At 42.5% G+C, this 288358-nt stretch overlaps 1 protein-coding gene and 1 long non-coding RNA gene across 3 annotated transcripts; one reads left to right on the forward strand and one right to left on the reverse strand.

The window, feature by feature from the left end:
• Positions 1-12895: 12895 nt before the first annotated feature.
• Positions 12896-236244, reverse strand: CCDC80 (coiled-coil domain containing 80). The gene is made up of 8 exons (XM_069204179.1): positions 235849-236244; positions 232902-234844; positions 179151-179307; positions 128216-128352; positions 111426-111577; positions 28077-28180; positions 24273-24353; positions 12896-15162 (listed from the first exon to the last, which is right to left on the reverse strand). Exons 2-8 carry the CDS (start codon positions 234831-234833, stop codon positions 14813-14815), a joined length of 2913 nt encoding a protein of 970 aa, XP_069060280.1. The 5' UTR covers positions 234834-234844; positions 235849-236244; the 3' UTR covers positions 12896-14812.
• Positions 55208-111493, forward strand: LOC138249931 (uncharacterized). Of its 2 annotated transcripts, none has more exons than XR_011194861.1 (4): positions 55208-56347; positions 71167-71257; positions 75226-75261; positions 111361-111493. It is a non-coding gene; the product is annotated as an uncharacterized lncRNA (long non-coding RNA). The 2 variants fall into 2 exon arrangements; XR_011194862.1 differs by lacking the exon at positions 111361-111493 and adding an exon at positions 76504-76610.
• Positions 236245-288358: the final 52114 nt, after the last annotated feature.

Consider the following 288358-nt stretch of genomic DNA (forward strand, 5'->3'; position numbering starts at 1 on the left):
CAAAATCCACAGGTAGGCACTGTTTTCTGTGAAAAAAAGTGATGTGTCCACGTTGTGTTTTGGGGCATCTCATGTTGCGGGCGCTAGGCTTACCCACACAAGTGAGTTTTCATTTTTATCGGGAGACTTGGGGGAACATAGAATAGCAAAACAAGTGTTATTGCCCCTTGTCTTTCTCTACATTTTTTCTTTCCAAATATAAGAGTGTGTGTAAAAAAGACATCTATTTGAGAAATGCCCTGTAATTCACATGCTAGTATGGCCACCCCAGAATTCAGAGATGTGCAAATAACCATTGCTCCTCAACACCTTATCTTGTGCCCATTTTGGAAATACAAAGGTTTTCTTGATAGCTATTTTTCACTCTTTATATTTCAGCAAATGAATTGCTGTATACCCGGTATAGAATGAACACCCACTGCAGGGTGCATATCATTTATTGGCTCTGGGTACCTAGGGTTCTTGATGAACCTACAAGCCCTATATATCCCTGCAACCAGAAGAGTCCAGCAGACATAACGGTATATTGCTTTAAAAAATCTGACATTGCAGGAAAAAGTTACAGAGTAAAACGTAGAGAAAATTGCTGTTTTTTTACCTCAATTTCACTTTTTTTTTTCCAGTTGTTATTTTCTGTAGGAAACCCTTGAAGGATCTACACAAATGACCCCTTGCTGAATTCAGAATTTTGTCTACTTGTCAGAAATGTTTAGGTTTCTGGGATCCAGCATTGGTTTCATGCCCATTTCTGTCACTGTCTGCCTGTTCCTGAAAGCTGGAAAGCTGGTGATTTTATTACCGCAAACCCTTTGTTGATGCCATTTTCAGGGGAAAAACCACAAGCCTTCTTCTGCAGCCCCTTTTTCCCTTTTTTTTGAAAAAAATGAAATTTTCACTGTATTTTGGCTAATTTCTTGGCCTCCTTCAGGGGAACCCACAAAGTCTAGGTACCTCTAGAAACCCTAGGATGTTGGAAAAAAAAGGACACAAATTTGGCTTGGCTTGCTTATGTGGACAAAAAGTTATGAGGACCTAAGCGCGAACTGCCCCAAATAGCCAAAAAAAGGCCTGGCACAGGAGGGGGGAAAGGCCTGGCAGCGAAGGGGTTAACTTCTTCACCTATCAACAAATTGCAGGTCTTTATTATTATTATTATTTAGGCATCATGTGAAAGCCCACATTTGAAGATCTTGTTAGTGAAGTGCTTGGTGTCTTCCTGCTGATTGTCAGTTCAAATATGCTGGTTATTTAGAAGATGTGTTGCCAAAATGGCAGGGTTGAGGGGAAACTATATTAAATGCCTTGCGTTTTTCAGGGCTGAGGTGCGTGGAACCCTTACTGGAGATAAGCAAGAGTTGATGTCACATATAGAGACAAATGGTGTATTTGAAGCACACAAGATCATTACCATTAGCCACCAATTTGGAAGCTTAATATTACTTTAAATTGAAAGAAAGATTGGGGTCCTCTCCCAAGAATGTTTTTGAAAAGTTTGGTGCATTAAGTGCAGAGCAAGGTTTCAGCTTTGGCATTACTGTTTTAGCCTCCACGACAGATGCACACATGTCTGGCAATCTTGCAAGAGGTTGTTGTTAGAACTATGCCAAAGGATTCTCAGTGATGAGCTTGTGCTTAGGTTTTCAGGGTGGAATGTAGAATGCTGGTGTTTGGAAGTTCTATAGACCAGAGAAAAATGAACCTGGGGCTCAGAGGACGTTGGTTGCCTCCTTATTACAACTGCATTCTTGCTAAATAAACTCTACTTTGGACTTCAACTTGTGTCCGTGTACTTGCCTTGTTATCACACTGACAGGAAGTGTCCGTGTACTTGCCTTGTTATCACACTGACAGCTAGTGAGGCATGGCACGGCACAGTTACTGGTATAGATCTGTTCAGCAGGGGTGAGCGCAATCTGCCAAAGTGGTGAGTTGCACACTATTGTGGTGTTTCAAGCACATTGTAATTGGCTCCTGCCTGGCATTGTTGTATTAATCCTTGCCGCTACTCCTGACTTACTCTGTGAAGCGCTGCTAATCAGTTCTCCTCCATGTTAACATTCCAGGACGCAATCGGATCCCAGTGCCAAACCTAGAGTGATGTAATCATGTTCGCACATCATGAGACAATCACCATCACACTCTCAAATAGTGTAAAAAGCCATTTATTAGGAGAGGATTGCAATTTGATAACAATAAACATTTGAATAACTTTGAACCTTCAAACTTCCAGCATTCTTCCAGTACTGTCCCTTTTGAAATGAACCACTTTTCAGTTTCCACTTCATTCCCCCACTTTTTGCCTCCGTTCACCCACCCTCCACCTTCATTCACCTACTGTCCACATTCTCCTTTCATCCCCTGCCTCATTCGGGCATCCCCCACACTGACATCCTTCATCTGCTTCTTCTTCCCCCCCTGGAAGGGTGGACAGGCCCGCATCTGACTCTCCACCCTCCCCCATCTACTAGCCAAACCACTGCAAAACTGCAAACCCTTAGTCAGACTCCCTGAACCATACTTTCTCCCCAAACAAGTCCCCCAGCAGAAAACGCAATTGCATGATAAAATAATATGCATTGCCCATATCTGAAGGGTGCACTCCGTCATCCCGGAAGAGTACTGCCTCTTCCTCCTTAATCTCCTCATGTGTCAAAATGTTTATATCGTGGGCCCAGCAAAAAAACCTTCATTGCTCGATTGAGCTTCTTTCAATAGCACCATGTTTTATCACCCCTCTCCATTTCCTCTGGGGTATAAATTCTATCCATACCAGACAAGTCCTGGCCATCCTCTGCCTGAGCAACTCCAGATCCTGTTGCATGTGTTGCAGTAGGGTGAGCCCGAGAGTCGCACTAGATCATTCTCTCCCAGGCACAGCACCAACACATCAGGACAGCTCCAATTTGGCAGCATGGATGTCAAGAAAGGAAGCAAATTGCCCCACCTCATTCTGCTCTTCCCCCGCCACAAGACTTCATGTTTGCTACTCAGCAGTCCAAGGGAACGTCCATAGATCTGCTTCTCTGCATATTTTGCTGCCCAGTGTATAAAGGAATGCCTGACCAGCCACGTGGCCACCTTTGACCTTGCTGGGCCCCTCACACAACCTGAAAAGTAAACAAACGTCAGTAAAAATAAACAAGCCTCCCCGTCGGCCTGTTTGCACCCCACCGCTATAACCCCAGAAACAGCTCATGGCCTCACATACCTCTCACAGCATTGCAAATGCCACTTCCTAATTCTCCTGATCTGCGTCCAGTCCCACCCCAGCCTGGTTGCCGCAGTTGCAGCTCCAATTCGGAATGAGTGAGTCCCAAAAATATCTGCTTGATGCCCAATCCGTTGCAATTCCCTCTGCAACGCAGTCAGCAACTGAAATGCTGTCAGCTTCTCATCATTCGCATGGCAAAAAACACCCTTGCTTACATGCGTCACATGTATCCTAAAACTACCCCATTCAACCACCGGGCATGCTGCAGCATCCCCTCCTTTCCAAAACCACACCCATTTTCCCCAACCAAGCTGGTACGTCTTAGATTTTCCAGTCAGATGCCCAGGCGTTCACCCTCAAGGCGCACCTCTCCTCGCTTCACGGCAACAGCTTTTCCCACCCCCAACAGCTCAGACACACAAAAAGCCCCCCAAAAATCAACATCTTGCACAACCGAAATAGTGCCACCTCATAGGCACCCATACAGCAAACTTTCAGCATTTGTAACAGTTCCAGTAGAAAGTCAAACGTAATAGCCTCCCTCATTGCATGGCCGGACTCCGTCCTTTCCTTCCCCCACCCTTTCAACATTCTCCTCAAAATGTAATCCTTCGCTGGGTCAAAGCCAAAAAACAGCTTTCCATAAAAACGCACTCCTGCCAACTTACCCCCAATTGTAGCTGGTGACAAACCTTTCTTAATCAAACACAAAACTCAACACTTGTGCCTCAAGCGCACCCTAATCCTGGAACCAAAATTGCCCTTTAAAACCCTCAAAAGACTGAAACTCCAGCCATGCCAGTCGAAAACACCTCCGAGTGGACTCTGGTAGTGACATATCCACCAGCCTAATGACCATCACACTCCCAGATGTATGTTGGAATCACAGTCTTGTGCTTGTCTGCGCCTGGTGTCAAACTTTCGTAATCGCTGCCACTGTGAACGAGACAGGGAATCTGCAATAGAGTTGTTAACCCCTGGAAAGTGTGCAGCCTTAAAGATGATATTCAGGGTTAAACAGTGAAGCATAAAATGCCTCAGCAGCCGCAATACCTTGAGGTCACTTGCTCTTTGCTTATTCACCAGTTCCCCCATTGTCAGATTGCCCACATGAAACATTACAGTCCTATTGGCAAGCTTGTTCCCCAACACTGCCAGCTCCACGAACAATTGAAAAAAGTCCAAAAAAGCTATGCTCCTGCATTGCGTCAACCAGAGTTGGGGCCATGCCTCCTCGAACCACCAGCCATCCCAGAACAGCCCAAAACCTGGGGCTCCCACAACATCCGAGAATATCTGGACCTGCCGCACTGTGTGCTCTTTCCAAAAACTCATAGAGACCCCGTTAAACTGTAAAGGAACTTTTACCAGACCCTGATGTCTTCTTTCAAACCCACCGACATCTGAATCTGTCGGTGACCGACATAGTAAGGCCCATCCGCCGGCAGAACGTCCTACGCCCATGAACTACTCTACAGGCAAAATTGAGAAACCACAATAGGTGATTGGCTTTCCGCAACTCAATCTTATGTAGCAGCGGGAGGTGCTAAAGAAAAACCACAACTTTCTCTGCTGGCAATCGTACCATGAGTGCCACTGTGTCAAGTTCAATACCCAAGAAGGTTAGTATGCAGCTTGGTCCCTCTGTTTTTTCTGGAGCCAAAGGACCCCCTACGTTCAATGCCAGTTGCTCAAAACACCTCAAAGCCCTATCACATGCCCCAGACTCTACCTTACCTACAAACAGGAAGTCATCTAAGTAGTGTGCCACCGCTCGGTGTCCACTCACCTTCTGAAAACCAACTGCAAGATTGTGCTAAAAGCTTTGAACAAGGCGCATGAGACAGCACAACCCATAGTTAAGACCCTGTCTACACATATGGCCCCATCCACCTGCATACCCCGCAATGAGAAATCCTCAGGATGAATGGGCAAGAGTTGGAAAGCTGCTTTGATGTCACACTTAGCCAGCTCCAATCATCTGCCACACCCAGGAATCAGGCGAATGACGTCATCGGCTGACACATTCACCACCCGCGTGTCCTGTGGCGTGATTAAGTCATTCACAGACACCCCCTCCGGCCATGATAAATGAAGGATGAGGCAAAACTCCCCTTTGTTCTTTTTTGGCACCATGCCCAGTGGCAAAGTCATCAAGTCCTCCATAGGCCACTCACAAAAGGGGCCCGCAATCCTTCCCTCTGAAACTTCCTTACTCAATTTGTTAGCAACCACCTCCGGCAGTTCCCTGGCAGATAGCAAATTGTCTGCCCATTATCGCACTCGCGGTCCTTGATATCCCTCCCGGAAACCTTCTCTGAATCCCCATTCCAATCTCCTTGCTATGTCCATATCAGTATACATGCGCAACAAAGGCAGCAACTTAAACAGCTTAATTGGTGTAGGAGCCCTTTTGGCCAAGAGCTCCTTGCGCTCCTCGGGCCCTGGTAGATCTCCTGTGCTCCCTCAGACTAGAGAGGGAGAAACACTGCATAACGGAGTGTCTCCCTCCACACTCAGCGCACTCGTGTCTAAATTTTCAGGGATGCCTGGAGCAGAAACCTTTATTAAAATTGCAACAGGTCCCTGTGCTGGGAACGGGAGAGTGCTGTGCAGAACCCGCGCCCCCTTGGGTAGGATGGGGTTGAAAAGGCTGATATAGTACCGGCAAGCTGCTTCCCATGTGTGTCGATGCAGCCGAATGGGAAGATGCCATCAATTCCGAATCTACGTCTCCTCATGTTTTTTCCGGGTTCATGTTCACCCTTGCCCTGAAATCCTCATCGTAGCTCAGCCACGAAAAACTCCCAAAATGCATCTGTGCCCTATGGATGATATCTATATATTTAAACATCACAATGGCCCTATCAGGGTATTTCTTGCAATAAATGCTTGTGTAAATAAGCAAAGCAGATTTCCAATTTTCCCTGGTTATGGGAACCCGTGGCCTACGTACCAGTTCCCACTCTTCTTCCTTGGACCCTTCCTTTGCCTGAATGTCCTGTGAAGGAGCTTGAATATGTCTATGCATTCGTGCTTCCATATTCTAGCTTTTGACTTGTCCACCCAGTAGAATCGCCAGTCCCATATAAGGGAGACGTTTCTTATGGCCCCCTTCATCTTTTGCTTCACCATCTGCCTCCCCCTCAGTTACTTTCTCGCCGTCCCCTTCCGGCCGGACAACCTCTTTTGCCGTTGTGTTACCTGTACTCTCTGAATGTGCTGCACCTGTACCAGACACGTGTATAGACTCATCCCCCACCCCTATGGACTTGCAAAGAGGTGTACTAGAACTGCGCCGGGGGTTACCCCAAGCTGACCACCAGTTGCCCTTACCTTTGAGCCCCCGCTCGTGGGTGTCCGCCTCCCGAACCATCTTGTGACCGCGGTCGTCTTTACGTGTATCCTCTTGTGCTCCTGCACCCGGTTTTGTCTCCTGTAAGACATCAAATGAAGAGGGGGTTGCGCCGCCCTTGCACCCCTTATCCTTCCGTTTGCCCATGTTCACCTCTGCTTCACAAATCTCTCCATCTTCCCCCTCATCACTGTTGTCCTCATAACCGAGCTCCACCACATCCTCCTCATCCATTGCATACCTTCCCTCCTCATACTCAGCATTCACCACACCACACCACGCCTCTGCACCATCTCCCTCATAGCGTTTGCCATGCTTTCTCCTTGACTGATCCTGCACTGTAAGGAAGGCCGCTGCAGGCCCCCCTAGTGTTTCCGACTGATGTCCAGGGGCCGTTTCCCACCCCCTTGGCATCGCCAATTTTCTGCCAACCTCACCAATTGGCCTCGACTCTCCACGCACCACCTGACTTCCTTTGCCACGTGTGCCTCTCCTGCTGTTGGACCCACCGGCCGAATAAGTACCTGTTCACCTCTCATCATTTCAGTAGGCACCCATACCCAGAAACCTTGGCCTTTTCCCTGACCCACAGAGTCCCCTAAAGCCCTGCTCCCCCAGTAACTGACTTCCTCTTGCATTGGCCATCACAAGCCAGTGCTTCGTCTCTGTCTCTACACAATTGCGCCCACCTGTCTTCAGTGTCTGCCAGTACTCTGCGCTGTTCCCTGATCCTTGCCTCAATTTCCAATGTGGACCAATCCATGGTAGGTGCTGGTCGCGCCTTGACCCCTTGTGGCCCCCCTGCTGGGCGCTGCTTGCTCCCCATGGCCCCCATCCCTGCCTTAAATGCTGTCCCTTGGTAACCCCTCTCACAAGCCTGCAACCCTGTCTCATGCCCAGGCCCCACCCCCTGCCTGGACTTCTTGACCCTCTTCACTGCCCCAGGGGCCTGGCCCACCCCAGAACTACCTGCCCTGTCCCTCCTAGCAGACACTTCCAGAGGCATCTCCTCCTCTGCCAGACCCTATTGCCCCTGTCCAATCCTCCCAACCCATTTGTGGACCCATGTCCCTGTGGCCCCATGGCCCTCATTGTCATCATCCTGCCCCCCCCGTGCCCACCATAACCCCCGGTGGTAGACACGCTGTGGCCTGCCCCCCCACTGCCTTTTTCTTAGTTTTGGAGGCTGATGGCGATTGGCAAGGGATGACCACCGCTGCCACGCCGTGGGCCGCAGCACTCGTATGGCGCACCATCCCTACACAGGCCTGGTAAAGGACAACAGGCCTGAGCAGGTCCGCTCAACAGCCTTTGCCCAAGACGCGCAGCGCAGCACAAACCGCATCCATGTTATGGCCTGAAGCCATGACGCATGCTGAAATCTAAGGTAAAACTCCCTACCCTATCTGCCTACGGCCAACTTCCTATAGCGTGATCGGCTTTGCACAGAAGAGGCTGTCCCCTCCCCTGCCTCACTATATATCCCACCTCTAAATCCCTCCCATTCTTCCCTCCCCACCAATCTCTCTCCTGTCCTGGTCTCCCTGTCAGGAAGGATCCCGTGGAGAGACTAGACTGCTCTCCGCTCTCCAGGGGGCCCTTCATGAGTGCGTGAGTATTGGTGGCCATGATTGTGCCTTACTTGGTCCTACCACAAGGGAGAGGCATCTTGCTGATAACAAGTTTGGCATTTACTTCTGCTCATTTGTTTACTGTTGAACGCCCTTTGTAGCACTGGTGTCCTGCTGTTAAAACATCCCTATCCTGCTTACTGTTGCCTGTCTGTTTATTTTAACGCACTGTGCAGCTGATTTTCTTCCCTATGATTATTTTGTTGTGACCATTATTTTTTTTTGTCTGTCTCGTCCTGCCGGGATGGTCTGGCATTTCTATTAGTTTCGTCTTTTCATTTGTGGTAGCATTTGCAAATTGAGATTACATATATATTTCTTTGTTTTGTAGGCTTTGGGTAACATTTAATTTGGAAGTGTATTCTGTGCCAGCATGCAGCAATCAGTCCACCTCCTTCGTTCTTGCAGTGACCTGGTGAACCACCTATTGATTGTAAAGAGTGATTCAGAGCCTTTAATGCTTTTCTGGGAGCTATTGGTGGTTTTAAGTTCAAACCTAAAAGGAAAACATGGTTGTTGGAGTATTCACTGGGTCTGGAATGTCAATGGATTTTTGCACATTTGCCTCCTTTCGTATCTGAAGACGAAGAAGAAGAACCTGGTGAGTATGTTGAAGCAGTCAAATGGTTAGAAAGACCTAACTTGGTCGTCAGGAGACACATATTTTGTTTCAAGAGAACAACATGCTACTGAATCAGTAGACATGTATGTTGCTCTTTAGGGAGTCTTAGCAGCCAATGTGAATTTGGAGTATTAACTAACCAGCTTACAAACAAATCAGCTGGTTTCCAGATGTTGTAATAAAACATTCAGGAAAGGTTACTGTCTTGCAAAAAATTCTTCTCTTGAAGAATCTTTGGATGCTTTTCAGGAGGTGAAGAAAGAATTGTCTAATACTCCACTTATTAGTCCATATCAACAGATTAAACTTTTGGTTATCATGGTGGATGCAAGTAGTGTTGGCTTGGGAGCTCCTTTGTCTCAAGGTAAAGATGAGTCTGAATGTGTTGCTGCATTTGCCTCCAATGCTTTGAAACCTCAGGAAAGGCTTCAATCAGTGACAGAACGTGAAATGCATGCTTGCACTTGGGAGGGTAAACGTCTAAAGGCTCATGTTTGGGGAATACATTTTTGTTGTGAAATGATCATAAGCCATTGGTGCCCATCATTAGTGATTCTTATGTTCATTAGAAAAATGCTACTGCAAGGTTGGTTAGACTGAATGTGAAGGTTTAGAGTATCATTTTGTGGTTGAATACATACCTAGAGATACGAATGTGAATGCAGATTGACTTTCTAAGCTTCCTTGTTTCATGGGTGAGGCAGATTAAATCTTGGAGGACCAACAAGATCTAGACTGTTTGGTAGCTAAAATGGTATGAAGTGAAGGTAAGTGTGTGAGTGAACAGGAATGAAAGAACGCACTTGAACCTGATTTGATTTTGGGGAAAGTTATGAACTATATGATGGATAGGAGGCCCAAAGAAAATAATCTTTCTGTGGAATTGTAGTCATATAGGAAGGGCCAGACAAGAGTTGTCTGTGGAATCTGGGTTGTTGTTTAGATCTGATAAGTTAGTTCCTCCCATTGCTGTCAGGGGTAAGTTATTGCATCTTACGCATGAGGGTAATTCGGGTATGACTCTTAATTAGAAGAGGCTTAGAGAGATCTATTGGTGGCCATGTAGAGATAGAGATGTGGAGGATGAGGTTGTAAGGTGTTCTCAGAATGGTAAGAACTTGAAGTTTCTCATACTGCGGATGAGTGAGGTAGGTTTTGGACAAAGTCAGTGTTGATTTCTTTGGACAATTTTCTGTTCTTCCAAATGTAAGATTTGCTTTTTTGCTAGTTGATCATTCATCGAAGTGGTTGGAGGTGAAATTTGTGAGTGAGACTAGTACAAAGGTGATTATTCCATTTCTCACAGATGTTTTTGAGAAGGACGGTTTTCCCTCTGAAATTGTTTCCAATAATAACATACAGTTTGTGTCTGCTTAGATTAAGGTATTTCTGCGAGGTGAAGGCATAAAGCACAAGAATTGTAGTTTATATTACCCGCAAAGCAGTGGTCAGGTGAAAAGAGCAAATAGAGTGGTATCTGAGTGCATCCGGGATGCAGTGATTGAGGGTGTGGGTGTTGGCAATGCTGTTTGTGCAATGTTGTAGTCGTATCATAATGCACCACACAGTGTCATTTGTATTTTTGAGGAGAAGAACAGCATATGATTTACTTAAACCATCTTGGATAAGTAAGTTGCCCAAAACAGTGAAAGAGTGAATTGTGATTTGGAGAAGTTTCAGTCCAACATCCAAGTGAATCAAAGGAGGAGTAAAAGAAGGTAGGATGTGGTCAAAGGATCTAGATTATAGATTTTGGTAAAAGGAGAATGGGCTTGTGTGAAATTACCTGTCTACAAAGTCATGAAAGGTAAGGCAAATTTGGTGTTCCTCTTCAAGTGGAAGAGGTAAGTGAGGAATGTTGTGCTGTAAAGTTGACTAATGGTCAATGGTGCAATGTTACATGGGTGGTCAAGGGGCAGGGAGTTACTAAGAGTGATCAAGACATTGGTTTTCCTGGGAATGATAAGGAGGTTGGGTGAGATGTGGTCATGGGCAAAAAGGTTCAAACTAATGGTCATGCCTGGTACACAAAGTCAACGTGAAGGCCATGTCATGGTTTGTGCACAAAGTCAAGGTTCCAAACGCTCATTTGGAACTGGGAAGAAACTGAGGATTTTATTTTGGAGTAGAGGGTACTAGTGTATGTTGTTTTTTCATAATACACTCTCTGATATGAAAATATTATTTCTGTTTTTCAGTGATATGTAAGATGTTATGCCTTATAAGTATTTGCTTTTTTTTTTTTTCTTCATTTTATTTATATTGCTGATCTTTGTTCTGTAGTATTTGCAATGGTTTATTGATTAATTTGTTGTTAGAAGAAGGGAGTTGTGCTGTACCTATGCCAAATGAGTCTCAGTGATGAGTTCATACTTTGGTTGCCTCCCTTCTTTATTACAACTGCTTTCTTGCAAAATAAACTCTACTTTGGACGTCTTCTCGGGTCTGTGTACTTGCCTTGTTATGATGTTTTTCTATCAAATAGGAGCCATTCCAAGATGGCCAGCAATGCACATAGAGCAAACAATAAGAAACAAACAATACAATAGTACTTTGCAGGTACAAGACACAGAAGCGATATGAGCAAAGCATGAAAGTCTTATTTCTACCTTTAACAGATTGTATAGCAACTACTAATGACTCAGTAGCAAAGGAACTGGCACCACAGGTTCCCTTGGCTTAACATCCTAGTTCTGAGTGTGCTTGAAACTGAAGGAATCTTTTCCTAGGGTCACTGTTCCTGGAAACTAACAGACTTAAGTTGGCAAGGCAAAACAGGCATTTGCAATGCAGTGGGTCTCGTGTTTGCTCGAGTTAGAGCTATTAATGTGGTAAAGTCCTAACTGGACTTTTCTTGCCACATAATTTGAAAATGAAAAGTAATACAGTTTTACATAAGTGAGTTGATTTAAAGCGCCACGCCATGAGCATGAGCATGAAGGAGCACACAAAAGGAAACATACGTTCGATCGCAGTCAAACTTATTGGTAGTTATGCAATTATCCATGTAACAGAGTCGATGTCATGCAAAGCGCTTAACTACTGCCCAGCGAGATCATGCTGCGTAGGAAATAAAAAGAAAACGTAGTCCAGAAACCATGCGGAAAACATGGAGCCTTGTATGTTTTCAGTAGTTGCCCGGTGCACTTGAGAAGGGCTAAACACCGAAAAGGCATGACGTAGCATGCCTTTCACAAATGAAATCAAGCTATTTTTAAAAGGCAAGGCCCCGAACCAACTAAACTGATGGGCCTACGGTGGGCGTGCTTGAAAGCACACAAAGAGATTACAGCAGGCTAGAGCGCTTGCATGTTCGACCCTAGAAAACACTTGAGGCCTTTTGAGTAGGGCCTCAAGCAATACAGGAGGGTTAAAAAGCCCTCCTGGTTGCCCTCCTGAGAACCTCAACAATGAATACACAAATTAAGAAAGCCCTTGCAAGGGCTTATGAGGTGAGTCTTTTTGGCTTGAAGTGCACCCTTTGGTGCAGCTGTGCCTTTTTCATTCCCTTTCCCTTTCTCTTTTCCTTTTCCTTATGTCCTGCCTAGCGGGACAAAGTTGCCAAGTGGGTGCACTTGCACACTGGCAGCAGTAAACCAGATGGGAGCCCCAAAGCCCCTGATTTGGCAGGCTTCCCACTCAACCAGCAAACTCTTCTGCAGAGCCAGGCTTCGTTCTCTCTCTTACAAACCCCTTTTCTTAGACTTCTGCATGGTAGGTGGGTTGAGCACGCAGCACCCTGTGGGCTGGTTTGGTGGGGTAAATGATGCTAGACCTATCTGCAAGCTTCAGAATCTCCATCACGTAACTCCAGGTATTGTCAATTATCCTTCACAGAAACAAGAATGGAGACGACAACCATTTAATCGAGAGAAGTCACTTGAAAAAGAAAACAAGCCACATGCTGATAGAAAGCCCACTCTAAGAATATGTTAAGTGTTGGACCCAATCGTCCTGCCTGCAGACATATAAAAGTGTCTGTAACCGTGACTGAAAAATTACTTGGTGTCTTGCTTTTTGCTCCACTCTTTCCCATTTCTGTCACAGGGTATTTAACAAACTGCAATCAAACCATATTGTTCATAAACAAGTCAGTCTTCTTTATTTAACAGAAAGGGTCTTAAAAAATTGTGGAAAAATTACACCTTTTATACCTCATGTTCTGCCGCTCCAGCTGATCAATGCCATCATACACACAACTGTGGCTGAAAAATTGTTATAAAACACGGAAATATTAGTGCAATATCAACTTTTTCAAGGTAGTGCTTCAAGCCATATTATATGAATTATGCACCCACTGATATATTGTGTCTGTGTCGCAGTCACTGCAGTCATCGGGATGTCACTGAATGAGTCTCTATTCTTTCCCTCTTCCATGAATCGTTTGCATGAGATAACTGTGACATCCTTGAGAGTAGACAAACTATGGTCTGGTGTTCAGATACAAGACTGATAATGTTATAGAACCTGGTAGAGCACCTGCCAAGAGCGAAGTGTGCTAATCCTAAAAATACCTCATCCTCATTCTAATTCAGACAGCTGGTCGCCAGAACACCCTCCTGCCTTATCTCAATTGGAATGCAACCATAGGGAAAACTCAATGTTTAACACATCACCACTCATACTATAATGGTCATTTTCTGTTCACAGACACATGGGTTGACCATCCTTCGAAGGCAAACTCTCAACCACACATGTCTGAAAGGAAAGGCACTGAGGGGTCAGGTAACCTGACATGCGTTATACAAAAAACTTTGTAACATAACATAACCGGAAAATTCAGTCAAAACCAGCTAAAAAGAGCCAATGAAAAGGAAGGTTTGTATAAACAGGGGTGCAAGCAGATTTCCAAAGCATACACCCAGCGCATGTACACTGTTGCAGAGCCTCCAGTGTATTTGACGTCTCCTCTGAACTCTGTAGTTAGGACAGGTACTCAGCAGCAAGAAAACCAACAGCTCTCTGGACACCGAAAGCTCAAAACTAAGGTTGTTTTGAGCCTGTCCTAGACTCTCAGCAGAGCTGTGGCTTGCCAAGCAACAAAGTGGTGCCCCCCCACCTTATTTCAGTTGAGTGTACAGTCGGAGAGAAAAAAACACTCCTTCATTACAAAACGAACACCAAAGTGTAGCCATATACATTCACTTCGACCATGCACAAAAAGCAGTGAGCTAAGTATTACTCCTGCAGTCCTTCATAAGCATTCTCCAGCCTGTTTAATCCCCGTGTGCTATGGAACGCCCGTATGCTGTGGAAGGTTGAGTAACTAGATCTTTCTTTGTCGAAATTTATTTTGGATGATTTGGACGGTTTCGTCTTGGCATGTTCATTAACTAGATTTTGCTCTTTATGTTTCAGTTCCCATGCTGCTTTTGTCCAAAAATGGACACTGAATGTATTCATTTTTTGTCTTGTCTTGTGGACACTGTCATTTTGAATATTCAAAGTCTCTTGAGTGACATATCCAGGAGAACAAATTATTCTGTACAATATTTCGAGTTTCTGACTAAAAGCAAATACCTATTTGTTGTTATGTAGCTGCTCAAGAAAGCAACACTTCCTTGGTCACCCTTCCATAATTTTGCAGAGTTTAAAAATTTCCAATAAATAATACTTACATGAATTATATCTCTGTACATATGCAGACATTTTTGGAGATATAGACTTCAAAAACATAATACTGTCTACACAGATCTTATTTCTACTTATAATGCAACACCCAGCAGAGATAAAAGGAAACATTTTTACTTAACACATGGCAACTCCAGAATCAAGGAAAAGCTGATCTTGTGTTCTTCAGTTATGTTTCAGTGCTATATTTAAACCTTTAGTTTTAAGGTTTGTGCATACTCAAGAGGCTGAAAGTCTGCTGATTGCGTTCCCTCAAACGCTGAACAAGAAGGCAAGTAATGGAGGCTGAATGTGGAATTTGCTAAGACTTTGGCAATGTGTTGATCCAACGACAGTTGGGGGTAAAGTTCCAGTTTTACTGCTTAGTCATGGTATCCATGGTAGTAACCCTCGTGGTGTCGATAGTCATCTTGATAGCCTTCCTGGTAACCCTGATGATGGTATCCATGGTAACCGTAACCTGCATACTCATCCTCTGGGCATCGCATCCCCAGAGACTGCTGAATGGCCATTTCCTGCCTCCGGAGTTGCATGGAGTCAATGAGTTCATACACAATAGACATGGACCACATGGGGGAGGGATACCAAGACTTTACATTGCCATCCTTCCCGACCAAAAGCATGGAGAAATATTCAGGGCTCACTTGGAAATAGTTCCGGATGTCCTTCACAAGGTGAATAGGGAGGTCCTCCCGGTCAACGCTGGAACTCCCTAGGTGAAAGCAAACAAAAGCTATTTGCAATTACCCATGAACACAGAAAGATCGACTGAAACTTTTCCAAAATAAATTAAAAGTACTTATATCGCAGGAAAAGTTGTTTAACATCTGACAGTCTCATTTAACCTAGGAAATAGCTTTGGGAACGTAAGACTGTCTAGGCTATTGAGTGATTATATAATACTGCAAGGAGTCATCATTCTTAAGATTGAAGCAATGGCAGACATAGACACGTCACTTAGCCAAGTGAATGAAATGTCAACATATGGTTTCTATGTTTAGAGTGATGAGTGAGGGCCTTAGGGTGTACTCTTTATGTGATATAAATGGAACAAATCATTCATGGAGATGTCTCCCAGGACCCTGAAAATTCCATGTGTGCAGCTGACTGTGAAAGCCAGAAAACCAGAGGCATGAATCGGCTTTGGTTAAAAAAGCTCCACAGAGCACAATGGAAGGCAAACTCTAGTTGATCTGCATACATTTCTCTTCCTGAGTTCTTTTATTCACTCTAAGCGTCCCCTATATATTTATTTAGCAAGAATAAGACTTCTAGCAAACATTTATAGCCTTTCGTACACTGAATAACACAGGGCTACTGCTACACTCAAAGGAATGTATCTCTTGGGTTTGATGTTTCTACATTCTTCATTGGAAAGTATAAGGGGATTTTGCACCTGGAGGCAAGAATCAAGACGTCTTACACCGTTCCTACCACGTTCATATTCCCAGAGTTAAAGTCTTCAAGATGGTGCAACAGGCATCAGTTTCCCTTTCAGACTCTCGCCCCAGCATACAATCCAGAGGTTTTTAAGTTTAACTAATTCCTGTTTGGTTGTCTGGTCATTATTTGCGGCGTCCCCTAATTTTTGTGCCTATCACATTCTCCTCAATGTTATCACACATTGAGTTTGGCAGCACTGAAATGACAGGTTCCACCAGAGCATGAGTCGCGTAAGGCAAATATATTTGCCTATTGTTTGTTTAAGAGAATTTTATTGAAAGCTACAATATAAAAGTTCGAAATTTGAGCTGAAATTAAGATCTCCGAATGATCCAGTAACGTTTACCACTACTCTCAGAGCTCTGTCATGACAGAAGTTATGTGGTTACTGGTTATGCTTTTAGATCTCTTGGATAAGCCTGTGGAGATTCAGCATCATGCAAAAATGGCGCCTATTTGATTCACAACATTCCTGCTGCGTATGAAGAGAAAGACAAATGCAAACCTATTTAGCTCTCATTAATCATCTAGAAGACCGTTGTGAATTGGAGGCACAGCCCATACTGAGTGAATGTCGTAGGCTGGGTCAAGTCTTTGTATTTGATTCATTTTATGATGACTCGTCAGCTAAGTAACTGAGTGAGCTAACACTTGCAATGATGTTTACAGTATTTTGAAGGGCGCAAGTTTGAAAACTAGTTAAGGCAGACTCATCTTTTCAAGGTCTTTAATTGAGTACCATTAAAGTGGGTAATACTATATCATCTAGGGACCTACTCACACTCTGCATTTTGTAGTATGTTTAGTAATACTACAACACAGTCAATTCTGCCTTCAAATAAAAAAAATCCCTCTTCTTGCACACAGCTGTAATTGTGCCAGTTTTAAAAAAAGGTAATAGACAAAAGCCATGTTGCTACAGACCGATTTCTTTGCTATATTCAGTGCAGGGCCGGCTTTTGGGCGATGCGAGCGGTGCGACTGCACCGGGCGCTGACCTCAGGGGGGTCGCTGTGTTTAGCAATTACTTACGAAACTTGTGATTTAAAAGCACCTGTTGTAAAATTCCTTGTGCGTTTAGCCTTCAAAAAACAATTAAAATGTCAAGATACCTCTTGTGATTAATGTTCCTGCTAAAGAGAGAGATCGGAGTTTTGCCTAGTGGCAGCTTTGACTCAACATAAAGTAGCATAGAGGGTTAATATGCCTGTTGCAAAAAACAGAACTATGGGGAACAGTGCAGCGCCACTTTTCTTGCACCCCTTACCGCCCCCTAACACCACCATGTGTGCATCATATTTAAAATACAGCACACCATGGTGGTTGTTAGGGGACTAGCGTCAGAATTTTTTACACTAGTCCGGCACTTTGCATGATTAGCGTCAGAAATTGTAACCATTGTAAGCCTCCTTTTAATGCCTGCTGTGAGCAGGCGTTAAAAGTGCTGGAAAAAAAGTGATGCAAAGAAATCTGACAGATTTCTTTGCGTCATTTTTTTTCCCCCCATTGCATACATTATGCCTGGCGGAGACATAATATAACGTAAAGGGTTACAAAGTGGTGCAATGCATGCATTGCGTCTCTTTGTAAATATGGCACAGCGTTTTTGGCCTTCTAATGCCACATTTGTATAAAAAGAATTGACAATAATGTGGCGTCAGAATGGCACTAGGGGCTCTTAAATATGCTCCTGTGGCAGTGCTTAATTTGTGCTTGTTGTTTCCGGTGCGGAGCACCAGCACTTATTTTTGAGGGCCTGCGCTTATTTTTCTGCCTCAAGCATTTACTGCGAGAAAAAGACACATATAGGAAAGACGGAGGAAGGGGAAAACTAAAAAGTGTCACAATGGGGAAAAAGCAGAAATCCGTAAGAGTGAGCTGAAGGGGCAAAGAGTGCCTGAAAATGGATGGAAGAAGCCCGAGAGGGCTTAAGGATTACACTGCCTCTGTATTACCTGTTCACACATTTAATTGCAGCAGCTGCGTGTTTAAGAGGAGGGCTTTGGGCACCGGCACCTTTTTATTTACAAATTAAGCACTGCCCTAAGGGGCATATTTGAAAACGAGGTGCTGCACACCGTGCTCTGCCACTTTTCTAGCGTCCCTTATCGCCCCCCTAACACCACCATGTGTGTCTCATATTTAAAATACGGCGCATCATGGCGGTAGTTAGAGGACTAACTTCAGAATTTTATATGCTAGTCCTGCGCTTTGCAAGATTAGCATAAAAAAGTGGATGCTAATCCTGCAAAGCACCCAGAGGCCCATTGTAACCAATGGAAGCTTCCTTTTAATGCCTGCTCTAAGCAGGCGTTAAAAGTGCCTTAAAAAAATGATGCAAAGAAATCTGTCGGGGGGATGGCCCTTTTGCACTCATTATGCCTGGTGCAGGCATAAAGTAGCGCAAAGGGTTACAAAGAGGCGCAATGCATGCATTGCGCCACTTTGTAAATATGACGCAGCGTTTTTGGCCTCCTAACGCCACATTAGCTTAAAAAAAAATTACATGAATCTGGCGTTAGAATTTGCACTAGAGGCTCTTACATATGCCACTATGGGGCATTTTTTTTTTAAAGTGGCGCTGCACACAGTATTGCACCACTTTTCATGCGCCCCTTAGCGCTCCACTAACACCACCATGTCTGCGCTGTGTTTAAAATACGATGCAACATGGCGATAGTTAGGGGACCAGTGTCAGAATTTTTGACGCTAGTCCGGCGCTTTGCAGGATTAGTGTAAAACATTTTGATGCTAATCCTTCAGAGCACCTAGAGGCCCATTGTAACCAACAGACGCCTCCTTTTAGTGCCTGCTCTGAGCAGGAGTGAAAAATGGCAGAAAAAAATTATGCAAAGAAATCTGTCAGATTTCTTTGCGCCATTTTTTTGGGCCCCCCCAAATGGGAGAATGCCACCTTTGCATACATTATGCCTGGCACAGGCATAATGTAGGGCAAAGGGATACAAAGTGGTTTTGTAAATATAGCACAGCTCTTTTACCCTTATAACGCCACATTAGCGTAAAAAATTATGCTAATGTAGCGTTAGAATGATGCTGGGGGCTCTTACAAAAGCCCCTATATGTTATGTGGCTAGCTGAGTGGATTAGTAAAACCAGTCTTTACAAGTGCTTTAAAACACATGAATGTATGTAAAAGGTGAGCGATAGAGAGATGAGCGGCACATTTGCCGGTGGTAGTGAGTGAAACCGAGGAGGAGGTCATGGGGTTTGGGGGGCGCCACAATAAACTGTCACACAGGGCGCCACCAGTCCTAAAGCCAGCCCTGTTCAGTGGTCAAAGTGGTTGGCTGGGTTATTTTAAATAGGATCCAGTGCTGGAATGAGGACAATAAAGTTCTGTTGGAGGCCCAATCTGGAATCAGAACCGGGCTGTGAACCTTAGAACAATGATTCAACCTACATTTTCTAGTTTGTTAATACTTCGTCACCAAGCAGGGCCAGTCATATTTTACAAAACAATTTCTCAGCCTCAGTGAGGTATGGCCCAAGGGGGAATGTTGAGATTCATTAGCACTTGGGAAGGGGGTCTATTAAGGTTTTGTCCCTGCTCCAATACTATTTTTATTATATATCAACGGGTTTAATGCCTTTTTAATTAGACCCTGTAAGGATATGCTTATTGTTAAATCTAGACCCATCCCTGCTTTAATGTATGTTGAGATCACTGTATTAATGTCCAGATTGTGGACTAAGTTTTCCTATATTTGGGTATTTCCATTGATTCCCGTAGCTCCTTAGTGCAGTGCCTTTCTACAAGTTGTGTGAAATTTTATCAGGCTGTTAGTGCCCTATTTAGCTTTGTGCAGAAGATTGGAAACAAACCGATTCTACAGCTCTTATAAATATGAAATTGCAAATGTGTTCCCATTATGACCTAAAGGGAGGCTATTTTGGGTTACCAACCAAGCAAGAACCTGCAGGTAGAAGAAAAACAATTCTGCAGTTGGCTCGTGGAGCTTTCACCCACCAGCCCAAATTTCTTTCTGCATGAAGAAGTTGGTTTGGGTTATGTAGAGGACAGTATCACATTAGTACCCTTTTTATTGAGCCTGTCAGCTTGGAGTAACCATTATGCCTCGTTGACCTGCTCCATTGTCAAATACAGTATAGCCTGTGATCAAGGGGTTTTGATACCTTGGCTGCAGCATATTAAAAAACACTAGCCACCTAGCTTGGAAGAGCAGAATTATTTACCAATTCTTAGGGAATAAAACATGCAGACAAATTATGGACCATAGAGAATTTTATTGCCAGCACTAATTTATCTCGAAAGGGGGAGGAGTTGATGAAGCCATCTATGTGGGAATATGCAATAATTTGGACTATTTTGGACACGGAGCCATATCTGAACTTTGTCTTTAATCCTTGGGAGAAATCTCTATTCTATTTGAAGCATTTTATGCTTCTCCCTGGGCCAATACAAGCAGACAGCAATTCTACTTTGCCCCGTGACAAATCCTCACCTCAAACACTTCTGCACTTTGTTTTTTTTCTGTACTTTTTATAATCATTTTAGTCGACTGTATTTGATAACAGTAAATAAAGGCAAGGTTTTTTTTTTTAATGCTAACCAGCTCTGTTTTATGTAAATACTCTAGGCTCGCTGAGTGTTTGCACAGCCATAGAGAGCTTCTTATCATCATTGATAAAACATCAGAAATCCCTGCTTTTTTAATCTGAGATGCTTTTAATTGAGCTGAGATTTCATGATGCATTTTTCTAGGCTACTCTTTTTGTAGTCTTATCTTTGTACTGCTTATCATATTTGTGAGCTGTAGTGTCTTGGTTGTACTTATTTTTTAATAGTCAAATAAAGATATGTCTGTCTGTCTAGTGCTACAATAGTATAAAGTACTACAAAATGCTATTCACAAACTTATGAAAGGAAATCTCCACCTTCATCTCTCCTATCGTTTCTAAGGGGAAAAGGTGCATACAAACTACGAAATGGGAGAGGTTTAGAGAGGAATAAGGAGGGACTTGGTTAGGATTAGGGAGGGGTTTAGCTAGGGACATTCACCTGCCACCAAAGAGTAAGCCCATTGCTATCCACAAACTGGACTTCTAAGCTGCACGTCTAAAACAAAAAAGGGACCCTAAACAGTAGTAAATTAATTCAGTTCAGAAGTGGAGTAAGTTCAGCACCAAACATTGGCAACCACTGGTACTGCCACAACCTCTCACACAAAATAATGGCAGTAGGGACTTAAAGCCCCATAGGAAATATGATGAAATTAAATTTCTTAAAATAGCTAAAAATATAAACAAATATAATTTAATGTTTAAATAAATCTAGAAATACAACATATTGTTTAATTATAAAATATTTTAACACCCTGTTTTGAATTTCTATATTATTGTAACATTTCTTCTTAAAATCTGGTTAAATTACTTTTAATCAATCCTGTACATCACTTTTAATAAATATTAATGCATGATAAAAATGTACTTTTTTACTTTATGCTTATTCAATTTATTATATCCAAATTAATTAAAGATTTAATTAAAAATTAAGTAAATAGTTCTGTAAATTTTTACTATTTTAATATACATTTAAAATAAATATTTAAAATTCATTTAAATTAATAATTACTTTTACTAATTTTGTGAGTTAAATAAACTCTATACTTTACCATGTGGAGACTCCACTGTCAGGATGGAGAAGGAGTCTTCTCCTTTCACATGGTCTTAGGTCTGGCTTGACAGCACAACACACTGTTAGCAGATGTTGTATGATCACCAGAAATATGACATTAATTGTGAATACTGAGAGTTGGGCTTAGGCTACAACCTCATGCAGCTTTCCATTTCTACAAGGTTTTAATTGGCTAGAATGAGTTTGCTTCCTCTGAATAAGAGGGCTTATTGTGACTTCTGTGAAAGCATATGCTCAATTCAGTTGGCCTGATTAATTATGGCGCAACCTAATGATCAAGGTTATAGGCCTGATAAGTCCACTTGGAAACTTTATGTCAGATGATGTTGTTTCGATTTGTTTATTATGAAAAGCAATACAAAAAGCATAGGTTAAAGCAAAAGTACCTTCAGCTGAGGATTGCATTTACACTGTATTATAGGCTGTAGACTGGTATTTTGGTACAAGAAATTTCACAGATTACCATAGAGGGCAAGGGTTTTGGTGTTGGGTTACCACCACTGATATATCCTGGGATAGAAGATTTGCACTGGGAGAGGGATTTCATTTTGTTTTGCCAAAGGTAATTATCTACACAGTTGCATTTTTATGCATAGTATTTAGCACAGTATTTAGTGGTGTGCGTTATTTTTTTTAGGTCTCACCTGAAAGCTTTAGATGTTTTTCAGATTCTTGTAATGAAAAACAATTAAAAAATACATAGATACAAATAGCAAGGATTTGAGTCAGTCATTAGTCTGAGTGTCTTTCACATTCTTCTTCTTCCTATGATAGTGTACAGCATGGGTCAATGATTTACTCCACTTCAGCGATTAGCTTGATTGTCTTGTGAATGAGCGCATTGTTCTTGATTACATAGGCACAACTAAATGAAAATGAGTGAGCTTCAGAGTCAGGGCTGTTGGGCCAGTACTTTAGTTTTCTATTTTCTTCTTTTATAAGTTCCATTTATTTCTTCTCATTTTTAATGTTTTAATTTATTTGTTTTTTAGAGTGCATAGCGGCTCCCTGACAGTGTGACTGCGCTGCACGCTCATAGCTCATTCCATCTTCAGTGTGCCATCTTACAATGGTATTGTCAATAAGGTATCACTCTTTTACCGTTTCAAGATGGCCACAACATTAACAAGTAAAGTCAGCTATGTTGAATCAGAACAACGATACACTAAGCACAATCAATTTTCAAGATGATCACCAAGTGGAATGTTTACTGAATGGCCATCAGACTGGCATTTTGCACAGTGTAACATTGCTTTTCCATTCCAAGATGCAGAACATGTTTCTTCTCAATGTTGTCACCATTTTGGAACTGTAAAACAATGATATCTATCCATATTGCAATTTGAAGATGGACACCTGTTGTTAGGTTATTGTTTTACTTTTTTATTGCAAGCACATGACTGCAATGTTTAAGTGGAAGCATTTTCCTTTTTTCTACGTTTATTCCTTCAATTTAGATGAAATATGCTTGTTCAATTTATGTGTGTGTTATTGTGGATATATGAATGCATGATTCAATAATGAGTCAGTAGGTGGATGAATAGTTGCATGAGTGTAAGGTTGAGTAGCAGAGTGCATGTTTGATAAGTTATTGAGTGCCTGAACTCACCTGTGACTGGCGATGCACTTTCAGATATAAGGCTGATCTATTGTGATTGCTAATGCCCGTTTCTTCATGTGACCAATATGAAGAACTTATATCCGCTAGTGAGAGCAGAAAGAGGACTTTGTGCTAAAAAAAAGCCATTATAATTGACATTTCTGCAGGTAAGCTAGCAGCCCATGTCCTTCTGTATTTTGTGGAGATGATGGTTATCACAGTCAATGTATATGGCAATGTATATGGCAAATGTACATTTTGCTGTGCAGATATTGAGTCGTTCTTTTAGTTAGGTTGTGTTCATACAATACTTGTTTGGTAGCTATGTGTTAATTATCTTATTTGCATTTGATTGTTTTAACCCTGTAATAATTCTCATAAACGTTCTAATACATGTATTTTACATTAGGGATTCAGATAATAAATGAAGATAACTTCTATCTGTATTTAATGTTAGTACACTGATTTCAGGATGTAGCATAGGGAGGGAGATTTATCTCCAATTTTATGCAAGATGTCTTTGGCATGCTTGTTTGCTTCTCTATAACTTCCTATGCAACGAGTATAGGCCATAACTAGGTGTGCTAAATACCTGTCCAAATATCTGACTCCTAAAGGCTATGGGAGATTTATAAGGTGTGCTCCCCAAATATTGAGGTATGTGATACACAATCATTTTCTTGGCAAAAGTTTGTTCCAAGGAGTACATAATAAGCATATCTTCTTTTTATAAAGCATTCCCTACCACTTCTAAGTGATGGAATTAACTGGTGTCACTATTACTCAATTGAATGGATCCTAATTTACAACTTCAGAAGAATGGAAGGCTCAGCTGGACTTACCAGGCACGGATTTGAACTTGTTACATGAAGAGCACATAAGATCTTTGTAGTGACTATTTCACTCACAGGGATATCCTTCTGTGAAGACATTTCCAAAAATAAGTCAACATTTGCTGCACCTTCTCTTTCCCCTCCTTGTGGTAGTGCTCTTGGTTTCCACAACCAATCTAGATGAAGGCTTAATACTGACGGCAGGCATGGAAAGGCTGGTGAAAGGGTATCACTTAAGTGAAACCCCAGAAGAAACATGCAATTCTTACCATTAATAGGATACAGCTCCAAAACACCACTGCTTTCGATTCCAACCCCGACCAGTTTCAGAATAGCCAAGTGACGCAGACCTACCAACACAAAGACAGAGAGTTTGAGGCATAAGATTTTGATTAGCATGGTCTGCAGGTTAAACTTCTATGATTGCGCATAGGCTATTCCTGAATGTTCATTTTATAACACAAGAGGTCCAAGAAACAATTATTTTGGGTGGATGCCCCTGCTTCTACATCAAGGTCACCTCTTTTCCCAGGCAATTAACATTCACCCCACTGCTCACCTCTCTAGAACCTCCATCCCAAACAACAGGCACTAACAAAACATGTGTGTGCATTGTGCTACTCTTTCTTCATATGGACAGGATGTGGACCATATTGTTCCTTAATTCAATGAAAAGAACCCTAAAGATAGAGCCTTTTGTTTTCTGCCTAGGGAATGTCGCAATGCAGAGACACTGACATTGGGAGACAGTGAGATGTACACTCTTATAAAAGAACTCTCTCACCTGGGACATGGAGAAATGTAAAATAGGACAGGGAATACTCTGACGCTGGGCCCATGAGACATATACACCTAGGTAGTAAATGTACTGACACTGGTATTTTAAACACTTACATTTAGAATTGAAAGAAACACATTCTACACAAAAAGATACCCTATGGCACTTAATACTGTCAAGCAGGACAGAGAACACATTCACAATGGGCCACAGAAATATGTACACTGAGAACAAACATATTACTATTCTGAAGCATTCGCCTTAGACTATTATATGTGGACTGCAGGACAAACAAATCTGTAGGGACAGGAAGAACACTGTAATGGAATTGGTGAGATAAAGTTTGGCAAGAAAACTCAAACTCTGGGACTGATAGATATGTCCAAAATGTCAGGAAATACACTGACACCCTGAGGAGGAATACTGCGACTCGGGAATAGAAAACACACTGACAATAGGACAAGGAATACACGGATGGCAAGGAGGGCAGAGATTCTGACAAGTGAGCATTGGCGTACACTAGAACTGGGACAAGAAAACAGCTACACTGATACAAGAACTCTACTGATACCTGTCAAGGGTCTCACTTTACTCTGGCTCAGGGAATAGATTAAAAGCAGAGAAAAGAATACAGGCACTTAGACAGGGAATGCATTAACACTCATTGAGGAAATACAGTGATAGTGGGACAAAGAGTACACTGACATCGGACAAAGGAAACAAACATTGTGTGGGAATAACACCCCCACAAGGACAGAGAAGGCAAAGGTACTGGGACAGGCAGACACTAGCCCCGGGCTAGGCAACTCACAGACACCATTACATGGAATATTCTGGCACTAAGAGAGAAAAATACCTTTGGCAATAACACCCTATTTTGAGTCAGTGAATACCCAGAAACCGGAAAAGGAGTGAACAGACTCCAGAGTAGGGTGACCGTTAACACTGGGACTTATAATGTTTTAGGATAGCCCGAGAATGACCCATTCTGGAACACGTAATACTCGAACGCTGGAACAGTGCACAGATATATCAGAATTCACTGGGAAGGAGAGACAATCATATAGATAGAAGGGAGACTCTGATACTGAATGCACACAGGACATCAAGATGTGTGCCCTGGGAATGGGCATACACTGACGAGGAGTCTGGAAACCAACTGACACTGGGATGACGATACACTGACAGTGCAACTTGGAAACACACTTTTTAGTTCAGGAAAACAATTAGATTTGAACATGGGCACATGCATTGGGATGGGAAGACACGTTTGCTGAGACATAGCAAGATACCCACAGGTGCAAAGAATACGCTAACTCCGGTAAACGTGTACATAGAACGCAGAAGAATCAATTCTTGTAAAGCAAACACACATCACAGCACCGAAAAAAGCACAGTCATTAAAGGAACAAAGACAGGGAGACAAAAACTCAGACTGACTGTCACACACACGGGGACAGTGAAGCAAACAATGTGACAGGATTGCAAGATCTCTAGGAGAGGGAAACATGATTGAGACGTAGAGACTGAGGCAAAGAATACATGGACACCTGAACAACTCCCATGCATGGTTAAGGCAGAGAAAAGGAAGATCCATCAGAGAGGATGGGGTCAGGTAAGTGGGGCTGGGGCAGGGTTGGGGGTATTTTTTAGGAGTGGGGGCAGGGGTGAAGGGGTTGGGGTGGTTAGTTTTTTGTTTTTTTTAAGGGGCGGTGGTGGGAGGATCGGTACTATGGTTTTTAGGGTGGGGTGGGGGTTCGGGGTTATTTTGTTTTTAGGGGTGGGGTAATTTTGTATTTAGGGGTGGGGGTCAGGTTTTCAGGGATGCGGTGGGGTGATTTTGTATTTGGGGGGTTGGGGTAATTATGCTTTTAGGGTCGGTGGGGGGGTGGGTTTTAGGGGTGGGGTAATTTTGTATTTAGGGTGGGGTGGGTTTTTAGGGGCAGGATGGGGGTGATGGGGTAATTTTGTATTCAGGGCAGGCAGGGGTCAGGTTTTTAGGGGCGGTGGTGGGGGGCTTGGTGTAATTTTGTTTTTAGGGATTGGGTAGTTTTGTTTTTGGGGCATGGGGGTTGGTTTTAGGGTTCAGGGTGGGTGGGGGTATGGGGTAGTTTTTAAAGGTGGGGGTCGGGGTACATCTGTTTTTAGGGGTGGGGTGAGGGGGTCGGGGTAATTTTCTTTTTAGGGGTTGGGTTGTTTATTTTTGGGGGTGGGGTCAGTTTTAGAGCTCAGGGTGGGAGTGCGGTATCGGGTAGTTTTTAAAAGTGGGGGGTCGGGGTACTTCTGTTTTTAGGGTGGGGAGGTGGCATGCAAAAACCATGCATGCCGTTTCCACACAAGCCTTTACTAGGCATGCCTTTACAACAAAAAATCATTGTAAACGCATGCATGGTAAAGACATGCGTGGAAACAACGCGCTTGTTGTTCCGACTGCGTTGGTCAGGCAAGCGTGGTTGCCGCATGCATGGTTCCATCATACAACCACAAGGAAGACTACAAATCTTAAAACATCTTTGGACTGTATGGATTTATCTGTTCATAAAACATGAGTTTACATTCATAAATATGTTGGCTCCCACGTAATATGGTATAATTTTGCTTTGTGCAGATTTGCTCAAGGGACAGGTTGAGGGATGCCTGCTTAAGCAGGTGAACTCCCACAATTGTGAGCTGGTTGATATTCACCAATGATTAGCTGGCACAGTCCCAACCTGGATATGTTTGACAGTTATCCATGTTAGTACATCTGGGAAGCAGTAACAGTTGGAGTTTAGGAGTATTGTTAATTTTGTTTGGAGAATTCTGCGAAAACTTTGTTCTCAGCCAGAGAAATTGTCCCATCTTTTGCAAATCGGGTGAAAAAAGTGAGTTCCGTCCACCCATCAGGGAGTGCAGTTGAGGAGAAGCGTTAATTCTATTAATGAATACACCACAAAACCAGCCTTCTTCAACCTTGTCCGCATAATGTTTAGTCATGGGTTGTGTGCTATCAAGTCAGCATAAGGCCTTGCTAGGCGACTTATTACCGAACCGAACACTCACGTCCATCGTTCAAATGCTCCAAGTAAAGGTGCAAAACAACTTTAAAATGTAAGGCAGTGTAATTTAAACGTGGCTGCGTCAGCAAAGGAAAAGCACCCCCATTGTCCCTACTCACAGTAATCCAGTCTCGTGCTCCTTGGCTGTTGACTGCCACTGTTAATTCTTATAAGAAAAGGTAACTACATTTAAAATGTGTTTCATCCGTTTAAGTACCTTTCCTTTGCTATGGGCAGGATGCGACCTGGACACTTACCCAGATGACAAGCCTGGCCGCTGAGGGAGTACGTCTGCTGCTGGTAGGCCCACTCCTCATCATTGGGAGCAGAGATGACGAACAGTCTCCGCCTCCAACGGAACCTGCAGGCACAAACACGCTTAAATGTTAAGAGGTACCAACAAAAATGGAAAAACCATGCCCAGTGCCAAAATCCAACAACTCAAACCCTGCCACCCTGGACATAGGTATTGGCAAACATGACTACATGCGCGCTTGCCCACATAAACACACAATATCACATAATTGCGGAAATTGTAGAAATAACAGCAATTCTTTCTCAGATATTTGACAACACCCAAATAAATGAACAAGGTGAAGATTGATGACGCAGAAATGAAGGTTTTACATTTATTAGCGCATAAACGTAGTGCTGCAATAATCGAGTGTGACTTTAATCGAACTAATAAAGATTGTACGGGGACAAAATGTGCCCTCAGAGTAGTTTGCCAACATTTCTAAGCGTGCTTTATATAACGTGATGTATTAGAACTGCACGAATCTGACATAATCGTAAACGTGTGCTATGATTTGCTTGTTTGAAATGCTTTAGCTTAGCCTAACTTTAGTGGAGGCTTCGGCCTAGTTGCCTTGTCTCACGATTTAGATGCTCGTGTTTTTCCAATGTGCTAATAAACGTGTATTTCTGCTTGAAGCTGTACTTTTCCACTGAGATCATTCACATGCTTATCTTAAGGTTTCGTGCCAGCCTGGCATTTTTCTCTTTGCTCCAAGGTCAATCTGCAGGTGCGGACAATGGAAGCTCTGAAAGTGAGTTAATTGGTATAAAATGTTGCAACTTACGTACCCGTCTCCAAGGATAATGTATGCTTAAGTAAAAGCTTGAGAACTGTTGTTTTTGATTGGACAACTTGAAGCCAACCTATGAACCCTCCAATGGAAGACCCTACTGGATTTGAACTGTTGTCTATTTAAACCAGGTGCACGAGAAGAAAGTAGCCATTTCAGCCATTACCAGCCATTACCAGCCATTGCAGCTATTACCCGACATCACACCCGTTGAGCCATTTTGCAGCTATTATGGCCCACCTTGCTGCGACGCCATTTTGAAAGAGACTTTGATGCTTTCTCTAATCGAGAGAAAGAGACTTAAATGATTCTTACCCTAGAGACTTTAACTTTGAACTGCCCATTGCATGAAGTAGTAGTTTATCTTGCCGCCGTGAGGCAACTGCCCCGTCCACCCCTGCCCCTTTGCCCCGTCCCATGCTGATTGAGAAACGGTACCTGTGAGACGAAGACTTCCTTGAATGCTGATTGTAATTGGTAAATATGAAAGGAAATTGTACAATTGCATTGTGTTTCTTTTAGGTAACCAACTGCTGATTTTTGATAAGAGCCCTAGTTAGGAGTTTTTCTAAATTAATGTTGCTAAATTGTTTTTGCATGAAGTCCCACATGCCGATGCTAATTTGAGGTTAGATGAGGATTCCTTTTGTTGCACGATGCAATTTGAGACCTTGTTATGCTGACTAAATGTATGCAATTAGCTCATTACAGATTATAGTTTTAGTGATTTGCATTGCTATCATCGAATGCCTTGTTATTCAAATGCTGCATAGATTGCACCTGTTTCGTCGTTATGGACAGCTATTAATGTTCATTTACGTTTATCATTTGGTGTTGAGACACATCTATATTGTGCTAGCTTTGTTAATATAGGGAAATAAATTCATTAACTTTGAATAAACTGGTGTGGTTATTCATGACCGAAAGGTCATGGTCCGCCGAAATGTATTCTGGATTAATTGTTAAGTGTTATGTTGATCAGGGCATTGCTTATGTTCGTTATTGATTATCGATTACATTAAGTTGGCTGGTCTCGGGTGAAGAGAGTCCCACTTAGCCAAAAGATTCATCGGCCTAAAGAGCGTCCAAATACAGGTAAATTATTAGTACGGAACGCTCTATCAGTAGATGGTAGCAGAGGATGGTTCCGACTTTTGGGACCCCACTCGAGACATACATGGTGTTGAATTAATGGTTCCGACTTTTGGGACCCCACTCGAGACATACATGGTGTTGAATTAACGGTTTCGACTTTTGAGATCCCACTCGAGAAGTTGAATTAGATTTTTTTTTTTCTTGGGTAAAACAGATTGAGAAAATGATGATGGGCTAGGTCCACCGCGACTTTCCCGGGATCTCGGAGCTTGCGAATGGAGGGAATGGAGGTGTGGAATCAGCGTTGGTGGTACTAGTGACGGTATGAGTGAAGTTAGGATTTTGCGCTTGCACAGCTTATTGCCGCAGATTGTGTGAAAAGGTTGCGAGGATTTTAGAGAATAGCAGAGGTGCGACTCCGAGTGTAGAAGTAGGGAAGTCGTCGAACTTCATAGAAATAGCGGAGGTGCGACTCCGAGTGTGAGAGTAGGGAAGTCGTCGAACTTCATGTGCATGTGGCGCTTCGTGCATAAAAAGGTCCACGTGGTTGTTGTTGTTGAGACGGGCCCTGCGAGGTCAAGAGACTCCGGAGTATGTTGAAAAGTGTATGAGACACTTGTTATATGTTGTGGTCTGGTCGGTTTAATAGGTTGATCGGGCGTGGTCAACGAGTCGGTACGTGTGTTAAGGGAGTGAAAGAAAACTTCGACTTCGGGCTTTGACAAAATTCTAAAGTGCACTAGAATAGATCACTGACAAGTTGAGAGCAGTCTGCGGGTCAGATTTGCTTGCGAACGTGGGGACCGAGAAAGATGGAATAACTGCCGAGGCTAGTGAAAAATCCCTAAGGTCCTGAAGCGATTGTGTTACCCTTCCTGTAGTAAACCGACAGATCTGTTTTATTATTATTTGGTTGCTCGCGATACATGCTAGAAGTTGTTACGAGAGGAGCTGAGTGAAGGAGGACTAGCCGCGAGGCTTTGTCAGCCGCAGTGTGTGAGTGTGACGTCACTAGGAGCCGCGCTGGGATAGGTTGGTTGTAGAGAAGGGTCGCGCACGGATTGGACGCAGTCCGTGGGGCTCGATTGGAAGGGGAAAGGCAAGCGAAGAGTATTCCGGGAATTAAAGTCACCTATTGATTACAAACTTTGTGAAATAAAAGACGAGAAAATGAAATTTTTTAAAGCATTAAGGAGTGCGATGAAGGGGGAGTCTTACATTAAAGCGAGCGTAGGAGAGGAGACGCCGCCCGAAGGTACACCAGCTTACATTGTAATGGAGGAAAAAGGGGTAGCTCCGTGCCTTTGGCTAAAGCAATGGCACAAGCTGACAGAGAAACATGGGAGCGTAGCGTTCCCGGTCCATGGGACATTCAATATAAGGATCCTAGAGAATTTGAGATTCGCGATGTACGACATGAAGGTACCTCCAAGGCCAGCACAGTTTGAGGCTCTAGCGATTTGGGAACTAATGGCTAGACAGCAGCAGCAAAATAAGTTCGAGACTAGGATAAGGAAGGTAGAAAAGACACTAGCGGACGCTAGGTGGGATAATGCACAGAAGGTGTGGTGGTCAGATGTATTGCAGGGGATAAAATTGTTTCCCGCAATTACTAAGGAAGAAGAGGAGACAGGTAAGAAAGCTACCTGTAAGACAAACAGGAGGTGTTCCAAGGATAGAGAGGACGAGGAAAAGTTGAGAAGAGAAGAGGAGTTAGAGGATGAGGAGTTAATCATGCAATTGCTGAACGACCGTCCACCACCTTATGCAGAGGGTGGACAAGGTCCAAGTACCAGTTCTGCCCCTCCGGCACCGGTACAGAACAGTGAAACTCAGAGTTCAGGAGCATCATCGGGATCTAAGAACCCGAGTTTACTGTTCACCCCGCAGATACCGCAGGTTAGGAGAATATATCCAGATGTGCCCATATTGAAACCGGCAGAAAATTATCAGCCGCAGGTCCCAAGGTACTACAGCAGTGACAACAGTACGGGAATGATTCTAGATCCAACCGTAATGGGAGGACAGAATGGTCACAACCCAACACTGGCACAAGCTGAATCAACCCAGTTTTTGATGCCTCAAAAGCAGATGCAGGGGGGAAACGCACATGCTCAGGTGACGGGGAGTCAGATGGGCATGCCGGCAATGATGACCCATAGTTTGGGAATGAACATGTCTCAGAACATGGGGAATGGACAGAACGCAGATGCGATATCCCTACCCATTACTGTAGGTCCACCGGTACCTTTATACATTCAGCCTAACTCAGGTATGAGCAGTCAAAGCTCAATGGTGCAGAGTGGGATGGAAAGGAGGTGCATACAAAACACTCCAGAGACAACTCCGATAGCGGCTCTGCCAACTGGATCTGGGTCCTTGATGGAGTTTAGTCCCATATGTGCTCAGTCAACACTGGTGAGGTCGAGTCCCCCACTGATGATACCGCTATCATCGAACACTGAAAAGTTGCCGCAACCATCAATGGCAGTCGATGTGAATGCTACACTGATGGGGTTGAATGCGCAACAGCTGACACAGTGGTTCAACAGTCTGAATTCCACACAAAGCTCAGCCAGTGGGAAGGGAGAAGACTATCTGAATAGGGTCAGGTTGAACATGGAAGCACAAGAATTGGTGGAAGGGACTATGGGTGTGAATAGGTTAGAGTCCTACTCGGAAGAAGAGCTGAGGTATCTATGTCCCAGGATTACGAGAGAAGTGAACAAGGTACATAGAAGCTTGCAAGAAATAGCTGACAAAAACGGGGTTGATATAGACAAGACGAAACACTTGAGCAGGAGCTACAGGTTGGATTTCGGGACCACAGATTTTGAACACATGAGGTCAGCAGGCATGAAGGCGCACCTTAGAGAATTGTTGCAGAGTGCACAAGTGTGGAGGTGCTTAGACAAATGGGAAAGCAGATGGGTAAAGAGAAAGGAAAAGAGGAAAGACAGTGTCCCAGAGCTCAACGAGAAAAGACCACAGAGTAGTGATGCAGTAACCATGTTACCAATGAGGGAGACAGCAGGGGGAAAATTAATACATGTACCATGACACAGAAGCGACATTCAGTCTTTTACGGATGATTTTCCCAAACTGAGAGAGAAACCGATTGAATGGTATCAACAGACTGATAGGTTTGTGAAGCTTGCAAAATGTCTTTGGGAAGACCTGAACACTCTCTTTGAGATTGTGGTTCCGGCAGATTTGTGGGAGGATTGCAAAAGAGCTGTAGGTTGGCCGACAAGTGAACCAGAGAGAGACAGGGATACGGGTGCACCATCACCTATGGTGATGAGCTTGTACTATAAGGTGATTGAGCATTTGAAGACGAAGGTTGCCGCGAAAAATGTGGATTGGCAGAAGATCGATCGAACTGCCCAAGAGGCTAAAGAGTTGATTCATAGTTACTATGAGAGGTTGTTGAAGGCGTTCAAAAACAGTGGCACGGAAACAATAGAGGCGAAGGACATGCTTCATTTTGTGTTTAGATTTGTGGAAGGGCTGAGACCAGAGATAAGTCAGATGATAAAGTCGCATTTGATTTGTTGGCAGTCGAAACCTATTGATGAGGTGTTGAATTATGCGAAATACTGTAGCGACGAAATTGAAGTGAAACAGAAAAGGTTGAAAGAGAAAGTGATGATGATGCAGCTTAAAGCAGCTCAGACAGGTCTGCAAGGTTTGCAAGGGTTGCAAGGGTTCCAACAACAGGTACCGCAACCGCAGCCGCAGTTGCAGGGAAATATGATGTTTCAGCCACAGGCGAGAGGCAGAGCAGAGGAGGTTTTGTGAATAATGGTCCGGATTTGAACACTGTTGTGACTCCGAATGGTGTGCAGGCATTGAAAAAGGTGATGCCGTGTCACGCGTGCGGAATTGTCGGACATTGGAAACGCGAGTGCCCAATGATGGTGCAGGAAGGTGCAGGTGCAGGTGTTGGACAGCAAAACAATGATGTCAATGCATTCCAGACAATGAGGGGACCAAAAATGAGAGGTCCAAACCCAAATTTTCAGACCATAAATCAGCTGCAGGGATTACAGCCCATGCAGCCGCAGCAAATGCAGATGCCCCGTATGCAGATGACGCAAATGCAGCCAATGCAACAGCAGTTTCCCATGGTACCTAATCAGCAAATGCAAATACCTTTGGCACCAATGAGTCAGCAGCAAGTGATGGTTCCTCCACAGGTCTCGGGTCAGGTAATGAATACAAATGGCACCGTACAACAGTTCCCATTACACAGTGAGAGTGGAATAAACAATGTATGGGAGAGTGAAAGTTCAGGAGAGGAAGGAGATTGTGTGCTTGCAGCATCCTTGGAAGTTGATCAAAAGGGTCCGTACGTGGAGGGAAGAGTAATGGGTCATCGTGTCTCATTCTTGGTTGACACAGGAGCCACACGTTCAACTGTTAAGAGCATTGAAGTACCAAATTTGCCACTCTCAGGGAGAACAGTTCAAGTGGTGGGAGTAGCAAACAGGCACCTGACAAACCCAATTACAGATCCGGTACCAGTCAGCATTGGTAACTATCAAAGGTTACATAAATTTGTGGTATGTGACTCAAGCCCGATAGCACTGTTAGGGAGAGACCTATTGTGCAAATTGGGTTGTTCGATTATGTGTTCGAACGATGGAATAAAAATTCAGACGAGCAGTGATGGGGAAGAAGAGGACAGTGTAGAGGGGGATGAGATGGAAACTGTCGATGAAGAGTATCCTCTGATTTGTCTTTTCCCGATGATAACTGAAGAAGATATTCCAGCTGAATTACGAGAAACAGTCGGAAAGGAAGTCTGGGATATGACAGGGAAAGAGGTGGGATTGATGAAAGGAGTGGAACCAGTGAAAGTAACTGTAAAGCCCAATGCAACCTTTCCCCAGACCCCACAATACCACATGGCACAAGACACCCTCATGAAAGTTGCCCAACTCATTGACGAATTTGTAAAGCAGGGAGTACTGAAAGAAGTGTTAAGCAGTCCATGTAATTCACCAATCATGGGACTAATAAAGCCGAGTGGAAAGGTCCGAATTGTGCAGGACTTGAGGAAAATAAATGACATCATAATTAAATGTTGCCCTGTCGTACCGAATCCAGCTGTGATAATGTTCCAAGTCCCTTGCGATGCTGAGTGGTTCTCAGTCATCGACTTGTCACAAGCATTCTTTTCGGTGCCTCTTCATGAGGACAGCCAATTTCTCTTTTGTTTCAAATTCTTAGACAGAGTGTACAGTTGGTGTCGAATTCCTCAAGGGTTTTCTGAGTCACCGTCAATATTCAATCAGATTCTAAAGAAAGACTTGGAAGCATTAGAATTGCCATTCGAGTCAACCCTAGTACAATACATCGATGACTTACTGATTGCATCAAAGACAGAAAGTGGCTGCTCAGCCGATACCATTGCTCTGTTGAACCATTTGGGAAGGAATGGACACAAGGTGTCTCCTTCCAAATTGCAGTTCTGTCAGAAGAAAGTGAAATACTTGGGTCACCAGATAGAGAAAGGGTCACGGAGAATAATGAAGGAAAGAATAACGAGTGTACTTCAAATGAGTCCACCAAAGACAAGGAGGGAGGTGAGGAAGTTTTTGGGAATGGTAAGCTACTGTCGTCAGTGGATTCCCAACTTCTCAACTCTAGCAAAGCCTTTACTGAAGCTGACCCAGAAGGATGCCTTGGATCAAATTGAGCTGAAAGGAGATGAGATGGATGCTTTTATTGAATTGAAAGAATGCATGTGCAGGGCTCCAGCTTTAGGTATGCCTGATTACACAAAGCCTTTCACATTGTTTTGTCATGAACGTGATGCATGTTCTTTGTCTGTCTTGACTCAAGCCCATGGTGGCATAAACAGACCAGTAGCGTATTTTTCAGCTACTTTGGATCCGGTCGCAGCAGCACTTCCAGGGTGTTTGCGCGCCGTAGCAGCAGTTGGTATCAGCCTCACTCAGAGTGAAGGAATAGTGATGGGACACCCAGTAACAGTCATGGTCCCTCACTCAGTTGAGATACTTTTGACCCGCTCCCGAACGCAACACATGACTGGAGCAAGACTCACAAGGTATGAAACGATAATTCTGGGCTCACCGAATGTGCAGCTGAAAAGGTGCACTACGTTGAATCCAGCAACCTTGCTTCCCGGTGAAAATGCTGAAATTGAGAACGCTGAAGACGTCGAGCATGACTGCCTTCAGGTGACTGAATTTTGCACAAAACCTCGACCTGACATTAAGGATACTAAGCTTGATGAAAATGACCAAATTGTTTTCGTTGATGGTTCATGTCTAAGAGATGGGATGGGAATTTTGAAAGCAGGATATGCTGTATGTACTGTAACAGGTGTCTTGGAAGCGTCCTGGCTTCAAGGAGTCTATTCTGCACAAGTAGCAGAACTTGTAGCCCTTACAAGAGCATGTCAACTGTCTGCATTGATGAAAGTCACCATTTACACTGATAGTCAGTACGGGTTTGGAATTGTGCACGACTTTGGACAACTATGGTCACAGAGAGGTTTCCTGACTTCTTCAGGATCCCCAGTGAAAAACGGGGAGAGAATAAGGGAATTGTTACACGCCATACAAATGCCAGCCGAAGTTGCAGTGGTAAAGTGTAGTGCTCATACAAAAGGACAGGACTATGTTTCTCTGGGAAATGCATATGCGGATCAAGTCGCAAGATTTTGTGCCTTGAACTGTATATTACTCAGAGATGAATGGAATTCGATAAGTGAACCAGAACTCGAACCAGCTGAAGCATTTGCCTTGAAGGTCGTAGATACAATAGATGAACTAAAAGCATTACAGAATAGCGTCAGGGAGGATGAAAGAGATTCCTGGATTAAGTCACAATGTATAAAGAGACCAGATGAGTTATGGGTTTCAAATGAGGGAAAATTTGTTTTGCCAAATAGTCTCTTATCGCAGCTAGCGCGGTTCTATCATGGGCAGGCTCACCTAGGGAGAGATGCCATGATGAGATTGTTCAAAACTGATTGGTTTAACCCCAGATTTCGTCAAGCTGCAGAAGCAGTTTGCCATCGATGTGTCATTTGTCAGCAGATGAACCCAGGGAAGGGAACGGTTGTGAACGCGAGCCACATTGGTAGGGCGAGCGGCCCGTTTAGTAGAATGCAGATGGACTTCATTGAGATGCCTGTGCATGGAGGTCTGAAGTATGTGTTGGTGATCGTGTGCATTTTTAGTCACTGGATTGAAGCATACCCCACACGTAGAAATGACAGCCTTACAGTTGCAAAACTATTGTTGAGGGAGTTAATACCACGTTTCGGATTCCCGATCTCTTTAGAATCAGATAGAGGAAGTCACTTCAATAACGAGGTGATAAAGTTACTTTGCGCAGCGCTGAACATTGAGCAAAAACTGCATTGTAGCTATCGCCCTGAAGCCTCAGGACTGGTGGAACAAATGAATGGTACATTGAAATCAAGAATGGCGAAAATATGTGCATCGACAAATTTGAAATGGCCTGACGCATTGCCATTGGTGTTAATGTCAATGAGAAACACCCCTGATAGAAAGACTGGATTGTCTCCGCACAAAATTCTCATGGGCAGGGCCATGAGACTTCCTGCAGTTCCCGCAAACGCGCTTTTGAATATTACAGATGATATGGTGTTAGACTACTGCAAAGGTCTGGCTGACGTGGTTCGCTCTTTCTCTCACCAGGTGGAAGCAACCACCTTGCCACCGATCCAAGGTCCAGGACACACACTGAAAGCAGGTGACTGGGTCGTGGTAAAGAAGCACGTGAGAAAGTCGTGTCTGGAACCCCGTTGGAAAGGCCCTTTCCAAGTGATCCTGACGACCACTACCGCTGTGAAGTGTGCGGGAGTTCCCAACTGGATTCATGCCAGTCACACAAAGAAAGTGTTGTGTCCCACAGATGAGGAAGTTGAAGCGCTGAAACTGCCAGTGCCTGATAAAACAGTGGTGAGCGCTGAGACAGAGCAAAACCGAACTGAAAGCGAACAGGCAGGAACAGAAGAGAGAGAAATATTCTCTGAGGACGAAACGACCGACTCACTTGGGGAAGACCAAGGAGAAACCTCAGACAGCGACGAAGCAGCTGAAGGTAGCAAAGAGCCTGAAGCAGCTGAAGGCGACAAAGAGCCTGAAGCAGCTGAAAGTGATAAAGAGTCTGAAGAAAGTAACGGTGACGAAGGGCTCGAAAGAGGTGAAAAGGCAGGAGAGCCTGATCAGAGGAGGGCTTTCCCAGAAGCAGACGATACAGAAAAAGAAAAAGAGAACGTGATTGATTCCCCAGAAGGAGGGGACAAGGCAGAACAGAACGAAACAGTTCAAGCTTCCACAGAAAAGATCGCAGGTCCATCAAATGGACACGGTGCGAAGAGGAGACTAAGTATATCACCAATAAAACAAAGGACTAAAGAAAATTTGAACGACGGAGAAAGGCCAAAAGTGAAAGAGAAAAGAAAGGAAGTGACTGTCGTGGTACCAACCTCAAGTGAAGGAAAAGACTTGGCCAAAGAGGAAAGTACCAGTGAGGCAGAATCGAAAAGAGAAGCAAAATTGAAAAGGAAAAGGATACCAAACAGGAGATATTCCGGTCCGGAATGGGCATATATAGTCAATGACGATTGGACTGACGAATTTGTATCTCTTAGCCTCGAGAACGAAGAAGAAGAGATACCAATAGAAAAGAAAAGTTTTATGGACTCTGTCGATTGAAAGGGTAATAAATGATATTGCTTGCTACAATCTAACGTGATACAACCAGCTGAGACATTGCTAAACCGGATAAGACACTTGCTGAACTGATAAAAGACCGAGTAATTGCCGAATTGAGACAAATGCTGCTAACCGATAAGTGACTGGCCACTTGAAGAAAACTGTGTAAACATTGCGCTCGTTCAGCTTTGTAACTGAATTGCTAAATAGTTTCTTTATAGGTGCTTCTAGCTCTCTGATTCTATACAGATCATGGCTACACAAAACAGTAGAGTGAAATATTGTAAATATGCGTGTATAGGCTTGATAATTGCATGTGTACTAATAATAATGGCAATAGTGCTTGCAATGCATGGAAAGGGTGAGAATGAGAAAATTGATGCTTCTACTTTTGCTCCTGTTACTGTCACTGAACTAACCGCATTGAAAAGACTAGAATTAGATGAGAGACACTTGCATGATAAGAAAGAACTTTCGTATAATGTTTTCTATCGCTTGCTAACAGAATATGTTGAGACTATGGATGCGAAAGATTGTTATGTGTGTACACAGATACCGACATCAGTAAAGGAAGGGGTGACTTATCACCACATGCCTCTTACATACGGGATTACATGTAGTATAGTAACTTCTAGATTTTATGGTCAGACCAACATACAGTATTTTTACTCAAATTATGATGTTACCTTTGAATATGTTCCTATAATAGCGCAGCTAAGCCAGATTGCTAAAGATTGGGATGCTAAAATAATGAGGGAATTTTTCGAGCCAATGCAACCTTTTGAAACGGCTCACGCTCATAGGGAAAACCTTACCTGCTCGCTCTCTGCAGTAGAAATAAGCTTTTTAGATCGCACAGATGATAGAAGGGCACAAATGAATGCGAAATTAGAAAAAGAGCTAAGTAAGAGGACTTCAGTAGATCATTATGATTTTGCCGCAATAAAAACACAAGGGAGAATAGCTTTAGATGCTTGGCATGTAGGGAAATTTTGTATATATCGAGGTGAATCTTATTATGATAACATTTTCGTAGGAGCGAGTGAGTGTAAACATACGTTTATCTTTAAGGCCAAATGGACATTCATGATGAACGGACTTGACCCTGTCATTCCAGGTGTATATTACATTTGTGGGTATAATGCCTATTATCGTCTTCCGAAGGGATGGTGGGGAAGATGTTATTTGGGTATATTATTCCCAAAGGTTTATCAACTGGATGACCTATCGGTGATTCAAAAGACATCTGGATCCCATCGTATCCAGAAAAGAGAGACCGCAGCTGCTGTGGTAGGAGATATATTTGGAGCCATGATTCCTTCATTGGGAGTTGTGTTGAATTCCATCAAGATAAGAAAGTTGTCTACTATAGTGGATAACATGTTGACAAAGTTTTCAGGTGCTATAATCCTGATAGATGCTGAACTTGCAGCGGAAAGAGCTATGACTCTTCAAAACAGGCTTGCCTTAGATATTCTTTTAGCAAAGGATGGCGGCGTTTGCAAAATGCTTGGTGCGCGCCACTGTTGCACGTATATTCCAGACAACAGTGTGAAAATTAAAACTATGCTTGTTAATCTAACAAAAGAGAGTGCAGACTTGAAGGAATTGAAAGAACCAGTGTGGGAGAAGGTTGGAAAAGGACTTGCTTCAGTGGGAAATTGGATTGGGGGAATTTGGAATGGAATATTAATAAAAATAATATAGGGAATATTAATAGTACTGATTTGTATTTTTGGAATTTGGGGAATAAAAAGGGGAATAATAATGATTATGGCAAGAATTAAAAGAAGGAAGGAAGAGAAAATGATGAAAAGAATGGCAGAAGAATACAAAGCAAAAACTAGGGGAACTAAAAGGAAAAGAGAACTGACAGAATTTTAATGGAATAAAATTTGTGGGAATAGTTTGTGTGATGACAAGTAGTCATCAGAGGAGGGATTGATGACGCAGAAATTAAGGTTTTACATTTATTAGCGCATAAACGTAGTGCTGCAATAATCGAGTGTGACTTTAATCGAACTAATAAAGATTGTACGGGGACAAAATGTGCCCTCAGAGTAGTTTGCCAACATTTATAAGCGTGCTTTATATAACGTGATGTATTAGAACTGCACGAATCTGACATAATCGTAAACGTGTGCTATGATTTGCTTGTTTGAAATGCTTTAGCTTAGACTAACTTTAGTGGAGGCTTCGGCCTAGTTGCCTTGTCTCACGATTTAGATGCTTGTGTTTTTCCAATGTGCTAATAAACGTGTATTTCTGCTTGAAGCTGTACTTTTCCACTGAGATCGTTCACATGCTTATCTTAAGGTTTCGTGCCAGCCTGGCATTTTTCTCTTTGCTCCAAGGTCAATCTGCAGGTGCGGACAATGGAAGCTCTGAAAGTGAGTTAATTGGTATAAAATGTTGCAACTTACGTACCCGTCTCCAAGGATAATGTATGCTTAAGTAAAAGCTTGAGAACTGTTGTTTTTGATTGGACAACTTGAAGCCAACCTATGAACCCTCCAATGGAAGACCCTACTGGATTTGAACTGTTGTCTATTTAAACCAGGTGCACGAGAAGAAAGTAGCCATTGCAGCCATTACCAGCCATTACCAGCCATTGCAGCTATTACCCGACATCACACCCGCTGAGCCATTTTGCAGCTATTATGGCCCACCTTGCTGCAACGCCATTTTGAAAGAGACTTTGATGCTTTCTCTAATCGAGAGAAAGAGACTTAAATGATTCTTACCCTAGAGACTTTAACTTTGAACTGCCCATTGCATGAAGTAGTAGTTTATCTTGCCGCCGTGAGGCAACTGCCCCGTCCACCCCTGCCCCTTTGCCCCGTCCCATGCTGATCGAGAAACGGTACCTGTGAGACGAAGACTTCCTTGAATGCTGATTGTAATTGGTAAATATGAAAGGAAATTGTACAATTGCATTGTGTTTCTTTTAGGTAACCAACTGCTGATTTTTTATAAGAGCCCTAGTTAGGAGTTTTTCTAAATTAATGTTGCTAAATTGTTTTTGCATGAAGTCCCACATGCCGATGCTAATTTGAGGTTAGATGAGGATTCCTTTTGTTGCACGATGCAATTTGAGACCTTGTTATGCTGACTAAATGTATGCAATTAGCTCATTACAGATTATAGTTTTAGTGATTTGCATTGCTATCATCGAATGCCTTGTTATTCAAATGCTGCATAGATTGCACCTGTTTCGTCGTTATGGACAGCTATTAATGTTCATTTACGTTTATCATTTGGTGTTGAGACACATCTATATTGTGCTAGCTTTGTTAATATAGAGAAATAAATTCATTAACTTTGAATAAACTGGTGTGGTTATTCATGACCGAAAGGTCATGGTCCGCCGAAATGTATTCTGGATTAATTGTTAAGTGTTATGTTGATCAGGGCATTGCTTATGTTCGTTATTGATTATCGATTACATTAAGTTGGCTGGTCTCGGGTGAAGAGAGTCCCACTTAGCCAAAAGATTCATCGGCCTAAAGAGCGTCCAAATACAGGTAAATTATTAGTACGGAACACTCTATCAAGATCGACTAAAGCACGGAACACGTATAATTTATTTGTTTGTGGCATCGAATTCAGTAAAGAAATAGGTGAACAATGGACCACTGTTAGAATGGAAATAAACAAAGACGCCAGGTCCTTCGTTACGAGTTGCTCTTGTGGTATCCATGGGGAGGACATTGCTGAACAGGTAGTTCTGGGTAGCCTGGTGTGTCTGGGCCCGAATTACTAGGTCCGCAAATACCTGACACAGAAACACAAGACCTGGATGCGGCACTGCACGCGATGCCCGCAGGGTCGGACTGGGACAAAAAATAGACCTGGGCGCCAAAATAAAAGTGCCTCCCAGTAGAGAAACACATAGTTAAAAAGTAGCAATATCAGGTAAATCAAAACTCCCGCCCACCTGGCCATAAAACCGACCGCAATTTAAAAAAAAATCGGCCCAGACATTGATCTGCCAGAACAACTTATCGGGCACTGAGTGATTGCCCTATCAGGGGCGTAACAAAAGCCCCAGCAGCCGCCGCGGTCCAGGGGGGTGGGGGCGCGAGGTGGGAGGGTGAGCTCCAGGGATCCCCTCAGACCACAGCACCTGGCCTGTGTGAGGCAGGAGGGGGATCCCTCTATGTTCTGTGCAGGGGCCCTTCCAGTTTTGTTACGCCACTGTGCCCCATAGGTGAGTGCGACCCTAGATGCCAACATCTGAGGAGCCTAGCTCCCCCTCCCCCCGTCCTGCACAATGGAGGGAGCTGCATACTGCGACCCCCCCACTAGCAACGACCAGACGTCGCCCCTGCCTCAAAGCCTACTTCCCCTTGCAATAGTTTAGCATCTTCTACAAGCGGGTGGTATATTATGGTGAAAAACAGCCTTGGAATAGGCCCATAGTAAGAATTATCTGCAGCAAGAGTCCCTGCAAAACAGGGTCCACAGGGTATTCCCCATTGCATGCTCATTATCTCATCATGACTGGGTTTTGGGGCGGTATTTCTCCATTACTTGGAATGAGTCCCTAGAGAGCAAAGGCCCCATTGAAAGGTGGGAGTTAAAATTGGGGTTGCAACACTTCCCGGGATTACCATTACTGAGTAGTGTTACTACCTCATTACAAGAAGGAGTCCAAGAACAGAGAATACCACGAGGATCCAGTATTACAAGCCGCTTGCTGCATGTGTTTCCTAAATTCCCAGTCCTTCAGCCCTTTCCTCTAACAAATTATACATGTTCTCAGTCTGCACAGATGGAATTTATAACCGGATGCAGTAATACCACCAGGAAATACTCGTAGTCTTCTGGAGTGATATTACTACTGAAATGATGCGGTAATACTACTATTTTCCAATATGTTATCACACTAATGAGGCCCTCTTTGAAAGGAAGAGCCCTCACAAAAATTATTTGAAAGGGTAGGTTTATATTACCCAAGGAGGACTTGGTAGCGCGCCAAATGTTTTCTCATATATACGTTTCCCCTACTTTCCACATGCGCAATTTGTACCACTCAAAATATATCCTTATTAAGTTCTCCACTGTGCTATTCAGCACAGATGCACCGGTTTCACAGCGCTACGAAATGAAACACCCACTTGCTAAGGCAGCCTTAAGCTGTGTGGACGGCAGGGTGTGCTTGCTCGAAGGTTAATCAGGGGTGCAAACAGAAAGTGAGCGGCACAAGGTCCTCTGGGGAATGCCTAGAAGTTAAGTGTGGTTGACGCTGCACACTTCATGGGAGCTGCAAGTCAGGGACTGGCAGGGGGTGTTTAGATAAGTACTTATCAGTTCAACTGAGGTTGGCAGGACTGAAGAGAACGGTGACAGGGTTCGTAGCAACGTATGTCTTGTGACACAGGAACACGATATGCCATGTACGGCCATAAACGTTGTGGCTATATAGAGGTCTGTGAAACATCGATGGGAATTCGAGGGTTTCAGAATCCTTTTGATTGACTGTAGTTAAGCCTTTCTATTCATGAGCCTGTCTATTAATTTCCTCCCTCTAATCTTAAACTCGTTTATCAGCGTGATTAGAATTGGGATTAGGAAACAGAAATGATTACCGGCAGAACCTAGTCAATTCTATAACTCACCATGTAAACGATTGTACAGAGAATTACTTTTTACTTCTCTTAGGGTTTAAAGAGGGCTAAACCGTCGCAGGGGCGTAGCTCCAGGGGGTGTTTAGGGCGTTACACCCCTGTAATGTATTTTCTGGTAAATAGTTGTGTATAGGTGCTTTCAGTCGGGTTTGGTGAGGTTTCTGTCGGATTTCACTTGGACTTTTTTACAAATACACAAACAAAAACACATAAAACACTCTCTCCATCTCTCGGTTTTGAAAGTCTTCAAAAATGCTTTTTATTTTACAAAATATTGTGATTTCTGTCACTTAGTCCTCCTACCAATCTGCATTCCTCTCCCCTTTTCACTGCCTCTCTCTTGCGTCCTGCTTGTGTACAAAGGATTTTAACATTATATTGTTGGAAAATCTGAAGCGCACGGCCCCTCAATCTAAATGACAGGGGCGGCTCTTCTCTCAGGGTGGAGGAGCGTCACACCCCCCCCACCCCCCCGCCAGCAGCAGCAAGAGCTGCAACCTTTAAAAACAAAATGTCAATAAACACTGTTTGTTGTTGTTTTGTTTATAAAGGGGCGGGGCCATTGGGGTCAGTGCGCATGTTTGTTTAGCCGGCCGTCTTGGGCTGGCCAAACACACATGTGCACAAGGGCTCTCTACAACTCGGCACCGTTTTGCCCAGTTGGAGAGAGCCTGTGCCTGGAGTGCGACAGCAGTGACACGGGAGCACGGCAACGAGGTAAGTCATTTTTTTAATTGTTTTTATATATAAAGATTTCTTTGGCCTCCCTCCCCGCCCTGCCACCATGCCGAGTCGCCTGCCGCGACTGCTTACTGACCAAGTTTCGCCTCTGAACAGTTGCTAAGTGACAGTTCTTGTAAGGAGGATAGCATAATTCCCGGGCCTAAATCAAATGGGGTGTCAGGGACCACTTCATCTTTCTTGAGGCAGAAGAGCAAGCTATTCTTTTGGGGCCAAATTGAAAACCGGAACGCAAAAAGTGGTTGTAAATTGCACAGCGACTTTTTTAGACCAGTAACTTGTGACCTATACATTAATGGGTTGGCTTGCAAAATAATTGTATTTGCAGACCTGCCAACTCACATGGTGCCACAGTGTGACACATGATATCGGCTCTTATTACATGGTCACCAAGTGAGGAGCTGACATCACCTGGTGGCAGGGAAAACAAGCTGAAAAATCACTGTAAACAGTGGTTTTCAGCTCGTTTTTGGAGGCGTTCAACTGCAGATGTCCATTAATTGGTGTGAAAACAACCCAGGACATCGCCAACAAAAGTCTCATGAAGGTTTTTTTTTTTTGTTAGAGGAGGAGGCTTGAGGCTGGGGTGGGGGCAAAAGTGGTTATAGATACTTCTCAGCACGAGGCCCCACCCCCTCCAAGGCCCCATCCCCTTCTCACACAGTGAGGATTGTTGTTGAAGTTGGCAGGTCTGTAGTGGTTAAAGACCGACCTACCTAGTGAATATTAATGAGGCAGGTCGCAGTTTGCAACCCACATCGATTGACTACAATCACCTGAATGGTGACTTAAAAGGTTCAACAGACACCCATCCCTATGATTCTTTTTGAAAATTGATTTTTTAAGCTGCCCTCATTGTTTCTCCATACCCTCCCTGATCCTGACTGGATTTAAAAAAAAATCTAACCACTACCAGTCAGTGTTTACTTCCATACCTGTTCCACTGTTACTCCCCTCCCTGCCATATCTTCTCTGAAAAATCAAAGGTTAAAGTGATGTTATAGTTAGGTAAAAATGTAATTGACAACATAATGTTTTAAACAAAAAAACAGTGAAATTCACCAGTTTTAACTAACAATAACTTACCTTACCTGACCTTAGGCTGCAAGTTTTTACTTGAAATAACTATAACTATAACTGCTGAATTTCTCTGGTTTTGTGTGAGTAAATTCAGAACCTAACTGTAATGTCTCCGAAACCTTTGGTGTTTCAAGAGACTTTTTAAGTTTTTTTTAATTCTATTTCCTAATTATAGCGTCCCTGTAACCTTTTGTTTTTTTCAGTGAATATATTTATGGGTTATACTTCCAATTTCGAGGTAATGGTATATGAGTGGTAAAGACTTGCATGGTAAAGAAAATGTCTGATAAAGGCATTGAGTGGTAATTGACACATGGTAAAGGCATACATGGTAACGGCATGCGTGGTTCTGTCATAGAACCTTTGCAAGCTGACGTTGCTAATGCAAAGCAGAATCCTTAGGGAAGAGGATGTGGCGTAACAGCCAGACCTGCTGACTTTGGAGCTGGTGGAGTGGGTTCAAGACTTGGCATCGGCTCAACATCCTGTAATCTAAGTGGTGCTTATGTAAAGCAATCCAATACCTTAGGGGTGAATTTGTGCTATATAAAACAACAACAAAAAGTAGACAGCCTAATTACAAGGTACATCAAGGAGCTGCCTGAGACACAAAGTAATAATCTAGAGGCTCCGGACAGCTCACAGCTGGAAAGTAAACTCACACACAGAAGCAGACACCAAAACTGCAATGAAAGCACACAATTGCTAATCCTGACTCAACGCACATGGAATGCTTACCTCCACACAAATTTCCAAAGTGAGCTCAGACTGGGCTGCCCCTCTGATGGTGAACACTGCAAATTATTGAAAAAGAGTGGCCATATAATGTATTCGGTTTAAGTTTAACATACAGGATAAGTCCCTTACTGTCATGAAGGGCAATAATCATCGTATCCCTTACACGTTTCGCTTCAAATTCACACATTGGAGCAGTGAGCAAACCATTGCACGAGCACAGCTATAGTCCTCTTGCATAATAGAATATACTGCCATAGAGGCCATGTGACAGACCCCCTCCCCCAGTTGATTTTGACCCCACCGGGGCCCAGCCATCTGTCAGGGTGCCCCGTAGGGCACCCAGTGTGTAATGGGACAATGGCAGGAGCCTGAAGGCCCCCAGGGTTCCAGGCAGCTCCCTGCCTCCTGCGGAAGGCGCATTGCTTTCATAGACAGGGAGCTGCTAAACATGCAGCTCCCTGTCTGTGAGAGCAATCGTTTCCTCTGTTTCCCTGGCACATGTCTGAAAGCAGTAAAAGAGAGGAAACCTCCGCTCCCAGCAAGCGAGAGCTGTCAGAGCTCCTGCTAAATCAGAGCAAACAGATATGTCCCGGAGGTGGGCACCCTGGGACATAGCAGGATCCGGCCCGGGGGTGATATTCTGCAGGGCCATTATTGGCTCCTCAAGAGGGGGTCGTGTGACCACCCACTGCAACTTTAAACTTTGCCCCAGGGTGATGGGAGTCCCTGTAGCTGCAGGGTCAGGGCCGTGCGGGCCCCCTGGACATAATACAATGGCAGCCCCAGGGCACTGAGTATGCTCAGACTTGGTTCCTGGGTTCACTGTGCCACTGGATCCAAGCTATACCTGGCTGAAGAGCCCTAACCAGGGTGAAACCAGTCCTAGGTTGCTTGTGTTTCGGTTCAGGGAGAAGCTGGCCTGCCAGTACAGGCTGGACTGTTCCCATGAGGAACATGTTCAAAACTGATTTGCATATGGCTATGTCTAAACTGAGGTGGTATGGTGGCAAAAAACTATGGATTGGGATGCAGCTCGAGTGATTGCCAGTGGCTGAGATTAATCCAAGCATTCCATCTATTACCTTGTTATTTTTACCTCCATGTACGTACATTCCAGGACCCCTTGGGAGATATGAGCACTGAGTACTTTCTGACAAACTCCCACAGCTCTTCTCACGCTAATATTGAGAGGGATGCCTTTAAGGCAGTCACTTGGGGCTTCTGTCTTAGCCAGTTGGTGAGAGTGGAGAGGGCATTCAGGAATGAGCTGACCACTCTGGGGGACGGCATTCATAGACTTGAGAGGGAAATATCAGACCATCCCGAGTTACTTTGGCACTGCGAGAATACCTTTATACCGCGCATGCTGGGGGGGGGACGGGCTGGTAGCCTTTCTGGTATGGTTAGTCTGACTAGAGGATAGCAGACACCCTATCACTCAGATTATTGAACCAAGGGTGGGGGAGATGCTATACATACAGCAAGAGATCCAGTCATATTTCACTGGACACTTCCAGAGTATGCATTACAAGCTTGACCATGCTCAGAGCCTAACACTGGACACTTTGCGAGCAAGGGTGATATTACCACAGTTGACAGAAGAGCACAGGGCAGTGCTAGGAGCCCCCATCTCAGAATCTGAGATTAGGGCAGATATCAAAGATCTAGCATGGGGGAAGACCCCTGGGACAGAAGGCCTACCGGTTGAGTTTTACCAGACCTTTGCCTCTCATCTGGCCTCAAGATTGGCAGAGATATATGCTTGCACCCTGGACTGCGGTACCCTGCTGGAAATGACAAGGGAGGACATGGTGGTGTCTGTGCCTAAATCCTGAGGGGAACTCACAGACGTGTCCGCCTACCACCTTCTGTCAATGCTGAATTTAGATTATAATATCCTCAGTCAAGTTCTGGCCAATGGATTATTGCCTCATCTCCCTATCGTGGTACATGAAGACCAAAACGGGTCTATTTCCAAACGCAATACTTCCTATAATCCAAGGCACCTACACCATATCCTGTATGAAAACCCTATGGCCTATGTTGGAGCGATGGTCCTCTCACTGGACATTCAGAAAACATTTGCCATGCTTCTTTGGGACTACCTGCAGGTGGTCATGACTAGAATGTCTCTGGGGGAAGACTGGGATAGATGGGTTGCACTACTACTTGAGTGCGCACAAGCACAGGTTCACACTAGACATTGTCTCTCAGACCCCTTCAAAGTATTCCGCAGCACCTGGCAGGGCTGTCCCCTTTTGCCCCTGTTTTTTGCCTCTGTAGTAAATCCCTCTTGGACCTAAATTGGTTCTCTATTTTAGCTTCATTTTATATTTTACATTTATACATTTTAGCTGCATTGTCTTTTGGCAGTGACATTTTACACATTTTGCTGGCATGATATTGTTCCAGGTATATATTGTATGAGTTGCTTGTTTTGGTTAGTCTTTTCCCAACATATAATGTGTATGTTCTGTTTAAGGTTAGGAACACGGTACACAATATCGTAGTGCTTGCGTTGCCCGTTTGAAGATAGCTTCTAATACTTAGACATATCATTGATTCAGAGCTATGCCTCTACCACAATGTCACTTTGATTGCACAGGGGCACTCTAGCCGTGACCATCCTGGGACGAATGCTGTGTTCGAAATGCAGCTCTGCAGGTGCTAATCTACCATACCTGTGCCTGGATCTCAAAGATTTGATTCCAAACCCTGAACACAATGCTTTGAGACCAGGTCTGGGATAGACGGCTGTTGGACTTTTGCTTATGCAGGGTCATCCCCAGTCTTTTTGCCTCCTGCCTCCTATTTTTTTCTGACCTGTCGCTGTTGGCTTTTGAACTCTGAGCACTTTCCCACTGCTAACCAGTGCTAAAGTGCATATGCTCTCTGTGTGAAATTGTATGTGATTGGTTTATCCATGATTGACATATTTGATTTACTAGTAAGTCCCTAGTAAGGTGCACTAGAGGTGCCAGGGCCTGTAAATCAAATGCTACTAGTGGGCCTGCAGCACTGGTTGTGCCACCCACATAAGTAGCTCTGTAATCATGTCTCAGACCTGCCACTGCAGTGTCTGTGTGTGTATTTTTACACTGTAAATTCGACTTGGCAAGTGTACCCACTTGCCAGGCCTAAACCTTCCCTTTTCTTACATGTAAGGCACCCCTAAGGTAGGCCCTAGGTAACCCCAAGGGCAGGGTGCAGTGTATGGATAAGGTAGGACATATAGTAATGTGGTTTATATGTCCTGACAGTGAAATACTGCTAAATTCGTTTTTCACTGTTGCAAGGACTGTCTCTCTCATAGGATAATATGGGGGCTACCTTTAAATATGATTAAAGCGTAGATTCCCCTAGAGAGTAGATGGACATGTGGAGTTTGGGGTCCCTGAGGTCACAATTTAAAAATACATCTTTTAGTAAAGTTGATTTTAAGATTGTGCGTTTGAAAATGCCACTTTTAGAAAGTGAGCATTTTCTTGCTTAAACCATTCTGTGACTCTGCCTTGTTGTGGATTCCTTGTCTGGGTCAGTTGACAGTTGGGTTGTTTTTCACCTCACACCAGACAGTGACACAAAGGGAGCTGGGGTGTAACCTGCATTTCCTGATTAGCCATCTCTGCTAGGAGGGAGGGGTGGAGTGGTCACTCTCATCTGAAAGGACTGTGCCTGCCTCTAACAATGCCGGCTCCAACCCCCTGGTGTGTGTCTAAGGCCTTGCCTGGGCAAGGCAGGATTTCACAAGTAGGTGTGAGTCCCCTTTGAAGAAAGGTGACTTCAAAGACTAAAATGGGTATAAGAAGGGCACCCAAATCTACAGACTTTAGAAACACTTCTGGAATCAAGAGGAACCTCTGCCTGGAGAAGAGCTGTTAGCTGAGGAGGAAGTGCTGCCCTGCCTGTGACTGTGCTTTGTGGAGCTTTCCTGCAGTGCTGCTTCTGCCAGAGTAAGAGGGCAAAGACTGGACTTTGTGTGCCTTCCATCTTGAGAAGAAATCTCCAAGGGCTTGATCTAGAGCTTGCCTCCTGTTGTTTGAAGTCTCAGGGACAGCAAATACTTCTCTCTGCCAGCACCTGGAGTCTCTGGAGAGACTCCTACTCTGCCCTGTGGTGCCCATCCAGTTCCTGGGACCCTGAAAGGAGAAGCTGGCAGCCTAAAGACAAGAAAATCCACGCACAGAGCGCCGTGCGGGGAAAAGATCAACGCAAATCCGATCTGCGGCTGAAAAACGACGCGCCGCCCGCTCCACAGCTGAGAAACGACGCTCGCAGGAAACGCGACCGAAGAATCGACGCACGGAGCAGGAGAAACGACGCGCAGCATCGCTGACGGAGGCTGGGAGATCGCAACCTGCGCGGCTGGACCTTCGACTCATTGTGCAGCTGGATTTTTGACTCGAGTACCGCCGTGCGGAGTTATTTTCGACGCACGCCCGCCCGGGCGGGGTTATTTTTGACGCACACCAGGTACATTTTCACTCTAGCAGCGCTAGTGTGTTTTTAAAACTACTTAAAGACTCTTTTTGATTTTTAATTAATAACTTGACTTGTGTATGGTGGATTTTTGTCGTTTTGGTCTTGTTTTGTTTAGATAAATATTTCCTATTTTTCTAAACCTGTGTTGTGTCATTTTGTAGTGTTTTCATTAAGTTACTGTGTGTGTTGGTACAAATACTTTATGCCTAGCACTCTGAGGTTAAGCCTACTGCTCTGCCAAGCTACCAAGGGGGTAAGCAGGGGTTAGCTGAGGGTGATTCTCTTTTACCCTGACTAGAGTGAGGGTCTTTGCTTGAACAGGGGGCAACCTGACTGTCAACCAAGGACCCCATTTCTAACATTGGTGATCAGCGGTCGGGATTTGGACTTGTATTTGTACTTGACATACAGTGATTAAGTGTACACTACTGTTTTGATCTCAGACCACTACGTGACCACATACTACTTGTTTGGTGATCTTTTGCTTTTTCTCTTAAGGACTCCTTTTTGTTCTACTTCCATGATTTTGCTGATCCCTTGACTGATTCTTTTTACTTCATTGGGAACTTATTTTCTGCCTTTGGAACTTTGCACTTGTGACCATCATGTCTCAATCTGGAGATGCAACAGCTGGAGCTGTGTTTGAAATGGAGAAACTGAAGGAGTACTCAGTTGCTCAATTGAAACAGTTCCTTAAAGATCTTGACTGTCCCACTAAGAGCTCCACCAGGGAGGGGGAGCTGCAAAAGGCACAGAGGGCCGGGGTGACAATCAAGAAGGCTGGAGGGCACACAGAGGAGGAGAATGTGGGTGGGGAAGTGCAGAGGATACACAGTGGTGTAGTGGAGGTACCTGTTACCCCTGGGGGGAGGGTCCCCAGGAGGGGTAGCAGGGTGTCGTCTAAGGGTCTGACTCCTAAAGATGTGCAGGACAGACAGGCAGAAAGGGTTTGCCGGTTGGAGGCAGAAAAGTTGAGGATGCAAAGGGAGTATGACAAGTGGGAAAGGGACTTCGAGATACAAAGGATGATTTATGCTTACAAGCTTAAATTGAAACCGCTGGAAGTCATGAGGGCTGAATCCAGCTGGAATGGTGGCAGCAACAATTTTATATCTAGTGCTGCTGAAGAAATGCACATGCCCAGAGATGTGGTGCCCTACTTGAAGAAGGGAGTTAACACACACCAGGAGGTTCAGGGGTATGAGGTAGCTCCAGTGATGCACAGGGTCCCTGAGGTGGATTGGGGAACTGGCATGGGGAGTCATATTCCTACTGGTGGGAAGGACACTCTACTGACTCTAGGTGAGAGTGACAGGGAGAGGGGTTCCCCCCAGGTAGAAGGCCTGGTTATGGAGTGTGAAGACATCCCAGAAGAGTGTGGGTTGAGTGTCAGGGACAGTCAGGTACTGTCTCACCAGTCTCAGAAGGGTGATGTGGGGTGCTTTTCCAAAGCAGAGTCACTGGATGGTTGGGTGAAGGGTACTTTGGTTAATTCATGTAAGGGGCTGAGTGATGTAATTGCTGGAGAGCATATGTCTAGTCCTTATTTTCCAGAGCTACGCCAACACCAGGTGGAGTGTGAGTTCTCTGACCCCAGGGAGCTTACAATGGAGGCAGACCTCTTGGTGAGTACCAGAGAGTCTGAAGAGACATTTGGGGGTGCTCCTGAGAGGAGTGGTCTAGGTATTTCCCAACCAGGTGAGGTAGGGAAGGATTGTAGTGTCCCAGGTAGGTCCCAGTGTAGTGGGATGGGTGAGGGACCCCATGTCCAGTCTCTGAGGAGAGGGGCTGAGGGGCTGAGGTCCAAGGGGCCCGAGATCCGGACCCAGGTCCTGGAGGGTTCCATGAGGGAACACCAGGAGGGGAGCCTAGCCTGTACCATAGGGCCATCTGTTGAGGGAGACCCCACAGTGTCAGGAGAACTTGGGGGAGCGGCTGTAGCCAGCGTCCCACCAGTTCTGGTGTCTGGCAGTACCACTCCTAGTGAGGGGGTGCAGAAGTCCAGACAGAGGGTTGAGAGGGGGTTGCAGACCCCAGTGGAGAACCTGGAGGGTAAGGGGTCAGCTCTGAGAACAGAGCCCCCCAGGAATGACCTTGGTAAGACCATTTCTGGGTTGGGGGGAATCCAGACTCTGTCAGATGGGCAGAGGTCAGGAGACCTGCACCAGCCAGACTCTTGTGTGGCCCTTGGGGACGGTGTGTCCCTTGAGGGGGGTAAGTGTGCCCCCCTGGAAGTCCTGGTGTGCCAGGCAGTAGTTAAACCGCAGGGTGGTGACCCTGGGTTGGATGACCAGGTTCAGAGGGTAAACTCTGACCTGGTGGGGGGTAGGTATGCCCCCCAGGAAGTCCTGGGTTGCCAGGCAGTGGTCCAGTCTGTGGGTACAGACCCTGGACTGGAGGATCAGGTGCAGGGGGTAAACCCTGACCTGAAGGGATGGGCGGTTTGCCCAATCACCCCCCCTGGTGTGATTTCAAGGGGTACTCTCCCTGAGGGGGGGGTGCAGAACCCTGAGAGTAGGGACAGGGGAGAAAGAGCCTCACCCCTGGCCCTGGTCCAACCTGAAGGTACAGACCCCAGGTTGGCGGACCAGTTGCAGGTTAACAGCCGGGCACTGGTGGAAGAATTGTGCAGGACTGCTTCTACAAGCACCCTGACAGTTTTTGACTCTGGGGGTGCCGCTTCGGCAGGGAGGGTACAGAGCCCCAGAGGGGAGGACCAGGGTCAGGTTGTCATCCCTGACCTGGTGGAAGAGAGAGTGGTCAAAGGGTGCCAGGCACCTGGGGCTACCGCCCCCCACTCTCCGCAGTCACAGTGGTTGGAGAGGCCTGAGGTCGGGCTCTCATCCCTGACAGTTGTCCGGGGCCACCGTGGCTTGCTGTCCTGGTGGACAGAGTTGCCCCTGGGGGGGGGACGAGAGTCATACCCCGGGGGTGGAGTGGGCAACACCACTGTGTTGGCCCTGGTGGTACTATCTGCCCATTGCAATTCATCTGTGAGCAAAGTAAAGTTAGGTGCTGCACAGATGGTGTCTGTAGATGTGGAGAAGGGTTCCCCATGGGTTAGCTTAGTGGGCCCTGAGAGTATGGACAGAGGGATCCAACTGGAGTCAGGAAGGCGTAGAACTGGAACATGCCCCAGCTGTTGTGGGCCTGGGTCCTTGTTCTATCGCCCCAATCAGGGAAGTACATCAAGGTATTGATTGTTCTCCCCTGGCTTTAGGCTGGTAGGGGGTCGTGTTGGACTTTTGCTTATGCAGGCTCATCCCCAGTCTTTTTGCCTCCTGCCTCCTATTTTTTTCTGACCTGTCGCTGTTGGCTTTTGAACTCTGAGCACTTTCCCACTGCTAACCAGTGCTAAAGTGCATATGCTCTCTGTGTGAAATTGTATGTGATTGGTTTATCCATGATTGGCATATTTGATTTACTAGTAAGTCCCTAGTAAGGTGCACTAGAGGTGCCAGGGCCTGTAAATCAAATGCTACTAGTGGGCCTGCAGCACTGGTTGTGCCACCCACATAAGTAGCTCTGTAATCATGTCTCAGACCTGCCACTGCAGTGTCTGTGTGTGTATTTTTACACTGTAAATTCGACTTGGCAAGTGTACCCACTTGCCAGGCCTAAACCTTCCCTTTTCTTACATGTAAGGCACCCCTAAGGTAGGCCCTAGGTAGCCCCAAGGGCAGGGTGCAGTGTATGGATAAGGTAGGACATATAGTAATGTGGTTTATATGTCCTGACAGTGAAATACTGCTAAATTCGTTTTTCACTGTTGCAAGGACTGTCTCTCTCATAGGATAATATGGGGGCTACCTTTAAATATGATTAAAGCGTAGATTCCCCTAGAGAGTAGATGGACATGTGGAGTTTGGGGTCCCTGAGCTCACAATTTAAAAATACATCTTTTAGTAAAGTTGATTTTAAGATTGTGCGTTTGAAAATGCCACTTTTAGAAAGTGAGCATTTTCTTGCTTAAACCATTCTGTGACTCTGCCTTGTTGTGGATTCCCTGTCTGGGTCAGTTGACAGTTGGGTTGTTTTTCACCTCACACCAGACAGTGACACAAAGGGAGCTGGGGTGTAACCTGCATTTCCTGATTAGCCATCTCTGCTAGGAGGGAGGGGAGGGGTGGTTTCTCATCTGAAAGGACTGTGCCTGCCTCTAACAATGCTGGCTCCAACCCCCTGGTGTGTGTCTGAGGCCTTGCCTGGGCAAGGCAGGATTTCACAAGTAGGTGTGAGTCCCCTTTGAAGAAAGGTGACTTCAAAGACTAAAATGGGTATAAGAAGGGCACCCAAATCTACAGACTTTAGAAACACTTCTGGAATCAAGAGGAACCTCTGCCTGGAGAAGAGCTGTTAGCTGAGGAGGAAGTGCTGCCCTGCCTGTGACTGTGCTTTGTGGAGATTTCCTGCAGTGCTGCTTCTGCCAGAGTAAGAGGGCAAAGACTGGACTTTGTGTGCCTTCCATCTTGAGAAGAAATCTCCAAGGGCTTGATCTAGAGCTTGCCTCCTGTTGTTTGAAGTCTCAGGGACAGCAAAGACTTCTCTCTGCCAGCACCTGGAGTCTCTGGAGAGACTCCTACTCTGCCCTGTGGTGCCCATCCAGTTCCTGGGACCCTGAAAGGAGAAGCTGGCAGCCTAAAGACAAGAAAATCCACGCACAGAGCGCCGTGCGGGGAAAAGATCAACGCAAATCCGATCTGCGGCTGAAAAACGACGCGCCGTCTGCTCCGCAGCTGAGAAACGACGCTCGCAGGAAACGCGACCAAAGAATCGACGCACGGAGCAGGAGAAACGACGCGCAGCATCGCTGACGGAGGCTGGGAGATCGCAACCTGCGCGGCTGGACCTTCGACTCATTGTGCGGCTGGATTTTTGACTCGAGTACCGCCGTGCGGAGTTATTTTCGACGCACGCCCGCCCGGGCGGGGTTATTTTTGACGCACACCAGGTACATTTTCACTCTAGCAGCGCTAGTGTGTTTTTAAAACTACTTAAAGACTCTTTTTGATTTTTAATTAATAACTTGACTTGTGTATGGTGGATTTTTGTCGTTTTGGTCTTGTTTTGTTTAGATAAATATTTCCTATTTTTCTAAACCTGTGTTGTGTCATTTTGTAGTGTTTTCATTAAGTTACTGTGTGTGTTGGTACAAATACTTTACGCCTAGCACTCTGAGGTTAAGCCTACTGCTCTGCCAAGCTACCAAGGGGGTAAGCAGGGGTTAGCTGAGGGTGATTCTCTTTTACCCTGACTAGAGTGAGGGTCTTTGCTTGAACAGGGGGCAACCTGACTGTCAACCAAGGACCCCATTTCTAACAACGGCGAAACCAGGTGTCAGTGCATACTCTTCAGAGGCCGACTGACAAGGGTAGGCTGGGTGTCCTTGATTTTGAAATTTACTATTATGCAGCCCAACTGCAATGGCTGACCCAGTGGCTAGTACGAATAGCCTTGACAGAGCTGGGGGACTTCACAGAAGTGAGGAAAGAGGGAGCGATACTAGCACTGGTCATGGGGGCAAGACTAACACCATCTCGTAAACCCAGGCTCCTCCACATTGCTCTTCTCTCCTGGAAGGGGGGTGCTTGTTTGTGCGGGATTGTCCCCCCATGCACCTGATGCACCTGCGCTCCTACTAGTCGGGCTGCTGACAGCAAGGGTTGCAATGAATGGCAGCCTAGATGGACACAAATATAGTAACTCTAGGCGACTGCTATACTGAGGGAACTCTCTGCATGCTAGAAGAATTGACAATGAGAGGCACGGCTTCTGGGATGGCCAATTCCTGGTTTTTGGGCAGTGATGCGGGTGCTTTGCACACTGCATGGTGCCCTGGACACAGAACCACCCATTCATGATCTCCAGCAGACATTAATAACATTTGGACATAGTAGCCACATAGTATCTTGGCTGTACAAAATGACAGGCCATGATAGCGGACACCATGCCAGCATTACGGGACAGATGGGAAATCTATATAGGCAGGCAATTTGCAGGGTGGAAATGGGAACAGACTGTAGCACACACTTTCATGTCTACCTGCATCACATGGTTGAAATTTACACAGTTCAATTACTTACATTGCATCTATCTTGCACCTCACAGGCTAAATGTAATGTTGCATACCACAGATTTATGTTGCTCTCGCTGCCCACTTGTAGATGCAGAGTTTTTGCATATGGTGTGGGACTGTACAGTAGGTGCACGATTCTGTACACAGGTTGTGACGGACATAGAGCACACCCTCAATATGCGCTAGAAACTTAGGGCAGAAATGTGCCTCCTAGGCCTATATTACAGATGGCCAGAGAAAGAAACAGGTAATAGGTTTATAGACCTAGCCTTGGGAATGACCCGCAGGGACATTGCACATCACTGGTAATCCCCTATCAGCCCACCACAAAGCCGAAGGAGAATGGAGGTTGAGAGCTGTGCGGGAGCTGAACAGGAGGCCCTCTGGAAAGAGGAGCGGAGAGGGCTTTTTAAGCCACCACTAGCAGAACATAGGGCAGAGGTAATGTCCAGCTTCTTAGACATTGAGGGCCAGTATGTGGGTATTGACCTAATGCTGCGGCAGACAGGAACTCTTAGGACAAAGATGATGAGACCGACCTCATAGTGCCTGGCAAACTTTGTCCGCTCTCGCACATTGATAGGATATTACTCCATCCGGCAGACCCACATGCACACTGAGCATATATTCATCACAGCAACCACATCACAGTCCAAAACAAGGAAGTTTGCATGTTTCAGTTTGTTAATGTTCAATATCTAATCCTATATAGCTTACATTATTTCTATAAGAAATATTTAAGAGCAGTTACATTGATTTATCGGCACAGATTCTGTCAGCTGAAAATGACCCAGCTAACAGATGACGAGACAAAAATATAACCACACTGAAACACAAAGTGTGTTGATTGGTAAGTAACATATACCACACTGTTATGATGTAAAATGCATAATGTAATTAAAGATGACACCAAAAACGAAAATATTTTTTAAAAATGCTATTATCACTCAAGTCTAAATAAGTGCATAGATGTGCACCCTTAGAGGGGGTTTGAGTTTAGTGCACCAGGAATGGCTTATTTGTAGAGAGCACTGCTTATTTTTAATTTTCAATTTTTTTTGTAAAAAAAAAGCTGGGATCAGTCTAAATGTACTGCACAGATCAATTTTTAGGTCTGTCTTAATGCAGATTCAACTCTCTCACATATTTTCATCAATTGAAAAAGAAAACATGGTGTCGCAGAAATACCAATGGGCTACAATATTTTCTGAATACCTGATCTATCTTTGGTGAGGAATGCCAGAGTATCTTTTTCTCTTTAGAGTAGGAATGTACATTGGTGCTACCTGAATCTTGTTGGCCGGTCCTGTTATCAAACATACCAGGTTTACCACCACTGGTATATGGAAAATCTACTTTTGGATGAATGGGAACTTAACAAGGTGCCTGTATGTTAGGATATTTTGACTTGGGGGTTGGTGCTGAGGATTGGCAGTGCTCTGCACCTAGACAATAGCACATAGTGGACTTTAGAAATTGGGTCCGTATTTATTATAGTGTTGCATTGTCCTTGCGTCACACAAGGTAAAGCAAGGGCAACGCAAGACTAAAGTCAGATTTACCAAGCAACACAAGGTCACTTGTATGGCTCTGCAGTGCTTCGCAAATCTGGAGTAATGCAGGGCAGCTACATTACTCTGCACCAGGAAAGCATTCCATGGGTGGAGCATGGGTGTTCCCACATATCCACCAAAGGACTTTGGCACATTTCCATATTTACCATGAATGGTAGATCTGGAAACATGTCAAAATGCTACTCTTTCCCAGAGGAGGCATAAAGAGAATAAATATGTTTATTTCTCCTAAATTGTTCCTCTTTATATGTGTGCTGCATTCTGCAGTAAGATAGAGATGACCTAGAATTTGTAAAAATACACTGGGACCATTAGATTCTAAAGACAAAGTGAAAACATCTGAGACCATCTTCCTTTGCTGGGGACTTTCTCACTCGAGATCCCAGTATTCAGTGACCTTTTGCATCTGCGACAGCAGGAGCTACTTTAAAGACAAGACTTATGGAGGACGTGTCTTTAGAAGGGAAGAAGGTATTGCATCAGGGCCAGAGCTGGCTAATTTGGAACCTGGGAGCCACGTTCGAGTCTCAACATCCTGTCATTCTGGACAAATAATTTTATCTCCCTGTGCCTAAAAAAAAATATAAAAAAATAAGGAATGTGCTCATGTTTAATGTAACTAGTGCTCATGTACAGCGTCCAAATACCTTTGGCACGAATTTTCGCAATATACAATTTCCCCAAAAAATGGCACTTTGCAGGTTTGACTGACAGGAAGAATTTGGGCAAACTTGGGATTCTTTAATGAGGAGTTCACTAGCTTTAGCAATGATGAAATTGGTGAGCCTCGCCATACCACACAAATTATGATAATGTCTTGAGCCAGAAAACCAATGACTACCTGAAACATTTGAAGAAAGGAATTTTAACTGGCCAATTGCATGGTTAGATGCTCCTGCCACAGTTTGCCAATGGTGAATTAAGATATATTGATCCTTGGTGTCAAATACATCTAAGCGAGCTCATCACCCATCAGCAATACAGATTTTCCACTGCCCGCATTTGAAAGAGCTGATATTAAATTGAAGAGTGCCTGACAGCGGTAAATACCCTGCATTATTTGCTGCTCAAATTTTGTCTTTACATTAGTTTTTTCTGAGAATGACGAAAAATGTAATTTGATTTGACAATTTCACATTTTTGTCATTCCAAGTCGATGATGTTCATTGCACATTACAAATGTTGGATGTAACTAGTACGACTCTGATTTACTAAGCCTTTATGTTGTACTTGCATCGTGCAAATCAAGGACAACGCAAAGGCCTCGGGAATATTTACAAAGTCACATAAGGGGCGAAGTGCACCGCCTTGTGTGGCTTTGTAAAGTAATATAATGCAAAGCAGCTGCTTCCACTGCGTTACACTACAATTCGAGGCCTCTCCCTTTACAGGAACGCAGCGCAGTAAATTCCCTTACTGCTCCCGTTTCGTGAAATAATAGCAAATATGCGCCTATGTGTTGCTCCTGATTGTAACAGGGCAAACAGAAAACCCAAGAACTACAAAATCCTATTAGCACATCTTGCAAGTTAATTGCACTACAAGCAGCTACAATGATAAAGCATGCATAGTACAACTCAAAGCACAGAGGTGTGGCAATAATTATGTTTTTCAGGACTTTAAAAAAAACACATTTCTCAAATGAGTGAGCTGTTTTTTGTTGATATTTGATTAAATGACCTGCGGCAGGGTCGGGTACGCACTGAGCAGACCCAAAATGTGGTTCTTAGAACTGTTGATACCCTGAATGGATCTGCGATGAACTGTTTAGTTCATGTTTTTCTTCAGAAGTACAACTCTCGGTTAATTGTCCGCTAATGAGCCAGATGAAATGTTCTGGAGTGCTTTGAAGTGAGTTAAATATGGCAATTAGCAGTTGCCCTTGGAAGAATGCCACTGGTGTGCACAAACACATGCCAGTCGCTCACTGACCCGCTGTTGAAGGCAGGCCTGGTACCGGCTATAAACTCACTTGCAGGAAGAAGCAGATGTTTAAGTAGCTTTTTTCTTCTTCTCTGGACCCTTGCAGCTAATTAGATTAAGTCGATTTGATAAAGCTGCGTCCTGCATACTTCTTAAACAGGAAATGACCTGTTAAGCAGTTGCAGAGTGCAGGTTTAGATTTGAGAAAACGTATTTACGGTCGACATGATTGGAGAAGAGGCGAACATCCATACGATGGTTTGTCTTTACTTGTAATCGAATGAAAGAGGCTAGATGACATATCTTTCAATTTATGAAGCAACCTGGCGAGTGAAACTCCCAGTTTCTCTAGTAAACTTGCCTTTCTTTTGCGTATTTGAGTCCCATAGCACATTTAAGCTATTATTGTGTTTTAGTTGTGGCATAGAAGCCACATTAGGTCTTGCAGGTGTCTGGTAATGAAAAAAAGAAGAAAAAAAATCATGAATAAGATCTATCTATCTATCTATCTATCTATCTATCTATCTATCTATCTATCTATCTATCTATCTATCTATCTATCTATCTATCTATCTATCTCGATAGGCTTTGGGTCTGTCTTAACCAGCTATTGATTTGTTGATGTGTCCCTCACAGTTTGGAAGACACCATAGATAGCATACACCATACATGCCAACATTTTGGAAGAGGTAAGTGGATGATTTAAAAAAAATGATCAGAAGAATGTATTTCAGGCTATTTCATGCAGGAGACAGCCAAAATAAGGCCATGTTTGGCTTCAGAAATCGGAAACCTCTCGCCTGAATCGGGTTTATTGGCATGTATGATACACAGAGTGGGGCATGGGTCAGCTTTCTTCATGTACTCGCTATGTTACCCATGTCATTCACAATGTGCACCAGCCCAGCATCACAGCAATTGAATGTTCGTATTGTCGTATATGATGTTTTTTTCTGATTTACATGCCCCTCTATACTGAGCTGGCAGAAGATCCACAAGGGAATGAGTCCTTCTCATGAAACGACATTGTGCAATCCACACTGGCACTTCTATGAGCTTTTCTGAGCAGTAAAGCAGAGAGGCTGGAGAGTGCAACAGTAGCGTGCGTTGCACACATAAGGTTCTCATCACTCAAGCAGCATCTGTGATGCTCTTCATTGCTGAGCACCACTCTGGCAGTACGGTGTTACATGAGTGGGGAAGTAATTCAAGTAGGTACGGAGCCGAACTTGCCTAGAACAAGCTGTTCCTGTACAGACAATTCCTTGCGTGGCTCTTTAAGTGTTTGAAGGCCCAGGGGACACCACTGGTCCCGTAGTCCTTCCCCCTTTCCATACAGTCCTTCTCCGCCCCAAATGAAGGCTCCTAATATTTCTTTCCTTTTACCGAGAAGAGATGTAGCAAAATGGGCTGAGTTTCCCACTTTTGAACTGGGGAACTTGGCTCTAGTTCCAGGGTAACTTCAATATTCTGTGATTCTTGGCAAATCACTTAATCTCCCTGCTATTAAAAAACACTCAGACCTATTGTGTAATGTAATGTGCTCTCATGCAATATAAAAACTGCAAAATAAAAGTATGTGTAACGTTTTCATGGGAGGCAATCCAACCTTTCCTGACACACCTGAGCTGTTGATGCTCAGATGCTGGAATCCTTATTCTGTTTCCTTCCTGTTTCTATCTGCAATATTTTCTTATGTGTATTTGTAAACCCCGCTATCTCCCAGGAGGTAATCCTGGAGCTGAGCAAGTGTGTTTACCTCACCAACCAACCAGGAGATTATTGGAAGAGCCAGTTCTTCAGTTTCTTGCAGAACTCAACAAGAGAGGGTGAGGCTCTGAAGCGTAGTGAGAGCTCATTTCATGCTTTGTGGGCGATGTATGAGAAGGTCTGGCCTTCAGATATGTTTGTGTGTATGTGTGTGATGTGCAGAGTCTGGCAGAATGGAGGTGTCTGGGTGATTTGTGGAAGTCAATGCAGCTGTTTAGGTAGGTGGGGCAAATGTTGTGTAGTGCCTTGAATTTGGGAGTGAGGAGTTTGAATTGAATGCGTTTGTATATGAGGACCCAGTGGAGCTCCTTGAGGTGTGTAGTGATGTGCGTATTCCATGGGACGCTGAAGATTAATCTGGCTGCTGAGTTCTGGATGGTTTGTAGTGTTCTGGCGATTTGCTTGGTAGTGATGAGGGTGTGTGTGCCAATTATTCTAGTGTTTCTTGAGAGCCATTTGAAGGCCTTCTTCAGCATCTTTAAGGTGTGGAAGCAGGATGTGGTGATGGCATTGACGTGTGCAGTTATGTCAAGTTTGCTGTCTATAATGATCCAATTCTGGTTGTGGGTCTGGTGGGGGGCAGGTGCAAGGTCAGCCGGCCACTAGGTTGAGTCCCATGGTGTGGTGTTCTTCCTGAAGATTACTACTACAATCTTGTCAGTATTGAGATTGAGACAGTTGTTCTTCCTCCAGTTGGCTGCTTTGGTCATGCACATGGTGAACTTGTCTTTGTGGACGGCGGGGTGCATTTCTGAGAGGAAGAGTATGAATCGCATGTCGTCCACTTAGGAGAGGAGGTTGATGTCATGTGCACAGATGACATTGACCAATGTGGTCATGTATATGTTGAAGAGAGAAGGGCTGAGGGATGAACTCTGAGGTACTCCACAGATGTGGTTGCAGGCTTCCGAAGAGTATGGAACTAAGTCGACAACTTGAGTTCTATCTGTAAATAAAGAGTAGATCCACTGGAGAGTAGGTCCTTGGACACCAAACTCATGGTGGTGACTGATGAGGATGGAGTGTGATATTGTGTCAAATGCTGAAAGTGGCACAGAAAGGTTAGAGCTGCTCTATCTCCACTGTCCAGGACACAGCAGAAATCATCTGAGGTGGTGATGAGTGCAGTTTCAGTGCTGTGGTTGGACCTTAAGCTGGACTGTGTGGCATTGAGGGGCTTATAGTTGATGAAGTGGTCAGTGAAGCATCTATTGATTATCTTTTCTAGGAATGTGGCCAGGTAGTGCAGGAGGGTTTCTCTAGGTGGTATGTCTGTGGTGTGTTCCCAGGCATCTGGGACAGTGAAAGATTTCCTGCAGGTGTTGAAGATGGGTGTAAGAGCTTCACTGATACATAAGAATCCTTAGTGAAGGTGTGGTAGGGGCAGGGGCGCTATGGGGTTACGGAATGGATGGGCTTTATGGTGGTGGCTGTCTTATTCACAGTGATGGTGTGCCATGAAGTCAGGGTCCATTCTGTGGGTGTGATGAAAAGTTGAGTTGCTGTAGCATATGAAGGAGATCTTGTCGTAATCCATGCAAATCTTGCAATCTTTTAGCATTGGCATTATTTAAATGGACCTGTGCATTTTCTTTCTGGTGCTCCTGCACCTTGAAAGTGCATAAATGCATTGTATTGTATTCTTGTTTGTCACCCTTACCATGCTGTAGGGGGTGGGGTGGTCAGTAAAGGAAAGCTGGGGAAGGGGTGTCTATGTTTACTAATCAACTTGCCAGTACTACAGATTTTACCATGATAGATATTTTTTCTGTCAAGCTACTGCTCTACAGTTTTTATTACTCATGTTTACGGCCTTTCAACAAATATAATTAAAATTAGAGCAAAAAAGGATTGTTGCTCATAATTTCAGCCTAAGCAACCTGTAAGTTTCTGTTACCGGGATTAAGCGTAAAAGAACATTTGCGCAGTAACATTTCTTTGACAATGCCATTTGTTTTCTCTGCTCCAGTTGTATGTACTCCCATTGTCTGTTGGATGCATGCAAATCTGACCTTTCAGGAGAACACTTTGATACACTGCCAAAGTACTTAGTAACCTGCTTAGTTGGATATCAGTGGACATTAACCGGAGTAGTCTCTGTGTAGTTTTTGTTGACTTAAAGGCAGCCTTTGATATGGTCCAAGGGGGAAGCTCTGGGAGATCCTATAAAGGATGGGTGTTCTGCCTGCATTATTGAATGTAATATTATGTCTTCACACAAACAACTATGCACATGTGCAATAGTGCCCAAATGGTGAGTTAAATGAGACCTCACTGGTGAGGTGAGCAAAGGCATGTGCCAGGGTTGTACCTTTTCCTCCACTCCTTTTTTATTATTTATAAACAGCCGTGTGGACTACTTGAGCAACTGTGTAAATGATGAATCCAACCTAGCCGGTTTGAAAATCCTGCCCTATTATTTGATGATGATAAACTTTTAGTATCAGAAACACACCTTGTGGGGCACAGACACTCTCAGAGAGATGTGACTCTTTTTGCAACACTTATGGTCTCTAGATTCATGTACTCGAAATTACGTTTTTGAATATAAATTCGCACAAGCCTTTCAGGGGTAAGCTGACACTGGGTGAGACCTCCTTGGAGAGAGCATCTGAATTTGATTATCTTGGTGTCAGGCTCTCTGATTTTTGGTCCTCACAAATCTCTAAGAGCAGTTTTTGGTGAAACACAAGTCAGCAACTATACTGAGGTTTTCGGATTGGTCCATCAACAGGAAGTCTTGCAAGAGCATCCTTGGCAATGAAATGTGAACCAGAGTTTGAAGAGTTCATGAACTATATGTTTCCCATTTCAACCAGATGTTTGTATATCAAACTGAGGCTAGGTACCCTTCCATTAGCCTCTTTTACTTACAGGTGGAAGATGTATGGCATTGATTCTAAATCAATCATCATCTGCTATCAGGCTGAGAAAAATGAGGAACATTTATTATTCTTTTGGACTGCCTATGAGAGGCAAATATCACAATGGATTCAACAGATTGTTGCTTATTGGGAGTAAACCAGCACCAAGAAGCCTTTGGGATCTGTAAATTCGAGACAACCCCTTATGTGGTGTTTTCTGTTTTGAAATTTCTAGACGCTATCTGGCAGGAGAGATCAAGAATCCTGGGAATAGTCTGGTAAGGCTACCAGCAGGTTACTGTCTGTCTAACAACTTGATTAACTAAAGTTTTTTCGCAGTTATTTTTATATTGTGTGTACGTTTGGGAATACTGTCAATAACCCAATTGGGCTATCCCCTATTTTATTTGCCCTTTTTATTGAACCACTTGCCATCAAAATTAGACAGAATACTCAGGTTCAGGCACCGCTAAAATCAATGGGAAAAATTAAACTTTATGCAGATGATATTATTTTGTTTTTGGACACAAAATACTCCTCTCAGGAAGCGACCTTTAATATATTTAAAGAATTTCCGCAAATCAGTGGCTATAAGATTAATAGGATCAAGACCGACATCATTCTTTGTGGCACTACTCCTAATTGTCTTCTTCCTGAATTAAGAGGATGTGTAAACCTCAACCCAAAGAGATACTTGGGGGTTTTCTATTCGGCCAATATAAGTGATCTTTATGAACTGAATTTCGCTCCTCTACTTCAGAAAACTCAGGCTTTACTCACTCGTTGGAGGCCTCTTCCTCTCTCGATATTAGGCCGCATCGCATTAATTAAAATGTCAATCTTACCACTTTAAAATTTCTTGTTTGCAGCCATTCCGTGTGTTTTAACGCAACCCTTTTTTTTTAAACTGGAATCCCTATTTCGCTCCTTTATCTGGCAGAACCGAAAAGCTCGAGCCGCTTTGAGCATACTGTACGCCGATAAGGAGGAGGGGGGACTGGCCTTACCCAATTTCAAAGATTATTATCATGCTTTCTTTGCACACTATTATGCGAGCTTTAAGTTAGAATACTCCGTGGGCTCCAAGTTTTTTATTGATTTTCGGGTACTAATATGCCAAGAGCATAATATTCGGAGCCCAGCCCTTTTGACCTAATCGCCTAAAAAAGTTCGTTGTAAAATTCTTAAATGGTTTCTTAAGAGAAGAGTGGATTTCGCTAGAAAATTTTCAATTCCCTCTGTACATTTTCACACCCCACTCTCACAGATTTCTCTAGGTTCAGGGACACAGCTTAACAAAATCACGGTGAAAAGGTGGGAGCGCGCTGGATATAGTAAAATTGGAGATTTCTGGGCTGAGGGTAACTGGGAAGCCCCATGGAAAATCATGATTACAGTTAATAATGATTTTTTGCTGGTCAGATCCTACAATATATTGCTGAGGGTTTTTAAAGACTTAGATACTAACTCTATCATTAATACTCAATCACTGGTATCAGAATTAGTTACTCCTTTGCGGGTAGGGAATGCAGGGGCATGGAGAAGGCTCTTGGCAGAAAGGTTTAAAGTGGATTTGGGGATAAGAGCTCAGAAGAAATGGGTTAGCCAGGAGGGCATGATGCTCTCAAGCGAATACTGGGAGACTATTAACCGCCTAAATTTCTCTGCGCTACGAGGGGCTAATTGGCACAGAATTATATTTTTTAGCAAATGGCTGCTGTATCGAACCCCGCAAGCACTATCCCGTATGGGGATCGGCCACCCAAATATGTGTTTTCGGTGCAAGGAAATAGGGGCAGCTGGCTGGATACATACGATAGCGACATGTAAATGTATACAGAAATACTGGGAAGAGGTCTTTGCAACGTTAACATCCATTGTGTTGGTACCCATATCTCCGAGTATTCGCCTGCTGAGTCTGGGCTATGATCCCGAGGCAAGACTCTCCCCTCGGCTGGAGAAGCTCGTATTTATAGCCACGGCGGTGGCTAGGTCATTTTTGCTGAGAAACTGGCGGTCTGAATTATCTCCTACTAGTCAAGGATGGTACAATAAAATGATTCAAGTTAGACTTCAGGAGATGAGATATGCTAGGAGAATAGGCAATGTCAAAAAGTTCTCTCTAATCTGGGGAAATTATTTCTTGGATAAACCTGATTGATTCCTTTTTTTTTTTTTTCTTTCTTCTTTTCGTTTTATTCTCTGAAAGTGACAATGTATCCTATTGTGTACTGATGTAAAAAATAATAAAAATAATTTAAAAAAAATAAATAAAAAAAATAAATAACCCAATTGGGAGAGAAGCAAGCACTTGTCCCTCTTCTCTCTTGAATTGCAGATTAATTGATCTTTTTATTCTTGTTTTAATTAACATTTTGTACTGCCTGGAACACGTGTATACTTGAATTGTAAACACACACTTCTGTTGTGAATAGATCAATTGACCTAGCAGTGGGCTTCAGGATTTTTTTAGTTCTGAATTCTGGATTGATTCCTACGTTTGTGTTTTATACCCGTTTTAGCGTTTTTATTATATGTGAATATTTGAACTGCTTTTTAGTTGATCTATTTGTTGATGGATTTCATCCAATGTGACAGCTAATAGAAACTTAGTAAATCAGCAAATTTGACACAGCTTCACAGGGCTACATATGTAACGTTGGAAAGCTCACACACATAGCAGTTTGTCTAGCCCCCCCGTTCGCGTCAGACCTGTGTTTGCAATCCTGCATTAACCTGCTTTTTTTGCTTGTTTAACTCCCTCCTCTACTCCCGTTCCTCCTCCGAGTCCCCCAGTTTCCTCTACTGTCTTTTCCTTCTTTCTTCCTTCTCTCTTTCACAGGTTTCCGCATTGTCCTTGTGTTCTCTAGCCCCTTTCACGCTGTGGTCCACCTCACCAGGGTCCTGTGTCCTCTCTTTCCCTTCCTCGTCTCCCCTGCCCACAAGTAAATGTCAAATCAGTGACTTAGTGCAAAATGATCCTCTCTTCCATCGCACCAGTTCCACTGAGAGGCCCCTAAACTTTGCATAGACTGGGCACGGGTTTCATAAAAATACAAAGGTTCAAGGAACCGTCGGGGGGGCTGGACCCTCCTTGCAACTAAGGAGCTGCAGGGACCAACGATGCCACGGCTGTCATTCATATGCTTCATCTCCGCCTTCTTTTCTCTTTTTGGTATTATTTATTGCCAAGGTTAGCTGCCAAAGCCCTATTTCCCTCAGGGTTTCAGGTACCCAATTCACGTTTCACACATTCTCCCTGGATATCTTTCACTGGTGTCCCCTTCCCAACGTTTCCTCTGCCTTCCTGTCTTAGCTGAGTTGTTGCTGTATCGAATTCACGAAGAAGGGCTGATGAGGGGGTTCATCCAAAGATCAATAGCAAAGGTCTCAGAGTTTCAGGAGTGTGGTGTGTATATATGTTTATATTCCTCAACAGTTCATTGGCATTTTGGACACTTATCATTTTCTTTTTGCCATACAAATATGTTTAAATATCAGAAAATGTTTTTTGAACATAGCTTGCCTTTTGTAGCCACTAATTCAGGACATTGCTCGGTTGCTCTGCAGCTATGTTTGTGCTTTACAAATGTCATTATGTACTGGTGTTGGCTAGACTACCATGTAAAATCCCGCTCCAGACACCTCATCCAGTAATAATGCAATGGGGAGGAAAGCGGACTCAGAAATATGTCTACATAAACGTTAAAGGAATGTGCAGGAAATTACAGTGGGACATTTAAACATTTGTTTTTACCTCCTCTTGTACAGGAACGTATGTCGTACTAGTTGGCGACAATCTTGGGGCATGCGATGTGTTCAGATTCCAGTTTTCTTGTAATAACTTTAGTTAATTAATAAATAGGAATTGCGCAGTTATATATACTTATTTTTCATGGGTTTGTATTAAAACACTGCTTCATTTTTGCTGTAAAAAGCGATGTTCACAGGGCAAAATGCAGTGGTTTTATTTGTTGGTTGCACATTATTGCATAGGAGAAAGCTAGGTATCCAACAGCTCTGCCAGTGTACCTCTACCTGCAGCTCCTCAGCGAGATAAAGAGAAATGAACCTTTTTAGATCTGGCTGCTGACGGCTTTAGTTTCTAGATGAAAGCATGTCATCAGTTCCTCCAAAAACAATACAATATGAAGCAGGGAGAGAGAGTGGGCTTTAGGACAGCCTATTTCAGAAATTGCCTTTCATGTGTTATATGGTTGGGCATTGCTTGGATGGTCTGTATATCAAGGGTATAGCATTCCATGGATGTTTACAATGTCTCACTGTGTTCCCATTAGGTGTTGCTGATGGGTCACCAGGTAGCATCAAGTAGCCCTTTAGTTAGACTGCACATGCAGTGTGACCTGTCCAACATAACTGAAGCCAGTGTAGGTTACATGATATTTTGCTGGTACAATAACCTGCTAATTGCAGATTTACAGCTCTTTTGTTTAGGATGTGCTGATGTTTGGATGCCCTCACCTGTCATAAAGGCCCATGGCCAGGCTCTAATGACCATTGTACTTATAAACTGTCATCATAATTTATTGCACTAACAGTCTTTTTTGTTCTCAAGGTAAAAAAAATGCACGAACCCAGACTTTTTTAAAGATGCATCAAAAGAAGTGGTCGTTTTCAAAAATATTTACTATCTGCATCTGCTCTAAATTACTTTTAAGTTGTGCCACATTGTTGACTTGAGCACTGCACCAAAATCTTTTAGCAGTGCGAAGCACCAGCACCACTGTAATTTATACCATGGGGCAGGAACATAACAAACACACATTGGTTTTTACTTAAAGCCAGACCAAATATAATAGAGTGATCTGACTTGGCGTGAAAATGCCAAAGCACAACATTTGCAAGCAAGTGACAGGCAGAATATCAGATGATATTCCTATGCATAACATGTGTAATTGCAGCAAAATTACAAATCTTACTCGGCTCACCTTTGAGGATTTGTCCTCATACTGAAATTTGTGAGGAAGTATGTAAGTTGAACTTTGTAATGTAGTGTGCAGACAAAGTACCACTGGGAAGCTTTTGCCTCATAGAGCTATGTGCAGTGAAGAACAATACAATTTTGTTAGCAAGTGCAGCCGACGGGATCAGTGGAATGTGCCTCTTGCTGAGTAAGGCGTTCTGCAACTTTTATTTATTTATGCAATTCAGTTCCACAATTTTCCACACTGTACCGCGATGTGTGAATGATAGTAGGTCTAGGCCTATTTTGTTTTTCTTGGATTTTAAAATGTCAGCAGTAAAAAAAAATATATAAACAATAACTGGACATTTACAAGGATGAAGTAATTCTGGTTTGTTATTAAACAAAGGAGTTAAAGTGACTATCATCCGTTGAGCTTATACCATTCTGGGGTCGAGGACCGTTCCCAATGAAAGTTGGAATAAGCACCAACTTTATTTTCACTACGGATAAGTAACATATATATTCTAAGCTTATTTAGTTAATACAAATATAGATGCCAGATTTCAGCTTTTGTTTTCTCCATTCCTGTGAGCAAAATGTTGCCTGAATAATGCTGTTTTACTGTTTTGCGTACAGATGCCTATAGACAGCTACAAGTTGAAAAGAACCATTGAGAACAATACCAACACTTACATTTGGCTTTGGGTCATCCTATAGCTTACCACCGGTTAGCTTTGCTTTTATTCTTATTTGCTTGCTTCTTATTTGATGGCTTTCCTTCATCTTCTTGTGTTTGTCATTCCCCTTGAGTATAGCTTCTGTACAGTCCTTTTGATTGGATGAATTACATTCTTCCACATCTCACATTCAGAAAACTATTTTATTTTTCGTTGAGCTCTCCAAGGGATTGCACATATGTTCTTGCTCTCTCCCTTTTGTGCTGCTTTCCCCACAAATACCATGTGTGCTCTTTGCTGCTCTGTCTTCCTGCTTATCCTTTGCTTCCCCTACCCCTCCCTGGGTTTTTAATTGTTTTCTCCATATCACCTCTAGCTCCACTGTTGCTCATCCACCCACGCCATTACTTCCTTCTCTTTGCACTGAACTAACTCTACTAAATGGTCCCCCACTTTCCTTCTATCCCTCTATTACACGCTTTGGAAAAATATTTATTTTATACTTTTGGAGGGTCTTTCATTCGCTGCAGAGCTGCTCCATTATAAGGAACTTTTGCCCATATTTAAATTATTCATTTTTCAAGTGCTGCTCCTAGATTAGCACTCACAATCTTTAAATAGTAACTAAGTAAAAGGTAAACAAAATGGCAGCTATATTAAACCACATGTGTGCAATTGTGATGTGGCACGTGTATGTGCTGAACATCATCACTGAAAAGCATTGGCAATGCTTATAGCTTGAAAATAAGACAACTGCGGGCTTTGTCAATGCTTGGTTTAAATAATGTGAGTAAAGTATTTCTCCAAAGGGAGAGTAGTTTGCCTGTGGAAAATACAAACTAAAATATTTTATGACCAACCATTTCAAAAGGCAAATTTCATATGTAGAGAGTAGAGTTGATTGGCCCTCATGTGCTTGGGTGATCTGATACAAGGTGTCCTATTGTGATAGTGATGAGATGAAGTATTGGGTCAGCTCTGCACCTGATGATGAGAGGAGGGAAGAAGAAAATGCAGCAGGTTGTATGCGTTCTCGTAGACACGAGCAGGGGTCATACAAAATTTTTAAAAAAAGACATTCAAAGGAGAGTGCTGCCTGCTGATGAGAACAGATAGAATTTGTGGCAAAGGATGGTTAAAGTAGTGCAAATGCAAGAGCCTGGAGACTGATAGGCAAGTGTTGGTCTTGCTAGGCAAGAGAGAATGGCATCCCCCTTGATGGGAGGATGGTGAACAAGAAACACTAGGGCCCAGATTTAAGAGGGCCTAGCGCCATTCTAACGACACATTAGCATCATTATTTTGACGCTAATGTGGCGTTAAATGGACAAAAATGCGGTGGCATATTTACAAAGTGGCGCACTGCATGCATTGGGCTACTTTGTAACCCTTTGCGTTACATTATGCCTGCGCCAGGAAAATGTGTGCAAAGGGGGCGTTCTCCTGTTGGGGGGGAGGTTGAAATAATGTCACAAATAATAATTTATTTTGGCACTTTTAATGTTGGCTTTGAGCAGGCGTTAAAAGGAGGCTCCCTTTGGGTACAATGGACCTCTGGGTGCTTTTCAAGATTAGCATCAACATTTTTTATGCTACTCCTGCAAAGCACCGAACTAGCATCAAAAATTCTGACACTAGTTCCCTAACTACCACCATGGTGCGCCGTATATTAAATACAGCGTACACATGGTGGCATTAGGGGGGCATTAAGGGGCGCAAGAAAAGTGACGCTGCACTAGGTGCAGCACCACTTTTCATAAATATGCCCCAAGAAATGAAGAGGTAAATAACAGGAGACCAGGTGATGTGGTAGCAGGCATGGGAGTGCCAGATGTGCAGGCAGGAAATGTCTAGAGACTGAGGGATGCCCTAAACCATGAGGTTTGAATCACTTTGAGAAATAAAAGTGGAGCAGAAATGACTGACAACATTTTGAGTAATCAAAATGAAGAGGGCAGACAACAATTACATTTTAATTAGTAGTGTATTTACATTTGAAAGAAACAACAAACAAATTGTATTTATAAACATTTCAAAATAAGATCAAACAATTTAGAACAAGATATTACTCTTTCACTTGCTTCATTTCTTGTTTGCAATGTACGAAAACATAGATACTTTGCTAATAACACCTTTGCGCTCAACTGAGACTGAATATTATCAGCACCGCTTAGTAGCACATATGTTTCTGAAAATTGCTTGTTAAACTCGGCATGTACCACATGAATGGGTGAGGCAAGATAATCTAATATGGACCACATAATTTAATTGAGAATTGCAAAGCCTGCATAGGTGATTAGCCCAAACGCCCTTCCACTGTCCATAAAGGAAAGGGAAAACAATCTTAAATCAGTGTACTTTGAAAGAACACAACACTGAGAAAATAACTCAATATCATTGACATAACAAGCATAGGCAAAGCCAATCGCTCTTGCATATGAAAACGCTATTAGCTTTGCTAATGTAAGGCTTCATCTCATTAGCATGAGATTAACACCTAAATACAGCAATCAGCAAATAGAAGGTGACAAGTAAACCTTTGCAAAGAGCCTTCTACTGTGCAGCAAACGTGCAGTAACGTTTTCAGTAACTTTTGATCTGTCTGAGCTAGAAACATTTTTTTGTAAACATCTGCATATGCAGCTGATGGATTATGTGGCAACTGCAACAAACCCATTTTTAATGCAGAAAATGTTGGAGCAGCAGAATCGCATAATTGCACTAGCCATGACTATAGCTCAATTCTCCTGGTTGAAAACAACAATAGTGTATAGAAAGTGGTTTCTTGTAGATTCATAAAACTCAGGTGATGCCAGCTCACTGAGCCCCCCACAGGCTCCAAAGAAGCCTCATGAGCTCTGGAGGTGTGATGCTCAACTAAGAATGTAATACAGTCTGTGATACAGTCTGCTGCGTTGCTTCAGGGCTTGCAAGGTGGTCTTAAAGATTTCTTGGAGAAGACCTCCGTTGACCTATCATGAACAACATAGTACATACAAAGGACTTCGATTTAGCCCCTTACTCATTATGTGGTGGCTTTCTTGTCCATCTCACTTCCCTGTTCCTCATTCAATGTTCCCTGACTTCCCACCCTATTCTTGTGTGTCTACCGCATTAATCTTTCAATGGCTTTTCTTAAAGTTTAAGAAACGCCATTCAATGATGGCTGTCACTGATGTACTTGTAGATGCCACCGTTTTAGAAGCTACATTGTTATACTTAAAGAAACTCCTTTCAAAGATAACAGTCGTGGGGACAGGCCCATCTACAGTGAACATATTTCAAAGTATATTCTTATGCTTTAAGAAAATACATTCAAAGAAGGCCACCACAGAAATGTCTCTCCACACCACATTTCTACAAAACGTCCTAGGTTTGCTAATCTCCCACAATCTGGTTGCTTCTCTCTTCATGTAAAAAAGATTCCTTTTTTCAGAGCTTTAAAACCCTTCTTAAAACATGGTTCATGAGAAACACCTGCACCAGACAGCCTAATTCCACGACGTATGTTCCCTTTCATTGCATCCTTATGTGCTCTGCTTTGCAGCTCTTCATGAATCACTCTCACCTTTAACCTCTTACTCTTCCAGTGTAGTGCCTCACATCGTGCTTATTATCTTCTCCTCTGAGTTTTCTCACCTATTCCCTCACATAGCTAGGTTTCCCTTATGTATCTACCATTTCCTCCAAACAACCAGATGTTCTATTCATATTCACTCATTGCGCTCTCAACCTGGCATGTCTTACTGTTGTTCTTTACTTTATGGTTGTTTTTCTCTAATTACTTTCACAATCCAACCCATATTTAACTTCCTGGTCTCCTTCTATGTGACCAAATAGGTGATTTCTGTTCATGCTCCTCTAATCATTTATTCTTATGCCCGTCTCCTTATACTCTTTGTGTTTACCTTTCATAAATGTTTCTATTTACATCTGTGGTTGTTTGTTTTAGCTTAACTGTTGTCTTATGTCTCAGATGATGAAATATATTGCCTCATCTGCTTTCTTCACTCCTCAGCTGCCTTTACCCGAACATCCCGGTTTGATGCAAAACGTAAGTGTGTAAAATGTTTGTTTCAACTCTTGCATATACCTTCATATACCTCCTATGTGTTCCTGTTTGTCTTTCTCTTGTTATAGTTTCCAGTTACAGTCTCCAGCCCTAGTGGTTCAACACACCAGGAAGTCTTCCTGCCTGGTTTTGTATTCTCAGTTAATGCTCACCTAATCAATTATATGTATTTCCCTCTCCTTATGATTTATTACATGACTCACAACCTCCTTTTACTCACAGTGCCATTTTTGCACACGCTGCACTATATATGAATATAGGCTGTCTGTTGTGAACTTGTTCATTTTTGTTAATTGCTTTACAAGACTAATGTGCTAGTGCCAATCTGTGTTTTATGCCAATGACTTGTCTCTCTCATCCACCAGATATTTACATTCCACATGCTGCAATTTTACTTACCTCTACATAGCTTATGACAAACTCTGTATCATATAAAAAATTATCTGTTATGTCAACACAGTGAACTGCACTGTCAAACTTCATGCCTTGTTTCTTTATACTCTCTCTATACGGTACTATGAAGCCTGGTTTGGTGGAGTTCACAATATTTAAGTCAACAAATACATACAAAATATCTAAAGCCTCTTCATCAATAGGGGAACCTCTTTTATAGTGTGCCACCCATTGCTTAATTAATTACATCCCAGAAATTGCACGATAATTTGAATAACATTGAATACACAAGGACCCACTTTTTTCATAAATTGAGCCTGTTTATGGATTTTCAGATTTTTAAGGCATTGTTTGAATTGTTGTAGTGCATTTGGGATGGAAGAAAAGATTTGAAGAGTGTGTAGTTGAACAGAGTAATACCAGATAGCTGACAGTGTGAATGCAAATAGTGAAGGATGGAGCAAAAAGTACATGACCTATGCTACAAACCGGAAAAATGGACAATGTAGTCAGTGTCCATTTCTCCTATTTTAACTCCTAATTTTTACCAGTGGTGATCTTTGCGCTTTATTTAACGTCTATCCGTGATCCACTAGGTCTGCATTAATATAGGTAGAGTTTGTTTACATATGATGAAGAATTTGGATCCTGAAGAGGTAGGATTCACCAACCAATTGAAGCAATGCTTTCTGCAGCAATCCCTGAGAACACTCCGCTGGCATTGCCGTGCTACATAAAACTCAAAAACAAAGTAAACTGCACAGATATACTTGACTGAATGTCTGATGCAACTCACAACAAATTTAACTAGAGTATTTTTGCACACTACAGGAAGTTAAAAACTAATATTTCAGTGAGGATGAGAATACGAAGTTAACTGGAAACAATCCAAATCACATTGGTTTCCAGCCTTTAATCTTGGGACCTCAGGAAAGGTATGTGGCATGTTTAATAAACTTTAATGCACATTAGGCCGAATTCTCAAATTCATTTCGAAACATTCATATGTACAAAAACTGTGTATGAGCATGTCAGCTCCTGGAAATTTATCATTAAGGCCCACCTAAGTCAGAAGAAAGACATGATTTATGTAAATTCCTTGAGAACCAAGCCTAGATCAGCTTAGTTTTTTGGGTGAAAACGACAAGTATATGGAACTTTGTCACACAAAGTTTGGTCATTGATAGCATAGAGACATTCTGGCTTACCCTAATAATCAATGCAGCCAAACATTTAAACATGAAAATGTTTATCCTTACACTCAAGAAGAGCAAGACGAGTGAAAAACCATACACACTACACCAGAAAACCTGGCTTCTAGCACCGATTCAGAGAGTCCAGTGATGACTCTAAAAACACTGTTAAAAATAAGGGAAACAACAGACACGGAAGGAGGTTTAAAAATACCTATTATCAACAAATACTGCCAGATATGTACTACTGGCCTGGTCCGCATGGACTACCTCCACCGATGGCCCCCAATTTACTTCCAGGGAAATCCGTCCTTTTTTTATGGTGAGGAGGATGGAGGGGAAAAAAAGAGACTAGAAGTTCCATTTGGAATGGAGCAAAACAAACGACAACCAACCAGGGACAAACAATATGTGAATTTGGTATCAATTTCACACTGATTGAGTTTAACTTGGATGAGAATAGTGTTTTAAATAAATGTCTGGGCTTTGTCCTTACTACTAAAACTGACAAATTTAAGCACCAATGTGAATTGGCCGAATTCCTAAGAAAAAATAGTGTGGATGCCTTTTTATGTGTGTCGGGTCAATTTCTATTGGAATTCGCCTCCAATGGAAATTGACATGACACACCTTAACCTGAGAGAAAAGTCCCCCTTTTCAAACCAGTTAACTTGTATACTTACTGAAATACAACTCTTCAAGCAAGTAGTGATAAAATACATCAAAGCAACGGATACTAATACAAACCAATCTAATAACAAAAGAGGAACGTATTGTTCTCAAGTGTCTCAGTCACAGAGAGGATGTAGTCATCACATCAGCAGACAAGGGTGGGCCAGTAGTCCTACAAACTAAAGAAGTCTATAACTTAGCATGCAGAAGTATTTTACAAGACAACAGAAAGTGTCCTTAGACAGGATCCTACCAGAGATTTACAAAGAGAAATCAACAAACTAATAACGCAGGATAAACCTCAGGATTGGATATCAAAATATGAAGCTGATTTCCTAGTAGCTGAGAACCCAATGTTCCATGATTCTATAACCTTTCTAAAACCCATAAAAGTAGAATGCCTGCTTCGCTGTGCCTCATAGTTTCAGGGGTAGGCTTTGTGTTGGAACCTCCTTCCACCTTAGTCAATTGGTTACTACAACCTTTGGTTACTAAATTGCCATCCTACATGAAGACTACTAAAGATATGATGAAAATTATAAAAGACATGACTTTTGACCCTGACACTGAGATAATGACTTGTTTAGATGTGGAGGCATTGTATACTAACATACCTCAGGAAGACATTTTACAAAACAACTCAGAAATACTAAATATAAAGGAATGGAAATTTCAAACTCCAATTTAATTAGCCTTAAATTTGGCAATGATAGTCCTTATTAAAAACTACTTTGAATTTGAAGGAATCTTGTACATCTAACAATATGGTACCTTTATATACAGTACTTTTGCCCCGATCATGGTATATCTGTATGTTCATGAATTTGAACAAGAGAACATCTGTACTAACAATCCTTACCAAACACATCTGCACCTCTGGCGCTGATGTATAGATGGCATCTTTATCATTTGGCAAGGATCTGAAGATATGGCAAATTAGTTAGTCTACTGGTTGAATCAAAGAAATCAAAGAAACCAATACATACAATTTACTATGCCAATGAATAACCAAGAGATTCCATTCCTATCCTTTTTGGCTTTAGGTGGAACATTAGACACCAGAGTGTACAATAAACCAATAGACAAAAATAATTTACTGTACTTTGGCAGCGCCCACCCTCACATCAAGAGAATTTACTGTTTGGCCAGTTCCTCAGCATAAGTTGGAAATGTTTGAGCACTGAAGGTTTCACATTTGAGGTTGAAAATTAAGAAATAAATTGATTGAACCAAATAACTCCAAAAAGAGTAGAGAGTGCGAAGAAGTGGGCCATATATATCCAGCGAGACTTCCTACTTACTGGCAGAGAAAAAACTGTACCTAAACAAATAATTTGCATCAGTACTTACAATAGCGATTAAAAAGATCATTAATAAACGTTTGGCACATAATCAATGTGAACAAACTAGAATTAGAAAAACCTATGCTCTTGTTCAGAAAAAATATGCATCTAAGAGAAAAACTGGTACACGAGACCTAAACAACAGAACACACAAGACACTAATACACTGTGAAATTTACCATGGATAACTGACACTACCCTTGTGGTCAATGTTCAGTTTGTAACCTCACTTCTGCTAGCAAAGCCATAGATTTAGATCTCCTGAAGCCATAGGAACAACACACACATACAAATGGCAACCCCACCAAGGTTATACATATGATCAGCTGCCCAGGTGGATTAGAATGACTAACTGGAAAAATAAAGATTAGAATCTGTGAACATCACAGTTATGTAAGATGTCAGTGAACTACCACAAAACTGACAGCCCATTTCATAGCATTGAGACATTTTTAAAGTGATTTAAATGGGCAATCATTGAAAACATATCTTTGCACACCAACATTAAAAAGAAATTAATTATGCAAGAACACCGATGGGTATATAGACTAATAACACACATAACTGGACTCAATGATGATGTACCTTGGAACAAAGTTAATTTCATGGAATAATAATACATTTGCCTATGTGAGATTTATTTTTGACATCCTAGTCCAAAACAAATACCCATTCATGGTTTTAACAGTAACCAGGCCTCAAAGGAGTGGTCTTTAGCTTGATGATACAGCGATATGGTTGGTTAGAATAGATGAAGTAATAATTCTGTATTTACTAACTCTGTGTTATTTACCACTTTGCATTCCTTTGGATATTAGCAAAGTGTTTTTTTTTATTTCTCTAAACAAGGACTTTATTATATCAGATATAAAGAAAAGTATCCACTTTACTAGATTTGAGTGCACAGACAATCCTGTGGCTGATGTTAACACAATAGAATACCCAGCACCGGCACAGCAGTCAGTGACTACATTACTAATTATCCTTTGATGCTGGGCGCATGAAGCGATGACCTCATAAGCCGACGCACATAGATGTGATGGAATCCACCTTGGAAGCACTCCAGCTCCTTTTAAAAACCCTGCTCTTAGACAGTGAGGCAGTGTAAGAATGGTGAACTGAAAAGGTAAACCCATGGTATGGTAACTATGGAATAATAAGTAACACTCCAAAATATTCAAGTTGTTGACAGGTAACATTTTTCTAAGTTCATGACTGTTATACATGACTGTGTTTTTCATGAATACAGTATGTCGCTACAGGGAACTGTCTACTCCACCTTCCAAATGATGCAAGTAGCCCAGTGCTTAATTTGAGCCAGTGGTTACCAGTGCTCGGCACCAGCACTTAATTCTCAACACTGGCACTTATGATAGCCCTCCACATGGTGGTGCTGTTTATCTAATTTTATGTTGAGTATAACAGTTATTTAATAATTCATTATACCTTAAAATGACTAATACGTGCAATGCAAAGCAATTAGAATAGCTCGGGAGGCAAGTATTTGTTGTGTTCGTGTAGGTGTGTGCTGGTTAGTAGTTGTGTTGGTGCTGTCAGTGGTAGCACTGGCAGGGACAATGGGTGGTGCAAGCTGCAGTGGTCTTGTGACTACTCCCTTGGCTTTTATTTATTTGTTTACAAATTAATCACTGAATTAGCCATTTACTTTCAGGGTGAAAAATACCACTTAATTTAGGTGTGATCACTCTCACAAGCTTGCAGTGCATCACATGTGTCAATAGAATCTTTATGTTTGCTTGTAAAGTCTTTTAGATTAGTCTAACAATACACTGAACTACTCAGCATGATATCAACATTATATGCATTTAGTGCTTGTTGGTGCATTACTCATGTTCTTTTGGTTTCATGAAGTAGCAACAAAATAACTTCTTAATAATGCCCTTATGTCGTCTGTACAATACTCCCAGACTATTGGGACAGAACTGCAAAGGAATTGATAATGAGGTGACCTTTGAACATCCTGATGAAAGCCTAGAACCCTGAGTAGCCAACTTCAAAGGCTGAAACATGTTGACAAAAGTGGTTTAAAGGTATTAACTCCATGGATACACCTAGATACCCTTATTTTAATCTTACCTTAGACACCCACTAGCAAAGGGAAACCAGACTGAGCTTAAGTTATTTTTATTTTTCAATCTCCGTTCCCAAAAAAATATAAAAAGTGTTCCCTAAAACATGGTTGAGCTCATCCTGGTTTATAGGGACCAGGATGAGACCGATGAAGAAGCATGCCACTAATATAGTGGGTGAGAGTCTAACAAAAAAACAATTGTTCTGGGGATTTATCTGTGGTTTTGTGCATTCAGCAACAAGGATATGGTATGGGCACAGGATACTTTAGTATGTTGGCAAGACACACCTACTCCTGAGACCGATGTGTGAATGGCGACCCTTGTGTTCAGTTTCCAGGGTTACATGGGAAAAAGATGACATATGCACAACGGAACCATCCTACTCCCTTTTAACCAATATTGGAGTGAAACATCACTTTAACATTGCTTCAGAGAGTTACTTAAGACAGCTTTTAAACAACCAAACTTTTGATTTGCAATGAATTTGCTAGATATACGTGATATAGTCACATTTGATTGCAGACAGAAAAGAAGCAGACAAGGGGATTTACTGTCACTCAAAACAATCTTATACCAGCTAATACTTCTTAAAGCAGCTTAGCGAGAATCCATGCTTCCTGTTAGCTGCGTTTGTTTTAGGTTGTGTTAACATTTTTATTGGAGCTAGGTAAACAGTGACCAGACGGCAGCTTGCAGCTTCCATTGCAGGGACACCAAGGATTCTTTGTGTTGCTGCGTGGCTCGTGCACAGAGGAAACATTAAAGGGGAGGGAGGGTCAGATTTCAACTGCCTGTGGAAGGAATTAATCTACTGAAAACTGCAGTGACGCAGGCGCCCATTTCCTACTATAAACAGAGCACTTTGTTCTGAATTATTTGCTCAATAAAAATGAGCAAGTGAAGAGAGTGTTTGCGAGGACTTGGCAGAGGCCAGGTAATAATAACAATATTTTTGGTTTATATACTGCCTTTGACTCTGTTTTGCTGTTTCTGTGGTGAGTACAATAACAGATGTTACTCTTGTCCAAATTAATAGTAAACAATAGATCGAGCTATGAAGAATGAAAGGTAGTTGGCTGGACACGAATCAAACAAGTGACCTGCAGGTCACACTAGTTGTCAGCGGCGACCATCCTCCAGGCAACAATTTCCATTTTATAACTGCATTGATGTATTTTCTGAGCATCTTAAGGGAAACATCACAGGAGTCTAACATGGTATTTGGGGAGAGATGTTGGAGTGTAGCTTTTATAATCAAACTTAACATGAACTGCTTGCAAATAATGTGTAATGAAGCTGCATAGAAAACGCATCAATATGTTTCTAATGTACGCATTTGAAATGTGCCCACGGGGAGTGGCTTCCAATGTATATGATGATTAATGAAATTGACTAATAATGAATTATTAATATACTAATGTATGATTCTGTTTTAGCATTAAGAATTATATGTTAAAGTTTTGTTGAATAAATCATTAGGCATTAGTTAGCAAGAGTCTGGGCCTAGCTGCCTGGTCTCATATTAAATATGTTTTTCTAACGTGCACTGTGCTGTCTTCCTGAAGGACATAAAGGTGTACTTTTCCAGAAGCTAGAGATGTGTGTAGCCATAGTAAATTCTTTCTCATGAGACCCAACTGCTCAAGGAGACATTCTTGTTTAATGCAACAGTGTAATTCGCAACAGGTACAAGGTCGCCTGAACTGGTAAAGACAATGGAGCTACTGACTGAAGCAGTGCGTGTAACTTTTCCTACCTGCCATCTCACCCGATGAAGACGTAAATCACAGGAGCCAATGAACTGTCTGAGAACTGTCTTAGGTGAAAATTCTAGTAAAGTGACCACTCAACCATTGGGCAGAGATAGTGGTGCACCAAATACTGACCAATGGAAAATTAGAGACTTGTCTGGCAAACTCAATTTAACGTCATGTCACGAGGAGACATCAGCCATTGAGAGGGACACCCCTGTTGTTACTCTGGCATTCCGTCTTTTCCTTTGCTGCTTTGATTCTTCAAAACTATCCTCACCTTGTTTCGCCTGATATCTATTTCTTCTCCTCCTTAATAAGGAAGAACTTTCTACCCCTTTAGCTGAGACTTTGCTGTTCTATCCTGGCTGATGGCGGATCGACTACTGTCTTGAGGACGAAGACTGTCTCTGTATGCTGACCCATTACGGAGGGTAACTATATGATAATGAAATTGTAATTGTCTGCTTGCCTTTCTTTTCTAAGCACCAACTGCTTTTGACAGAGACCATAGTTAGATGTTTTCCAAATGTTTATTACTAAATTGTTTTGCATGAAGCCCAACATGCTGATGCTAATACGAGGTTAGGCAAGGAGTTCACTAATATTGGGTACAAACAGACAAAATGACTGAATCTTTGCTGTGTTGAATAGATGCACTAATGATACTCTGCTAAATAGATCCATGTTGACGCCGTGTTTTGTTCTAATGTTTATCACCTTTGCTTTGCTTAAATCTTATTCAAGTTGCCATATTGTGACATTATTGATGTGCTTTCTGGTTTTGAGATTAATAAACGTGCTAGTAGATTGTAATCAATAGGGAATACATCTCATAAATCTTATCAAATTTTGTGTGGTTATTCGTGGCTGAAAGGTCATGGTGAGTTGGATTCTTATTAATGTAATTAACTAATTTGATTAATTTGCTGTTGTGAATATTGATGAGACTATTGACCTATCGATTGATATGCTTGTTAGACCTGACAGCCTTAGGGTGGTTACCCCTAACTTTTTGCCTGCCTCCCTCCACTTTTTTGGCACTGTTTTTGCTAGCTTTTAGACTCTGCGCACTTTACCACTGCTAACCAGTGCTAAAGTGCATATGCTATCTCCCTTTATACATGGTAATCTTGGATCTTACCTGATTGGACTATTTAATTTACTTATAAGTCCCTAGTAATGTGCACTATATGTGCCTAGGGCCGGTAGAATAAATACTACTAGTGGGCCTGCAGCACTGGTTTTGCCACCCACTTAAGTAGCCCCTTTTCCTTGTCTCAGGCCTGCCATTGCCTGGCCTGTGTGTGCAGTTTCACTGACACCTCGGCTTGGCATTTAAAAGTACTTGCCAAGCCTAAACCTCCCCTTTCTCCACATATAAGTCACCTCTAATGTGTGCCCTAGGTAACCCCTAGAGCAGGGTGCTGTGTGGGGGAAAGGCAGGACATGTACCTGTGTAGTTTACATGTCCTGGTAGTGTAAAACTCCTAAATCCATTTTGCACTACTGTGAGGCCTGCTCCCTTCATAGGCTAACATTGCGGCTGCCCTCATACAGTATTGAAGTGGTAGCTGCTGATCTGAAAGGAGTAGGAAGGTCATATTTAGTATGGCCAGAATGGTAATACCAAATCCTGCTGACTGGTGAAGTTGGATTTAATATTACTATTCTAGAAATGCCACTTTTAGAAAGTGATTATTTCTTTGCACTTAAATCTTTCTGTGCCTTACAATCCACGTCTGGCTGGGCTTGGTTGACAGCTCCTTGTGCATTCACACAGACACACCCCAAACACAAGGTACTCAGCCTCACTTGCATACATCTGTATTTTGAATGAGTCTTCCTGGGCTGGGAGGGTGGAGGGCCTGCTCTTACACAAAGGACTGCCACACCCCCTACTGGGAACCTGGCAGACAGGATTGAACTGAAAGGGGACCTGGTGCACTTCTTAGCCACGGAAGTCTCCCCCACTGCAAAGGCACATTTGGGTATAAAACAGGGCCTCTGCCCTACCTCATCAGACACTTGCTGGAGAAGAAACCTGGACCAGAAACTACATCCTGCCAAGAAGAACTGCCTGGCTGCTCAAAGGACTCACCTGTCTGCTTTCTACAAAGGACTGCTGCCTTACTGTTGGCCTGCTGCCTTGCTGAACTCTTGTCTGGCTGTGAAAGTGCTCTCCAAGGGCTTGGATAGAGCTTGCCTCCTGTTCCCTGGATCCTCAGGACCAAAAAGACTTCTCTTTTTCACTTGGACACCTTGTGCGGTGAGATTTTCGACGCACAGCTTGTTCCGTGGCGAGAAAAACGCCACACACTGACGCTGATCGACGCAACGCCTTCTGGACGGCCGGAACTTCGACGCACTGCCTCGCAAGGACAATGCTGCCTGACCTCCAGAGGAGAAATCGACTCAACGCCTGCTGTGAGAGCGAAACTTCGACGCGCGGCCCCGCAGAAGGACGCGCAGCCGCAAAACAAGCAGGAGAATACACACACAGACCCGGGACATCTGGTAATGCCCGCGACCCACAGAAAGAGACTGTCCGCGCGCCAGAAAACGACACATGACTTCCCCGCGTGAAAAATAACTACGCAAGTCCGTGTGTGCTGGGGAGAAATCGACGCACACACCATTTTTCCACGTATCTTTTCTTCTGCGGCCCTTTGTGGAGATTTTCCACTCCAAACCAGGTACTTTGTGCTTCAAAGAGACTTTGTTTGCTTTTTAAAGACTTAAGACACTTTATATAACTTTCCAGTGATATCTCTACAATTTCACATTGCATCTTTATTCGTTTTTGACCTACAATTATCCTGATAATTATTATGTATTTTTCTAAACATTGTGTGGTGTATTTTTGTGGTGCTATATGGTGTTATTGTATGATTTATTGCACAAATACTTTACACATTACCTTCTAAGTGAAGCCTGACTGCTCGTGCCAAGCTACCAGAGGGTGGGCATAGGATAATCTTGGATTGTGTGTGACTTACCCTGACTAGAGTGAGGGTTCTTACTTGGACAGAGGGTAACCTGACTGCCAACCAAAAACCCAATTTCTAACCATGCTGATTAGTTATCTCGTACTATGGTGTCCCCAATCAGGGTCAAAAGGTTCATTGGCCTAAAACGACTCCCAGAGTAAGTAAATTACTTAGGGCGGGACGCGTTATCAGAGATGATGTTGAGTGAGACAGCACAGGCCATTATGTGGAGTGTTATAAATGTGAATGCTCTCGTGATAAACTGTGTACTTGACATCGACTGTGAAGGTCGTGATAAGAGAGACTATTCAAAGGGAAGGTGGGAGCTTTAATATGTCATTTTGAATTTGCTCACGGAAGCGGAAGATACAAAGAGAGTTGTCTGACCAAGGTTTGGTAACCAGAAGAAGAGGATATCCACATTGACAGGAGGCACATGTGGGGCTTAGGACAGTGAGACAGTGATGGCTTTGTGACCTTAGAAGACAGCTCAGGGTGTGGAGGGAGGTGGACTGTACACGTTAAAGGGCAGAGGAACGAATAGGGAACTGTCTTACACTGTAAGCCAGTCTGCTTGATATCAGTGTGAGGTTATTCTAAGAACTCTGAAATGGCTTAAGGTAGCAACACTGAGTGTTGTTTCCAGGGTTTGGAAGGTAAAGTGGGGCAGGCAGAGGCTCTGGCAGAAGTTTAGCTATCTTCAATCATTGTGAACATCTTCATAGTATAAAATGATGAGGGCAAGATGAAAGATAACTGCTTTTCACAAAGAAACAACACAGTCATCACCCACTTCTTTATCCTCACCTGCTTCCTTTGTCTCCAGGTTTTGTTTGAGGGAAATGCACTAGGTTTCTCTCCAGAGTAGGCCCCTGAAATCACCTAGGCATTTGCTCCTACATTGCATACTGAGAGCAAGACCTCCCACACCCAGAAACTCATCTGAGGAGGGAAACTGTCCCTACCTGACTGGGTGGAGAACCAAACTTGGAAATCAACTGGAACTGACAGGCAGAAATACTGTCCAAATGTGGAGGACTAGAAATATATGTTTGTGATCAAAAAGTTCTAACTGAACCTCTACATCAATTAAAACCTGCCTGGACGCTGCTGTGTCACTTCCAGAATGTGCCCAGATCTACATGGACACTGCTGCGTTGCTTCCAGAATGTGATGTTGAGTGGTGTCTGTTCCTCAGATCCATGGACAAGCCTGAAGCCATGATGAAGCACTGCTGGCCTAACCTGCTGCTGACTATATGTAAGTCACCAGTCGTGCCAAGGTTCCTGAAGATGAAGAGTCAGTGCTTAAGTGCCCTTACTAACTCTTAGTAGTGAATGGAGGAGAGCAGCAATAGGAACCTGCAAGTAAGTTGAAAGGTTACTGTGTCTGGTGAGCACACTTACCTCCTGGAAAATCTTATTGTTTTGTGTATATATTGAGCCTGCCTTGCTCTGCAGAGGCCTAGCTTCTGTTTGACCATGAGACTCTGAAAAGGGCCTGAGTGATCTCAGTATGCACACATATGGATGTGGTGGCTACACCACAACTGCCTTGTAGGATGAGTCAGCCCTTTGTTCCCCCATCAGCATCAGAACAGGTTGGGCCATGAGGGTGGAGCTATGGACTCCTAGGTCATGAGATATTCATAATCTTCAGACCAACATACATTAACCCTAAATACGGAGGTAAACAGATATTCACTGTTTCTTCATTTTGAATGATGAACTGTACTTTGTTTCTGTTGCTGATAGAAAAAAGGGCTAATGTATTAATTGGTCGGGTCAGCAAAACCTGCATTAACATTGGTGTAGCATGTTCTGAGTTGTAATGTATGTATCCTCGCGTATCGATAATGCAAGAATTCCCCACATTGTGTATCAGGGAAGGCGTATGACAGAAATGGCTCTGAACAGGAGCTTTATAAGTATCAAATGTATCCAGAAGGTGAGTTGAGACTAAAGGACCCATGATAGTTAACCACGGAATCTTTTCAGGTGAGAAAGGCAGCTAGTCATATAAGTGCTAAATTCCAGAGAGAAGTGAAAGTTGACACTGACTGCTTGACATATACCTGTTAGTTTGTTCATGCTTTCATAAAAATAGTCATTTAGTTATTTGGGGTTTGATTTTGTGGACATTTTACTGTGCTGTTGTCGGTCTTTGATGAAGTGAGTGATGGAAGCTAGTTGACACAAAAATACAATAATAAATTGTAATTCATAAGCAGCCTATGCGACTATATAAATCTAGTGAGATACTCTTTGCAGGCCGTATATTCTAGCACAGATTTCATATGATCAGCATTGTTTGAGATGGAGTTCAAACATCGATAATTGTCCAAGATGGAATTAATCTGCTTGTCCATCGATCCATACATCTTTCTACCCATCCTTCATGACTCCACAGGGAACAGTTTATCATTCGTTATTTGTTTTAATGAACTCTAAGCTTGTACACATCGCCTGCCCTTCATTAAAAGTTTACGAAGTTTCCTGTGATTACCTCCTGCCGGCTGAGATCGCCTATGTGCCGTAGTGAGGAGTATTTTCCTCCTAGCAACTGGTCAGTTGCCTCCAGTATCCAAGGCTCGACAGCCTGCTATTTTCCACACCGAAGCCAACTATTTTCTCCAATGCTATGCTGTTTGCACATCAAGCAGTAATCAGCTGTTAGCCTCTTTGCCCAAATAAACATTTGTCTTTACACAGCTGCATACGTATTTTCGTCTATGAATCACTTTTATCTAGGAAAGCAGCGTTTTATCCTAATACCTAGTACTTTTGACTAAATAATGGGATATTTGTTTCCTGAAGTCAGCAGTTTGCTCACACCCTCACGGTGATCAGTTTGTTCTGTAAACATATTATCTGCTCAGCCACATAATCAGATATTGGCGACGTAGACATTATCTCTTTGCTGCCCCACCCCAAGACTCAAAATTCCTTATCCATCACCATGTGTTATCCGTCTCATAGTAAGATATATTTGTCCTAAGGTGATTAAGAGTATGCCATCGGTAGATCAAAAAGTCTGTCTACCCATAGCGAAATATTGAGGCCAATAATCAATAAATTCTCCAAAGCACCTACATAGTTTTCCCAAGTAATAATCTGTTTGTATTATTCTACTTCTTTCACTCCACTCAGTAACCAAACAAATGTCGACCAATGTTTTCAACCCAATTTTCATTTATTTTCCACCCTTAATAGCCATGCAATCACCCCAGCTGCACTCATTGTAGATCCTGCCCCATTCAGCAATTAGTTCCTTCGAGCCCCATAGTGGGGACTCCCTGATGGAAAGCATGACTGGCCTTTAGGAAGTCACTGCATATTTGTGTCACTCATTGAGTGTACATGGGAAGTGAATTGTAGTCCCTGCCAAATTTCATTCCCGGCCCAGGACAGGACCCAAGGCAGTATAGGGATGTCCCACTGGAGATGGCTGAGCTTCTACTTCCTCCTCACTTAACTTTTGTGGGCACACTCCAGTCTTCTATTACTGTGCCACAAGGCTTATTGGGAAACACACCAGCAGAAGATCTGTGTTATGGGTCTCTCCATAAGTTGTCCAGAATTGCTGGTGGGATCAGTAAAAGTGTTACCAGCTTTAGCAACAATTACCAGGTCTGCAGAAACACCACGGGCATATCATGTTTCTCCCCGAGATCTCAACCGGGTAATGGAGCTGAAATCTCTACGACAAACTATGAGGCAAAGGATAAACAAACAAACAAATCGAACAGAGAACAACCAACTCCTTTTGTTATTTCGCATTGCAAGACCAGTCTGTAATCCCTATTACTTCCACATTTCCAGATGTTGGACCTGGCCTTTTTTGAAGGGCCATCCCCAACTTTTTTGCCTCCTTCCTCCTATTTTTCCTGACCTGTTTTTGTTGGTGTTAGGACTCTGGGCACTTTACCACTGCTAACCAGTGCTAAAGTGCATATGCTCTCTGTGTAAATTGTACTGTTGATTGGTTTATCCATGATTGGCATATTTGATTTCCTAGTAAGTCCTAGTAAGTCCCTAGTAATGTGCACTAGATGTGCCAAGGGCCTGTAAATCAAATGCTACTAGTGGGCCTGCAGCACTGTGCTACCCACATAAGTAGCCTTGTAATCATGTCTCAGACCTGCCACTGCAGTGTCTGTGTGTGCAGTTTTAAACTGTAACATCGACTTGGCAAAGTGCATCCACTTGCCAGGCCTAACCCTTCTCTTTTCCTACATGTAAGACACCCCTAAGGTAGGCCCTAGGTAGCCCAATGGGCAGGGTGCAGTGTATGGTTAAGGTAGGACATATACTAATGTGTTTTATATGTCCTGACAGTGAAATATTGCCAAATTCGTTTTTTCACTATTGCAAGGCCTATCTCTCTCATAGGTTTAACCTAGGTTAAACATTTTTAAAGCGTAGATTCCCTTTTTTGAGCAGATAGAGTGTGAAGTTTGGGATCTCTGAACTCAATTTAAAAATACATTTTTTAGTAAAGTTGGTTTTAAGATTGTGTGTTTGAAAATGCCACTTTTAGAAAGTGGGCATTTTCTTGCTTAAACCATTCTGTGACTCTGCCTGCTTGTGGATTCCCTGTTCTCACCTCTCTCTAGACAGTAACACAAAGGGGGCTGGGGTGTAGCCTGCATCTCCCGATGAGCCATCTGTGCTAGGAGGGAGGGGAGGAGAGGTCACTCACACCTAAAAGGGCTGTGCCTGCCCTCACACAATGCAGTCTCCAACCCCGTGGTGTGTGTCTGAGGCCTTGCCTGGGCAAGGCGGGATTTCGCAAACAAGTGAAACTTTCCTTTGACGTAAGCCTACTTCAAAGGCCAAAATGGGTATACAAAGGGCATCCAAAACCATAGACTTTAGACACTTCTTGGGGTAGACACTCTACCTCACAGAGACTTCTGGACAAGAAACCTGCTGGTGAAGAATCCCTGAACCAGACCTGCCAAGGGGAACTGCCTGGCTGCCCAAAGGACTCACCTAGACTGCTTTCTGTGAAGGGCTGCTGCCTTGTTGTTGCCCTGCTGCCTTGCTGCTCTCTGGCTGTGCTGAGAAGTGCTCTCCAAGGGCTTGGATAGAGCTTGCCTCCTGTTCCCTGAGTCTTAGGACCAAAAAGACTTCACTCCTGCAACTGGACTCCTTGTGCAGCAAAAAGTCTATGCACAGCCTGCTAAAAATGACACACAACCTGCAATGCGGTGAAAAATTCCCCGCATGCCGAACCAGAACAATGCAGCCCGACTTTGCAATGAGAAGATCAACGCAGCACCAGCATAGCGCCCGGATCTTCAACGCACGGCCCACTGGATCGACGCACAGCCGACCCAGAATGATGCAGCCCGACTTCCAGAGAGGAATCGACGCAGCGCCTGGCGTGGGGAGAAATTTCCACGCAACGCCCACCGAATCGACACAGCGCCTGTGACTTCGCACCACAAGCCCGGGATTCCGCGCATCGTCCCTGGGGTGTCCGAGAACCCCGCAACCCAAAGAGGATCCAAGTCTGCGTGCCGGAAATCGACGCAAAGTCTTCCCTTCCCCGCGTGAAAAATAACGACGCAAGTTTGTGTGCGAAGGGGCGAAACCGACGCACATCTTCCCGTTTTCCACACATCTCCTCCTCTGCGGTCCCTTGCAGAGATTTTGAACGCAAACCAGATACTTTGTGCTTGTAAGAGACATTTATTGTTTTTGAGAGACTTAAGACACTTCATATAATTTTTACAGTGATATCTCAATGAATGCTTATTGCCTTTTGATCGTTTTGACCTACATTTATTCAGATAAATATTATATATTTTTCTAAACACTGTGTGGTGTATTTTTGTGGTGCTATACTGTGTTATTGCATGATTTATTGCACAAATACTTTACACATTGCCTTCTAAGTTAAGCCTGACTGCTCAGTGCCAAGCTACCAGAAGGTGGGCACAGGATAGTTTGGACTGTGTGTGACTTACCCTGACTAGAGTGAGGGTCCTTTTGTCCTTTAACACTGTCACCAAGGAGTATCCTTAGACCCAAGCACGACTCAAACTATCAGCAATATTTATGCTTAATTATTAGCTGTTCCTTACTAGAAAAGATTTATTTTTATTTTTTAGTGACCCTCACCCACTCTAGAAGTGGCATGCTTCATCATCAGGTCCATCCCAGCCCCTAAAAGCCAGGGTGGGCTCGACAACTAGCAGGAGCACTTCTAAAGATCCTACCGGGCATCTAAAAATTAAAAACACCTTACTGAACACAAAGGTGTCCCTTTATTAGTTGCAACAGAAGGGATGATTAAAAAAAAAAAAAAGTCAGCGGGTTACTCTAGGGTTTTATGGTCCCATGATCCTCAAACTAATGCGTCAATATGTTTCAGACCTTACAAAGGCCATTAAGGTCCCGGGCTTTCATCAGGACATATATCTTTGTTTCAGCCCCAGTCAGTGACAAGACACCTCTATAGTGCATTGCAGGGCATGCATACTTTATTAGAAATGCATGCAAGGGGTAAACCGTAACTCGCCTGTAAATAAAATGAAGCACGATTGTGGTCCTCATATAAAGTAACCACTTTGCTTCTCTGGGGGAGTAGGGTAGTGTGCCCCTATAGTCACACAGCTGTCAAGGAGAAAACGCTGCAACTTGCATCTATCTGCACCTCTCACCCAGGATTGGTGCCACAAGTGACGACAGACCATAGTTCTATCCAAGTGTTACTTCAACACTTCACTGCCATCAGTGCAAAGCAAGAAATCCACAAATTTCGGAAGAATATTGAGTGTTACGTTCACAAATTTTCCTTTTTTTATATTTAATAATCAATAATAAAGATGCATTTTTTATTATTATCTTTTAACACAATTCCTTTATGTGATCTTTGTTATTAAATACACCATATTGATTTTCAACAAATTTTATTTTATCCTGTTTTCCTTACATTATTCAATCCTGTTAATATCTTGCAACATTGTAGCTCCACCTGGGGCTATCACAGCATCGTGATCAACAAAACCCAACAGTTCAGGCCAGCTAGCTACGGTGGCAGGAATACCCGCAAATAGTACCTTGGATTTGCAGGGTGTCGTGATCCTCGCGGTGAGCTCCGAATAGCGGAGTCACTGACATCACGGTGTTGGTTCCGGAGTCGGTGCAGGAGTCGTCGGGCCCTTGAGGTCACACGCGTTGCAGATCGAACTCCAGGCTGATGAAGTCAGGTGTGCCGATGTGGATGGCGTCGGGGCTGCGGTGCGAAGCGGAACGATGTGACGTGCGGTGCCAACAGGTCACAGTGCAGGCAGCGGTTCGGTGATGGCGTCCAGCGGCGTCGGTGAGACCAGGGCTGTGGTGTGAAGCAGGGTGGTACAACGTGCAGTGTCCACAGGTCACGGTGCAGGCAGCGACATCGTTGTTGCTGAAGCGCTGTCGTCGGTAGGCCCAAGCCAGCAGTGCGGGTTGGGACGGTGCTTCAGGACCCTCACGAGCGGTGTCCACAGAGCTTCCCTTTCCCCAGCGGCTTCTCAAATGGTGGTCGGGTGCTTCCAGCTGGCCTTCTTGTGCCGGGGGCACAATTTAGGAAAAATGAAGCCTGCAACAGCTGATTTGGGGCAGAAAGCATGATCAGTCATGATTCCTTCTTTAGCACTCACTGTTGCTGGACTCACAGACAACCAGAGTCCTACAACAGCAGTGTGTGTGATTTTGATAGTCCTGAATTTGCAATCAAAACAGGGGGCAAGCAAGTGAGCCTTTGGAAACTCTTGATGCAGGGCACAAAAGAAGATAGTAGGCCAGCACATAAGGCAGCTTAGCAAAATTGCAGTTTCTCCTGGCAGTATAGCAGTCCTCTGGCAATGTGCAGATTGTAGAGCCAACAATGTCTGGTTACAAGTCCCATGCATTGTCTGATTGAATCAGAGTCATGGAGCAACAGGCAGCAGGACAATAAGCAGATAAGCAGTCCAGTTGAGTCCTTTAGACAGAACAGCAGTTAGCAATCAGTAGGGCAACAAGCAGAAAAGCAGTCCAGGTGGGTCTTTTAAGCAGCGCAGCAGTCCTTCTGACATAGGTTCAGTTCCAGATCCAAAAGTGCTGCACTAAAGACGGGGTCAGAGCCCCTGTACTTATACTCCAAAATGTCTTTGATCAAGGGGTGACTTCAAAGGAAACCTCTCAAGTGCACAACAAATTGTTTCAACCCAGCCCTGGCTCCAGACATCAGTAGGGGGTAAATAAGCCCTTTGTGTGAGGTCAGGACACAACCGTTCCAAATGTAAAGTGTAAATGACCTCTCCCAGCCTAGGAAGACTATCCATATGCAGATGAAAGGAGATGTATCCCCTGTCACACCCAGGCATTCCTGTGTTGTGACTGTCTAGAAAGTATGCACAAAGTGTAGCTGTCACCCCGGTCCAGACATGGATTGGAGACAGGCTTCAAAGCACACACAGTTATAAGAGCAGAGAAATGTTTACTTTCTAAAAATGGTATTTCTAAAATAGTAATGGACAATCCAACTATACCAGTATGTATGTTTTATCATTACTGTTCCAAACATACCAAACATGACCAAGCTACTCATTTCTGCACAAGAATTACTGCTTAAAAGTGTGTAAGGGAATTCCCAATGCTAAACTATGAGAGGAGCAGACCTCACTGTAGTGAAAAACAGAATAGGCTACTAGGACATGCAAAACATAAGAGTATGTGTCCTAACTTTTACCTACACAGCACCCTTCCCATAGAGCTACCTAGAGCCTACCTTAGGGGTGACCTATGTACAATAAAATGGGGAGTATAAGGCTTGGCAAGTAGTTTTAAAAGCAAAATAGAAGTGGCAGTAAACTGCACACACAGGCCCTGCAGTGGCAGGTCTGAGACAGGTTTGAAAACCACTTCTGTGGGTGGCACAAGTAGTTCTGTATGCCTACTAGCAGTATTTAATTTACAGGCCTGGGTATATGGTATACCACTTTACAAAGGGCCTACGAGTAAATCAAATATGCCAAATAGGTGTAAACCAACTATACCATGTTTAGAGAGAGCATGTGCACTTTAGCACTGATTAGCAGTGGTAAAGTGCCCAGAGTCCAAAAACCAACAAAAGAAAAAAGAAGATCAGATGGAGAGGAGGAGGAAGGCAAAGGGTTTGGGGATGACTCTGCAGAAAAGACCATTTCTAACATCTGCCTACAGGATTTACCCAAAATTCCAACTAGTGCATAAATTATAATGAGGGCCTTTGGAGCACTATGGACCACGTTGACATGTATTCATCTAGGTAAGATTAAACATGTGCTGTTCTGCAAACAAGCTAAATGAGAATACAAAGTGGAGGACCTTGACCAATAAAATGATGATCTCATTCCTATGGTAAAGTATAAATTAATACTCCTGAATCTGCACTTTTCAAACTTTTAGTAGCTGTCATCAGAATAATGTTCATATAGTAACCTGATATCTATGTTTCTTTCTCAGGGTCTGTTTTTACTCTACAGGAAGGTAATTCATATGCAGTATCCCCCTGGATTTACAAAAGCTCCTCTTAGGGTAGGAGGAAACTGTACCTCTGGACTGCAGTAAAAGTCTCATTCATGAGAACTTTAAGTAATCCTCAGATATGCAGGCAATTATGTGTGCTTTATATGAATTGGATGTTTAGAAATGGTTATCTTTGTTTGAAGGAGTCTAGAGCAGTGGGCAATAATGCACCTGAGTGAGGCCTCAAAAGGTTAGGTGTGAAGGGTGTGACTGTAGTTTCAAACAACACATGTTAATTCTCTGAGGACATGCATTCTGTGAGTTAAGCAACAGCTGAAAGGCAAAATACCAGTCAACATACATAAAGATACATGGAGTAGACATCTACGTCAAATTCCCCAACAGACCCAGGAAGCAAAATACTGCTTAATTTGGAAGAATACATAAATAAATGTATATTTACAGAGTACTTTTTGTTAAGAGCCTGTACCAGACTCTCTCGAAGTTTGTGGTTGCCAGATATCAAGGTTAATTAGTGATGTTTCCAGCTCATGCTTTTTTCCCCACTTTTCTTTCACTTTATCTCTTTCTTGCAGTTTATTTTTTATTCCTACTTCCCCCTTTACATTCCTTTCCTGTCTTTTGCTTCCTCCTTTCTCGGTTTTTCTGCTTTCTCTTTCTATATGATTAGGAAAAATACGTGCGGGTACCAAAAGTGAGTCTACACCCCCCTACACCCACCTGCTCAAATTGCACTGGTGCAAACCCGTGGCAGAGTCTAGTGGCAGAGGCCAAACATCCTCCCAGACAACCCTCCATGCCCACAACCGTAGCCAAAATGAGAATTCTGGTAATTTAATGAAAAAAACAGGCAGTTGAAAATTAACAAATTAACTCTTCATTCCCTTAATTTCTACCCATCTTGGTTAAAATTGTAGTTCTTGTAAAGTAAGAAACATCTAATTGCTTATAATGAAGACTTGCATGCCTTAATCTTTTAGACGATACAAAAATATTGAATGCATTGAAATCTAACGAAACCTTCAAAATTCACATTCTTCTTTTATAATATATCCCTCCCCACCAACCATACACGTGTGCGTGATTGATTACAAAGAAAATCAGGTAAGGTGTCGGGAGAGGTTCAAAGAGGCCACATCCGTGGCCGTGAAGGCTTGGGTAGCCCTAGCTGCTTCCCACTGTACTGACCACAATGGGGGCTTGCTCCAAGCCATGTACTGCCCCACAAAGCATGGAAAGTTACCCAAGTTTGTGTAGCGGGCATGAGTGAAGCTTCAACTGGCAGTGATCAAGGCCCTTCATGCACCTAATTCCTGCTGGTGCAATGTTCATACTGGTGCAGGCGCATCTCTACAAAGTCCGGAACGCAGTTACTTGACTACCTCCTTCAAAATGGTGAGTGTAGGAGTAACAGAAAAAAATGACACTTCACTAAACAGGTTCACAAAGATTGTTTTTGAGTAAGTGAGACTTACTCTTGCAGCGCTCCAGCATTACTGAAGAATTTAAGGAGTAAGCCAAGTTCAGGAGTAAGCCGGGTCTCTGCTACATTTAAAGGTGAATATTGCCTTTAGATAGTTGGTCCCCTTTCACCAATGTGCATAAATTTGCTCCTATGCTGTGAACAGCACATTTTCTGTAATAGACGGTGCTGTCCATCTGTTCCCAGGGCACCCAGTTAAGCATGTGCCACAACGCAATGAGGGTCAGTGTACCCTTTCTGTTATGTACCCCCAGGACTACTACAAGAGTGAGTCACAGGAAAAAATATTTGTAAATCGGGACCAGTTTGTCTGCGCAGAAGACAGCTATCCCGATTCCTAGATTTGGGATTGTAGTCTTTTTCCTGGGAAATCCACTAACTCGTGCACTAAAGTGGGCCTAATTAGTGGAGTTTTAAGAAAAGGGAAGATTACAGGTGTTGCAGGTTTGAGGCCATGGAAAAACCTTGTCAAAGCCCACAAAATTGTTACTTTGTGGCTATTCAGAAGAGTTTTACCTTGATCTCCACTAACCCCAATTCAAAAACACACGGAAAAGTACTCCTGCAATTTGCGGTGGTCCGTGTATTTCTAGGGTAAAATCGGGAATGGGAACTTCCGCTATTTCAGGGACATGTATAGAAAGTTTTCCCAAAGGAAAAACAAACATTTTATTTCTGGAGAGAGGCAGCAGTGGCCCTGCGACACTGCAGAAGTCCACCCTGGTTACCTACATTAAGCCAAACACACCTGAAATGAAAAGTGGGAAACCACAGAACAAAAAAGAGCAAGGGAGTCCTAGAACACGGCCTGTATGCAGACATGAATGCTGGGCAGCATTAGGTGAGTAAGAAGACGGTAACTGGCCGTGTCTGGTTAAGCAGAGCAAAAGGTGTTCCACTTCCAAATGTGTTGTTCACATCTTTATCTAAATCTGGCACTTCCTATTGGGTGTCCATCCTATATATAGTGCTATTTTAATGCTGGCAGCCCCCAATCTTGGAATCTCTCTGTTCCTCATCCCATTTGTAAAATGGGCTAAAAATATATCTAGCAGATTATAGTCCTCCTGATGTTGAGAGTAAATTCTATGCTTTCTTACTTTTAGAAGAACTTCAAGCATGGGTCAGTGAAGTTAACATCATATTAGAACATTGGAATGCTGGGGGCTCCATTGAAAACAATAGAGTGCTGCGGGCTTTTACTGGCCGGTAAAAGCCCGCAGCGCCAACATTCCAATGTTTGCTTTTTTCACAGCAACAGCTGTGAACAAAGCCTCACGGAGCCCGAGGGGATTTTAATCCCCTCGGGCTCCATGAATTTTTTTTTTTTTAATAGAACATTCTGGCCTGAGTGGCAGAATGTTCTAATAGCCTTAGAAACCGCCGTAGCGGGCTCTACTGGCTATTAAAGTCCCTCTCAGCGGGCCTTTAATAGCCGGTAGAGCCCGCTACGGCGGGTTCTAAGGCTATATTAGAACATTGGAATGTTCGGATCTCCATTGCAGAAAATAGAGTGCTCCGGGCTCTTACTGGCTGGTAAAAGCCCGGAGCCAACATTCCAATGTTCTCTTTGTTCACAGCAACAGCTGTGAACAAAGCCTCACGGAGCCCGAGAGGATTTTAATCCCCTCGGGCTTCATGAGGAATTTGTTTTATTTAATAGAACATTCTGCCCCGAGTGGCAGAATGTTCTAATAGCCTTAGAACCCGCCGTAGTGGGCTGTACCGGCCATTAAAGGCCCTCTCCCTTGTTAAAGGCCCTCACCTTCAGCTCGGGCCTTTTTCACAAGGGAGAGGCCCTTTAATGGCCGGTAGAGCCCGCTACGGTGGGTTCTAAGGCTATATTATGGTTTGAAATTGGCTTTAGGCTAGAAAGTGGAACTGATTTTAATAAAATCACCCTGTTAATTCAGTTGCATGTGTGTGGTTGATGGCCCGACGGGGTGCGACTTTGGAAGAAACTGGTAAGGCAGGGTGTTTCACCTGTATATTGAAGAGCAATAGGGATTCTGTACTGAGGCACCTGAATTCAGATAAAACCAGATAGCAACTTGCCCCTCAGAAAAATCTATTCTAACAAAGGATTAAAACAAGGGTGTGTTTATGAGCGGACCAGGACTGGACTATAATACATATTATGGGCCCTGACTTCAAAGTGCAAACAAAACTTTTTGCAATAAATCGTACAAAATCAAATGGTTACTGCTCAGTAGGTGCCCCAAGAAGTGTGGCACTGGGACTTTTCCATAAGAGAGGGTTACATTTGGCACATCTAGAAGCATTAAAACCTCAAACATCCTAAATTTTGCTCGAGCCCGCCTACTTAATAATCTGTCGTACCCTTCGATAAAACCGCTGCTGGATGTTGTTGGTGCAAAGTTACTGCTAACTTTAAGCTATGGCTGAGACGCTTTTTGTGGAGTATTTAAGAATTAGTTGGATCCACCTCAATGTAAACTATTCAGAATGTTTCTGGCATCCAATCGCAAATTTGTGTGGAATTCTCTGTACCGAGGCAAGAATTGGCGCCATATTAAATTTTTTCCTGCTACTGGTTTCGAGCTAGGGAAGGCCAATTTAAGGACACTTATCGCTAGGTTCGAACTAGAGTTTCAAGTTACCATTTTCAAAAAAGTTTTGTTGCAGCAGCAGCTTCGAGTTAAGTCCTTCGATGTAGATTTGGAGAGAGAAAGAGGCACAGTCGTAGTGCACACATATAGTCCTGCATGACAACTGTAATCCCTCAAAGGATAACAACTAACTAAAAGCGGATACTCTTTTGCTGGACGCATTCGAAAGGCTATTTTTGTTTTGTAGTGAAATTATTGCAACTATATCAGTAAACATTCACTCATTCAATACTCTGGTATAGATTTAGAGTTACTTGTGCTTTCTTGGAAATTCGGCAGTGTTTAGATTGCAATGACTTATATTTCAGCCATTTTTCAAAAAGGCAAGCCTTTCAAAATTCCAAAGCAAAATCAGCTTTAGACATAACGTTGCTTGTAATTCTGGCTGCTTTATGGATGTCCGGAGAGTTTACTCTTTAATATAAGTAAGGACATTCCTGGCCCAGAGCTCTCAATGTTATCATTTCTATGCCTCGGTGGTTCGTCCAGTACTGTTTTTTTCTTTGTATTCTGGGATTTGTAGTCCTGTTGATCCTACTATAAAATCAGTACTAAAAAAACCTCTGTATGCCAAGAAAAAATCATCGAGCAGAGGAGCTACTCCTGCATGGATTTAGGAAATTACAACTCTGAAGCTCTTGAACTTGCACTATGAAGAAGGCCTCTAAGATTTGATTTGAATTCTCTCGCAGAAAAGGCTGCACGTGTAGAGCTTAATGTGTCACCGAACTATGTGGAACATTAATAAAGATATATTTAAAAAAAAAAATCAAATTCAATGAAACCATTGCACTATCTACTTCTAGGCCTCTTGCCCACTTCCTAGATTATTCTATGTCACCAAGGACTCAGTAATCCAATCCTTGGCTGGTTTTATACAAATCATTATTTTCGGGCGAGTTATTTCAAATGTAACAACTGAAGTGCACCCGGACTGCTACGACATCTTTCATTAGATTGTTTAACTAAACTGCAGGAGCAGTCTACTGTGTATTTGGCATAAAGGAGTCATCTGGGAACAATTCCACTACCACAGTGACACGCTTCAAGATTTTTTCTGCTGACACCAAACAGAGCCACCTTCGCCCCTACTTCCCCTACACCTACAAATACGATCACAATGCTTTATACACACTGTACATGTATGATCCTAAACTGTCTATTATCTTATAGGACTGCCTTTTTCCCAGTCACAGCTTTTCAGCCAGCAGCTGTAGGTATGCTGGTACTTGTAGGCATATACTTTTCAGGAAGGCAAATTAAATAATCCCAGCAGCTTTCAGTGGCGGCTGCCAACTATGGAAAGTGGGGGGGGGCAGGCAAATGGTTGGGTGCAGGCATGCAATTACATTAACTAAATTGCAGACATGCATTACTTTATTATTTTAAAGTTAAATTGTTTAAATTTAAAATGGTAATGTAATGCATGTCGGCAATTTATTGCACATTAAAAATATTTGAAAAGTATAATAAAATATGCGCTTACCGTGCTGCACATCCTCGATCTGGACCCAGTGTTCTTCTCTCGTTCAGGGGGGCCCTAGCCAACTCTCCTCTCTTGGCGCTTCTCTCATGCTGTTAGCCAGCACGAGAGAAACGCCAGGATTGGATGGAGTGGGCTGTCTCAGCGCTTCCAAGGGTATTGGAGGCCTGTGCTTGCTCTCAACCTAGCGGTCTGAGACAGCTGGGTTGGAGAGGTTTACAGTGCACACGTATAGCTGGCTGCTGCAAGACAGCTGGCCACAGTGACGTACACTTTAAACTTAAGTACCCAGCTCACCACTCCTCCCTGCTGCTGCCACTCAGCAGCAATGGCCCGCCCCCCGCCTTGACCCTTGGCTCGGGACACAGGTTAGTGAAAAATAAAATGGCAATATATTAACTTTAAAACCATTTTTTTTTTTCATCTCTTGGGTATTTTCTGGGGCATTTTTATTAGTGGGGTGACGCTCCTCCGCCCTAATGGAGGAGCTGCTCTTGGCAGCATTATTACTGAATTTCCTGAAAATCTAGAACTGCCTAAAGCACACCATGTCATGAGATGAGGCCAGTTGACAGCTAAGAACGGAAGCCCAAAATGCCCCCTCTGGAAATGACACATGAACGCATATACGCGTGCACGCATGCACGCGCACCTCCCATTGAGAAAATCCTTTTAAGAGCCTCAAGGGGAACTGATGTTTGGAAAGTCATTATGAATGAAAGCAACACCAAGACAGTGACATGAAGCAGCCGTCTTCGCTACAGAAACACAAGTGACGTGAAGGAAATATTTCACGACAGAAAAATAGATCCGCCTATGGCCCTTTATTTTTATACTGGTGTTTATGTTTTAAATACACGTTCTTTTTTTTTGCTTGAGTTCTAAAGCTATAATGAGACTTGAACTACTTTAAACATTTTCTAGAGAAAACAGTTGGCAAAAAAGGAGCATCCATTACATATCCGAGGTCTGGAGAGTTTACACCACGTATGAAAGACCTACTATGTAAAACGCAGTAGAAATATACAAATCTCTGATTGCTAATCCATTCAGTCTTTGTTATGACGTTCTAGTTAGTGGTGGTCTCGAGCTTGAACAAAAAAAGTCTGAATGGCCTCTGAGTAATGTAACGGCCACGTGAAATGCAATAGTGTCAGACGAAGACAGTGAAACCATGAGGTAATCACTTAGCTATTTCTGTGGGTAGAAGAGGATCTGGGTTGGCCAAGATCAGTGGTATTTAACATTCTTCATGTGTGGACCCCGATTGTTACAACTCTATCTTACCCTCGCCATCTAATGTTTTCATGAATTTTGTAGTTTAATATATATTATTAGTTTACATGCCGTTTAATGTACACCATAAAACTCATAAACTATCACGTAAATTAAAGAGACGTTATTTCTACACAGAGATATAAAGAAATTTAAAAGTTGAGGCTCTGACACTGTTTACACAAAACGTTCATCCCTGCTGTGGGGCAGAGGGCGCAACAGCAAAGCCGAGATGCCATTTTAAATGAAGTTAACCAAAGCCATGACAAGCAGAAAGTGGCAGGTAATGAATGGGTGCTGAGGATTTAGAGCAGAGATGGATTTTTTCCAGATGTAGTTAAAAGCCATAGCCCAAGATTTACCTAGAGCAGTAGAGAGGTGTTTGTTGACAAAGCCCCTGAGCTGTGAGAGTGTGCTCTGTGACCTCCCCAGAACACAACACTGGAACTATTAACAAGTATTGGCAAAGCCAATAGGCCTCACCCATTGTCAAGCTCTTTCCTTTAGCAATCGATTGGGGGTAGCTACAAACGGAGTGGGGGGAATGGGGTGCTGGAGAGGTGTAGCAGGATGATTTTAAAACGTGCTGGTGTAAGGGGAAGGTGTGAAACCCAAGGAAGCCCAGCTGAACCCGTGCCACTCAATCATTTAAGTTCCACCTCCTCAGCCATGTCCGATCCCGCCCGCCTTCAATCGCGAGCAAAAATCAAGGCAAACTCTGCCATTGTAAAATAAAAGCAGTGTCCTGACACTGTGGCTTAAACATTTAATATGGATGGTGCATGGGAGGGGCAGCAAAACAAACAGGAGGGCAACGCACCCACGCCCTAATAAAGACCTCCACTGTAAGTATCGGAAGGAGCTTAGGCACACAGTATTCAACCAACTGCATTAGCTTGCAGAAAATTCTATTTCTGGGAGTGCATTGTTAAACTGCATGTCCTGCATACAAAGAAGATACAGTCACCTAGATGTGATGTCAAAGATTATGGTATTCTTTAAAAAACGCATTGTATTGTGCTGTAAAAACTCTTACATTTTCTAAACTACATACAATCCCATATGATTGATACAATGAAAATCATAATAGAAAGTTAAAATATATATTTTTTTATCTGTTTGTTTTCCCTCTTCTCTTCCCGCACCCCCTATATTTGTTTGTCAGAAAGTTTTATTTATGAACTTGCCTAAGAACAAATTGTGTTATGGGTTCTCATACTAATTAAATAATTTATCTGTCTTCTGCATCTCCTTTCCTGTAATTTATCTTTGATAACAAATTATGTAATAAATATAAAGAAAATGTAAAATGTATTCTTTTCAGATATTGTTGCATACTTTTATTATAAGATACATCTTTTAACATATTTTCAACAACAAAGGTTCATAAACATTAATAGAATCAGCACAAAATTCATAATAACATACTGATCACAAGATAAGAGCTGTGCTATTAAATAGTTTGAATAGTTCACAAAAAACGTACACATTTCTTAATAGCAAATAAGCATCTCTAAATGTCCTAATACCTAGTTAAACAAACATTGGCAAAGTCAATAGGCTGCGTCTCTAAAATGCCAAGCAATTGCTTTTCCCTTTACTTTTTAGCACTGCCATTAACATGCCAAAATGGCCTTCAGTGTCTCATGACACATGTGCATGTGTACTGATGCTTGGTCAGCAGCCCTGGAATATTAGTGAAAGCTTTTCAAAGATTGCCTAAATTGTATTTGAAAGTGTTGTGATGCGTGCATCATGACATCCTTGTGGGTTGTGACGCATGAATGCATGTGTGTCATGACACACTTGCAGCTTTTTCGGCTTTTTTAATCATCCACTTGAACACATTGGATGTCCTTTTTAGAATGGTAAATTAACTTTTTAAAATCAAAGTAAAAAACGTAAAGAGCATGGTACCACAAAAAATGAAGGAGGTGTTCCAGTAGCAATATGTAGATTCTGCATCATTAAAATAAATATATTAAACCAGAAAATAATTTGAAATAAGGAGCCGGATGGGGAGCATTGGGGAGCATGGGAATGGATCAAGTACAGTGGGGCAGATGAACAAGAGCGAGAGAAACAAAGGAATAAACAAGAGTCGTGAAAACCAACGAAATAACTATTGGCAAAGCAAAAAGCAGGACTATCTTGGATTGCTATATTCTATATGTCCAAGAATGCAACACACTGCAGCATAATACAAAGTGGTGGTCATCTTGGAAGTATTTCTGATCATTAATTTCTATGCATTTTAGATGGCAACAACATTGCATTATTGTGTAATATAGCGACTGTTTTGTCAGCGTAGTAAATAGCCTTTCAATAACGTTTCAAAACTCAGTCAACTTTGAAAGTGCTTGGAAAATTGCCAAGCATTTGTGAAGCCCATAGCTCCTTCTGGCTATCCAGAAACATTAGTTTCTATACTTACAATGTTGCCACAATATTTCACCTACACTAATATTAACTTTTAAGAGCACAGACAAGTCCCACCAAAGTTCTCGAAAAAAGATTTCAAACTGCTGACACTCCGTACAGAAGTACAAACAGTAATGTTGTTTAGAAATGAATATTAGGTGTTCATCTATCTGCGAAGAATGAAAGACTGAGTTAAAAACCTGAAAACTTTGAAAGTGGTGCTTTGAAGGTTGCATGTTGATGTTTGCTTTAGACCTATAACCCACTGAGCTATTTCATCAGAATTTAAAACTGTGATGTGCATATTACACAAGAAACACATTAATCCACTAAGCTAACTGACATGAATGGAAGTCTTTGCCCTGTGAATTACAAATAATGGTTTGCGGCAGGCATATTAACCCTCAAAACTATGACTGGTTAAAACCAGTGACCTGCCATTACACATAGATCTCTGCAGTACAACCCACCTGAGCTAAATCTTTGAGTTTCCAAGGAACTGGTGTCCATTGTGATACGAAAAATGTGGCACTTTACAGCATTCACCTACTGAAATAAACTAATAATCTAGAGACATCAAGAGAATCATTTTAAGAGGTTGAGGATATGCCTTTCTCTACAGCCAGTTCATTTAATTGAGTACATTTTTAATTTACAGTAATATACGCTGCATCAGCATGACCTCAGGATTCATCATTAGCTGGATAGAATTGGCATTCTACATAATCTGCAGTCAGGAATAAAATTTACATATATAGAAATCAATGTATTTATCTGGGGCTAGATGCACTAAGATATCTCGTGGTCCCAAACCTTGTGATGCACAGAATCACAGGGTATGTGACTGTAAATTCCATTTTTCTTATTTGCTAAACCCATTTTATGAGTTGGTAGAGTTTTGCTGACTCATGAAAATGGATTTGGAAATCAGCTCAGTCTTTTCATTGTAGGTGTATCTGATTTGAAAGTTTATAAGATCAATACGTTAACCCACTTCCATTGCTTTACAGTGATTGCTTTTATCATTACATTATGTTGCTATATACAATGCAAACCTGCTTTGCTTATAATGTTTTTTTTTGTTTTGTTTTTTATTTGAAATAAGAGAAAAGTAAACAAAAGTCAGTGACTTTGTGTTTCACCACTATGCATATCAGTTGTTCAATGTTCACCAGTAGCACATTACATTTTGTATTCAGTTTAGCTGCCTATTGGCTTTAATGTGGCATTAGACATTCCATTCTGTATTCAGTTTAGCTGCCTATTGGCTTCAACGTGGTGTTAGACATTATATTTTGTATTCAGTTTAGCTGCCTATTGGCTTTATCATGGCGATAGACATTGCAGTTGAGACATTGCAGATGAGACATTGCAGATGAGCTGTGTTTTTCCACATGGTAAACTAAGCTTGTGTTTTTCGTATTTTCTCTTACCGAACACGATAGCATGATAAGGAAGCGCATATTTTGTGTTTTTCTTTAGTGCATGAAAGGACTCTGCCTTGAAGGACAGAGCCTTGAAAACGTGGCCAACTTTCGACGTTGTTTCTTCCAACTCTGAACTACAGTAGCCAACATGTTTTGAATATTCTATAAAAGGTGTCCCTGGGCAGCGACAAGGGGAATTTTCAGAGACTTCTGCCAGGAGTGGACGTCAACTGCCTGACCTCCCCTGAGGGTGGAAAAACTCTTTCTCGCAGTTGAACAGGGGTTATCAACTTGCTGGCATGAGAAAGATGAAGAGCAGTGATAGGCCCTATGGTGATGAATTTTGACTTTATTCTTTGCTTGGCAGTTATGCTATAATATAATCACATACATTTGCTGTGTACACTGCAGTTGAGAATCACTTTGATATATTTTCCTTTCATTGCTGTGACTATTTTTAAATGTGTGCTTCCAACCTACTAATCTCCTCTCTCAGGAACCTCGTGGAGAAGTAATAATAAATGTCTTCTTTAAACTAAGAAGTGCATTCCAGAGATTTTTGTCAGCTCGGTCATGAGTGAAAGCAAAACACTAGGGCACACAGTGCACAGGTGGGTGGAGGGGTGCGAGGCTGCGTGGCTGCTTTCTGGAGGTTCAGAAGTGGCCTGAAGCTTGGTGCCGGCTCACATCCTGGTGTCTGCAATTGAGAGCTTGTACAAGTGTCATATGAAATGTATATATACACAAATTGGAAACTGCAGAGTAGATTTTGAAGATAACTTGAGTCTGAAGTGACAGACAGATAATTTGCCAGACGCCGTTTGGCTGTAAACAATCAGCATTAAAACAGCCTTAAAATTACAGAAAAATGCAATCCGTAATACCAGCAAAGACATACAAAGGAAATTCACAGAGGAGTAGAAGGTTAGGGAGAAGGCCTCAATTGGAGAAAACCACTACATCAAAAGGAGACATGGTCCAGTCATGAGTAAGAGGCTGACCAAAGCCTGTACCGTGTACTTTGGACATTTTAGGTCTGGCCAACTTTAGAAGGCTAAAGCTGCCTGTAGTGGAGACCTAAAAAAGTAGATTAAAGTATATTGGGCAAAGAGTCATTAGGTCTTTAAGTAGTAGTAGAGCATGTTGCATTGTTTACAAATAATAACCTAATATTATACAAACATGTGTTTCTAGGAACATAGGTCCATGCTCCCTTAACTGTACTTATTGAAAGCATCTTATACCAAAATGCATGATTGTACTACTAGACCTCATACGAAATGTTTCCGCTAGATAGTGCTTCAGATGCATAACAACAATGATACCTTTGAACGATAGAATAAATCCATATTCTTAATTATACATTCTTTATTGAAGCATTCATAGAGATTTTGTGAGTAAGCATGAAACAAATCATGTCTGTTCAGGGGTCTACCATTAATTACAAATTGTAATATATTAGGTATGGAAATAGCTTTACTTAGTCACAACCTAAGAACATTTTACAATAAGTCCTTTCATTAAGGGAATTAAAAAAATGTACGTTTTCAAAGACGCATGGTTGCATTGTGGGTTAATGCAGTGTTTAGTGTTTGGTGATACAATTTTGCGAAATGTTCAACACACCAAATCAACTGTTTTTTAATTCACCTCTGATTAACATTTGGCTAGAGAAACTGTCCACATTTGCTCCATGGTTGACCATGAGAAATGGGTGGATTTAGTGGTTCGTGCACTATGTGTGGTTCTCCCTTCCAAAATGTGGTGAAGGGAGAGTAACATAAACTTTCTGCAAAGTGGCTGGCCCAGGTGGCTTGTGTGATCGCACTGAATTTCCTTTCGAAAGGCAGAACTAAACAAACAACCCAGACCTGCCAGGTCTTAGTTCGAGGGCCTTTTTTTTACTTCTGTGGCAGCCTGAAGCAAATTTTGTGGAATCCCATTAGAATTTTCTCCCACATACTGAGGGATAACAAAGAGATGTAATTGAAATTTATGACTACAGTTTAAATCTGGGAAACAAATATTTGAAACCCAACATCTGAACTACTATCATAGGGGTGTGAAAGGTACTCTTATCATCACAGGGGAGCTATTGCTTTTAAACCATCTTGGATAGTTAATTATGAAACACCGACTATTTATGTTCATTTTAACCATATTCACTGTTTGAGATAAATGCAGGTGAAAATGGCTATGTTATGTTGGATTCATGAAATAGTCCTTCATGTAAAGACATAAAACTCAAAAATAAATACAAAAGAATGAATTACATACATGAAACATCGCAGCAGTGGCTGAAAGGGGTATCATGGATGATTGCTTCGTTCCCTAGCATTGTACTGGAATTCTCGAAAGTGATGTGGTCATTTTTTGTTAATGTTTTATTGGATATATTGAAGCGAGAAGGACCCAATCCACAGCCATGAAATGGTATTCTTTGTAAGGAATATTATTTGAATTTCTTAATTACATTAACCAAACTGGAAGAGGAAAACCACGCAAAATAGAGGCTAGTGTGGGAAGATTAATGTCTTTTATTATGACCGCTATGATAATATCACTGATGGTTGACTGCTCTGATTGTTAGAAATGGTTTAGTAATATTTGACCTGATCTAATTTGAGTTCTACTGTAAACCGAGACTTTGTATTCTTAAAACGTTTAACCTACACATAGATTGGGCTTGGGTCAGCATCCTTTAGCTATTAGCTTTGGACCCATTAGTCACTGTCTTGAGACATTGGTAATCGCATACCATAGGGGCACTTTAGTCTCATTGTCTTTCTATTGGCTGCTGGGGTGTATCCTTCCACTTCCAGTGGGATGCAAGAGGAACTAATTAACATCTGAAAAGCACAATCGTCACAGAATTAATATTTTCATCTGAAAAGTATAGTCACTCCTTACAAATTCAATACTTTAAGCTCCTCTCCCTTCCAGCTGCCACCGCTGCTTCCTTTTTGCTTTCCCGATGGTTCATCTGTAATCACTGCCCAGTGCACCTGACGGTTATTTAACCCTTCTGCCAGGAGCTTGCTGAGGCTGCTGCTCAGGTGCTAACTTCTTTTCTGTGTGACTTGCAGGTCTGCATTAATCATTACCTGTTGACTCATCTGCCCTACTTCTAGAAGGCGGCTCACACCATGTGAACAGCTGGTGGCTCTTCTGTCCTGCTTGCTGCAGTTGAATATACCTGGCAGTTTCATCAAGACACACACATACATTGCAAAGCCAATGGTTGTGGCCTATGAACCACAATGTGAAACAGACTTACTGGGTTTGACAATGCTTGATTTCTAGTTAGACATCACTACCTAGTGTATTGGCATTTGTTCCCTTAAATTGAAAACATGTTTTGCTGATTAATCTTCATATGGATCGCTATCACTTCCATGTCCAGAACCTTTATAAAAAATTAAGTATATTAATCCACTTAAGTATTAATTAGAATGTTAAAATACCGAGTACATTCAAAAGTTTCATGATATTATACTATAATGGGGATTTAGCAACCCTAGGAGGAACATCTTTATATTTACTTTTGAAGAAGGGGACTCTTCTGAAATTTCTCAGACGCCATCATATATGCATACATCGCCAAATTAAAGAAATGCTTCCATTGCAATGAATGGAGGGTCAAGTGTCTATTTGTTGCAATGGATGCAGTCATTCTTTTTATGTATATGGGACTTGTTGGAAAAGCAGCCTGGGCATTTGGCAAAATACGCATTACTTTACCTTAATTGTTGGTTCGACTGAGAGAAACTGTTACGTGATATGCTGTTCAGGAGGAGGTGGGATTTTAGGAGGAATCTACAGGCAGGCCCCAGCGAAGTGTGCAGGACATAAAGATCTTGCTGCTTCCTTTCTGCTTTCCCGATGGTTCATCTGTAATCACTGCCCAGTGCACCTGACGGCTATTTAACCCTTCTGCCAGGAGCTTGCTGAGGCTGCTGCTCAGGTGCTAACTTATTTTCTGTGTGACTTGCAGGTCTGCATTAATCATTACCTGTTGACTCATCTGCCCTACTTCTAGAAGGCGGCTCACACCATGTGAACAGCTGGTGGCTCTTCTGTCCTGCTTGCTGCAGTTGAATATACCTGGCAGTTTCATCAAGACACACACATACATTGCAAAGCCAATGGTTGTGGCCTATGAACCACAATGTGAAACAGACTTACTGGGTTTGACAATGCTTGATTTCTAGTTAGACATCACTACCTAGTGTATTGGCATTTGTTCCCTTAAATTGAAAACATGTTTTGCTGATTAATCTTCATATGGATCGCTATCACTTCCATGTCCAGAACCTTTATAAAAAATTAAGTATATTAATCCACTTAAGTATTAATTAGAATGTTAAAATACCGAGTACATTCAAAAGTTTCATGATATTATACTATAATGGGGATTTAGCAACCCTAGGAGGAACATCTTTATATTTACTTTTGAAGAAGGGGACTCTTCTGAAATTTCTCAGACGCCATCATATATGCATACATCGCCAAATTAAAGAAATGCTTCCATTGCAATGCATGGAGGGTCAAGTGTCTATTTGTTGCAATGGATGCAGTCATTCTTTTTATGTATATGGGACTTGTTGGAAAAGCAGCCTGGGCATTTGGCAAAATACGCATTACTTTACCTTAATTGTTGGTTCGACTGAGAGAAACTGTTACGTGATATGCTGTTCAGGAGGAGGTGGGATTTTAGGAGGAATCTACAGGCAGGCCCCAGCGAAGTGTGCAGGACATAAAGATCTTGCTGGCTCTTTATGCTCTTTCTCTTGTGCCTTTCGGGTGCCTTATTTTTGTATTTTTTCTCTCCATTGTTCTATTTGGCACTTCCCCCTCAACCTCTTCTCACTCGCCAGTTTAATTCTCTTCCTGACTCACCTACTTGTACCCATTCTAGAATCTTACTGTGTTCCATCAGTTCTCACTGTTCAATGCAGATGTAGAGGAGGGACTAGACTGGTTCTATCCTCTCTCATCAGCTATTCTTATGCTGGGACTTGGTTCTGTTTGGTTCGTTCAAATCCTCCCCACTCTATCCAAGCGCAGTGTGCTGAAACCCAGTACCAGCCTGGTTCCCTTAAATACTCTTCAGTGTATGAAAAGACTCTGTGTTAGCACTGGGACACATAGCAGCAAGTGCTGCAGTGGAACCTGTGCTCAGTCAGTGTGTGCTCTCCCCGCACTGAGGAATGACCTGCAGGGGATTGTGGGAGGTTTGTACCAATAAAGGTTTCCAAATGCTTCAGTTTGTAATACTATACCAGAGGAAATCACTACTTTCAGACAGACTACATCACAATGTGAGACAGCACAGGGAGAAAAGGGTACAATTATGGGTTCATAAACCATGCTTGCTCAACCACAATTGATTAATAATTCTGACACTATCTGTTTGTATTTCAGATACAGAATTGTGTTATCCAAGTCCAAATGGTGACTAGGCTTGGAAAGAATGCTGAAAATGGTACCTTGATAAGAAGTTCTCCAGTGACCGCGTCTTATCTTCTTTCTTGCAGGAAATGCCGTCTTTCTTCTGTTTTTCCATTTCCTTTATCCGTGATTGGAATGTATCAACCAAATCAAACACAGACTTCATTGCTATTGGCACTTCGTAGTATTGCTGAGCAAAGAGAAAAAAAGGTTCCAGGGTCAAAAATTGCACAAGCAAATGAAAGCATCCCTGCCATGGAATCGGACAGAAACATGGCTTGAAATCTAAACAAAGCTTATGCTTGTCACACATTATAAAGCTCATGGCATGATGCTTGGGGAATGTCGTTCACTGATGCTTTTATTCTACGGCATGTACAGTATTGCTGGCTCATAAACCATTAACAGTGTGAGCCCCTTTGGATATATTATGACTTTTACCATCCTGTCACCCCATATTGCGATCTTCAATAATGTGTATTTTGCGTTATTTTTGCGCTGGTAAAAATAAACACCCATGTTGCCCACTTTTAGTTTTTTGTTGAAAATGTACTGTATTTATTCAAACTAATTATGTAGTGAGTTCCAAAATGCTGTTACATGAGCGTCAACGTATGGAACTTTCTGAAATTTAAAATTCTAGAGCAGATCTTAGCTGTGCAGAACGTATGATAAGTGAGTAGTGACAAAACGAAAATAACACCATCTCAACATGCAAAGTACATTCCAGCAGATAAGGAAATGCAGGTAAAGGGAAGATGGGAATGGGTGATCAAGCCTGGTTCACTCCATGCACCAAAGACCCAAGCTGAGGAAGGTGGGTTTCTATCACAAGCAAATTGTCCTAAGATCCAGATAGTGTATTCCATTCCTAAGACTCAAAAAGATGGAACAAGCCTAAGCAAGATAGGGCACTGGGGGATTTAGGCTTTATCAAAAGGTGGTGGTGGTGCAGATCACAGTGCGTGGGAGGGAGTGTGTCTCATTAAGGTCTCAGTCATGTTGGTGGAGAAAAGTCATGGATGGTCTTAAACATCATAGTTCATGGTGAGAGGCAAAAAATTGGGTCAGCAATGCTGAGAGGATCATTGGTATTTAAGAGTATGTAGTATTGGACAATATTATTGAACACAACTTAAATATTAGGGGATCAAGTGGTTGCAAACAAGGTCAGACTGGCCTATAGGGCAATCTGGTGGTGCCAGACGAGCTGGTCTGACAGATCAAAGTATGGGCTGCGTTTAAAGCATGTTGGTGGACCTGTTTTATGGTCAAGTGGGTCGGTTTTTACTGTTGATTTCCCTTCTATTACTACAAGCATTGCCTGTAGCAAACACAAATGTATGCAGTCCCTCATACCTTGCAAAACACCCATACAACGTGTCTTTACAAGTTTAAAACTGCCCTGACTTGCAAAAACAGGGCACTTTTTCAGCTAAGTGATTCACGAATGAGGGCCACTTTTAAATTGGTGCCCAGGCCTACTTTCTGCCCTCAGACTGAAGTTGGTTTCAGCAGAACATAGATCATCTGCCAAGGTGTACAGAGGAAATGTAGCTGGAAGACATATCTTTAGCTATAATGGAAGAAGGAAGGAGTCAGCAGTAAAGTTTTTCAGTATTGACATGACTACTGATTATTTAAACATTATGGGTAAACACCAGTCACGAGGAGAGAAGGTAGGAGGAGGAGAGTGCTGGAATATGTATAATTTGAGGATAGAACAGGACAGAAGGGCATATGACAGACTGGAGGACATAAGTATCAGTTTGATAAAGTGTGTGCCAGCAAAGGAGGTGAGGAATAATGCCTGGAACAAGAGAGGCAAGTAAGTTAAGACAAGTGAATGAGAGTAACGCAGAGGTTGTGTTCTTGATGTTCCAGGTCTTGAAGTTATAGTGCTTGTCAATGTTGGTGGACAAGAGCATGGAGGTTGTGATATTGTTGGGAGAGAGAGAAGCTGCAGCTGACATTGTTTTTTCATAGACATTTAAAAAGGGGTGAGAGAGACCCAATTAGTTATTTTTAGAATGTAGACTTGGCCTCATTGATAGCATAAGTGAGGGCATGAAAGAGTGTTTAAGGCCCCTCCTGCTGCTCAGGTGAACAAAAGTTCCACAATATTTAAAGAAACAAGCTGGGAAGCAACAGAGTGATGTATGTTAATAGGAAAGGTAGAGATAGTAAATACGGTGTACCCCAATTGTGTGTTAAAGTTGTTAAAAGAGAACAACTTGAGCGATTATCAAAAAATGCAAGCTTAATGTACGTACCCTAAAAGGGCATTTGGGCTGATTTTCTGTCACGAGATGGAAGTATTAACACTTGTGAGGAGTAAAGGGGTTGGAGGGGCTGAAGGTTAATATGAAAGATGGCTGGATTAGCTGAGGATGAATTAAGATGGGGGTTAGAGAAGGATAATCAATCAGAGGGAATAATAATGTCAAGAGGAACATACTTTGCTCCAAAATTGGAAGATTTGTGCACCAGGGTAAAAGGGAAAAAAGGAAACTGGTGCCAAAAATGTGTGATGCATCTGTTAATTTAAAATCAATTAACTTGTGTACTGAGTACTTTTAACATAAAAACAGGACCATAAATAACGTTTCTTCAAAAAGTAGGATTTCTGGTTTTCAAGTATGTTGTTCAGTTCATGCAATCAGAAATGGGGCATATTTATTTAGCATCGAATATAGTCTCATTTCTCACACTTAAAAAGTGAACAAAATGCATTCCTATGCTAGAAACATAGTAACATAGGGGCTTATTTACAAGCTCCTTGGGCCACTGTTGCGCCATTTTTTGACGCAGCAGTGGTGCAAAGCAGGCCCCTACAGTGCACCACATTTGCAAACTGTTGCAATGGTACCATTGCGCCAGGTCATAAAGCCTTGTGACACAACATACCTTCACCAGGTATAATGCATGCAAGGTAGGGGTTCCCCCATTAGAAACCACGCACACTGGAGCAGTGAAATCTACAAGATTTCACTACATAGTTCTGTGCCTTCACAGCCTCAAAAATGTAATACCTGCTCAGAGCAGTCTTTAAAGTGACACAAGGTTTTTTAGAATGGGGACCTTCCATGCATGGCTTGAGTAGTATCATTTTTTGACAGTAGTCAAGCAATGCGTAATTTTAGCGTCACAGACGGATTCGAATTTCTTACGCATCTGTGGCCGCTGTGCGCCATGAAGCTCTGTATTGTAAATACAGTGCTACTATGGCCTTGTTAGGGGGGCGCAGGGCAGCACAAGAAATCTGACGCATTGATGGGGATGCGTGAGATTCTTGTAAATAAGCCTCATATTGTCTATTCCATAGTACACATCTGGTTTCATTGACCCCTGAGTACTCGAGTTCCTTCTATGGAAGCAGCAAAAAGAATGCAAAAGTATGTGCACAATATTTTTGTGGCAATGCAAAGTTTTATTTAATAGCGAACTAAAATGCATAAACACACACCTAGATTTGGTTAAGTTTCGAAAGTGTGTAGTACAGATCATCACTTTCTGCTAAACGTCTCGCAGCCCTATTTACTAAATGTTAGCAATTGTTTTTTCAAATAACTGCTCTGGAAAGTCTTTTCAAAACCTGTAGCTAACTGGCACATCTGGGTTCACCGAAAGACCAGACACAACAACTGGGAGGGTTGGCTTTCAGACAAACATTGAGCATTACCCACGAAATGCAAACATGTTTGTTTTTATTTCATGGGCGGATCTTTTTCTCGAACTAAGGATTTTTAGCATAACAAGGAGACATTTATTAGGCAAATGTTATGACACACTCTGCAGAGGATTCAAGCTAGTTCAAAGACAGGCTCCAGCTGTAGGCGCCAAGTTAATAATGCTGACAATTTAACAATGTTATGCTGAAGACTTTTAACGTTTGCAGCTGCCAGTTTCGGCACGGATGTGGCTGCCTGGTTTTATCTGAATACAGACATTCTTTCAGGCCCAACTCTTAGGATGAACCAGATGAATTTAGACCGATTGATGTTCAAAACTGAGACTTTTGTTTGGGGAGGTGGTTATTTTTAAAAAGTAGTCCTAGCCTAACTCTTTACCCAGCCCAATCTTCATTTTTTAGTGCATACCTTGATGCGGATATGGTATTAAAACAATTGACAATGTGCATTTTAGCACATGGAAAGGCCCCCTAAGTAACTATGGTACCATGTGGCACCTTCTAATTTGCATCACCCAATCAGGTGGTATGTCAGTAAAAGCAATATAGGGACAGGTGCAAGTTCCAACTAAAATGCCTGTTGTGTAAGCACACTTTTTAATCATTCTTTCTGTTTCGGTACCAGACAATGGAGAACTTTAGCGATAGGCCTTACAGAGTCAGACTGAAAGATCATCTGCGGCTAACCCATTTGTAATATCTATATCTATATCTATATCCATATCTCTCTCTCTCTCTATATGGAAAATGTCACTTACCCAGTGTACATCTGTTCGTGGCATGAGACGCTGCAGATTCACATGCTGTGCACATCCCGCCATCTAGTGTTGGGCTCGGAGTGTTACAAGTTGTTTTTCTTCGAAGAAGTCTTTTCGAGTCACGAGATCGAGGGACTCCTCCCCTTTCGGCTCCATTGCGCATGGGCGTCGACTCCATCTTAGATTGTTTTCCCCGCAGAGGGTGAGGTAGGAGTTGTGTATATAGTAATAGTGCCCATGCAATGGAGTAAGTATGTATGTACATAATGTGACTAAAAGTGATATATTTACAGATTTACAAATGTACAAGTTTAATTTTTTGTCAACTTCTAACGGCTACAGGCTCCTGGGGAGGTGGGAGTGCGCATGTGAATCTGCAGCGTCTCATGCCATGAACAGATGTACACTGGGTAAGTGACATTTCCCATTCGATGGCATGTGTAGCTGCAGATACACAAGCTATGCATAGACTAGTAAGCAGTTATCTCCCCAAAAGCGGTGGATTAGCCTGTAGGGGTTGAAGTTGTTTGAAATAATGTTCTTAATACTGCTTGTCCTACTGTGGCTTGTTGTGTTGTTAACACATCCACGCAGTAATGCTTGGTAAATGTATGAGGCGTAGACCATGTGGCTGCCATACAGATTTCAGTCATTGGTATGTTTCCTAGAAAAGCCATGGTGGCGCCTTTCTTTCTAGTGGAGTCTTCCTTTGGTGTAATAGGCAGTTCTCTTTTTGCTTTTATATAACAGGTTTGAATACATTTAACTATCCATCTGGCAATGCCTTGTTTGGATATTGGATTCCCTGTATGAGGTTTTTGGAAAGCAACAAACAATTATTTTGTTTTGCGAATTTGTTTGGTTCTATCAATGTAGTACATTCGTGCCCTTTTGATGTCTAATGTATGTAATGCTCTTTCAGATACAGAATCTGGTTCTGGAAAGAACACTGGGAGTTCCACTGTTTGATTTAAGTGGAACGGCGAAATGACTTTAGGTAAGAATTTTGGATTTGTGCGTAGAACAACTTTATGTTTGTGTATTTGTATAAAGGGTTCTTGTATAGTAAATGCCTGTATTTCACTTACTCTTCTGAGAGATGTGATAGCTATTAGAAAGGCTACTTTCCATGTTAAGTACTGTGTTTCACATGAGTGCATGGGTTCAAATGGTGGACCCATGAGTCGTGTTAGTACGATGTTGAGGTTCCACGAAGGAACTGGTGGTGTTCTTGGTGGGATAATCCTTTTCAGACCCTCCATAAATGCTTTTATGACTGGGATTCTGAATAATGAAGTTGAGTGCGTAATTTGCAGATAAGCCGAAATTGCAGTCAGATGTATTTTAATGGATGAAAAAACTAACTTGGACTTTTGTAAGTGTAGTAGGTAGCTTACGATGTTTTTAGCAGATGCGTGTAATGGTTGAATTTGATTATTATGGCAGTAATAAACAAATCTTTTCCACTTATTTGCGTAGCAATGTCTTGTGGTTGGTTTCCTAGCTTGTTTTATGACCTCCATGCATTCTTGTGTAAGGTCTAGGTGTCCGAATTCTAAGATTTCAGGAGCCAAATTGCTAGATTGAGCAATGCTGGATTCCGGTGTCTGATCTGCTGTTTGTGTTGAGTTAACAGATCTGGTCTGTTTGGCAGTTTGATATGAGGCACTACTGACAGGTCTAGTAGTGTTGTGTACCAAGGTTGTCGTGCCCAAGTTGGTGCTATCAGTATGAGTTTGAGTTTATTTTGACTCAATTTGTTTACTAGATCCGGAAGGAGTGGGAGAGGGGGAAAAGTGTATGCAAATATCCCTGACCAACTCATCCATAACGCATTGCCTTGAGAGTGAGCCTGTGGGTACCAGGATGCGAAGTTTTGGCATTTTGCGTTTTTTTTTGTTGCAAATAGGTCTATTTGCGGTTTTCCCCATGTTTGGAAGTAAGTTTTTAGTATTCGGGGATGAATTTCCCATTCATGGATCTGTTGGTGATCCCTAAAGAGATTGTCGGCTAACTGATTTTGAATTCCTGGTATGAACTGCGCTATTAGGCGAATGTGGTTGAGAATCGCCCAATGCCATATCTTTTGAGTTAAGAGTCACAATTGTGTCCCTCCCTGTTTGTTCAGATAATGCATTGTTGTCATGTTGTTTGTTTTGACAAGAATGTGTTTGTGGGTTATTAGAGGTTGAAATGCTTTTAACGCTAGAAATACTGCTAGTAGTTCTAAGTGATTTATATGAAGCTGTTTCTGCAGAGTGTCCCATTCTCCGTGTATGCTGTGTTGGTTGAGGTGTGCTCCCCACCCTACCATGGAAGCATCCGTTGTGATTACGTATTGAGGCACTGGGTCTTGGAAAGGCCGCCCTTTGTTTAAATTTATAGTATTCCACCATTGAAGCGAGGTGTATGTTAGGCGGTCTATCAACACTAGATCTTGAAGTTGACCCTGTGCTTGTGACCATTGTGATGCTAGGCTCTGTTGTAAGGGCCGCATGTGTAATCTTGCATTTGGGACAATGACTATGCATGAGGACATCATGCCTAGTAGTTTCATTACAAATTTTACCTGGAACCTTTGGTTTGGGTGCATGGTCTGTATTACGTTTTGGAATGCTTGTACCCTTTGTGGACTTGGAGTGGCAATCCCTTTTTTGTGTTGATTGTTGCTCCTAAGTACTGTTGTATTTGACACGGCTGTAGGTGTGATTTGTTGTAGTTGAGTGAGAACCCTAGCTTGTGAAGGGTTTCTATAACGTACTTTGTGTGTTGTGAACACCGTTCTTGCGTATTGGTTTTGATTAACCAATTGTTTAGATACGGGAACACATGTATTTGCTGTCTTCTGATATGGGCTGCCACTACGGCAAGGCATTTAGTAAAAACTCTTGGCGCTGTTGTTATTCCGAACGGCAACACTTTGAACTGGTAATGTACTCCTTGGATTACAAACCTTAATTACTTTCTGTGGGATGGATGTATGGGTATATGGAAATACGCATCCTTGAGGTCTAGTGTTGTCATGTAGTCTTGTTGTTTGAGCAATGGGATCACGTCTTGCAGAGTCACCATATGAAAGTGATCTGATTTGATGTAAATGTTTAATGTTCTGAGATCCAGGATGGGTCTTAAAGTTTTGTCTTTTTTGGGTATGAGAAAGTACAGGGAGTAAACACCCGTTCCTTTCTGATGAATTGGTACTAGTTCTATTGCGTCTTTTTGCAACAACGCTTGGACCTCCAGTTGTAATAGATCCATGTGTTGTTTGGACATGTTGTGTGTTTTCGGTGGGACATTTGGAGGGAATTGTAGGAATTCTATGCAATAACCATGTTGGATAATGACTAGGACCCACGTGTCTGTTGTTATTTCCTCCCAGTTTTGGTAAAAATTTGTTAGTCTCCCCCCACTGGTGTTATGTGTTGGGGATTTGTGACACTGGAGTCACTGTTTATTTTGCGGTGTCTTGGGACTTTGGAACTTCCCTCTAGTTTTTGGGAACTGTCCCCCTCTGTATTGTCCCCGAAAACTTCCCCTCTGATACTGGCTCTGGTATGTGGGCCTTGTTTGTGAGGTTGAGGGTTCTGTGCTCTGTCCTCGAAACCCCCCTCTAAACTGTGTTTTGCGAAATGTGCCTCTGCTCTGTGGGGAGTAGAGTGCGCCCATGGCCTTGGCCGTATCTGTGTCCTTTTTAAGTTTCTCAAAAGCAGTGTCCACTTCCGGCCCAAACAACTGCTGTCCGTTAAAAGGCATATTCAGAACCGCCTGTTGAATTTCTGGCTTGAATCCTGAGGTGCGTAGCCATGCGTGTCTCCGTATGGTGACCGCTGTATTTACAGTTCTTGCCGCTGTTTCTGCTGCGTCCATTGCCGACCGTGTCTGGTTATTAGAGATACTCTGGCCTTCTTCCACCACTTGTTGCGCACGCTTTTGGAACTCTTTGGGTAAATGCTCGATGAAGTGGTGCATTTCGTCCCAATGAGCTCTATCGTATCTTGATAGCAAAGCCTGTGAATTGGCAATGCGCCATTGGTTGGCTGCCTGTGCTGCAACTCTTTTCCCCGCTGCGTCAAACTTGCGACTTTCCTTGTCGGGTGGTGGTGCATCCCCCGTTGTGTGTGAGTTCGCCCTTTTGCGAGCTGCACCTACTACCACTGAGTCCGGTGTTAATTGCTGCGTGATGTACACAGGGTCTGTCGGTGGTGATTTGTACTTTTTTTCCACCCTCGGTGTGATGGCCCTGCCTTTCACAGGCTCTTGAAAGACTTGTTTGGAGTGTTTCAACATTCCCGGTAACATAGGGAGACTCTGGTACTGACTATGTGTGGACGACAGAGTATTAAACAAAAAGTCATCTTCAATTGGTTCTGCGTGCAGGGTAACATTGTGAAATGCGGCTGCTCTGGACACCCCCTGTGTGTAAGCAGTACTGTCCTCAGGTGGTGATGGCCTCGCTGGGTAGCAGTCGGGACTGTTATCTGACACGGGCGCATCATAAAGATCCAATGCGTCAGGGTCATCTTGGCTCATCCCTTTATGCATTGGGGACTGCATCATTGGTGGAGTGGCCATTGGTGATGGTTGTGGTGAGCGATGTGGTGATGGTGGCGGAGTTACTTGTCTTGCCACCTTTGCTTGTGGCTGTTTGTCTTTCTCTTGGAAAGCAAGTTTCCTTTTCATTCGGATTGGAGGGAGAGTTCTTATTCTCCCTGTTTCTTTTTGAATGTGGAGCCTTCTTTGCGTGTAATCTGGCTCCCCAGCTTCTAACTCTTGGCCAAATTTGTGTCCTTGCAATTGTGAGGACAGTCCCTGCTCCTCAGTGTAGGAACTTGGTTTCGGCTCCGAAGCCGGATGTTTCGGTATCAAAACTTTTTCAACCGTTTTTTTCGGTTTCAAAGACACTTTTTTGGCTTTCGGTGTTCCGATTTCTCGGTGCCGATCTTTTTCGGTGCCGGTTTCTCGATGTCGAGATTGCTGTGACCCGGTGTCTCGGGGTCGAGTCTGTTCTGTGCCGATATCTCGACCGGAGTCATAAGACTTCGACACGTGCGTGCCCTTTTTGGGTGCCGATGGCCGGTCACCTAATTTTCGGGTTAAGCCATGGCCTGCTGGCGGTGGCGTCCCCTGGGCTTTTATGTATTTTCCGTGAGTTTTGGCCAGGGGTGTTCTACTCACGGTTTTTGGCGTCTGTTCGGTTTCAGCCTCGTCCGAGTCCAAATCCGTGAAGGAGAAGGTTTCCTCTTCTTCCAAGTGTTGGTGTCCTGCCGGCGCCGACACCATTTGAAGTCTTCTTGCTCTCCGGTCTCTTAGCGTTTTCCTCGACCGAAACGCTCGACAGGCCTCGCAGGTATCCTCTTTGTGTTCGGGAGACAAACACAAATTACAGACCAGATGCTGATCTGTGTAAGGATACTTGTTGTGGCATTCGGGGCAGAAGCGGAATGGGGTCCCTTCCATTAGCCTTGAAGACGCACGAGGTCGGGCCGACCAGGCCCCGCCGGGGAATCAAAACCCCGAAGGGCCATCGGAGCTCTTAAAAATTCGGTGTCGATCTGTTTTAACGAACCCGATCCCGAACGCAAACAATACCGTCGAGTTTTCTGAGATTTAACTAACTTTCCGAACCGAAACATGGAGCGAAGAGGAACACGTCCGAACCCGATGGCGGAAAGAAAACAATCTAAGATGGAGTCGACGCCCATGCGCAATGGAGCCGAAAGGGGAGGAGTCCCTCGATCTCGTGACTCGAAAAGACTTCTTCGAAGAAAAACAACTTGTAACACTCCGAGCCCAACACTAGATGGCGGGATGTGCACAGCATGTGTATCTGCAGCTACACATGCCACCGAACATATATATATATATATATGTATATAGCAATTATAGTTACAGTTATTTCAAGTAACTATAACTCACGGCCTAAAGTAACTATAACTTGCACCCTTCCATGCTCTGCTTATTACTCCGGAGTGTATCTGGACAAAGCTAAACCTCTCTGAAGAGCTCTAATGAGAGCAAAACATGTGTCAGGGGTTGCTCTTATCCATTCCAGGATGGCTTGGATGGTGCTTGGAGTGGTAAATGGCTTTTGTCATTTTACAGCTCGGCAAGGTTGACATTGTGTCAAACCTATGCTTAAAGACTTTGCTGTACAAATGACAAAAGACCTTATCACTATCTAGCTCAGCGTGGATAGCACTGTGCTGATCCTATGCTTAAAAACTTTGCTAGATAAATAGGCATTTGAGATGAGCAAATTTAGAGTGTCACTGGTGTTGCAGGGTGCTCCGTACAGGAGTTGCTCTCCACCTAAACTTGAGAACTACCCAGAGTTCTCTCTTTCTTTTTGCATAATTTATGTGTCACTCTAACCTTGAAAGGGATTTGTTTATATATATATATATATATATATATATATATATATATATATATATATATATATATAAATGTATTATTTCTGCTACTTCATTCAAAAGCAGAAAAAAGAAGTTGCACCCAACATGTCAGCTTCTCAAGCACAAGGCTTTATTTGATGTAACAATTCAAAAAAGCAATTAAATTAAAAAAATACTTCTAAGATGGCAACGCGTTTCAACACAAAAGTGTCTTCATCATGGCCGAACTGAAAAAACCTGTGCACTTTCCCTTCTGACATTATATACCCCCTGTTCATAAACATAAAAGAAATACTACCATAAACAGGGAAATCTCAAATGGTTTCACTATATATTCCATAATTGCAAACTACAAAAAGATGAATTAAATAAATAAAGTAAAATAAAACAAAACAATTTACAACATTTAGTATATGACTAAAATAACATTTCCAGCATCATCATATTGCCCATTCCAGATAAGGTTGACAAATGGCCAATTAGTCACACTTTTCATCATTATAGAAAATAAAATAAAAGACATTTCCTGTATCTTCATGTTGATTATAAATAAGTAAGTTAACGAAACCCCATTACACTGCTTATATTGCATTGCTACAACTTCATTGTAGAGTCTCAGTCTGGGCCAAGTGGCCACAATGAAAATGTCTCCATGCCGGAAAAAAACACCCTCATACCTGAAACCATTTGCTAATGAAACTAACATGGGAATGTCACAAGTTGCATCCACTATCTATGTATTAGATCTAACAAGAGCGCCTAATGGGGAAATCAAAGAGAGAGAACACGCCTGTTCATTATTGCACTATCACATTAACCCTACATGTACATGAAGTTCTTCATCCTCATTTAAACCCCCCAGTGTGTTAGTCCCAAGGAGATTAATATATTCAGATTCCCTTATTCTAAGGAGTCTCTATCGTCCCCTCCACGTATATTTTTCTTGATTTATCAATTCCAAAATATACCAAACAATTAGCATCTCGATTATGCATCTTTGACCAATGTCTTGCAACTGGGTATAAGATATCATAATTCTCATTAGCTCTGAAGTGTTCCAGAATCCTCTTTTTTACATGACCAATTGTACTGCCTACATATTGTAACCCACAGGGGCACTGTAATACATAAATACAATAATCTGAAACACAAGAAATAGCTTTATTGATCCTTCTAATCTCACCCAGAGCTGTCTTGTATGTCTTAACATTCCTGCTATTCCTACATGCCTTACACCTACCACACTTGTAAAAACCCTTCTGCTTACTGAACCATCCAATGTTCTTATTGCTGTGTCTACCTAAATAACTATGAACCAAAATGTCATGATTTTGCCCTGCGATACGTAAATTGAGGACAAGAGGCCAGAGTCTTCCCTATTATAGGATCATGTTTAACCAAATGCAAATGTTTCATCACTATTCTTCTGATTACTGGACTTGCATGATTATAAGTTGTAATTATCCTCATCTTTGGAATTACATTCTCCTTCTTCTTAATTATTTGTCAACAAAGTTTCCCTATTGGTCTTGGTTACTTTCTCACTAGCTATTTGTAGTACCTTATTTGGATACCCTCTTGCTCGCAATCTTTTCATCACCCTATTCTCCTCCTCTTTATAAGATTCTAGAGTGCCACAATTCTTTCTAACCCTGAGTAATTCACAATATGGAATATTTATTTTCAAATTAGTAGGATGATGACTGCTAGCATGCAGGATACTATTACCCGCTGTATCTTTAGGACATAGCCTCATAACCACATTATTTTGAACAAGGGAGAGTTGTGAAGCACCTTATACACGGTGATTTATCTTTATATATGTTAATTAGGGTATTGATACATGTTTTTGGACGTATGTGTATGTCCATAGATTTGTAAAAAAAAAAGTTTTGGCCAGGCCTTTTTGTTGATAAATAAATTAATATCATTAATCTGATAAAAATGAAATATGATACCAATGATTGATTTATGGTTTCATTGTATTAAATGTATTGTATGATTTTTTTCCTACTATTTGACCAGGGTGTTGAAAAGTCAGAAATCTACTCCTACATTTTTTCAGTAGATTTCCTGAGTTATGTATTCCTGTTTCGATGTTTGCCCATGGGGCAAAATTTTGTAACATGAATTTTAAACTAGGTTTAAAATCCTCAAGGAAAATCATGTAGTGCTGTGCAGTTGCATGTGTGATTTTGTATATTTTCACTCCCAGGAAATAATTTTTCCTTTTCCCTTCCTGAAAAGCCACAGTTCCTGCTTTTAACAAGAGTTGTTTTATGTGCATTTCCAGAAAAAAAGATACTCTTTTCAAAATCGTTGTTATTACTCACAAACTTAGCGCTCACTGCCTTTTGCAGTCTCACCCACATGTAATACCCCAGTCCCACCCCTACAACTATATTTACAGTGGAGTAAAATCTACCATAATGTAGAATTTCCCAATTTCAGCTATTCACTTTGTAGTTTCAAACTTCAATTAATCTTTGTCCTCTGAATCCGGGTACAGAATTTCCAAACACAAATTACTTTTTTTTTTCACCAAAATTACACTCACGTGCACAGAAAGTGTTGTGAATGGGGCCCAACACGGTAAGTATATATTTTACTATTTCCATAAATGGTTATTCAAAATATTGTTGAAATATTGTCATTATCAGCTTACCAAAACTGTCATCAAGATTGCATTAATAGTTGGTGCTAAAAAGCAAAGTAGCAAAGAATGCTGTCCCACTGTATGAGAGATTCCTGAGCAGAACCTCCAGGTTTACAGTTCCTAATTGCAATATTTGATACATCAGAAAGTGGACTCCATTGCAATTTTTGGAATTCCCCAACATGAAATGATTTGCAACCTTTTTCTGTTAAATCGTCAATCTAGATTATGTGTCCATGATAAAAGTACATTGAAGAACAGTGTACGGCCTTTGTTCTTAGTGACCCGCTGCTGGTGCTGGTTATTCTAGCCTTTCGGAGATACTGTTGCCAGCCAGAGTGGTGTTTCTGGGGGTCTGAAACAGAGGATCATTTCGAGTTAGACCCTGAGGGTCCACTCAGGAATGAGAAATAACTCTGGGAGATAGGATTTAACATGTTCAGTTCAGTGGTGTAATGAAACTTGAGCCTCCCCCTGCAAACCACATGGAGGGTGGACCCTCCTCCCCACACACTCCATCCATCAGGAGCTCGCCACCCATACACAGTGTCAGCCAGTGCGCTTTGCAGGACAGTGTGCTGCTGCGGAGGCCCCATGGACTTCGGGGGCACTTCTTCACCACTGGGGCTGCAGGGGCTGTTGTTACTCCACTGGTCCAGTTCAACTAACGTTTCTTTGTTCCTGCCTAGAATTTCGATCCCTTTGAGCAGCTGGAGTCCGTGGGGAAAACTGTCCTAGCCTGTGGTGTTTCCTCACTCGTAATCCCCATGGGTATATCAGAAATTACGAGTAACTCATAATGAAGGCCTGATTGGAAGTAGAATTTTGAATACTATTATTAATGTAATACTTTCCCAGAGAAATGTATAGTTTTTTTTTCAAGAGGCATGGTAGGAAACACAATAAAATTCAACTGATCTGAATAAAACCACCTACGATACAATGTATTCTTTTGTACACTATGTACAAAGTAGTCACCATTAACAGCATATTTTACAGTAGGGTAGAGACAGCAAGCACAATTTTCCTCGCATAAACCTAGCTGATGGTTCTTACTTGTGACCAAGGAGGAGCTGTTTGAATCATCTGCGTTCTTAGCAGCTATACTTGCTGACACATAAAACAACAATGTGCTAGAAGTCCAGTAATGCTCATCGTATTGAAACACTTCCAATGCTGACAATATTCCTCCAAACACACAAGGCAAAAACTCCTCTGGGACACTGGTGAATCACCTCCTGCCCAGGAAAGTGTAGTGTGGGAAATACCATGGGATATTTCATTGACCACTAAAATGAGGTTTCAGTGCCATTTCCAGTAACTGTCTAATCACGTGTTCCAATCTGTTTCATGGATGTGTCAGCGGGTCTGTGGCTAAACTGGGATTTTGCACTGTCATGCAAAGTCCGTTGCATCGTTTTAGTGTGGGGAATTACTAAATTTACATTTCATTTATATAAACAAAGAGTTTGTATTCGATAGCAAAAAGTGTGTATTCCCAGAAAATGTCGTGCTGATGTTTTTGGCCACAATGGTTGTATTCCATGGGTACATTTAGAGATCATATTTGAGTTTTAGTTTGCGCTGAGTTCGGTAGAAATTTGTTGATCTTTCCTTGGTGCCAGGGCGCACGTTGTTCTATGGCTCTTATTTCAGCGTGGAAATATTTATTCATCTATGTGAATAATGCTTTTTATGACATTAGCGCTGCTGTATGTACCTGTTTGTTACTCTACTGTTTGTGGCATGGGATCGTGAGATGTGTCTTACTTTTTTTTAATTTGTCCAATCTCCCTCTTTTAAGTGGGCATTCGGAGTATCTGACTGAGAGCCTACTTGCAAATGACTAGGAGTTTACTTGCAAGGGGCAGTAGGAAAATTAAAGTAATCGAAATGGAGAAGTGAATAAAAATGCTACAAATATTTTTAAAAATGACAAGCCATGTAAAATGGAATACCAAAACATGCTGAGCTGGTTGCTAAATCGCTGCATTTTTTCAATTTTGTAGGACGGTTGTGTTAAAAAAATGTATATTACTTCACGAATTTATCAAAGTGTTCTTGAGAAGGTTGAATCATTGTGTCCCAATAAAATAATTTGGATAGATCAGGTTTACTTTGCACAGCATGGTGTCCTCCGTTTGGACAAATTTTTTCCAAATCTTTTTTTGGGAAGAACACCCCAGAAGATATTCAGGCTCACTGAATTCACTTGCCCGTTTTTTAGGGTTGAGTGCGCAAACCGCTCTGTCCCTGTTATAATCTCTCTATGGGCTTGTAACCATGCCCATGTCACGCCCATCAGTTTGATAGGTTCATGGGCTTGCCTTACGTCATGCCTTTTACGGTGTTTAGCCCTCCTTGAGGGCACCGACCAACTACTGAACACACACGAGGCTCCATGTTTTCTGTATGGTTTCTGGACTACTTTTTCTCTCTATTTCGTAGGCAGCATGATCTCACTGGCAGAAGTCACACGCTTTGCATGACATCAACCCTGTTACATAGATAACTTGGATAATTTCACTTTTGACGATATGTTTCACTGTTAGCAAACTTCTATTTCCTTTTGAGTGTCGGCCTCGCGCTCATGGGATTGTTGGCTCTCTTATGTGAAACTGTTTATCTTTTCATTTTCAGTTTATGTGGCAAGAAAAGTCTGCTTAGGAGTTTACAATGCTAATAGCTCTAACTTGAGCAAACGCGAGACCCATTGCATTGCAAATGCTTGTTTCATTTTAGGATTAAAGTCCACACATTTTCAATGTTCACCGACTGTCATTGTTCAGAGCCTCCCTTAACATCTCATCAATTTCAAAGTTCACCAGCCATGATGTACTGTGACACCTGTTTAGGTGCCCTTTACCCCGTGGTACAAATACCACAATTCATGGCCCCACAACACACACCAACATCAAATAATTTAGTGTCGAGGAGGGGTACTGGTAGTTTCAGTTCTCAATAGTTTGAGTTTAAAAATTCTGTTTGTAAATACCATGCTCTGCTCTTCTTCTCTAAACACCATAATGGGCCTTTTTCTATTTTTTTGTGAGAAGTTTAGAGCATGAAATGCCTGTGAATAATTAAAAAAAAAAAAAAGAGAAAGGGAGAGGACAACAGCAACACCAACAAGTAGTTCCCCATCACCCAGCAACATTAACAATGTTACCAACCACATCAAGCATACACATAAACAGTTACCAGAAAAAGCAGCAATGTTAGAGACAGAGATGTCTATAAATGGATATGCTTTTTCGCTATCACATATTGACCTGCACTATCATTCTTCTGTAGGTCACCAGGACATTTCATGAATCAAAATGCATACCTTGACCTTCATGTCTGCATCTGTAAGAACCATAAAAAAGTCATTATATGTCGCTCCATATTCCTTCCTTAATTCATTCATTAGGTCTTGGTCCAGCAGGTCATCATCACCTATAACTTTCATTGGCTTCTCATTTTCTGTGAAAAATATACAAGTAAAAAGAACATAAATGTAAACATTGCACTCACAGAAAATACAGTGTCTGTACTTGTAAAGTGCCCTGCTGTCTACTCTTGTTGTGGTTAGCTAGTTGAGAAGGACAATAGGAGCAAGGTAAAAAAATACTAGAAGGTGAATGAAGGAGCTGTGTCATTATATGGGCTTCTGCTCTGTTTCTTATCAAAGCAAAAAGGGCATTTCATTGAGAAAGTTTATCATAAGTCCACAAACAGTCCTTAAATTATAACTGAGGTTGCTTGTGTTTGGCTAGCTCTCTTTTTCAGTGATGCAGACCTACTGCCTGATTTATAGTTTTGCAGATGGATACTCCGTACACACATGTGACAGATGTCCATTCCACCTTGTTACATGTGCTCTAGGATATAATGAACTTGTAAGAAGGCGGATGGGATATCCCTGACGTTAGCGATGGAGTGCACCTCTGACAAACTCTAAATCAGACTCAGAATTTGCATTATTAGACTTTGATCCAGAGCAAGAGAGGGTAAAGGCATAAAAGCCAGAAAGAAGAACGAAGAGAAAAGTAGGTAAACAGAAAAACGAGGAGAACAGTTTTGACAAGGAACTGCCAAGTGATATTAATAGTGGAAGCGGAGGGAGAGGAAAGAGTTATTTGGTGGAATAAAGGCGCAGCAGCCGTGCGATTTCGATACCCAGGCATTCGGAAAAGCCAGAGGCAGACTCCTTGGAGAAATGTTGAGATCATAGACTTACTTTTTTTTTAATTAAGCCCTACCCAGAAAGAATAATATAGCACCATATCCGCTTGATTTCAAATCCGAGTTCCTTAATACACCCCTTCAGGCATAGGATGCTTCCCTACCACTAAGAGCATTCACTACTTTGTACATACGTTTGCAAAATATAAATCTCTGTACCTACATATAAACGTACATACATACTGGCAGAGCACTGTGCCACTTTCCACACATAGCACTACAGTGGTGCTATGGAGATAAAAGAACAGAGGACAAAATAAAGGTATTCCTTAACTCAGCCAGATTTGTTTCTAAGTTAAAGAGCTGTCAAAACAAGAGGATCTTTTTCCTAGATGCCAAAAGAATTATATTAGAATAGACTTATTTTACCTGCACTTACTTCTAGACTTCTTGGAGACCACAGGTGTCATGTTGGCATTTACTATTGTTGCTACATGGCCGGTGTTAAAATGGCATTTAGACGCACTATCCTTGGTAACTTGCTTTTCAGAAATAATTTACAGCTATATCTCACATGCTAAAGATATTCATTTCATTGCAACCAACCTTGATCTAAAGAGAGGGTTAAGTAAAATTCTACTATTTCTTTAACTAATGGAAAAAGGAGTATGAACTAGTTCTAAAATACCACACGGGCCCAATACATACACTTTAAATAGGATTTTACAGAGTTTCCATACATCCAAAACTGACATTATGGCCTCCTGCAACAGCACTGCAGACAGGCTACCACTAAAGTGGTCATTAGAATGGCCATCGACCTCAGCCTCAGTGAAGAAAGTGTATGGTTCAATCCCGACCTGTCCTTATGTCACAAGATCTTGCCTACTGCACCAATTTCCATCTAGTTCAGTTAGAGATGTTCGCTCCACTTGTGCACATTAAGTATCAAGATGAGCTATTTAGGGATGGTAGGATGCTTCAGTGAGTTGCATGCCCACGTAATATAGTGATCTGCAGGACACAATTTTGAATGCTGGGACGGTCAACTCAGACGTCCGTCCTTCAGCGATGAGTGGATTGATTATTATAAAACAGTGCAATAATACTTGTTATTTATAGCACATACAAACAGCAGAAGTATGGTATGAAGAACAATTATTCTTATGAGCCACGTATCAGTTTCAAAACAGCTGTTGCATTTGTATTCAAATCCCTTTTAAGTAAGCCAATAAACCCCACACTTCTTTGCACTTGGTAATTATACAAAAGATAAAGCAAAGTTAGCGCTGAATATTTGTGGTGGCCAAATTTGTATTACTGTGTCTGGGCAAATGTTTTGTAGGTTGTACCATATAAAAATATTTGCTGTTGCACAAAACCTGATTGTCAGTATGGCACTCATTTCCTGTTATGAATATGTCAAAGGTGGGTCTTCTATTCACTGCTCTGAGGATTTCTTTCTAATAGGGGACTGTGACACAAGAGAAGCCGGCAACTGTACAGAAACTGACTAAATTATCTGCCACCATTTCATCATGCCAGTTAAACCCTTGATGATCGCAAATGACCTTGACAAATGATGTGTCAGCCTTTGATCCTGATAGAATGACAGAAAGTGGGCAAAAAACTACAGTGAGTAGAATCAGTGACCTACATACCATCAGAGGCTGTGCGGCAAATATTATTTATTTTGCCTGGAATAGTGGAATGTGACAAAACTGCATGCCTATGGTGGGTCCCAGTGACTCAGGAGATGGAACATCTGAACATGGGACTCAAATAGTATGAGATTACAACAGGAAATAAAGGAGCTGTGGGTGATGTGCTATCACCAAACTCTTGAGAGGTGTGATTGCTTGTTTGCAGTCTCGTTCATAAAAGGGAACCAGGGCCAGTGGGTTAGGGGCAATCGACTGTTTATGGATCATAGTCCTCAATTACCTGCCCATCAACATTTATGAGTCCACAATAAGTAGAGCAATATTGCAATACTGTGTTGCTCCTGCATTCTACCAGTTTTAAGCCTGCAATAGGCTGTGAAATGTGTGCATAGATTTCATCATCACAATCCTTTTGGGTGAAAGGTCGATTTACCTAAGTGCCAGTGGTAAATGAACCAGCATCAAGTGTACCATGCATCTTTGATGACATCCTAGAACTGATCCCTTGTTAAATTTATCCAGTCAATATTCTCCTTTTCCCCTAATTTGTGAGGTGGAGAAAAAGGAGTGAAAATCACAAAGGAAATGGGGATCGTGGAGGCTTTTATACTTTATTTAACTACCCTGAATTGCATCCAATGATATTGTTACCGTTTTACATTGGAGATTAAAGCCTATTCGTAACAGGTTACAGAGTCTACCATGAACGTTGATTCCCCAAAATGCCAGGGGTAGTGTAAGTGACCTCACACATCAAGGATATCACAGGAAGTGAAACCATATGACCTTTGACCATGAATCCTATGGAATGATGCCACAAGACCTTAATCCTGATGTTGTAATATTGACATCACTGAAATCTAGTTTATACCTCAAACTGCTTTAATTTGATAACACCCCTGACTAAAGATCCTTTAGACTTAAGTATACAGTTAGCATTTGCTGGTTTAAGTAGCAGGGTTCCGTGCTTGTTATTAATCACAATCACCATCAACATTTGTAAGCTATACATTTTAAAATAAACACAACCTCATTAAAGCCTCTCAATTGGCTGACATGGGGTGTCAAAGGTCATGTGTGTAATTTCATGCGATGTCATGGAGGGTGAAATGTCATATGATGTCACTCCAGCTTCACTTGTAAACTAAGCTGAGAGAAATTGCCTCATACAAGTTCACACCCTAAACTCATCCTATCTGAATTTAGATTACATGTGGCATAAAGTACCTCAGCCATACAATATAAGGATATTGCAAGTCACTGGGGAGTTCTGTGTCCATGACGAGGAATGAAGCACAGGTCTGATTTCTTTTATAAGGTCATGAAACTCCAAGGTGACTTGCAAGATCCTTATAATGTACATCAGTTGGTACTTTATTCCCTCTAGTATATGGTCACATTATCACCCTTCCCACAAACCACTCAAATGGTTGGTGTTGTTCTTTCATATGAAGGTGATAGGATGTTTCCTGACATGTAGAATAAAAGCCGACTCTATAGTGCATAATTTAACACATCAAAAAGCAGTTAGATACTTGTTGTAAAAACATATTAGAATCAGGTTTATACAAGTCAGATAAAAAAACTCTCTAGCTCAGAATGTGTAGAAAGATGCAGAGAGATTCTATCTTTCCTACAATTACCTGAAGTCTACAAAAATACACATGTAAATATCTCCTTTCTGCTGATTAGTGTTCTTCCACAAACTAGAAGAGAAGGACAAGCTATATTTCCTTTTGATTGTTCAAACTGCAGCTTTAATTATGTCTCATCTGTGACCTGCCTTTCACCTGGGCTGCTCACTTGGGCAGGAGGGATTATGAGTCTGTAATAAGTTTTTACAGTTGAACAGCTAGCCATTTCTTTGTACAGATGATTGGAGTTAAAAGGAAATTAGATAAGTGCTTTTATAGAAGGATTGAAAGCTTCCATGTTTTATAAATTCATAAAGATAATATTGACTATATTTAGCACATCATATTGAAAAAAAAACCTTAAAACGTAACACAATGAAGTCTTATAAACAAAAAAATAATAATCTCACATTCATAATTTTCCAAGAATATAGCTTCTTAATAACTACTGAAAGGAATTTAAAAAAAACTAATTTCCTTCTTTTTGAATAGGTAATGTTTATTATGTGTGAAAAATGTTGCACTGTAGCTTGGGATTCCAAGACCCTTAATCATAGAATCAGGATTTGTTGAAATTTATGACTGAAAATGTACTTACTGCTGGGAAACTCTGCAAGTATGGTAGATTGTAACAGTGTTTTAAGTGCAAGACGTTTGGAAAAACATGAATGTTCTGAGGAGAGGGCAGGAAAAGTTGTAGTGAGGAGGTAACCTTTAGGAGGTTGATGGGTACTAACATAATTGTAACTTTTCAGGTGTTCACAAACCTTCCCAAAGTTTTCTACAAGTCCATTTTCACATGTTTCCCAAAGGCCCTCAGACTTTCTGGAAGAATAGGATAAATGATATATCCATATGAAGAAATATGTTCCATGTGGAGAAACAGAGATAAATAAGCAAGTGCCCATTCCCACCAAATTAACTCTAGATGTCTGGCTACGGAAAAGCCTTGGTACTCAGTATAGATTAGCCAGTACTCAGTGTACAGTAGTAGGAGCATGAAAAGAAATCTAATACTTGCATGGACTTGCATGCAGACTCCTAGTGACGTGTGACAACTCCCTTAAATGCTTAGATTTAAACTTTTTTCTGATTCATGTGTGAATCAAGTCCTTATAGTCTAGATCAACAAAAGGTAATGTTTATGAATCAGTAGTAACGTGGCTGGAAGTAAGTCATGAAGTATATGACTCTTCTCCAGCTGATGTTTCATCGACAATAACTGAGAAATATTGAAGGAACTGTTTGTAACCTTTGGGAAATGAACTTCAAGATACATGTGGTAGAAATCCCCCGTAGTAGAAAATGTCTGGTCTGTCTTTTAAGCAAATTTGAAAAAAGACAATCACAGCAAAATAAATGTCACTCCATATAGTTTTGGCAATTATTAACACACTATTCACCTCAATACGAATGGCCACTTAGTTCTGATAGGGCGGGTAACACTAATTGAAATTATGAGATACCCAGGAACATTGCCAAAATCCCAGGGTGAAACTCTAGGCAGCAATCGGACTTGGAATTACCAATGCTCCTATTAAGATATTATTTCTCAGGGGAACATATTAATTCCACCAGTAATCCCTTTTAATTCTGACCTCTCAGAGTTACTGGTGTCCCTGAGAGTGGTAGCTCCCCGTAAATCAAATTTAACAGGACTAATACCAGCAACTAGAAATGAGAACCTTACTGTGCACATTTTGTAATCATATCTCACTCAGAAAGTCATCATCATACTCTATCCTTTGCTCGTAAAATAGTCAAAATGAACTGAAGGGAGAAGAAGACTACAAAGAGACTGTGCTGTGAAAGGGAGAGCAGATCGGCAAATGCTGTAGAAAATGTGTGAAGTATACATCAAGTTTTTGCATTGTTTGTTTCTCTTTGCGTAGATACAAAATGGAAAATCTGAACACCTATGCTTATGCGAACCGGGCACCATAGGCTGTAATAAATTTTCATTAAACCACCAAGGGCAACCGGGGCATGGGAGAGAAATTAACAAAATTGCCTCCAGTCCAATTTTGAGGGTTACATATGACCGGGCATGTTTTATATGTCTCAAGGCAAATATGGGATTTGGTGCAACAACTGAAAAAACTATAATTATATATATTTAGAGTTTGCTAAAAAGAAAAACTAAGGCCCTCATTCCGACATGGGCGGGCGGCGGGCGCCGCCTGCCAAGCGGAAACCGCCATTTGGTCGCTCTGCGGTCAAAAGACCGCAGAGGCCATTCTGGCTTTCCCGCTGGGCCGGCGGGCGCCCGCCAAAGGAGCGCCCGCCGGCCCAGCGGGAAAGGCCCTGCAACAATGAAGCCGGCTCCGAATGGAGCCGGCGGAGTTGCAGGGGTGCAACGGGTGCAGTTGCACCCGTCGCGATTTTCACTGTCTGCAATGCAGACAGTGAAAATCTTTATGGGGCCCTGTTAAGGGGCCCCTGCACTGCCCATGCACTGCCCATGCACGGCCCCTGCACTGCACTGCCAGTGGCATGGGCAGTGCAGGGGCCCCACGACACCCGTTCCCGCCATCCTGTTCCTGGCGGTAAAAAACGCCAGGAACAGGATGGCGGGAAGGGGGTCGGAATCTCCATGGCGGCGCTGCTTGCAGCGCCGCCATGGAGATTCAGCCCAAGCAGGGGAAATCCGGCGGGAAACCGCCGGATTCCCTTTTCTGACTGCGGCTTTAACGCCGCGGTCAGAATGGGCATTGAAGCACCGCCAGCCTGTTGGCGGTGCTTCCGTGGGCGCCGGCCCTGGCGGTCTTGGACCGCCAGGGTCGGAATGACCCCCTAAATTTCTTATAAGACATGAGACAGCATTATCAGATGTGTATGTTAAATTAAACTGCAATATGTAAGTTTTACTTAGCTCACAGAAGAATAATGTAGGGAGATTTGTTAGTGGGAAACAATAGGAAAAGAAGTTAAGGAGAACCAATACATGCTACTATTGACCTAAGTATCTTTCATTTATACCATGTGTTCCAAGCATTCCATGTGTGCCACCAAAGGTTGTGATTTTTATGCTTTACTTGCAATTTTGTTAGCATACTCTCTTTGACTAATATTTTGGACAAATCACTAACCTTGCTCTAAATTTATAAACTAGTTATTTTCCCCATAATTTAAGCATTAGATTTTTGGCTATAACCAATACCCACATTATCAATTTCTGCAGTAGAGCACAAAGGGAGGTGGCACTGGCTCATAAAATGTAGTTTGTTTTGCATTCTCTCATAAAACCCACGGCCCAGCTGCAGTTTATAACATGTGACCCTCACAATCAGAATGACACAATTAAAAACATGTTTCCAGTAGAGAAGTGTTTGATTAGAGTTCCAAATTATCCATCTCAGTGATCCACGAGCAGAATCACTCTTAAAAAATGTTCACAGTTTTTTAGATTGCTTGTTCAATTTTAAAGTCCTAAATATGGTTTGCTGATGAATTTAGAACTCGTCTACTGAAGTTTTTATTTTTACTTCCATAGTCCTAACCCGTAAAGGGGTGATGAGTTTAACATCTGCCCTGCCCTCATTCAGAATTTCCTCCCCTTCTTTTCCTCTTGAGAAGCTAAAAGTAGTGTTGCACATCAGTGTTAATTTAGCTTTCACTTTTTTGTATTATTCGTAAATATTCTTAATCTTGGCCTGTTTCACAAAATACAGCTGGAAACTCAGATGTGTCTTCACATTCACTAATGCATAACTTGTAAATGTCTAATGTTTTATTAATTTCATAAAGATTTCCAGGGCTAGTCATGGGATTCTGCAACTTTTACAGATTCTTAGAAGTGCTCACATACATATTTATAAAAATGCAAATTCGAAAGATGTACATTTCAATAAGTCAAAATGTGTGTCAAAGTGAATTTGTACCTTGTTTATTTCTCCACATGGGCAAATATTTTCCATTTAAATATTCCTTACTTTAGAATCCCTTTTATGATGGGTTCCCTCCCACCCCCACCTTGAAAGTGCATTAACTCCTGCCCTTGGCAGAAGGAAATGTATAAAACATCCCAGGGGGGAAATCTACTTGTAAATGCTTGTAGTGTTGCAAATTTCACAAGAGGCTCGACAATGTAAATGCCCATAAACTGATCACAAGCAAATTCCAGACGAATGGCAGAATTTACTTATGAGTAAAACTATTTGCAAAGCAAAACAAACAAAAAAACCAACTTAAGGTATTTGAGTTTTTTCATTGAACCTGACAATTTTCGTACTTAGGCAGTCAAAACGTTTGAGGGCATCTGAAGTGATCACAAAGAGTATGTATTTTATTATTAGGGATTCTAGCTTTTGGGAGTTCAATGAGTGCTATAGAGTGAAAAGGAGCACATCTTGCCACATGCAGGTTACAGATGCCCGAGTGAGCATTTTAGACCAGAGAAATTTACAACAGCACAGACTTACAGGGAAAACTTAAGATCTTGACTTACAACACAATAGTTTGGCCTATCTATGCAGAACTCAGTGAGGATGGTTATACGGGTGGAAGGATGAGAACACTAGATCTGAATGGCGCAAGTTTACAAAACTGCCCAATGGACAGGAAGCAAACTGTATGCAAGACATTTCAGAATCAACTGTGTTTGCAGTTTTCGTGGGTCTTCACAAACATACCCCGTCCTGGAAACAAACATAAAATTACTTCAAAATGTTTGGAATAAATGTGTTTCCAGTGTGTTTGAAGGGTTTGATAGGAATGGAAACAATCCAAAATGCAAGAGGTTCTAGAGCAAGGGGGGTTCCCCAGTGGAAAGATGCAGAGATTTACTGAACTTATGCCTCTGGAATGTCCATTCGGTAAACCATCCTTGTGAGTAAGAGTTTTATGAGAAGGAGAACTCATGGAATCCTCTATCGTATGTATATTTCCATGGCTCCAATGTGGAGATTTATGTCAAGTCCGTGAAAGTTGAACATCTTGACAGACTGTAGGAGGAAACCATTGAAGCACTGATGTCTGACTTTTATAGCGCGTCTTTGTGAGTCAGCCATATGGTGACTGTTCTGAAAACACAAATTCCTGTCTTAATGTTTCCCCTTTCTTAATGGGCGGTTTTCCCAAAGGGGAATGTCATAGTATATTTGATCATCAGCCTTCTTTGCATTGGCAGTGTTTTTCTCTATGTGCAGCCATGTAAACTGTGCATGGCTGACAACATGGTGCAGGTAGAAGTGTTGATATGTGCTAATATGTGACTAGTTCTTAATACTAGTCACAAACAAGCTTCCTGAGGTCAGTCCTGCTCTACCTGACGGGGAAACAAGGTATGATTGATGCCTGATGGAATAGCCTGAAACCTCAACATTTAGATCTACCTTTTTCCATTTGCTTATAAAAGCATAATGGTGAAAATAAATCCTTCCTAGTGTCTTCTTAGAATTGAATTACTTTTACAAGCAACAGGTAACACCATAGGGCTACAAAAACTCAGTGTGAGGTTTAGTAACTTGATTTTCCACCAAAATATGATGTCATTTTTATATTGGTGCCTAAACATGTCTGTGCATTTAATAGATTCCTTATTGCCTTTCATTAATATGTGGCACAACAGGTTAAATAGAACACAAGTTAAAATACCCCTCGTCGCTACACAACCGGTCAGGTTTATTTCTGATGATTTCAAGACACTCTTTGTGAAGATATAAACTTAGGGCCTGATTACGAGTCTGGCAGTCTGAGGACCACCAGACTCGTGGTGACAGTAGGACCGCTGCAAATGTGGAGTTCTGACTGCCCCATTACAACCCTGGCGGAAGGTCACACCAGGGGACCGCCCGATGTGGTGACGGCAGTCGGAGTTGTAACCAGCGAGGGCGGCGCTGAACTCAGCACCACTTGGCTGATTACAACCCCATTTTCAGCCAGCCTTTTCATGGAGGTGACCCCACCATGACAGTGCGCATTCCTAGGGTGCTGGAGTGCTATGGTATTGGACCCAGGCCTCCATAAAGGAGACAAGACCAAAATTTGCAGTACTTTTATACCCGGTCAGCCCGGCAGGAATGTGTATTACATTGTTCCCGCCAGTCAGCCTGGCGGGAACATTGTGATACGCTGAGGGGGCAGAGGCACTAGCATGGTGGTGGCGTCCTCCCCGCGGCTTTGGCAGTCACATGGTGGGGCCTCCAAAGTTGTAATCAGGCCCTTACTGCTTTATGACATGTAGTGGAAAACACAATTCTTATGTATTCCTTGGATACTAGATTGGCAGACACCATGATGGGGCCTACCCATTCAGTCAAAATCTGTTAATCCCCTCACCATTCACTTGAATCAACACAAACAAAATATATGGCTTTGATTTAATAATACAGTAATGTTGTAATATTAAGTATTAGAATTCGTATTTTTCTCAAGAGTCCTGTAGAGCAATGGTCTCAAAACTTTTTATTGCCGCGCCCCTCCAGTTGAAAAATAAAAATCATTGGGCCCCCCTCAGAATTTTTCACAATGATTTTATAAAGATGACAATGTTTAAATATGTCTAACCCTATTTAAACATTGCAGTTAAGTACTGTTACCATTTTAAAAATGCAATAACATGCTCCTGCTTAAAACAAAGGCCTGTTATCTGTATAATGCTTCTTTTGGCCAGAGTCTTGACCTGCAGTTTCATAATAAACATTGCTACAATTCGGCAATTGTAATCTTTTTATTCACTTGGAAAAACTATCAGTAATTCCAGACAGAACTTCTGCTTAATGTCAGACGCCGTTATTACCCAACTGAATCAAACTAATTTTCCCGACTGTCGCAAAAGAAAGGCACAATCATGCCTGCTTGGATTTCGACGTGTTTGCTGCTGGTCAGCAGCAGCTGCTTAGACTACCCATTACAATGGTTCTCATTTTAGTCACTTTAGAAATACGAAAGGCAGTGTAAACACTGCTCAAAAGTGTGCCGTAGTCAGGGTTGATATTTCCAATATGAGTTATACGCATTTTATCCACTTCAAAGAAATGAAAGTTTGATTCATCTGTGCCCTGATTGATGCCTGTGAGCTACAAGGTGCACGCAAGTCTATTCAGCAGGGGAATACACCCACCACATATTTTCAAAACACGAATAATACATTTAAATTTCTGTCAACTCCAATTGCTTAAAAAAATCCTAAACAACTTTTCATTTTTTAATGTGTTTTGTTTTATATATATTTTAAGACCTTTCACCAAGGAATCGCACCTTTCCAAAATCTGCAGATAATGCAAGTACTAGGCAATGAGGTGTTCAACCAAATAAGGCCCCTCTTAGAGGCTTTGTTTATTAAGACGTCTTAGCTGAGAATGAGACTGGTCAAGTGTACTTGATTAGAGCTATTTTGTTTCATACCTGCACGAAACTGACAGAAGGAAAACACCCGCCTAGTGGGGGTCAGATTATTAACAGGAAATGGTGCTTCATCCATGAATGTGGAAACCTCAAGCGCTCTCAAGGATGTTTCAAACTATCCAAATTATAAACCTTACAGTTGCCGAACCATTCCAGACTCATGAGAAATGTCCTGGAATAAAGTTTCATGTAAACAAGTGTGGATTCTCCTTACCCCTTCAGTACTGTATCCTCACGATTTAAACCAATTCAGATATAACAAGTGACACAAGCGAGGGCGTTTACAAGTTGAGCAAGTAGGGTGGGTTTAAATGGTAGTAAGGGTTTAGATGAGCAGGAGGTTGGGGTACACGAGTGAGTGACTAAGGAAACTTGCAAAGACCAAAACTGAGGAGCTAAGCAGCTTTATGCTCGAGAGAGAGAGAGAGAGAGGGAAACAGAAGTAGGGGTGCTTGAGGCTGGGTAGCTGATTCAAATGATTGTTCTTCTTCAGGTCTAGAATGCACTAAATTCATAACTATAGGAGTCTGCACCTTAAACCTCCTTTCTGCCTGTTTTTACCTTAATAAAGAGTTTTGGGGTGACTTTGGCTCTATGCTATAACCGTGAAGGGTTTTTATTAAAGTAGGCACATGATCTCTATTTTGGCAGCATCCCACAGTTAATCTGAATGCCATATTTTTGGTGGCAGGAAAGCGGAATGGCCAAACTTGATCATAAAATGTATTAAAATAATCTAGTCTTGAACAAGCAGCGGTTCATGCTATCACCTAGCAGATAAAGGGGGCCCCTTTTTCAGTCAAAATAGTTGATTAACAACAGTCTTTTTTAATTGTGTTATTTATTCGAGTTTATACACCCCATGCTGAGCCACGCAGGGCAACTCACAATGCTTAATTTGTAAATGAATAAATGCTGGGATTCAACTTCTTGTTCAGAAGTTTGCGGGCAATGCTTCCATATGTTGGGGTACTGAATACCACAGCTCACTAGTTCTAATTAAAGACCATGACTGTTCATCTACCGCCATACAGTCCCTGTCCCTTTAGATAACTCTTGCAGTTTTTTTATCCCTGCTTTCTTCCTTTGTTCATCTTTCTCTTACTCCTTCATTCATACTTAATGCCATTTTCTCTGTCTTTCTGAATCAAAGTCTGTTGATTAAAAATAAATCCTGATCCCCAAAAATGAGAGCTGGTGGTCCTCATCTGCAACTACCGTGAGCATTTCACACAGGGTAGGGAGAGCAAATCTTATAGACCCTGGCTACAGAGGATGTACAAGGCTAGTTATACACATCACGGAATCTATCTCTAAATAGGTAACATGTGAGCTGAGAGGACCAGCTGACTGCTTGGAGCTGGGAGGTAGAACTTTAGCTGTTTAGGGGCAGGTAGAAAAGATTTATTGGCTTATTTCGTAAGTGCTCAAATGAGGGGTGCATTCTCAGATTAAGATGGGGAGGTTTTTGCTGCATAATCTGACTGTTTCTGGAAAAGGACTGTCCCAGTGTCTTTTCTGTGTGCAGCTTTTAGTTCCATAGTTAAAATATGATGGTGCACCAGATACAGAAGAAATCATCCAATGTTGCCAGCTTCTCTCCTAGGGAGCAGGCACCTTAGTGTTTACAATTTTAAAATGATACAGAGCCTGTGAATTGGTTGGGTTGGCAAGGGAAGGCAGTAGAGGGAAGGGAAGATTTTATGTTAGATGGACTCTGATCAGGTAGACCACTCATGAAAGTTCGTCTCCCAATGAGCCAGGGCGGCGTTTATGAGGCCAATGAGAGTCTGTTTCTACAATCAATGAAGAACAGGGTGGGAAGGTTGTTGACTTGCAGATAAGGCACTACCTTTAGGGTGAGAGACTCTTCCACAATCAGGCTGTTTGGGACTTCTTTCCCACATGTTTCCTGGTAGATATCTTCAAGTCTATATGAAGCCCTGAGATAGTTGGTAAGAAAAGAGTGGCATATGCATTCTATACTATTCAGATTCTATTCACGGAATTTGAAGACACAGCACATGCCATGAAGGTCTGAGGAGCCAACAAAACTGTAACAAAGAGGGGAAAACAGTGATAGGGGGATAAAGAAAAGAGAATTTAGATTGGTTAAGGCCAAGCCTTTAATGCTTTCCTGATCTTTAAATATTTAGGTTGTTTGCACAGATTTTTACGTGTCTTATTCTGAAGGCCAGTTGCTTGATCACTCACCCTCCTGTCCAAATTCTCTTTGTTTGATGAAGTACCAAGCACGTAGATGTATCAGAGCGCAGCTATCGTTTAAGACATTAGACTGAATTTGCAGGAAAAGAAAACAAGGTAAGTTTGCTAGATGGATTCATGACCCATACATAAAGGGTTGTGCCGAGTGTCCTATGCGTTCCTGAACTGGGAGCCATTCCTGGCAGCTATAACCGGGCAATGCGATCCCTCTTCTTTAGATCAACAAAGCCAGATAAATAAGTTTACCAGAGGACAAGTCACACCAAAATGCAAACATAAAATCCTGCCCTTTTTTTCTAGAATCCGTTGTAATTTTGTAATTTACTCAAGTTAGTTTCCTAGATTGGATTACATTCTGCAAGTATCAAAATGCATTTGGCCATAAAAAAATAAAATAAAACAGAAAACCCCAGGAGTTGAGTATTAGCTCCATATTGAAATGGAGTAATTCCTCAGCCTTACAGAAAACAGTGTGAAATCTTGAACCGTAAATCTCAGAAACACAATAGTTCCACTTAGGTTTATTGAAATCTCTTTGGCGCTCTGCGTTAGTCACTTATTGCTTAGTTTTTGAACCTTGAAAAACCCCTTTAATTTATGGAATATGGCGTAGAGATTTCCAATCCAAATTCTACAGTTGTTTTATTTTGCATTTGTCTTTATGAGGGGCGTTTGTTGGGCTGTCTTCATTCTCAAGAGTTTCACAGACATCCCACACATGTGACATCAACGTGTGTAGAAATGTGCCCTTTATGTTTAGAGAGAGGGTGTCACTGTCAGAGGTCACTCTAGCAGGAAGCAGCACATGTTGTAAATAGTAACATTCATTTGTAAAGCGGCCTTCCGGGTTAACTGAGCCATTGTCCTCATTTGTCCTACTGGGACTTGCACACTACGAATCCTGAGAGTGCACAACTGTCAAGCAGAGTAAGTGAGGGGCCCGAGAGAATTCCAAGGACGTTGTAAGTTTGTTTTGTTACCCTAAAATGTGATTTGCGTAGAAATTCGAGACAGTTCATTCCCACAAGCTGCACAGCAGACTTCAAGACTGCTGTTTTTCCCCATCTATTTGTACCATAAATATCAAAGGCACCTTCTTTACGCCAGATGTGGAAATCGCAGGTCATTCAACGTGAAAGTTCTAAAAAGGGAGGAGAGGGTTTTTATGATTGTTTGGAAGAGCCCAGGTTTGGTCTTCGAATGATTTTATTGGCACATCTGTGCCTTTAGCTCAGTTTCTTATTCAAATACATAGGAAACTGCCCGATTCAAGACGCTGCACCGACATTTCAGAGCACATTTAAGAGCACCTGGTGGCACTTTAGTGCCACCTTAGCGTGATTTTTTTAATGCTAATGTGGCCTTTTCCCTGCGCCATATTTACAAAGTGGCACAATGCATGTATTGTGCAACTTTGTAACCCTTTGCGCCTCATTATGTATGTGCCATGCATAATGTATGCAAAGGGGGTGTTCCAGCGCAAGGAGGCCTGCAAAACTGGCGCAATGAAATCTACAAGATTTAATTGCACCATTTTTGGTGTCATTTGTAACGCCTGCTGAAAGCAAACATTAAGCGGACGCACCCATTGTAATCAATGGACCTCCTTGCACTTTGCTTCACCAACGTCAAAGTGCCACACTAGTGTCAAAAATGTTGGTTATTGTTCTTAATACCTCAATGGTGCACCACATCAAAATATGTCACACACATGGTGGCGTTAGGGGGGCGCTAGAAATGTAGTGCTGCATTGGATGAAGCGCCACTTTTCTTAAATTCCGCCCTTCATGACCACCTCCATCTTGCATCTTTCTTGCACTCATTCATATAGAAATGCTGGCTTACTCAAGAAATTCCTGAGTAAGTCTGGAGTACTCATGGCTTATTCCAGGCTTACTTCTTGAATTCAGGTACACTACAACTGCGGGTAATAGAAAAATCTTAGTTAATTAAGCTCTCAGTCTTCAGTTTAGGGTTTACTCTAAGGTGCGCACTCTGAGATTGTGGAAACTCCTTTTCCCCTTTAGAAACAACCCTGCAGAATAGTGCTGGACACTACAAACCAGTAATTAAGTATTTCATTAGTAAGCGTTGTAAGATCGAGTGCATCAGATCTTACAAAGAAAAGTAACACGTTTGAGACTTATCTTCACACTGAGTGCCTTACTAATTTAACTGCTGCTTTAAGAATACATTTAAACATGCAATGAAACAAAACATTTTCATGAGAAAGAATGAATCATACCCTCCAATTACATTTAAATATGTAACAATTATGTTCATGCTGTGGACAAAAGTCCTTTCTCATCCCATTGGGGACATTAATAGTACCCTGGCAAATAATTTACCTCATTAATAGCTGTCTAAGGGTGACTAAAGCAATTAACAATTGCAAGAGATCCAAATAAATTCCACAAATTACCATATGTTGCTCCATGTGTGCCACATTTTACCCAAAACATGCTAAGTTAAAACAAAATGTTTTTTTTTCGTCAATTCAGAAAATTATGCAGCAGCCGGTGTACTGTGTGGGTGGCAAATCCAGAATTACATAACAAAGGCAGTTGGCACACAGGCGGTCATTCTGACCCTGGCGGTTGCCGCCCGCCAGGCGGGAACCGCCATTTGGCCGCTACGCAGTCAAAAGACCGCTGCCGGCATTCCAACCTTCCCGCTGGGCCGGCCGGCGCTACCCATGGTAGCGCCGGACGGCCCAGCGGGAAGGAGGCCTGCAACACAGAAGCCGGCTCCGAATGGAGCCGGCGGTGTTGCGGGCGTGCGACGGGTGCAGTTGCACCCGTCGCGCTTTTTACTGTCTGCTACGCAGACAGTGAAAAGCTTCATGGGGCCCTGTTAGGGGGCCCCTGAACTGCCCATGCCAGTGGCATGTGCAGTGCAGGGTCCCCCAGGGGCCCCAAGACACCCGTTCCCGCCAGCCTCTTCCTGGCGGTGACAACCACCAGAAACAGGCTGGCGGGAAGGGGGTCAGAATCCCCATGGCAGCGCTGCTTGCAGCGCTGCCCTGGCGGATTCGCCCAGCCGGGGGAAAACCGGCGGGAAACCGCCGGTCCCGGTTTTCTGACGGTCAGAATGGACATGGAAGCACCGCCAGCCTGTTGGCGGTGCTTCCGTCATTCGCGACCGCCAGGGTCAGAATGACCCCCACAGTCCTGTACTTGCACTGTCCGTGATTATAATCAACCGACTCTATCACATGTGCTAATCCAATCATTGCTCATGGGCTAAAAAACACAAGCTAATGGTATTTACCCAGTGGGGAAATGCATGGACAAGTAGCCCATGAAAGCCTGAAGCTTTAGATCATGACCAGGGGAGCGCGCTCCCGTCGGCCACAGTGGCTAATTTGTCAATAAAAACGTGCAGGTGCTCAAACCTTTCCTCTGAAACTCGCGGCTGCTGCAATTAAATGTGGGAGATGAGAATACGGAGGCAGTGTAATTCTAAAGCCACCTCGAGCCTTTTTTAATCCATTTACAGCCACTCCCTACCCCTTAAACTCACTCTTGCAGCTTTATGCTTTTGCCCTTTGTGACCCTTGTCCGTCTTTCTCTTGCTCTTTATTTCCCATTAGTGTCTTTTGCTCGCAGTAAATGCTCAATGCAAAAATAAAAGTGCCGGCCTCCCAAAAATAAGGGCACAGGCAACCACCAGCTCAAATTAAGCACTGGTCGTCCGCCGAGTGTGCCACATAAGCCAGGGATGATCGTGTCTGGTCTTCCTTACCTTCTGTCAAAACGTTTCGCTGAAATATTTACTTTTCTCAGTTAACATTCCCAATCATCGCACACACTAGCCCCCCTGTTTCGCAGGGCTCTGTGGAACCGGCCTGGGATTTCTGAAAATGTCATTACTGGAGCTGTGATTTTGGTCGTTTTTGAGCTCTGCAAAACACTATGACTTTGTTGCTACGTTATAATACGTGTATGTATTTATTCTGTGGAACTGAAATACTCCCTGAACTTCCTGGCTACGTTTTTATCGACCCTGCTTGAATGCATTTTTAAGTGCTTAACATGATCACAAATATAATCCAGTGCACTTTCAATTCACATATAATTGGTGTGTAGTTAGTTTATTTTCAGATTGCTTATAAATTCTTTAGCATGCTGTACTACACAAACGTATAATTTATTATTCATGTACATTAAATATGTTATGTAACTGCTCCTCCGAAGGCATTACAAATATGGGAAAACATTCAATTCGGTTCTATTCTGAACTCTTTCGTGCCATATCTGGAATATTAAACTATCAGCATTGGGACCCTTCCTCCTCAAAATTGCATTATTGGCTCCAGAGGGGTATGTGAAAACACGTGACCTTCTATAATGGTAAATTAAAGATTTCGATTGTTTATAAAATGTAAAAGCGAATAGCTATCATAACTGGCCAATTCTAACAAATAGTTAAGAAAAACAATATCATACTTTTCAAAAATATTTTCCCGGACACATGCGTTCATTTTAACAGTCCCTCCAAGAGGTGAGGCTTTAATAATCCCATATCTCTTCTTCACTTAATTTGAATAAACTATTCACTGACTCCTAACTGCTTTAACTCCTGCCAACTATTGTTAAATTCAAATGACCTGTAGCAAAGCATTAGCATCGACACCTAGTGTTGCAGATACAGCTCTTCCATACAGCAGATATGGTATGTCTTCCCTGTTTTCTAATAGTTTACCTTCTCAATTCCATTTCTGACACAGCAGCTTACACTTGTAGTAATGAACACATACAAAGTACAATGGCATACCAACTGAGGTCAAATTACAGGCATGTGCACTGTAAAAATGGAAGGTGAACCAGCAATGGTAGAACATGCTGCTGCTGCTGCACACTTATACAAGACCCGTAGAGAAAATAGACTGTAGTTAAAAAAATTTTTTTAAAAAGCATTGGCAAAGCCAATAGGTCGCAACTCTAAAAGGGCGAGCTATATAGTCTATGCCAATATCAGCTAATATCAGCTGAAGCCTTTTCAAAACCTACAACATCTTTTCTGGTTGCCTCCCTGTTCCAGCACATCTTTAATGGTTTTCTTCCCAGTCCTAGCACATATTTAATGTTTGTCTCCAAGTTATTGCACATCTTTAATGGTTGCCCCCCAGTCCTAGGGTGTCTTTAATGGTTGCCTCCCCAGTTCTTGCACATTTTCTAATGGTTGTCTCCCCAGTACTAGGACATCTTTAATGGCTGCCTCCCCAATCCTAGGGCATCTTTAATGGTTACATCCCAAGGCCTAGCACTTCTTTAGCGGTTGCCTCCCAAGTTCTAGCACCTCTTTGATGGTTGCCTCCCGAGTTCTAGCAAATCTTACGTGGTTGCCTCCTCAGTGGTAGCAAATCTTTAATGGTTTCTTGTGAACAAACGATCCAGCCTAAAACACTCTTTATTGCATAGAGTGCATCTAACACTGATCTTTTCTTTTTAGGATCTTTCTTTGAGCGGAGTGCGCTCTTGAAAATCTTCTGTTCATATGATAAGCACCTACTGAAAGTCTGCAAAAAGTAAATACACCTAAAGAAACTTAAAGAGCTAAAAAATATATTCCCATTTTGTTCCAAAACAAGTACAAGAATTGGCTTTGTGTCCTACCATTTTAATTCTTCATGTCTGCTGTAACAAATTCTTTGACGTTGTCTCAGTTATTGTCAAGTAACTCACTGGATAGACAAACAATGAACAAAAAGCTTGAGCCCACTACCCCCCCCCCCTTACTCGTCTGTATAATCTGCTTCATTTAATTAAATTATATCTTTACTCAAAAAAACGATCATTGTGTGAAATCAATAGTAGATAGGGCCTGTAAAAAAATATAAAAGTTCCAACTATCTCCCACTTCTGTCATCATTTAAGGAGTGGATAACTAGTATGCGGCTGTTGCAATCTATTTCGATAATTTGGGATTTAGAGATTGTGTCTTTGAACATAGAGTGGGTTACTAAGTCCAACGTGCTTTGAAGCATCTACTGTAAAGCTCTGCGTCTATCCCTTAATGCGCAGACACTAACAGGTTTTGTAGCTTCCTAAAACAAGCTGAACGCACTGAATCAAAAAATGTGTACCACTGTGTACTTCATCGATAAAATACAATTGATTCATGACACTTTACTGCACCTTACTTTAGACAAGGGTGTTTTCACAAGGGGAAAGGTAGTTGGCATAAACAGAAAAACTATGTGTGAAATACTGAAATACATTTTGTTTATTTGTTTTTGTTTTGGATGGCGATTTAGAAGCTGAGTACACTCAATATCGAAAATGCAGATATAAAAGAAAGTCAGTGCAGAGGCGCGTGTGATCCGTGAGACTGTGAAAGACACAGGGGGTACCCGCTTGAGGTCTTTTTGAGAGGCAGTCAAGGCCATGTGTCCTTTTGGCATAGCATCTCTTTGTCATGAGAAGCAGGCTGAGATCAAGCGCCTTGCACAACAGATAGAGGAACCGGTAGTTATGTGCTCATTTGGGTCGAAGAGATAGAAGTAGGTTGTGAACTCCTGTATGAGAAATAGACACCTCTGTATTCCTTCGACAGGCAGCAGTGGCATTACCAACATAATCATGTGAGACCAAAGATCCAACAGATCTGTATGACGCTCAGTGGTGGCATCTATAGTAGTTCCGGGGGAAAAGCTCTGTTCTGCTTTGAAGAACGCATGCAGCAGCAGTTGTGTGCTTATTTGACAGGCAGAAAGTTTTCCTGTGAGTGGTAAAGGTAGCACGAGTTCTGCAGCCCTGGGAGGCAGAGGGGATCCATGTTTGTGCCCTTTTTGAGGTGCAGAGGTGGCAGTTGCATACCCACAAGAGTTAGAGATGCTGTCGGCCAGTGGCAGCCTGCAGGTAATAAATATGGTGGGGCGCGATGGAGCCAAACCACCATATCTGCGGCTTCCTCCGGCGTTCACTGACCAGGAATACAAGGACTTCCTTCCTGTTCAGTGTAATGGGCTTCCAACCAATCCTGGAGCTGCTCTCATGCTGCTTGCAGCTCCAGGATTGGTGGGAGCAGGCTAACCGGGTGCTCATTTTGAAACTGGGAGCCTATGCAAGCAATCCCCTGGCTGTTTCACAGCCCGGGGATTGCTGAGTCTGCAGTGCGCATGTCAGGCTGGCCGTAGCGAGACAGCTGGCCAACCTGACATGCACACTGTAAGGGGGAGCAGTTATCCTGCAATTGCAGGATGCAGCCCGACACCTTGCCCTCATGCTCGCGCTGTACATAGCGCGAGCATGAGGGCAAAATAAAATGCGCCATTTTATTTATTTGTTTGCCCGCTGCACTTGCAGCAGGTAGGGTGATGCTCCATCACTCTTTAGAAAGAACCCCCCCTGCTCTCGGCCCTTAAAAGCTTGGACAGCAGTTATGTGTTGCTGCAAAAGACAGGGATATCAGTGTGCGTCCTTGTAAGAGGCAGAAGTGGAAGTCAGATGTCCTGTGAGAAATAGAGGAGGGAGCTGATCTGTTTCCCTCTCATTCCCTCAACCTCCATGCTCCATTCACCGGTGGGCTATAAGCTATCCTCACCTGCCACTTCTGTGTATTCCTTAGTTGCTGCTTCAAGACAAAAAGATAGTCTGAGCCACTTTTATGGGATGAAAGAAGCATACTCTGGGACAAACGAAGAAAAATCAGGGGGATCGAGGAAGGAGACTCATGCAACCCTGTGCAGTGTTGAATGTAAAATAAACAAGCACTGGAAAAGCCAATAGGCCTCACCTATGCAAGAGCAATTGGTTTTGCCAATGCATTTGAGCAATTTTGTACACCTGCTTGGCTGCTGTTCAGCATGGCTAAAAGTTAGTGGCGTAGACAAGAGTGACGTGGAATGTCATAGAGTGGAATGGCGAAGAGCAAAGTAGAGTGTTGTAGAGTGGAGTGCCAAAGGGTGTTGAGTATTGAGTTGCATACCGTGGAGTCACATAGAGTGGCATACACTGGAGTGGCATAGGGTAGAGCGGACTGGTGTAGACTGCATTGGCATTGAGTGGTGCAGAGTGCAGTGGCACAGAGTGGAGTGGCGAAGAATAGAGTGGAGCAAAGTAGAGTGGTGCAGAGTTGAGTGGCACAGAGTGGTGTAGAGTGCAGTGGCGTAGAGTGCAGTCACATAGACTGTAGTGGCATAGAATGAAGTTGCATAGAATGGTGCAGAGTGGTGTGGCACAGAGTTGAGTGATGCAGAGGGCAGTGGTGCAAAGTAGAGTTGAGTGGCATAGAGTGCAGTGGCATAGAGTGCAGAGTAGAGTTGAGTGGCATAGAGTACAGTGGCATAGAGTGTGCAGAGCAGAGTAGCACTAAGTGGTGAAGCGTACAGTATAGTGCCATAAAGTGCAGTGGCATAGAATGGAATAGTGCAGAGTAGAGTGATGTAGAATTCAGCAGCGGAGAATGCAGTATTGCAAGGTAGAGTGTCAGAGTGCAGTGGTGTAGAGTGGAGTAGAGTGGCAGAGAGAGTAGTGGCATAGAGGCCAGTAAGTGAGAGTAGAGTGCATTGGCGTAGGGTGCAGTGACATAAAGTGAAGTTGTGTAGAGTCCTTTGGTGTAAGGTGCAGTGTTTAAGAGTAGAGTGGCGTAAATTACAGTGGCATATAGTTGAGAGTGCAGTAGAGTGGTGTAGAGTGCAGTAGCATTGAGTAGCTTGATTCAGCATACAGTGAAGTGGCGTACATTGGAGTGGTGCATGATAAAGTGCAATTGCGTAGAGTGCAGTAGAGTGTAATGGTGTAAAGTGGTATGGAGTTCAGTGGCTCAGTGCAGTGGTGTAGAGTAGATGAGAGTGGTATACATTTGATTGGCATGGAGTACAGGGACATAGACTTGGATATTACAGAGTAAAGTGCACTGGCGTAGAGTGTATGGGCATAGAGTGCAGTGGCATTGAGTGCAGTTTTGCAGAGTGGCATAGAGTACAGTGGTGTAGAGTGTAGCTGTGCAGAGTGGATTGGTGTGACCTAGACTGGAGTGGTGTAGAGTGCAGTGGCAAAGAGTGCAGTTGTGTGGAGTAGAGTGGCAAAGAGTTATTGGCATTGAGTAGAGTGGTACAGGGTAGGGTAGAGAGGAGTAGGGGAAGTAGCATGGAGTGCAGTGGCATAGAGTGGAGCAGTGCACAGTGCAGTGGCATGGAGTGGTGTAAACTGGAGTGGTGTAGAGTAGAGTGCAATGGTGTGTAGTGGTGCAGAGTAGAGTAGAGTGGTGTAGAGTGGAGTATTCATGGTGTTGTAGCACACTACCATTACAGACAACACATTTTCATTTGAAATCACCATTACATTTGCACAGATATACAGTTTTACTAATAAAAATATACAGTGCACAGACAAAAAAGTGTGGAAATTGTATCACCTAGTGTAATGATTTGTTTTGATCATATTAAAGTACTTGTTTCCAACACACTTCAGAAATAACAAAACATGTGCTTCATTTGTGTTCCTAATTCTGATATATTCCAAAATACTTGCACAGTTCATTTAACTGTTGTCATCTGCTAGAAAACAAACTCTTTCCTACCCCAGTATCCAACAAGATTGTCACATAAATCCTTTCACTTTGAAGTCTGAGAAGGACAAGTAAACAAGCGTCCTCAGAATACAGCGCCTGACATTTGACCTCGGTCCTTGAATACACAGCAAATGTGATGAGACAAGAACCAGATTTACAAGCCTGTTTACAGAAAGTGAGCCCTCGGAAGGATACTGTAAGTAAGGTTTGGGGAAGGGAAGGTACAAACTCAAACTGGGCAGCCTAAAACAAATAAAGCCAGCAAATGGAAATCAAGAAAATGTGAATTACAAACCACAAAGCCAGGGGCAAGCAGCGGGCAGAATGCATTCCTATGTCAGCTGTCTGAATGTCCCCAATATGTCTTTAGCAAACCAGGCAGCTGTGCTGTCTGGCAGGCTGCAACCTAAAAATATAGTCTCCTCAAAAATGCAGTTGAAGGGTACAACACATGCAATTCGAACACTGTGAAACTGAAATGCTCCCAGGCAGCAAACACAAGAGGGAGGAAGGACATTGAATCAAGAGCACACAACTGAAGTAACTGAGAGAGACAACTAATCATGAGCAATAACTCACCCAAAGCACACTCTAAGTAAATATTATGTACTGGAAACAATAATTCTGCTTATGGACAGCTAGAGCTGTGTGTAGTCAAGACCTACATATCCAGGACACTGCAATTCCAAGTCAGGTAGCAGAAGAAGTACAATTTTTCATGAATAGGATGACTAGGAACACAGTTATGCAGCCATAATTGGCATATTTAGCTATGTTTTGTAAATCAAGTGGTTTATTTGAAGGCATGAGTCAAAGGAGAAGTGAACATTTTCTCTGAGTAGGTCAATCATGACCACCTTGTTCTTGTTACTACCTTTTGGGTAAATTTAGAACAATGAAAGGCACTACTATTCAGTGGGAAATGGGTGATACCTAACACTGTGTCTTCTTAACCATTCACGGCTATGGAGGAATCTTTCTGAGTGAAGATCCAATTGATGTGTTTACAGCTGAGTGATTAGTTTCTTTGTTGTCCTGGATGGTGTTTTAGTGACGCTGCAGCTTGTTGATTGTGAATTTGACTCCCTTCCGATGTGCAGTGGAAGAGCTGCTAGATTTTAAAGATATTTGAAGATTGCATGTTCACAACATGAATTTTGGGCATCAAATTGAAAGTTCTGACCTATATCCAAATAGAAAAATACCCCTGTGTCAACTAGGACAAATAGAGGAGACAAGCAAAGGTTGATTGTCAGGGGACTCTCTGTGAACATGGTGTTAACCATAAAATAATCTCTATATCAATCTCAAAAGGGAAAATACAAATACAACAAGCATTGTCAAAGCCCATAGGTCTCGCCTTTACAAAAGCTTTTGGCTTTTTCCAATGGGTTTTAGCTATGTTGAACACCTGCATGGCTGCAGTTCAGAATGGCTTAAAGTTAGTGGCATAGGGGAGAGTGCTGCGAGTGGAGTGGAGTTGGGTGCCGTAGAGTGGAATAGAGTGGCATGGAGTGCAGTAGAGTGTCTTAGAGTAGAGTGGCATACAGTGGAAGATAGTGGCATAGAGTGGAGTGGCGTAGAGTAGTATAGTGTGAAGTAGAGTGTCCTAGAGAGAGGTGGGGTAGAGTGTTGTAGAGTGGAGTGGCAAAGAGTAGATTGGCATAGAGTGGAGCAGAGTGCTGAAACAGGAGTGGCATAGAGTGCAGTAGAGTGTCATAGAGTGGGGTGGCATAGAGTGGAGTAGAATGTTACAGAGAGGAGTGACGTAGAGTGGAGAAGAGTGTTGTGGAGTGGAGTGGAGTAGGTTGTAGAGTAGTATGCTGTTGAGTAGAGTGAAGTGGAGTGGCATAGAGCATCATAGAGTGGAGTGGCATTGAGTGAAGTATAGCGTTGTAGAGCAGAGTGGAGTAGAGTGGAATAAAGTGGGGTAGAGTGGTCTGGCATAGGGTGGCGTGGCATAGAGTGGAGTAGAGTGTTGTAGAGTGGAGTGGCATAGAGTAGAGGATCATGTTGTAGAGTGGGGTGGAGCAGAGTGGAGTAGCAAGTTGTTGAGTGAAGTACTGTAGAGTGTTGCAGAGTGGAGTGGCACAGAGTGGAGTATACTGCCTTAGAACAGAGTGGAGAAGAGTAGAGTGGAGCAGAGGGGAGTATAGTGGGATAGAGTGGAGTAGCCTAACGTGGAGTCACATAGAGTGGAATAGAGTGTTGAGGAGTGAAATGGTGAAGAGTGGAGTAGAGTGAAGTAGTGTGTTGTTGAGTAGAGTAGCTTAGAGTGGAGTGGCATAGAGTGTCATAGAGTAGAGTGGAGTTGCATAGAGCGGAGTGGCATAGAGTGGAGTATAGTGTTATAGAGTAGAGTGGAGAGGAGTAGAATGGAGTACGTTGGGACAGAGTGGAGTGGCATAGAGTGGAGTAGAGTGGAGGGGCAAAAATTGGGGAAAGTGCCATAGAGTGGAGTAGTGTGTTGTTGAGTGCAGGGCCATAGGTTGGAGTAGTGCAGAGTGTCATAGAATGGACTGTCATAGAGTGGAGTGAGGCAGAGTGGAGTGGCATAGAGTAGAGGAGCATGTTGTAGAGCGGGGTGGAGCAGAGTGGAGTAGCAAGTTGTTGAGTGAAGTACTGTAGAGTGTTGCAGAGTGGAGTGGCACAGAGTGGAGTATAGTGCCTTAGAACAGAGTGGAGAAGAGTAGAGTGGAGCAGAGGGGAGTATAGTGGGATAGAGTGGAGTGGCCTAACGTGGAGTCACATAGAGTGGAATAGAGTGTTGAGGAGTGAAATGGTGAAGAGTGGAATAGAGTGTTGTAGAGTGGAGTAGAGTGAAGTAGTGTGTTGTTGAGTAGAGTAGCTTAGAGTGGAGTGGCATAGAGTGTCATAGAGTAGAGTGGAGTTGCATAGAGCGGAGTGGCATAGAGTGGAGTATAGTGTTATAGAGTAGAGTGGAGAGGAGTAGAATGGAGTACGTTGGGACAGAGTGGAGTGGCATAGAGTGGAGTAGAGTGGAGGGGCAAAAATTGGGGAAAGTGCCATAGAGTGGAGTAGTGTGTTGTTGAGTGCAGGGCCATAGGTTGGAGTAGTGCAGAGTGTCATAGAAATGGACTGTCATAGAGTGGAGTGAGGCAGAGTGGAGTGACATAGAGTGGAGTATAGTGTCATAGAGTAAAGTGGAGAAGAGTAGAGTGGAGTAGAGTTGGAAAGGGTGGAGTGGCATAGTGTGGAGTGTCACATATTGGAGCATTGTACAGTGGAGTAGAGTGGAGTAGAGTTGAATGTCATAGAGTGGAGTGGTGTAAAGTGTTAGAAAGTGAAGTGGTGTGGAGTAGAGCAGAGTGGAGTGGCATAGAGTGAAGTAAAGTCGAGTATCAGAGAGTGGAGTGGCATAAAGTGGAGCACAGTATTGAAGTGTGGAGTATCACAGAGCACAGTGTAGTAGAGTAGAGTGGTATAGTTTGGAGTGGCATAGAGTGGAGTGGCACAGAGTGGAGAGGGATAGAGTTGAGTAAATTGGAGTGGCTTAGAGTTGAGTGGAGTGTCGGAAAGCGGAGTGTCATAGAGTGGAGTTTTGCAGAGTGAAGTAAAGTGTCATAGAGTGGAGCGGTGTAGAGTGGAGACGAGTGGCATAGAGAGGAGTGGCTTAAAATGGAGTAGAGCTGTAGGGTGATGTGGTGTAGAATAGAGTAGAATAGAGCGGAGTGGTGTAGAGTAGTGTAAAGTGGAGTGACTTGGAATGGAGTAGTGTCATAGGGGTGTAGTGGTGTAGAAGAGAGCAGAGCATAGTGGAGTGGAGTGGGGTAGAGTGGAGTAAATTGGAATGCAATGGCATAAAGTGTCTTAGAGCAGAGTGGCATAGAGTGTCATAGAGTGGAGTGGCATAGAGTGGAGTGTTTCAGTGTGGAGTGTCATAGAGCGGAGGAGAGTTGAGTGGAGTGAAGTACAGTGGAGTAGTATGTTGTGAATAGAGTGGTGTAGAGTGGAGTGGAGTGGGGTAAAGTGGAGTGGTGTAACGAGGAGTAGAGTGTCATAGAGTAGAATGGAGTAGAGTGCAACAGTGTGGGCTGGCGTGGAGTTGCGTAGAGTGGAGTGGCATAGAGTGGAGACGAACAGTCACCCACGCACTCATCAGCAGCAGACTGGACTATGGCAACGCCCTCTACGGAGGGACCACAGCCAAGCTTCAAAGAAAACTCCAGCAAATTCAGAATGCAGCAGCACATCTCATCCTCAACCTTCCTTGCCATGAACACATATCCACCCACCTCAGATCCCTACACTGGCTGCCCATCAACACAAGGATCATTTTCAAAGTCCTCATCCACGCTCACTAAAGGCCTACCTCAACGAACGAGTAAACTTCCACATACCTACTCAACAGGTCCGCTCCGCCGCCCTCGCTACAGTCCCCCGCATCCATCGCACCACCTCTGGCGGAAGATCCTTCTCCCACCTCGCCGCCAAGACCTGGAACTCCCTCCCCACCAACCTATGCAAGACCCAGGACCTCCCAACCTTCAGAAAGCACCTTGAGCAGTCACCGGCAACCCCTCCTCCCCCCACAGCGCCTTGAGACCCTAACAGGTGAGTAGTGCACTTGAGAAATTATTTGATTGATTGATTGATTGATTGGAGTTGCGTAGAGTGGAATTAAGTGCTGTGGAGTGGCCTAGTGTGAAGTGGAGAGGAGTTTCCTAGAGTGACAGAGTGGAGCAGAGTGGAATAGAGTGGTGTAGAGTGGAGTAAAATCACTTTGAGTGGAGTGACTCTGAGTAGTGTAGAGTGGGGTTGCATAGAGTGGCCTAGAGTGAGGTGGCATAGAATGGAGTGTCATGGAGTAGTGTCATAGAGTGGAGGGGCGTAGAGTGGCCTAGAGTGGAGTACAGTGTTTTGGCATTGAGTGGTGTAGTGTAATGTAGAGTGGAGTAGAGTGTTGTAGAATGGAGTGGATTAGAGTGGAGTGGTGTAGAGTGGAGTATGCATTGTGTGGTAACGCACTGCCATGACAGATAACACATTTTTTGTTGAAATTACCATTACATTTGCACAGACATATATTTTCATTGACTAAAACTATACAGCAAACAAACCATAATGTGTAGAAATCTGCATCAGCTAGTATATTGATTTGTATTGATCGTATTAAAATTATTAGTTTCCACCACACTTCCGGTTACCAAAATTGTGCTTCTGAATAACCAAAAGTGTGCTTCATTTGTACTTTCCTAATTTTTATTCTGAAATATTTGTATAATTCATTCACTGTCATATAACTTTTGTAGTGTGATTAAAAAAATACAATCTCGCAGCCTTTCCTTTCAACCTCCAGTACACAGTGAGATTCTCACATAAATCCTCCCACTTCGCAGTCAGAAAAATAAAAATAAACACCAACTCCCTCAAAAGAGAGTCTTTGAATGCACAGCAAATGTGACAGTATAAAAACAAAATGTAAAAGACTGTGTATTGCTCATTCACTTCTCACCTCAAGCATGGTTATTTTGGGGGTGCTCCGGCGACCCACACTTCCCTACTTCTAGCACCCATGGCATGCACATGAAATGAAAGAAGAGGATTGTTTAAGTTATGCTATAAAGACCATTGGGCAAAACAAGAAAGCTCATAGCCAGAACATTGTTCCTTACAGGCATGTAAGATGGATGGCTGGTGGTCGCAGAGATAAGGATAATCAACCAAGCAGAAAGACAGGAAGCAGAAAACCCTTTCAAAGAAATACAGCACATTTGCTGTTATTAACTAGCATAAGGAAGACAATGGAAAGTACAGAAACTCTTTTGGAGTGCCTCATGATAAAGAAAAAAGAGTTCCCAGAAACAGAGCACTTGGTGGAGCTAGTCAAAGAGGTAGTAAACAGGTTATGCCCCACAGTAGGGACAGAGACATTCTGGGTAGCATAAAACAAATAAAGTCAGCAAATAGAAAGCAAGCAAATGTTTATTTACAAAACACAAAACCAATGGCTAACAATGGATGGATTGTATTCCTAGGGAAACTTCGAGCATGTCCTCAATATGTCATTGTGCTGTATGATAGGCTTCAACCTAAAACAATATCTCCAGGAATTACTATATTGTTGTAGTTTCCTTATGTTCTAACCCACTATGGGCAAAAATTCACTTTTACAGCATTTCAACTCTTTGGTAAAAAACAGAATTGGCTGCATAAACTGTGGGTTTTACCAACTCACCTGACCACTGTGACACTTTCAATGTGCGAAAAAAGTGCACCTATTGGAAAAAAGAGGAAAGGCTGCAAGTACGGATTAAAGATAAAAGGGTGAATGTATGGAATATTCAAACTCAACAGTTGGATGCTGATAAACAATAGTGTGCTTCTCAGAGCCATCAGAAAAGGGGCAGGGGCTTTATTTCCCAAGCCTTATGCTTTTCAGGGCTCACACTCCAAAGGTTGTCAATAGATTTTCAAGTAAGTCTGCTGAATTGGTTAATGGAGGAGAAAGCTAACACAAAAGTACCACTAGATGGCTCCAGATCCTGGAACAACTGTGCTTTTTTGCCTGGAGCATATTCTTTTTTAACTTAGAACTAGATGATCATGTTATGTGGGGCCCACAAGAAAGTTTTGACTTGGCCTCTCAAAAACCTATACATTTGGTGCTTCTAAGCACTGTGCTGTGCATGCTGTATTCGTACTAATGACCAAACATTTAATTTTATAGGATTTCTGCTAATAGAATCAGTTTTTTTTAAAGAAGGGTTATAGAAACAATTGCTGTAAATGAGCTGCACAGAGATGCAAAAATCACCACAAAGCTTCTTGGAGATCAAAAACACACATGCCCTTTCTCTATGGACTATGTGTTCCACTGGATTCAAATGCCACCCTGATCATATAAAGCGGCTGCTCCTTAGGGGCGTACTTCATGGGGAGTATGTGGGGTGTTATACCCCTAAATATATACTTTGTATTAAATAGTCGGATCCAAGTACTTTCTGGAGAGTATTGTGAGGTGTATGTGATATTTCACCTGTCATTTTTACACACACACAACATGACATACCTATAACTATAAGGACCAGCCATTGACCGTAACCAAGTATGTATTTACTATTGTACCTCCACACGTGCTTTGATAGTAGGGAAGGTGTAGGAAAGTACCATCTTGCCTGGCATGTTACCCCCATTTTTCACTGTATATGTTGTTTTAGTTGCATGTGTCACTGGGACCCTGTCAGCCAGGGCCCCAGTGCTCATAAGTGTGCCTGAATGTGTTACCTCTGTAGTGATTAACTGTCTCACTGAGGCTCTGCTAATCAGAACCTCAGTGGTTATGCTCTCTCATTTCTTTCAAATTGTCACTAACAGGCTAGTGACCAATTTTACCAATTTACATTGGCTTACTGGAACACCCTTATAATTCCCTAGTATATGGTACTGAGGTACCCAGGGTATTGGGGTTCCAGGAGATCCCTATGGGCTGCAGCATTTCTTTTGCCACCCATAGGGAGCTCTGACAATTGTTACACAGGCCTGCCACTGCAGCCTGAGTGAAATAACGTCCACGTTATTTCACAGCCATTTTACACTGCACTTAAGTAACTTATAAGTCACCTATATGTCTAACCTTTACCTGGTAAAGGTTAGGTGCAAAGTTACTTAGTGTGAGGGCACCCTGGCACTAGCCAAGGTGCCCCCACATTGTTCAGGGCCAATTCCCCGGACTTTGTGAGTGCGGGACACCATTACACGCGTGCACTACATATAGGTCACTACCTATATGGAGCTTCACAATGGTAACTCCGAATATGGCCATGTAACATGTCTATGATCATGGAATTGCCCCCTCTATGCCATCCTGGCATAGTTGGCACAATCCCATGATCCCAGTGGTCTGTAGCACAGACCCTGGTACTGCCAAACTGCCTTTCCCGGGGTTTCACTGCAGCTGCTGCTGCTGCCAACCCCTCAGACAGGCTTCTGCCCTCCTGGGGTCCAGCCAGGCCTGGCCCAGGATGGCAGAACAAAGGACTTCCTCTGAGAGAGGGTGTTACACCCTCTCCCTTTGGAAAATGGTGTGAAGGCAGGGGAGGAGTAGCCTCCCCCAGCCTCTGGAAATGCTTTCATGGGCACACATGGTGCCCATTTCTGCATAAGCCAGTCTACACCGGTTCAGGGACCCCTTAGCCCTGCTCTGGCGCAAAACTGGACATAGGAAAGGGGAGTGACCACTCCCCTGACCTGCACCTCCCCTGGGAGGTGTCCAGAGCTCCTCCAGTGTGCTCCAGACCTCTGCCATCTTGGAAACAGAGGTGCTGCTGGCACACTGGACTGCTCTGAGTGGCCAGTGCCATCAGGTGACGTCAGAGACTCCTTCTGATAGGCTCCTTCAGGTGTTGCTAGCCTATCCTCTCTCCTAGGTAGCCAAACCCTCTTTTCTGGCTATTTAGGGTCTCTGTCTCTTGGGATTCCTTAGATAACGAATGCAAGAGCTCATCCGAGTTCCTCTGCATCTCTCTCTTCACCCTCTGCCAAGGAATCGACTGCTGACCGCGCTGGAAGCCTGCGAAACTGCAACAAAGTAGCAAAGACGACTACTGCAACTCTGTAACGCTGATCCTGCCGCCTTCTCGACTGTTTTCCTGGTGGTGCATGCTGTGGGGGTAGTCTGCCTCCTCTCTGCACTAGAAGCTCCGAAGAAATCTCCCGTGGGTCGACGGAATCGTCCCCCTGCAACCGCAGGCACCAAAGAACTGCATCACCGGTCCCCTGGGTCTCCTCTCAGTACGCGAGGTCCCTTGAATCCAGCAACTCTGTGCAAGTGACTCCCACAGTCCAGTGACTCTTCAGTCCAAGTTTGGTGGAGGTAAGTCCTTGCCTCCCCACGCCAGACTGCATTGCTGGGAACCGCGACTTTTGCAGCTACTCCGGCCTCCGTGCACTTCCGGCAGAAATCCTTTGTGCCCAGTCCAGCCTGGGTCCACGGCACTCTAACCTGCATTGCACGACCTCCTAAGTTGTTCTCCGGCGACGTGGGACTCCTTTGTGCGACTTCGGGTGAGCACCGTTTCACGCATCCTTGTAGTGCCTGTTTCTGGCACTTCTGCGGGTGCTGCCTGCTGCTGAGAGGGCTCCTTGTCTTGCTCGACGCCCCCTCTGTCCCTTGACGCAATTTGCGACATCCTGATCCCTCCTGGGCCACAGCAGCACCGAAAAACACTAACTGCATGATTTGCAGCTAGCAAGGCTTGTTGGCGGTGTTTCGGCGGGAAAACACTTCTGCACGACTCTCCACGGCGTGAGGGATCCGTCCTCCAAAGGGGAAGTCTCTAGCCCTTGTCGTTCTTGCAGAAACCTAAGCTTCTACAGTCCAGTAGCAGCTTCTTTGCACCCACAGCTGGCATTTCCTGGGCATCTGCCCATCTCCGACTTGCTTGTGACTTTTGGACTTGGTCCCCTTGTTCCACAGGTACCCACGACTGGAAATCCATTGTTGTTGCATTGTTGGATTGTGTCTTTCCTGCAGAATTCCCCTATCACAACTTCTTTGTCCTTTGGGGAACTTTAGTGCACTTTGCACTCACTTTTCAGGGTCTTGGGGTGGGCTATTTTTCTAACCCTTACTATTTTCTAATAGTCCCAGCGACCCTCTACAAGGTCACATAGGTTTGGGGTCCATTCGTGGTTCGCATTCCACTTTTGGAGTATATGGTTTGTGTTGCCCCATCCCTATTTTTCCCCATTGCATCCTATTGTAACTATACATTGTTTGCACTGTTTTCTAATACTATTACTGCATATTTTGGTATTGTGTACATATATCTTGTGTATATTTGCTATCCTCATACTGAGGGTACACTCTGAGATACTTTGGCATATTGTCATAAAAATAAAGTACCTTTATTTTTAGTATATCTGTGTATTGTGTTTTCTTATGATATTGCGCAAGTGACACTAGTGGTACTGTAGGAGCTTCACTCGTCTCCTAGTTCAGCCTAAGCTGCTCTGCTAAGCTACCATTATCTATCAGCCTATGCTGCTAGACACCCTATACACTAATAAGGGATAACTGGGCCTGGTGCAAGGTGTAAGTACCCCTGGGTACTCACTACAAGCCAGTCCAGCCTCCTACATTGGTTGTGCAGCGGTGGGATAAGTGCTTTGAGACTACTTACCACTCTTGTCATTGTACTTTTCATAAGAGAAAAATATACAAAACAGAGTTCAGTGTATGTACACCTAACCAAATAGTTTTGCATTTCTTTTCTCACCTCTTTTCTAAAGTGCTGAAAAGTACCTCTAAACTTTCTAATAGTTCTTAAAAAGTTTAAAAAGTTTTTTTTTCTATCTTTCTAAAAGTTCTGAAAACTTTTTTCTCTTTTTCTATCACTTAAACTCTTTCTAAAAATGTCTGGCACAGGCCAAAATGTTGATCTGTCCAAACTTGCATATGACCACCTTAGCTGGAAAGGAGCAAGGAGTCTCTGTGTAGAAAGAGGTTTGAGTGTAGGGAAGAATCCTTCCTTGGAATTATTGCTTAACATGCTTAGAGAACAAGATAAGGCCAAAAGGGCCCCATCTGTTGAAAAAGTAGCTAATGGTTCCCAATCTGATCCAGGGACACCCCTAGGAAAAGATTCAGGAAAGAAACTTCAGAGCCTGCCCATTACTAGACAGTCTAGCATAGTTGGTACTGATGTAGAGTCACACCATACAGATAGTGTTGTCTCACATCATAGCAAGAGCATTCATTCTCACCACAGTAGAAGTGATGTTTCTGTTAACCAAGCTGTTAGGGTGCCTTCTGTAAGGGACAGGTCTCCTTCTGTCCATTCTCACCATACTTCTGTTTCAAGGCATGTCCCTCCCACCCACCCTGATGACAGATTGTTAGAAAGGGAGCTCAATAGATTGAGAGTGGAACAAACCAGACTGAAGCTCAAGAAGCAACAGCTGGATTTGGATAGACAGACTTTAGAAGTAGAGAAGGAGAGACAGAAACTGGGTTTAGAAACACATGGTGGCAGCAGCAGTATTCCCCATAGTCATCCTGCAAAAGAGCATGATTCCAGGAATCTGCATAAGATAGTTCCCCCTTATAAGGAGGGGGATGACATTAACAAGTGGTTTGCTGCACTTGAGAGGGCCTGTGCTGTACAGGATGTCCCTCAAAGGCAGTGGGCTGCTATCCTATGGCTATCATTTAGTGGAAAAGGTAGGGATAGGCTCCTTACTGTGAAAGAAAGTGAAGCCAATGATTACAAAGTTCTTAAGAATGCACTCCTGGATGGTTATGGCTTAACCACTGAACAATACAGGATAAAGTTCAGAGAGACCAAAAAGGAGTCTTCACAAGACAGGGTTGATTTCATTGACCATTCAGTGAAGGCCTTGGAGGGGTGGTTACATGGCAGTAAAGTTACTGATTATGACAGCCTGTATAACTTGATCCTGAGAGAGCATATTCTTAATAATTGTGTGTCTGATTTGTTGCACCAGTACCTGGTGGACTCTGATCTGACCTCTCCCCAGGAATTGGGAAGGAAGGCAGACAAATGGGTCAGAACAAGGGTGAACAGAAAAGTTCATACAGGGGGTGACAAAGATGGCAACAAGAAGAAGGATGGTAAGTCTTCTGACAAGGGTGGGGACAAATCTAAAAATGAGTCTTCATCAGGCCCACAAAAACACTCTGGTGGGGGTGGTGGGCCCAAATCCTCTTCTAATCAAAACAAAGAAAAGAAACCATGGTGCTATTTATGTAAAATAAAAGGCCATTGGACAACAGATCCCAGTTGTCCAAAGAAAAGCACCAAGCCTCCTACCACTACAACCCCTACTGCTACACCTAGTGTCCCTACTAATAGCAGTGGTGGTGGGAGCAAACCTACTAATAGCCAATCCAAGGGAGTAGCTGGGCTCACTTTTGGTAACTTAGTTGGGGTTGGTCTTGTTAGGGAGACCACAGAGGCTGTGTTAGTCTCTGAGGGGGCTATTGATTTAGCCACCTTAGTTGCTTGTCCCCTTAATATGGATAAGTACAAGCAGCTACCCCTAATAAATGGTGTTGAGGTTCAGGCCTACAGGGACACTGGTGCCAGTGTGACTATGGTCATAGAGAAACTGGTCCACCCTGAACAACACCTACTTGGTCACCAGTACCAAGTAACCGATGCTCACAACAACACACTTAGCCACCCCATGGCTGTTGTAAATCTCAACTGGGGGGGGGGGTTACTGGTCCAAAGAAAGTTGTGGTAGCCACAGATTTACCTGTAGACTGTCTACTAGGAAATGATTTGGAGACATCAGCTTGGTCAGAGGTGGAGTTGGAGGCCCATGCAGCAATGCTGGGCATCCCAGGGCATATTTTTGCTTTAACCAGGGCTCAGTCCAAAAAGCAAAAAGGACAGGGAAACTTGGATCCTGGAACAATGGACCAAGTGCTCCCTAAAGCTAGGGCTAGTAGAAGTAAAGCACCCCCTACTATCCCTCCCTCTACAATGGATTCTACTTCTGAGGAAGAATAATTTCCACCCTGTGCAGAACCTACACCAGAGGAGCTGGAAGCAGACACTGCTGAGCTTTTGGGTGAAGGGGGGCCTGCCAGGGAGGAGCTGAGTGTGGCACAGCAAACCTGTCCCACACTAGAGGGTCTAAGACAGCAAGCTGTCAAACAGGCTAATGGGGATTTCAGTGACTCTCACAGAGTTTACTGGGAGGACAACCTCTTGTACACTGAAGCAAGGGATCCTAAGCCTGGGACTGCCAGGAGGTTAGTGATTCCTCAGGAGTACAGAAAGTTCCTCCTAACTCTAGCCCACGACATTCCCCTAGCTGGACATCTGGGACAAATGAAAACTTGGGACAGGCTTGTTCCCTTGTTTCATTGGCCTAGAATGTCTGAGGACACAAAAGAGTTTTGTAAGTCCTGTGAAACCTGTCAAGCCAGTGGCAAGACAGGTGGCACTCCAAAGGCACCCCTTATTCCACTGCCTGTGGTTGGGGTTCCCTTTGAAAGGGTAGGGGTTGACATAGTTGGCCCCCTTGACCCTCCTACTGCTTCAGGCAATAGGTTTATCTTGGTGGTAGTGGACCATGCCACAAGATATCCTGAAGCAATTCCTTTAAGGACCACTACAGCACCTGCTGTGGCAAAGGCCCTCTTGGGAATATTTTCCAGGGTGGGCTTCCCAAAGGAAGTAGTATCAGACAGGGGAAGCAATTTCATGTCTGCTTACTTAAAGGCCATGTGGAAGGAGTGTGGTGTGACTTACAAGTTCACTACACCCTATCATCCACAAACAAATGGACTGGTGGAGAGATTTAACAAAACTCTCAAAGGCATGATTATGGGTCTCCCTGAAAAACTCCGCAGGAGATGGGATATCCTGTTACCATGCCTCCTTTTTGCCTACAGGGAGGTACCCCAGAAAGGAGTGGGCTTCAGCCCCTTTGAACTCCTCTTTGGACACCCTGTTAGGGGTCCACTAACACTTGTCAAGGAGGGTTGGGAACAACCTTTAAAAGCTCCAAAGCAAGATATTGTGGATTATGTGCTTGGCCTCAGATCAAGGATGGCTGAGTATATGAAAAAGGCCAGTAAAAACCTTCAGGCCAGCCAAGAGCTCCAGAAGCAAAGGCATGACCAGAAGGCTGTTTTGGTTCAGTACAAACCAGGGCAGAAAGTGTGGGTCTTGGAGCCTGTGGCCCCAAGAGCACTCCAAGATAAATGGAGTGGACCCCACACAATTGTTGAAAAAAAGGGTGAAGTCACCTACTTAGTTGACTTAGGCACTGCCAGGAGTCCCCTTAGGGTGCTCCATGTCAATCGCCTTAAACCCTACTATGACAGGGCTGATCTCACCCTGCTCATGGCAACTGATGAGGGACAGGAAGAAGGCAGTGATCCTCTACCTGATCTCTTTTCTTCCACAGAACAAGATGCTCTAGTGGAAGGTGTAGTTTTGGCTGATTGTCTTACTGCTGGGCAGAAAGACCATTGCATAAATCTCCTGGGTCAGTTTTCTGAACTTTTCTCTACTGTGCCAGGTACCACTTCTTGGTGTGAGCACACTATAGATACTGGAGACAGCTTGCCTGTCAAAAGTAAGATCTATAGGCAGCCTGACCATGTCAGGGACTGCATAAAGCAAGAGGTGCAAAAAATGCTAGAACTGGGAGTGGTTGAGCACTCTGAAAGTCCATGGGCTTCTCCTGTGGTACTTGTACCAAAACCTCATTCCAAGGATGGAAAGAAGGAAATGCGGTTTTGTGTTGACTACAGAGGTCTCAACCAGGTAACCAAAACTGATGCTCACCCTATACCCAGGGCAGATGAGCTCATAGATACACTGGCATCTGCCAAGTATCTAAGCACTTTTGATTTGACTGCAGGGTATTGGCAGATCAAATTATCAGAAGATGCTAAACCTAAAACTGCATTTTCAACCATTGGAGGCCATTACCAATTCACAGTAATGCCTTTTGGATTGAAAAATGCACCTGCCACTTTTCAGAGGTTGGTGAACACAGTCCTCCAAGGGCTGGAAGCTTTTAGTGCAGCATATCTGGACGATATAGCTGTCTTTAGCTCCAGTTGGGATGATCACCTGGTCCACCTATGGAAAGTTTTAGAGGCCCTGCAAAAGGCAGGCCTCACTATCAAGGCTTCAAAGTGCCAGATAGGACAGGGGAAGGTGGTTTATCTGGGACACCTTGTTGGTGGGGAACAGATTGCACCACTTCAGGGGAAAATCCAAACTATTATAAATTGGGTTCCCCCTACTACTCAGACTCAGGTGAGAGCCTTCCTAGGCCTCACTGGGTATTACAGGAGGTTCATTAAGAACTATGGCTCCATTGCAGCCCCTCTTAATGACCTCACATCCAAGAAAATGCATAAAAAGTTAGTATGGACAGCAAACTGTCAGAAAGCTTTTGAGGAGCTGAAGCAGGCCATGTGCTCTGCACCTGTCCTGAAAAGCCCTTGTTACTCTAAAAAATTCTATGTCCAAACTGATGCATCTGAATTAGGAGTAGGGGCAGTCCTATCACAACTTAATTCTGAGGGCCAGGATCAACCTGTTGCTTTTATTAGTAGGAGGTTGACCCCTAGAGAAAAGCGTTGGTCTGCCATAGAGAGGGAGGCCTTTGCTGTGGTCTGGGCTCTGAAGAAGTTGAGGCCATACCTGTTTGGCACTCACTTCATTGTTCAGACAGACCACAAACCTCTACTTTGGCTAAAACAAATGAAAGGTGAAAATCCAAAATTATTGAGGTGGTCCATATCCCTACAGGGAATGGACTATACAGTGGAACATAGACCTGGGAGTAGCCACTCCAATGCAGATGGACTCTCCAGATATTTCCACTTAGACAATGAAGACTCATCAGGTCATGGCTAGTCTTATTGTCCTTCGTTTGGGGGGGGGGGGGGGCTTGTGTAGGAAAGTACCATCTTGCCTGGCATGTTACCCACATTTTTCACTGTATATATGTTGTTTTAGTTGTATGTGTCACTGGGACCCTGTCAGCCAGGGCCCCAGTGCTCATAAGTGTGCATGAATGTGTTACCTGTGTAGTGACTAACTGTCTCACTGAGGCTCTGCTAATCAGAACCTCAGTGGTTATGCTCTCTCATTTCTTTCAAATTGTCACTAACAGGCTAGTGACCAATTTTACCAATTTACATTGGCTTACTGGAACACCCTTATAATTCCCTAGTATATGGTACTGAGGAACCCAGGGTATTGGGGTTCCAGGAGATCCCTATGGGCTGCAGCATTTCTTTTGCCACCCATAGGGAGCTCTGACAATTCTTACACAGGCCTGCCACTGCAGCCTGAGTGAAATAATGTCCACGTTATTTCACAGCCATTTTACACTGCACTTAAGTAACTTATAAGTCACCTATATGTCTAACCTTTACCTGGTAAAGGTTAGGTGCAAAGTTACTTAGTGTGAGGGCACCCTGGCACTAGCCAAGGTGCCCCCACATTGTTCAGGGCCAATTCCCCGGACTTTGTGGGTGCGGGGACACCATTACACGCGTGCACTACATATAGGTCACTACCTATATGTAGCTTCACAATGGTAACTCCGAATATGGCCATGTAACATGTCTATGATCATGGAATTGCCCCCTCTATGCCATCCTGGCATAGTTGGCACAATCCCATGATCCCAGTGGTCTGTAGCACAGACCCTGGTACTGCCAAACTGCCTTTCCCGGGGTTTCACTGCAGCTGCTGCTGCTGCCAACCCCTCAGACAGGCTTCTGCCCTCCTGGGGTCCAGCCAGGCCTGGCCCAGGATGGCAGAACAAAGGACTTCCTCTGAGAGAGGGTGTTACACCCTCTCCCTTTGGAAAATGGTGTGAAGGCAGGGGAGGAGTAGCCTCCCCCAGCCTCTGGAAATGCTTTCATGGGCACACATGGTGCCCATTTCTGCATAAGCCAGTCTACACCGGTTCAGGGACCCCTTAGCCCTGCTCTGGCGCGAAACTGGACAAAGGAAAGGGGAGTGACCACTCCCCTGACCTCCCCTGGGAGGTGTCCAGAGCTCCTCCAGTGTGCTCCAGACCTCTGCCATCTTGGAAACAGAGGTGCTGCTGGCACACTGGACTGCTCTGAGTGGCCAGTGCCATCAGGTGACGTCAGAGACTCCTTCTGATAGGCTCCTTCAGGTGTTGCTAGCCTATCCTCTCTCCTAGGTAGCCAAACCCTCTTTTCTGGCTATTTAGGGTCTCTGTCTCTTGGGATTCCTTAGATAACGAATGCAAGAGCTCATCCGAGTTCCTCTGCATCTCTCTCTTCACCTTCTGCCAAGGAATCGACTGCTGACCGCGCTGGAAGCCTGCAAAACTGCAACAAAGTAGCAAAGACGACTACTGCAACTCTGTAACGCTGATCCTGCCGCCTTCTCGACTGTTTTCCTGGTGGTGCATGCTGTGGGGGTAGTCTGCCTCCTCTCTGCACTAGAAGCTCCGAAGAAATCTCCAGTGGGTCGACGGAATCGTCCCCCTGCAACCGCAGGCACCAAAGAACTGCATCACCGGTCCCCTGGGTCTCCTCTCAGCACGATGAGCGAGGTGCCTTGAATCCAGCAACTCTGTGCAAGTGACTCTCACAGTCCAGTGACTCTTCAGTCCAAGTTTGGTGGAGGTAAGTCCTTGCCTCCCTACGCCAGACTGCATTGTTGGGAACCGCGACTTTTGCAGCTACTCCGGCCTCCGTGCACTTCCGGCAGAAATCCTGCAATGGGTCCACGGCACTCTAACCTGCATTGCACGACCTCCTAAGTTGTTCTCCGGCGACGTGGGACTCCTTTGTGCGACTTCGGGTGAGCACCATTTCACGCATCCTCGTAGTGCCTGTTTCTGGCACTTCTGCGGGTGCTGCCTGCTGCTGAGAGGGCTCCTTGTCTTGCTCGATGCCCCCTCTGTCCCCTGACGCAATTGGCGACATCCTGGTCCCTCCTGGGCCACAGCAGCACCCAAAAACACTAACCGCACGATCTGCAGCTAGCAAGGCTTATTGGTGGTCTTTCGGTGGGAAAACACTTCTGCACGACTCTCCACGGCATGGCGGATCCGTCCTCCAAAGGGGAAGTCTCTAGCCCTTGTCGTTCCTGCAGAAACCTAAGCTTCTACTGTCTAGTAGCAGCTTCTTTGCACCCACAGCTGGCATTTCCTGGGCATCTGCCCATCTCCGACTTGCTTGTGACTTTTGGACTTGGTCCCCTTGTTTCACAGGTACCCACGACTGGAAATCCATCGTTGTTGCATTGTTGGATTGTGTCTTTCCTGCAGAATTCCCCTATCACTACTTCTTTGTCCTTTGGGAAATTTAGTGCACTTTGCACTCACTTTTCAGGGTCTTGGGGTGGGCTATTTTTCTAACCCTTACTATTTTCTAATAGTCCCAGCGACCCTCTACAAGGTCACATAGGTTTGGGGTCCATTCGTGGTTCGCATTCCACTTTTGGAGTATATGATTTGTGTTGCCCCTATCCCTATGTGTCCCCATTGCATCCTATTGTAACTATACATTGTTTGCACTGTTTTCTAATACTATTACTGCATATTTTGGTATTGTGTACATATATCTTGTGTATATTTGCTATCCTCATACTGAGGGTACACTCTGAGATACTTTGGCATATTGTCATAAAAATAAAGTACCTTTATTTTTAGTATATCTGTGTATTGTGTTTTCTTATGATATTGTGCAAGTGACACTAGTGGTACTGTAGGAGCTTCACTCGTCTTCTAGTTCAGCCTTAGCTGCTCTGCTAAGCTACCATTATCTATCAGCCTATGCTGCTAGACACCCTATACACTAATAAGGGATAACTGGGCCTGGTGCAAGGTGTAAGTACCCCTTGGTACTCACTACAAGCCAGTCCAGCCTCCTACATTGGTTGTGCAGCGGTGGGATAAGTGCTTTGAGACTACTTACCACTCTTGTCATTGTACTTTTCATAAGAGAAAAATATACAAAACAGAGTTCAGTGTATGTACACCTAACCAAAAAGTTTTGCATTTCTTTTCTCACCTCTTTTCTAAAGTGCTGAAAAGTACCTCTAAACTTTCTAATAGTTCTTAAAAAGTTTAAAAAGTTTTTTTTTCTATCTTTCTAAAAGTTCTGAAAACTTTTTTCTCTTTTTCTATCACTTAAACTCTTTCTAAAAATGTCTGGCACAGGCCAAAATGTTGATCTATCCAAACTTGCATATGACCACCTTAGCTGGAAAGGAGCAAGGAGTCTCTGTGTAGAAAGAGGTTTGAGTGTAGGGAAGAATCCTTCCTTGGAATTATTGCTTAACATGCTTAGAGAACAAGATAAGGCCAAAAGGGCCCCATCTGTTGAAAAAGTAGCTAATGGTTCCCAATCTGATCCAGGGACACCCCTAGGAAAAGATTCAGGAAAGAAACTTCAGAGCCTGCCCATTACTAGACAGTCTAGCATAGTTGGTACTGATGTAGAGTCACACCATACAGATAGTGTTGTCTCACATCATAGCAAGAACATTCATTCTCACCACAGTAGAAGTGATGTTTCTGTTAACCAAGCTGTTAGGGTGCCTTCTGTAAGGGACAAGTCTCCTTCTGTCCATTCTCACCATACCTCTGTTTCAAGGCATGTCCCTCCCATCCACCCTGATGACAGATTGTTAGAAAGGGAGCTCAATAGATTGAGAGTGGAACAAACCAGACTGAAGCTCAAGAAGCAACAGCTGGATTTGGATAGACAGACTTTAGAAGTAGAGAAGGAGAGACAGAAACTGGGTTTAGAAACACATGGTGGCAGCAGCAGTATTCCCCATAGTCATCCTGCAAAAGAGCATGATTCCAGGAATCTGCATAAGATAGTTCCCCCTTATAAGGAGGGGGATGACATTAACAAGTGGTTTGCTGCACTTGAGAGGGCCTGTGCTGGACAGGATGTCCCTCAAAGGCAGTGGGCTGCTATCCTATGGCTATCATTTAGTGGAAAAGGTAGGGATAGGCTCCTTACTGTGAAAGAAAGTGAAGCCAATGATTACAAAGTTCTTAAGAATGCACTCCTGGATGGTTATGGCTTAACCACTGAACAATACAGGATAAAGTTCAGAGAGACCAAAAAGGAGTCTTCACAAGACAGGGTTGATTTCATTGACCATTCAGTGAAGGCCTTGGAGGGGTGGTTACATGGCAGTAAAGTTACTGATTATGACAGCCTGTATAACTTGATCCTGAGAGAGCATATTCTTAATAATTGTGTGTCTGATTGGTTGCACCAGTACCTGGTGGACTCTGATCTGACCTCTCCCCAGGAATTGGGAAGGAAGGCAGACAAATGGGTCAGAACAAGGGTGAACAGAAAAGTTCATACAGGGGGTGACAAAGATGGCAACAAGAAGAAGGATGGTAAGTCTTCTGACAAGGGTGGGGACAAATCTAAAAATGAGTCTTCATCAGGCCCACAAAAACACTCTGGTGGGGGTGGTGGGCCCAAATCCTCTTCTAATCAAAACAAAGAAAAGAAACCATGGTGCTATTTATGTAAAATAAAAGGCCATTGGACAACAGATCCCAGTTGTCCAAAGAAAAGCACCAAGCCTCCTACCACTACAACCCCTACTGCTACACCTAGTGTCCCTACTAATAGCAGTGGTGGTGGGAGCAAACCTACTAATAGCCAATCCAAGGGAGTAGCTGGGCTCACTTTTGGTAACTTAGTTGGGGTTGGTCTTGTTAGGGAGACCACAGAGGCTGTGTTAGTCTCTGAGGGGGCTATTGATTTAGCCACCTTAGTTGCTTGTCCCCTTAATATGGATAAGTACAAGCAGCTACCCCTAATAAATGGTGTTGAGGTTCAGGCCTACAGGGACACTGGTGCCAGTGTGACTATGGTCATAGAGAAACTGGTCCACCCTGAACAACACCTACTTGGTCACCAGTACCAAGTAACCGATGCTCACAACAACACACTTAGCCACCCCATGGCTGTTGTAAATCTCAACTGGGGGGGGGTTACTGGTCCAAAGAAAGTTGTGGTAGCCACAGATTTACCTGTAGACTGTCTACTAGGAAATGATTTGGAGACATCAGCTTGGTCAGAGGTGGAGTTGGAGGCCCATGCAGCAATGCTGGGCATCCCAGGGCATATTTTTGCTTTAACCAGGGCTCAGTCCAAAAAGCAAAAAGGACAGGGAAACTTGGATCCTGGAACAATGGACCAAGTGCTCCCTAAAGCTAGGGCTAGTAGAAGTAAAGCACCCCCTACTATCCCTCCCTCTACAATGGATTCTACTTCTGAGGAAGAATAATTTCCACCCTGTGCAGAACCTACACCAGAGGAGCTGGAAGCAGACACTGCTGAGCTTTTGGGTGAAGGGGGGCCTGCCAGGGAGGAGCTGAGTGTGGCACAGCAAACCTGTCCCACACTAGAGGGTCTAAGACAGCAAGCTGTCAAACAGGCTAATGGGGATTTCAGTGACTCTCACAGAGTTTACTGGGAGGACAACCTCTTGTACACTGAAGCAAGGGATCCTAAGCCTGGGACTGCCAGGAGGTTAGTGATTCCTCAGGAGTACAGAAAGTTCCTCCTAACTCTAGCCCACGACATTCCCCTAGCTGGACATCTGGGACAAATGAAAACTTGGGACAGGCTTGTTCCCTTGTTTCATTGGCCTAGAATGTCTGAGGACACAAAAGAGTTTTGTAAGTCCTGTGAAACCTGTCAAGCCAGTGGCAAGACAGGTGGCACTCCAAAGGCACCCCTTATTCCACTGCCTGTGGTTGGGGTTCCCTTTGAAAGGGTAGGGGTTGACATAGTTGGCCCCCTTGACCCTCCTACTGCTTCAGGCAATAGGTTTATCTTGGTGGTAGTGGACCATGCCACAAGATATCCTGAAGCAATTCCTTTAAGGACCACTACAGCACCTGCTGTGGCAAAGGCCCTCTTGGGAATATTTTCCAGGGTGGGCTTCCCAAAGGAAGTAGTATCAGACAGGGGAAGCAATTTCATGTCTGCTTACTTAAAGGCCATGTGGAAGGAGTGTGGTGTGACTTACAAGTTCACTACACCCTATCATCCACAAACAAATGGACTGGTGGAGAGATTTAACAAAACTCTCAAAGGCATGGTTATGGGTCTCCCTGAAAAACTACGCAGGAGATGGGATATCCTGTTACCATGCCTCCTTTTTGCCTACAGGGAGGTACCCCAGAAAGGAGTGGGCTTCAGCCCCTTTGAACTCCTCTTTGGACACCCTGTTAGGGGTCCACTAACACTTGTCAAGGAGGGTTGGGAACAACCTTTAAAAGCTCCAAAGCAAGATATTGTGGATTATGTGCTTGGCCTCAGATCAAGGATGGCTGAGTATATGAAAAAGGCCAGTAAAAACCTTCAGGCCAGCCAAGAGCTCAAGAAGCAATGGCATGACCAGAAGGCTGTTTTGGTTCAGTACAAACCAGGGCAGAAAGTGTGGGTCTTGGAGCCTGTGGCCCCAAGAGCACTCCAAGATAAATGGAGTGGACCCCACACAATTATTGAAAAAAAGGGTGAAGTCACCTACTTAGTTGACTTAGGCACTGCCAGGAGTCCCCTTAGGGTGCTCCATGTCAATCGCCTTAAACCCTCCTATGACAGGGCTGATCTCACCCTGCTCATGGCAACTGATGAGGGACAGGAAGAAGACAGTGATCCTCTACCTAATCTCTTTTCTTCCACAGAACAAGATGCTCTAGTGGAAGGTGTAGTTTTGGCTGATTGTCTTACTGCTGAGCAGAAAGACCATTGCATAAATCTCCTGGGTCAGTTTTCTGAACTCTTCTCTACTGTGCCAGGTACCACTTCTTCTTGGTGTGAGCACACTATAGATACTGGAGACAGCTTGCCTGTCAAAAGTAAGATCTATAGGCAGCCTGACCATGTCAGGGACTGCATAAAGCAAGAGGTGCAAAAAATGCTAGAACTGGGAGTGGTTGAGCACTCTGAAAGTCCATGAGCTTCTCCTGTGGTACTTGTACCAAAACCTCATTCCAAGGATGGAAAGAAGGAAATGCGGTTTTGTGTTGACTACAGAGGTCTCAACCAGGTAACCAAAACTGATGCTCACCCTATACCCAGGGCAGATGAGCTCATAGATACACTGGCATCTGCCAAGTATCTAAGCACTTTTGATTTGACTGCAGGGTATTGGCAGATCAAATTATCAGAAGATGCTAAACCTAAAACTGCATTTCAACCATTGGAGGCCATTACCAATTCACAGTAATGCCTTTTGGATTGAAAAATGCACCTGCCACTTTTCAGAGGTTGGTGAACACAGTCCTCCAAGGGCTGGAAGCTTTTAGTGCAGCATATCTGGACGATATAGCTGTCTTTAGCTCCAGTTGGGATGATCACCTGGTCCACCTATGGAAAGTTTTAGAGGCCCTGCAAAAGGCAGGCCTTACTATCAAGGCTTCAAAGTGCCAGATAGGACAGGGGAAGGTGGTTTATCTGGGACACCTTGTTGGTGGGGAACAGATTGCACCACTTCAGGGGAAAATCCAAACTATTATAGATTGGGTTCCCCCTACTACTCAGACTCAGGTGAGAGCCTTCCTAGGCCTCACTGGGTATTACAGGAGGTTCATTAAGAACTATGGCTCCATTGTAGCCCCTCTTAATGACCTCACATCCAAGAAAATGCATAAAAAGGTATCATGGACAGCAAACGGTCAGAAAGCTTTTGAGGTGCTGAAGCAGGCCATGTGCTCTGCACCTGTCCTGAAAAGCCCTTGTTACTCTAAAAAATTATATGTCCAAACTGATGCATCTGAATTAGGAGTAGGGGTAGTCCTATCACAACTTAATTCTGAGGGCCAGGATCAACCTGTTGCTTTTATTAATAGGAGGTTGACCCCTAGAGAAAAGCGTTGGTCTGCCATAGAGAGGGAGGCCTTTGCTGTGGTCTGGGCTCTGAAGAAGTTGAGGCCATACCTGTTTGGCACTCACTTCATTGTTCAGACAGACCACAAACCTCTACTTTGGCTAAAACAAATGAAAGGTGAAAATCCAAAATTATTGAGGTGGTCCATATCCCTACAGGGAATGGACTATACAGTGGAACATAGACCTGGGAGTAGCCACTCCAATGCAGATGGACTCTCCAGATATTTCCACTTAGACAATGAAGACTCATCAGGTCATGGCTAGTCTTATTGTCCTTCGTTTGGGGGGGGGGGGTTGTGTAGGAAAGTACCATCTTGCCTGGCATGTTACCCCCATTTTTCACTGTATATATGTTGTTTTAGTTGTATGTGTCACTGGGACCCTGTCAGCCAGGGCCCCAGTGCTTATAAGTGTGCCTGAATGTGTTACCTGTGTAGTGACTAACTGTCTCACTGAGGCTCTGCTAATCAGAACCTCAGTGGTTATGCTCTCTCAATTCTTTCAAATTGTCACTAACAGGCTAGTGACCAATTTTACCAATTTACATTGGCTTACTGGAACACCCTTATAATTTCCTAGTATATGGTACTGAGGTACCCAGGGTATTGGGGTTCCAGGAGATCCCTATGGGCTGCAGCATTTCTTTTGCCACCCATAGGGAGCTCTGACAATTCTTACACAGGCCTGCCACTGCAGCCTGAGTGAAATAACGTCCACGTTATTTCACAGTCATTTCACACTGCACTTAAGTAACTTATAAGTCACCTATATGTCTAACCTTTACCTGGTAAAGGTTAGGTGCAAAGTTACTTAGTGTGAGGGCACCCTGGCACTAGCCAAGGTGCCCCCACATTGTTCAGGGCCAATTCCCCAGACTTTGTGAGTGCGGGGACACCATTACACGCGTGCACTACATATAGGTCACTACCTATATGTAGCTTCACAATGGTAACTCCGAATATGGCCATGTAACATGTCTATGATCATGGAATTGCCCCCTCTATGCCATCCTGGCATAGTTGGCACAATCCCATGATCCCAGTGGTCTGTAGCACAGACCCTGGTACTGCCAAACTGCCTTTCCCGGGGTTTCACTGCAGCTGCTGCTGCTGCCAACCCCTCAGACAGGCTTCTGCCCTCCTGGGGTCCATCTAGGCCTGGCCCAGGATGGCAGAACAAAGGACTTCCTCTGAGAGAGGGTGTTACACCCTTTCCCTTTGGAAAATGGTGTGAAGGCAGGGGAGGAGTAGCCTCCCCCAGACTCTGGAAATGATTTCATGGGCACACATGGTGCCCATTTCTGCATACGCCAGTCTACACCGGTTCAGGGACCCCTTAGCCCTGCTCTGGCGCGAAACTGGACAAAGGAAAGGGGAGTGACCACTCCCCTGACCTGCACCTCCCCTGGGAGGTGTCCAGAGCTCCTCCAGTGTGCTCCAGACCTCTGCCATCTTGGAAACAGAGGTGCTGCTGGCACACTGGACTGCTCTGAGTGGCCAGTGCCATCAGGTGACGTCAGAGACTCCTTCTGACAGGCTCCTTCAGGTGTTGCTAGCCTATCCTCTCTCCTAGGTAGCCAAACCCTCTTTTCCGGCTATTTAGGGTCTCTGTCTCTTGGGATTCCTTAGATAACGAATGCAAGAGCTCATCCAAGTTCCTCTGCATCTCTCTCTTCACCTTCTGCCAAGGAATCGACTGCTGACCGCGCTGGAAGCCTGGAAAACTGCAACAAAGTAGCAAAGACGACTACTGCAACTCTGTAACGCTGATCCTGCCGCCTTCTCGACTGTTTTCCTGGTGGTGCATGCTGTGGGGGTAGTCTGCCTCCTCTCTGCACTAGAAGCTCCGAAGAAATCTCCCGTGGGTCGACGGAATCGTCCCCCTGCAACCGCAGGCACCAAAGAACTGCATCACCGGTCCCCTGGGTCTCCTCTCAGCACGATGAGCGAGGTCCCTTGAATCCAGCAACTCTGTGCAAGTGACTCCCACAGTCCAGTGACTCTTCAGTCCAAGTTTGGTGGAGGTAAGTGCTTGCCTCCCCACGCCAGACTGCATTGCTGGGAACCGCAACTTTTGCAGTTACTCCGGCCTCCGTGCACTTCCGGCGGAAATCCTTTGTGCACAGTCCAGCCTGGGTCCACGGCACTCTAACCTGCATTGCATGACCTCCTAAGTTGTTCTCCGGCGACGTGGGACTCCTTTGTGTGACTTCGGGTGAGCACCGTTTCATGCATCCTTGTAGTGCCTGTTTCTGGCACTTCTGCGGGTGCTGCCTGCTGCTGAGAGGGCTCCTTGTCTTGCTCGACGCCCCCTCTGTCCCCTGACGCAATTGGCCACATCCTGGCCCCTCCTGGGCCACAGCAGCACCCAAAAACACTAACTGCACGATTTGCAGCTAGCAAGGCTTGTTGGCGGTCTTTCGGCAGGAAACCACTTCTGCACGACTCTCCACGGCGTGAGGGATCCGTCCTCCAAAGGGGAAGTCTCTAGCCCTTGTCGTTCCTGCAGAAACCTAAGCTTCTACTGTCCAGTAGCAACTTCTTTGCACCCACAGCTGGCATTTCCTGGGCATCTGCCCATCTCCGACTTGCTTGTGACTTTTGGACTTGGTCCCCTTGTTCCACAGGTACCCACGACTGGAAATCCATCGTTGTTGCATTGTTGGTTTGTGTCTTTCCTGCAGAATTCCCCTATCACGACTTCTTTGTCCTTTGGGGAACTTTAGTGCACTCACTTTTCAGGGTCTTGGGGTGGGCTATTTTTCTAACCCTTACTATTTTCTAATAGTCCCAGCGACCCTCTACAAGGTCACATAGGTTTGGGGTCCATTCGTGGTTCGCATTCCACTTTTGGAGTATATGGTTTGTGTTGCCCCTATCCCTATGTGTCCCCATTGCATCCTATTGTAACTATACATTGTTTGCACTGTTTTCTAATACTATTACTGCATATTTTGGTATTGTGTACATATATCATGTGTATATTTGCTATCCTCATACTGAGGGTACACTCTGAGATACTTTGGCATATTGTCATAAAAATAAAGTACCTTTATTTTTAGTATATCTGTGTATTGTGTTTTCTTATGATATTGTGCAAGTGACACTAGTGGTACTGTAGGAGCTTCACTCGTCTCCTAGTTCAGCCTAAGCTGCTCTGCTAAGCTTCCATTATCTATCAGCCTATGCTGCTAGACACCCTATACACTAATAAGGGATAACTGGGCCTGGTGCAAGGTGTAAGTACTCCTTGGTACTCACTACAAGCCAGTCCAGCCTTCTTCAGAAGGTTATAAAGTGGACCAAGGGAAACGGAGTGGATTATCCATGCTATGAGGACAGACCTTAAAAAATGTTGGTTAGTGTGAAAAATATTGTCTTTTACATTCACCTAACTATGCACTTCTGCCTCTTGAGCCCTCTGTGCCCTGCTTCTTATATATTGTATTTTAACATGATATGCCAGCGTGGTTGTGGGGAAATCTGAAGGACCCTCGTCCCTCGATCTTCCTAACCAAGCGACTCCTGTCCCCGTTCATACCTTTTGCTGCCGCTGACTCAATTTTGAAAAAGAGTAAATGAGTTACGATTACCTCCGTTTATATGAATTAATAAATAAACAGGTCATTTTTGCTCGTAATATTGTATTTTCTGCCTACCCAATGTAGCATCATCAAAGAGGACACTGGGGCAGTCGTTAAATTGATTGTAAGGCTACGCCACTATTGGCCTTAAAATAGCTGCATTGGAGGCCTGGCAGAAACCATACTCAAGGAACCCCCATTTCAAGGACTGGACAAGTGTACACACAACACACTACCACATAAAGATCTGAGCCTCATTATTAGTTTTGGATTGGAGCCACCGGGACTGATGGATATGTCAGAGGGTACCTAGAGATAGATCCCTTCTTCGAGTGGAAAGGCGTATTGTACACTACCAACCTGATGCCTACTTGCCCACTGTTGTGAACCACTGATCTCCATTCCGTAGCGGGGTTACTATGCAGTAAAATAATGAGAAAAATGTTTTTTTTTCATTATAAAGTGAAATACTTCAGTGTTAAAACACATAGCAAAATATATTGAAAAGTCGTAAAAAATTGTGTTGTTCATGTGTAACACTGCCTGAGACGCAAACAAAAAATGATGTATTTATTACTATGCAATTAAAAGTAAAAAGAACAGAATGAGAATTTTTACAAACATATTTATATCTGATTACTGTTTCCATTGCATGTCGTTACCAGTATAAGATGGTTGCGAGTTTCTTAGATGTCAGACCGATGCCAACAGTTAAGAGAACCTACCTAGCTGGAAGTGGTCAATTTTCATAGTGCTGTTGGTCATCGATCCGAAAATGGTGAGAATAGAGATCTTCCTTACAGCCATTTCACAGACGGACTCCAGGTACTCATCCCGTTGTTGGACATACATGTTGTTCTCCTCCTTGGGCGTAGTAATTAGCTGAACAATAAAGAAAATATGTATTTATACTGAGGTACTAAGTAAAGTTATTTCACAGCGACAATATATGACAAGACAGTATACAGTAATGAAATGACTGCACTTCAGGTTAAAGAAGAAATTCGTTTCAAGATCTATCGATCAACAAATCATTTAATTAATCAATGACTCAATTAATATTGCTTTATTTCGGAAATACTAAGTGTCCCATGACAGCAACATGATTTACCGCACGTTACTTCATTACATAAATATTCGTGCAATTATATAAACAAAAATAATCTCTTAAATGTACACACAAATTTAAATCAGCGCACAATATACAGTGGCAGATGGTATACATGAACAAATTGATCATGTACATTGATGTTCGAGCAATGTATTTTGCAAAATTTATTTTGCATTTCTAGCTCCTATTTTCCGAAGTAAGTGCCTTTCTAATGCCAAGAAAATCGTGGATCTTATGGACCAGGAAGTTAACAAACGGGGATCGACATTGCCTGCATGGCTTCCTTAAATGTCGATAGATATCGATTTATGTTTCAGGTCAATTGGGTCCATGCACAAAACTTTAGGTTTACATCTAACGATTAACTACGCAAGAGGCGTAAACGTCTGCTCTTCACCTGAGACCACTGAAAATGCAGAAAATCGGCACCTCCTGATCAGTATACTCTGGGCCCCGCATTACGAGGGTCCTGGATGCGGGTATGCTAATTCCACACCGCTTAATTTAGAGACACCTAGGCCCTGTTACGAGTTGGTTGGCATATTCCGACCTGTGCTTAAACCCTATTTACGTTAGTAGGTATTTAATGCATCCGATGATTATCAGATAGTCCAATACTTCAACCCTCGTTACATTTCGGCAGGTCAAACCTTCTGAAATTTAATGGGGAAAAAGCAGATGGTATTTACCTATTCATGCACATTAATCTGCACGGTATTCCCCCAAAACTTCCATTAGGTGTTATTTATTGCACCCAATAAATAGCATACCCTGTGGTATCGTTATTTATCAGGTGCAATAAATAGAACATAAACTCGTGATCAGGGACCAAGTTTGTCGTTAGCTCCATGTGTTCTGGATTAACGGTAACTCAGGGTCGGGTCCTTAGTCCACTGTGTAAAGAGGAATTGTGGGATGAATCTGTAGTACGTGAATGAAGATTTGTGGGGTGCACTGCTACCCTGGAACAGAGTGTCCCTGTTTTAATAAACGAAGATACCTGGAGGATATGGAATTATAAAGCAGACAATGTTTCAGGAACCTCATTGTTGAGGGGAATGTATTCCATGATTTATCTGTGATTATTGCTACAGTACGTCTCCTGATCATTTAACTTTCAGAATAACAGGTAAAAGGGCTTTTGATTAACAAAGAAGTGGGAGCGAATTCTAGAAGGTAAAAATGATTTTCACGTAGGCAGGAGCATAGCGATAAACTGTTTAGTAGAACAGGGAAATACTTCGAAGATGCCACATTATCGCACAGGTAGCCAGTCTAAAGATTTAAAAGGGGCAAACATTTGAGAATGAAGATTCAAACTAAACACCAATTTGGCTGCCACGCTGTGGAGAATAAAGGCTAGTTGGTGCAAACTAAAACTAGAGGAGAATTCGAAAAATGTTATGGCACATAATATCAACAACTGAATGTTTGAAATATCTTCAAAGCAGTCTGTTGGGGGATTGTAAGAATATATTAGAAAGCATCTCAGAAAAAAAATCAAAGTTGTGAGATGAATGAGAGGGAGGTAGATAAACTACTCTGGATTTAAGGTTAAATATGGGATAAAGCCAGGTATTAAATGTTAAAACTTCAGAACACTGGACCGAAAATGTAGTAAAAGGAGAAGTGTGAATGGATTCTTTTTAATTGTGGTGATGTCAACCTGAGGGAGATCAGGTCTAGATTTGCACATGACCAAAGCAAAATTGGTCCATTAATGTTTCGTTTACCATATTTTTGTGAGAAACAATAAATGCAGCTGGTGATCCAGAATGAGATCAAAGGTTTTCTGTGCATATTTTGACTGAGAATGGGTACCATAAACCACCCTTGACATTGCCAGAGCGGAAAGGACTGTTTTTTTGCAGAAAAAAAAACTGAAAATGTAAAAACCTTTTCAAAGAGCACAATACCCCAAAGCAGGTGCCCACCACTGACTTAATTTTACTTAATTTCTTAAAACTTTAGGACCATAATTGAGCAAGGCCTTGTGCGAAGGACAAAGAATCTTAGGGGGTCATTCTAACTTTGACGGGCGGCGGAGGCCGCCCGCCGAAGTTCCCCCACCAAAATACCACTCCGCGGTCTAAAGACCGCGGAGGGTATTTTGGGATTTGCCCTGGGCTGGCGGGCGGCCGCCAAAAGGCCACCCGCCAGCCCAGGGCAAATCAACCTTCCCACGAGGACGCCGGCTCAGAATTGAGCCGGCGGAGTGGGAAGGTGCGACGGGTGCTGTTGCACCCGTCGCTTATTTCAGTGTCTGCATAGCAGACACTGAAATACTGAGTGGGCCCTCTTACGGGGGCCCCTGCAGTGCCCATGCCATTGGCATGGGCACTGCAGGGGCCCCCAGGGGCCCCGCGGCACCCCCTACCGCCATCCTGTTCCTGGCAGGAGACCCGCCAGGAACAGGATGGCGGTAGGGGGTGTCAGAATCCCCATGGCGGCGGAGCGCGCTCCGCCGCCATGGAGGATTCTGCAGGGCAGCGGGAAACCGTCGGGAGACCGCCGGTTTCCCGCATCTGACCGCAGCAGAACCGCCGCGGTCAGAATGCCCTTAGGAGCACCGCCAGCCTGTTGGCGGTGCTCCCGTGGTCGGTGACTCCAGGGTCAGAATGACCCCCTTAGTGTTCATGAGACTTTTATCAATTGAACAGATCCTTGGGAGTTCTAAAAAAAATTCCACTATCATTCGGAATTTTTCTTCGTCAGCTTTACCAAAAAGTGCGGTATTCCACATCCAACTACATAGACTTGGTTTGGTTCTTTGAACCACAGTGACATTATAAGCAGGGATTGGTCAGAAAGTCAGAAAGACTGCCATCCACTACTTTGCAATAGCAATATTGTTTTGTTTGTATGTATTTGCGATGCAAACAGGAGTCAAATATGTGGGCTTTAAAGATTGAGTGTGTAACCTCAAAACCTCAAAACATGGCTGTTCGAACAGTGACCCTCCTGCCCCCCCCCCCACCAAGCGCCTTGAGATCCTCACGGGTGAGTAGCGCGCTATATAATTTTTTTTGATTGATTGATTGATTGCTCACCTTAAGAATTGACAAGCATCCCTTACTATCTGTCCAACTCTTTATTATCCTACATGTCCGGGCTATGAGTCATTATTGCTAGTTTACGTCAGGTGATTTTGATGCTGGTAATTAAGAATTGTCTTCCTTTTGATGCACTGACTCACCAAGTTGATACAATGCTCCAGCTTGCTATTTTGTTGGTTCTCAGTCAGCTAGGTACTATTTCATTGTAATTGTAGTTATATGTGCTGAATATGTTTTGTGGCACTTCCAAGCTGCTTCTTCCCTGTTGATTGTTGTCGCTAGGGCATGTTACGGAAGGAAACAGGAGCCAAAGAAGTTGTTTTAGTAATTTGCTCTCTAGACTCTTATTCTGCTTTTAATTCCCGCAGTTAGTCTCTTGTGATTGAGTCAATTGATGCACCCTTTGTCTTTATCTAGTATGCTCTCTTCTACCTTCTCTTGCCATCCTCTTCTGATTAATTTATGCATGTTTCTCACTAATGAATGCCCTTGGTCTGCTGCTATCTTTCCCATTGTTTGTTGGATTGTTCCAGATTATTTCTATTCTATTTATGCTTGCCATTTTGCTTTTCTTTTTTTCTTAAATTGTCGTCTACATTGTGCCAAAGTTTTAGATTTTCTCTCTTTATTTCACCTTTCTCACACTAACAGTGATCTCTCTCATCTGATCTGTCCGGTATTCAGTTCCCTTTTTGTTGTAGTGTGTAGATGGGCCATCCTTGTTCTATTTGAGAATAGGTTCCAATATATTGGTAGCTTTCATTTTTAGGGTCGAGCCTGCGTCGCATGCGCTCGCGCATGCGTATCGCAGCGAGATGCTTTCGTTATTAGAAAAGGGCTCGGAGCCCTGTCGACATCACGTCAGTGTTTTTCATGGGTTCATTGGCTTGTCTATTTAAATCTGCTTGCTTACATTAGTCGAAGGCATGCACACGTCATGCCTTTTCCGGTGGCTAACCCTCCTCGAGCACATCGACCAAGTACAGAAAACATGCGAAGCTCGCTGTTTTCTGTCGGCTCGTGGACTACTTTTTCTCTATTTTACTAGCGCGATTTCGCTTGGCAGAAGTCGAGCGCTTTACACAGTTAATTGTACTTTTTTGGGTTACATACATAAATGCACTTTTGCAGATAGGTGAAAAGTCGGGTTAGGAGTTTACAATGCTATCAGCTCTAACATGAGCAAACGCGAGACCCGTTGCATTGCAAATGCTTGTTTTATCAATGTGCCCCATTTATCAACATCTTGGTATCCTTTCAAGCTGTCTTTCTTTGTAATAGACATGATTGTTGGCTCCAGAAGCCAATGCATGTGTCCCATTTTTGAAATACAGGTCTCATTACTCTGAACATTTTCCTTCTGATGTTTGGGCCGGCTAAGTAATCTGCTGAGATGTATATTTTTGGCCTTTGTACTCCAATGAGCTATGGGTCTTTGCAGCCACTAGGATTTGATGTTCTGCTAATCGCATGTTCTGCCATTCTGCAAGAGGAGCAAAAGCAATGTTCAGTATTTCTGGAACCCATATAGTCAGGAACCCTACAGAGCCATATGTATTTCCATTTTAGAATATAAAAAAAATCGTACTTTGTCCCAAAGCTATGATTATCCAATCCTGTGTTCTTTTTTGTGCAGATTCCACAATTCTTGTCCCCAGTGTGGTGTGTAGTGCAGCTGGTTTTCCATGATCTCCAGTCTTTTTGTTCCGGAAGTGTTTCCTAGAAGTTTGACATGTCTGCCCAGACTGATTTAATGTATATAGCTCAGATGTTTTGTTACCAACTGTGCAGATTTTAGAATCACTAAATATATTATAAATACTGCATTTTACTTTTTTTGTAATTTTAGACTGAGGCAGATTGTTCATGATATATTGGGCATGTGTAACCCACCATATTGTGGCACCAGCAGAGTGCCCCTGCCACAGTGTCCAGAGGTCACAGCCTAAGCCTCTATGATTGAACATTGGGAGGCGATGAGAGACTCCAAATCATTCAAAGCAGTATTTTGAGTCTTGGCTTTCCAGCATGTTGACTTTCTGTCCCTGCAGGGATACTGTGAAAGATGATTTACCACTTCTGAAGACTAGCAGCTGGGAGCCATGCCAGAGTCAACAGTTTGTATGCATTTCCCAGAAAAAACACACTAAGAAACACACTGCCCAGCTCAGGCGTGTATATGGGAACATGAAGTTCATCAGGGACTTCAGCCATTTCTTGTTTGAAACATGTAGGGCCAGCCAACTGTATACAAGCTTCGTCAAAAACAACCGAGTGGACATTGTGAAGTGGATGCTTAAAGAGAACAGCAACTCAGGAGAACCGAACAGCAGCACTGGGCTTCTGTAAAAGACAGCATTCCTTTCAATGTCATTTATGAACTTTTTAACACATGTATAAAGTAATAAACACCTTTTCCTATTTCTTTGTTAAAATTGAGGCTGTTTTTCAGGTGAGAGGTCAAGATAGAATTCATAATTGACCTAGAAATGTTTTATGAATACTCTAAGTGCTATAATCTAACTCCATTTGGTCAAGATGACTGGCTTTGAATCCGGTAGGATTCACTTTAATCCCTGAGTTCTTCTAAATCTGTTTATGCTACAATGGGGGTTTGGTGGTAGCGAGGGCTTGCCCGGTCTCCTCCCGGGCAGATCGGGCGTCAGTGGTCGAACCCATCACGCTGGTCCTTGATTGGGTGATGGGGGCGGAAGGGTGGGCGTTAGGTGGGGCCTTATATAGGTGGGGCAGGGTGTGGGTGGCCTCTTTGGCCGTTTTGCCACACCCAGGATAGTCGTTTGTTTGGTTTGTGTGCGGTAGGCCTTAGATAGTGTTTTTTAGAATTTTGTAGTCATTTGGATTGCTGGCATATTTGTAATGATAGAAATGGATAATTCTGAGAAAGTTATTCAGGCGTTGAGAATCTTGCAGCAGGAGGGTGGAGAAGACCTCCTCTAAGAAGGTGTATTACAACAGGCGTGGGTGGGGTTAGAAAGACCCAAGAGGGAATTTTCGGAGGGCGTGGCGGCGGCGGTAATTGTTTGCACATCACTGACTCACAAGTCAAAGAAATTCAGGCAAAAGAGTGTCGCCGGTAGAAAAGTTAAGGCTTCACCTGATAGCGTTGATGTCATTCAAGGTAAAAAAGATGGTCGCTTACCTGGGTATTGTCTGGTGGGGAGGAGAGGCGGCACGAAGTTTGCGCGCTGTTCTGGTGCATCGATTAGACCGTGCGTGTGTGCTAAGGGGCAAGCCATTTCTCGTCAGGGTGCGGTGACGAGTGATGGCCGCTTGGGGGGTGATGTTTTTACCATGCATGCGCGTCTAGCCACGCGCGTATCTGCGGCAATGCAAAAACAAGCTCTACACCCCCCTGACAATAATAGCAAGCGAGGGGAATGAGCGTTAGAGGAAAGGAAGTGGGGAGCAGTTCCCAAGATGGCGGTGCCCACTCCAGCACATCAAGAGGAGGTTATTGTATTGTCAGATTGCGAGAAGGTTGAGAATTCAGGTGAAGATTGTTTTATTTCAGGTGTAGAGTTTGTTAATGCCCCTGTTTTGAGGCAGGATGGTGGAAGGTTGCAATTGGTCCCCAGATTGTTTAGCCCAATGTTGCATAAGGTTCAAGAATGGGATGTGAGTAATCAAACTATTTATCAGTCAGGGCAACATACTGAAGTTGCAGAGAAAGGTGGTATGAGCATGAGAGGTATGTTGTATGGGGAGGCGGATGTTAGTGGTAAGGCTGGTAGGGCGCAGGTGAGAGTGGATTTCTGGAAGCCAGGGTCATCAGTTCATGGGCCTGGGTATGGTGGCACTTATGCATTGGGCGGGCATGAGGAGCATATGGCATCAGCAGGTTCTGGGCGGCCTGCTAATACACACGCATCTTCTGTGGGGGTTAGTACACCCTCAAGACACTTGAATGAAGAGAGGATGAGACCCGGAGCGGATCACCTGACTTCAGACAAGGCAATTTTACCTGTAATGCAGAACGTGCAGCAATTGGTGCATGAAGAGCCCTCTACCAGCTGGGGCGCTGGTGGTTAGATAGAAGCGTTATCAGGGAAGAAGATTTTCTGGACTATGATGAAGGGAATGCCTCTGAAGTGGTAGATCCCTTGTAGCAAAAAGTAATAGGAGGAAGAGTGGTGCAGGATTCTAACATGGGAAGGAGTTTTGGTGTTTTACAGGAGACAGAAAGGATGGCGGTCCGGAGCGATCGTCACAGTGGAGGGAGTGGGATTATTCTTTTGCAGGGAAACTTACCTCAAGGTGAGGAGCAAAGGGAAGGTTTGTTTTTGGGAGGGGGGGTCACACATTGGGAGGGCTGTTTTGCCTGCAAAGGCTGTGGTAAAGGGGGGTTCAGGCTGTGTTAGTGGACAAAGATGTTTTGTTGAACAAAGACTTAATATCAGAGGTAAGTGGTACGGATGTGGTTTCAGGTAAGCTGGATGCGAGTCAAGTGGGGAAACATCAAACTCAAGATAGCAGAACTGATAATGAGGGTGTTGGGGGAAGTGTTAAGAATAAAAAGCTTCCTTACATGGGAGTGTCGATGCCATTGGGGGCACATCTCACTCAAACTTTGAAGGATAAAATTTGTAGAGGACAGTTTATTGATGTATTCAAGCTACTGCATAGGGAGGTCCAGGCTAAGGAGCGTTCAAAGGAAGAGGAGTGGGAGTTAGCGCGTAGGCCCAGAGTACCCACTACCATTGAGAATTGGACTTCGGCATTTTTTATATATGCAAGTGTTTACTGTGAATGCTTTTCTGACTGATGTGTTGCTTTGTTTAAGTATATGGATATTGTGCAGAGGGCTCAAATGGATTATGGTGGTTTTGGTTGGTTTAGGTATGACGAGGAATTTCAGGCTAAGATGGTGGTTTGTCCAGATAAGGAATGGGGAGAAATACATAATGAGTTATGGATGCAGTGGCTGCGTACAGCGAGGAGTGCGCCAGTTATGCATACTGCTAGCACTGTGCCTTTGCAGTGTAAGCTCCTTTAGGGTCGTCCCACCCAATACGGGGTAGGGAGTGTGTCAAAAGGTCAGTTGCCTCAAAACGGGGCATGCTGGTCTTTCAATAGCAGTTTGTGTACAAGACAGCAGTGTAAATTCAGACACAATTGCTCCAGCTGCAGAGGTAAACATCCAGTTTTCCAATGTTTTGAAGGCATGCACTGGGGAGGGCAAGGTCCTCATGGGAGAGGCAGTGACAGGGGTAGTGGCCATATGCAACAGGTGGCAGGTAAAGGGCCCTACGCCTATTCATTTTGATGTCATGCAGTATTGGTTACAATTTTATCCGAAGGTGTCTGAGGCAAAAGTTCTATTGTGGGGATTTTCTGAAGGTTTTAAGCTTTGTTACCAAGAGTGTGGAGATAGGCGAAAAATGTAATGTCAGCATTGGATCAACCGGGAGTAGTGAGTGCCAAGTTGCATAAAGAGCTGGAAATGGGTAGAATTGTAGGCCCATTTGATCATTGCAAAAGTTGACAATTTCTCCATTGGGCGTGGTGCCAAAGAAACAACATGGTGAATTTCGTTTGATACATCATTTGTCATGGCCCGTGTGGGCATCTATTAATGATTTTATTGCCCCTGAAGATTCCATAGTGCATTATGCCTCAGTTGATGAAGCCATCTCTTTGGTGAAGCGTTGTGGTGTTGGGGCTCAAATGGCAAAATTTGACATTTAGTCGGCTTTTAGGCTCCTTCCGGTGCACCCTGACGATTTTCCTTTGCTGGGTATGCAGTTTGATGATGCTATTTTTATCGATAAGATGTTGCAGATGGGTTGCTCGGTTTCATGTTCATTGTTTGAAATGTTTAGTTCTTATACACAGAGGTTTTTCCAGTCACGGACAGGTTATAAGTATTGTAACTCACTACTTAGATGATTTATTTTTGGTGGGAGATGTTGGGTCAGGTAATTGTACTGTCAGCGTTGTTGTAATTTCAAAAGGCTATGCTTGACATGGGTGTCCCCTTAGCTCCAGAGAAAAAGGAAGGGCCTAAAACATGTTTGAATTTTTTAGGAATTGAGTTGGATTCCCTGAAAATGTAGGTCCGTTTACCTAGTGATAAGGTTCAGCTATTGATTGGGTTGTTGGAGGAGTCTGTTCAGAGACCTAAGTTGGAGTTGCGGCAGGTTCAACGGTTACTTGGGCATTTACATTTAGCTTGTAAAGTTGTAAGAGTTGGAATGGCTTTTTGTAGGAGGTTAGGTTTTGCTGTTAGAGATGCGGTTTTGCCTCCTCACCATATCCGGCTCCGGGACAGTGTTTGTGCTGATTTGCAGATGTGGATTTTGTTTCTACAGGAATTTAATGGTGTGACTATGTTGGTGGAAGATGAGGATTGGTTTTGGCAAGTACAAGTTTTCTCTGATGCTTCAGGTGCGCTTGGTTTTGGCTTGTTTTGGGATGGACATTGGGCTGCAGAGAGTTGGCTGGCGGCGTGGATGGCGGCCAGGCACAGCATTGCATTTTTAGAATTTTTTCCGTTAGTAGTGGCATTGTCTATTTGGGGTCACACGCTAACCAACAAAAATGTGGTTTTTATTGTTGATAATGAGACAGTTGTGAATCAGTTAGTTCACAGAAAGCAAAGGATGAGAAAGTGTTACGTCTCTTGACGTTGTTCTTATTGAACTGTTTGAAGTTTAATATAATTTTCAAGGCTAAATATGTTCCAGGCATGAATAATGATATTGCTGATGCGCTATCTCGTTTGCACTGGCGGAGATTCCGTGGGCTTGCACCGGGAGCAGACGCACAGAAGACCACAGTGCCTGGGGCATTGTGGGATTTGGGAATTTAAGTATGTTGGAGCTGATTCAGCAGTCTACAGCTCCGTCGACACGAAAAAGTTATGAGCAGGCTTGGTTTGATTTCATTAAATTGGGGGCAGTAAAAAGATCGGGGGGGTTTTGGATTGCGACGAGAGGCGGAAGGATGCAGTTCGGTTTATCATGCAGCAGATTCATTTGGGTTTGTCGGGGGTAAGCATATCTGGTAAGTTGTCCGGCATTTCCTTTTATGGTAAGTATTTTTGGGGGTATGATCCCATGGAGGGTGAAATCAGTAGGAGGATTATTGTGGGTTGAGCTAGAAGAGGGGGTGCAAGGCGGGACCAGAGACACCCTATTATATCACATTTGTTGAGGGAATTGATTTTAGTTTTGAAAGACATTTGTTTTTCTTCTTGGGAGGTGGTTCTCATTTCTTTATGCATGTCATGGCTTTTTCATGGGGCTTTTCGAGTATCAGACTTGTTGGGTTTAAGAGGTAAGGATGGTATTTTATGTTCGGATGTCAGGGTAAATAAAGGCTTTATATATTTGTGGTTGCGGTCATCAAAAGTTAATCAGCTGGGTAGGAGTCGGGAGGTAGTGATGCGGGGGGGGATTTTCCTGAGGGTCCTTTGTATTGTTGGTGGTCCTTTGCCATTCTTTTGCCAGAGGGTTCCAGGTTTGTATTCATTCATCAAGATGGTACCATGTTAAAGTCACATCAGTTGCTTGCAGTCCTGAAAACGGCTATAAAAAAACTGGGGATGGATCCACAATTTTATGGTACTCATTCCTTTAGGATTGGGGCAGCTACATGAGCTAGACAAATCGGGCATTCAGACAGGGAGATTATGGAGTTGGGGCGTTGGATGCCCCAGTGTTTTAAACGCTATGTTAGAACAAACCAGCTTTGAGGTCTGTTTGAATTTTTTCACCTATGTTAGTTTGTTTGTATAGGTAATGGTTCTGTTTTCTGCCTTTACAGGTTGTGTGGCTGGCCCGAATAGAGAGTTTTGTTCAGTTTAGATAGTGGGGCATTTCTTCGTGCGTTGGGCTCAGAAGCAGGCTGCTCACAACATTTTGGAAGGCAATTGGGTTTGGATGGGGCCTGGATTAAGGTCTTTTGGATGGGTAAAAGGGGTATGAGGTGGGGGGAATTGTTATATTTTCTTTCCAAACGATTAGCTCAAGGGGTTTGTCCAGATTTATTAGTGCTTCATCTAGGTGAAAATGACTTAGTGGCTTTATCAGGGATTGGGCTGAAGGCATGAAGTTGGATTTACTGAGGATCAGGCAGATATGGGCTGGGACACATATTGTTTGGACGGAGTTGGTTCCTAGGTGAGATGAGCGAATTCATTTAAGGGAATAGAGAAGCAGCGGAGGAAGGTGAACAGGGAAATGCGTAGTTTTTGTCATGTGGAAGGTTTTTCAGTTTTACAACATGGTGAGATTGTTCATGGGGATGCAGATTTTTTTAGGCAGGATGGAGTGCATTTATCTTTTTTAGGTAACGTGCATTATTTATTAGAGTTGCGAATGAAGATATCGGAATTGCTCGGGGAGAATTTATGGGATCAGGCCTAGTTTTGGGTATTTTTCAGGTGGGGCAGGAAAACACCTGGTGGGTTTTCCAGTGTGGTGGGGTCTTTACAGACATGCTTTGGGGGAAAGGGTACGGATGCACAAAGGTGAAAGGTCAGGAAGTTTGGACAAGGAGCAAAAGGGAGGAAAAGGCAAGGATACTACAGAAGGTGGACAGCTGGACAGATGGGTACTGGGTTGGTCGGGTCCAGGTGGGCAAGAAAAGGGGGTATCGATGAGGGGTAAGATTTGTAGAGGGTGTGGGTGGGCTTTTTAGGAATTTTATGTATTAGTGAGGAGTTCTACTTTTGTAAGGCAAAATGCCAAGGTTAATTGTTCCAGACCTGTTCTATTAAAGCGGCCTTTTACCCCCATTTAGAGTGTTGTTGTTTGTGCGCCGTTTCACCCGAATCTTTCTGGCCAGATCAGTGAAGTGCTGGAATAGCAACAATAAATCAGAACTTACAAAAGTAGAAAATAAACAACACTTGGAGATTTTCGACTTGGTTGCACTGTACAATCTTATAATTTCTCGGAACCCGATTCTGTGATTTAGGACGCTGAATATGGCTTACAAATGGCCTTTTTGAGTAGCTATGTTATACTGAATTGCACAAATTAGCCTAAAGTAAGGTGCAGAGTCCATCTTGGTGGACACTTTTGATGGTGTGGCCCTGATAGATTTAACAGTGGCCTTTGCCCATCAGTCAGTCCAATCAGAGACAGAAATGGTCACCTCACCATAGGTCACGTGGGTCATCTTCTGTGGTGCCTTTTGTTTGAAGGTATCCTCATTAACGTGCTAGAACAAGGCAGCCACTATCAGTCTCAGCACATCTTGATGGAGGCAGCCTATCAGGTGGGCTCAGGGTGTGACGCCGCAGGGACCAGCAGCGTCCCCCTCGCGGGGCGTGGTCAGATCTGCGGTCTGCGTTTCAGACAGCTGGTTCTGCCGCAGGCTGCTTTTTGGGTCACAACCTGCTTTTTGGGCCGTGGCGTGGTCTGGGAGTCCTCTCTTGGACTCTGGGTCATGCTGCACTCATTCGCTGCCCCCATTATTTGCTCACCTGCTCTCTGGATTTCTTTTTCTTTTCCTTTTTTCTCCTTCCTTGGGGATATGTTCTTCTTCTTCCCAGGAGTCTGTGCTTCCTTCCCTGCATGCATTACTTACCACCTTTTCTACTATGGCTATTTTTCCATTCACCTGTATGTGGCTTTCCCAATCCAAGATGGTGTCTTTAGCTCTTCCTGCATGTCACTTCCTGTTTGTCAGTATAAAAGCACAGAAGTCCTTCTATTCCTTGCGTTGCAAACACTTCCGCCCTGGTGGTGCTCCTCGTTCCCACTTCCAGTGATTTGGACCTGTCCTGTTTTTGCCTGCAGTTTTGTTGTTCCTGATTCGTTATTTTTTCTCAGTTTTCTCCTTTTGCCTCTTTTCAGGAGTTCCTGTGATCTGAGGTTTTTTTCCCAATATTGTTTTTTTTCCTCTGGGACTCCTTCTGGAGGTTACGGCCTGCTAGGAGTTATGCTATCAGCAGCAACGTGGCTGCTGGAAAGGGTCGCCCTTACCTTGCCCAATCCAGAACAAGCAAGAAACCAGGTGGTTCTATGGGACTGGCGGATTACAGCTGTAAGAAGCTTGCAAATTGTGACAGATTGCAACGCCAAAAGAATCTGCGTTGCTCTGGAACCATGGAAGAACCTCCTGAAAACATTGTGGAAATGGCACAGTCCATGATTCATACCATACAACAACAGGCCCAGGAGTAACAACAACTGTGTGCCGAAAATACAGCACAGAGACAAGCTCTGGTTTCTTGGTCCATTGATATACCAACTGTCTCCACCTGAACACCACGTTATTCTGGAGATTCGAACAAGTTAAAGGAATTCCTAGATTCCTTAATAGTATAGTTTGCATTTCAACCCACTCAGTTTACCCAGGATAAGACCAAGCTTGGTTATCTGATCAGCGCCCTGTCTGGCCCAGCCCTAGCTTGGGCATCCCCCTTGGTAGCTGCCAATGACTCATTATTGTCCAACTATGCAGCCTTTATTCAAGCCTTTAAACAGAGGTTTGAATGACCTGGATTGGAGGCCGCTGCTGAAGAAGCTTTATGTGATAAACAACAAGGCAATCAGGATGTCCTGAATTACATAACCCGTTTCAAACAGCTAGCGGCTGAAACCCCTTGGGTTGAATGCACTTATGTAACTCTCTTCCATCGAGGACTACGGGATGAAATTAAGGATGAACTGCTGCATTCCACTTATGTAGAATCTTTGAAAGAACTGATGGATCTGCCACTAAATATAGAGTAACGTTTACGAGAACGTAAATTGGAAAAACAGAAGACCAGGTTGCAGTCCCAGTCAGGAGCAATGCACCCCTTCGCACACCGCTCTGATGAAAATCGATCAGAGAACCCAGCTTCTACAGAAGAAGAACCCATCCAAATAGATATTGTCCATGGAACATTATCTGAATCAGAGAGAGAAAACAGACAACGTAAAGGCCTGTGTCTTTATTGTGGCAGTGCGGGTCATCTAATCCGAATGTGTCCCCTTCGTCCTATCAGACCTTCAGGAAATGCCAACTCCCATCCCCTGTGAGAAGGAAGGGGGTGGGAGATGTTGAGATACCTTCTATCTCCTCTTCAAAAGAAAATACCAGAGCTCTCTTTATATTATCAGTAATCCTAAAGTGCCCTATTAACCAGGAAGAACAAGTATTCACGTTATTGGATTGTGTAGCTAGTGGAATTTTTTTAGATGAGAATTGGGCTAAAGACAAAGGAATACCTTGTGTCCCTAAAGAGATACCAGAACATGTCCAGACAGTGGATGGCTTGCCTCTAACTTCTGGACCAGTGGTTGATACCACTCCTACCCTTTGCTTGCAATTCGTAAGACATCAGGAATACCTTACTTTTGACTTGATATCTTCCCATAACCATACTATGATTCTGGATATTCCTTATATTAATTGGGAGACACAGACTATATCGCTTTCATCCCAATTTTGTCAACTACATTGCTGTTCAAAAGACTCCTATTGGTCCCCTATAGGTTCCATCATAACCTCCAAAGAAGGAAGCTGTACCATTGACATGATTCAAGGAGTACCCAGCTGCTATCAAGAGTACTCTGACGTTCCAGAAACCTAAAAAGCCCATTTTGCCTCCTCATTGGGAATATGACTGTACCATTACTTTGATACCTGAGGAAGTGGTTCCATTTGGAAGAATGTATTCTTTGTCTGAGCAAAAAAAGAAGGTACTTAAGGAATACATAGATGAAAACATACAGAGTCGACTGATTGCTCCCTCTTCGTCACCTGCCAGGGCTTCTCTTTTCTCTGTACCAAAGAAGACTAAAGATCTACACCCCTTTATTGACTTTCGAGAGTTGAATAAGATCACCATCAAAGATAGGTATCCACTACCCCTTATTAAGGATGTTTTAGAAGCAGTCCAAGGAGCCAAGATATTCACCAAGCTGGATCTGCAGGGTGCCTGTCATCTTTTACGAATTAAGGAAGGTCACGAATGGAAGACCGCTTTCTGTAGTCCTTTAGGCCATTTTGAATACCACGTTATGCCTTTTTGTCTGACCAACGCACCTTCCATATTCCAAAGATTTATGGATTCAGTGTTCTATGATCTTTTGAACCAAAGTGTTGTAATATATCTAGATGACATTTTAGTAAACTCCCATTATCAAGAACAACATACTAAGCATGTTCTTTAGGTTTTAGAAAGACTCCAACAGCACAATCTGTATTGTAAGCCTGAAAAATGTGAGTTCAACAAAATCGAGGTTCAATATCTTGGTTTCCGTATCAATCAAGTCGGCATCGCCATGGACCCAGAAAAGGTACAAGCCATTTTTGACTGGCCTTCCCCTGCTTCTGTTAAGGAGACTCAATGCTTTCTAGAGTTATCCAATTTTTAAAGACAATTTATAAAAGACTTTGCCCAACAACAAGGTCATATAACCCAGACCATCCAAAAAGAAAACCTAAAGAAGGGTTTCATTTGGACAGAATCTTAAACCTGCCTTTACACAAGCCCCAATATTACATCATCCTGACACTACTAAGAAATTCATAGTGGTCACTGACACATCGGATAGAGCCATTGGAACCGTGTTACTACAAAGACAAGACGACGATGGCTTGGAACATCCTGTCTTTTATATATCCCATGTGCTGTCAGATGCGGAACGCAACTATTCTGTGTTGGAAAGGGAGTTGCTTGTATTAAATGCTTCCTGCTAAGAATGGAGGCATTTTCTAATCGGTACTAAGGAGACCTTTGAAGTCAGAACTGATCATCGCAATCTACAATGCCTCCACAGCTTTTAATGCCGAAACAGTCGTCAAGCCAGATGGGCATTCTTTTTCGGTCAATATGATTTTGTAGTTACATACATACTTGGGTCCCAAAATGTTGTGGCAGATGCTTTATTCCGCCGATATCCGGAAAACATAATTGCTTGTTCTCTGCACATTATAGAACCATGTTGAATTCTTGGAGTTGTTCAGTCATTTCTCGACCGCATGAAAACAGAATATCAGAATTTACCTCTTGAAGAATGGAACACTTTAACTCCTCACTTACAAAAGAATCAGGAATACTACTATCATCAAGACACCTTGTTTCTGCCTACTAAGAAAGTGCAAACAGAAGCCTTGCAAATGTGTCATGACTCTCCTATTGCTGGACACCGTGGAATCAAGAACACACAGGAACTGCTCTTTCGTTCATTTTGGTGGCCAACTTTAAAGTCTGATGTTGAAACATATGTAAATTCTAGCCCAATCTGCGCTCAAACTAAGAAACCTCGAACTAAGCCAGCAGGTTTATTGATGCCCTTGCCTGTGCCATCTGTTCCGTGGCATACGTCGTCCACAGATTTTATATGTTCTCTGCCATCTTCTGCAGGAGATCATGTCATAATGGTAACTGTTGACTCCTTTACCAAGATGGCTCATTTTACAGCACTAAAGAAATTACCCACCACTGAGGAAATTAGTCAAATCTTTCCACAGGATATATTCTGCCTACATGGCCTTCCTCAAGTAATCATTTCCAATCGAGGACCCCAATATGTGTCCCGTTTTTGGAGAGCTTTTTGTAAATTTCTACACACAGATGTAGCTCTATCATCTGGATTCCATCCTCGGACCAATGATCAAACAGAATGCCTAAATCAAGGACTACAACAATATCTACACTGTTTTTGTAATGCGACTCAAAGCAATTGGTCCTCTTATCTACCATTGGCTGAGTTTTCCTATAATAATACGGTCCACAGTGCAACAAGTTCCACACCTTTTTTTTGTACTTATGGTTCCCATCCTACGGCTTTTCCTAATGTCACTCGTGAACACTCCACTGTTCCAGCGGTTACCTCATTTGCTCGAAGTATCCACCATGTACAGGACATGATACGTACCAGTCTTTTAGCTACAAAACGTTTTATGAAGAAAGTAGCTGATACCCGGCGTAGTACTGCACCATCTTCCTAGCCTGGGGATAAAGTATGGCTTTCTTCTAAATTTCTGCCCTTTCGCTTGTCCCAGAATAAGTTCAAGCCCCGTTACCATGGACCTTTTAGAATTCTACATGTGTTGAATCCAGTCTCTGTTCGACTTCTTCTACCACAGGCCTGGAAAGTTCATCCAGTTTTTCATATGTCTCAACTCAAACCTTTTGTTCCTGATGCCTGCCACAGGCATGCCTATTGACCTCCTCCTCTTTTGGTTGATGGGCATCCTGAGTATGAGGTACAGGAGATTTGTGATTTCTGCTTTTTTCTGAATCGTCTTCAATTCTTGGTTCACTGGAAAGGATATCCCATTAATGATTGTTCTTGGGAGGATGCTTCCTCTGTCTGTGCTCCCTGCCTGGTCCGCACATTTTTCCAGCACTTTCCAGACAAGCCTAGGGCTTCAGGGGAGACCTACTGTGACTCTGCATAGACCAGCGGCGTCTCCTCGCGGTCAGATCAGCGGGGCACGTTTCGGGCGGGCCACAACCTGCTTTTTGGGCCGCACCGTGGTATGGGAGTCCTCTCTTGGGCTCTGAGTCACCCTGCACTCATTCGCGGCCCCCATAGTTTGCTCACCTGCTTTCCGGATTTCTTTTTCTTCATTCTTTTTATTTTCCTTTTTTCTCCTTCCTGGGCCATATTTTCTTCTTCATCCCAGGAGTCTGCATTTCCTTCCCTGCATGCATTGCTTACCACCTTTTCAATTATGACTATTTTTCCATGCACCTGTATGTGGCTTTCCCAATCCAAGATGGTGTCTTTAGCTCTTCCTGCATGTCACGTCCTGTTTGTCAGTATAAAAGCACAGAACGTCTTCTGTTCCTTGCATTGCAAGCACTTCCATCCTGGTGGTGTTCCTCACTCCCACTTCCCATGATTTGGACCTATCCTGTTTTTGCCTGCAGTATTGTTTTTCCTGGTTTGTTATTTTTTCTCAGCTTTTTCCTTTTCCATCTTCTCAGGAGTTCCTGTGCTCTGAGTTTTTTTCCCAATATTGTTTTTTTCCCTCTGGGACTCCTTCTGGAGGTTACGGCCTGCTAGGTTTTATACTGTCAGCAGCACTGTGGCTACTGGAAAGGGTCGCCCTCACCTTGGCCAATCCAGAACAAGCAAGAAACCAGTTGGTGCCCTGAGACTGGCAGATTACAGTGGTAAGAAGAGTGCAAATCGTGACACAGGGCCTATGCAATATGTGCACAGCTGATTATGGGGGAGGCTACATTGTCAGTGCACAATGTCTTCATCTTCAAACACCACTTGTCTGGCTCATTGTGACCTGCACACTTGTGACCAAGAGTGTTGTTCAACTACTAACCAGCCTCTATTGATTTACAGTGCATTGTGACAGGCAGACCCATGGCCCCACCATCATAGCCCACACTGCCCAGCAGACAGTACCACCCACAACTGCCTGTAAAAGTGATTGAATGCTTCATTTATCATTCAGGCAACAGGTAGGGTTTAGGCTAACACCAATATATGCACATCTTCTTGCCTCGAAAAGCCCACACTGACAATAAGTGCCCGGAGACTATGTGACAGAACTTACACTGACAGCTGGACAAAGAACTGACTCACAGAGACAACATTAATATTAATCACTATAGCTTCTGTGATAGATGTCCATCCAAAAGCTCACTTAGAAAGACTTACACTGACAGAGAACATCTGAGCAGGAAATTTAAAGGCCCACATTGCCAGCAAGTTTCAGAGTTCATGTGAGAGAGATCCACATAACAGCAAGTCAATAGTCTTGTGTGAGAGAGGCCACGTTGACAGAGGAATAAGAGCAAACATCAATGCTCATATAAGTAAGGTCCATACTGACAGCAAACATCAGAGCTCATGTAAGTGAGGCCCATACTGACAGCAAATACCAGTGCTCACGTAAGTGAGGCCTATCCTGATAGTAAGTAACAGAGCTCATGTAAGTGAGGCCCATACGGGGAGCAAACAACATTGCTCATCCAAAAGGCCTAGAACCATCACCCTAAAATAGGAGAACAATGAGATCATTTTAAAAAGATCTATATTTAAGGGACTGTGCTGCTCATTCCACATAAACAGAAGTAAATCAAAGTTAAATATTTCACATCAAATTTTAGCTTATGATGGCAACTGGCTAATAGCCTCACATCTAGGTTATGTGAGAAACCACTCATTCTTTCCCTAACACATTATGTACAACTCAGGTAATTTAAGTTGCAGATGATATATCAATGACCTTTTTCGCATAAGCTTAGACAAAAGGGTGTATAAATAACCAAGCTTTTCTGGTGACTGAAACAACCTCAAAGTTGCCCTGACAAACGTTTTTGATTGGGTATTTTTCTTGTTGAATTATCATCATTAAGTTATCTCTCTTCACTTTTGATTTCTGTTGCTGCTTTCTTATGTAAAGTTTTACAATGCTTTCTCCCCATTCTCTTCAGAGGTTTTGCTTTCCTTTTCATAAGCCTGTTCCCCTACTTTGGCTTCAACTTTCCATCTGTGCTGAAAACTCCTAGATGCTTCTACAGATGGAGCAAGGATTTTACTTACACTCAGTTTCTCAGCAATTCATGCCGGTCAGCCTGGACAGGATTAGCCTATTAAAGCTAAAATAAGAATTAGATTGTGATCAATGGTAGTTCTGAAAACCTCCAGTCTTGACGTTTTTGACAGGTTTCCTTGAGCACTTTACCAATTATGATAGTGACGTAAAAACTGTGATTTCTGCCTGGCCTGTTAACTATGGCCCAGACTTAAGAGGACTTAGCGCCATTCTAATGACACATTAGCATCATTTTTTTATGCTAATGTGGCGTTAGATGGCCAAAAACGCCACACTATATTTTCAAAGTAGCACAATACATGCATTGCTCCACTTTGTAACCCTTTGTGCTACATCATGCCTGTGCCAGGCATAATGTACGCAAAGGGGGGCATTCCACTGTTCCCGTGTTAGGGGGAGGGCGAACAAATGGCACAAAGAAATCTTAGAGATTCCTTTTTGTCATTTTTTTCCAGCACTTTTAACACCTGCTCCTTTTCCATTTCTGCAACCTATAATAAGAATAAGACACGGCCATTGTTCTGCTCTCAGCTCAAAAGAAAGAGATTAGAGGCACTTTATATATTTTTCTGTCTTGGCCTCTTTACTCACATAGGTAGTCACTGCCCTTCTTTTTTGGCTGTCGCACTGCGGCGCACGGCACGAGCCGAACACTCTGCTCGGGCCACGGTGTGCGGCACTGGGACGTGCCACGCCCCCAGCCTCTCCTGCATTACTCGAGGCCCCAAATTGGGCATGGGGCCTCGTTTCTTTTCTGGCACGGCGCGCCTCCATTAATAGATAGCGTTTCCCCCACTTACCTGCTATTGTGTCCTTCTATTGCTGTCGCCCTCATTTTTTCTCCCCTTTTATGTTTTCCCTCTTTCCCATCATTCCCCTCTCTTCCCAGCATACCTTGGTTCCCTACTCACTATGGTGCCTTGTCTATTGCCTTATATGTATTGTTCCCTATCCAATTTGGTGTCCTTTTACTTCCTGCCGGTCGTTTCCTGTTCTATGGGTATTTAAGGGCTGTGATTATTTTCCTTCTTGCGCTGCAACACTTCCTTTTGGATGGTGTCTTCGCTCTTTCTCCCTTGCATCAGATACTGGTTCCGCTTTTCGTTCCAGTGTTTTCCTGTTCATTTTTGGTTTTGTGTTCTGAAAGTATTGATCTTTTTGCTCTTATTCCAGGATATTCCTTTTTGAGTTTTTTTCCTCTTTTTAGTTTTTTTTTCCCCTCTGGCACTCCTTCTGAAGGACACGGACTGCCCTTGGCGTTCCCATCGCCTGCAGCACCGTGGCTACCAGAAAGAGTCACCCCTATCTGGGCCAAGGCAGAACCTACAAGAACAAGGACCTTGTCACTCGTTCAGCGGACTCCAGGCTCAAGCAATGAGTAAGTTGTGACATTGGCTGCATGGTAACAGTGAAGAACGTACTTTCAAAGTGCTGCCAATGTAACAGAGCATGAATGTAAAAGACAACTCTTGTCAGAGATCTTGAGCTTTACAAACTCACTTGAATTCACTCTGGACACAAACCTTACCCTCATGGAACAAAGAAAGCACATCACAAATTCTCTCTACTGAAGAAAGTAACACTGTTCCTCCCTAACAGCGACTTCAGAACTGCTGTTCAATCCCACAAAACTCTTGATTTTGAATCATGGTAATAATGTACTTCACATCCTCTCAGAGCTAATCAGTTCCAAGAGTATTCTCTAATTTTGACACTCCTCTCTCATCTGTCTTCTTCATTGTGCCATCATGTCTAAACTAATTTGTTTTACACTCTGGGCAAAGGGGCTGCACTGCCACACAGAATACCCCTATTTTCCCCGCCATACAGAACACCATCGCTCACTAAAATGATCCAAAGAACGCTGCTGCATCAGAGAGCAATGGCCTCACTGACAATCAGGTTTGTGGTCATGCTTCAAGCTTTCATATAATGCACATACGCTTTCATATAAGTCACATTTTGTGACTGCCAATTATTTTTATTGTTTGGTACCATTTTTATTTATTTATGTCCTTTATATAGTTTGGTACCACTTTTATTTAAGTACAACCTTTGCAGTTTGGCATTACTTGTAATGTGCGTTGTCCTTTACATTTTGGAAACACATAGATAGTGACACTGATGTACTGCTTTGTCACAATGAATATTTTCATTGTGTATGTATTCCAGGCTTGGGTGCATTCTATAGCACTGTTGAGGCATCCAATAGAAAATTAAAAACGAAACATTAATTACTAGTATGAGTGAATGAAGCTAAGCCTAATTGCTTTCACTGTTTAAAAGCATGTTCTGAACTTTGCATAACCTATGCAGCTTGATTCGCAAACTTTCTGAAGTTAACAGATTCCTTTAATTAAATGTTTGACTTATAACCCTGTATGACATGCATGTTACAAACTTTTTGTCTCAAACAATGGAACTGGTATTAACTATATCCTTTTCCCTTGCTAACCTGCTTTGGAATATGCTGACATGCATAGAACGTATAACAAAATTGCTTCTTGTGTGAATGGTTTAACACTATGAATGTGGTGGGAAAGGGAGTTCAAATTACATTCATGTATGTGCTTTAGTCTTACAGAAGAAGAACTATGTGTGAGAAGACAGACAAATGTAACTGTTCCCTTCTGCTTGTAAATTAATCTATTGTCTGAAACTGCAACATGAGAAGAAAACCACAGCATTTATTGTATATTGCTGCAAATGAATGATGTATAAAAGGTGTCTGAGGGAAAGAGAAGGGGCCAGCAGATCGATCAGTCTGGTCAGTGAGGCTAACAGAACCAGCTCTCATGTGATAAACCTACCTTGATGCAATATACTGTAGATACGAGAAAGAGAGCTGCTTGGGTTCCAGACAATTGGGGCACAATATTGCTTGTTTATTCTGTTGCAGAATAGACTTGCTGCTTGTCAGAGAGAAAGGAGCTGGATAGACTGTTGAAGTGTATTATGATAGCTGAGAATACATTGTACTGATGGCCGTGGGAAACAGTGCTAGGCTTAGGAGATAAAATACCTTTTAACTTTTAACTAAATGTTCTCAGACTGCTTTAGACAACAAGACTAAATTGTTACAGCACTGTTTCAGCGAGGGAGCTTCTGCTTCATAGACTGAGATGAATAGAGCAGGGACAGATTCAGGACATGCTTCATGCAATTGTTCTGTACACTTGATAGATTATTAAAATACTATTCAACTACAAAATAAAATATTTCAAACTATCCTAACTCTCATTATTGATTCTAACATAACTTAATATTGATTGCTAAGATTTATTTTGCAGCTTGATAATATACCTAACAGCCACTGAACTAAAGATCCATATATAGGGCCCAGAAAGAGTATGGGTAAGTGGTAGCAGTGAAAACAACATTTGACCACAACAGTGGGTGGTGCTTTCCACCAGATTGAGAAATCATAACATTGACTCCTCAGTTCTTGGTAGGTGGAGGACGGTTACGAAAGCTAGGGAATTATAAGCTGCAAAAATAAAAAGACATTAGGAAGAAAGGAATAAAACAGAGTGCCCAATGCCCAGAGACTGACTGCAGAGATGGATGAGGTGCCGTTATTGAAGTGGTTGCAACTGGTGGTTGCATAGTTGGTGAACAAACTCAGTGAGTGTGAGTGATAATATGGTTGATACACCGATACATGAGGAGATTGTGATACCTTTCTTTCTTTTGAATTTACTGTATGATATAGAGTAGAAAAAGAGTTTATCGGACTAAGAAGTAGTCTTAGATCTCTGGATACATAGAAAGATGGATAAATAGAAAATTGTCTCCTAGGTGAAGTGTAAGTCATGCGATATCAACATTACACAAAGATAGGGAAATAATAGATCTTTTGTTGTGATTGTACTAACAGTAAATTGGTGATTGAGGAACCTGATGCACAAAAGTAACTCACCATTATTTGGGTGACTTATCGCAGGTCAAGAACTCACTTGAATGTATAGTAGATTCTGAATCTGAAGGTTTTATTTTTTTCAAAGCCTCATTCCGATAGACTGAGAGTGCATCTTTCGAATTCTTTAGAAGCAGCAGACACGATTTAAAGTACTTTTGCATTTCTTGTTCATTGTTGAGACAGATAAAAATTGTAAAGGAGAGTGAACTACTGCTAGGAGCGAGTTGTGAAGCAACAGTGTGCTGTGATGCTATTCGTTGGTTGGTGTAGGGTCACGCTGTAGTTTGTCAAAGAAAAACCTAGTTATGGATTGATTGCATTTCTGATAATTACTGCAATTGGATACAAGAAGGGTATATGGAACAGATTTCAGCAATTTGAACATTGTCATTACACTATTTATTAGACTTATTTAGAGAGAATTCTGATTAGTTGAGGTGAGGAGACTCCTCCAGAATGAACACCAGCATATCACATGATGCCAAGCGAGGGCTACGTACATGTTGTTGGGTTTGCCAGTGGTATAGAATTACTGAGAAGGAGGAAACATTGAGATTCCCATGATGGGGATCGCTTAATTTGGGAATTCTTAGAAAAATGTGAAATTAAACCGTGTGCTAGACCTACACAATTTGAGGTGTTATGTGAATGGGAAAGAATGGCTTTGATACATGATAAGGAGAGGTATGAGAAAAGAACTAAAAGAGCAGTAAAGAATTATGCAGATGCAATTTGGGATCATACAGCACAAGTGTGGAGAAAAGGCATAGCCAAAGGTACAAGATTGTATCCCATGCGTACCAAAGAAGAACTGAACAGTGCAAAATATTGTGAACGACCACCTAGAAGGAAATTCAAGGGTGAAAGTGAGGTATACAAAGAACAAAAGACTGATACAGATTTAGATGCTGGAGATGATATGCTACAAGAAATGTTATCAATGCATCCACCACCATATGTACAGCCTACCATGGTGAATGCTGGGAGTAATGTAGTAAATGCTACAGCTCCTGTAGATCCAGAGATTTCATGAATTACTAGCCAGATGCAATTGATAATTTCTGTAAATTTACAACCTGCAATGACCCAGCCGTTTCTATCACAGTCAGTAATAGCTCAGATAATTACTGCACAGCCTGTTATTTCACAGCCTGGAATGCAGCAGGCAGTTGTTAGGACTCCTGCACAGATGGGAACTTCTTAAATGATACCTTCAGCCAGCACACCAGATAACCAGGTCACAGTGGCTCGGACGACTGGATTAGTTACTTAGCAGACAGGGTATACATAGGTTACTATGGTGGTTCAGCAAAGAGCTGTGGATACTCCAGTAACTAGGTTTATCCCAGCTTCACATAATTCACAAATGGTTGTGTGACTCTACCACAAACTATTGAAACATTAGGTGAAGGTAGACATTTTGTCTTCACTATGCAAACAAATGAAGGCTGTACAGAAAAAAGTTTGGTTTCTCCTTGGTTTTAAGGGGTTGTTGGAAAATGTGCAAAGATCAAAGATGCAGAAAGACTAAATACTAGTACGAGTACAGAGACTAGCCCAGTTTCTCCAGAAGAACTGCTTCTAAATGTAGCACAATTGAAGGCAGAATTAAAGGAAATTTTGAGAAGATGTTTGAATCTTGAGCACATTGAACAATATCAGGAAAAATAATTGATTTACTTGTGCAAAGAAACTATAAGAAAAGCAGCAATGGTACATGACCAATTTAATGAATTTGTCAATAAATATGATGTGGACATTTCTAAAAGTGTACCAATACAAAGAAGCTTCAAATTGCAATCAGATGATAAATCAATTGAAAACATGCTCTATCCAGGGTTGCAAATACATTTAACTGAATTAGTGAAATGTATATGCAAAAGGTGTGAGATGGAAAAGTAAAAAAGTAAATGGGCACAGAACCAAGACAAGAAAAAGAAACACACTGAGGAAGCTGAAGAGAAAACAAAAAAGAAAGAGCAGTTAGAGAAAGGGATACCCTTTGAGAGAAACACCAGGTGGAGCTTATGTCCATGTTACTTGGATTAGAGAGGATCTTTTATCATTTACAATTTCAATTTTATGAAATTATGGGACAGTCCAATGTAGTCGTATACACAGGTTGTGAGGTTTGTGAAGTTGTCTAAAGTGTTGTTTGTCAATTTGGATACTTTCTATGATATTGTGGTTCCATGTGATTTATGGGCAGAATGTAAGGTTGCTGTTCGGTGGCCAAACTCAGAGCCCCCAAGGGAGCCTGGTACTAATGCACCATCACCTGTGGTAATGACCAAATATAAAGAGGCAATAGTGTTATTGAAAAGAAGAATTCAACCTAAAGATCTGAATTATTTGAAATTGAACAGAATGCAGCAGGAAGTTAAAGAAACAGTACATGAATGCTCTAGGCGATTGATGAAGACTTTTCAACAACACACAGGACAGTCACATGTAGATCCAGCTGACTTGGGTTTCTTTATTACAACTTTTGTGCTTGAATTGAGACCTGAGATTTGTCAGCACATACAAGAGAATGGGATTTGTTGTAGACAGAGTCTTTAGATGAGATTATGAAATATGCAGAGTATTTCAGCAACTAGCAGGAGATGAAACAGCAAACGATTAAGGAGAATTTTGTGTTTGTGCAACAGGGTTTTCAAAATTCATTGTATGCTGAGAATGTTGCTGCCATTTAAAGTACGGGGGGAGTGTTGTCAATCACAACTCAGTCAGGGATGCAGGTGTTGCCAGGAAGGAGAGTTCCTATTGATTCAGGTAGAGGTTTTGATGCTGCAAAAATCATTGCTTGTCACATGTGTAATAAGGTGGGTCATTGGAAGCGCAAATGTAGATTTAATCCAGATAAGAATCAAAATAATAAGACGTAGGATGTGAATCAAGTTCAAATGTTGAATGTTTCAGTAAGACGGATACAAGCCCAGACACAAAATTAGAATCAAATTATGGTTATGCCACAAGCCCCAGTGATTTAGCCTGTTGTGCATGGAATACATTTTAATCAGAATCAGTTGCCTTAGATGACTCAAAATTTAGTGCAGACTCAGAATCTCAATGTGAGCCAATAATTCCCAATGACTGATAACAGCGACAAGCTGAACTCTGGCATATCACAATGATGGTGCCCGAGTGGGGAGGCAGATTGCATGCTTGGTGCAATCTTAGAGGTAGACCAGAGTGGACTATATCTAGATGGAAACATCAATGGAAACTAAGTGTCATTTTGTATTGACAAAGGAGCTACCCGTTTCACTGTGAGAACAGAAGAAGTGCCAGACCTAACCCTCTCAGGAAGAGAAATACAAGTTGTAGGAGTTGCAAATAAACAAATTACCAACCCGATTTCAGAAGAGGTTCCTGTAAAAATAAGATTTTTTGAAGATAAGCATCACTTTGTAGTATGTGACTCAAGTCCTGTTACTCTGCTATGAAGAGATTTGCTATGTAAGTTAAATTACACTATCAATTGTACAACAGATGGAGTTGAGTTTCAAATCCATGATGATGAGGAGGATGTTGAATTTAGAAATAACCCAAGAGAAACTGCAGAATTTTATTCCATGTTAGTGTTAAACAATATATCTAATGAGTTGATTGAAAAAGTCAAATTTAAGGTGTTGTATATAACAGGAAAGGATATTGGGTTAATTAAAGGAGTTGAACCAGTATGAATAAATATGAAACCAGATGCATGTTTTCAAAGAACACCACCCTATCTGATGACACCAGAAGTAATAGCGGGGATCATGCTTATGATTAATGAGGTGCTGCAAAAAGGAATATTGAGGGAATTTATAGTGAGTCCATGCAACTCACCAAGATTGGAAGTCCATGCAACTCACCAATCTTGGGATTACGTAAATAAAATGGCAAGTTTAGAATTGTCAAGGATTTGTGAAAAGTAGATGAAATCATAACCAAATCCAGCCACCATATTTTATCAGATCCCATGCACAGGTGAGTGCTTCTCTGTGATTGACTTATGCCAGGACTTCTTCTATATACCTTTGCATGAAGACAGCCAATTTCTATTTTCATTCATGTTTAGAGAGAAAGTATTAAAGTGGTGTCATGTCCCGTAAGGGTTTACAGAGAGTCTAGTTTTTAATCAGATACTGGTGAAGAATTTAAAGTCTCCGACACTACCTGGAAGTTCGGTTCTAATAGAATACACCGACAATTTACTGATTGCTTCAAGTACTAAAGAGATTTGTCAAACAGAGTCCTAAAGCTCTGCTAAATCATTTGGCTGAGAATGGACACAAATGGCCTCATTACGACCCTGGCAGCCGGCAGAAAACTGGTGGTAGCACCGCCAACAGGCTGGCGGTGTTCCGCCAGCTATTATGACGGTGGCACAATAGCCACGGTCATACCGCCAGCCCCTCCAACATACCGCCAGGTTTCCGCCTGGTGGTCATAATCCCCAGGGCAGGGATTATGAGTCCCCAACCGCCAGCCATGGAAAGGCTGGCGGTAAGGGGGACTTGGGGTGTCCCTGGGGGCCCCTGCACTGCCCATGCACCTGGCATGGGCATGGCAGGGGCCCCAGGCACAGCACCATCACGCATTTCGGGCAGTGAAATGCACAACGGGTGCTACTGCACCCGCTGCACATCAACATTGCCGCCGGCTCTATTATGAGCCAGCTGCAATGTTGATGTGACTTTTCCGCTGGGCCAGCGGATGGAAACACTGTTACCGTCTGCTGGCCCAGCGGAAAAGTCATAATAGGGAGCCAGATATACCGCCAGCACTGGCAGTATACTGGGGCCCGCAGCTTCAGCGGTCTTGGAGAAAGACCGCCGAAGTTGTAATGAGGGCCAAAGTATCACCTAACAAATTACAGTACTGTCAGAAAGATGTGCAGTATTTGGGACGCATCATTGAGAAAGGTGTGAGGAAAGTGTCCAGAGAAAGAGTTTAAATGATTCTTGGAATGGTGGGCTACTGTAGGCAGGGGATACCTAACTTTTCCTTGGTGGCAAAACCTCTACTGAGGATGACTCAAAAGGATGTAACTGATCTGACCCTATAGGTCAACAAATGCATGAAGGCATTCCTGGAACTAGGAGACAGCCTCTGTTGTGCCCCCACATTGGAAATGCCAGGATTATACAAAAGAGTTCATTTTGTTTTGCAGTAAGAGGGAGGAGTGCACTCTCTCAGTGCTACCCACCTTCATGGAGGTTACAAAAGACCAGTTGCATACTTCTCTGTGAATCTTGACCCTCTGGTGGCTACTTTGCTGTGATGTCTGAAAGTGGTGGTGGCAGTAAGTGTGTGTCTCAAGAAGTGTGAAAACATTGTGATGGGATTACCTTTGACTATCATGATCCCACATTTGGTTAAGGTGTTACAAACAAAACCAAAACACAGCACCTCACAAATTTGAGACTCACAAAGTATGAGCAGCAGATTTTATCTGGAAATAATGTGGTGCTACTGAGAAGACGTATTAAATCCTAGCACATTGTTGCCCATACCTGAAGAAAATAGATCTGACTATTATGAACACAATCGACTTGATGTCACGGACTTGCGCACCAAATGCAGACCAGAAATAAAAGATGAACCCTTGATTAATCCAGATTATTCCCTTTTTGTGGACGGCTTATGTTTAAGAATGGGTGAAGGATGATTAAGAGCAGCATATGTGGTCTGTACTATTCAAGAAATAGTTGAAGCATCATGACTGCATGGTATTACATCAGCTCAGGTTGCAGAATTAATTGCTTCTACCAGAGCCTGCAGTCTTCCGACTGGAGTGAGAGTGGCATTTTTCACAAAGAGCCAATATGGGTTTGGAGTTGTCTATTATTATGGGCAAGTGTGGTTGCGCAAGGTTTCATGACCTCTGCTGGGATGCCTATTAGAAATGGGCAACACGTGAAAGATCTATTGGAAGCCTTGCAAGAGCCTACAGAAATAGCAGTGGTGAAATGTGCAGCACATAGGAGTGATTGTAGCTATGTCACGATCGGAAACAGGTACACAGATGAAGTGGCACGGCACGGAGCAACTATGTCATGCACATACAATGGATTATACATGACCAGGAGTCATGAGGTAAGTCTTCTTGCTATGATTTTGAGAACAGCTGACAATTGGGATGGATTGAGACAAATGCAAGAAAATGTGTCTGATGAAGAAAACAAGGTTGGATTAGAACAGGTTGAGGGATTGATGATAACAATTTATGGGTTTCAATGGATGGAAGAACAATATTATCAGATAGCCTACTTGTCCCGATGACACATTATCTACATGATCAAGCACATTTAGGCAGAATTGCTATGATTAGAACCATCAGACTGTACCAGTACAGCCCCAAATTCAGAGCTCAGGCAGAAGAAGTGTGCAATAGGTGTGTGGAATGTCAACAAATGAATGTTGGGAGAAGGACATGTCACACTGAGTCATGTAGGAAGATCAGGAGGATCATTTAACAGGATGCAGATGTACTTCATTGGAATGCCTCCTTGCAGTGGACTGAGTCTCACAGTAGCAAGGAAACTAATACCCAGGTACAGTATGCCTGTTTCTCTAGAGTCAGATCGAGGTACTCACTTTAACAGTAAGACTATTAAAATGCTATGTGCAGCATTATGAGTTTAATAGAAGCTCCACTGCAGCTATTGTCCCAAGGCTCTTGGAATTGGGGAGCAACTAAATGGCACTATTAAATCCAGTTTGTGCATCTACATCACTGAAATGGCCAAGTGCTTTACCCTTGGTACTGATAAGTCTGCGAAACACAACTGATCAAAGAACTGGTTTATCCCCACATAAAGTGTTAATGGGGAAGCCATGAGGTTTCCTGCAGTTCCAGCAAACATACTTGTGAGTATTACAAATGACATGGTACTCAATTATTACAAAGGACTGGCTGATGTGCTACATTCCGTGTCTTGACAGGTTGAAACTGACTGAGAATCCAAGCCAGGTCCAGTGCTACAATTTAAATCCTGGTGACTGGGTCCTCATTAGAGAACATGTGAGAGCCTCGCTGGAAAGGTCCCTACCAGGTGATTCTGATCATGAACAGTGTAGTCAAGTGTGCTGGAATTCCAAACTGGATGCATGCTTCTCATAACCAGAGACCAAGGAATCCACATGAAGTAATAGAGTTCCATGATTCAGTAGAGCCACAAGCTTTGGTGTAGGTACCACTGACCATTTTGCAAGAAGAAACACAAGATTGTGATCAGAGACAGCAAAGGGAAGTTGGGGGTGAAGAAACACAGACAGGTGAAGTGGCCCAATTGCCGGACATATCACAGAGCAACAATGGAGAAGTACTGGCCATAATTGTTGAAGACATATATTCAGAAGTAACTGCAGAACCAACAGAACAACTTGATGACCCAAGAGAAGGTACAAGTTCTGGAGCTAGAGCCTACAGAAACACAGCAAGCAAGATTTGACCCAAAAGTGTAAAAAAGAAACAAGAATTGAGGGTGAATACCAAGCTAGTACCACTAAAAACATTTAAAGAAGAGGAAGAATCAGGTGGTACCAGTTAAGCAGCTGAAGAATTAAATTCACTCAGGAGATTGAAAAGGGCTTGAATACCTTGGCAAAGACATTCATCACCAGAATGGACATACTACTTGAGTCAGATTCTGAAAGTTCCTAAAGGGCTCGAGTATCTTGCCAAAGATATTAATCACCTGACTGGACGTACTACACGAGTCGGATTCTGAAAGTTCCTATCTCTGACCTACCTGACTGGAGCAAAGAACTGCCAGAACCTCTCTGAAGAGGAAAAATAGTTGAAAGGAATTGAGAAAAGGAAACTGGGAAATTAAAGCATTGATAAAAGACATTGAATGAACAGTGTAAACAAAATAATTGCACGAAGATTACTAACATCTGAGATTAAGAAGAATAAATTTAGGGAAACATTATAGAACATAAAATAGAGTTAAGGACTGTCTAACAAAGATTGCGCTATTAATAATTGAAAAGTAATAATAAAAGAATACTTGTGAGAAAAGAAAATATTGAAAATTGTTCAACCAAATAAGTTACATTGTTGTAGCAAATTAATTGGTAGTGGATCTGATTATAGAGACAACATGTGCACTGTAAACAGAAACAGAGTTAAGATATTTTAGGGACCCTACTTATACCGGTAGTGTTGATAGGCATAGCAATAGTTTTAGTAATACATTTCACATCAGATGCAGAACAATGCTAGATTTTCAAAATGCAACAAAAGATGCAATAAGTGATGAAGACACGTTAAAGACATCTAAAGCTAATAGCTATTAAGATGCTGTTAATGAAGAGAAAGGAAACTTGATAAAAGAATGATAAGAGATTTACAAATGACACTATGAATTTTTATTCTAGATTAGTACAAGAAAACACTAGAGCTGTAGATGTGAAGGACTATTATGTCTGTGCTCACATGCTATCTTCAGCTGATGGACAAGCCTCATTTCATCACATTCCACTTACTTATGATGCATCTTGCAGTATTCAGCTTGGCTTAATGTGTAGACATTCAGACATTTTGAATATTATTAATCAAATTTTGAAATGGTGCTTTCAAAAGCTCCTTTAATGAAAGACATGAATTTATACCGACAAGCTTGTGAAATGGAGACAGCTTGGCATTACACAAGAAGAACTTGACATAGCAAATGAGTACACAAGAAAAAGTATTTGTACAAGTGTTAGAAGAGAGAAATGAAAAACTCACAAAAGGTGAAAATAAAAGGGAAGATGTGCAAAAGAATATATGGAAAAGACAGGAAGCTGAATTTAGGAAAAAGGTGGCTGAATACAAGAAAGACTGAAAGGGAAAATATGTGTGTTTAAAAGAAGAATAAGTGGTAAGAAAGTGCTGGTAGGGAACAGTTATTGTGAACACAGCTTTGAATTGTCAGGAAGTGAATGGCAATGCAAGAAGATGACCCAACAATGCAACAGTGTACTTTATTTGCGGGGAATATGCATATTTTAGAATGCCTGCATTTTGGGAATTACTATGTTAGTAAGGATTGCTATTTTCCTAAATGTATCATGTAAATCTTTAGTAGCACTAACAATGACACCAGCGCACAAGAAGCATACACAAAGTATGAATGAAGAAACACAAATGATGGGAGATATATTTGGAGCAATTATCCCAGTAGTAGGTGGGGCTTTGAATGATGAGAAAATATGACAACTATCAACAGTAGTAGATAGACTGGCAACAAGCACTCCTGCAGCTATGTTGTTAGAATACACAGAGCTTATTGCTATCAGAGCCATGGTTTTACAAAACTGCTATGCATTAGATATTCTTTTAACTGAGAAAGGCGGAGTCTGTAAAATGTTGAGAATTGAGAACTGCTGTAGTAACATACCTGATGAAAGCAAGAAGATAACAGATTATGCTAATAATATAACCGAGCTGAAACTTGATCTAAAACCTTTGAAATTCATACTATAGCTGAGAGAGTTTCCAAGGCACTTGCAACCGTGGCAACCTGGTTAAGAAGGGTAGGAGGAAGAGTCCTTAAAACTATATTAATACCTGCCATAGTAGTAATAGAATGTCTATTAACCACATTTGGTGTCTATAAAGCTATTAAGATACTATTAATGAAGAGAAAGAAAACTTGATAAAAGAATGATAGGAGATTTAGAAATGAGTGACAGTTTGAATGAAGAGTATAAGAAAATAAAGGAAAGAGAAAACTTGAAAAGAAAAATACCAGAGCTGATCACAATATAAACTGAAAAAGTATTACAACAATGAACTGTTAAAGTAGTTGGGGATCGTTTCATACCACCAAAGGAGGGAACTGTTAAGACATCCAAAAGAAAATTAAAAACAAAACATTAATTACTAAAACAACAGAATGAAGCTAGGCCTAAATGTAATTGCTTTCACTGTTTAAAAGTGTGTTCTGAACTTTATATAACCCATGCAGCTTGATTTGCAAACTCGCTGAAATTAACCGATTCTTCCAATTAAATATTTTAATAATAACTCCCGTATGACTTTCTACAAACCTTTCGTATTAAACTATGGAACTGGTATTATATATATCCTTTTTGCTTGCTAGCTTGCTTTGGAATGTGCTGATGTGCATAGAATACATAATAAAATTGCTTCTTGTATGAATGGTTTAACAGTATGAATAAGGTGGAAAAAGAAGTTCAAATTGCATTCGTGTATGCGATTTATTCATACAGAAAAACAACTATGTATGAGAAGACAGACCAATGCAACGGATCCATTCTGCTGCTAAATTAATCTATTGTCTGAAACTGCAACATGAGAAGAAAACAACTACATTTATTGTATATCATTTCAAATGAATGATGTGTAAAAGGTGTCTGAGGGAAACAGAAGGGTATGGACGATGTATCAGTCAGGTCAGTCAGGCTGCCAGAACCTGATCTCATGAGATGAACCCCCCTCACTTCAGTATAGGGCAGATATGAGAGAGAGAGAGCTGCTTGGGTTCCAGGCAATTGGGGCTCGATATTGCTGTTTACTCTGCTGCAGAATTGACTTGCTGATTGTCAGACAGAAGGGAACTGATAGACTGTTACAGTATAGTATGATAGCTGAGGGTACATTGTACTGATAGCCGTGGGAAATAGTGCTAGGCTTAGGGGATTGAATACTTTTTAACTTTTAACTAAATGTTCTCAGGCTGCTTTAGCTGATGAGACTAAATTGTTACAGCCCTATTTCTGTAAAGAAGCTTCTGCAGAATAGACTGAGACGAATGGACCAGGGACAGATTCAGGATGCGCCTCATGCAATTGTTCTGTAAGCTTTATTGATTATTAAACTACTATTCAACTATAAAATACATATTTCAAACTATCCGAACTCTCATTATTGACTCTAATGTAACTTAATATTGATTGATAAGATTTATATTGCATTTTGATAATATACCTAACAACCACCAAACAAAATATCCATATATAGGGCCCAGAAGGAGTAAGGGTAAGTGATGCAGAGAGAAGAACATTTGACCACAACAGTGGATGGTGCATTCCACCAGAGAGAGAAATCACAACATTGTCCCCGCAGCACGCTCAAACCTTTTTTCAAGGCAGACCCTGAAATGAACACAACATCATTGTAATTCTATATATTCTTAATAGCTTCAAGTAACCATTCCCCTTTATCTAATAAACAATTGTTCGCTCACAGCATTTTTCCCATGGACTTTATCTTTAAGACTATTATTTGTGAATAGGTTGAGGGAGAATGAGCGAAGCAGCTTAAACATTGTTAATGTAAGATACTAGACAACTGGTTGTCCAGATAAATCTCCCTGAACCATGTAACAGTTCTTTGTGTATTCCTATCATCAACCAATGCTGAGCTCTGCTTCTCTCCTGGTGTTTCCAGTCTCAGCCCTGAGATGATCTTAATTTAGACCCTGATTGAATATTGTTTCTCCTATAGAACATTATAATTTCTAGATCCTAAGGCACATAGTGGGTCATGTAAATGAGTGGTTAATTAATCCATTGACTAGGATCAAACCTGAGAAAAGAAAGCTAGTCATTGGTAACCAATGAACTATAAAAATTGTTGAGTATATATAAGCCTAAACATTGCAAAGGGGTTAGTGAGTGTTGTGAGTTAGACAGGCCCTCGCAAGGGTGTTTTGGAAGGGTATTTCAAGCCAAGAAATTGCTTCAAAATATGTGGTAAAATGATGCATTTTACAGAACACTTTGCACATATAGTCGACAAAAAGCTATATTTTACAGTAGTTAAGAAGCTGAAGTTTTAAAATTAATATTTGCAGTGGCTAATCACTTGAGTGTTCACCAGAAAACATCAAAACACTGCTGTTCCTTGTGAGGAATAGGCATTCAAAATAACAAAAGCAGGGGCAAAAACAGTGGATACATATCCAGAAGGAGATTGTTGCCAGTTACAATTTATATCCCAAGATAAATTACACCAGTTCTTAGTGTTGTGCCTGGTATGAGACATAAAGCTCTTCATTGTTCTGTGACATCTTAGAAAGGATTGATGGAACTGATTGAATTAATCTAAAACGTGGTAGTTAATGGTTTAAGCTCATCTGTGCCAATACAGAAGGACACCGCCCATATGCAAAGCAGGCTTAGTACTGTTCCAATAGGAACATCCCAAGCCAAACTGCTAGACCAAGTCCCCTCCAAATGGAACCATCTGTAATGACAAAGATGAGCATAGAAATGATGGCATGGAAAGAATGCATCATCAGTAATTGCTAGTGTTTAGGATTAAATCAAGCCTTTCAATCTACCACTCTTCTGCTAATGTTATAGTTCTGTTGCTGTTAATAGGTCATCAAAACTGATTTGTTAGAAAATAAAAGTCTTCTAAATAAAAGACAATCAAAATAGGATGATACAGAGACAAACCAGAAGTAGACCACACATGCCTGGATACTCTTTAAGTTAGGATGTAGACTGTGAGCTACTACCCTGAGCCTCCTTCTCTGAGTCCACCATAAGTTACAGTATGGCTAATATAGCAACATACAACAGACCCTACAGAGACTCAGATAGGTATTTATAGATAGAGCTCCTCCTGCTGCCCCCCACCTATACTCAGTGTACACAAACAATCTTGTGTGTACAACAACCTAGTATAATGTATATGGAAAATAATTATTGCAATAATTATAAGGGAATTAGTGTAAGCAAATGCTTCGAAAGTAAACAGCACAAAACATCAAACTATGAAAATATAGTCTAACAAAAGTCCTGTCTTGTTGTTTGCTGTTATAAGAAGTGTATCTATAGTTCCATATTCCTTCATTGGCAATAAACAGCCCTTGCTCAGGCAGCCTGCGAAAGTCTTTTGGCAGCACAATCATATCAGGCCCATCTCTTTTGGAATAGCTCCCTACCTAATAATGTTACCGTCTGTTCATTAACATCAAATAAGTATACCACAAATAGTCCAACACAAACTAGCCAAGGTCTCACACATGTAAAGCTTTTAAACAACAACGTAACAAAAGCCTGATCATGGTCGGAAACTGCAAATTCAGATAAGGTTTGCTTGCTCTTGGGCATAATTATGATGTAATGTCTAGGTGAAGTATGTGTACATGCTTTGAGCCAGATCAATAGGCATTGTTCTGGATCATCTTACCTACTGCTCCCATGAGTCTGTATGGGATACATTCAATATTTACCACTTCCTCATATATTAGTAATACGTTCTCAGGGTCATGACTTTGAATTCTAATAAGGCAGATTGATCACTCTGATGTGAGTAAATTTTGTATTACAAATCAATAAATAGTAACACCTGTTATTTCCAGCACTTAGAAATGGCAGACACATGTTAATTAACACTCTATAAAAAAATAAGTAACTATTAACATTTTCCCCCCAAAGGGTTTGCCAATACATTCAAGATGATTTCATATTAATTTTAACATTCTTCCTGTGCAGACACTTCAATTAATATGTGACTAGAGCTGCACTAGCCGTTTATCTATTTACAGGGCACTTGTTTCCACCCTGAAGGAAAGAGTACAGCAGTACTATTTGACACCCACAGAACTAACATCAAAGCATGGTATTTAACTCTGCAGTATAGACTGTGACTCAAATGAAGCACATAGGCCCATTTCTTAATGTCAAACATGGTCAGGCCAACAAATGAACTTGGATTATTTACATTGTTTGCTACAGAAAACCTTATAGAAGTGTACCTGTCCACAGTTTCCGCTTGTTTATCACCTAGAAAAACACTTGCCAAATGTGCCTGCCCTATCTGAAGCCAACTACATTTTCCTGATGTTAGCTTCTGATTGTTAATTTAATAATACCCTTTACTTGCTATAGTGTCTTCAGTGTCTCCCTGCCATTAAACAGAATAGAGCCATGTCGTCTGCAAAAAACAGTGACCTGTCATCATTATCCATGGACCATTATTATGTTATATTGAGTTTGGTGGGTTTGTCACTTTGCACTGTTCCATAGTCACTGGAATCAGAGTCAGTACCATTGACCTGTACAGTAGCTGATTACAAATGGTTCAGTCTTTTTAACAATACCTTTCTGATACAGTGGTGCCTTATGCCAACCTATTAGTCCATAATGCATTTCAGTACTAGGCAGCAGTGTACATTGCTGCATCCAGGCCTAAAACCTACTTGGTTGTCCAATAGGCCCTTTTAGTCAATGAAACAGTTGCTCTTAGCATAAACGTTGAGGATAACGCCCAACAGCTGTGTTGGCTACCATAAATTGGGATCATTTTAGTGTGCTTTGTCTATGGGCAGTTTCAAACCATGATGCGAGAAGCAAATTGCATTCTGTAGAAAATTAAGGTGTTCACTTAAAGGCACATGGACATCTTCCTGCTCTTAAAAAATGAAATTTACACTTTTCATTTGCTTTTTAAATGCATCCTATTTTCCCTTAAGGAAAATAGGTTGCATTTAAAAAGCTTGCTTTATTTTAAAGTAGTCGCAGACATGGTGGTCTGCTGACCTCATCAGGCCACCATGCTAGTGACTGCTGCAATTCCTAGTATGCCACAATTTGTGACCTACCTTATTAATATTCATTAGCTAAGCCGAATTGCTACTCACTAGGAATCAGTAATTTGTGAAATGACCTACTAGTACATAGGTCAGTTTGCAAATTACCACACTGGTCACAAATATATTGGTTGAAATTGCAATGACTAATTTGCAACCGGTTCTTAGTACATCTGTGCTTTATTTCATGCTAGGCCCTTAAATTACAGCAGCAGCTGGTAGATCCAGCCAAGGCTCCAAACTCCTGCCACCTGACCCTGTCTCCTAGCTTCCGCTGCAGACCACACACCAACGTTTTGTTACATTCTTCACTCTCAGTATTCCACTCTCTGCATTTCAGACACCAGCTCAGACACACAATTTTGAACACTCAGGATACTACACTCCTCCATTTCTTACAAACAACAAAACAGAGAACTGCCACTCCCTCGCAAATAAGGTTGCTAATCCATTGTACATTGCAGGTTCTTATCACATCTTCTTTGCCAAAATGTTGTAGTTAGGGTGCAGGGTCTTCATACAGAAGTCTGGAGCCACTCAGGAAAGAGGTACGTTCTTTATTGCCTATTAGGCTTTTAGGTTATAGCAACAGCAGGTAGGTCCTTACAGGGATCCATCATCCCTCCAACAGTCCTATCTCCTAGCTTCCACTGCAGACCACACACCAACATTCCATTACATCATTCACTCTCAGCATTCCACTCAGAGCACTCAGACACCAGCTTAGACACACAGGGAGTCAGAACACACAGTATGCTACAAAATTAGATCCAGAATTACTTATTCTACTGGTAATTGCTTATTTATTAGCAGACCCTCAGTCCAACATGTAAAGTGTAAAGGGTAGGTTATTCGCTGTCTCCGAGTTAACGCCACTTGTACCCCCGGTATCATTATCTCTGGGCACTAATAATGAGAGACTTTGCATTTTTCCCACCACAAGCAATTTAGTTTGGTTCTGCTTGGACAGTCGGGTTCAAGGCTATATATCAAAACTACCCCAAAGCAGGTCTGGTCTTAGTTTTCCATTTTCAAAAGTCCTGTAGTACATATGTAGAGTTTGTATTTCAATCAAAAGATTTTCATTAAAGTTTTCTATTAACTATTAATAGTCTGCATAGAAATGTCTAGGGGAGAAGAGGAGTCACAATCTATGTGGTCTGGATTGGCTGGCCACTGCCTCGGTAGTATAATACCTCCTCCACATTCTCACTCACCGTCATCCACCTTACTTGCATATATATCCCACACAGTTCCCCCAACTCCACTATTTAGAGCCAAGGGATTGCTTGGAACAGTTCTTCCAAAGTGTTACATATCTAAGTGCACTTCTTGTAAGGAGGAGGGCGAGGAGACTGTACCTCAAAATACTACCCACACTCCTCTCAGGCGTCTAGAATAGTCCCCCTGTCAAATTACCTGCATCATATACCCAGAAACAATGATAAAACAGAAGTATAACCACGCCATGTGTACAGAAATGTAACAACCTTGGAACTACCTGCATCATAAGCAGTCTGAGGCAGTGACCCTGGGGAAACAGTATGATTACAGTAATGCCACCTACACACGTCATACAGAACCAGTGCAACAACAATATTAACTGCCCAAGAATACAGTCAGAACGATGAGCACAAGCAATTCTATCTGCATCAACTCTATGGAAAGAGGATAAAAGTACTAATTGACAACAGTGTGACATCTGTTCATGTGAAATGAATAAAAGTATTAATGCCAAAATTCAAAGTCCTTCAGGCCACTTCAGTATTTTATGGATAAAATGGCAAGGTATACCAGGAAAAACTGGCATATTTGCTAACTTCAAAAGTTAAAACATCTGTCCTCCAGATCACGCTATACTTGGCACAAAACTTTATGTACCACATTTCAACACAATGCGGTGTCAGGGGTGTAGCTTCAGGAAGGGTGTTTGGAGTGTTTCGCCCCCCACCCAATAAATGCATTTTTGGTTAAAAAAAAGTTGAGTATAGGTGCTTTCAGTCGGATATGCTGAGGTGTCTGTTGGATTTCATCAGGAGTTTTTACAGACAAAAAACAAACACATACTATCCCCCTCTCTGCTTTGAAAGTTTTAAAAACTGTTGCCTATTTTGCAAAATAGTGCATTTTCTTTCACATAGTACCCCTACAAATTCGCATTCATCTCCTTTTCCACTGCCCCCTTAGACACGCTCATGTGGACTGCTTGCAGTCATATAATGTATTTTGACATTAAAGGACAGTGTGATTGTTGGGACATCTGAAGCTCCCTCCGCCGCGCAGTCTTACTGAGCAAGCTACGCCTCTGCGTGACAGCGTTAGTGTTATGGGTCTGCAAAAACAGCTTAGTTCAGCATTATAAGTTCCTTCGCACAACACTTAGTAAAGCAGCGTGACATGGGCAACACTGCCTTAACTACATAACTGTGCTGTAGCACAATGAAGTGGTCTGTATGGCAATATCTGTTGGAAACCTGTAAACATAATATTTATTTTGTGATGTAAGAAGTCACAGAGTTCAATGTTCTCATCTCTTCCAACTCATGGATCCTGGGCTGAACCTACATACAAGTACCACCCTGATGCAATTTGTAGTTTTCACCGTGGAAAATGGTGCACAACTATTACTGCTGTTTTGTCTGGTTCAGCATTTATTGTCATAGACTTCAGTGAGGTCAATTCACCACCCCGCATACCATCTCATAAACTGTGCACTGCATTTGTTATGTTGGGCAACTTAACTTCTAACCAATATGCTTGAGTTAACTCGATATATTTCTGGCACACAGCAGAGCATTTAAACATCTGGTTTAAATAGAAACTGGGCAGCAAGGAGAAACAGAATTATAAGAATTAAAATAAATGAAAGCCATAAGGGGAACGGGATGCAGAGGGCATTGGAGAGAAAAAGTGAAGAATTAAATGGGGTTGTTTTTGAGAATGGGAAGGAGAGGAGGAAACTAAGGGATCGAAAATCAGAGATGCAGCGTGAAATTGAAAGGGGTAGATGAAATGAGAAAGAGGGAGAGAGAGAGATCACATCCCTAGTGGGGCAGGTTTTTGGGGTCTTCCCTAAACATTGCATCACTGACTACATCTTCAGGGTAGGGTATTCTGATCAACACACATTTAATTAATACCACACAAGTTCCCTGATTTATGGGATTCGTAAACGTGTTATTGACCGTGTTTGACATCCCAGTATTGGCTGCAACTGCTACAGACTAAACTGGAATAAGTAGACACACATATGTCATTATTATATCAGCATATTCATCGTTTAAAGCAGCTGTACCAATTGAACTCTGAAAAGGTGGCCGGTAACAATCAGCTAGCAAGTCTATCACTCTACACAGAGGGCCAAAGAGTGGAAGAGACTTCTTCAAGTATTTTTAGAAAAATGGGTGCAAACAGTAGTTTTTACAGTCCTATGTTACAATCAGATTGCAAAACAGTATTCATTTTACAGGCAGTTTTCAAAAGGGAACTATTTGTTTCTCTGAAGCATCAGTATCCGCACCATAGGCGAATGTCTTTGTCGCAGAACACTCTGAAAATATGTGAGTCATAAACTGTATGCCTGAAAAAATGCAAGTTTTAAATGTTGTTTGATAAGATATGCATATTTATTGTTTGCAAGCATTGTAATAAAATGATCAAATGCCAGTCTTTCAGAAATGTGGCTCAGTAAGGTCACTCATTTTGTGTTGATGCAACGCAAATATGCCTTGGCTGGTCGGTCTGACAGTGGTGAGTTGAAAACACAAAGCTATCCGAAAGCTAGCTGTACTCTGAAAAGATTCCTAGGCTGTCAGATGCCAGAAATTGTAAAAATTAGTTTGGCTGGAGTCTTATGAAAATTATTGATAAGCCCTTACCCATCGACCTAGGTGACATGCTTCATCATCGGGCTGTCACATACAGCCAGCGATTTTCTAAGGGGTGGTGGCCTGCCCTGTGCCAGGAGGCCCTTTGACAAAAAAAACGAGGTGACGGGTGGAAACAAAATGGTTCAAATCCCTGATAAAGGATGTTAGTGCCCTGATTCCTTCTAAGGATATTAAAATCAATAATGGCGGGATATCAGTGCCCTCACACCACAACCATGTGCAGCAGGGGGCATGGCGTGAACTGCCTCAGCAGCGACATTCGCATCGCTCTTGGCAAAACTGCACTTTGCTTCCGGAGCATTACACTTATGCTAAAAAATGTTTTTGCTTTCATTTATTTTCGTTCCATCTAACAGTGAAAGCCTAAGGCATTACCCCCACCTCATAGAATTACAGGCGCTGCTCAGCAGAGCAAAGAGTGATATGCAGCAGGGGTACCGGCCGAAGAAAAGGACGATATGCGGTAGAGGTGTGGCAGGGTTATGTGAACCGGGCAGCAGACAGTCATATGCACCACAGGGTCTCTTATTCTGTACCTCAAGGGATATACTGGTGATGCTCCAGAGAGGATAACTCCAATGCGGCAATTATGGAAGCACTGGGCTCGGTGCATTAGGGGGCACCAACTGGTGTGCATCTACTGAAAACGGTATTCTTTACAGCTTAGGGGCACAGAGCTGTGTGCAGGACTGGGGCACAGGACGATGTACACCGGGTCAGGAGGGGGGATATATTGATTAGCCCCATGTCTCATGTGGCACCTCCAGCCCGTCCTGGGTGTTTTTGGCCAGCAACACTTTGCATGATGGACCTTGAAATATATTTATAATGGTGAAATCAAAACATAATACCAGAATGCAAATGTCTATTCTTTGTTAGGTAAATGCTAGGAACTGTCTAAAGGTATCCTATATTACATGGTCAACTTGGAAGATATGTACATGTACAGGCAGAAGGATAATAAATAGGAAACATCTATTCTTCTTTATATGGAGAATACTATGACATGTTTCTGTCTTGCTGCTTTCAAATGTTATCTTTTTTTGGTGAGTTCCCGCAAAAAGTTATGTTCCAAATTCAGGTATCCGTTAAATGTGTTTCTCTTAACATGTCATTACCCATTTCGAAATGTGATAAGGATGTAGATATGTAAACTCAGATCCAGTGGCTAGGAACTGAACATCACACTGCTTTCAACCTGTCTCTGATTTTGCAACGTGACCTGTGTACTACTAGGTCACGTTGAAAAATCTCCAATGACGTGGTTGCAGAATGATCTGCATAGTTAATATTTATTAGGCGGGTCGCTATTCGTGACCCCTGTAGTAGGCAACACAATCAATGATAAGGACCTCGAAAAAACAGCAAACTACCATCCCTGTGTGTTTGCATCCCCAAAAGGAAACTTTTTTTTATAAAGCAACCAGGTGTATCTTAAAGGAACTTTAGCTGCATAAAAAAAATATATGTTTCCTGTTTGGGATCACATTCGAATGTGTCATTAAGTCAATGACTGCAAATGCAATTGCAGTTGCAAACCATTAATACATCTTATTGCAGTTCTCATCAGAAAGGAATGCCTCATTTTCGACTATAGGAGCGTTTTTTCTAAATGGAAAATAATGCCCAATTGAGACATGGCTTAGTTGGTCTGACTAGGCCTCAGTAAGTTTGCATTGACATATATTCAGCTTTACAGAAAGAAATGGCCAGTTTTAGTTTGTATGAACAAGTGCTTGAACATGCAGGTGTATGTGTGCTTTTCCATTTTAGAAAATCAGCGAAATATGAGACTCAGTCATATTAGCTGTATAAGTAAATCATATTAATGTGTGTTCCTAAAGAGGAATCCGTGCCTAGGTTGTCTTTCAAATGTCCTTTGCTTTGGCTATTGTTTTTCTTATATAAATTGTCATGTAATTTCCTATGCACCTCATTCATTAACATGCAGTAAAGTTAGTGTTTCTAGATGTATCTTATTAAACTTATTTTATGTACTACAATATGTAATTGTCTATGTCTTGTAACATTGCTATTCCAACCCTATCAGACCATTGAAAGTAACTAAATGAGTGTGGCTTTTCGGTGTAAAACCATATCAAAGTTGATGTTTTGGGGATTTGTGCCATACTTTCACTGTCTTTAATATAACGGGACTGTTTACTTACTTTACATTTAGTTTTTTTCTGTGAAGACTCTATGTTAATCTGTTATTTGTTTTAAATTTAGAGCTTTTGAGGCACTCTATGGAGGCAGTTCTCTTGCTAAACTATATTTGATGGGAGCTGCTTACTTTGGAGGATTACCTTATGTTGGCCACTCTTTCATTATTTTGGTGCACTATTGACAGATGTATTGCTAATTCATAACTAGTATTTTCTTTCTTAATGATGTCAATTGTAAATAAACCTTTTTAGGTTTACTTTGAATCTTGTTTTCTGAAGGTTTTCTATATTGGCTTTGGGCTCAGTATTACGAAGATTCACACAGTCTTAAGAAGACTCATAGAGTCCCAATCATGTGTGTTTACCCTCGTAATTATTTTAATTTGAGCTTTCACATGCCCCTTCTGACTGTGATATGGGATGATTTCGTAACCCTATTTTGAAATTCAGAAAGGTTTTACCAGTCTGCATAATGTCTTTAGCATTATCCAAGAACCCATTGTGTGGATGCAAACTATTTGCAACCACAAAATGGCTTTGTCCATCAGGCCCTTTGTTTGGTATGTTACTTAAGTGTATATGGTGCTCTTCGTAAAACATATTTGTGAAAAGTTTCTACAGTGCATTGACTCTGAAATGCTGACTGTTATTTTCCAATAGTTTGACTATTGTTTACTTTTCAATACAATTAACTCTGTGTAATGGGCAACTGTCTCCTGCACAGTAACTTTCTGTTTAGGTCTAACCACAAAGGTGACAGCCCCCTCTTTGGGCAAGAGCATGGCTACACATGCATATGGCAAGTAATATCAAATTGCTACATTTGAAACAGTTGCTGTCAAAACATATTTTACTTTTTACAAGCACCGAACTGATGCAAACAACAAATATTGTTTGAACAATATGTTGGAGACCTCTACTGCATTCCTGAAGCACAAAGCCTGCAGTTCATCTAAAATCAAAGTCAGCAATTCTGCTTGCAACACGAGGTGTATCTTAATTATATTTCTCTGCAAGGAATTGACATATGAATGTCAAGAGCATCATTTTTAAAATTTAACTTACAAAACACTGCATGCATTACATTTATTTCACATGGGAGTGAATGGAATACACTGGTATATTTGCCTTTTTTGACACAAATGACCCCTACTAATCCACAATGATCGGCTCTGCCTCGCCAGAATATATAAATTTACAGATTATTTAAGCAAAAGTCAAAGGACAGAACAGGGTTGTTTTTCTTGTACAGATGCATGAAAATAGACACATATTTCTTTCTACTAAGGAAAGTGACAGCAATCCAATACACAAACAGAAACAACACAAAACATTTTAAAGTCCTAGGTAGCAATACGTCTAGTCAACAGCGGACTAGCCACTCTGGACATCAGAGTATTTTTAGGTAGACTGAGCACATGAAAGCTTCTTTCACAGATGCTGACACACAATCAGCTGTGAAAGAGAAGTGCTGCCATCACCCTAGCTTTTTTGAAAATGTGTGGAGCCTGAACACAAGTGAAAATACTTGTCTGCTCTATTAACCTGCTTCCCAGTGGTGTCTCAGAAGGCCTCATGCTCACGTACATTACTCATTGGAAGCTACATGGTGAATGGCCATAAATTGCAGGCCTGCTCTGTCAGTCCTACTGAAATTTATGTGTTTGCCCTGTGTTGAGAAAAGGTAAGCCCTTGTTACTCTGTGAACATGCTCCAGCACTGTGGTGATCACCGCGTTGTGGACCACACCACAGGAGCCAAAAGCAGATTATGCAGAGGAAGCACAGCTTCGTCTAGGCCAGTACGGTTGGCAGGTAAGAAGTCTTTTTGTGGGCGGGGATGGAGGACAAAGAGAGAGATAGTGTGTATAGATGTATGTGTACCTAAGAGTATACATACATTTGTGCTTACAGCCTTGGAATAAGTTGTTTTTTCAAAGGCATGTTGTGGTGGTCATGGCATAATTTGTCACATTTGGCATATTGCCACATTTCAACATTATGGTGACCCTTACACACAGTGATGTTCAGTTGCATCTTATGGACATAACGGTGATCCTCGGTTGTGGGCATTCTAGGTTTGTGATTATGATAGGCTTTCCATAAACCGCATCTGTTTGCTATATTATGGAACCCTATTGAAAGGAGTTTTATGATCCATGGAACGTGGTGCTTACCAAAGGCTTCTTATGTGGGATCCTGTGGTAGGGTGGGCATCCTTGACATTTGGTAGCCACCATTTGCAAATAATGAAGATCTCTTTCCTTTGTCTGTGAAGCATGGGCATACTCGAGGCATATTTTGTCTCATGGACTCCAGGCATGTGGACAACCTCACCTTTATTACAAATTTGCACAACTAACATTCTCATGAGGTATGGACTACCTGACCCAAAAGTAAAGTAGTGGAAACATAGAGGGGCTGGTAGACTTCTCCAACGAGCAACTTGTGAGCCACTGGTCGCTCTCCAGGTATCAGTGAGTAGCTCGCCTGGTTACGGCCCAGCCTTCTAAATTAGAAGATTTTTCCTTGGTTGAATTATTATATGTATTACAAAACTGAGAGTGTGTATTCAAGATTAGTATGTGTGTCTTTTCAGATCTCATAAGCTGATGTTTTGCACAAATAAAAAAAGTGGCTGAATTTCTCAAATGTATTCAAAGCTGAAATTTGAGTGGTAAGTCATGTGGTGTTGGGAAAATGTATAACTGGTATTACCTTGATGCCAAGGGCTTTGCAGCTATGTAGAACTAATGTAGAGACATCCCAAACTTGCAAAGTCCTTTTTTACATTACTGCTCGCAACTATGCTTGATCCACTGCGGTGATCACTGCTGACAGTCTAGTAGATGGTGGCTACTAAAATAATATTGCCTGATGAGGTCACTATTACTACACTCATTAGTAGCTTAATGTTAAATGCTGTACCTCATCCTAGGTTAGGCCAGACTTCAAAAGTAATGGCAAGGAGGTAAACCCAATCATAATTCTGGTTTATTTATAGCTTTGAATATACATTCAAAATAAAATATGGGGAAGCAGAAGTAATGTGAGTGTGTGTGTATGTGTGTATATGTGTGTGTGAGGGTTGTGTATGTGTATGTGTGTCCGTGTGAATGTGTATGAATGAAAGAGAAAGAGAAAGACAAGGAAACAATGCAGGAGGAGAAGAGAAAAGAGAAAATAGGGGAAGGGGGAAAGAATGACAAAAGACTGAGATAGAGGCAGAGAGTGAGGGAGATGGAGAGGGAGACAGAGAGGAAGAGAAAGGTTGAGTGCAAGACAGAGAGACAAAAAAAGAAAACGAGATAGTGTGATATGATTAAAAGAGGGTGTAGAGTGTGCAAAGAGAACTCGAGAGAGAGGAAGAAAAAAAAATAAGACAGAGAGAGACAGAGTCTGCAAGAAAGATGGAAGAGGAGAGGGGAAGGGGAGAGAAAGGAGGGAGTATAAAAAAGTGCGAATAAGAGGAGAAATGGAGGAGAGAGCTACAGAGAAAGAGGAAGAAAGAGATTCAGAAAGATGGAGCCAGGGAGAAAAATGACAGAGGCTTGAGAGTGTGAGAGGGAGAAATGCAAGCTACTAACAGGGATAAAAGCAAGAGGAGTGAAAGGGGAATTTTTCTGAAAGTAGAAAAGTACAAGAGAAATAAAAATATAAAGTGCATTGGAAATGATAGAATGGAAAGAAGAGATAAAGTCATATTGAAAGACAGCCTGAAAATATTGTGGGAGACAGGAGAATGGAGAAATATAACTAAAAATAAAGAGGGAAAGAAAGATCAAAAGACTTTCAGAGTGGTTTATGACTATGCTACTGCTTGCGGTGTTTCGGATGGCTTGGTACTATTATATTGTAACCAGAATAACATCAGCCAGAAATATTGTGTCCTTAACATCCTTTACAAAAAAATCGCCCCAATGGAGTTATTAATAGAAAAAATACAACTAAGGGGCAATAGTTATTATACATGACATTTAGGGCAAGATATTTCTGCCAGATAATATTTTGCTAACAATATTCTTATGTACAAACTTTTGGACCCTTCACTGGGCTTTTAGTCACTGTTGAAGGACGAGGGTAGAGAATGGGGAGTGCAGCCGATGGGCATAGGGCAGGGTATCAGTGTAGACATGGAAAGTGGAGGAGGACTGAATGGATTCTTGAGAGGCCTTTAAGGCCTGGAGTGACCAGGCATGGGGAGACAGAAGTAGGGGCATACTTTAAAGTGTAAGGGTGTTCAGGTGAGTGGCATAGGCAAAGATGCTGAGTGTAAGGGAGTAAAAAAATAATAAGTAAAGATGCGTTATGTTGGTTCTTGCAACCCAAACTCGTACAGCTGGCTTGGCTCTAGGCATTTCCCTAAGGAGTAAACCTTTAAACCCAGGGAGAGGGAGGTGAGACTGGTGCATAACTCAGGGGATGTTACAGAGAGGAATCAAGGCCTGTCAGTGAGGTGGGAGTCAAGGAGGACAAACGGACAGTGTCAGGCGTGATAGAAAGACTTTGTAGATGCTACGTTAAGCCCCCTCTCCGTCACATGCTCCACAGATGACCCGTCCCTGACCTAGTCCATAAATGTTACAGCCGGACACAATCTGAAGAGACAGTCGGGGGTGGGTGTCTCGGGTGAAGGGGTAAGTTGAGGAGCTGGGCTGCAGCTGTATATGACTAAGTTAGGATGTTTGTTATTTGCTATTCACAATTCACAACATATAGTTCTGTAGTGCGCCATTAAATAATGTACATTTCAACAGGCAAAGGAAAATGAACCAATCAGTTACACAGGAAGTGGTGAAAAACCCAATAAGACACATCTTTTTCGTTGATACTGGAATCTTTTGGGGCTACGGATCAAAAACCTGCGGATAAGTGTTTCTGATTCATGATTAACAGCTCTGACCCCTCGTAGTAGCAGTGACGGAAAAGCATTGCGTGAGGTGGAAAATGTGTTGCTGAATTAGCATACTCCTTAGTCTTCTAACTCTGGCTGCAAGTAAACGTTTTCCCAAGGCGCCCTTCTTTTAAGAGCCCACACGGTAACACGTCAGATTTTCAGAACGGAAAGGGCTCATTGAGAAAAAGTGTGCACTACTTTACAACACATATCTCATTAGTAAGTGAGAATTACTCAGAAAGAACTTTTAATACCAGGCGTTTCTCTCAGCGTGTTACTCCTACTATCAACCTTGAGAGGATAACAATCTGAGCCTCCTAGCCTAGAATGGAAATTGTGAGTAACATTTTACACACAGATCTCCATGCAGAAGACGTGCGAAGCTTCAGAGCTATTTTAACACCGAGAACTAAAGTTTACATTCATTTGTATTCTGGCATCTGCTTCAGATTTCATGGAGATTATGTTGACTCTGAGCTGTGCACCAGCCCCTCTCCAGCACACAGCTCAAAAATGTGCTTCCAGCTGGGACCACCCTATGAGTTTCATGTGTGATGATGAAGTACCCATCCCCAGAGCGCTCCTGTTGTGCGGGCTATATATGTTTCAATAAAGAACATGTTATACTCCACATCACAGCTAAGATGTTACTACACATTAGAACACCTACATTCAGCTAGGGACCCAATGCCCGCTCCTGTAGAAGAACTGAGGACAATAAAATGAGGCAGGCAATTTTCCAATGACAGACAGCCGGGGAGCTCTCCGCTAGATTAATGAATTTTTGCTAATTAAATTTTGACTGACTATAATGGCTAGCATACCTCAGTCATCCACATAGATACTGTCTAGAAGTGAGGCACCCCGTCAGATGTACCTGCCAGTATTTGTACTCTGTACTGTAAAGAACGAAATGTCAAAATCTCAAATCAAGGGGCACATTTACAAAGAAGTGATGCAGCACAGCAACCAATGTTGCTGCATTGCTTCAATGGGAGAGATCATAAAAGAGCCATATTGGCTAAGATATGGCCCTGTTTCTCTCTCTTGCTGCGCTGGCGCACTTTTGGCTGCCTTGCTATGCATACGCACGCACACACACACCACACACACGCACACACACATTTGCACCATATGCAAGGATGTGTGAATGATGTCCAGCCTAGGTTTTGTACTGCAAGGTTACCATTGTAGTACAAAATACCAAAATAGTATGCTTAGGCATACTTTAAAACGTTTCTAAGTTTGTATGTGTGCTGTAGAATACAACTCAAATATAAAGTTGCAGATGTTGGTAGAGAAGATTTTACTTCAATGTTATGCCTGCTCCGACTAGGCATAATTGTTTTACCGGCCTAACAATGTTGTTAGATAAGGAGTTGCGCCAAAACCCATATGTGGTTGCATGGGAGCGGCCGTGGACCAAGTGCCCCCTTGATACAAAGTAAAACATTTTCTCTTCCACCAAAAGGGGGACTTTCAATTCAAGCTTCTCTCTCTCAACTTTAATCTCTAGCCAGAGCATTCTCCTTTAAAGAACCTCCTCTTTCATTGAGATTTATGCCCCTCTCAAGCAATATAGTTCTTCCAATTCAAAACGTTCATTGTACCTCATAACCATTTGTTTTACAATGATTCTAAACTCTAAAGCTGCAAAGTCACTCGTTACACTACTCTCTGCGTGTTCTTGTTTGATTCCTACCATGGTAATCCACCAACTGAAGTTGTTTCACTTAAGGGGTGAAGGTGCTCCTGTCCTCTGTATCCATGTCTAACATGTAAAACCACCTTCAGCCAAAATAGTATGTAAAACCACCTTCAGCGGAACACACTGTTATGTTATGTTATTTTATGATCATTTCTAACCTTTATATGGCATCTGAGCACTTTTAAGCCTGGCACCCTTTCCACATGGTTACAGAATTATCATCAAAAGGAGTCAAGGTGGTCCGGAATCAATATATTCTGTTACCAAGGATTATTTAGTCAAATGTATTATTTATTAATGGTTTCTTTTTGTTAATTAGAAGAATAAAGGGGCATATTTATATTCTGTTGGCGCCGGATTTGCGCCATTTTATTTTTAGCAAATTTGGCGCAAACTTAACTCCATATTTATATTTTGGCGCTAGGAGTTAGAGTAATTTTTTTACTGTGGAAACCTACCTTGTGTTAATGACATGCAAGGTAGGTGTTCCCAGGCAAAAAATGACTCAAAGGCATTTGCGCCTTATTTATACTCCCGTGCAAAAACGGGAGGGCCTTAAAAAATAACTCTAAACCGGTATAGAGCCATTTTTTAATGCCTCGGTCAGGGCCGGCATTAAGGGACCTGTGGGCTCATTTCCATGGTCTCTGACCATGGAAGAAGTCCACAGGTGCCCTTCCCTGCCCCCAGGGACAACCCCTGCCACCCTCGCCCACCCCTGAAGGACACCCATGGATGGGGGGGACCCATCTACGGTAAGTAGAGGTAAGTATTTTTTTTATTTACGTAAAAGTGTTTCCATGGGGGTTTTGCGTCAAAAAATGATGCTAGTCAGGTTAGAGTCAATATTTTTTACTCTAACCTGACTTGCACCATTCTTTGATGCACAACCCCCAGTCTTCCATACGCCTCCGCTGCCCAGTTAGCGTCATTTATTTTGACGTTAACCAGGCCGCAACGCCGGCTACCGTTACTATTCCATAAATATGACGCACGGCTGGCGCGTTGGAATAGCCGTAGCTTGCGTTATACTTTTTGACGCAAATCTACGCTAGCGCAGATTTGTGTCAAAAAGTATAAATATGGGCCAAAGTGTGCCTGATCCTGAAGCACTTTATAGAAGGTTACTCAGAATCATCAAAGGAGTGAATATTCTTCATAAACTGTGTGGACTAGCATCTCCAGGGTGCTTTGTGAGCCCTAACTCACCACATCTAAACTAGGCAGGCAGGCACAGGCTCCCAGCCAGAAGTGCGCCAATCCAGATGCTGCTTAAAGCAGTGTCAGGATTGGCCGAGAGCCTGTGCAGGCTCTCTCCAACTGTGTTGCCGGGATGGAGACAGCCTACTGCGCATGTGTGTTTGGCGCTGAGCACTCTACCCCAGGGCACGTCACTACGTGGCCCTGCCTCTTTCCCCAAAAAACAATCATTAATACAGTTTTTGATTGTTTTTTGGGAAAAGGATTGCAGCTGCCGCTGCTGGCGGGGCCACAAAACTCTTATGTCACTATGGAGGAGAAACCCCTGCTTAGAACTCACTTTCAAAAAACACCCAAAAGTCTGCTGAGTATGCATAGGTATATCCTGCACACCGTGCATAGCTGTTAGCCATTAGCATTCACCTTTGACTTCAACCAGGAAGGCCCATTCTTTTACATCAAGTATTCCAAGCAAAGGATTACATATTGCTGGATTATTGTACAGGGAAATATTATTTCTTCGATGGATTATGTGGCCCTTCTGCCTCACAAGATAGCCTGTTATACCCATGTGGGTGGTGTGAGGACGAGGCAGAAAGGTCACTGGCCAGTTGAGGCACATCAACATTGTACTCAAATTACATCATCAGGCATGGACTGAGATTCGGTAGTGTAAGGGGACATACACCCCTCAGACAGAAATAGCCTGATGCTGATTTATGAAATCCAGCTGTGAGTTCCATGGAGTACCGGAATCTCAACAAAGTGCTAAGCAGTTTGTATAGGAGGAATATATTTAGTTACAATATTTTAATTATAGGACGTCATCTATTGGAATCCCTTCCTTTAGAAGCTCAAGTAACAATGTTTACATTCATCAGTTCCACTAAAACCTAGAACTCTCTGTGAGCCTTTCTAGCAATCCAACCTCCTGGTAAATATCAGTTTGATGTTTTAGTGCTGCCTATAAACGTTCCAGTGGTGACACCAAACGTGAGTGTTTTGCACATTTGTGACCACCATAACAAACGATTCCCTACACTGTTTTCCTTAGAGTATGCCTATTTGCTCAGAAGAAGGGTGCCACTCCTGGCATTATATATGGCCTGATTACGACTTCGTTGGAGGGGGTTACTCCGTTCCAAATGTGACGGGTATCCCGCCCGCCGTATTAAGAGTTCCATAGGATATAATGGACTCGTAATTCGGAGGGTGGGATATCCGTCACATTTGGGACAGAGTAATCCCCTCCGCCGAAGTCATAATCAGGCCCATAGTTTCCTAAATCAGATTTACAAACAAATCAGAGAATAAAAGGCCCGTTTTGAATTATTCAGGACTCTTCCCTGTTCATTTTTTCAGTGTGGAAGAACACTGCCAAAAATGTGTATGTTATTAATTAGAAGTTCAGGTTTTAATGTATTTTTTAAGTGATACTTGACTATAAACATCAACACATACTAAAACAATTTAAAAAATCATACTAACCAGCAGCCTTCTTTTGCCTTCAAAATAATCTAGGAATGTTGCCAGTGATCTTTTGGGATTTTGGACAAAGGGTTTAACTGCAGGTTTTATAAATTCCTCATTCTCGCTTTTGTTTGGCTTTTTGTTTTTCTTGCTGCGATCTTTCTCTGGTTTGGCCTTCTTTTCAGCTTTTTCTTTTTTGGCAACCTTTTCGTTTCTTGTGAGTTTCTCTTGTTTTTCGAGTTTCTTTTTCTTTTTTTCAGCCTTGTCTGATTTCTCCAGCTTTTTCTGCTCTTTTGCCTTTTTGGGCGGGACATTTGGCACATTAACTTCCTCTTCCAACTTGGCTGTGGGTTTCCCTGTGTTATATTTATCGTCATATTCATTGGATAGTATTTTTTCAGTTGCCTTTTTCTTTGGTGCCTTGGGCTTGGGCAGCTTGGGCTGACTGGGAACCGGTCGTGAGTCTCTGGCACTGCCAGTCTTTTTATCTGTCCGGTTATCCACAAACTGGAATGAGGTTGCTTTGGTGTAAAGGTACGCTGTTGTGGTTGGGACAGTAGGAGAGTGTGTGTAGGTACCATAACTAGATTCTTTTCTTGGTTTGTTTGGTATTGCTGCATGCTGTCTTTCTTTGCGCTTGTTCGTCCTTACTGAAGTATAGGAGCTGTCTGTGGTTATTCCTCTGGTTGTAACCTCCGCAGTTGTGGGAAGCCTCTGAATTTCAAATGTGCTGTGCGCCTTTGTGGTCCAAACGCGCTGAGTGGTGGGTGGTGCTGTTGTGGTTGTGGTTGCTGGAGGTCTTGTTGCAATGGTTACTACTCTGGTTGTAGCCCTAGTAGTTGTGGTGGTCACCGGAGGAAGGGTTGTAGGAACTGTTGTTGCCCTGGTGGTGGGTGGTGGTGGGGGAGGAGCCGTTGTAACTAACTTTCTTGTAGTCTTTACCTGAACTTCTCGTGTTGGTTGAACATTATGATTCTTTCTGGCCTCTTCCTTCTTAAAAGGAACCTTTGTAATATCGCTGCTCTGTGTGGGTTTTCCAGGTTGGGTGCCTCCATCTTCACTCACCTGTCCTTCTACTCCAGCTGCCTTGCATTTTTGTACAAACCCTTTTTGCCTGAGCTTCTCTATCTTTCTTATTGGGCTTTGGTCAACCACCTCATAGAGGGCTTCCAGCCTCACTGGATAGGGGTACTTTTCTTCTACTTGCAGAGTCTTTTTCAGGAGCACCATGCCAAACTTGCCCTTTTCGAGCTTGAAGGAGCTCATAAGTTTTGGGATAAAACTTGGATCTAGTGGCTGCTCCAAGATCTTTCCCTCATTGGTGATCCGCCTTACTTTCCCACCTTCCTCACCTTCTTGATGGAACAGCACAATCTGCTGGATGTGCCTCTCAGCCAGTTCGCAGTATACGTCGTCTTTGAGAAGGGTCATCATGAGGCGATAATAGCCATCGGAGGCATGAGGGGCAGAGATAATCCAAACTCTATTTTTACCTGCAAAACTGGCGAGGATGTTAGGGGAGCTTGACCCGGAAGGAAAGCGTACCATTCTGGATCGTGCTGCTGTGCTGTCATCCTTTAGCAGCTGTGACGTCTGTACAGCTGGCTTTTGCACCTGGCTGTTTTGGACCCTGAGACTACCCACATGCACCATTGTATCAGCTGGCCGTGAAGTGGGCTGAGGATTCCTGCGTCGTACCAGAACTTTTCTCCTCCCAGTGACTGGAAGTTCTTGATTTAATGTAGAGTGGTGTTCCTGTCTGTGAGGCGGCTGGGGTGACCGTAACCTCCTCAGAGTAGGCCCTGTTCTTCTGTCCCTTTGAGATGGGCCAGAGGGCTGTTTCCGGAGTTCATGGCTCCTTCTGTCGGTTTGCCCATCCACCCTCTCTGATCCACACACCGCCCAAGCGGCCAGCAGCACAGCCAGGTTGAATAACATCACCCAGTTCATGATGTAAGTCACTGGAGATAAAGAAAAGACAGATAATGGGTATCTAGAGGGAAGCAGGGAAGTTGACATTCTAATGTGCATTATACTCAGAAAAAGTTGTCAAAATGTTATCAGCAAACAGTAACAACACAAAATCAGAACGTTTTACACTATCCAAATTACGAAACAATTAGGGTTTTAGCAATAAAAGAATTAATGTTTTCAAAAACAAGTGTAAGGATATCATAGAAAGCACAGCCAAAAACACCTCGCAGGTGCTCCAAGGCTAAACAGAAAGTGTCTAGTTATTTTGGATGGCGCCAAACCTAGTTTGTAGCCAGTTTCTACGCGCTCGTAATCTTGGCAGTCGAACCAAGTGAGGCCCGGCAATACACTGTGATTTGGCCAGGATCAAGCCATTTTTACTTAGTGCGGCAGCTGGGATTTAAAACCCAGTCCTGTAGATCTTAACGTCATCAATTAAATCATTAGAGCACGTCTCCTCCCAACATGTACATCATGATGAACACGCGGCAGAGTTTTTTTTTTTTTTAAATGACATCATACATAGACTAAACATTTTTTCAGTATATTATACTCCCGAGTCCCGAATCCTGCAAAGCCGTACACATTTTTAAAATAGTTTAACTTTATGGCAAGGCAAGGGTCTTAAAATCCACACACATGCATCAAAGAATAATAAACTATGACATGTTTTAGCACAATATAAGTGATTTGTTTTATAGAGCAAGTAAAATCATGGGCAGGTGGGATGGATAACCTGTGTGAATGCCCTCCCTGTTTTGACAGAAAAGGGTACTGGAGACAAAGAGTGTTGGCCAGGATCACACCACATGAACAAGCCGTGAAGCCAGGACTCGATTTCACCTCTCCATGATTTATCCCAGTACACATTTTTGCCACTACTTCTCTATAATATAAACGTAGCCGTTCCACTGTACGGACACGTTGCCATCCTACCATGTGGGGAACATGATAAACATGTACCATGACTTTTCTGTAACACTCTGTTTACCTTCACTCCGACGAGTTTTGCTATCAGTTAGACTCCCATTTCCTCTCCTCTGGAAAGTCAGCTGTTTTTAAATGTGCCTTTTCTCGCAGCCCATCGTCCGTCTTCTTATTCCCCGTCGCCCCTTTGCTCCTTTGTGTGACCAAGGCGCCGGAATTAATATATTTCCCAGACCGAGGAGAGTCCGGGCACCGAGGCGGCTGCGGAATGTTCCTCTCGTCTCCGCTAACACGCTTTTATTCTTCGCTTTCTTTGACTTAGTCCTCCCTCCGCTCTGGATCTTGTCCCAGAAGTATTCAGGATACCCTCAGCTCCTAGAGCCCAGCGCGTTTGCGACTACCGCTGGATACCAGAGGAAAACTTCTCAAAGAATTTAGCAGCTCAGCAAACAGCGCCTCCTTCCCCACACCGAGGGAGGGCGGGGGATGACGTTTCGGAGAAGCTGAACCGCTATACATCATCATAAATCACTTTAGGGGGAAAACGGGATAACGGGGGTGTAACCCTTCCAGCCTTTAAATGTATTTTACCGAGCCGCATTATATCGCATAACACTGCCCCCTGCAACACCCCTCCCTCCGTCCACACAAAAAACACTTTTTTTTTTTTTACTGAACGGCTAATTTCAACAGTCCAATTCATCAGCACCAAAACCTCTTCCAAAGTAGAGTGTATATGGTACCGCGCTAATGAAAACTAGCAAGGGGGCACTGCACCGGCTCTGAACGGCGAAATACGAAACGGCAGAGCTGACGTGACGTCTTAGGGATACCGAGAGGACACGTTCTGTTTTTCTATTGCTTAAGTGGACCAGTTTCTCACCAAGAGAGATGAGAGAGGGTTGAAGGAGAAATGGGCGTGATATTTTCCGAAAGACCGCATCTAGCAAGGCTTTCGAGTTTTTAACATTTCATATTTACGATCTGCGTTTGTACAACTGATTTGTTGTTCATTTTTATATTAATAACTTCTATTAAAATCCTGAAATGATACCAGGACAGAACGGTAATTCCATAGCAACCATGACAAAGTTTATAATGCCATCTCCCCTGCTCAAAATGAGGCTCATTTACCCTCTCCAGGTTTGTTTGTGACTGGTCTCGCATGAATATTTTCATTTTAACTTGGGCAAAAGATGCATTTGACAACATATTTTTCCATATTTTGTGGTTACTGTCAGATTTTATTCAAACAGCTCTTAAGAAAAAGCGCCCTAACACTTCAATTAATTCGAAATGAGTATCCCACCCCTCGGGTTATCATGTATGTACCTACAAAAAAAACAGTCTGTACAACATAAATACAGGATGCACATCACATCTGTAAACAGAAGTGCCTTCCAGACAATGTCCAGTTGAAAACATTCCCACAAAATTAATGTCAGGAAATAATTGTGTAATGAAACACAATATCTATTGATAGAGCTTCAGAACCTTGAAAAGTAAACTTACAAGGAGACACGCCTAGGCCGTTGAACCTTTTGACCACGCTCGGAGACTTCCCAGTACGAGGTATCTTTCTGGCATCACAATCAATATCTCAGTAACCCAATCAATCTCTTAGTAACTAATCAACTAGATAATCAATAACATTTAATATAAATCAATAAAGCGAACACACTATGACCTTTCAGACATGAATAACCACACTGATTTAGTTAAGAGTTAGAATATTTATTTCCCTATTTGTTACAATCTAATATCATCTCCGTTAATCTCATTAGCAATCAATCTCATTAGTAACTCTTCAAACTTGTAATTAAAACACAATTAATCAAAGTATAGAGCATATACGTCCAGCATTAACATGTCATTAGTAAGAAACAGTTTAGCAAGTTGCAAAGATACGTGATTCAATAAAGCTAGGATTCAGTCATTTGTCTATTTGCATCAGATTTTGGTGAACACCTTAACTAACCTCGAATTAGCATCAGCATGTTGGGCTTCATGCAAAGCAATTTAGCAAACACAAATTTAGAAAACATCTAACTATGGCCTCTATCAAAAGAGCAGTTGGTACCTAGAAAGAAAAGGCAAACAGACAATTACAATTTTCATCAGATAGGTACCCCTCCAACGAATCAGCAATCAGCATCAGTCTTCGTCCTCCGGACATCAGTCGAGGCTTTTCCCTCATAAGGAGGAGAAGTAAGCATCAGGTAAGGAATGGGCTGAGGATGGTTAAAGTATCAGAAGAATAAACGACGAAGTCTCAAATGGCAAGGTATAGCTTCGAGTGGAATGTCCGGTAATGGCTGATTTCTTCTCAGGTTATGCGGTTATATCAAAACTGTCGAGCTAGCCCTTAATTCCCCATTGGATCATTTTTGGTGCATCATTATCTCTGTCCAATAATTCTCCACGTACCTTACTAGAATGTTCCATAAAACACAGTTCTCATGTAGTTGATTGGCTCCTGTAATTGACGTCTTCATCAGGTGGAATGTCAGGTAAGAAAGTTACACTTTACGCTCCAGTCAGTAGTCCCATTGTCTTCTCTTAGTCTAGGCAGCCTTGCACCTGTTACAAATTACACTGCTGCATTCAGCAAGAATGTCTCCTTGAGCAAGTCGGGTCTCATGAGAAAGAATTTACTACAGCTACACACACATCTCTAGCTTCTGGAAAAGTACAGCTTCGTGTTCTTCAGGAGAACAGCACATTGCACGTTAGAAAAACACAGTTTAATATGAGACCAGGCAGCTAGACCCAGACCCTTGTTGAACTAAGGCCTAGTGATTAATTTAGCAAAACCAAACACATAACTCTTAATTATAATATGCTAACACAAATCCATACATTTGTGCATCATTAATTCATCATTAGTAAGTTTCATCAGTCATTGAATATATTGGTGGCCACTCCCTGTGGGCACATTTCAAACACGTGTATTATTTTCTACGTTAACAGATTTTCTATGCAGCTTCATGATACATTATATTGCAAGCTTTTCATGTTAATATTGATTTTAAAGGTCACACTCCAACACTATCACCGCATATCGGATAACTGTACCTTCAAAAACCATGTGCCAGAAAATTAAATACAATGAGATTTGTGACCTTAAATAGTTGATTGATGCCATTATAGGCTCTTGTGCTACGTTTGTTAATCAAATGTTACTCAAATGCTCCTATCAATAGAATCTGGCTGCTTAATTTCTCCAGGGTGCTACGATTAATATGATACTAAGTAACAAGTTATCTGGGTGCAGTTGGGGCCCATCCTTTAATATGAGGAGCGTTCCTGTACCACATTCTTCATCTTATTTATCAGAATTGTGAGGATTGGGTATGATATCTTTTTTTGAGGTCCTGCCGAATCACACTAAGATCTTTATAGACTTATTTTAGCGAGAAATGTGTTGACCTTCTCAATTTAGGCAGCATAGGGATTTCCAACTCTGCCATACACGTACTTGATCCCTAGCTTAGAGGGTTCACTAACATTAGATAATACATTGAGAGTAGGGTAAGCTAGACATTATCCTTTCTTCCCCTTACCCATTTTGTTTTTAATCTTGACAGGGGCCCATGTTTTCAATAAAATACTTCGTTATAGGGGTCTTCTAGTCAATTTTAACAGTGCATCTCACATCCCAAACTATTGCATTCACCTACGGCAATTCTCTTCAAAAGATCTCCGGTAAAGAGCTCCCATGAGGGGCCCGACAGACATTGCACTGCCGGTCTGACGAGGAGCAAAGCCCAGTGATGAAGCATGTCACCAATTGGTGAGTGAGTGCTCTGGTTCCTGACATAGGTTATCCACAGGGACCGTTTTAGATCTCCCCTGGATTAGGTGATGATCTATATTGATTTATTTCCTTTGGAACTGTGCAGCCCTTTTTTCTGAGACTTATATGGGAGTGACATGCACAGGACCATCACTTTTCTAAATCTCCCACTAAAGAAGCCCTTCTTTTGGTTTTGATGCTGTACAAACATGCCTGAGTTCTTCTCATTTCTGCAATGTTTTAAGAGGCACTATTCACACATGACAGGCGGGTCCTTTGTGCCAGAAGGGTGCTCACTTGGCCATAAGGTTGCTTACATTTCCAGGAAGATGCTCATTATTCGATGGGGCTGCACGCAGTGCCACAGCTGAACATTGTGCCAGGGAATTGCACATTATGCGAAGACAGCTTATGATGCCAGGGCTTTGGTTGTGCTGGTGAGCGATAGCTCTGCCAGGGTTCTGGCTACCTATTAGAACTATGGCTGCTGGGGTTATTTCAAAAGTAATGTCTGGTGTTCAGTGTATGAAGACTACTGATCAGGTGCCAGGCTGGTGCATAGGGTGTCATAGCTGGTGTTCAGATTGTAGATCACCAGCTTAAGGCCTCATTAAGAATGGCTGTCACTCTCAGTACATACATTGCAGTGATGCTAATTTCCACACTGCTGCTGTAAAGCATAGGTTGTCACTATAGTAGCTTCGACTGTGCCAGAGTAAATAATATATCAACCTGCACTTTACAGATTGTCCTAGCATATAAATAATGCCCACAGGCAGTAGCAATATTATTAAAGATCATTGAGCAGTGCTTCCTAAACCTTTGAGAACCACAATGGACTTTTTAGTGTGACACATTTTCGGGACCCACCTAGGTTTAATAGACATGAGGTGGGCAATTTTTGAATGCAACAAAAGCATTGTGTGATAGCTCTTTGTCATTCACATGCACAGCATTCTCTATTGAAATGTTTACAAAGTTTGCACTGACATGCAGTTTTACTGATGAAACTATATTGCACACAAATGGTAGTGTGTGGGAAATGGGTTTCTGTGAATATTTATTTATGCATCACCAAGTAAACTGTCTTGATTTGTTCTGATCCTATTAAAATATTTGTTTCAATCACATGCCAGAATTACAAAAAATTTACTTTATTTTTGCTTTCCTAATTGCTGAATGTGCAGTTAATTTACCAAATTTACTTTTTGTTCTGTTATTAGAAAAAAATATCTTTTCCTGTCACACTTCATGTACCACAGCAAGACTGTCACATAATTCACGTTACTTTTCATCTTCTGACTGCAAAGTGAGAGGAGTTTGTAAAAACCAGACCTCTTGTTAAAAAAATAAGCAGCAGAAGACATAGCCTGACATTTGACCTCTGCCTTTGAATCACAGCAAACGTGACAAGATAAATACAGAATTTCAAGCAGTCTTTATTTATTTAGACTTTTTTGTCCCACCTCACAACCGACCCACAGTTTGGGAAACAATGTCTTAGAAGCATACTGTTGAGTAATCTGCACAATATCACCATTTCTCTTTTTGCCACACATACACATGCACACAAACATTCATGCACATATAAAAGACCCTCACATGCAGAAGAACAGATCCAGAAGCCCAGAGAAAACACAAGATGTGCACACACATGTGCGTACACACACACATACGCACACACAAACACACACATACACACACACACACACACACACACATATTTAGACTCCACTGCCAATCAGTGGGACAGTCTCCTATACACTGCATGTTGGGAACAAGGGTATCAATGGCAAGCCATGGCATTGATTCAAACAAAGATAGTATAGCTGGACGGCTGCCTTTGGGAGCTGTTACCTGCTCTCTCTGACCGCTTTAAGGTCAACTTTAGATTGTTCCACCACTGGCAGGTAGTGCACAATAATGTCTGGCCAGCTCTCATTCCAGAGTTCCACTTACAATGTACCTGTTTTTTTAATATGGCTACTTTTATTTAATAGATTCAATAGGAAATGTATTACACATATACAACCAGTTACCTGTTTGGCTTTGACAAAATAACTTTAATATTAACACTGAATATTAACAATACTTTGCACCACATTGTGGTCTTGTTGAACATTTTTGCAAGTCCTTATGGAAGACTCTAGCTGAAAATGGGGGTAGAAACTGTGAATGAGAGCTAGACGTTGGCTATGATGTGTAGTTCAGAGTCAGCAATGAACTGCATGTGCACCTGGTGGGTTTGAGGAGAAAGGGATGTGGAAGGAGCATGAATACAAAGGAGACATCTGACTAACATGCATTTTTATCAGTTCTCATGAGATTGTAAGATTATTTTCCATGGTTGATGGGAGCCTCTATGCATTGCCTTTTCATCCCTTTTGGGTCTCCACATCAGAACACTCTTCTATTGTTCATTCAGATCCATCATAGTATCTAATTCGGGTACAAGGACATTGGACCATATTTACAAGAAAGTGGCGCATCATAGATGATGCACCACTTTTCTTGTGCCCCATTGTGCCCCCCTAATGAAACCATGTGTGCGCTATATTTACACCATAGCGCACATTAGACCAAAAGGGTCAACAATTTTGATGCTATTGTGATGCTTTGGTGGATTAACACCAAAAATCATGGAGCTAATCCACCAAAGTCATGGGAGGCCCATTGAATACAATGGGAGCATCACTTTCACACCTGGCCTAAGGCAGGTGTTAAAAATTACGCTAAAATGACACAGTGAAATCTTGTAGATTTCACTGTGCCACTTTTCTGGACGTCCTAACAGGCAAACGCTCTCCTTGCATCCATTATGCCCAGCGCAGGCACAATGTGGCACAAGATGTTACAAAATGGCGCAATGCTTGCATTGCATCACTTTGTAAATATGGCACAATGAAAAGGCCTCCTTGACGCCACATTATCATAACAAAAAAATGACGCTAATGTGGTGCAAGGAGGCGCAAGGGGCTTGTAAATATGCCCCAATTGTGAGGTACATTTTATATATGATTCTTGTGAAGGAGGGCAGTTACATTACTTCTTTCAGCCAGTTCTCATACTTTGGGTCATCTCCAGGATTTCCACTTTCTCATGATTCGTTGTTTGGCTATTGTCGATCACGCTACTCCCACCACCCGGTAGCTGTTGAGTTTTCTGATCCCGGAGAAGTCTTACAAAAGTTATGACACGGGTCTTCTTTTGAACCTCTGACCTACAACACTGCACATCTTGCACAAGATTACTGCCCAGAGATTAGTTCGTTTTTCGGCATCACCATTCTTATGTCCGCATTTTTAAAGTTTCATGCATTACACCTTAGTCCTTTTGAGTCACTCTGGAGTAACTTTATGATGAGCAGCTGTGGCGTTGAATGAGTTATGTACTACTTGAAATTCAATCATTTTAGTACCAGTTGTAGGCCAGTGTATTTTTTTCAATCGTTCTTTCTAGATTTCCTCACAGAACCAATATTCCATTTCGACTCCCATTTCACTGGAGTGCCCATTTGATTATTAATGCTTTATTAATTGTCCGCATATCCCGGAAGCTAATGTTTTACAATCACTCCATTTTGACATTAAGATGTGAACAACGCGCCTTATATTCTAAGCAAGCTTTATCTTGTGTATAGCGACAGTAGTGTCATTTGTCCAAGCGGTATTGCTCTTGCAGCTTCTGAAAGGATTGTCATGGCTGGTTCCAGCATATGGCTCACAGTAACTATTTCCATTTTCTTCCCAAACACACCTGTTCACATGTTTTCTGCCCATTAGTAATTCACATAGGTCTATATGAGACCCTCCTGCTAAAGCATTAGTTAGTTTTTTAGCTCCTTAAGAAATCTCCAAACCTCAGATTGACAGAAAGAAATGTCCACACTCAACGTTTATGCTGAATTACAGTTGTATGTCTTTGCTAAATTTATTTTCCCCTTAGCAGCATGAAAGAACTGATCAGTTGATATAACTGATGCACGTTGTGATATGATGCCAAGTGTGACCATCGTTGTCCTCGTGCTGTTGTATCATCATAACGCTGATTAGATTATGTCATGTTAAGTTATTTATTTATGTATGTATTATTGTGTATGCGTTTGCATGCGTGTTTATTTAATTGTGTGTGTATTTATTTAGTACAGCATTATGGGTCAGAAAATAATTGCAGCCTCGCGGAGTGTATAGAGGGCTGGGGCTAAGAACAAGCATAAACAATTACTGAAAAAGATAAAAAGTTGAAGATTCCATTAGGCACTCGGGGAGGGATTGATTAAAATGTTTTTTTTCCCCACAGAGGCTATGAGGCTCATTAGTAATGGTGCGGTTTTGCAAGAAGTGAGAACATCATTTCATAGTTCTGCTAAATATGCTAAGCATATTTATAAAGTGTATTGTACAACGTCTTTTCCTGGTTCTAATGACTCAAGATAAGAGATTAGATATTTTCATTCTCGGCGCATCCCCATCCCTCTCGGCCCCAAAATGCATTTCTTCATTTTCACTTCAATAACTTAAAGGGATCTACAAAAAGCAGGCAGCAATATCATTCCTAACAATAAGTGAATCTATGAGCCACCACCATTTTGACCATTTATATCTCATCCCATAACATGATTTGTAGAGTGTCCTGTTGTACAAATGCATCAATTTCTTTCAAATACAGGGGTAATAGTTGTCGGGCATAATACTTTTTGGAATCTTTTTTATTTGATGCCAAAGTACATATGGCTATTATGCACGTGTGTGAAGGAAATGCCATTTGCCAAATAAGTCCACCAGGATGGCAACTTTCAGAGTGAGAAATCCACTGCCAATTAGCTCATTTCTATCCGGATATCTCAGAGAAAAGTTCTTTGAGTCTTACTATTTCTTATTTGTTCTTCCAATCTAAAATATTAGTACTGTATCATTGGCGTTAAGCGTATCTTTTGCTTCTCCTTCTGCAAAGTTTATTCCTTGCCTCTAATGGATGGCCTCTGCCGTCCACAAATACCATTATAAAGAGATATTGTGATCAGGAGCAACAATTCCTGGTACCCCTGCCTACCTCAAATATTCCGGCTACAGCACCTTGGTAATATATGTGCAGTGCTTAATTTTTGCTGGTGGCTTCCGGTGCAGAGCACTGGCACTTATTTTTGAGGGCCGGGATTAATTTTTCTGCCCCAAGCATGTACTGCGAGTAAAAGACATATGGGAAGACAAAGGAAGAGAAAAACGAAAAAGCATCACAAAGGGAGAAAGGAGGAAGCGGCAAGAGTGACCTGAAGGTGTAGCGAGTGGCTGTAAATGGATTAAAGAGGCCCAAAATGTCTTCAGGATTAGGCTGCCTCAGTCTTCTGTGCTTGCAGATTTAATTGCAGCAGCCAATTGTTTCAGAGTAGGACTTTCGGCACCGGCACGTTTTTATTACAAATTAAGCAATGTTATGTGAACCATAGAAGTCAGTATAGAATCTTGGGGCCCAAGACCTACATTTTCCTTTTTGAGCAATAGGTCATTTTATTCATCCCAGTCAAGTACATTATTGGTGGCACAGCTGTCACTGCAGCACTCCAACAAAAGTTACAACACTCACTATCCATTTACAATGAACAAGCAAACAATAGCCATATAGGACCTAAACGACCTTGGTAAAAGCTGCAAGCCAGTTATGTGTGACACTAGTGATTCCACACACTGCACAGGGGAAGCGAGTATACTTCTTTGAGGCTCATGAAAGGAAACAGAACACTACAGCTTGAGTCAGTTAATTGTTGAAGAATTGAAGAGGTGACCCCTCAATCTGAGTAGAAACACAATATTTGGGACCAGATCAAATACTCCACTTCAATATGTATGTGATTGAATCTTACCATTAGTACTTTTAGACTCAAGGGTATTGTGCCCCTATTGGCGTGATCAGTAGAGGTGCGCTCACAAGGGTGTCACACTGGGTGTGGTGTCACTTCAAAATAATAACACTCAGTAAACCATATTTTCATTGTCATTGTCATTTTGTAGACATTAAAAGATTGGAGAAAACCTGGTATGTCCCAAACAAATTAAAGATTTGAATACATTCACTATACTGCTTATCAGATTTACAATAATTCTCGTGGTATTTAGTGTAATTGAGATTATCCCCTTTGCATCCTAGTCCTACAAAAGGCCTCCTAATAATTCAAGTCTCCAAACATGAGCTTGAAACACACTGTGTAGACACCAGTTACGAGGGAAACTTAACCCATTCGGTGCGCATGACTGAACAATTCCATTATGCTCACCGACGCTCACGGACGGAAGACAGAACCATTCCGCCCTCATCACATCAGCACCAAATCCCTCTGCTGTTTTCAGAGGAGGGATTTGTTTTTTGTAAAAACGGGCCTTGGGAGCTGGGAAAGAGCTTTCCCAGCTCTCAAGGCTTATTTTGGTTTTCAGTGAAATGACAAGCAGCACACACAGCACTCTGACGCCATTTCACCGAAAACGAAAGTGAAATGAGCTGACCGAAGCCCACTAGACACCATGGGTTATTTTTTAATTATTTATATAAGGTGGGGGCTGCCCAACATAGGCATGCCAATGCCCTGCCCACGACCAAACACTAATAACAGTCTTTCTGCCCCCTCTAGGAGACAGTTTTTTTTTACCCTGATCTGCCCCCCCCCAGGGAAGGGGGTGCCAGAAAGCCTGCTAGACACCAGGGATTTTTTTTTTTTTAAATAAAAGAGGGATAGGGACTGCCCACAATGGGCATTCCAAAGCCCCCCCCGTCAGACACAAATGGAAACAGTGGGGGGTTAGAAAGCCCACTGTACACTAGGGATTTTTTTATTTTTATTTGTATCAGTGGGGGCTGCCCAACATGGGCATGTCCATGCCCCCCACTCAAAAAGGGAAACAGTCTTTCTGCCCCCTGGGGTGGGGGACATATGGGCAACTACCCCATCTGTCCCCCCCCACCCCCGGTGGGGCAGAAATCCCACTAGACATCATGGATTACTTTATTTTGTAGGGGCAGGGGCTGACAAACATGGGCATGACCCCATCCCCCCCACCTCCCTCAAAAATGGGGAAACAGTCTTTCTGGTACCCTGTGGACTAAAGCATTTCACTCCAATGGCAAGCAAGATGATATTTGATTTTGCTGGATTTTGTATTTACAAATTAGGCCAGGAGAGTGTGGCTAAGTCCCAGTATCATCTCACTTGCAATGGTGAACAGATGCACAATTTAGGCTTGGGTAGGCTGCCACCTTGAAAACCCTACAAGGCCCAGACAATTCTGAAAACTAGACATCTGGGGAGTCCAAGGTGGTGTGCTTCTCATCCATCCCAAACCATTTTCTTACCCACAATCCCTGCAAACCTCAAAATGTGACTAAATCACACATTTGCCTTCTATTTCTGTGCTATATTCTTCCAGAACCAGAAATAAACCTCACATCTGCAACCACTGAGTGTCCCCCATGTGTCCTTGATAAAAATGACATCTCACTGCAGAATAAGCCTAAAATATATTAGAAAAAACTGCACTTTTGGACTAGCTTGGCCCTTCCCTGTTGCACACACTTGGCCCACCCACATAAGTGAGTTATCATTTTTATTGGGAGACTGAGGGTAATGCTGAGTGGTAGGAAATTTGTGTCTTCCCTCATATTCCAGAACGTCACATCACAGAAAAGTGAAAACAACCTGGTGAGAGTCACACAAGTCACCCCACCCTGGTGTCTATTTTTAAAAAATGTATAGGTTTTCTAGGTTTCCCTAGGTGCCAGCTAAGGATGGGCCCAAAAACCACAGCTACCCACTTTGCAAAAACAGGTGGGTTTTGGGTGGAAGAATTTGATGTATCCATGTTGGGTTTTGGGCCGTTTCCTGTTGTGGGCACCAGGCCTACCCACACAAGTGAGGTACTGTTTTTATTGGGAGACTTCAAGGAACACAGAATAGTAGAACACGTCATTTCCAATTGTATTCCTCTACATCTGTACCCTCCAAATGTAAGACAATGTATAAGAAAGAAGTAATTTTGAGAACTACCCCCTAATTCACATGCTAGTATTGGTACCCACAAATCGCTTCTAAACTCCATATCTTGTTTCCATTTCATAAATACATTGATTTCCTTGATGCCTACTTTTCACTATTTAAATTTTACCATATGAATTGCTCTATACCCGGTAATCAATGAAAAACCATTCGAAGGTGCAGCTCAGCTACTGACTCCGCTTACCTCCGGTTCTTGATGAACCAACAAGGCCTATATAGCCCAGCAACCAGACAGGGCCAGGGAATGTAACGGTGTATTGCTTTTGAAAATCTACCATAGTTAGAAAAAGGTTACAGATGAAAACAGAGACACAAATGGCTGCTTTTTTAAACTCAGTTTCATTTTTTTTTATTTCAACTGTTACTTTCTATAGGAAAACCTTGAGGGAGCTACACAAATAACCCCTTGCTAAATTCAGAATTGTGTCTACTCTTTAGAAATGTATTACTTTCTGGGATCCGCCATTGGTTTCATACCCATTTCTGCCACTAATTGGAAGGAGGTTGAAAGCACAAAAAATAGGAAAAATGGACTATGTCCCAGTAAAATGCCAAAACTGTGATGAAAATGTGTTTTTCTGATTCAAGTCTGCCTGTTGCCGAAAGGTGGGAAGATGCTGATTTTAGCACTGCAAACCCTTTGTTGATGGCATTTGCAGGGAAAAAAGCAGACACTTTCTTCTGCAGCACTTTTTCCTATTTTCCCCAAAAACTCATAATGTAGCTATATTTTTCTCGGTCCCCTCCAGGCAAATCCATAAACCCTGGGTATCTTTAGAATCCCCCAGATGTTGGAAAAAAAGAACACAAAATTGGTATGGATAGCTGATGTGGACAAAAAGTCATTGGGGGCAGGGCCTAACAGTGAGCTACCCCAAATTAGCACAGGCAGGGGGAGACCTAGCAGCGCAGGGATTAAAAAAAAATTGTGGGCATTCATATTCCATGCCACACTGTAGCTATAGATAAATCACAAGCCCCATCCCAGAGTGCAGTCAAAGGTTATTCATGCCAATTATGATACATGTCTTGCATGTGAAAGACATGGAGGTGTTTTTACAATTAGAAGTCAAATAATTCTAGCAAAAATGCAGGAAAATATCCTTCACTTATGTGGAGGACAGGGTATGGGATATAGGGATGCTGTCTGTGAAGGCTAGAAAGTTGTAAAGAGGTGGGTTATGAAATCTTGGCTTCTGATGCCTTAAACAGCTTTCAAATAAGTATGCTTACCTGGACTGTGACATTTTGCAGGACACTCACAATAGGCCATTTTCTGTTGAAATCCCTGTGTCAATAGGTTTGATGCCCAACCAATCTTGTCTTTACAAATATTGCCGATGAGTTTTGTCATATCATCTTCTTGCCAGTGGGAATAGTAATTGTCAACATAAATTGGCATTCCAGTTGCCAGAATGAGCTCCATATAACTTACTAAAGAAGGAAGCAAATTCTCTAGTTAACTGTGCCAATAAAGTCAGAACCTCACAAGTTTCCTCTTTGAGAGATCACCTTCATTTTCTGTACTGGACTGCTAGGAGCCTTCATTCTATGTCCTCTTGCTAATAGCACTTTCTGATTAATACGTTGCAACACGCTTTTCCTTTGTGTAACAAATATATCACATTTGGCCTGCACTAAGCTCTGTAATTATTTGTTGTAGAATTTATTAATGTAATTCTTTTTCTGTTATTTGGTCTTCTCTTCTACCTTCATTTGCTGTTTCCCATTTAACAATTTTTCCTTCATTATCTTCCCCTCTTAGACAGATGTTGTATGCTGTTCACAGAGCTTTAGACAATTGTAGAATCCTTGAATATCTTCCAAAATCAAGCTAGAACACGTCTTTATGTGATGAATTCCTTTCTTATGCAAAACATGTTTAGATCATTTTACAGTCTGCAATGAAGGATTCTGACCTAGGAGACAAGTTCCATGGGCTTGACCCAACGTTTCATCCATTGAAAGATACTGAGCTTGACATCTGATCGCTAACTAGTACCGTCTCACACTCTGCATACATCCTGAGTGTGAAGTTACAAAAGGACTATGTATTGGGGTGAAGTTAGGAACTGATCTCAGTGCCATCAATAAACATTTGAAACTGAAGGTCATGGCTTTGGATTATATGTATCAGACTGAACATGCATTAGTTTGAAAAAGTAGACAAGATGGCTGGTTCCTCAGGATCCAACTCAACGCCTCCCCTCTGATTCCAATTTGAATCTCAAGGGCACTGCTTATAGCTTTACATGCAATTTACAGGCTACAAAATAATACTATGACCATAGCAAGTATTCCTGCCAGTCAAAAGCTTTTTTTCTATATCCACTAGTGTCATTTCAACTTGCAAGAGGATGTGAACCCAGGCCAGCCAACTGATATTGTTTTGGTAGACCATATTGTGTTGTTGTTTACCACAATTTCACTTAGTGTTAAATCCCCCCATTTTTTATTTGAATCTGTTTTATTACATTTTTTCTGTTTTAAGGAAACAGAGAGAAAATTGGCATAAACATGGATAATGAGTTTGATATGTGTTGTAGATAAATGAATGTCTTCACAGATGCTTCTTGGGTCAAAGTATCTATTATTGTAGAAATTTCATTATTGCAGACATTTCATTATTGCAGTCCTTTCCCACCAGCCAGTCGCTTTAACTGACTTAGGCCCTCACTATAACATTGGTGGTAAAAACCGCCTACCGCCGCAGCGATGGCTGCCAAAAGACTGTCACCACGGCTAACAGCCGTCAGCCGTATTATGACCACAGCCGGATTCCATCAGAAGGATGGCGGAAATCTGGCTGCGACCATGCCGGCGGATGGCGGTAAGGTGGCGCTGCTGCCACCAGCAGCCCCATACCAGTAGACTGCCACCGGCCATATTATGGCCCATAATAAGCCTGGTGGTGTTCTGCTGGCGGACGCTGTTGCTGGCAGCAGCGCCCCGTCCTGTCTCCTGCCAGAGGACCCCCTGACTACAGGTAAGTCGGGTCTCCGACGGGGGAGGGGGGTGTTGTGTGTGTGGGTGTGGGTGTATGTCTGTGTGTTCGTGGATGCGGGTGTGTGTTGCATGTTGGATGCGAGTGTGCATGTATGAAAGTGTAAGTGCGTGTATGTTGTGTTATGTGAATGCGTGTCTGCGTGTATGTTTAAAAGTGTGTGCGGGTGTGTGTGAGTGTATGTCTGCATGCATGGATGTTTGTGTGGAGTTGTGTTCATGTGTGTGTGTGTGAAGAGGAGAGTGTATGTTTAGAGAGGTGTGGGGGCTTTGGACAGGCAGGGGAGTGGGAGGGTAACTGGAGAGTCATTCCACCAAACTGACATTTTGTAGATACTTTTCTCAAACTAAATACATACTCATCAATGGATTCCTCACTTTTCTGTGGCTGCATGTAAAATGTGTATCTGCACATCACTACATCAGTGTCTTTAGCAAATGTTTTTTGCAATCTTAATTTTGCTTCCATGTAAACATGTTCTATTTGAGTTACATTCTCATTGATGGTGACTGGTAAGTATTTGAAAAGATTTTGACGATCTTTGCCTCATACACTCAATAAAACTGCTTTATTCGGCGTAGGTCTGAAACTTTGACCATCCAATGCCTCAAAGTCATTTTCAAGAACATCAATCCATTCCTCCCATTCAATTGGTGGTGTTGGTATGTCTTGCAAAAACAATTCTGGTGGAGTTATGGCTGAGGAAGTTGAATTATTCATTTCTGCAATTGGTTAGGAACAAAATGTTGCACTATGGCCAGTTTTATTGTAAAAATAAATGTAAATTTAAAATCGTTTTACTGTTGCAATTGTGCTTTCCTAAATTGGTGTGTCCTGTTTCTATTTTTCATTTAGTATACTTCAACTGTAGTCCTTTGTTGATTTTCTTTGAAGTGTACTGTTGTGGTACTTTTACTGTGTCGATTGTGCCTTCAACACGATACGGTGTCAGGGAGATGCAATCAACAATACACACTGCGCTGAATGAGAGAACTTTGCGATGGGAGCACAGAATCGCTGAAATGTTACGGCCCTGATCTACGAACACCTGGTCTTCCAACGATTTCTGATATCAGGAAATCATGGGCTCCCAGCGGTACACGCATTGTACATGCGTTGAGGTAATAGATGGCATGCGCGTGTATTAGTACGAGTACCGGCCATGTAGAGGTAAGAGATGAGCGCATGAAGAGCAACATGTGCACTATGATGTGGGCAAGCCTTACGGGCCAAACACAACAGGGCTAGTACAAATACATGCCTCCTCATGCCTCAGGTTATCTGGCAGATCCGTACTGTATGCGTAGTAGCGGCAAAACCTTTTCAAAGGACGCTGTGAGGCTCCGTGTTCCATACGTTCTGTCGGTTCTTCGGACCACAAGCCGTCCTGGAGGCTGATTTGGTGAATCGTCGCCAGTAAAAATGTTTAATATTTTCACAAATGTTTCTAGGGCAAAAGTATCCTTTATTGTAGACAAGACAGCTCCACGCAGTCCTTCCCCACCAGCCAGCCACTGTAACTGACTTCGTGTGGAATTTCTCAATGGAACCTTACAACTACATTCTTCCCTATGACAACTATAACATTTCTGAATGAAAACCATCTCCATTCAGGATACAACAATATGTCAGGACAGGTTACATTGCCAAGTGTATAACATATGCAATACATGTGGAGGCAGCATTAGGTCACAGTGTACACTGTATTTGAAAAAAAGGTCACATGAAGCAATGGAGCGCAGTTAGGGGACAAAGGACCTGAATGTCTCAGGTCCAGGGGGGTTGTTACTGAGTGCTCGTGGGTTTCTTGAACGTCTCAGGTCCAGAGGGGTCGTTACTGAGTGCTCGTGGGTCTTCTACTGTAGGGCCTACGACATGTGGCATTGACAATGTTTTATAATTTTTTATAAAATTTACAAAAAAGGGATAAACCAGTCATACTTGGGTCTCCCCATCTCTACCCCATCCCCCCAGTCACCCAAGTGAATCAATGACGTGGACTTTACCAATCAGCAAACCAAACAGACCCTGGGCTGAATGAGGAGTGATTGCGGTAAGATTTTCTTATGTGCTCTTTGTGGAGTTTCAAGTTAGGACTCTATTTCTGCATCACCTAAACTTGCTGTGGCATCTGGGTGATCTGAGTCTGGATACGTCTCACATTGGAAGTCAGGTAATATGTTATCCCAGTTGGCAATTATAGGGATCTTGCATATCCCTAAAGTGTTCTCTTTGTGCAGTGGAGTACTCTTTGCTTGGACCCACACCAGAAAAGACTGTCTCCAGGCCATTAGGGAAGGAGGCTCAGGTGACCTCCTACGTTATGTGATTAGGCGCTTAGCTGCCAGAGACCCAGATTGAGAAAGCGGGATGTGACCTTCTGTTTCTTACTTCTACGAAAGAGTCCCAAGATGCATGTCTCCCATGTGTGTAACGATGTGCGCCCTGTGCAGGCAGTCAATTGGGCTGTGACATTTCACCAGTAAGCAGTGAGAAGTGAACAAGCCCATAACATGTGAAGGAGATCGGCATCTAATAAGTGCAGGGGCAACAGCACGATTAAAGTATTGGTTTACCTGATCAGAGGTGAGGTAAGCCCTTTGGGTAATGTACTATTGGATGAAGTGGAAGCAAGCATTGTGAGGGCCACAGATTGGCTCTCTAGTATGGCAGCCCACTCTTTGTCTGTAAGTAGACGGGCCAGATTTCTTCCCAAAGTTGCTTCAGGGTTATGAGTGATATTGCTGTGTGATGGTGCAGTGAAGCTGCAAAGCACATTGTGAGGTGTCTTCCTGTCCCCATAAAGTATTGGACAGGAAGGTGTGTTGGGTGCTCCCTCATCATGTCTCCCCATTTGCCACCCAGTGCTGTAAGTGTGTAGAAGAAATTGGCCCGGAGGTAAACCCTCTTCTTCCACCAATGTGTCATAAGTTACTAGTGCACCGTCTCAGTAGAAGTCACCTAGGGTATGCAAGTCAGCACCCAGCCAGGCTGAGAGTTCTGCAGATGAGGTGGTGTTTTTACCCCTAGGTGTGCCTAGAAGGGGCAGCGCTGGTGATTATGGGATAGTGGTTCATGTGAGGAACAGTTTTCAGCTGTAGCACTGATATGCGACTCCAAGAGGCAGTGACTCCTGTGGTTTTCCACAAGTACAGGAGTACAGGAGCACAGGAGTGAAAAAGTTTGAGTAGTGTTGAGAGGGTCCAAGCTGGTGACAGCGTGGCACTGTCTGAGATCTGTAACCTGCCATCCACCTAACACCGATTGGAGTTGATAGGCAAGATAATATTGCTCCATGTTTGGTACTGCAAGCAAGCCTGCCCTGATCTGTAGGTATATACAGTTTTGATAGTGCTACCTTACATTTGGATTTGTTCCAAATGAACTCTCTCATGGTTTCTTCAAGAGAGCAGAAGAAGATTGGTGTACCCTATAGGTGCAGGTTGGTGAAAAAATAGAGCAGTCGAGGTAGTACCACCAATTTGAGTAGTGCTATGTGACCCATTATAGACAGCGGGAGTGTGTGCCAGGAGGACATCTGGGATCTGATAGCTGTTGTCGCCCTCAGTGTTAAACTCCACCATGCTTATAGATACCTCCTTTAGTGGCAGGATAAGGTAAGACATTAGGACTTACCAATTCTCCCTGTTAAGGCATTACTTCATGATTGTGTGGAGAGAATCACAAGTCACAGGTCTGCGTGAAGACATAGGATTTCATGCAATGAGTAGCCCAAACCTCTATACAGAGACAACTAATATTAGTTATTAGTTAATGCTTTGTAAAATGGTATTAATCATGCATTAACGATAAGAAAAGTGACACAGTATGATAACTGCCAGCATTCCTGCAGCTATAGGAGTATATGTAATAAAATAGGGTACATAGAAAAAACAACATTTCTATTTTTCTTTTTCTAGTCCTTAAACAATCTGACAATGCATTCAGTTACTCTGGAGCACGCCGTGCAACTTGTAGCATCTTCTCCAGCCTGGGAATGACTAGGCCACACATGGAGCTGTAATTCACACATCTTCATTCCTCTGTGAACGCCAACTTTCTAAAGTAAGCTCTCATGCATTCAATTGTAGAGACTACATCACACACAGATATGAAGGACTTGGTGAGCCATAAAGGTTCAGTTCTAAAATATGCAAGACACTGCATTCCCCCCTCTGTTAAATGAAAATTTGCAAAAAATGTTTTGAAAATGATTTGACTAAAAATCGATATATACAGACACATGTACAACTACATCTCTTCAAGCAATCTTCTTGGCACTTTGCTCTCGACCCAATCTGGTTACTGGGGGCCAGATGCAGGAAACTTTTTGCGAGTCACAAACGGCAAAAAATGCCGTTTGCGAGTCGCAAATTCCAGTTTCCAATGCAGAAATGCATATTGCGAGTCGGGACCGACTCGCAATATGCATTTCAGAATCGCAAATAGGAAGGGGTGTTCCCTTCCTATTTGCGATTCGGAGTGGTATGCAATACCATTTGCGACCGCATATGCGGTCGCAAAGGGTGTCGCAGTTACCATCCACTTCAAGTGGATGGTAACCCACTCGCAAATTGGAAGGGGTCCCCATGGGATCCCTTCCACTTTGTGAATGGACCCAAAACTATTTTTTCAGGGCAGGTAGTGGTCCAAGGGACCACTACCTGCCCTGAAAAAATACCGAAACTAAAGGTTTCGTTTTTTTTTTTAAGTGCAGCTCTTTTTCCTTTAAGGAAAACGGGCTACACTTAAAAAAAAAAAAACTGCTTTATTTAAAAGCAGTCACGAACATGGAGGTCTGCTGACTACAGCAGGCCTCCATGTTTGCGAGTGCCTAGACTCGCCATGGGGCCGCAATTTGCGACCCACCTCATTAATATTAATGAGGTGTGTCATTGCGACCCCATAGCAACTCGCAGACGGTGTCTGAGACACCGTTCTGCATACCAATTTGCGAGTTGCAAATTGCGAGTCGCAGGGACTCGCAATTTGCAAGTCGCAAATTGGCTTTTTGCTACATCTGGCCCTGGAAGCTGTAAAGGGTCGTCTTCAACGTCAGACACTGCCAATGATGGTAAGGAATCAGCAATTGTGATTGAGGTTTCACAATCAGTGTTTCTTTCACAATCTCAAGCTGAAGACCGATGAAACACAGGCCTGAAGTGAGAAGAGTCTCTCGTGAGGGACTTCCCTGGTCGACAGGGAGTCACCATGTGTCCTTTGGTAGACAGTACTTGAAAGGCTCAGCATCATAAGAATCATCAGATTTTCTTTTCCGTTTGCTGTCGAGGGATCACCAAATCCCCTTTGCGGAATGAGAGGTCTTTCACGTTGCCTCTTGTCTGCATATATTTTCATTTTCTGAACCAACTCCCTCATATGAGTCAAGTTTTCATTAGTATCTCTTTCTGTGGTCCATTGGGGTACCTTGGGTGCTATTGTCTCCTGAATATCAAAGTCACAGGACTTTTACCTGTAGGCGAGTGGGGGTTGAACAATAAGCTTGTAGAGTTCAACACTGTTTTTAACCTGAGCGTCTTAAGAGTTGCACTCTGTACTGCTTTCTTTAGCATACCAATAAAATGCTCAACAAGTCCATTGACTTGCGTCCTACAAGGGATTGATCTTTTGATGTTTTACGCTCAGATGCTCCAGGAATTCTTAAACTTTTTTGCTATTAAAGAGAGGACCAATGTCTGACTTTAAAATGGATGGCAAACCACATGTTGCACATATTACATCAAGGTATTTTGATTACTTGCTCTTGTGTCATGGATGAGAGATCTTCGACCGATGGAAAACTTGTATATTCATCTAGCATCACCATTAAATGATATCCATTGTCAATTGGGCCAAAGACATCAATGACTACTTTCTCCCAGGGATGTTTGGGGAGTTCTGACATCTTTAGTTTATGTTGAGTGACTGTGGTTGACAGGCAATTGCATTCCTGACAGGCCTTGAATTCCTTTTCAACTCTTTCATCTAAGCATGGAAACCAAACTCGGTCTCAAAGAGTTCTCTCTGTAGCAACAATACCATAATGTCCTTCGTGAGCCACTTCTATCACTTTTCATCGTCGACTCTCTGGAGTCAGGATCCTCGATCCTTGCAGAATAATCCTAGCAGAATAATTCTTTCCTGAGTTATGGATAGTTCATTCTTGAACTTTTGATATTTGTCATCATTACTGAGAAGTTGCTCATATTTGTTCCACGACTGATATGTAATTATTTCTTTTAACTTTAACATGTCACTATCATGACTCATAGCAGTAACCATCTGGGCTAACAATACAACAGCTGGGGTACTTGACAATGAAATTGATGTAGGTTTCAGTTGTTTTAGAAGGAGTGCCATGACCTTGAATGGGCACTCACAAAAAATAGTCATCAGGATTTTGATTCTCCCCTGCACAATTGTATAATTGTGCTCTTGCAATCATAGTCTCCATCATTCAATTTGAGGATGCACTTTAGCCTTTGGATTGTTGAATATAGTCAGCAAGGCTTGATGATCAGTCACCAGCGGAAAAGGCTTTCTGTATAGGAATACATGGAGATGTTCACAAGCCCGTGCTACAGCCAAACTTTCCTTTTCAGGCTGTGAGCAAGCATGTTCTATTTGAGATAAGCTTATACGAGAATAGGTCACAATATGTCGTCTTGCATTTGGGCATCAACTATGCTTTGCAAGTATAGCACCTAGTCCAATGGGACTAGCATCAACTACAATCTCAGTATGGAGCTTTGGACTTAAGTATGCCATTTATGTAGCATTTTCTATTGCACGTTTGATGTTCTTGAAACTCTATTCACATTCTCTTGATCATTTAAAAGAAACATTTTCTTGGTTAATTCTCGTAGTGGAGCACTGACAGTGGCCAAGTCCTTTATGTATTATGAACAATAGCTGGCCATTCCAAGAAAATAACTTACCATCAAAACATTTTGTAGGGGTTCAGCATTTGTTAAAGCTTGTACTTTTGCAGAGTGAGGTGTCATGCCCCTATCAGAAAATATATGGCAAAAGAATTTCAATTTTGTTGTATTGAACTCACACTTTCAGCATTTAAAGTCAAACCTACATCACTGAGTAATTTGCATACTTGTGTGAGGGCTCTATTGTGCTCCTTCAGTGTAGCTCCAAAAACCAATATGTCATTGCTATAGTCAAATGCATTCACAACAGGTTTTTGATGCATTGTATGATATCTTGGAAACATTATTCAATCAATAACACACCAAAACTAAATCTCTTGTATGGAAATAAACTAACTTGTAGCAAAAGATGTAATATTTTGGCAGTTTTTTTTCCAGTTCTACTTGATGATAACCTTTACTCAAAAGAAGAAATTAAAATATCCTGGCACCACTTAATTGAATACTCATGCCTGCAATGTGTGGTCTGGATGTTGCTCTCATTCAATTGCTTTGTTCGCTTGGCGCATATCATCGCATATGTGCATAGCTCCTTCACGGTCCTTTTTAAGCAGTACTACTGTGGGAGAAACCCATGGTGTTAGACCAGTGGAACATTCAATAATGTCATGCCTAAGTAATGATTTAAGTTCTTTTTTAACAGGTTCTTGTAAATGAAAAGCAACTTGTCTATGTCTCTGAGCAACAGGACGGACATCCTCATTAATATGCAGTTTTAGTTTCATAGTCTTTAACTTTAACAAATCATGAAACAATGAAGGGAATTGACTTACTATCTTGTGATGAGCATTCATGTTGTAATTCACTGAAATCAGTCCCATGTCAGCAGCCGTGCTGAAACTGAGCAAGCAGGCAGATGCTGCTGTACCTTGAAGGGCATGGATTGGTGCTTGGACTTTTATTCTCTTATGTTTCACTGTCACCATAAACAAACCTTTACCATACATGAGGGTTGATACAGCCCAACTGAATACTTTGGTCTTTGATGGCGTAAGTCACGATAATGGAGACAGTTCATTGTACATTCCTTCAAGCACTATATTTATCAAAGCATTACTAACAATAATGAACGGTATTGAACACCCATTTATTTTCAGTGCAATCTTTGGACACTGTTTCTATGATTTTGTTATCTTGACACGTCGATTTTTCTTTGACTGAATTTTATCCTCAAAGGCAACCAATCTGACATGTGCACATTTTTCTGAGATAAGTATTGACAGGGTGCAATCACTTTCTTCATTTTCACTTATTATTCAGGCTGAAGAACTGTTTGATGATGATTTAGATGAAGGTCAACCTCATTTAGGGGCAGATTTAAGAAAGGTGGTGCTGCACCCAGTGCAGCGCCACTTTTCTTGTGCCCCTTAGTGCCCCACTATCGCAACCATGTGTGTGCCGTATTTAAGATATTGTGCACAATGGTGCAGGGTAGGGGGCAATAGCGTCAGCATTTTTGATGCTACTGATGTACTGTTCAGGGTTAGCGCCAGCAGCAAAGAAATGATTTTTTAAAATAAAAAGAGTCCTAATCCATAGAAATCAATGGATGCGTTGTTTTAGCACAAAGTACCTGGTACACATCAAAAATAAAGCCGCACGGGCTACGGTGCATCAAAAAAGCAAGCAATGCATTGATTCCTTACTTGCAAGTGAGGCTGTGCATCGATTCTTTACTTGCACTGGAGGACGTGTGTCAATTTATTTCTCACAGAGGAGCCTGTGCGTTGAGGCATGTGCAGCCTCGGGTCCATGTGGGGATGATGAAGACTATGACGCCCAGGATCCGTGTGTGGAAATATCCGACATCCTGTACGAAGAGTCTGCAGTGAGAAGAGGCACTTCATCGTTTCTCCAGCAGGTGCTGTGCCACATTTTCAGCCGTGGGATGGGCAGTGCATCGATTTTCCTGATGCGCCTGCAGTTTACCAGCTTCCACTTCTAAGGGCCCAGGGACTGAATGTGGCACCACTTAGCAAGTCAGGACTCCCAGCAGAAGAGCCCAGGCACTGGCAGATGAAGTCTTTGATGTCCCTGAGACTTCAGAACAGGGGCAAGGTCATTCGAAGTTCTTGGAAAAACTTCACAAGCAGGATTTCAGAAAGCAATGTCCAGTTTTTTCCCTCTTCAGGCAGAAGCAGCAGCAGCAGGCCAGCGCAGCAAAGCAACAGGCAGAGTGGCAGGTCATCCTCAATCATCAAGCTCTTCTCCTTGGCAGAGGTTCCTCTTGATCCAGAAGTAATCTGAAAATGTGGGGTTTTGGGTCCACTACTTATACTCATTTCTACCTTTGAAGTAGACAAACTTCAAAGGAAAGTCTCTGTTGTTCACAAGATCCTGCCTTGCCCAGGCCTGACCCCAGACACACTCCATGGGGTTGGATACTGCATGGTATGAGGTTTCAGGTGTAAGTGTCAGTTCCTCCCTCCCTGCTCTAGCCCAGGAGACTCATCAGAATATGAATGACACTCCCCAACTCCCTTTGTGTCACTGTCTAGTGGGAATTCACAAAAAGCTCAACTGTCAGTCTGACTCAGATGTGGATTCCACAGGCAGGCAGAGGCACAGAATGGTTAAGCAAGAAAATGCCCACTTTCTAAAAGTGGCATTTTCAAACAGACAATCTAAAAGCCAACTCTACCAAAAGATATATTTTTAAATTGTGAGTTCAGAGACCCCAAACTCCACAGCTCCATCTGCTCTCAATGGGAAACCGCACTTAAAAGATATTTAAAGGCAGTCCCCATGTTAACCTATGAGAGAGATAGGCTTTGCAATAGTGAAAATCAAATTTGGCAGTATTTCACTATCAGGACATGTAAAACACATCAGCACATGTCCTACCTTTTAAATACAATGCACTCTGTCCATGAGCCTACCTAGGGCCTACCTTAGAGGTGACTTACATGTAGTAAAAGGAAAGGTTTAGGCTTGGCAAGTGGATGCACTTGCCAGGTCAAATTGCCAGTTTAAAACCTCACACACAGACACTGCAGTGGCAGGTCTGACACATGTTTACAGGGCTACTCATGTGATTGGCACAACAAAGTGCTGCAGGCCCACTAGTAGCATTTGATTTACAGGCCCTGGGCACCTCTAGTGCACTTTACTAGGGACTAGTAAATCAAATATGCCACTCATGAATAACCAAATACAAATACAAATTAGACAGAGAACACTTGCACTTTAGCACTGGTTGCAGTGGTAAAGTACCCAAAGTATCAAAACCAGCAAAAATGAATTACAACACAGGACCAAAAAACGGGGGGTCAGAAGCAAAAAGTACAGGGAAACTACAACAAGAGATGCCACATATAACAGGGGGAAGTAGCTCAACCAATTACCGTTCTTATTGTATGGTACAAAAATGCTGTGATGTGACTGGGTGCAGAACCTGGGTTGCTGAAATTGTTCTTGGTGATTTAGAGTAGAAGGAAGCCTATTGCAATTGTCCTCAGCAGAAGTGACTGCTTTTGGAACTGAGACAGGCCGGTGTCTTCAGCTGTATATGAGAAACTGGTCCAAGGTCAGGTGATTACAAATATACTTTATGAACTTTGTTGAGAAGTGTCAGTAAGTGCACTACTGTTGGTAAACTGGTCCTATACAAGGTTTAGTGAGCGGAAAGCTATTTGTAGAGGTACATGTTTATTAATAAAGGTTTTGAGAGGTAGACTTTAGATTTCCAAGAGATATCAACAAGTATTGTATGCTGTGTTAAAAAATGAAATGTTCAGTCTGTATATAGTTGTGAGTAAAAGAGGCAGTGTTTTTGAAATATTAAAACAAAGCATCTGCAATCAGTTAATACAAGCCCTGGGGTGTTTGTGAACCTCACTGTGCATATATGTTATCCCTGTGAGATGTTTCAGTGGAGATATTGACACTTCTAGACTAAAACACTGTGCTCACTGCTAGGAAAGGTGTGTAAAGAGGAATGTGTCATTTTAACACATTGTTATGGGACTATCTTTGAAGGCATGTTGTAACCTAATTGTGGATAAAAAATGTTTTTGAGACTGTGGAATTTTTTAACAGAAATTAACATTAAGTTAGCAGCGCAGTGCATATATATCTGATCGTGGTTGTAAAATGTAGAAACGTCAGAGAATGCAGTGATGTTTCATTGTTATAAATTACTGATCACAGTGTAATTTTATATTGTTTATTATTTTGTGTTTTCTAGGGAGAAAACGGAAAACAGAAGCTCTGAAAAACAGAATTATCGTGTCAAACAATATATGGAGAAGTTATAGAATGACTGTTTACTTTGGAAGAAAGGTGGAACAGTAAATGTGTGGAAAGTCAAGAAAGAAAATAATTGCACAACTAATGGTGTTCTTAGTTCATACAATAACATTTATACCCTTAGATAAGCTTGTTCTGCGCAGTTCTACTCTACTTGGTTTTGTTGACAAAATGATCTGCTAACTCAAGCAGCAAAAGAGTACTTTATTAATATAAGGAGAATTGTTATCTGCTTTAGCATTGAGTACCTAGGCAGGCGCAGTGTCACCAGGTTCAAAAGATAAGAACACCCCTGAGGAGTTAGTAAGCTTTGCAGCACGGGTTAAGCCAGCCCAAGCAAGGTTTTGAGGGTGCATAGCCCTCAAATGTCACCACATGCCAATGGTACTTATGGTGCATTCCTTAGTCTAGTTTCCCCTGCTGAGCTGCTTTTGGTGGATTTTACCAATTAGCAAAGATAAATATTAATATGTAAAGTTTGCTGTTTTTACTGTTGTTGTTGTGTTGTATTTTAATAAAGTTGTTATTGTTTGTTATGTTGTTAAATTGTTTTTTAAATAAAATGTTGGAAGTTAGTATTGATTTCTTTCCTTAATAGCTTTTCAATATTTGAAAAGTAATGCAGTCTTCTAATATTGACTTAAAATGGCAGCTAATTCTTCAAGAACTTGAACCATTCGCCTGCATGTATATGTATGTTTAAGGTACTCTAGAGAGATAAGTGCTTCTTCCCACTGTAGAATAAAGATTTTTATATAAGAGGCAGGTTTTGGTACAGATGCAAATGCATTTTCATAATATACTACCCACTGCAGTCTACTGGAGAAGAGGGCCGTTCTTTTGCACATCTTAGTATATGCTTGTCATTCTGGAGAGAAGTTTCAACACAGAGCTCTGTCTTTGTGTACACCTCATTACACATGCTTGTCCGCATAAGGAGTTGTCTGAGAGAGAGGTGAGCATGTCTTTACTTTCAAATGTGCACACTGATTGTGCAAGAACAGTTGTCAACAGAGAAGATAGTCCATTTTGCACTCTACTAATGACATTCATTGTCATGAAGAGTGATATGAACAGAGACAGCAGTCTCTACCCACATCGTATTTTGCACATGTTACTATTGAGGATGTCTCAGCTGAGAGGGCAGTGTGTTTTCATATCATAGTCCTTATATTTGTTGTGCAAGATATACTTCTGTGTATAAAGGCAATTTCAACTGCATATGTTACTATTACTTGTTTTATAATTGGGGGACATGTGACCACAAAGGTAAGCCACTATTCACACCCTAATTTGCACAAGCAGTATCCAAGAGACATAGCACAGGAGGGAGGCTAGTCTTTCTACACACTATACCATGCATTGTTATGATGCAAGAGACTTATCTCAGGGAACAGGGCAGTTTCTCCCAGCAGCCTACTATGCATATGTGTCACCATGAGAAGGGGCATGATTAGGGAGATAATTTTCTCTCAAACCCCATTGGAGACACCTCTTAACCTAGTAAGATATGTTAACAGAGAAATGATATCCTTCCCAGACAGCACTACATATCACTGTTGTTCTAAGGAGAGGTATGAGGAGAGATACCACTGTTTCATTAGACTGTATCCTATATCCAATTTGTCATGGAGATAGTTGTTAATGCAGAATGCAAAGTTTCCCTACATACTACTGCATATATCTGTCAGGCTGTGGAGAGTTGTGAGTGGACAGGGAAACCCATTCCCACACATTAATAAATGTGGTTATTTCCCTGTGGAGAGGTGTAAGTGGGGAGGCTAGTACTTGCTATACTTGGTATGGAATACTGAGGTCTTACATGTGAGGTGAGTACCATTGTACCCTACTATGCATACTACTGAGCATGGGAAAGGTGTGAATGAGAGGCAGTGTCTCTTTACATCCTATTCTACACAACAGTTATCCTCATGCAAGGTCTCAGTGGAGAGAACAGTGTCTCCCCAAAGTCTAGTAACGGGATTTCAAGAGTTAAGTATTATAATGAAGAAAAATGTAAATTTTTCCTCTAAGGTATTTTTACAATCTTGTGAGCGTCTTGGGGATCATTTTAAAAAAAGGCAAGCGAAAATCTGGTGTAATGAAATGATAAATGTTACAACTAGATTTCTTGAGTAAAAATGATAATTCATTATAAAAGTACGCTCTTGTGAGATGCTCACAAGTGTAAAGCAGCAAACACTGCCCCTTTGGGGTAGTCACAGAGGACTGTACACCTGATGCTCTTGAGTCCTGCAAGAGTCAACCATGCTGTGAGAAAATCATGACTCTAGCGAGTGTCTCACAAGAGTCATGAAAAAGAACAAAAAAAGGGTACATAGTACAAACAACATAGATAATAAAAGTATAAGGTAACTCTGAAAAGAGCTTTTTTAAGTAACAATTTCAACAAATTAATTTTTTGTGTTGCTTAACATTTTAAAGGCTATTTCTTTGTTTTTTTTTAAAGGTGAGAGAACAAAAACAAGAAGCTGGGAGTAAAAAACAACATCTCCTTCAAAACAAGGAGGAAAATGTACTGCCTTTGTGGACGTTTATGATCCTGTACAAGTCTCTGTCTCATGCTCCCTTGCTTGTCTCAGAAGAAAAAATAATCTCCTTGCATAAACAGCTAAAAAGGGCTTTGTTCAGATATGCCAGGTTGTTATCTGGTGAGTACATGGGCAGGCACACTTTCACCAAGTTGAAAAGATGTGGACACCCTGAAGAGTTATCAAGGTCGACAGCAAGTGCTAACTCAGCCAGAGGAAGGCGTTCAGGGTGCGTAGCTCTCAAATGTCACCATATCCCAGTGGTACTCATGGCATATTGCTTTTTCTGGCTTCCTCTGCTGAACTCTTTTTGGCATTTGTTACAAATTGACAGACACTTTTTCCCACCAGTTCTCATCTGAAAGAATTGCCAGACCAAGGACTCCCTGAGTGACTGAGGTAGCTGACTTGCACGAACAGGAGTAGGGTTCTCATCTGAATCAGATGATGACACTCTAATTACAGAAAATCAGCAAAGTCAGAGAGGTAGTCAAAAAGGTGTAATCAGGGAAAACCCAATAGGCCAATTATGCAACAAGGAAGGAATCTTTTGTTGCTAAAAAAAAACAGACATCCATATGATCCAACCACAATCCTTCCTTGGGATGTTTTTCCTCTTCTGGGTGTCTTGCAGGTGTCTCGTGAGAAGGCCAGAAGACCGTAAAATACAGATTACTTTCTTAATATTGATAATGCAACAATATATTAACAGTTTTGTACTTTAAACAACACTTCTCGTGTCTTACTTTCTTCAAAATGATAAAGATACACTATTATGAACTTAATTCTTAATGTACGATCTTGTGAGCAGATCGTGAGAGCTGGACAGGAAGTACAGCCCCTTTGTAGTGCACGCAGGGGATTATCTGTGTTTGTCTCCCATGATCATCTCAAGAAAGCTGTCTGTTTGTAAACAAAATAATTAATATAATATACATACTGTACAGACTTTATTATTAAACATTAGTATTCAATATTAACTGACCAGGTAAAAAAGAAATCTGTACAACAGTTGAGAACAAAATGTATAACTCTGTGACTTGTGAGTCTCTCGTGAGAGAGATCACACATCTATAAAATAGGTGTACACTGTGAAAACACATAGTTTACAGTATAAGAACAACTGACCAGTGTCTTATTGAAATATTAATATGAAGTTTATGTAACGATACATACAAAGACTATGAAAACCATGCTGAGAATATTTCTGTGTATGTGAGTTAAAAAAACTAAGAAGTTGAATATTCTCAGAGCAGACATTGCTGGAGTACTTTTAAAAATAAAACCATAGAAATTCACTGAAAAAAAAGGTTAAAGTAACATTATAGTTAGGTGAATTTCTCAGGAAAGATGTGAATGTGTTATAATTAGCAGCACTAACTATAACTTGCGGCCCCCCATGCACTGCTTATGACCTCATGTATAACACCACTCATGACATATTCCATGAGATCATTTATGACATCACTAATGACATCTCAAATGACAATCCACTCTATGCCACTTCACACTACACCACTCTACTGTACTCTATTGCACTCTATGTCACTCCCTTTTGCTTAACTCCAGTCTACACCACCACACTACATGCCCCTCCACTCTATGCTACTCCACTCTATGCTTTTCCACTGTACACAACTCTACTCTACAACACTACACTTTACACTATTTCAATATATGCCACTCCATTCTACGCCACTCCTGTGTATGCTATTACACTGTATACCATTCCACTCTATGCTATTCCACTGTACACCACTACCCTGTACTTAACTGCAGCATCCACCACTCTACTGTATGCTATTACTCTATGCAAGTCCACTCTATGCCTCTCCACTGTATGCCTCTCCACTGTACGCTTTTCCACTCCTTGTCACTCCTTCGCATGCCACTCCATTGTACGTTATTACACTGTACACCACCCCACTTTACAGTATTGCACTCAACGCCACAACAGTGTACCTCACTCCACCCTATACCACACCACTATACACCACTGCAGTATATACCACTCTACTGCATGGTATTCCACTTTACACCACTCCACTCTATGAAACTACATTATTCGCTACTCCACGGTATTACACTCCACTCTATGCTATTCCACTCTATGCCACTCCACTATTCTTCACTCCACTGTGTGCTCCTCTACGCTATTCCACTCTATCCCATTTCATTCTAAGCCACTCTAGTCTATCCCACTCCACTATCCACTGTATGCAGCTCCACTTTATGCCACTCCACTCTATGCTATTCCACTCTACGCTACTACACTGTACCTCACTCAACTCTATACCACTCCACTGTACACTAGTGCAGTATGTACCACTCTACTATATGGTATTCTACTCTACACGCCTCTAGTTTATGAAACTACACTATATGGTATTCCACTGTATCCTATCCTACTGTAAGCCATGTCACTCTACCACACTCCACTCAAAGCCACTGCACTCTACATCACTCCACTCTACTCTGTTTCATTGTGCACCACTACACTTAATGCCACTCTGCTCTATGCTGCTCCACTATTCTCCACTATGTGCTCCTCTCTGTATGCTACACCACTCTACACTATTCCACTCCATGCCACTCCACTCTAAGCCACTCCATTCTATCCCACTCCACTATACAATTCTACACTCTATGCTATTACACTGTACGCAGCTCCACTCAATGCCACACTACTCTATGCTAATCCACTCTATGCCACTCCAATCTACACCACTACACTATACGCTTCTCCACAGTATGCAACTCCACTCTATGTTATTCCACTCTACACCATGCCACTCTACACCACTACATTATACACCACTGCATTATACACTATTCCCCTCTACACCACTTCACTCTACGCCACTGCACTCTACGCTGCTCCTTTATATGCCGCTCCACTATATGCCACTCCACTCTACTTTCCTCCACTGTATGCCATTCAACGCCACTCCACTCTATGACACTCCACACTATGCTATTACACTCTACCCTACTTCACTATATGCCACTCTACTTGAAAACATTCAACTGTATGCTATTACACTCTATGCCACTCCATTCTAGGTCACTCTACTAGAAAACATTCAACTGTATGCTATTCAAGTCAATGCCTTTCCACAGAATGCCACACCGTTCTAAGCCACTCCACTATATGCTATGCAACTGTATGAAAGTACACTCTGCATCACTCAACTGTACGCTATTTGACTGTAGACCACTCCACTCTACCCAATTTCACTGTATTATATTTCACTTTACGGTACTCCACTATATGGCACTCCAATCTGTGCTACTGTGCTATAGGCTACTCCACTCTATGCCACTCCATTCTATGCTACTCCAGTGTACGCCCCTCAACTGTATTCCACTTTCACTGTACCCTACTCCACTCTATGCTATTTCAGTGTATGCTACTATACTGTATGCCAGTGGTTCCCAACCTGTGGTCCAGGGACCCCTGGGGGTCCGCGAAGCCTCCTCTGAGGGTCCACGACTGCTCAGAAAATGAAATAATATTAACATATTAGGTACCTAGTTTTCAATAATGACTCAGGGGTCCCCAATTTCCAATAATGATTCAGTGGGGTCCCCGGGTTCCAGTAATGATAAAGTGGGGGTCCACGCAAGTCAAAAGGTTGGGAACCACTGCTGTATGCTATTCCGCTGTATGCCACCCCACAGTACATCACTCCACTGTATGCTGTTCCATTGTACGCTATTCCACTGTATGCCACTCCGCTCTCCCCCACTCCACTCTTCATCAATCCCCTGTATGCTATTCCACTGTACACTATTCCACTCTATAATACCCCACTGTACTCTATTAAACTGTACGCCACTCCACTCTACACCACTCCAGTCAATGCCACCTCACTGTATGCCACTCCACTCTGCGCCACTGTATTCTAAGTTAGTCCACTCTGTGTCACTCTACTCTATGCCACTCCACTGTATGCCACTTCACTCTATACGATTCCAGTGTACGCCAACCCGCTTGACACTTTTTCATTGTAGGCCACTCCACTCTACCCAACTCTACTCCACACCACTCCACTGTAGTCTGCTCAACAGCTCTGTGCTCCACTCAACAACAGTCTAGGCCACTCAACTCTACCATGCTATACTCCACTACACCGTACAACTATGTACTCTTATCAATGCCAGTGTACTGCACTCTACTCTATACCACTGTATTACACTGTACTCCACTTCATAAACTCCTTCTGAGCCACCCCACCATACTTAACTTTTTTCTACTCTATAAGACACACGTCCACTCTAACCCACAGTACTCCGTTACTGCACTCTACGCCATTCCACTGTATGCTACTCTATGCCGCTCATCTCTACCACACTCTGTGCTATTCCACTCTACCATACTGTACCCCAATCTACTCTACTCCATGCCACTCCACTGTACAACACTGCAATCTACTTTATGGCACTTGACTATAACAGTTTCTGACACTCTACAGCACACTAGTTCACTCCACTATACCACACACCACTCCACTCTGTAACACTTTATTCCATTGTATGATGCACCAATCCACTCTACTCTATAACAGTCTAGTCTACAACACTGTACTCCACTATGATACTCCTCTCCACTGGACTGCACGTCACTCTACTACACTACATGCCACTTTACCCCGCTCTGTGTCACAGCACAGCACTCCACTCTGCAATGCTCCACTCAACCACGCTCTACTCCACTCTACACAGCTCCAATCTACAAGACTCTACTACACTCTGTGCCACTATACCACACTGTAATCCACTCTATGCAACTCCACTCTACAAGACTCTACTACACTCTGTGTCACCTATACCAGATGATAATCCACTCTATGCCCCTACACTACATTCTACAACCCTCTACTCCACTCTATGCTGTGACACTCCACTGCACACCACTCTACTCAGCTGTACAACATTTTTCAGCACTTTACAAGACACCACTCCACTGTACTGTTCCACACACCACTCCAGTTCATAACAATTTACTTGTCTCTATGCTATACCTGTTCACTCTAGTGCTGTCCACGCCACCACACTCTATGACACTTTACTTCACTGTACGCTATGATGCCACTCCACCATACTGACTCCACTCTATGGCACTACACTCTATGATGTTACACTCTGCAGCACCCTCCTCCACTTTACTGTACAACACTCCACTAAACAACACTCCACTTGATGACACAGTGGGCTCCACAGTTTGAAACACATTTTTAATAAAAAAGAAACATTCAAATTCAATTAAAAAAACACAGGTTAAATCTTTTTTTAAATTATAAAAATTGTATTTATTCTTTCTTTACAAACCAAACTTAAACTACATAAGCATTAGAAAAAAAATAAAACATATAGTTATGCCTTTAATTTATAATTTATGGCCCACATTTAAATTACTGTGACTTTATTTATTCTTTCTATACAAACAACACAAATGTCAGAAATTCTAAACTCATAAGTATACTTTATATTTATAATTTATGCAACACTTTCAAATTACTATACATCATGCATCACTGTATGTAGTGTTATCACAATACATTAACTATAACTTGCCACGTTAACATACACTGTGTTCTCACAAATAATGTGACTTGCAATGTCATAAGTGTTGTTATCAATCTTATGATTTCACATGATATAAGTGATATAATATGCAAAGGAATAACCAGTGCACGGAGAAGGTGCTTAGACTAGCGAGCATGTTTGGTGACGTTGGCAAGGTCAATTCGGAACTGACCAGACTAGGAGGGAGGACTGAGGATAATATGAGGGAAGGGGCAAATAGAAATTTTAAAGGAGCTAAGGGTTAAAAAGATACCCAGAAAATTAGGGGTCTTATGAAATAAGGAATTGATACTGGGATCAAGTTGCTGACAAGTGGCACATTCAGGTTACATGAAACCCTGTGGCCATGCTGATTAATTGTGCAGGAACACACTTTTGAATCATGTACTAGCAGGAATTTGTCATTGAATTATCCCAAAGCAATCCTGAATATTTAAACAACCTAGATTACAGCTATCCGTTAATACTCACTGTGGAACCCACTTTACATAACTCAGCAGTGGCTCCTCTCACATTCAGCTGTAGATTCAGAGATTTTGTTAGCGCCGCATTTGCGTAATTGTTTGACGCAAAAGCGGCACAAACTTGGCAAATACAATTGCATTTTGTAAGTTTGCGCCGTTTTTGCATCAAAAAGCGGTGCTAATGCGGCGCTAAAAAAGTATAAATATGGGCCCTTGTATCTAAAATAAGTTGTTAAGGAACAAGCTGATTCTGAACTACCGTTTTGTACTTGCTTGACATGATTTTAGGAATATAAGTCACTTTTTAGTCTAGCCTAGAGGCAGGTTTATCCCTTTTGACAGACTATGGTTTTTCAAACAAATTATACATAATACACTAGAGGTCTTCCTAGTCAGTGGATTTCATCCATTTGTCAGTTAAACTGTCACTAACATTTTGCTTCAGCCCACAACAGTGTTGGCAGTGGGTCAACCCACTTAACCCATTGGTTCCCTTCACTTTGAGGGACTGCACAAAGCCTGTGTTCATTGTTTATATCCACCTAAGAGTCATTTATTTCTCTTCAGTGATATGTCTAGTTCAAAGTGTTTTCTTCACACACATATATATATATATATATATAATGTACTTATTTATTCCGTTTTTTAAGTGATATTGTAAAATTGAAGCTGCATGAGTTTTGAGTGCTTGGTTAGGTGGAGATGTATTTTTGTCTCTTTCACCAACAATAATAATAAAATGAATGAGCCATCCAAAATGCTTCCTTGTCTCCCTCACAAATAATACCAAAATGCATGGCACAACTAAAAGGCTTGTTATTTTAAAAACATAATTAGTACACAGTTACACCAGTGAGTATTTTTTAATGTATTTTTTTAATAGCAGCCATGTTTAGGTGACTGTGTGTCTTTAATTATTTATTTTAGTTTTTTGGTCTATCCTTGAAATACAGATGAAATAAAATACCATTGCACCAGCCTGTGAAGGGCAGATCTAATGGCTTTGTTAATGCTTCACTTAAAAAGCATTCAGAACCCACCTTAGAGAAGTGGTTCTTAACCTGTGGGCTGGTAGCCCCCGGCGGGTCCATGAAGCCTACTCAGGAGGTCCACGGCTGCTTCGAAAATAAAATTATATTAACAGAATAATACAGCATATATAAATAAAAGCGCCAAATGTACACCTGAACATTTTAAAATGTTGTGTAAATGAGAAGGAATTTGAAATTGAATTTTAAATTGGAAGCTAAAGATTACGTTAATATCTGCAGATTGAGTCGTGGTAGCAGTGCAAGTGCATCAAACAGAATACAGTATGGACGATGAGTGGCCTCAATTGAATTTAGAAAAGATCCACCCTTTCTATTAAATTTAAAAATATATATATTTGTGAATTAAATCAAATATTTCATCATTTGTGTATTTATTTGATGAAACGCTTGTTTCTATATTGTTTGTGTACTGTTTTGTGTTTCAAATCATGAAAACTGTTTAGGCTGAGGCCTCCAGCTTCCCATAATGACTCAGTGGGGGCCCCTGGATTCCAATAATGATTCAGTGGATGTCCACATAAGTCAAAAGGTAAGAACCACTGTTCTAGAATATCCGCTCAGAAAGTTCTTCCTTATATTAGAACATTGGAATGCTGGGGGCTCCATTGAAAACAATGGAGTGCTGCGGGCTTTTACTGGCCGGTAAAAGCCTGCAGCGCCAACATTCCAATGTTCGCTTTGTTCACAGCAACAGCTGTGAACAAAGCCTCACGGAGCCCGAGGGGATTTTAATCCCCTCGGGCTCCGTGATTTTCTTTTTTTTAATAGAACATTCTGAACTGAGTGGCAGAATGTTCTAATAGCCTTAGAACCCGCCGTAGCGGGCTCTACCGGCTATTAAAGTCCCTCTCCCTTGTTAAATGCCCGAGCCGAAATGCAGGAGCGGATCGTTAATAGCCGGTAGAGCCCGCTACGGCGGGTTCTAAGGCTATAATAAAACACAAGCCATGAAAGGCTATCAGCAACCAGCTCATCAGCTCCTGCTCCTCATCAAATAGTGTTTTTGTGGAATTAATCACTCAGATTAATTTTGGACAGCACACAGAAAAGGCTTGACTTGGCACCTGCTGATATTTGGCTATAAAGGTTAGGTCCTGGGATTTCTAGACCAGAACTAAGGGCCTGATTTAGAACTTGGTGGATGAAATACTTTGTCAGAAACATGACAGATAATTGCCCTATTATGATCCCCATAGGATTTAATGGGAATTTAATTTGGCAGATGAGATATCCATCACGTTTGTATTGGAGTATTGCCCTGCGCCAACTTCTAAACAGGCCCTAAGTTATGAATGTTGAAGATATAACATAAACTACATTGCTGCTACTGCAACATAAAAGACTGTATTATTTCTGCTGCTAATTTGTCCATGTCCTTGCAGGTGGTGCCCACCAGCACTAATTATTCGGACTGGGACTTGTTTTTTGTTATCAATTACTGAGCTAGAGCAAAAGAGAGAAAGGCAGAAAAGGAAAACAGAAGGAGATGAGAAAATACTAAAATAGTGATCAACGGAGAAAGCAATGATGACAAAAAAGATGCAAGAGTGAGGCAGGGTTGGACTGGGACTAAAAATAGGCCTGGGCATTAAAATAAAAGTGGGCCCCATTGGCAAACCAGTTATTGAAAAAAGTGGCCTACGTTTGCAAATCAGGTCAGTTTTGAGCTTATAAGTCCGCAGTGTATGGGTATTATGCAATGTATGGTAGACTGTTATGCTTTTTTGTTTGCTGCAGGCAATGTCTGTGGTAATATCAAGAAAATCAACAGTAAAGACCAGCCCACCTAGCCATAATATTGGCCCACAAACTGCTAAACAAAACCAGTCCACACACTGATCTGTCAAACCAGCACATCAGGAACTTCCTGATTGCCCTATAGGCCAGTCTGACCCTGGAGTGTGGTAAAGCCACAGATAGAAGAAGACAGGGAGGAAAAAGACACAAGTTGCAATCATTGGACATATTTCCTGCATGAACCAATAACTACCTTCTAAAGAAGTGTTTTTTTTCAGGACAGGCAAGCAGAAGGCAAGATGAAAGTATTAGAGATCCTAGCGACCCTTGCAGTGACTCCCAAATATCTGCCTAGAACGATCGAATGTGAAACACACAAACTAGTGACAGGGATCTTTGGGAATAATTATCTTGAGGCCCTTGTTCCTGCATAGCTTTGTTTGTTTCAGAGAGCTGTGTGATAGGAACATTTACAGTGTAAAAACTACAGCAGGCAGAAACACCCCTTTATTTGGGAATTTGCCAAATTGGTGAACACAAATCAAATTCTATTTTGGTCATATTACACAATACCAATCAAGAACTGATGTCAAGTGGTCTTATTAACACTAGGACAACCATCAGAATATGTCCTCCTGCCTAGACGGAGGACAAAGGTCAGACATTGCAAACTATTTTGTACCTGCTCCACATCACACCAAGATAGGAGGCTGAGCAAGCTAGCCTGACCCACTTTAGGGACATTTGTAGTGCATGCCCTGCAAAGGAAGATTTTGGTAAATTGATACCAAATGGTGCATTTTTCAGCACAATTTTTCAAACATATTGGTTAAAAAGCCTTAGTTTTTACTTTCAGTTCTGAAGGAAGACAAATTAATTATTACAATACTTCAGAGTCTACCACAGTACCCATGAGCAATATTTCTCAGTAAAAGCATATCCTTCTAAAATATGTATTCAGCAGAAAACACCTGGCGACAGCAGACAACCATCTGTGCCAAATGAAACGCGGTGTGACTAATACATTGTGCCACAGAAAAAGAAAGTCCTTAGAAACTCATATGCCAGACAATTATAACACTGTTTATAATTACAGTGCCAAGCCTTAGCGCCAGTCAGTCTTTACATGACAGGAAATAGCCCATCAAACATTCTGTGCAGAAAAAAAGCCATCTTAATTATTAATAGTATTAAAAAGTTGCAGCCTAGATATGCTATGGCACTTCCAGATATATTGAAGTGTTGCCCAAATACTCCTGGTTCCTGTTGATAATAGGGTACCTAATTAACATGGCGGCCTTAAGAAGGATGATCACATACTGGCAGATAAATTCTCAGTCATGCCAGTCTAGGACGAATGGTCACTGAGCAAACCTTATTTGTTTTAGCAAAACTTCTCAAAGGGCAGGTTCCTGTTTACTCTTTTGTTACTGTGCTCTGAACTCAAACATTCGAAATGCATTAGGATACAATCACTTCCAAGTTCCGTTTGCTCACATGATCATTGGATGAAAATCACACATTGCCATACCATTTTCACATGGTCCTATATGTAAGAAATTCCCATGGCAGTTTCCATAACCAGTATGTAAAACCTTCATTGCTATACCACTTTTCAGCTTCTGGCTCTGAGCCAAAATATGCAGGGGGGGGTAGGGCTGGGCCTTGGGAGGAGGGAGGAAGAGTGTAATGAGTGCACCTAAGTACGCATTTCAGTTTGGCTGGCCGTCATAGGTCAGCCAAACTGACATGCACACTTAGGTTTATCCAACCTGACTGTGTTGTACAGCCGGGTTGGAGAAACTGCAGAGACTCACATTCAATGTCTGAGCGGTAGACCAAGCTGCTCAGACCAATCCTGGCGCTGCCGTGATGCTAATTATAGCATGAGAGCAGCGCCAGGATTGCATGGGGAGCCAGCGACGGAGGGAGTGAACAGATTCTTTTTATTTTACTTTTTCTTTTATTGTTTTCCTACCACTCCCCTTGCCCCCCCACAAAAAAAGTCCCTGCTCCCCTGCCTCTCCCTTGAGATTTGTGGCGGCCGCCACTGTTCGCACAGTGGATTATTTCTGTGAGGGGGCAGCAGGTGTTGCCCCCAGCATGTTTTGGCAGCAACTGGCTACTTTCTTTTCTGATATGGTATTTTCTTCTAAGGTGTTTTCGATCTGCTTTGCACTGGCAAAGTAATCGAAAATCAAATGCTTCAGTTTTGCATGTGCTGGTCGCTCCAAACTTAATTTCACTTGTTGCTAAGAGCTTCCTGTGATACTGTGTTATTTCTTTGACTCGAGCAGTGCAGGGGTTTCCGGCCCAGTGCCCACCTCATTGGGGTGGAGCAAAAGAAGCTTCAAGAAAAAAATGCAATTGATTTGTTTTGTGCAAATTGTAAAAAATACAACCATAAAAATTAATATTGTTCATCCATTGATATACTTGATGTTCCCGGGCGTGCTCTGCCTCAAACAAACCCATAAAAAGGTTAGCGTAGCGCAAACCTGTAGCCCATCGCCGTCCGTTATTTTTTATGGTCATTATATAGGTGACATTTTCATCATATGAGTCTCACTGATCTCTTGGCTTATCATGTCAATGTGAAATTGACTTTGAAATATGATAGACAAACCATTGAATTCTTAGATTTACAACTTTATGTGCACAATAATGCCATTCATAGTGATATTTTTAGAAAACCCACAGCTTGCAATAGGGTATTACATGCCATGAGTGCACACGCTAGAAAGACAATCGAACAATACCATATGGTGAAATGGTAAGGGCCATACGTAATTGCAGCCAAGAGGAACAATTTGAAAAGAGATTATTGGCCATAGATCTTGAATTTCGTAATAGAGGATATGATGAAGGTGTTCTTAGAAGGGCCAAAACAAAAATCAAGGGACTTGTTTGAAAGCTTACCATGAAAGAAGATCACAAAAAGAGTGAAAAGAAAAAGAAAAATAGGTATACCAACAAGAAATGGGAGGTATGTTTTGTTACAAAATACAACCTATATAGTAATCATGTTTTGAATGTATTAAAGAAAAATTGGCAAATTTTAAATTCTTTAACATTGTCAGAAGGAGATCTACCAAAAAAAAAACGAAAATAGTTTATTGTAAGGGAAAGGCATTAAAAGATATACTATGTCCCAGTTATGTCAAAGACAACCAGAGGAAATCAAAAGTGGAAACATGGCTGCCAGCCAAACCACTAGGCTTCTGTATTTGTGGAGGATGTTCAATATGTAAAATGGGAGTTAATAAAATACAGAGGTTTAAATATAATACCCAGGTTGAATATACTATCAATTCTTTTGTCAATTGTAACACCACGTATGTGATATATGCGATAGGATGCTCATGTGGGAAATTGTATATAGGCTGCAGTATTCGAAGTCTTAAAACAAGAGTGTTGGAACATGTGAGAGCCATAAAAAATGATGTTAGATATCCTGTGGCTTTTCACATACAACAGGTCCATCCCACAAACACTCAAATTTGGTTTCATGGTATTGAGCATGTGCTCAAATGTGAGGAGGAAATAGGGAACTTGTACTCAGGCAAGCTGAGGCATGATGGATATGTCATTTGCTAACTGTAAATAAAGGATTAAGTGTAAATAATGAACTTCATTATTTCTTAAGAATTTGAATTTCAGAAGAGACAAGAAAGATTAAATGACATGTGTTGATTTTAGAGTGTTGCATATGGGTGGGGTATTAAATTTGATATGTTCCACCCTTGGGCCTCTATTGAACAATAGATTTGTGTTATTGACCTCACAATGATATAAAAATACGTCCGCTGTATATACATATAATGGAAGGAAATTTGAGGAAAATCGATTTTAACTAAACAGGATTTGATGAGGGTAATGGTGATATATTATATTATGGTTGAGTGCATCTATCTTATAGGTTAAAATTGGATTTATTTATATGACATCTATTTCTTCGTTTTCAAACCGATTTGAGTTGGAAAATAGAATAAATCCTAAATGGCTGCCATAAATAAATATATTCAAATATGGCCACCGTATATATGCACACAATGGGATGAAATTCGAGGGAAACCAATTTTAACTAAACAAGACTTGATAAGGGAAATGTTGATATATCATATTGTGATTGAATTCATCTTTCTTGTAGGTTAAATTTGGATATACAAATGATACTCGTGTCTTTGTTTTTGAGCTGATTTGAGTTAGCAAACAATATGGATCCTATATGGCTGCCATGAGCAAATATATTTAAATATGGCCGCCGTATATACATACAATAAAAGGAAATTCGAGGTTAATTGATTTAAAGTAAGCAAGATCTGATAAGGGAAATGGTGATATATCATATTACGATTTAGTGCACCTGTCTTGTAGGCAAAAATTTGATATATAGATGATATTTGTGTCTTTGTTTTTGAGCTGACTTGAGTCGGCAAATAACATGAATCGAAAATGACTGCCATGAGCAAATATATCTAAATGAGGGAAAATAACGACCAGACAATTATTGACTTGTGTTCTAAACAAAAGGTTTAATCAAATCTAATAATTTTGATTTATAGTTCCAACATGCATAATGATTAATTATGCCTGGGATCAAATTATTTAATGTCTTGAATTTATGGAGACCAAAATTATTTCAAAGAATGGTGATCAAATCGATACTCTGTACATTTCAAGATGTCTGCCAAATTCGCATGCATTGCTACGAGTTTAAAAAAAATTCACACAGGTGATAGCAATGAAAGGATACTATAAAAGTGACGAGATTGAACATGAGAAGATTTGCTTCTCTGTCGCCATATTGAATTGCATTTAGAGTAACATCTTGTCTGACTCGCGAGGTAGGAGTCCATTTACGATATTATACATTTATGTACGACTACTTTTGCTGGAGTTCATTTTCTATCAAAACAAATATAGTATTCCAGTATTTTGAGATTAAGTGTAACATGATTGAGTCCATATTAAATTAGATGAAAGTAACCTACATTAGATTTGTTTGTGTAGTATGCCTATGAGTTCTATTTAGGTTATTCAAACCAATATGGCCGCTGCGTCACAAACGCAAAGCCATTAACGTTGTCACACAATGTATGTGACTTAAGAATGTCAGATACATTTGAGCATAATGTTTAACATTTTTGAGGTTCTTGACGGGGATCGAACTGAATTAGGCTGTTGCTCTACAAACTAATGTCTCCGCTCACTGTGTCTAAAATAAAAAATAAACATTCTAGCTCGGAGACTGCTATTTATGAAGTTATTTTAGTAGGCATCTCTCTGTCATATCATTCAGTATCGAGTATCATGTGTTACATCTTGATTGCAAGAGGCATTTCAGAGTTTGGTTGAAATTTGGTTTTCATGTGAAGAGAGGACAGTGTTGCTAAAAACAATAATTCATGGATAATGGAAAGATAAATTATCACTTATTATTTATTAAGGATGTTATTGTTTGGGTTAGTCAGAATTTTTAATATTATGAGAGATCAATTAATTTCATAATATTTCTTCTCTATCTGTCTTTGGGTCAAAATAAAATATATCAATAATCGAAAATATTAAATTAGAGAAACAATTCATGTACATATGAGGCTTAGTTCTAATGCATATGGATGTTATAAATAAATATAAAGGCGACATGAGAACATGATAAATATCCGATCTATTGCAGGTGTATCTATGTAATATTTTTAATGTTTAATTGTTCTTTTTTCATATAGTTTTTTATTTCTTTATTATTAAATTATTGTTATTTATATTTGTATGTTTTTAGCCCTGAAGAAGTCCTTTGGGACGAAACGCGTTGGCTATGGCTATTTTCACTGTACATGAAGCTATATATGGATGATCACAAGCAAATTAATAAAAACTAATCATGACAAAAGAGGACGTGGTCGATGAGATATTGTTTACATATGGTGCTGCATAAGGATGTGAAGATACATAAGGGGATTTTCCCTTTTTTATAATTGGATTTATATTTGTGCTGAGTCTTGTTCTACATATAAATATATATGTCTATATGCAACACAAAAGGATGATGGACGGAGTGCTGAACAACGCAAACACTCATCCCTAGTCACAGATCTGGGTTTAATCCATCGTTCTGCTGCTCACCATGCCACCCAAATTTGGACCCAGCCATATGCAAATCAGTCTTGACCCTGTTCCTCATGGGAACAGTCCAGCCCGAACTGCCAAGCCAGGTCCTCCCTGGACCGGAAACAAGCATCCTGGGACCAGTCTCAGGGTTTCACCCTTCATCAGCCCGGCTAGCTTGAATCCAGTGGCACAGTGAGCAAGGGACCCATGTCTGGGCATACCCTTCCCACTTAAGGCAACTTTAGAAGCACAAAAGGATGATGGACGGAGTGCTGAGCAATGCAAACACTCACCCCCGTCACAGATCGGGGTTTAATCCATCGTTCTTTTGCTCACCATGCCACCCCAGTTTGGACCCAGCCATATGCAAATCAGTCTTGACCCTGTTCCTCATGGGAACAGTTCAGCCCGAACTGCCAAGCCACACACACACATATATATATATATATATGTATATATACATATATATATATATATAGATATATATATAGTTAAAACAGGAAGAAGGAACATTAGGTATACAGGAATGGATAACTTCATTTGGGAAAGAAAGCTCATTGTAAATATTTTCTTTATTCTCTTAGAAGGCTTTGGACTTGGTCAAGCTTCATCCCTTCGTTCCAGTAGGTCAGATGTGGCCCATCAGTGGTCCGTTTGGTTTAAAGGAAATAGGGAATTACTTTTTGTCTATTAAACTCCTCTGAAAAGGTAACAAGCCTGACAGTTCAGAACTTCCTGTAGATTTCTCTAAAGACCCTCGGAGATAGTGAGAAGTTCATTGAGGAAGGAAAGGTCCTGCTGAGACACTTGTTCTGAATGCTATCTTTCCCTTTGATGTAAAGCTCTGAAAGACTTAAAAGATCGGTCTCTGCCCCCAATCCTATTGCAATAACGATCATATTCAAGGACCTTGATCTGGTGCTTCCCTGATAATTGATATAAGCTATGAAGATCGTATTGTCTGATCTTTCTAGAACATCCTTCTTAGACATTAGATCCCTGAATCTCATAAGAGCTCTGTGGATTGCCATACGTTTCCTCCAGTTGGATGATCTCCTTTGCTCCAAAGTGGACCATTTCAGCTGACATGACTGGCCCAAGACAGTCACTCCCCAACCTATCTTTTTGGCATCTGCAGTGAGTACCACAGGCTGTTGTGGTTGCATGTGCAAACCTTTTAACAGACTGGCCGAGTTCATCCACCAAATGAATTCCTGCTTCCCCTGACTGGTCAAAGGAATGAAGAGATTTAAGGGGTGAATTGCTGGAGAGAAAAAATCTATGTAGGTGCCATTGGAAGGGGAGTAGATAAAGACAAGCCCATCGAAATATGAGGACACAAGCTGCCTTATGCCCCTGAATCTCCAGGCATAACTTGGCTGGAACATCCAAACTGGAGAGAAGAATGTAGATCAAACTTTGAAGCCAGAACATTATTTCCAAAGGAAGGAAGATTTTTCCCACATCTGTTCTGAAGATGGTGTAGTGAATCCTAGTTAGTTTTTAATGGGATAACAGGAGTTAGCTTAGCCTCTGGCTTGCAGACTCGTGCCCCCGTCACCTAGTGACTTTTAACCTACTTAGCTTGCTCTGTCTTAGCTCATTTATTTATTTAATTCTTCTAAGATGGCTGCCTTGTTTATAGTTAGGCCACATGTTATGAGTTACATTATCAGTGTCACCGCGCTAAGGCGTCAAGATCAAGCAACAAAGACAAACAGTAGGTGTTCACACTTAGGGATTTTCCCTCTCTATACTTTTGAGGGATTGTTTTTATTAATTGCCGTCCCAAGCATGTCTGTTATCTATTGTTTTTGAACACACCTACGTCAGGGGTCCTTGTAGATCTGTATAAATAGATCGCACTTTAGACAGATAATCAGAGGGATTCCGACCGGAAGGCATCGCCACCATCGCTGATATCGATGCTGGAGTCGTCTTGATGCTGACCCAGTCTTCGTGACCCTGCGGAGTCTGAGATAGAGACCTCATTCCAAGGTAACAAGGGTTGGGGGCTCCTCTCATGGACATGGCATTTGCAGATTAGGTTTAGCAAACCCAGCTCTCATATAGGTAGGAGGTTAGGCCTCTCACATTAGTTTATTAGGGCATATTACATCTCGTATGTCTTTCCTATGCATTAAAAGATGGTGGGGGTCTTTGTAATAATGACTCTCGTCTTCACAATTCTGTTTCTTGCATTATTCATTATCCTAATCATTGCAGCCCATGCAACTTATCGTAAATTGCAGTTATGTTAAATAAAAACTATTGAAACTTTACTGCATCTTTGTCATTGCCTGTATTTGTATGAGACAGGATATATCTGTGAGAAAGGGGTAATCTCAGGTTAACCACGACACTCCCTGAGATGTCTTATTCTTGAGTCCATGCGTAAAGGCTGCCACAAATCACCTTTTACTATTGTGTTTCTGGTGAGCTGCTGCTAGTGAGCCAGTAAGGTTGGGACAACAGTTGCAACTTGCTGTAGGAAAGGCGTAGTCGCCTTCAAGCAAAAGTACTGTCATCCTTTAACCAGCAGTCTTGCCCAGAGCAAGGGTCCAACCTACAACATGGCGCCACCAACGATGGTGTTTAGGCACTAATTTAGGGATACCCCGACTATCACTGTCTCATAGACAAGAGGTACCCTAAGTACCATTATACGGAGACGTCTGTGGTCTTTGGGAAAAATTCTCCTCAGCTGAAAAGGTAACACCTGATTAAGCTGTAGGTTGTTCGAGTTCAAACTAAAAAAAGGACTTAGACTCCCCATTTTTGGTGTTTCGTTTTTCTTAATAAAATGGCTGCTGCCATAGACATTCCTGAAAATTGTAGACAAGCACTAACACAACATTTATTAATGCATGGCCTCACAGATGAGGGCGGGGATGTCACTCTTATAATTGAAGCTCATGAAGCATACCAAACAGAAACATTTTACTGTTGGGTCACCTTTCCTGATGTACACCAAAGAACACATACATTCCACACATATGAAATTGCGAACGTGCCTTTACGGTACCAAGCCTACCAGTATCATGAAATATCGCTCACGTACCAAGAGCATCAAAACTGGTTCGAAGGCGCCCTACCACATGTACTACAAAGAGTGAGGTTAGGTCTACTAAATAATGACGGACCAACATGGACTATGTTTGCCACCTACAAACTTCACGCAGGCATACAAAATATGGCAATAGCAGATCTGCAAGATTTATATAATGAATTAGTGACATTATATAGACGATTAGTTCAGTTCATAATGCAAACATTGAACACAACACCAGTGCGTCCAGCACCGCCAGCACCTGGTGGTTATCAATTGGCTACTGGGATTAATCCACAAACAGTGCATACTATTATGGGTAAAGTACCCGCGGAATGGGAAAAAATACCGTTCTGGATTGCCCAGAAAACTAATCAGCTGGAAGCTGTGTTTCCCCATACGGGACCACAGGAAAAACATAGACTGCTCACTATGTGCTTGTCTTTTGGAATGGTTCCCTCGGTGGATGACTGTGCCACATGGGGTACAGTCTTCGCTGCCATACATACTACCACACATGGTACCCCGACACTAGCCAATTTACCGGAAGTGTTAAAACAAATACAGAATGAGCATGGGGCTGCACTAGCCCTGGATTTGGGGAAGAAATTAATGCGTAACTTTGACGCAGTATCCTCAATAATACCCAGTAACATTAAAGGGGGAGCAGTAGCACTGGCAATTCACCAGCGTCTCCGGGAAACTCCACACCAGGAACAAGAGAGACAGCTACCGAACATTATTTCCGATGCCTATACTAGTATAGGATGGGATAGTTTGGGAGCCAAGCCAAAGAAATTGGAGTTACAAGGTACCACCCATAAGGAAGGTACAAAGCAGGCACAAGAGGGCTCTAAGAAGCGGTGGGACAAACAAAAAGATTTAAAAGAAAGAAGAAATAAGAGAGCTGATTCTCCAAACCCGGAGAACTCCGAAAGGAGATATAATCTCAGAAATAGGGAGAACATTAAAACTCCAGACAGATATACTGATTCACGTCCCTCTCGTTCCTTTCAGGACGCACAGGATAGACGTAGCGAGAGAGGGGGCCGTCAAGATAGATGTCCTGAATACATGAAAGAAAAGAAAGACTCGCCGCAGTCTACCATTAGAAAAGAAGAAAAGGCTCCTCCACAAAAGCCACAGTTTGAAAAGAAGAAGGTGGCAGCGTTGACAGCTAAAAATGACAGTATACTTGAGAACACTGTTGAGGAACAAGACGTGGGCAGCGACTCTGTTAGACAGCGCGGCAGAGGTCACGATATGTCGCCAGAGTCTGAAAGATCATCTGGATGCAACAGCAACTAGCGATTACATCGTGGTTGAAACAGCGGATGACTGCGTTCTCCCCCCGATAGGGTTTATGATTTAAAAATTCTGATAGAGGGAGACGTGGAACGCACTATTAGTGTGTTATTTTGGGATTACCTTACTAGTGATATCCTATTAGCCGAAAGAGACTGGCCACCTGAACATGTCCGCAACCTCCCACATGGGGAAGATGTCATTTTGCCTTTTTTCTCTGATCTTGTTCCGGAAGCAAACAAAGAAGCCTATGCTTCTGAATGGGATTTAGCGCAGGCACCTGCGTTATATCGCAATCATGTAGGTTGGGACAAGGAGTCTCCTTGTCATGTTATTCCCGTTAAGTCTACACCCCAACCGCAGCCACAATATCCTGTTAAACATGAAGCAAAAGCTTCGGTGAGGAAGATCCTCACCCAACTTGTGTACCAGGGAGTGATTGAGCCCTGTACATCTGCAATGAATAATCAGTTATTCCCGGTTGCGAAGCCGGACCATTCATATAGAATAGTCATTGATTATAGACATTTAAATAGTCATACACGCACATATGCTATACAAAATTCACACCGAACGGCACTAATAAACAATATAGTGCGTAAGAAATATAAAACAACATTAGACATATCTAATGGATTCTTCTGCCAGAATTTAGCACATGAAAGTCGGGACCTGAGTGCATTCTCATTTGGCTGCCAGAAACGCTTTTGTCGTTTACCTCAAGGCTATAAAAATAGCCCGGGGCTATTTTCAGCCCGTGTAACATCAATATTACATGATATTGATTCTGAGGCGTTATCCTACGTGGATGACATATATCTCACAGACAACATCCTTGACATTCATCTTACAAGGGTCGATCGGATCATTCTGGGATTTGCAGAGCTCGGTTACAAATTCAATTTTAAGAAAAGCAAGATTGCCTTTCTCAGTGTATTATTGCTGGGATATGAGCTATCAAACGAGGGAAAGAGCCTGGCCCCGCACTTTCTAGAAAAATGTGCTCAACTGCACCCTCCTAACACACTTAAGAAACTACAGTCATTACTAGGTGTCTTTAATTTTGGCAGAACATACTTTCCAGATTATGCACGTATCAAGCCGCTTTATGACTTAGTTCAGCCCAATTTTTCTAGCAGACACTGGACAATTGAACACACACGCATCCTTAGGGAGCTGCAACAGGACATGCTAGAAGATAAACACTTGCACACATGTGACAATAAAACAAATTTGGTCATCAGAATAATTGCTGGTGCCATTGGATTTACTTATGTCACCTTCAATGAGGGTGACACGGTACCCATAGCGTATAAATCACATTTATACTCCAATGCTGAACAGCGTTTTGCACTTACAGAAAAGATTCTGATGGCAGTTCAGATGGCTGTCATAAAAGAGAGGCCACTTGCCCAGGGGAAACATATTATTATTGTTGTCTCCCCGGTGCCGGCCTTAGAGGCTGTCAATAAAGCAAGCGTTCCTAACGCTAAAGCATTACAATCACGATGGATTCAATGGGCAACGTCTCTGACCGCCACTGATGTCGATTATATATTCGATCCAATACTACAGACACAAAAGTTTCTCCGGTATGAACAAGAGTAACCCGCTCCTCTAAATATCTTGCCACTAGACAGATACCATACTGTCATATACACTGATGGTTCCGCACAACCGGCTGTAGGTACTAAACATCAATACTCTGCAGCTTGCACAGCCGTGAGTGGAGTGATGAAAGATGGAGCCTTACACCCTCACAATACCTACACGCAGACCTTAGGGGACTGCACAGCCCATTTGGCTGAGCTTAAAGCTCTTATTCTAGTGCTCGAACATACAGAGTTAGGATGCCAGACTTTAATAGTCTGGGACTAATATTACTGCGATCAGTCAGACAATGATTAATCTCAATCATTGGAAACTGAAAGGGTTTAGAGATTCTAAAGGGAACACCATTAAACACAAAATATTGTGGGGGAGGGTGGCTGATCTTGAGGATAAGCTGCGGGGGGGCCATGTAGTTCATACATTGGGACACTAACGTGTAGAAATACACGTTACTGGTAATACATTGGCTGATGAAGCGGCCAAAGCAGTAGTAGCTACGGCTTCTGTGGCTGCAGTGACTCATTCTCAGACGAGATTGGATAATGAAATATTGACTGCCGTTAAAGCTTCGGCTGCAGGCAAGCCCCTTCCAAAAGGATACTCTGCAAACTATACTTACCATATCTGTGCGCAGAATGTTGTTTACACAACAATTCCTGGGGTTGGAGATCGAGTGATCCCCAATGAAGACCAGAGATTAGACCTAATTAAAGCAGCACATGAGGGTGTCGCTTCTGCACATGCTGGTATATCGGCCACAATAACACTCCTTCTGGTGGCCTGATCTATGCAGACCAACAAAACAGTATGTCCTTTGCTGTGACATTTGCCAGCAGATCAAGGGCTCTAATATCAAACGCCCACCGCAGACATCCCTCTTAGTGTCCAGCAGGCCACTACAGTGTGTGTACCTGGACCATTGTGGTCCCTTACAGCCTGATGGTGCAGACAAATACATTTTAGTTGCTGTAGATTTTTGTTCTAGATTTCTGTGGGTATGGCCACAGCAGTCAGCTGACGCCTGGACTGTTATAAAAGACTTGCTGATCTTTATCGGTACATATGCGGTTGCAGCATTCCTTTCAGGCCAGGGCCCTGCATTTGCCTCTAAGGCATTCAGGGACATCATGGGGACGACGGGTGTTGAACTCCATTACTCCTCACCGTGCCATCCCGAGGGAAATTCGGTTGTGGAAAGGCGGAATCGTGATCTAAAGCAGTCCTTAACAGCTCGAGTATTTTTTCAGGCCGCAGTTGGTAACATCACCCATATGGGGTCCAGAGAGCACTGAATAATATGCCAAGACTGTCCTTGGGGGGACGCACTCCATATGAGGTTCTCTTTGGGATACCTATGTATGTCCCTGATCTTGATGCCCCTGGTATGGTGGCAGCAGAAACACCATTTGACATAAATGAACATCTCACTGTTTCACAGGAGCTTCAGCAATTTCGTGATGAAAAATCATCTGCAAGTGCTGCCATTTTAGGAATAAGGGATTTAGCGAAAATTTTGACTCGCAGGATTCCTAAAGTTGGGGATCTGGTTTGTGAGAAGATCGCAGTGAAGAATGAGTTTGGTCCATCATACAGAGCACCTGTACTGGTCTTGGGAATTCAAGGCACCAGGACTGTCATCTTACCACCGCTGTCTGGTTCTAAAACGAACAGATTCATCCCCATTGATGACATCAAATTACACCATGTGGCTGATCCTTCACAGTAGACCAAGAGATCCCTTGGGTGGTTCCCTATCCCCTCTCACTACCCAACAGGACATACGTCTACATGGTAGGATGAACAACACTACTACAGACTATGCAACAATGTCAAATGCTGTTCCAGACACCTCCTTGACAATGGGGAGGGTGGAAAATGACCTCTTGCTAGTTCATGTCACTTTTTCAGTGACCACCCCGGTTCAAGATCTAGCTGTTTTGTACACAAACACATCACAGACTAATGACACTGTCTACCAAGAGCCTCCACGTGAAGTGGACCAAAGTACAGATGGTGCACCGGCTCCTGTGTTTGCAGAGACTGCCTCTGGCTATTTCATTGACATTGACGATTTTTCTTCAGACTCATCCACTACTGTGATTGACAATGTTTCAAAAAGAAGTCAGCTGTATCAATGGCTTAAAAAGAACTATTTGAAGTACCCATGGAACTATTTATGGTTCTGTTTGACATTTTTTGCATTATTTTTATGGATTGGCTTTGTGACTGTTTTCTTTTTGCTTATAAATGGTCATTATATTCCTGATCGCTCCTCTGTGGAGCCTTTTGATGAAGTTTTAACTCCATATCATTCTTCACATAAGGTCCGAAGAAACTTGTCCCCTGTAAATGTTACAGCAATAACGATTTCTGATGGGATTGTGTGGGACAAAGTGCATTCGATATATATGGGCCTACTGAAATTATTCAAATACCATACGTGTTCAAAATTTCAATGACTGATTACACCTGATGTTGTCTCTGATGATTGGGATGTCCAAACAGTTGATTCCATGCTAACTGAAATGTAGGACTATTCCACTTTTGAAAGTGATGATGTATATGAACATACAATGAATTATGGGGAAATGTTCTGCTATAACAATTGGGGACATTACTACCTACACCATGCCACTAGATACAGGCCAGTATTAAACTATACACAGTGGGAACACTGTTCTACACCACCGGTGGGGAGCCCAAAGTACTATAGTGATAAATGTTCATACTTTTCTGGGCATGACACAAAAAAAGCAGAGTCTTATTATTTTAAAATACCTCCGGCACAAATTAGGAAAATGTTGCTAACTGATACAAAACTGATTATTCAGATCCCTTTGTTTCCCGGCTCGCAGTTGAAGGTTACGAATACTGGAAGAGCACTATTGATTTGAAAAGTATATGGGGAACACAAGATTGGCAGATACAGGGTAGGGACGCTTTATTTTGAGCATGCCTGATTCCTGTGCAAATGATTTACTTAAATGACACTATTCAGCAGACATCCTGTCTGGGGTTAGCAAACATTAATGACTTGAACACGCTCAGTATCCCCACTCCGGCAAGATTTAAAG

The sequence above is a fragment of the Pleurodeles waltl genome, chromosome 8, assembly GCF_031143425.1.
Source record: "Pleurodeles waltl isolate 20211129_DDA chromosome 8, aPleWal1.hap1.20221129, whole genome shotgun sequence".
NCBI lineage: Eukaryota > Metazoa > Chordata > Amphibia > Caudata > Salamandridae > Pleurodeles > Pleurodeles waltl.

Bases quoted from the DNA above. Each gene is read 5' to 3' on its own strand.
- CCDC80 (XM_069204179.1), bottom strand. From the start codon at position 234,833: ATGAACTGGGTGATGTTATTCAACCTGGCTGTGCTGCTGGCCGCTTGG. The intron at 111,578-128,215 runs GTATGCATTTTG...CTCTTTGCTCAG, and splicing joins ATGCAGACATGAAGGTCAAG to CAATACTACGAAGTGCCAAT. The intron at 28,181-111,425 runs GTACCATTTTCA...TTGTGCCTGCAG, and splicing joins CTGGAGAACTTCTTATCAAG to GTTCCGTTGGAGGCGGAGAC.